General features: G+C 48.7%; 8 protein-coding genes and 1 pseudogene across 20 annotated transcripts; 6 read left to right on the top strand and 3 right to left on the bottom strand.

Annotated features, from left to right (window-relative positions):
* Positions 1-15184: 15184 nt before the first annotated feature.
* ANPEP (alanyl aminopeptidase, membrane) lies at positions 15185-43641 on the top strand. Its single transcript, XM_003921617.4, has 21 exons — positions 15185-15252; positions 24008-24877; positions 25442-25584; positions 25691-25830; positions 26290-26416; positions 26500-26654; positions 26907-27020; positions 27113-27256; positions 27441-27506; positions 27643-27708; positions 29266-29438; positions 30379-30455; positions 31969-32102; positions 32212-32267; positions 34336-34483; positions 39557-39648; positions 40104-40214; positions 40340-40507; positions 41173-41313; positions 41712-41793; positions 43113-43641. Exons 2-21 carry the CDS (start codon positions 24231-24233, stop codon positions 43263-43265), a joined length of 2937 nt encoding a protein of 978 aa, XP_003921666.1. The 5' UTR covers positions 15185-15252; positions 24008-24230; the 3' UTR covers positions 43266-43641.
* Positions 43642-47868: 4227 nt separating this feature from the next.
* Positions 47869-50168, bottom strand: MESP2 (mesoderm posterior bHLH transcription factor 2). The gene is made up of 2 exons (XM_003921618.4): positions 49299-50168; positions 47869-48550 (listed from the first exon to the last, which is right to left on the bottom strand). The coding sequence occupies exons 1-2, from the start codon at positions 50166-50168 to the stop codon at positions 48281-48283; spliced, it is 1140 nt and encodes a 379-aa protein (XP_003921667.2). The 3' UTR covers positions 47869-48280.
* Positions 50169-75986: 25818 nt separating this feature from the next.
* On the top strand, positions 75987-85976 carry MESP1 (mesoderm posterior bHLH transcription factor 1). Of its 2 annotated transcripts, XR_746328.3 has the most exons (5): positions 75987-76875; positions 77077-77291; positions 80400-80499; positions 82663-82991; positions 85355-85976. XR_746328.3 is itself a non-coding variant. In XM_003921619.4 (2 exons), the coding sequence occupies exons 1-2, from the start codon at positions 76168-76170 to the stop codon at positions 77188-77190; spliced, it is 822 nt and encodes a 273-aa protein (XP_003921668.2). In that variant the 5' UTR covers positions 75987-76167; the 3' UTR covers positions 77191-77430. The 2 variants fall into 2 exon arrangements, 1 of the variants encoding a protein (XP_003921668.2); XM_003921619.4 differs by lacking the exons at positions 80400-80499; positions 82663-82991; positions 85355-85976 and having other exon boundaries at positions 77077-77430.
* WDR93 (WD repeat domain 93) lies at positions 84004-136576 on the bottom strand. Its single transcript, XM_003921755.3, has 17 exons — positions 136469-136576; positions 127559-127903; positions 126556-126748; positions 123989-124053; positions 120484-120562; positions 118542-118657; positions 116682-116723; positions 111463-111547; positions 107044-107215; positions 103505-103575; positions 102906-102992; positions 101242-101361; positions 99529-99742; positions 96648-96711; positions 94599-94755; positions 94092-94287; positions 84004-84311 (listed from the first exon to the last, which is right to left on the bottom strand). Exons 2-17 carry the CDS (start codon positions 127859-127861, stop codon positions 84149-84151), a joined length of 2127 nt encoding a protein of 708 aa, XP_003921804.1. The 5' UTR covers positions 127862-127903; positions 136469-136576; the 3' UTR covers positions 84004-84148.
* On the top strand, positions 136539-147275 carry PEX11A (peroxisomal biogenesis factor 11 alpha). 2 transcript variants are annotated; one of them, XM_003921623.4, is made up of 3 exons: positions 136603-136748; positions 141484-141599; positions 144369-147275. In XM_003921623.4, the coding sequence occupies exons 1-3, from the start codon at positions 136693-136695 to the stop codon at positions 144938-144940; spliced, it is 744 nt and encodes a 247-aa protein (XP_003921672.1). In that variant the 5' UTR covers positions 136603-136692; the 3' UTR covers positions 144941-147275. The 2 variants fall into 2 exon arrangements, with proteins under 2 accessions (XP_010348066.1, XP_003921672.1); XM_010349764.3 differs by lacking the exon at positions 141484-141599 and having other exon boundaries at positions 136539-136748.
* A 2657-nt stretch (positions 147276-149932) lies between these two features.
* PLIN1 (perilipin 1) lies at positions 149933-166321 on the top strand. 2 transcript variants are annotated; one of them, XM_010349770.3, is made up of 9 exons: positions 149933-150083; positions 151364-151422; positions 155539-155746; positions 157983-158065; positions 159482-159746; positions 160055-160227; positions 163001-163189; positions 163592-163837; positions 164923-166321. In XM_010349770.3, exons 2-9 carry the CDS (start codon positions 151378-151380, stop codon positions 165244-165246), a joined length of 1533 nt encoding a protein of 510 aa, XP_010348072.1. In that variant the 5' UTR covers positions 149933-150083; positions 151364-151377; the 3' UTR covers positions 165247-166321. The 2 variants fall into 2 exon arrangements, with proteins under 2 accessions (XP_010348072.1, XP_074256112.1); XM_074400011.1 differs by lacking the exon at positions 163592-163837 and having other exon boundaries at positions 149934-150083.
* Positions 166322-167118: 797 nt separating this feature from the next.
* Positions 167119-216752, top strand: KIF7 (kinesin family member 7). 8 transcript variants are annotated; one of them, XR_012517845.1, is made up of 20 exons: positions 167119-167594; positions 176902-177253; positions 180190-180390; positions 180740-181133; positions 181274-181793; positions 182326-182442; positions 182991-183218; positions 184018-184151; positions 184588-184703; positions 184872-185024; positions 187016-187218; positions 189023-189220; positions 189621-189746; positions 189894-190070; positions 192561-192776; positions 193741-193947; positions 194735-194933; positions 195043-195189; positions 205631-209015; positions 209547-216752. XR_012517845.1 is itself a non-coding variant. In XM_039479968.2 (19 exons), exons 1-19 carry the CDS (start codon positions 167475-167477, stop codon positions 200733-200735), a joined length of 4173 nt encoding a protein of 1390 aa, XP_039335902.1. In that variant the 5' UTR covers positions 167121-167474. The 8 variants fall into 8 exon arrangements, 7 of the variants coding, with proteins under 7 accessions (XP_039335902.1, XP_039335901.1, XP_039335900.1 ...); XM_039479968.2 differs by lacking the exons at positions 205631-209015; positions 209547-216752 and adding an exon at positions 200368-200735 and having other exon boundaries at positions 167121-167594; positions 184875-185024; XM_039479967.2 differs by lacking the exons at positions 205631-209015; positions 209547-216752 and adding an exon at positions 200368-200735 and having other exon boundaries at positions 167122-167594; positions 184021-184151.
* LOC120368090 (large ribosomal subunit protein eL8 pseudogene) lies at positions 169977-171091 on the top strand (annotated as a pseudogene).
* On the bottom strand, positions 200958-254886 carry TICRR (TOPBP1 interacting checkpoint and replication regulator). 3 transcript variants are annotated; one of them, XM_074400008.1, is made up of 23 exons: positions 254189-254886; positions 246258-246537; positions 244709-244950; positions 243361-243595; positions 237072-237204; positions 234243-234382; positions 232875-233093; positions 228644-228801; positions 227719-227819; positions 226706-226799; positions 226540-226619; positions 226128-226367; positions 224896-224992; positions 221619-221676; positions 218912-219058; positions 211118-211208; positions 209532-209590; positions 208862-208996; positions 207470-207627; positions 203189-205340; positions 202917-203042; positions 201925-202080; positions 200958-201026 (listed from the first exon to the last, which is right to left on the bottom strand). In XM_074400008.1, the coding sequence occupies exons 1-22, from the start codon at positions 254834-254836 to the stop codon at positions 201950-201952; spliced, it is 5724 nt and encodes a 1907-aa protein (XP_074256109.1). In that variant the 5' UTR covers positions 254837-254886; the 3' UTR covers positions 200958-201026; positions 201925-201949. The 3 variants fall into 3 exon arrangements, with proteins under 3 accessions (XP_074256109.1, XP_074256108.1, XP_074256110.1); XM_074400007.1 differs by lacking the exon at positions 200958-201026 and having other exon boundaries at positions 201778-202080; XM_074400009.1 differs by lacking the exon at positions 200958-201026 and having other exon boundaries at positions 201778-202080; positions 244709-244947.
* Between the last annotated feature and the right edge of the window lie 7304 nt (positions 254887-262190).

The following is a 262190-nucleotide window of genomic DNA, read 5'->3' as shown; positions in this document are numbered from 1 at the left end:
GATTGTCACTGGACAGGGAGGGAGGCATGAAGAAGGGAGGGACGGGATGACCAGGACCTTGGTGGATCCGAGGGCCCTGCTGTCGGTGGGGCATTGTGGGAGGGGCAGGATGGAGGTGGATAACTTGCGGCTACAGAGAATGCCCAGCACAGGAGGAGGCAACCCATTCAGAGAGGAGGCTGGGATTAGGAGTGTGTGGAGGCCAGGGGAGGAGGCTAGGATTAGGACAGTGGAGGCCATGGGAGGAGGAGGAGGCTGGGATCAGGAGAGTGTAGAGACAGGAGGGGGAGGCTGGGATTAGGAGAGACTGGAGGCCATGGGAAGAGGCTGGGATTAGGAGAGTGTGAAGGCCGTGGGCGGCAGGTTTCTGGGACTCATGGGGTTGGGGTTGTCAGTGGTTGGATGCACAGATTGGGCTGTGGCCAAGAATGATTGAGATCTGGCGCCTGGCAGGTTTAGCTAGTCTCTAAGTTTCCAAAATGGCCCCCACTCACCAGGCTCTGAGTGGAGGACTCTGGCCCAGCCGGGGGTAATGACGCTTGGGAGAGCAGGCCAGGGTCATGTGCGAAGCCCTTGCATGACCTCCAGTTTGTAGAAGGGGCTGAGTAATAATAGAGCAGCCAAAGTAGACCTTCCTCCTGCCTGAAATGTGTACTGCCCCTCCCCAGAGAGCACGGCACTCCACACACGTTTGCACCAGGCTCAGCCATGTGATTTGCTCTGGTCAATGTCGGGAGCATAAATGAGGGCTGCCACCTCTAAGGAGAAACCTGCAGAGTCAGCATGATGTTCCAAGGTTCACTTTTATCTCTGCCAGGAGACAGGAGGTGTCCCAAATAAGGGCTGCGCCTTCAACTTGGATCTCAGATTGGAGATGACTTACCCAGAGCTTCCATCAGTCAACCCATGACAGACATGCAGCATGAGCAAGACCTAAACCTGGTTGTAAGCCGCTGAGACCTTGGGGTTTGTGTTTTTTTGTTTTGCTTTTTGTTTTGTTTTGTTTTTGAGACAGAGTCCCACTCTGTCTCCCAGGCTGGAATGCAGTGGTCCAATTTCTGCTCACTGCAACCTCGGAATCTCAGGTTCAAGCAGTTCTGCCTCAGCCTCCTGAGTAGCTGCAATTACAGTTGCGCACCACCACACCTGGCTAGAAACTCTGTGCTTTTTTTTTTTTTTTTTTTGAGACGGAGTTTCGCTCTTGTTACCCAGGCTGGAGTGCAATGGCGCGATCTCGGCTCACCGCAACCTCCGCCTCCCGGGTTCAGGCAATTCTCCTGCCTCAGCCTCCTGAGTAGCTGGGATTACAGGCATGCGCCACCACGCCCAGCTATTTTTTTTTTGTATTCTTAGTAGAGACAGGGTTTCACCAGGTTGACCAGGATGGTCTCAATCTCTTGACCTCGTGATCCACCCGCCTCAGCCTCCCAAAGTGCTGGGATTACAGGCTTGAGCCACCGTGCCCGGCCAACCCTGTGCTTTTTAACCTTGGGTGGGAGGTGACTAGCAGACCAAGGGGCTAGAAGTGAGGGTCCCTAGGATTGAATATGGGCTGCACAGAGAAACCCAGAGGCAGCCCCTGCTTAAACATGATGTTCCAAAGAGTGACACCTGGGATGAGAAGGCAGGCCGATGCCAACCCCACAGAGTTCTCAGAGCAGCTCCTAGTGCCCTGGACGAGAGGGCACAGCATGGCATCATGGAGGTCTGGGGCCGATTTGGACCTGCTTGGGAGAGCCAGCTGTCCACATTTCAGTCATGTCACGAGGCAGTCAAGCCTAGCCATCATTAAAAATTAAATTACATATGCTCACAAAGAATGTCAAAAGGGCAAAGATAATATGCAACACAACCATTTCCTGATGACGTGTTCATGTTTGACTATCATTTCTGCTTTTGAGATTGTCCACACCTCTTGTATCTGTGTGGTGGAGACATCATACCCTGGTGTGCCACCGAGCACTTCTTCCCAACACTGTGTCCACAGCAGCTGGAAACTGGACAGGGCAGGGTTATTTATTTACACCATGGAAACTGGCAAATGCTAAGGTCAGGGCCAGCCCCCTGCACCGCACGCCCGCTGTCTGCTGGTTGCTAAGCACTGTTGTCATCACATCATTGAGCCCTGGGGTCTTGGGCCACCCCCACGGGGAGCATGAGGCCCAAGGCTGCAGCTCAAGGAGGGCCATGGAGCCAGAGGCTGTGAGGCCCAGGGCTGCTGGGAATGATGCTATAAGATGGCCAGAGTGCAACAAGCCCTGCTGCCCCGCACGTTTCTCATGCATTTGCTCACTCCACCACCACCCTGCAAAGCAAAGCACCACTACCACCTGCTGATAGGGAAACTGAGGCATAGAGAAGTGACTTACCCAAGGTCACCTAGCTAATTGTCAGCCAGGATATGAAGCCTGATCCCAACGGCCATGCTATGCTTCCTTCAAAGGTGCCAGTATTGGGCTGGGGGTCTGGCCTAACCCTTCCCTGAAACCTCCAGCCAGGCGCAGTCCCTAGCCCCCAGAAGTGAGCTTCAGTGACCACCCACCTGTAGGCAGCCAGGCCTGGGAGCCACGTTTCATGCAGATGTGAGGGCTGGGGAGGCCAAGAGCAGGTGAGCCTCTTCCCAAGACAGCCGGGGCCTTTCTCCAAGAGCCCTGGAGCAATGACAGCCAAGTGGGTGGACCTACCCCAGCCTCCTGAGGGCTGGAAGAAGAGGAATTCCAAGAACGCAGCCACCTGAGGGACCACTCGGGTGACAGAACCTCTGAGCCCCACCAGCCCATCCTCAGCCCTCTTCCTGGCAGACTGCCAGTGCCGGGCACCCTCCGAAGGGAGCAGACTCCAGGTAGGGGAGCCTGTTGCCAGTCCCCTCCCAGGGCAGAGAGGCAAGGGGGCCACTCCAGGGCCGGGGAAAGGCTGAGGCGTCCGTGGTGGCTGAGAAGCCGATGGTGGCTGAGGAGCAACAGGCTGCTTTGCGTAGTGGAGTCCTGAAGGATTTTCAGCGGTTTAGGGGAAGGGAGAGGGAGACAGTGACATCTCCAGAAGACCAGTCCAATTCAGTGGGGCCGAGGGTATGGTGAGGGCAAGGGCACGACCCAGGAGGCTGGAGTGGCCAGTGAGGGGCTGCCGAGCCCCCCCTAAGGCAGGGCACCCACAGGGCAGTGGGTGCAGAATTGAGCAGAATTGGGATCGATTGGATGGGGGACAGGGAGGCAAAGAGCCTGGTGGGGGTGTCACCTTTGACCAAGGTATAGGGGCAGGGTAACAGGGTTGGGGTTGGAGGTATATTTGAGAGCCCCCAGGATGCCCAGTTCAGGTGGCTACAAGTCGCTGGTTCTGTGGAGGGGGCTGGGCAAGGTGTCTTAGGCCATGGATGACAATGGGAGATGGTGTCCCAGGAGGTGGTGGACCCATGGGAGTGGGTGGGACACCCGTGATGGAGAAGAGGATCACAAGGGGTGCTCCAAGGCGCATGGCAGAATTATGGGGCTGAGTGGAGAGGATGGGCCCCAGGAGCTGGTGCAGGAGCGAACTGGAGGAGTAAGCGGTCAGAAGGACAGATGCCCCAGAGGAGGTCAGCAGATGAGGCACCAGGGTGGTGCAGGCCAGGGCATGTGGGAGTGGAGAGGCCTGGTGGGCTGAGGAGGCAGCTGGAGGAGGAGGAAGAGGTGCCAGGAGCGGAGTCAGGTTGGAGCTGTCTCCTGGTATCAGGAGGGTAGGGCCCAAGGGCAGGTGGAAAGGACGCCCTGTGGTGTCTGATGTTGGGGGCAGGGGAGGTTGTGGTGGTGGCGTGAGGAGGTGGGGAGTGTGTGGAGGCTTCCCCCCTCCCGCCCAACCCCCTCCGTAGACGGGAGTTTGGAGGGGTAAGCCACAGCCACCTGGTCAGAGGCTTCGCTGAGACAATCCATGGGGGGCTCCTCTCCAAGGCCTTCTGAAGGGTGGGGCGTTGCTAAATGCTGTACAGGATTTTTCTCATTTCGTTCTTACAACAGCTCCAGGGATCGTCCCCATTTTAAAGAGGAGGAAGCTAAAGGCTCAGGCGTGAGGAACAACCCCAGGCAAGTGCCCTGCTTGTGTCAGACCTTCAAAGCCGCCTCCTACCCAGCACTTCTCTTCAGGGCCCTTGCCCTACCTGGGGGGCTCCTGGGGGAGACACACACACCAGAGCGTGTGATCAGTGCGAGGGCGTGGCGCCGCGCTGGGATGGGTACGGGTTTAGCCTCCGGCCTGGCTGTTCCTCCCCCGCCCTGCGGCCCCGCCCTGCTGCCGCCTCGGGGACCTCTGTCCTTCCCATCCCTTCCACAGCCCGGACAACAGGCCCTTTCCCACTTCCTGAGAAGGTTTCCAAGAAAGTTCGCTCCAAAAGCTGCTCTTTGTCTTTTTTTTTTTTTTTTTTCCCAAAAAATGTGTTTCTAATCAATTTTATAATAAAATCCAAACTTTCTTGAAAACAACAGCAATAATAAATTTAAAAAAAAAAAAAGGAAAGAAAAAAGAAAAACTGAGCGCCAAGAAGTACTGACTCTCGCCCCGCCCTCCCCAGCCCCAGCAGCGGCCCCGGTGCCCCCTCCCCTGCCTCCCTCCCCCGAGCTGGTCGCCAGGCTCCTGAAGATTCCTCCAGAAAATCCCCGAACTGCGCTGCGCCCCTGCCGTCTCTGGAGTGCACCCCCGCCCCGCCCGCCACCAACTGCTCTTCCTGTTGTCTACTTGGCGCTCTTCCAATCTGGTCCCCAAACTGTCCCCTGGGGCTCTCTCTAAAAGGCAAATCTAATTCCATTAATCTCCTTTTCCCCAGCTTCATCAGGGATTGAAAATCCCCAGGAGTAGAGCTCAGCTCCCTAGCTAGGGGTTCAGGACTCCACTGTCCCTGAGCCCTGCAGCCTCCCCCTTGCAGCGCACCGCCCCCTGTTCTTGCAGATGTTTGTCCCCCTGCTAGGGACACCCTCCCTCCACCAGTCCGTCTGGCAATGCACCTCATTCCTCAACGTTGCCCCTGGACCCTCGCCTTCCCCTGCCCTCCCTCGTCACAGTGTGAGGGTCTTCTGCTATCTCACCGATCTGCCAGGCTGGCCTCGAAGGCCTGGACCCCAGTGATCCTCCTACCTCAGCCTCCTGAGAAGCTGGCGTGACACAGGCACACCACAATGCCCTGCTATGGTTCTTTAGTTCACCCTAGATATGCCAAGTCCTGTGCTAAGTGTCGGCGTACAGTGGAAAACAGCGCAGGCAGGGGCCGCGCGCCCACGGAGCTTATTCCTGCTGCGGTTGCCCAGGGAGACCCGGAATCCCCGGTGCACAGGAGCCGCGTTCACACAGCTGACCAGGGGGCCTGCAGGCAGCCCGTGCTGCTTCAACTCGTGGGGAGAGGGAGGTTTAGGAACGGCTGCTCCTGTCACCAACAAGGGACTGCAGCCTAGAGAGGGGTCTTTGGGGAAAGTCCCCCACTAAGCTGCCACACCCTGACCTCAGGCACCCCTCCCCAGGGCTCTTCCAAGCGCCAGGTGGGGCTGAGGCCCTGGGATGGAGGTGGCAGCGAGGGGCGCCACACAGGATGAGCAGGGAGGCCTCATTCCCAGTCCTGCCTTCCCCTCCCACTCCAGCATTTTTTAAATTTATTTTATTTTTTTTAGACAGAGTCTTGCTCTGTGGCTTGGGTTGGAGTGCAGTGGCGCGATCTCAGCTCACTACAACTTCTGCCTCTTGCATTCAAGCAATTCTTGTGCCTCAGCCTCCCAACAAGCTGGAATTACAGGTACATGCCACCACGCCCAGCTAATTTTTTTTTTTTTTTTTGAGACGGAGTTTCAAAAAAAACTCTTGTTACCCAGGCTGGAGTGCAATGGCGTGGTCTCGGCTCACCGCAACCTCCGCCTCCTGGGCTCAGGCAATTCTCCTGCCTCAGCCTCCTAAGTAGCTGGGATTACAGGCACGTGCCACCACGCCCAGCTAGTTTTTTGTATTTTTAGTAGAGACGGGGTTTCACCATGTTGACCAGGATGGTCTCGATCTCTCGACCTCGTGATCCACCCGCCTCGGCCTCCCAAAGTGCTGGGATTACAGGCTTGAGCCACCGCGCCCGGCCTAATTTTTGTATTTTTAATAGAGATGGGTTTTTGCCATGTTGGCCAGGCTGGTCTTGAATTCCTGGCCTCAAGCAATCCACCCTCTTTTGCCCCCTAAAGTTCTGGAATTACAGATGTGAGCCACCACACCTGGCCCTTTAACAGTATTTTAATAATTTTGTGGTGATGCGTGGAGAGTAGCATGTTTGGCGAGGTGCAGTGGCTCACGTCTGTAATCCTAGCACTTTGGGTGGCCGAGGCAGGCGGATCATCTGAGATTGGGCGTTTGAGACCAGCCTAACCAATGTGGAGAAACCCCATCTCTACTAAAAATACAAAATTATCTGGGCATGGTGATACATGCCTGTAATCCCAGCTACTCAGGAGGCTGAGGCAGGAGAATCACTTGAACCCAGGAGGCGGAGGTTGTGGTGAGCTGAGATCATACCATTGCACTCCAGCCTGGGCAACAAGAGTGAAACTCGGTCTCAAAAAATTAAATAAATAAATAAATAAAACAGCACATTTGTTCAAATAATTCAAAGAATAAACAAGCATATAAGGAAAAAATATTAGCTGGGCATGGTGGTGAGCGCCTGTAATCCCAGCTACTTGGGAGGCTGAGGCAGAGAATTGCTTGAACCTGAGAGGCCGTAGTTGCAGTGAGCCAAGATAGCACCCCTGCAGTCCAGCCTGGGCAACAGAGCGAGACTCCGTCTCAAAAAAAAAAAAAAAAGAAAGAAAGAAAAAGAAAAAATGGATAGTCTCTCCCCTGTCTCCCTCCCCCAACCAACCCCTGGCATCAAGTCAACCTCACTGAGGCAGAGTTGGTTAATAATCTGGCAAATTCATTTCTGTTCCATTCCAGATTCCAGCACTCATGACAATATACCTGCATGATGCACCCACAGAGAATTCTTATGAATACCGGGTGAGATGAAATGTATTACCTTGGAACTTGCTTTTGAACTTAGAAGTGTACTAATGGGGCCGGGCACGGTGGCTCAAGCTTGTAATCCCAGCACTTTGGGAGGCCGAGGCGGGTGGATCACGAGGTCGAGAGATCAAGACCAACCTGGTCAACATGGTGAAACCCCGTCTCTACTAAAAATACAAAAAATTAGCTGGGCATGGTGGCGTGTGCCTGTAATCCCAGCTAGTCGGGAGGCTGAGGCAGGAGAATTGCCTGAACCCAGGAGGCGGAGGTTGCGGTGAGCCGAGATCGCGCCATTGCACTCCAGCCTGGGTAACAAGAGCAAAACACCGTCTAAAAAAAAAAAAAAGAAGTGTACTAATGGACATTATTTCAAGTTGATACACACAGAATTAGCACACACACTCTGTGACTATGTACAATGTTATCACAGACTGCTCTGTGTCCATAGAGCACTCTTATTTTTTTCTTCTAGAACAAGGAATGCTCTAATAAGCCTTCTGCATGAAGAGTTTAAGCGCTAGTTTCATTACTCCCTGGGTTTAGGATAAATTCCCCCAAAACAGGATCACTCAGGGAAAAGGTAGCTGTGGTTAAATTGTGAACAGGGCTTGCCATTTTACTCATAGCGATAGATTCCCAAGTGCTCCGGGACTGTGTCGCCTGGGCTGGAGTGCAGTGGTGTGATCTCAGCTCACTACAGAAAGCCAGTTCCCCACACCCTGGCCAACTCTAGATGTTAATCGATTGGTCTAAGCCTTTGCCAGTATCATGAGTGGAAACTGACATCTCATTGTTTTGAAATTGTGTTTCCCGAGTATGACTAAGGTTAAACATCTTTTCATGTGTTAGTTGGCTTTTTTTTTTTTTTTTGAGACGGAGTTTCACTCTTGTTACCCAGGCTGGAGTGCAATGGGGTGATCTCGGCTCCACCTCGTGGGTTCAGGCAATTTTCCTGCCTCAGCCTCCTGAGTAGCTGGGATTACAGGCACGCGCCACCATGCCCAGCTAATTTTTTGTATTTTTAGTAGAGACAGGGTTTCACCATGTTGACCAGGATGGTCTCGATCTCTTGACCTCGTGATCCACCCGCCTCAGCCTCCCAAAGTGCTGGGATTACAGGTGTGAGCCACCGTGCCTGGCCTGTTAGTTGACTTTTTAAATTTCCTCTTCTGTGAAGTTTTGATTCTAATCATTTGCCCAGTTTTCTGTTGTTATTTTATTTTCGCAGGTCCTATTCTGTTCTAACGTTTTTCTTTTTCTTTTTTAGAAACAACTTGTAGGACATTTTTAGGACATTATTGGTATTAATCTGTTGTTGTTTGTATGTGTTGCAAATGCTATTGTCGAGTGTATTATTTGGCTTTTGCCTTGTGGAAGTTTGTATATATTTAAGATTTTCCTTTTGTTATGGAAATTTGAAAACACACTAAAAAATAACAGTAATAATGAATCATCAATATACCCATCTCTGAGCCTCAACAATTACCAACTGATAGCTAATTTTCCCCTCGTATGGAGTGTTCTTTTTGACTTTGCTTGTGGTGATTGTGCAATGCGGAGATTTTTACTTAAATGTGGTCAACTGTAGCAGCCTTTTCATTTGTGGAGTATGGATGTCATGTACCAAGAAAGGTCTTCCCACTCCATGATTATTAGCAAAACAAAACAGAAAATATTCTTCCAATACTTCTAAAATATGATTATTTTTAAAATGGTAGCATAGTATTTTTTTCATATGGAAGCCCATAATTTATTTAACCAATCCCCCATTACTGAACATCTAATTGTTTCTGATTTTCCCCTATTTTAAATCACGCTGTATTGAGCATCCCTGACTTCTCACCCTCTCTGGATTAGGTCAAAGCAAACCTTAGATATCAAATTGTTTCATCCATAAATGTCAGTTTATAATTTTTCTTTTTTGATTTCACACTTGTCGCCCAGGCTGGGGTGCAATGGTGCGATCTTGGCTCATTGCAACCTCTGCCTCCCAGGGTCATGTGATTCTCCTGCCTTGGCCTCCCGAGTAGCTGGGATTGCAGGCATGCGCCACCAGCCCTGGCTAATTTTTGTATTTTTAGAAGAGAGGAGATTTCTCCATGTTGGTCAGACTGGTCTGGAACTCCCGATGTCAGGTGATCCGCCCACCTCAGCCTCCCAAAATGCTGGGATTATAGGCGTGAGCCACTGTGCCCAGCCAATTTTATTTATATTTTGAATAGATAAGTTATTCACATGGTTCAACACTCAAGAGAACAAAAGGATATGCTGAAAAATGTGTTTCCCACCCTGTTCTCCTGCTCCCCAGTTTCCTTGCTGGGAAACAACTCATATTATCAGTGCATGCATATAAAAGCAAATGGTGAGCCTCTGTGCTTTGTCCATTTAAGTACAATTGATAAAGGACTCGAACACTGCTCTGCATCCAGCTTTTATTACTTAACAACCTGTCTTGGGGAGCTTTCCGTAAGGAGAGTCCTAGTTATTTCTGATAGCCATATGCATTCAGGGCATACAATAATCATTCATTTGTTCCATCTCTATTGGTGGACATTTAGGTTGTTTCCAGGTGTTAGGCTGGTGCAAAAGTCATTGCAGTTTTGGTACAATGTTGCAGTGAGCAACAGTGAGCCTTGTGTATTCCTCTCACTTATGTGTGAGCATATCTGTAGGATAAATTTCTAGAAGTGCTGAGTCAAAGGGGACCTGTGTTTATATGTTTGATAAATACTGCCTCAATATTCTCTGTTGAGGCCGAGTCAGTCTACACACCAAGCAGCAAAGCAGGAAGGTGACTGTTTTCCTCCCACCCTTGCAAATACTGTGTTACCAAACTTTCTTTTTTTTTTTTTTTTTTTGAGACAGGTACTCACTCCATTGTTCCGGTTGGAGTGCAGTGGCATGATCACGGCTCACTGCAGCCTGGACCTCCAAGGCTCAATCAATCCTCCCACCTCAGCCTTCAGGCACGTGCCACCACACCCAACTCTTTTTTTTTTTTCTGTTTTTTTTGGTAGAGATGGGTTTTGCCATGTTGCCCTAGTTGGTCTCAACCTCCTGGCTTTAAGTGATTCTCCTGCCTCGGCCTACCAAAGTACTGACCTACCAAATTTTTTTTAAGTCTTTGCTGATGTGGTAAGTGAAGAATAGTATCTTGTAGTTTATCTTAATAAGTGAGTTATTGAGCATCTTTGTTGTTGTTGTTGTTGTTGTTGTTGTTGAGATGGAGTTTCACTCTTGTTACCCAGGCTGGAGTGCGATGGCGTGATCTCAGCTCACCGCAACCTCCGCCTCTTGGGTTCAGGCAATTCTCCTGCCTCAGCCTCCTGAGTAGCTGGGATTACAGGCATGTGCCACCATACTCAGCTAATTTTTTGTATTTTTAGTAGAGACGGGGTTTCACCATGTTGACCAGGATGGTCTCGATCTCTTGACCTCGTGATCCACCCGCCTTGGCCTCCCAAAGTGCTGGGATTACAGGCTTGAGCCACCACGCCCGGCCTATTGAGCATCTTTTAACATGTTTATGAGCCCATCTGAATTTTCTTTTTGCAAGAGCAAGAACTGTCTCTTCATATTATTTTTATTTTTTATTTGGGGGGTTGGGGGACAGAGTCTCTGTCACCCAGGCTGGAGTACAGTGGCACAATCTCAGCTCACTGAAACCTCTGCCTCCCAGGTTCAAGTGATTCTCCCACCTCAGCTTCCCAAGTAGCTGGAATTAAAGATGTATGCCACCACGCCCAGGTAATTTTTATATTTTTAGTATAGATGGGGTTTCACCACATTGGCCAGGCTGGTCTTGAACACCGGACCTCAGGTGATCCACCCACCTTAGCCTCCCAAAGTGCTAGGATTACAGGCATAAGCCACCATGCCCGGTGATTTTTTTTTAAAGTACATATTCTTTGTTCATTTTTCCTGCAATTTGAGTCATTGTTCATTCATTTTTAAATACTTTGTGGAAGCTCATTGTGTATTAGAGAAATCAGCCTTTGCCTATGTTATGAGTTGTAGTTTTTCCTCAGTCTAGAGCTTTTCCTTTCGACTTTGCTTGTGGTGGTTTCTACAATGCAGAAATTTTAATTTTTCATGTAGTCACATTTATTTATTTCGAGACGGAGTTTCGCTCTTGTTACCCAGGCTGCAGTGCAATGGCGCGATCTCGGCTCACCGCAACCTCCACCTTCTGGGTTCAAGCAGTTCTCCTGCCTCAGCCTCCCGAGTAGCTGGAACTACAGACATGCACCACCATGCCCAGCTAAGTTGTGTAATTTTAGTAGAGATGGGGTTTCACCATGTTGACCAGGATGCTCTTGATCTCTTGACCTCGTGATCCACTCGCCTCAGCTTCCCAGAGTGCTGGGATTGTAGGCGTGAGTCTCCACACCCAGCCTGTAGTCACACTTATTAATCTTTTCTTTTGAAGCTTTAGGTTTTTTTTTGAGACGGAGTTTTCGCTCTTGTTACCCAGGCTGGAGTGCAATGGCGCGATCTCGGCTCACCGCAACCTCCGCCTCCTGGGTTCAGGCAATTCTCCTGCCTCAGCCTCCTGAGTAGCTGGGATTACAGGCACACGCCACCATGCCCAGCTAATGTTTTGTATTTTTAGTAGAGACGGGGTTTCACCATGTTGACCAGGATGGTCTTGATCCCTTGACCTTGTGATCCACCCGCCTCGGCCTCCCAAAGTGCTGGGATTACAGGCTTGAGCCACCGCGCCCGGCAGGTTTTTTATACTTAGAAAGGCCTGGCCCGCTCTGAGTTGTTTTTTTAATTCTCCCATCGTTTAGTTGAGTAGTTATAAAACATGATTTTTTTAAACGGTAATATAGGATTTCATCATATGGGAGGACTAAAATTTTTTTAAACTAATCTCTGTTGCTGAGAATTTAGACTATTTCTGATTTTCCAGTATAAGTAATACTGCAGTGAAAAACCTTGTACATGAATATTCTATTTCCTTAGGCTAAATTTATTTATTTATTTATTTTAAACAGAGTCTTGCTAGGTCATCCAGGCTAGAGTGCAGTGATGTGATCTCAGCTTACTGCAACCTCCATCTCCCAAATTCATGCGATTCACATGCCTCAGCCTCCCAAGTAGCTTGGACCACAGGCACACGCCACCACGCCTGGCTAATTTTTGTGTTTTAGTACAGACTGGGTTTCACCACATTGCCCAGGCTGGTCTTGAATTTCTGATCTCAAGTGATCCACCTGCCTTGGCCTCCCAAAGTGCTGGGATTACAGGAGTGAGCCACTGTACCCAGCCTCCTCAGGCTAAATTTCTGAAAGTGACGTTCACTCCTATCCCCAAACTGCCCTCGGGAGAGCTGAGTTGCACTTCTGGCACAGCAGGATCTTTACTCCTCTTGAAACCTCTGCCGAGCCTGGGTGGGAGAAGCAGAACCCCCGTGGAAAAATTCTCTCCCGGCATGATGTAGTGTTTCCTTGGCTTGTCAGACATGGAGGAGATGATGGCGGACAGGGTCAGATGTGCATGAGACTGGAGACAGAAAAACACCAAAATACACTCTCGGGTCTCAGTCACTCACAACCTACTTACTCCTACTTCACACACCATTCTATATTCCAATACGTTTGTGAGCTGGCTTTTTTTTTTTTTTTTAGACAGAGTCTTGCTCTGTTGCCAGGTGCTAGGCTGGAGTGCAGTGACACGATCTCGGCTCACTGCAACCTCCTCCTTCCGAGTTCAAGCAATTCTCCTGCCTCAGCCTCCCGAGTAGCTGGGACTACAGATGCGCGCCACCGCGCCCAGCTAATTTTTGTATTTTTTTTTTTTTTTTTTTTTTAGCAGAGACAGCGTTTCACCATGTTGGCCAGGTTGGTCTCAATTTCTTGACCTCGTGATCCGCCCACCTCAGCCTCCCAAAGTGCTGGGATTACAAGCGTGAGCCACCATGCCCAGCCTGTGAGCTGGTTTTTAAGATCAGAGCAGCAAATTAGGAAGGAGAAGCAAGGCTGCTACCTAGAGGCACCTGGTCCTCCATGAAGTTTCCAAAGGAAGACCAAGTGCGGCCAGGTGTGGTGGTTCACACCTGTAATCACAGCACTTTGGGAGGCCGAGGTGGGCGGGTCACCTGAGGTCAGGAATTTGAGACCAGCCTGACCAGCATGGAGAAACCCTGTCTCTACTAAAAATCCCAAAATCAGCCAGGTGTGGTGGTACATGCCTGTAATCTGAGCTACTCAGCAGGCTGAGGCAGGAGAATGGCTTGACCTCGGAGGCAGAGGTTGCGATGAGCAGGGATCATGCCATTGCACTTCAGCCTAGACAACAAGAGCAAAACTCCATCTCAAAAAACAAAATTGAACAAAACCAACCAACCAAACAAAAATCCACAGCCAGTCACAAAGCAATCTATTTGGACCATGCAGTGTAAGGCTTTAACTGTCCCAAGAATTCCAATAGTGGACGAGTAAGAGCTTAAATTTGCTTCTAAATCTGAAATTCTGGAACTTAGCTTGAATATTGTGATAGGCATAATAGTATCTCCTCCTCAAAGATGCCCTGGTTCTAATGCCCAAAATCTGTGAATATGTTCTGCTGTCCCAGGAAAGGGAAATTACAGTTGCAGATGGAATTAAAGTGGCCACTCCATTGATTTAAGATAGAAAGATTACCGTGAATTATGTGGATAGACCCGGTGTAATCACAAAGGTGCTTACAAGTGGAAGCAAGAGGTAGAACAGTCGATGTTGGAGTGTAAGGTTGTGAGAGGCTGGCGGGCCACTGCTGGCTTTGAAGATGGATGGGGCAACCAGTCAAGGAATTGGGGGGCAGCTTCTGGAAGCCAGAGAAGCCAAAGAAGCAGGCTCCCTTCGAGCCTTGAACCTCAGAGAAGCCTGTATCCCTCAAACCCCTTGCTTTTAGTCCAGCGATACCCATTTTGGACTTCTGATTTTACGAAACGGTAAGATAGTAAATTTGCGTTGTTTTACGTTTGTGTTGCAGCAGCCACAGGGAATGAATACAAATATTGTCTGGTACAGCCCAGTAAAGCTGCCCAGAGACGGGGAGCCGCGCTGGTCATGGCTTCACACCCTGGCAAGGCTCCCGCGGCCGCACAACCTCTGCAAGCAGGATCAAGATGAGGTACGCAGGCCAGGTGCAGTGGCTCACGCCTGTAATCCCAGAACTTTGGGAGGGCAGATCACCTGAGGTCAGGGGTTTGAGACCAGCCCGGCCAACATGGTGAAAATCCGTCTCTACTAAAAATACAAAAATTAGCCGGGCGTGGTGGCGCGCACCTGTAATCCCAGCTACTGGGGAGGTTGAGACAGGAGAATCTCTTGAACCTGGGAGGCGAGGTTGCAGTGAACCGAGATCACACCACTGCACTGCAGCCTGGGCAACAGAGCAAGACTCCGTCTCAAAAAAACAAAAACAGCCGGGTGCGGTGACTCAAGCCTGTAATCCCAGCACTTTGGGAGGCCGAGGCGGGTGGATCACAAGGTCAAGATATCGAGACCAACCTGGTCAACATGGTGAAACCCCGTCTCTACTAAAAATACAAAAAATTAGCTGGGCATGGTGGCGTGTGCCTGTAATCCCAGCTACTCAGGAGGCCGAGGCAGGAGAATTGCCTGAACTCAGGAGGCGGAGGTTGCGGTGAGCCGAGATCGCGCCATTGCACTCCAGCCTGGGTAACAAGAGTGAAACTCTGTCTCAAAAAACAACAACAACAACAACAACAAAAAACAAAGACAAAAAAAGAAAAAGAGAAAAATGAGAAGCGCGTGCCCCCGCCTGCGGTGCTTTTTCGTAAGGTTCCTTGAGCCTTCTGAACAAGCCCGGGCACCAAGAAAGTTGAGCTGCGCCGTGGCGGGTCCGTTATCTGCACGGGATGCGCGGGCTTCCTCCCGGGACACCCAGGGCGCGGCTCCGAGTCCCCCGCACGGCAGATTCGGCCCAGATATGGCCGGGGGGTCCGGGGGCTGTGGAGCCCGGGATCCCGGCGGGGGCGGCAGAAACCCTTGCACATCCAGGACCGGGGGGGGAAGGTCCGGCCGTCGGAGCAGCCGCCTCCCCACCCCGGCCTGGGGGGCGCTCGGGAAGCCGCGGGAGGGGAGGAGCCAGGCGGAGCTGCGGGCTGGCGGCCCTCGGGGCTGAGTCAGGGGGAGCGGTGGTCGGGTCAGGTTACTTCCCTTTAAAAGGACGTGAGAGGAGGAGTCCGGTGCCGGCGGGGCAGCGACAGGCGGAAGCTCGGAGCCCGCCAGGGTCCAGCGCCAGGCAAGTGGGGCGGGAAGGACGGGCCACCGGCGGGTGGGGCGCGGGGCCGGTGGGGGCGCGGGAGTCGTTGGGGGCTGCGGGACCGGTGGGGACGCGGGGGCCGGTGGGGGCGCTGGAGCCTTTGGGGGTCTGCAGAGCCGGTGGGGGCCGCGGGTCGGGTTGGGGCGCGGGAGCAGGTGGGGGCTGTAGGGCCGGTGGGGGCACGGGAGCCGGTGGGGGCTACGGGGCCGGTGGGGGCGCGGGCACAGAGGGAGCTGCGAATGCGACGATCAGCGCGCGCGGAGCTGCAAGTCCGCGGCCGCGACGCCCCTCTTCCCGGATGGGTAAACTGAGGGCCGGGGAAAGCAAATATTTCTTTTGGCCGAGCTCCCGCTACGACCTCGCGGCCACGTGGGTCCCTAGCCGGCCTCGCGGGGATCGTTGCGGGGAGGGCAGCTAGGGAGGAGCCCCCAGCTGTGGAAGGGCCCGGGTGGGTCGGGCAGCCGGGAGCCTGGGGCTGGCGGACGGGGAGGGCGGCGGGTAGGTGAGGCGAGGCGGAGGCGGAGGCGAAGGCGGAGGCGAAGTCGAAGGCGAAGGGCGAGCCGGGCGGGCCTCGGGGGTCGCTGCGGTTCCGGAGGAGGCGGCGGCCGCGTGACCAAGGCTGGGCCCGGAGGCCCCTTCTTTACCCTCCGACTCCCTGCTTCGGTCTAAAGCCTCTGCCTCAGCCCTCCGTGAAGAGGAAGGGGAACCCCCAGGTGCTCCAGGCCATGTCCTCGCTCTCCCTCCTACAACCCGCCAGGGTGCGGGGACCGGTGAGGCCTGGGGGTTGTGGCGCTGACTCCATGCCCTCCCTGGGAACCACTGACACAGACCGAGGCCCGCTGCAATCCACTCTTGTTCTGGGAAGGGGTCCCCCAAACAGGGCCAACGGGGTCCTTTCCCCAAATGCCCCTGGAACCCCTAGCAGTGCGGTGGGCAGGGGCGGCCCAGGTGGGCTGCGTCCTGGGGTTTTGTGACCTGAGTCCCACTCCTCCCCACCTCAGCCTTGGACTGCCCGGGCCAGGCGGTGCGTGGGGGCGGTCAGAGCCCTGGTGTCAGGCAGCCCTGAGGTCTGATGTGGCTTCCTCCATGAGTCTCTAAACGCATGGGCCTTCCTGGCCTTAGTTAATCCACCTGTGAAGGGGAGGCTTGGACCACAGGGCCCCTCAACCCAGGTGTTTTGTGGTGGGAAGGTGGACGTGTGGGGTAGGGGTGGCCAGGAGGAAGTGGGGCAGCCTGTGTCCCACCAGAAGGCTGGCTGGCCCCACTGCGTGCGGTGGAGCTGGGGAGGGGAGAGAGTGGATTCCCCTCTCCCTGTGGGAGGGCGAGCTGGGCCCATGCTGGCCCTCATCCACTCTCGGCCACCTTCCTGTTGAGCCCTAGAGTCCGAGGCCACACTGTGAGGGCAGAGAGGCCACCCAGAGCGCTGGGGCGATTCACAGATGGGGAAACGGGCTCAGTGGCTCCTGGTGGCCCAGCCCCTGCCCTGCACTTCCTCCAGAGCCTTCTGGGGAGTGGGGTGCTAGCTCCTTAACCCTCAACAGCCTTTAAGCTAAGGCATCCAGCCCCATCCCTGTAAGAATTGTATGCTAGGCATTCTGAGAACACGATTGGGGTCCCCATGTCTGATGGGGCCAAGGCATTGGAACTGGGTTCAGTTCCCGCACTGTGGCTCTGGTGGGAGATCTGGGACCCTACACTGGGACTCCCTGACAGTCCTGGAGCAGTGTCATGGATGGTGTGTCAGTGCACACCAAGGCCCTGGGGTGCCCTCGTCCACCCCTAGCCTGGGCGCCACCCTGGGTGCCTGTCACTCCTGGCCCTACGGTGGTCCCAGTCATACCTTGGAGGAGGCAAGAGGCAGGTCCTCCACGAGCCTGTGTCTGGAAGCAGCCCCCAGCATTTCCTGGCTGACAAGAAGTCCTACTTCCGAGAACTACTCCCAGCCCCCAGCCCTGGTCTGGCCAACTGGGTGCGTGTCTCCTCCTGTGGTTCTTCAACTCCCCTGGGCACTGCCACAGTGGATGTCAGGGCAGTATGGGCGGACGTTTTTAGGAGGCATATGCAGTCGAGCTGTTGAACTTGCTTCGAACTAGCTGTGTGGTCTTGGGCAAATCACTTAGCCTTTCTGTGCCTCAGTGTCCTCATCTGCCTGGTGGAGCACACACTAGGTAAAACTGAGCACCCATTGTGTGAAACTGACCACCCACTATGTGAAACTGACCACCCACTATGTGCCCCACCAGGATAATCACTTCCATTTGGCAGATAGGAGTTACCAGCCAAGATGTGTGGCCCCACCCCACCCATCTGTATTTTCCCCACCTACAAGGGCCTCTGCTCCTTTCCCCCTGTATGCCTCGCATTGGGTCGAAGAGGCTGATGGGAGGCAACTTCCTACTGGGGCCTTCTGAGGTTCTTGCAGGAGGGGCAATGTCCAAGGCTCCCAGAGGAAGCACCCTGGGGTGATGCAGCTGTGGGTGGAGGCCTCAGAAGCCTGGGAGAAAGCCAGGAGCCTGCAGGGACAGTGTGTGCCCGGGCCCAGCCCCAGTCTTGTCCCTGTCATTCTCACTTACTGCTTCTTCAGAGCAGATGTTTGAGCCCCAGATTGTCCCTGAGCTCCCAGCCTGCCCAGCCTCACTGCATGGGATTGGGGGGGACCCACCCAAGGATCCCGTGATGGCGGATGGAGTCTGGATCACACAGCAGCTTACCTGGCCATAGGTGCTCAGCTCACCTGGCCACTGCCCCTCCCCAGCTCCTGGAGTCTTCCTATTGGAGTAGAAAGCATCTTGCACCCCACATCTGAGACCAAGCAGCCTTTTCTCACCCACAAGTGTGGGTATCTTCCACATTTGTGGCTGTGCCTGAGATACATTCTGGCATGAACATTGTCAACCTTCATGTTTTTTGGTTTTGGTTTTGGTTTTAGTTCAGAAGAACTTAGGTCTTCTGGACTAAAATATTAGTCAGGGAAGAAAAACATGAACCCACAGAAAGGCTGCTTTAGTTGAGGTGGGTTGAGGGCTCGGCTTCTACCCCATCAAGAAATTCACAGTGAAAGGAGTGTGTGCAGGCCCGGCACAGTGACTCATGCCTGTAATCCCAGCGCTTTGGGAGGCCGAGGCGGGCGGATCGCCTGTGGTCAGGAGTTCAAGATCAGCCTGGCCAACTTGGCGAAACCCTGTCTCTACTAAAAGTACAAAAATTAGCTGGGCGTGGTGGCAGGCACCTGTAATCCCAGCTGCTTCAGAGGCTAAAGCAGGAGAATCACTTGAACCCGGGAGGTGGAGGTTACAGTGAGCCGAGGTTGCACCACTGCACTCCAGCCTGGGTGACAAGAGCGAGACTCCATCTCAAAAAAAAAGAAAGGAATGTGCATTTTGCTCACCTGCAGAAAGGGCCCTCACCAGAGACAACCCGCAGTGCTGCCACCCCAAAAGTATACAGGATGGAGCAGCAGTTCCCAAAGTGGGTGCAGCTGGACAAGATGCTTTTAGGGGCTACCTAGATGAACAATTTTTAAACCAATAGCCGTGAATTGTTAATATAAATTAACACATCCAACCATGATTTTATTGCTCAGAAGGAGGCTAAGTAAAAAAGTGAATTGATTTGAAGAAAAACACGAAGTAAATAATCACAAAGGTGGATCCAGAGGTGGTTTGTGCATAGCCTAGAAGCCTAGGAAGGAGCATGGGATGTGGGAGTGGGGAACCAGTCCTGAGGATCAAGGCTCTGACATCCCATCCTTCACTGCTGTTTCACATTCTGGCATCGATGCCCCATTCCACAAGCACATGTTGCCCACCGGCTGTGTGCCAGGTGTGGATATGGCACACCTAGTGCTACCCCTCTAGTACGTGGAGGACTGCCTGGGGTCAGCACCACTGCCATGAGCCTCCAGGGCAGGTGGGCAGTGGGTGAGGCAAAGGCAGGAAGCTTTCCAGGCCCAGTGTGTGTCGGGAGGAAGGGAGAACGAGGGAGAGAAGAACGGGTTGGATTTGAACTAAGGGCACAGAGGTGACCAGGTATAGGCTGGTGGTGAGGCCCGAGAATCACTGGGGCTGCGTCACACAGGGCCTGTAGGTCGTGGCAAGGACTGTGGGTGTCATCATTCATTTAGCCAACACGTATTGGCCTTCTGCCTCGTGCTAGGCATGGAGGGGCATACGAAGCCACCAAGCCTTCCTTTGAGGTGCTCAGGTGTAGTGGCAGGCTTTTGAACACCTCAGTAGCTGTGTTTTTTTGGAAACAGTAGCTCTGTTGTCCAGGCTAGAGTGCAGTGGTGCAATCTCTGCTCACTGCAACCTCCACCTCCTGGGTTTGAGTGATTCTCTTGCCTCAGCCTCCTGAGTGGCTGGGACTGCAGGCATGTACCACCATGCCCGGCTAATTTTGTATTTTTATTAGAGATAGGGTTTCGCCATGTTGGTCAGGCAGGTCTTGAACTCCTAACCCCAAATGATCCCCTTGCCTCAGCCTCCCAAAGTTCTGGGATTACAGGCACGAGCAACCGCACCCAGCCTCAGTGGCATTTTCCTAAGTGCTGTGACAGAAGTGGGAACCGTAGACTAGGGAAGCACAGAGGGGAGGCAGGCTGCCGTGCATGACGAGGCAGTGACATTGAGCTGGGTTTTGAAGCATGGGTAGGAGTTTGACAAGAGAGAGGAAAGGCATTCCTGGCAATGGGAAGAGGATGATGAAAGGCACAGAGGTCTGAAAAAGCCCAGGTGATTGAAGGAGATGCTGGTAGCTGGGCAGCTGGAGCCTCAGTGGAAAAGATGACAGGCCAGAGGGTCAGGTTCACAGAAGGGATTGGGGCCTAAGCCAGAGTCCAGGTTTCATTCTGCAGGCAGTGAGGGGCTGGGCACCAGGGTTTTTTTGTTTTTATTTTTGTTTTTTTGGAGATGGAGTCTTGCTCTTGTTGCCCAGGCTGGTGTGCAATGGTGTGCTCTTGGCTCACTGCAACCTCTACTTCCTGGGTTCAAGCAATTCTCCTGCCTCAGCCTCCTGAGTAGCTGGGATTACAGGCATGGGATACAAGGATTACCACCACACCTGGGTAATATTTTTTTTGTTGTTTGGTATTTTTAGTAGAGATGGGGTTTTACCATGTTGGCCAGGCTGGTCTTGAACTCCTGACGTCAGGTGATCCACCCACCTCAGCCTCCCAAAGTGCTGGGATTTACAGGCGTGAGCCATCACGCCTGGCTCAGGTTTGAATGGGAGAGTCATATCTACACTCTTAGGAGGAGCCCTCTGCTGATGTGCTGGGTGGGACTGGGTGACAGGGGAGGGCAGCATAGCTGCCACTGCCCGATGGTGGAGGTGGCCAGGCCTGGGCTGAGATAGGGAGCTGGAGGAGGGAAGCTCTTTTGTGTGTTCCTGAAGGTGGGGGCTGCAGAGCATGACTGTCTGTGCCCCCAGCCTGAGCTGGCCTGGTGCCTAGAGTAGGGACCTCTCATAGGGCCAACTTTAGGTTGCCTGCTGCACCAGCTTAGAAGACCAGCAGCTTTGTCCAGAAGAGCAAAGATTCCAGCCAGCTGGGCCTATGGTCTGGATCCAAAGCAAACAGGAAGAGACCACGGTGGGCCAGGCAGGGCCTCTTTGTTTAGAAAAGGGATTAGGCCAGGCCGACTTGTGGGTCTTTCTGCCACAAAGGTGGGAGGGGACCGCAGGCTCAATCAGGGACATATCGAAAGTCCGCTTAGGGCAGGCATGGCACCCCAGTGCCAGCCTAGAGGGTGCTATAAAGATGGCCTCCCTTGGCAAATTCCACCGTGATGGGAAGAGACTGGCATCGTGTGCTGGGAGCCACTACTCCCTCCTGCCACACCCAAGCTGGAGCCCTCAAGACACTTGATTTCTCATGAATGCCCCTTGGGGCCATCACTCAAGCCTAATGGGGTGGCTGCTGGGCCCAGACCAAGGCCCCTTGGGGAAATACCGAAGGCTTAGAGCACCCTCAGTCTCAAAGGTGGGCACCCAGGACCCCCCACAAAGACCCTGTGCTCAGACTCTGGCCTCCACATCCCAGATGAGAGGTGGCAGTCATTCATCTTTTGCTTATGCCTGATTGAATTAATCCACATGTCCCTTCAATTCACACGTGCATTTATTTTACAAGCCTTCCTGCAAGCTCAGGGTGGCAGGGGAAGCAGACACGAGGCCCTCAGGGAGCAGGGCTGAGGGAGCAGGAAGGCATGCAGGCCCTGGCATGCTTAGGCCTGACACGAGTCCTGCCTGCCTGCTGTGCTTGGAGAGGGCTCAGAAAACGCAAAAGCACTTCTCCCGGGGCAGGTGTAGGGCAGGGACAAGCCAGGAGACACAGAAGGACTTTGGTAAGGAGTTTCTCCTGGGCTGACTCGTTCGTTCACTCACTCAGTCCTTCAAGCAGATGTGCGTTCACTCAACATCTCTGTATTGAGCACCTACTGTGTGCCAAGCCCCGTGCTAAGTGCTGGTGAGCCAAGGCAACCAAGGCCCTGCTCTCATTGGGCCTGCAGTCGAGGACCTGAGTGATCACCACATAAATGAAAGGGAAAGCTAAGGCCTGGCGCTGTGGCTCACGCCTGTAATCCCAGCACTTTGGGAGGCCGAGGCGGGTGGATCACAAGGTCAAGAGATCGAGACCATCCTGTTCAACATGGTGAAACCCCGTCTCTACTAAAAATACAAAAAATTAGCTGGGCATGGTGGTGCGTGCCTGTAATCCCAGCTACTTGGGAGGCTGAGGCGGGAGAATTGCCTGAACCCAGGAGGCGGAGGTTGCAGTGAGCCGAGATCGTGCCATTGCACTCCAGCCTGGGTAACAACAGAGAAACTCCGTCTCAAAAAAAAAAAAAAAAAAAAAAAAAAAAAAAAAAAAAAAGAAAGAAAGAAAGGGAAAGCTGAGCTGGGCTCTGGGACTTTGCAGAACAAGTTTGTGGAGCTGCTGGAGCTCACAGGAGCTTGACTCGGTCAGGAAGGTCAGGGTGGCTGCAGAAGACTTGTAGGATGGAGAGGAATTATTCAGGGCAATAGGGAAGAGAAGACCCAGGCAGAGGGAGCAGCATGTGCAAAGGCCCTGGGGCTTGATGAAAGCCAGAGTGGCTGGAGCACTGTGAGAGGGGAAGAGGCCAGGAAATAGGCAGGCTGACTGCACCTGGGCTTGTGGGTCCCTTTAGGTCTGGGCTGGGCTAGGCATGGTGGCTCACACCTGTAATCCCAGCACTATGAGAGACCGAGGCGAGTGGTCAAGAGTTCGAGACCTGTCTGGCCAATGTAGTAAAACCCTATCTCTACTAAAAATGCAAACCTGTTAGCCAAGTGTGGTTGCAGGTGCCTGTAATCCCAGCTTCTCGGGAGGCTGAGGCAGGAGAATCATTTGAACCTGGGAGGCGGAGGTTGCACTGAGCCGAGATTGTGCCATTACACTCCAGCCTGGGTGACAGAGCAAGACTCCATTTCAAAAAATAAAAAAATGGATTCTTCGAGTAAAAGGAAGGTTTTTTAGCAGTGGCATAAAATCCCATTTGTGTCGAGCAGGTTCAAGCAGGCCCGAGGAGAGGCAGGGAGTCCATAAGAGCGCTGCTGTGTCATATAAATGATGAGAACGGCTTCGGGCAAGTGCATCATGAGCTGGGACAATGCAGGGGAACTGGATGTGGACTGAGGTCAGACGGTGTCAATGTCTGAGAAACTGGGCTGGTGGGTGGGGACAGTGACAGTGAACATCATTTTCCTGTAAGGGTGTATTTTATTGAGTATGGTAAGTAATGTCTTCATTCCTACCAAGGATACCAAAAGGCAGTTGTTGAGCTTTGGGTACGAAAGAAGGGAATGATTTTTTTTTTTTTTTGAGGTGGAGTCTCACTCTTGTTGCCCAGGCTAGAGTGCAGTGGTACAATCTCAGTTCACTGCAACCTCTGCCTCCCAGGTTCAAGCAATTCTCCTGCCTCCTGAGTAGCTAGGATTACAGGCATGTGCCACCACACCCAGCTAATTTTGTATTTTTAGTAGAGACAAGGTTTCTCCATGTTGGTCAGGCTGGTCTTGAACTCCCAACCTCAGGTGATCTGCCCGCCTTGGCCTCCCAAAGTGCTGGGATTACAGGTGTGAGCCACCGTGCCCAGCCTTTGATTTTTTTTTTTTTAATCATTCTACAATTTGCTGTTTAATTTGTTTTCTCATTAAATCTGTTCAACAACCCTGGGAGGCAAAAACTGTTATTTATGAGGAGAAAGGTTCAGAAGGTAAAGTTACCTGCTCAAGGTCACAGCTGGAAAGAGGTAAAGCCTTTAACAGAAAAGCAAAACAACTCATTTCACTTTATTCCATGAACTGATAATGGAGGGAAAGATATTTGGCAAGAAGGGGCAGCTAGGGGAACCTGCAGGAACTCCCTGCTCTGGAAGAATGCAAGGGAGGCTGGGACCTTGTCAGCGAGGAGCCCCTGGCATCCTTCCAGAGATGCAACTGAAGGAGTGACCCCAGTGTGTTCTTGACAGGAGCCGGGAACTGCCCTCACGCTTCTCTGTGCACTTCCCACCTCTTGCCTGGAGGAAGTCCTTTCTTGACTCTAACCTCAGTCCCGATGCTGTCCCACCTGCTCAGCTCTCAGGCAGATTAGTGCAATGCCACCTGGCTGCCTGCTCTGCCCGCTGGGCCTGCAGCCCACAGCCTGCCCTTCAGCCCTTGGGCCTGCTCCCGGGCTGCGCGCAGCCTGTAACCAGACACTGTTTGTTTCCAGCAGGCACCCTGAGCCCAGCTCCACTCGCTGTTCCTGGATTGCTCCAGAGCCGCAGGCAGAGCGCGCCCCTGATCAGTCGATTGACCTTCGGCTGTTGGAGCCTGGTTAATTTTTGCCCTATCTGCCTGCTGTGGGGCTCCTCCCCGTTGGGAATATAAGCCCAGCCCGGGGCTGCTCCGTTCTCTGCCTGGCCTGAGGCTGCCTGAGCCGCCTCCCCACCTTCACCATGGCCAAGGGCTTCTACATTTCCAAGTCCCTGGGTATCGGGGGAATCATCCTGGGCGTGGCAGCCCTGTGCACCATCATCGCACTGTCGGTGGTGTATGCCCAGGAGAAGAACAAGAACGCCGAGAGCTCCCTCGGGGCTGCCACCACCACTACATCCGCCTCAGGCACCACCACCACTACATCCGCCTCAGGCGCCACCACCACATCCACCTCAGCCACCACCTTGGACCAAAGCAAACCGTGGAACCGTTACCGCCTCCCCAACACACTGAAACCCGATTCCTACCAGGTGACGCTGCAACCCTTCCTCACCCCCAATGACCAGGGCCTGTATGTCTTCAATGGCTCTAGCACCGTCCGTTTCACCTGCGTGGTAGCCACCGACGTCATCATCATCCACAGCAAGAAGCTCAACTACACTCTCTTCGAGGGGCACCGGGTGGTCCTGCGTGGTGTGGGAGGCTCCCAAGCCCCCGACATCGAGAGGACCGAGCTGGTGGAGCCCACCGAGTACCTGGTGGTCCACCTCAAGAGCTCCCTGGTGAAGGACAGCCAGTATGAGATGAGCAGCACGTTCGTGGGGGAGCTGGCTGATGACCTGGCAGGCTTCTACCGAAGCGAGTACATGGATGGCAATGTCAAAAAGTGAGTTCTGGCTGGGGCTACCCAGAGGGGTGGGTCTGAGGAGGCAAGGCCAGGCTGAATTCTGGGGGCCAGGGAAGTGCGTAGCTTGCCTGACTTTGAACCCTGTGGAGCTGGAGGCAGGCCCATCACTTCACCTCCAGCTGCTGGCAGAGCCACTGCCAACACTCCAAACTGGGAGGGCTTCCCCACCCCACAGCAGGGAGCTGGGGATGAAGCACAAAGTGTCCCTTGGACAGGCAGGAAAACTGAGGCTCAGAGGAGAGAAACCCCTGAGGTCCCTGAGAGCCTGTTGATTTACCAAGTCCAGAAGGAGCCCCAGCCTCCCCTAGTCAGCTGGCCTGGCAGGTGGAGGGTGGAGGGGTTAGGAGGGGTTAGTCAGGTTAGGAGGGGTTAGTCAGCTAGGAGGGGTTAGTCAGTTAGGAGGGGTTAGCTGGCCTGGTGGTGGAGGGAGGAGGGGTTAGGCTGGAGCAGCCATCCGTGGACCCCTTTCCCTGCATGCCCAGGAGCATCCTTAGTGCCCCCCAACCAGCCCTGGCATATCCTCTAACTTCCTGGTTGGGGCAGGGTGGTGGCCACGACGCAGATGCAGGCCGCGGACGCCAGGAAGTCCTTCCCATGCTTTGATGAGCCAGCCATGAAGGCTGAGTTCAACATCACACTCATCCACCCCAGTAACCTCACGGCTCTGTCCAACATGCTTCCTAAAGGTGAGCGGGCCCTGCCTGGGGCCACATGGCAGGGGGCCAGGCACCCTGGGGCTGGCGTGCGGGGAAGGAGGCTGTGTTCTCACACGCTTACACGCTCCCTGCCCAGGTCCCAGCATCCCACTTCCAGAAGACCTCAACTGGGTGGTCACCGAGTTCTACCCCACACCCAAGATGTCCACGTACCTGCTGGCCTTTATCATCAGCGAGTTCACCTACGTGGATAAGCAGGCCTCCAACGGCGTCTTGGTATGAGGCTGGCCCATCTCTCCTTCCCCCTGGCTGGCGCTGGCATGAGGGCTCTTCCCGTTCTCCTCACCCCTGTACCAGCTTCGGAATCATTAGGCCGGGGTTTGAATCCCAGCTCTGAGTGATTTCAGGCCAGGGCCTTAAGTTCTCTGGTTCTCCGTTTCTGCACCTGAAAAATGAAAACAATGGTTTCTCCTCATGAAGGGAGTTCCTGACGGACCGGTGCCAGACGGACGGTGGCTATGCCGACTGTCATTCTCCAAAGGCCCTTCTCTAGGACCCACAGCCTCCAGAGCCCCCTAGCGTTCCCCTCTGCTGACAGGCCTCTGGGATTAGCTTGGTTGGCCCCCAGCCCTGGCCCATCGGGGATCCCCCCAGGCCAATGTGCGCTGGGACTCAGCGCACCTGCCCCAGGATAGAACAGGGGCCCCTGGCCCACATCTTCCTCATACCTTGCAGATCCGGATCTGGGCCCGGCCCAGTGCCATTTTGGCAGGCCACGGCGATTATGCCCTCAACGTGACAGGCCCCATCCTTAACTTCTTTGCCAGTCATTACAACACATCCTACCCACTCCCAAAATCAGGTGAGTGGGGGTCGTTGAGGTGGGAGGCAGTGGGCAGAGCTGCACTCCCGGAGGCCACCCTGCCAATGGCCTCACCTCCCCAGACCAGATCGGCCTGCCTGACTTCAATGCTGGCGCCATGGAGAACTGGGGGCTGGTGACCTACCGGGAGAACTCCCTGCTGTTCGACCCCCTGTCCTCCTCCAGCAGCAACAAGGAGCGGGTGGTCACTGTGATCGCTCACGAGCTGGCCCACCAGGTAGCCCCCCATCTTGGGGGTTGCAGAGAAGGAAATGGGGCTCCGGGAGGAGATGGGCATGTCCAGGCTCCACCCCAGGCTGCTAAGAAGGGAGGAGGGTGCCGCCTGGCAGGGCAGCGGGAAGGGGTCACGATGATGTTGGTGAAGTCCCTGCTGTGCCTGGCAGGCAGCCGGCCCTGGGGGGGAGTTGTTCTGGGACCCTCAGTGCCCGGCTCAGGCGTGGCTTGCCCAGCTGACCCCTCCCCTCCACAGTGGTTCGGGAACCTGGTGACCGTGGAGTGGTGGAATGACCTGTGGCTGAATGAGGGCTTTGCCTCCTACGTGGAGTACCTGGGAGCTGACTATGCAGAGCCCAGCTGGAACCTGGTGAGCCAGCTGCCCTGGAGGCTGGTGCGGTGGGGGGCGGGTGTGGAGGGAGACCTGGGCCACCGTTCCTGATGGCCCTGAGGAATTTGCAGAAAGATCTCATGGTGCTGAACGACGTGTATCGCGTGATGGCCGTGGATGCCCTGGTCTCCTCCCACCCGCTGTCCACTCCCGCCTCGGAGGTCAGCACGCCGGCTCAGATCAGCGAGCAGTTTGACTCCATCGCCTACAGCAAGGTGCAGTGCGCTCCTCCTGGGGGCTGGCAGGGGTGCCAGGGTAATGGATGCACCCAAATCTCCCACATCACTACTAAAGATTTGTGAGGACTTGGCCCGCAAGGGCTGAAGCCAGGGTCTGGGGGCACAGGGCCCTGCTGGCTCGGCACAGCCTCTGACCGCCCCCTCGCCCCTGCCCCTCCAGGGCGCCGCAGTCCTCAGGATGCTCTCCAGCTTCCTGTCCGAGGATGTGTTCAAGCAGGGGCTGGCGGTGAGTACCAGGCCCTGGGCCAGCCATGGAGGTGGGTCTCCTTCTACCTCTGCCCTTGCCCCAGACCTCAGCCCACCACAGAGGGGGAGCCTGGGGGGGTCCAGCTGTGCCCTCACCGTGTCCCGTCTTTCCACAGTCCTATCTGCACACCTTTGCCTACAGTAACACCATCTACCGGGACCTGTGGGATCACCTGCAGGAGGTCAGTGGAAGCCGGCCCCTCCTTGGCCACCCTGTTGGGGTCTTGAGGCACTGAGCGTGCCTGGGGGCAGCACGTGTACAGGACAGTGTGTCCAGCTCTGCTGCTGGCCAGCCCTGTGTGCAGATGGAGCCTCGCTGCTCCTCCCCACAGTGGGTGCCAGGGTGGCTCCTCGCAGGAGGTATCTGAGGGAGGCTGTGGCCCAGGCCCTGGCCGGCAGCCAACCTCAAGCCACAGCGGGCTCCTTGATGGGAGCTGTGGAAAGAGTCCTCATGGTTCCCAAGTCCAAACCAGCCTCTGCCTGGAACTCGGGAGCTGGGCATTCAACCTTCACCCCCTCCTTGGCTGTCCTGTGCCCTCTCCTGGTGCCTCCCAGGTGCGTCTCTGCACACAGCTCCACCCTCAGCCGGAACTCTGCCCTCTGCCCCGCCTTGAGTTCCTCCGTCAGTTGCACAGCCCCTGTTTGTGGGGCAACCCCCGAGACTGCCCACACCCTCCTGCCTTCCTCTCCCGGGGTTGGAGTCCACCTGCTCTCCCTCCTGCCCCCATCAGCTCCACTCCCTGACAGCTGTCCCACGCCTTCCCTGCAGCCCTGCCCAAAGCCAGCCTCTTCAGGCAGAGGACATGTTCTCCTCACCAACAGCCCCTGCAGAGTCCTGGGCCCCACATTCCTATCCAGCTTCTCCCCCACTGTAGCTGCTGTGCTTCCAGTCCCAGGCCAGTCTCCCAGGGAGGCAAGACCCAGGAGCTTGTCAGAGTCACAGCTGGGCTCCAGGTCCCTGCTGGGCAATTTCCAACCCCCCCCATCCCACCCCGGGAGGCTGCTGACAAGATAACACTGTCATTGCCTGGGTCCCTCCCTCTACCTTCCTTGCCCTGCCCCAGCTTCCCTTCTGTGTCCCCTCTGAAGCCAAGCTCTCCCCCAGCCCTCCCTTCCCCACGTTCCCGAGCCTCTCCTCCCACTGCCCCCAGCCGTTTTCTCCCCACAAGCTCTTCTGCCCTCTTTGTGGTCCTGTTCTTCAGTTATTAACAAATGATGTTGGCTTTCTGCTGTGATGACAAAGGCAAGGCAGGTTCGTGAGAAAAGATCCAAAAAGACAGCAGCAGTGCCCCGGAGCCCCGCCCCACACCCAGACACAGCGCGTCTCCCTCGTGCAACTCCCAGCCCCGTCCCCTGCCCCTGCCTGTGACACCCGCACACTGGCTTTCTGTCACTTCTGTCTCTTCTTCCCTGTCATCCTCCCAGTTTGTTCAGGAAGGGCCATGGGCATCCTGGGCACCCCCTCCCTGACACATACACCTCAGAGTGAACCACAGAATGGGGGCTGTGTGTGGATTTGCTGGGAAGTTCTCCAGCTTGTCTAGCATGGAGCAGCCGAGGAGAGGCAGAGCCAGACGGGACCCTGGCTCCCGGCTTCCAGCCCTGCGCTCTTCCCAGGCCTCCTGTACAAGCGGCCCTGCCTGCCGGGGTCGAGGCGAGAGTCTGCAGAGGCTGCCCTGGATGGCAGGGACTGGAGGGTGGCAGCCGCTGATGGCCACATCCTCTCGCTCCTCCCACAGGCTGTGAACAACCGGTCCGTCCAGCTCCCCACCAACGTGAGCAGCATCATGGACCGCTGGACTCTGCAGATGGGCTTCCCACTCATCACGGTGAACACCGGCACCGGGGCCATTTCCCAGGAGCACTTCCTCCTTGACCCGGATTCCACCGTCACCCGCCCCTCGGATTTCAAGTGAGCAGACGCGGCCCTGAGGCCTGGTCAGGGTGGGTGGGTGGAGAGCGGTTGCTAAGGAACTATCGTAGGACTGGCTTCCTGTGGGCCCAGCCCCAGCCACTATAGACAGGCCTCCCTCCAGCCCCACCACTGTAGACACGCCCTCCCTCCGTCTCCAGCCACTGTAGACACGCCCTCCCTCCAGCCCCAGCCACTATAGACAGGTCTCCCTCCATCCCCAGCCACTGTAGACAGGCCTCCCTCCAGCCCCACCACTGTAGACACGCCCTCCCTCCGTCTCCAGCCACTGTAGACACGCCCTCCCTCCAGCCCCAGCCACTATAGACAGGTCTCCCTCCATCCCCAGCCACTGTAGACAGGCCTCCCTCCAGCCCCACCACTGTAGACACGCCCTCCCTCCGTCTCCAGCCACTGCAGACACGCCCTCCCTCCAGCCCCAGTCACTGTAGACACGCCCTCCCTGGGTCCCCAGCCACTGCAGACACGCCCTCCCTCCAGCCCCAGCCACTATAGACACGCCCTCTCTCCAGCCCCAGTCACTGCAGACACGCCCTCCCTCCAGCCCCAGTCACTGCAGACACGCCCTCCCTCCAGCCCTAGCCACTGTAGACACGCCCTCCCTCCATCCCTAGCCACTGTAGACACTCCCTCCCTCCAGCCCCAGCCACTGCAGACACGCCCTCCCTCCAGCCCCAGCCATTGTACACATGCCCTCCCTCCATCCCCAGCCACTGTACACACGCCCTCCCTCCATCCACAGCCATAGTAGACACACTTTCCCTCCAGCCACTGTAGACACACCTTCCCTCCAGCCCCAGTAGACCAGGGGTGCTCGGCTCCAGAGTTGAGCAGAAGCTGGGAGCCTGGGCAGCTGCTCCTCCCCGGCAGTGGTCACACTGCCGTCTCTCACCACCTCTGTCTGGGTCTTTAATTTCAGCTACCAGTGGATTGTGCCCATCACGTCCATCCGAAATGGCACACAGCAGGCGGACTACTGGCTGACGGAGGCACAAGGTAATCCAGCCCTGCCCCTGTGGGCAGCAGCCCCCACGCCATACTCCTAGCTCCTGGCCCATGTTCTGAGGGCTGTGATGAGCTATTCCCTTTCATTCAGCAAACAGAATTGACTTACTTGGTTCCAATCTCCACTTTGCTGCTACCTGTCTGTGTGACTGTGGGCAAGTTACCATCCCTCTCTGGTCCCTAGTTCCTCATCTATAAAATGAGGCTAAGAACAATACTCCATTGGTTATGTGAGGATTAAAGGAGAGAATCCTAAGCCAGCCATGGTGGCTCATGCCTGTAATCCCAGCACTTTGGGAGGCTGAGGTGGGTAGGTCACCTGAGGTTGGGAGTTCAAGACCATCCTGATCAATAAGGAGAAACCACGTCTCTACTAAAAATACAAAATTAACCGAGTGAGGTGGTGCATGCCTGTAGTCCCAGCTATTCAGGAGGCTAAGGCAAGAGAATCGCCTGAAACTGGGAAGCAGAGGTCACAGTGAGATGAGAGTGTGCCATCGCAGTCCAGCCTGGGCAATAAGTGCTTGAAGTAGTGCCTGGCACATGGTTTGAGCCCTACTCAGCCAGGCACTGAGGAAGTGAAGGTCAAGGCATGTCGTCCTTTGCCTTGGTCAAGGCTACAGATGAAGGAAGGCAAGAAGTTGGAAGCATTCTAGTGCTGTGCTGGGTGGTTTCAGGCTATATGGTTGGGGCTAGTGAGGTATGGGGACATGGAGCTGGGAATAAGGGAGATTCAAGTTCTTGGAGAAGTCAGGGAAGGCTTCCTGGAGGAGGTGAGCTGAATTTTAGAGGAAGAGTAGGAGTCAGGCAGTCTAATGTAGCAAAGAAAAGAATTACAGGCAGAGAAAATAGCAAGTGCCAGGGTTAAAGGCCGGAGAGAGTGGGGACTGAGTGTGGCTAGGGCAGAGGTGTGCCCAAGAGATAAAGCTGGTCCCCAAGTGTCCCATGGGGTGCAGCAGACAGTGGCTGGGACAGGTAGGAAATGAACAAGCTATTGGCCCTGACCTCTGGCTGCTGAAACAAAGTATGGGAGGAGCGAGGGAGGAGGGGGAGACACAGGGAGGAGGGGGAACCATGGGGAGGAGGGGACACTAAGCCTCAGGGTGAGACAGCAGCACTGGGGGTGGGGGGCTGGGTGAATGGAAGGGGAAGGGGGAGGAGGAGCTTCCTGCAGTTCCCACATGGGTGACAGGTGTGGTAGAGTGAGGAGAAGGAACGGCCTGGGTTGCTGGGTGTGGGTGGCCCTGCAGCTGGCCTGGCTGTGCAGAGCCTGGGGAATCAGGGCAGGCACTGAGGTTCGGGGTGCAGGCCATCCTCATGGGCTCATGGTCTGTGAGGCTGCTGGTGGCCCAGTCCTTCACCCCTACTTTCTCCCTCTTAGCGTCACCCCAGAAGCTTGAGGGTGCGCTGGTTCCAGGCTGCAGGGGCAGCTGCTCTTGCAAGAGGTCTGGGGTCAGCCCATGGCCTCTGAGCAGCCCTGCCCAGGTCTCGTCCCTCCCCACAGAAAACAACGGGCTCTTCAGAACGTCAGGTGATGAGTGGGTCCTGCTGAACCTTAACGTGACGGGCTATTACCGGGTGAACTACGACGAGGACAACTGGAGGAAGATTCAGACTCAGCTGCAGACAGACCGGTCGGTGGGTGTCCGCCACCCCTCGCCCTGCCCCCCGCCCCAGGACAGGCACCAGACTGCAAGCCCTGCCACCACAGCCAACCTGTGGTCACATGCTGTGCTTCACATTCTAGGTCATCCCTGTCATCAATCGGGCGCAGATCATCAATGACGCCTTCAACCTGGCCAGGTGAGTGCTCCCCTTCCTGGCTCAGCCACAGAAGCCTCGTGACTTCAGCAAGTCTGAGGCCATGATGAGGCTCCCGCTCTTCCTGCCCCTCCCACGTGCCAGGTGCTCCACAGTGAGCTCCTGTGCTCCTGGGATGTCCCTCCCCAGGTCCCCACACACCTATTTCACAGATGAGGAGGCAGCATAGATACTCTGGAGAGGGTGGGAGGGAGGCAGCATGGATGCACGTCTAGACAGGGCGGGAGGGAGGCAGCATGGATACTCTGGAGAGGGCGGGAGGGAGGCAGCATGGATAGTCTAGACAGGGCGGGAGGGAGCCCACCTTGCCTGAAGTCACACAGGAGCCCATGATAGCCAGACAGAGGCTTGTCCACCCCCAAAACGACAGTCTATCTGCTCTACAGCACCAAGCATTTTTTTTTTTTTTTTTTTTTGAGATGGAGTCTTGCTCTTGTTGCCCAGGCTGGAGTGCAATGGCCCAATCTCAGCTCAGTGCAGCCTTATCCTCCCAGGTTCAAGCGATTCTCTGCCTCTGCCTCCTGAGTAACTGGGACTACAGGCATCCACCACCACGCCTGGCTAATTTTTGTATTTTCAGTAGAGATGGGGGTTTTGCCATGTTGGCCAGGCTGGTCTCAAACTCCTGGCCTCAAGTGATTTGCTTGCCTTGGTCTCCCAAAGTGCTGGGATTACAGGTGTGAGCCATCATGCCCAGCTCCTCTTTTTTTTCTTTTGAGACAGAATATCACTCTCACTCAGCTGGAGTGCAGTGGTGTGATCTTGGCTCACTGCAACCTCCACGTCCCAAGGTTCAAGAGATTCTCCTGCCTCAGCCTCCCAAGTAGCTAGGATTACAGGCGTGCACCACCATACCCAGCTAATTTTTGTGTTTTTAGTAGAAACGGGTTTCCCCCATGTTGGCCAGGCTGGTCTCGAACTCCCGACCTCAAGTGATCTGCCTTTGTCGACCTCCCAAAGTGCTGGGATTATAGGTGTGAGCCACCACACCCAGCCATAGCCCCCCTTTTTTTTTGAGACGTAGTCTGGCTCTCTTGCCCAGGCTGGAGTGCAGTGGCCTAATCTTGGTTCATTACAACCTCCACTTCCTGGGTTCAAGTGATTTTCCCTTCTCATCCTCCTGAATAGCTGGATTACAGGCATGTGCCCACCTAATTTTTGTATTTTTAGTGGAGATGGGATTTCACCATGTTGGCAAGGCTGGTCTTGAACTCCTGACCTCAAGTGATCCCCCTGCCTCAGCCTCCCAAAGTGCTGGAATTATAAGTGTGAGCCACCGCTCCCGGCTGCACCAAGCTTTTCCTAAAGGCTGACTGTGGCAGGCTACTGTGCTAGGTGCCAAAACTCTGGTCTAGACAAGGCAAGAGGGAGGCAGCACGGATACTCTGGAGAGGGCAGGAGGGAGGCAGCATGGATAGTCTAGACAGGGCGGGAGGGAGGCAGCATGGATACTCTGGACAGGGCAGGAGGGAGGCAGTGTGGATACTCTGGAGAGGGCGGGAGGGGGGCAGCGTGGATAGTCTGGAGTGGGCGGGAGGGAGGCAGCGTGGATAAACAGGCACTTGTTGAGCACCTACTCTGTTTGGGGTGAGGCGCTCTAAGGTCATGGACATGAGTGGTGTCACAATATACAAGGACATTTGGTGTACAGAAGGTAGGGGGAAGAGGAGGAAGAAAGGTCTCCGGTGCCCAGAAAGTCAGAAGAGGCAACAGAGTTCAGGACACGGGCTTCTTACTCTTTCGAATCTCAACTCTGTCTCTTGTGAAGTGTGTGACCTTGGGCAAGGCAGTTCACTTCTCTGAGCCTCAGTTTCCTCATCTGTAAAATGGGGATAATAAGCAAGGGAGTGGGACTGGCAGTGGGGGAGGGCAGGGCCTCGTTTGTGGCACCATCCAGCAGCCGTGTAGCTCCTTTTTCATGGAAATGCCTGAGCTGGCTCAGTTGGGATTCTGGGACCTCAATGGACACAGGGGCCAAAGGGTGCAGAGCATCTTTGAGGGCCTGGGCTGGGTGTGGGTGCTTTACTCAGGACCCTCTATTTGTTCCCAGTGCTCATAAGGTCCCTGTCACTCTGGCACTGAACAACACCCTCTTCCTGATCGATGAGACAGAGTACATGCCCTGGGAGGCCGCCCTGAGCAGCCTGAGCTACTTCAAGCTCATGTTCGACCGCTCTGAGGTCTACGGGCCCATGAAGGTATGGAGGCGCATGTCAGGGTTCAAGAACCAGTGCCTGAAAGTGCACTGTGAGGAAGTTAATAGATGGTTGCCTGTTGGGACTCCTGGTCAGGGAACCTTCTAAAGCAAAACAAAAAAACAATAAAAAAAGAAAGATCACCTGGTCAGGTTCTCTCCTGAGCATGCAGGTGAAAGAGTGAGAGGGAGGGACATCAAGGTGAGAAGCAGACACTGAGGAGGTGAGGAGGCTGTGTGGAGCAAAAAAATAAAGGTCGCTGAGACTTCAGCAAAGTTTGTTGATTTGAAAAATGGGGAATTAATGCTTTCAGAAGACACAGAAAAGGCCACCATGCTGAGGGCCGGAAGAACTGTCTTTTGCCAGCTGTGTGGCCTTGGGCAACACTTTCTCAGGCCCAGTTAACTCCTCTGTAAGATGGACAGGCCTCTACCTGCCTACCCAGCCCACCTGCGCTGTGAGGGAGATATGGGTATTGGCAGCTTTGAAGTATTTTAATGCTGAGCATAGGGGCCTATTTGAGGGCAGATGCTCCCACTTGAGAGACCAAAAGGAAACTTGAGCTTATTCTGGATGAATAAGCTACACCCATAGGATGCTCACTGTAGCAGTTTGTGAAAGGCAAAACAAAACACAAATACTTAAGTGTCTGAAGGTTGAGGATTCGTTAAACTGTAGACTATCCATTTGAGGGTGTAACATATAGTCATTAGATCATGGTTGAAGAGATCTTTTTTCATTAAAAAAAAGTTTAATTATCTATTAATATCCATTATGGTAAATGAGATATTTTGGTAAATAAAGTTTCAACCCTCTTACCTGCCTACCCCACATCTCCCCATCTTCCTACTATAGTTAAATCATAATATTTAGTCAAATCAGTATTAAGCATTTGCTTTATTATGTTTATCTAAATAGTATTCTCAGCTGAGCCATGTAGAGTACTATGTTTATATTTCCTTTTTTGTACACAGTTACAAATGTATCACACAATAGGTCAAAGTTTGTTTGTTTGTTTGTTTAGAGATAGGGTCTCACTCTGTTGCCCAAGCTGGAGTGCAGTGGTGCAATCACACTTCACTGCAGCCTCAAATACCTAGGCTCAAGGGATTCTCCTGCCTCAGTCTCTCTAGTAGCTGTGCACTACTATGCCTGGCTATTTTTTAAATTTTTGATTTTTTATAGAGATGGGATCTTTCTATATTGGCCAGGACGGTCTGGGACACCTGGCTTCCAGGGTCTGATGTTCCAGGAACATCAAGTAATCCTCCCACCTTGGCCTCCCAAAGTGCGAGGATTACAGGTGTGAGCCATCACACCCAGCCCAATTTTGCTTTTTTTTTTTTTTTTTTTTTGCTAGAGACATCCCCTCCCGGAGCCCTCTTCTGCCTCCTCTCTTCCAGAGCTGCCATGTGGCTTCCATGCTTGGAGGTGCCATCTTCTCCTGTGTCTCCTGTGTCTCACAGATTCTTTCTTGATTTTTTTTTTTCCCCTCTCATAGGGGAGTACATCTTCCAGGAGTTTTTGAGAAAGGGTCCATGAGAGGTGGATTTTCTGGGGTAGATCATCTGAAATATCTGTATTCCATTCTCACACTGGATTGAGCGTTCAGCTGGGTTTAGAAGTTTCGAGGTGGGAAATTATTCCACCAAATGTTTAAGGTCTTGCTCCACTGATATCAGGCTTGTCCTGTTGCTGATGAGACGTCCAGAGCCATTCTCATTTCTAGTTACTTGAATGTGACCAGTTTTCCTCCTGGAAACTTTTGGAAGCTTCTCTCAGTCCCGGTAGGCCTGAGTTTGGGCCTCTTCTCCTCCATCTACATTTTCCAATCCGGACTGCCATTCACATCCTCTAGTATTGGAACATTTTGTATTGCTTCTTTTTTTTTCTTTTTATGGACGGGGTTTCCCCATGTTGGCCAGGCTGGTCTCGAACTCCTGACCTCAAGCAATCCACTCACCTCGGCCTGTATTTGCTTCTTTTTTTTTTTTTTTTGAGACGGAGTTTCGCTCTTGTTGCCCAGGCTGGAGTGCAATGGCGCGATCTCGGCTCACCGCAACCTCCTGGGTTCAGGCAATTCTCCTGCCTCAGCCTCCTGAGTAGCTGGGATTACAGGCACACGTCACCATGCCCAGCTAATTTTTAGTATTTTTAGTAGAGACGGGGTTTCACCATGTTGACCAGGATGGTCTTGATCTCTTGACCTCGTGATCCACCCGCCTCGGCCTCCCAAAGTGCTGGGATTACAGGCTTGAGCCACCGCGCCTGGCCTTTTTTTTTTTTTTTTTTTTTTTGAGACGGAGTTTCGCTCTTGTTACCCAGGCTGGAGTGCAATGGTGCGATCTCGGCTCACCGCAACCTCCGCCTCCTGGGCTCAGGCAATTCTCCTGCCTCAACCTCCTGAGTAGCTGGGATTACAGGCACGAGCCACCATGCCCAGCTAATTTTTTTATGTTTTTAGTAGAGACGGGGTTTCACCATGTTGACCAGGATGGTCTCGATCTCTCGACCTTGTGATCCACCCGCCTCGGCCTCCCAAAGTGCTGGGATTACAGGCTTGAGCCACCGCGCCCGGCTGTATTGCTTCTTTAAACTTTATTCCCCTCCTTTTTTTCTGGTTATCTCTGTGGAGCCCCTATAAATCCTGCTTACTGCTCCTGCTTTTGTCCTCGAGTTTTCTTTTTCTCTTCTGTTTTCCAGCTTGCTGACTTTTTGTTCTGCCCTGGGAGGTTCCCTCAGCTTTGCACACCGCCTCACCTAGAAACTGTTTTCATTTCTTCTGTAATATTGTAAAATTTCCAAGTGCTCTTTCTGATTCGAGCATCCTGTGTAATATCTTCTCATCCCTCTCGGACGATATTTACTACAGGCTTTTCGAAGTTTTCTTTTTTTTCCATTGACTCATTTCCTCTTGAGTTTTGTGTTTGTTTTGGTCTCTTTTCAAGTTGGAGGCTGAGCCACCCCTTTGGATTTGAGAGTGAGACAAACAAAAAGTGATTGGAAGCTCCATGGAAAGGTGGAATGTGCTGTCTTGGGGAGCTCACTGCGAGGTGACTGGGTGGCCAAGTAACTTTTCATTGGGGATCCTCAAAAGTTAGTATCCATGGGTATGTTCTTTCGAGACCATGCAGTGTTTCCAGAGTGTGAACCTCTGTGTTGTGCAATGAGGCTGGCAGCACTTCCTTTCTGGGACACAGGCGGGAAGGGAACAGGGGTGCCGCCCTTCAGTATGGAAACTTCCATCTCTGACCCTCTTTGCAATCCAGCAAAGATTGACCCCACTTTCTGAATCCCCAGTTCAGTCTCTCTCATGGGTGTGGTGAGGGCTGCTGCCCTCTACAAGGAGGGAAGTGGGGACTTGGAGGTGGAATGACTCCTTCTGTTGACTTTGAGTTTATTTTCCTATTTGCAGTCCTCACCTCCCTTCTGTCCCTTCTGACTTGTCCCTTTAATTTTTTTTTTTTTTTTTTTTTTGGATAGTCCTGCTCTGTCACCCAGGCTACAGTGAAATGGCATGATCTCTGCTGACTTCAACCTCCACCTCCTGGGTTCAAGCAATTCTCCTGCCTCAGCCTCCCAAGTAGCTGGGATTACAGGCGTCTGCAACCATGCCTGGATAATTTTTGTATTTTTAGTAGAGACGGTTTTCAACCATGTTGGCCAGGCTGGTCTCGAACTCCTGACCTCAGGTGATCCACCTGCCTCGGCTTCCCAGAGTCCTGGGATTACAGGTGTGAGCCACTGCATGGGGCCTTGTCCCTTTAATTCTGAGTCTTGTCACAGCAAGTTCTCTTTCTTCTGTCTCCCTTTCTGCAGATTCTCAGTTGCAGCTTCTCCCACTCTGCCAAACCTGGCACACCTCCCTTTCTGCGCTTCCCAGCTGCCTACACTGTGCTGACCTTGCATCCGCTGTTGCCTCTCCTATTCTTCGTTATTGGGGGTTTATTCCTTTTACATTTGGATGTGGATCCAGGTGGGAGATCAACCTGCCTTGTTGAACCAGAGTCTACAAAGGATTTCACTAGCGTGGGGTGGGGCTTACACTACAATGCCAGGAAGAAAAAGCCATATGCATAATCTGCTAAGTGAAAAACAACAAAGTGCAGAAAAAAGAAGGTGTAAAAGCACTAATGTGGAAACTATAGTTTTGGTAAGCTCCTGAGTGTGTTTTATTTTCTGCAGATGTTTCTCTGTGTTTTCTAAATTCCCCACAATAAGTCAAGGAATTTTGTTTTGTTTTGTTTTGTTTTTTGAGATGGAGTGTGACTCTGTCACCCAGGCTGGAGTACAGTGGTGTGTTCCCAGCTCACTGTAACCTCCACTCCTGGGTCCAAGCGATTCTCCTGCTTCAGCTTCCTAAGTAGCTGGGATTATAGGCATACAGCACCACACCAGGCTACTTTTTTTTTTTTTTTTTTTTTTTTCATTTTTAATAGAGATGGGGTTTCACCATGTTGCCCAGGCTGGACTTGAATTCCTGGGCCCAGGTGATCCACCCGCCTCAGCCTCCCAATGTGCTGGGATTACAGGAGTGAGCCACCGCACCCGGCAAGTCATGGAATACTTATGATCATGAGGGGAAAACCCAACACATTATATTAAGAAATGGTGAGCATTGAGACCAGCCTGGCCAACATGGTGAAACCCCGTCTTTACTAAAAACACAAAAATTAGCTGGGCATGGCGCATGCCTGTAGTCCCAGCTACTCAGGAGGCTGAGGCAGGAGAATTGCTCGAACCCATGAGGCTGAGGCTGCAGTGAGCTGAGATCACGCCACTGCACTCCAGCCTGGTGACAGAGCGAGGTTCCATCTCAAAAAAAAAAAAAAAAAAAGAAATTGTGACCCTTAGACAGACTATTGGCACTGACTAATGCTATGAGCAGAAAGCACCTTGGCTCGGTTATTTGAACTCTAGACTTCTATGGACCTCTTTGAGCACTGTTCGGCCTCGGGTGAGGCCCTGACCTCTGACCTCCCTGCCAGTGCCTGCCCCCCAACATCAGAAGCTTCGTGGGGCTCCAGACAGGTCAGGCATGAGTCTTTGATGTGATTCATGTTTTCTTTTCCCCAGAACTACCTGAAGAAGCAGGTCACACCCCTCTTCTTTCACTTCAGAAATACCACCAACAACTGGACTGTGATCCCAGAAAACCTGATGGACCAGTGAGTGGGAGCCCTCGTGGGTTTAGAGGTCCTGGGCACCCCAGGGAATCAAGAGCAGTGTTCTCTGCTGCACCTCTCAATGCGGGGCACCAGGCAGGGAGAGATCCCCACCCAGGAGAAGTGAGGCCCTGCCCTGAGGCTCCATGTGTACTGTGGGCCCATCAAGCCTCTACACAAAGGCCAGTACTGAAGCTCTGAGCTCAGCCCACTGGCCTGAGGTTATATGGTTTCCAGGGATTGAAATGGGCTGGAGGCTGTTCCTGCCCTTCTGGGTCCCTGGGCTGCGTTGGGGACCAAGGAATCTCAGGCCCAAGGCACAGAGCAAATATGGGGGGCCCAGAGGGCCAGTTAGGCCACAGAGCCTCAGATGGGGTACCAGCCTGGGGCTGTGTGTCAAGAGGGGAATCTTGGCTGGAGTCAGCCAGGTATGCTAACTGCATGTCACCCCGGTGCAGGTACAGCGAGATTAATGCCATCAGCACCGCCTGCACCAACGGACTTCTGGAGTGCGAGCAGATGGTCTCTGACCTTTTCAAGCAGTGGATGGCGAACACCAGTAATAACCCGTGAGTGTCTCCCTTGTGTCTCCTCTGCCAGCCTTCATTTCTCCCCTAACAGCTCCGTCCTCAGGAGACCCCTGTCCCACCCTCCCCACTGCTGCTCCACACCTGACCTCCCCACCTCACGCCAGGATCCACCCCAACCTGAGGTCCACCGTCTACTGCAATGCCATCGCCCAGGGCGGCGAGGAGGAGTGGAACTTCGCCTGGGAGCAGTTCCGGAGCGCCACGCTGGTCAATGAGGCCGACAAGCTCCGGGCAGCTCTGGCCTGCAGCAACCAGGTGTGGATCCTGAACAGGTGAGGCCTGGGGCAAGGTGGGACTGCCAGAGCCCCTCCCCACCTGGAGAACCAGGCAGGCCTCTGCACTCCTCACCAGATCCTTCTCTCAACCCTCACAGACCTGCTGAGGTGGGGGCAGTCTTTCCAAAGCCACCGGTACAGCCCAGAAGCTTGAATAAGTGATAGAGACGAGCTCCTAGCTGCTGTGGCCTCTTAGTCTTTACCTCACAGCAATTCATGTCCCCCTCTGTCAAACGCTCTGGCATAGCTAGACCTGGGTCCTTCCAAATGTCCAGCTGGGCACCCCCTCAAGCCCTTGGATGAGGGTCCCCAGCCCCCACCGTGGGCTGCATATGCCATCACCTGGACGCAGTAAAGAAGAGCCACCCTGAGTGTCAAAGACAAGAGTGGCCATCTACCTGGTGTCCGGGCTCGGGACCCTGGGACTCTTTCCTTTATTGATTCATTGTCAAATATTTCCATGTCAGGCATGTCTCTGGCTTAGCCAGTGATCCTGTGACCCTGCTTAGGTGACTCAGTTTCCCCTCTACAGAGGGAGGAAGGACCACGTGGGGGTCGCTCAGCTCCCAGCAGGCGGAGGTGACGTGTGGCGTGGGACGGCCCAGGTTCTCTCCTCAGTCACCTGAATTAGCAGTCGCTGACTCAGCATCTGGCCCTCTTAGGTACCTGAGCTACACCCTGAACCCTGACTTAATCCGGAAGCAGGACGCCACCTCCACCATCATCAGCATTGCCAACAATGTCGTTGGGCAAACTCTGGTCTGGGACTTTGTCCAGAGCAACTGGAAGAAGCTCTTTAATGAGTGAGTCTGTGGAGAGGGTGTCAGGCACGGTGAATGCGGAGGCTGGGGCCCAGGGGATGGCCTGTGTGCATGGGACATGCTGGGGACACTGCCCAGGAGTGGACAAAAATCAGCCAAGCCTGGGGGCTGGGGTGGGGGCAGGAATGGAAAGACAAGGTGGGGTTTCCCACTTGGAAGGAAAACATGGCTGGTGGGAGTATTCTCTGGGAGAGGGGAGCTCGGAGCTGGGCGGTCAGGCCTGTTCACGCTGTGACTCCCCTGTGTCCTGGTGTCCTGGAGGGACCTCCCAGAGCATATCGTTTCATCTCTTCCACGATCACAGCTCCCTCCCCAGCAGGTGTGAGGAGCCTCCTTAGTTCCCGGCCCCCCTCACGGTTCACCTGTCTCCCTTCCTGCAGTTACGGTGGTGGCTCGTTCTCCTTCTCCAACCTCATCCAGGGAGTGACGCGACGCTTCTCCACCGAGTATGAGCTGCAGCAGGTAAGAAGCCATATCCCAGCCCCGGGCTCCGCTCTGGCAGCTTCCTTCCCAGGCCAGAGAGGCCCTGCATTCTTCCCCCAGTGTGGGCCTGAGGGAGCATGGGCTCCCACTGCCAGGCCTGCCTCATTTACAGAGGAAGCTGAGTAGCCAGACTTTGGAAATGTTAACAGTTCAATACAAAAAAATCATCTTGGGATTTTTGTATAGGCACAAAAGGAAAGAGTGGTATAATACACCTCCGTGTGCCCATTACCCACGTTCAACAGTGATCAGCATTTTGCCAGTACTCTTTCTGGGCAGTCAATTTTAAAGCAAATCACCGACGTTACATAATTTTACCTCTAAATAATTTAGTCATATGGAAAGTAAAGGCTTTTTTTTTTTTTTTTTTTTTTTGAGACTGAGTCTTGCTCTGTCACCCAGGCTGGAGTGCAGTAGTGCAATCTGGGCGCACTGCATTCTTGCCTTCCGGGTTCAAGAGATTCTCCTGCCTCAGCCTCCCAAGTAGCTGGGATTACCAAGATGGTGCCACTGCACTCCAGCCTGGGCAACAGAGCAAGACCCTGTCTCAAAAAACCAAACCAAACAAAAATGTGGTACAAGCATCACTACTGCCTAATTCCAGAACACTTTTATTACTCTAAAGAGAAACCCGTACTCACTAGCAGTCACTCTTCACCACTAATTTTTCTGTGTATTCTAGTGTATAGGAGTACACCTGATTTTGTATCCTGCAACCTTGCAGAAATCATTAGTTCTAATAGTTTTTTTTTAATGGATTCCTTAAAATTTTATATATGCAAACATGTCATCTACACGTAGTTTTACTTCTTCCTTTCTGGATTCCTTTTATTTCATTCTCTTGGTTAACTGCCTGGCTAGAACCTCCAGTACTGATAACTCTTCTAATTTGTAGCAGTATTTTTTTTTAAATTTATTTATTGAAGCAACTGGATCATTTGTAGTTTAGAAATTTCCATATTTTAGATTTGGCTGCTTGCTTCCATGTGGCATCTGTTTCATTAGCCCCTCTTTACTCTCTTGATGGGATTGATATTATAATTAAATATTAAACATGAAGGCCGGAATCTTTCCTGAGCCAGGTTTTGCCAGGGCCTGTCATTTTGCAACCTCTGTGTTAACAAGGACTTTGCCCGGGAGCAAGGTGGATGTCCTCGTATCCCCAGAACGGGGTATGGTGTGGTTGCCATCTCTGGGGACTGTCATGTGGGAGTGGGAAGCCAGAGACCCGAGAGAGCTCCTCCTCAAGGCTGTGTTGGGACCCAGGCCAGGGCTGAGAATCTTTGTTTTTCTGGCAGTTGGAGCAGTTCAAGAAGAACAACGAGGACACAGGCTTCGGCTCAGGCACCCGGGCGCTGGAGCAGGCCCTGGAGAAGACGAGAGCCAACATCAAGTGGGTGAAGGAGAACAAGGAGGTGGTGCTCCAGTGGTTCACAGGAAACAGCAAATAGTCCCCAGACCTCAAAGCTACCTGGCCCCATGCGTGGGGCTCATGGTGTCCAGCCCATGTTCTCTCTGCCTGTGAGCCAGTCTAGTTGCTGATGACGAGGCTGTCCGAGCACCTCCCAGTCCCTGCCCCTTGTGCCAACCCTGCCCCAGGCCTGGCATGACGCCTGTCGCCCAGGACCCTGGGGCTGATCTCAGGGAAGCCCCGCTCCAGGGCCAGATGAGCAGGAGCTCTTGGTGGACAATGGACGGCCTGGGGAGGCCGCCCTGTACCCCCTCAAACCTTTCCCAAAAGACCCCAAATCGGAGGAATCAACAGGGCAGCAGATCTTTATTTTTTTTTTTTCTAAGAGAAAATGTAAATAAAGGATTTCTAGATGAGTTTTGAGACTCATGACTAAACTAAAGCAGGAGTGGGTCAGCACAGTGGCTGGGGAGGCTGGGTGGAGGGAAGTTGGGACCCCCTGGAGCATGGGAGGGGACATGCGCCCAGCCTGCTGGCCCTGCAGTGGTCCGTGCCAGTGCCTCCATGCCTGCCTGTAGGGCTGCAGGCTCCTTTCCACGCCACAGACTGAGCTAATCGAAGGTTTGCAGGGCTCCTTTAATCCCCGTTCCGATCGATGAAACTAGAGATTTCAGGTGGTGAGAAGTCATCACAGGTGGAGGGTGGGCAGTGTGAACCCAGTGCTCCCACAGTGAGCCGTGAGAAGGGCCCAGCAGAGCACAGAGTGCTCTCCAGGAAGCACCCTCCTCAACAGGAGGCAAGGGCACAGGGTGCTGGCCACGCCCCTCTTCATGCAACACAGGAACACCTCGGACGATGCGGGGACAGGTCAGTGCAGTGAAGGCAGCAAGCGTGCAGTCCCAGACCTGGTGACGCCACTCACTGGCCAACAGCACCAACTGCCTCTTCAGGCGCCGTGGTGGGAGGGTGGAGTGGGGGCGCGGGTACCAATGCATAAAAGGGTTGTTGTCTTTTCTGTTTTGAGACGGAATCTCACTCTGTCACCCAGGCTGGAGCGCAGTGGCTCAATCTCGGCTCACTGCGGCCTCCGCCTCCTGGGTTCAAGTAGTTCTGCCTCAGTCTCCTGAGTAGCTGGGATTACAGGCGCACGCGACCACGCCAGCTAATTTTTGTATTTTTAGTAGAGATGAGGTTTTGCCATGTTTGTCAGGCTGGTCTTGAATTCCTGACCTCGTGATCCACATGGCCTCCCAAAGTGCTGGGATTACAGGCGTGAGCCACCATAGGGTTGTTTAGCTCCTCAGCTGGGCTGAGGAGCACAGAAGCCATGGGGGGCGGGGACAGCTTTGCCAGTCTCATGAAGCGGGGGCTGTGCCCTCCACATCGCCTGGGGCAGAGGGCGGTCAGGGCCAAATCTGAGAAGGCCTGGGACCCTCACCGCTTCACGCAAACATTGGCCCCAGTGGGCATTTCTTGACAAACAGAGGCAGACTGCAGCAGGATCCCCTCAGCCTCTGCCCCACAAGGCCCAGTTGAACATCCAGGGCCGAGGGGAGGGACAGAAGGCGAGAACAGCCAGACAGATAGTTGGGAGTCACCTCCAAAGGACACCTAGGCCAGCTCCGCAGGCTGGAACCCTGGAATCCAGCAGGCCTGGTGTCAGTTTCTTAGAGGACTCACATACCCTGGCCTCGGTCTCATCTGCACCTCAAGGCAGTGTCAGAGCTGTTGGGCTGGCTTGTAGACTGAAGGAGATACATGGATTTAGCACGTGGCCCGACGCGGAAGGGGAGCTGGGTCTTATTATCACCCTTGGCCCTGTCTCCTGGCTCTAGCCCCACCAGCCTCTTCCCCCTTGTGAAAAACAGGCAGGCCTGGGGCCAGGAAGCCCCCATCCCCCACCATCTGCACATCAAAGAGTAGGGCGGGCTAAGGGGGAAGGCCAGCCCCCGGTGTGGGGCGGTGATGGGGTGCTGTCCCTCCACCGGCTGGGAGGCTCCCTGGGCTGTCCCAGATTAAGCTCCACCACCCCTTAGGGCCAGCCCTTCCTGTCGCCAGTGCCCAGCGGCCATGGCTGGCACTTGACCTTCTGTGGACCAGCTGTGGGAGGGGCCAGCCTTACCATCTAGAGTTCCTAATGGGCTCCAGGCTCCCTGGAAGAGAGAGCTGAACTGCCAGGGAGAAGCAGTTATGCAATTATTTCATTTAGTTCTCAATGGTACCGTGAGATAAGGAACAGCTTTATCTCAGCTTTACAGATAAGGAAAGTGCAAGGCAAGGAGAGTAAGTCACATCTCAGCAGAACTGAACTGGAATCAGCTGTCTGGTTTACTGCCTGCACAGAAGTGGAAGTGGGTCTCCATCTGGAGCTGGGGTGGGGTCACTGCCATGCTTGTGCCGTTACTGGAAAGTGGTCTCGTTTGAGACCCCAACAGAGAGACCTTGGACCTCATGCCAGAAAGAATTAGGGGTGCAGGGCACGGTGGCTGACACCTGTAATCCCCAGCACTTTGGAAGTCCAAGGCAGGTGGGTCACGAAGTCAGGAGTTCAAGACTCAGCCTGGCCAAGGTGGTGAAACCCCATCTCTACTAAAAATACAGAAATTAGCCAGGCATGGTGGCAGGTGCCTGTAATACCAGCTACCTGGGAGACTGAGGCAGATAATTGCTTGAACCTGGGAGGCGGAGGTTGCCGTGAGCTGAGATCTCGCTGCTGCACTGCAGCCTGGGTGACAGAGCAAGACTCCAACTCAAAAGAAAAGAAAATAATTTGGGGCAAGTCCTTAAAGTGAAAACAAGTTTATTAAGAAAGAAATAGAAGAACAGTGACTCCACAGGCAGAGCAGCGGCCTGGGCTGCTTATAGTTAGTTCGTGATTACATGCTGAACAACGGGTGGATTATTTGTTTTTGTTTGTTTTGAGACAGAGATTCACTCTGTCACCAGGCTGGAGTGCAGTGGCGAGATCTCAGCTCACTGCAACCTCTGCCTCCCGGGTTCAAGCAATTGTCCTGCCTCAGCCTCCCGAGTAGCTGGGACTACAAGTGCGTGCCACCACATCTGACTAATTTTGTATTTTTAGTAGAGACAGGGTTTCACCATGTTGACCAGGATGGTCTTCATCTCCTGACCTTGTGATCCGTCTGCCTTGGCCTCCCAAAGTGTTGGGGTCACAGGTGCCAGCCACCCGCGCCCAGACTATTCATGAGTTTTTGGAGAAAGAAGTGGGATTTCCCAGAACTGAGGGTTTCTCCCCTTTTTAGGCCATTTAGGGTAACTTCTGGATGCTGTTACATTTGTGAACTGTCATGCACTAGTGCAAGTGTCTTTTAGCAGCTGATGTACTATAATCCATGCATAATGAGCAGTGAGAAGGACCTGAGGTCACTTTTATCACCATCTCGGTTTTGGCAGGTTTTGGCCGGCTTCTTTTATTGCATCCTATTTTATCAGCAAAGTCTTTGTGACCTACATCTTGTGACAACCTTCTGTTTCATCCTGTGACTAAGAATGCCTAACCTCTTAGGAATGCAGCCCAGCAGGTCTCAGCCTCAGTTTACCCAGCCCTTATTTAAGATGGAGTCGCTCTGGTTTGAATGCCTCTGGTGGTGCCACTGCCATGGCAGTGTATGATGCTGGCCCTCACCAGGCTCTGTGGCTGACCCTGGGATGCAGTGAGGGTACACGGAGCCAGAGGAATGCCTGCAGAGCCGTGGGCAAGGTCGAAGAGCAGGAACCAACTAGAACTCTGGTGGGTGATTCCCTGTCCAGTGCTCTTGTCTGCCAGGGAGATGACCCCTGAGCACTCAGGCCCAGCAGCAATGGAAGGTGCTGAGGCTCTGCAAGCATCAGCCCCGGGGGCTTCTTTACCCGGCCTTTCCAGACGGGTATCAGCATGGCTGAGGCAATCTTGCATTGGATTTTTTCCTTTTTTTTTTTTTTTTTTTTTTTTTGTGAGACAGTCTTGCTCTGTCACCCAGTTTGCAGTGACATGATCACGGCTCACTGCAACCTCCACCTCCTAGGCTCAAGCGATTCTTTTGCCTCAGCCTCTTGAGTAGCTGGGATTACAGGTTCTTGCCACCATGCCAGGCTAATTTTTTGTATATTTAGTAGAGACAGGGTTTCACCATATTGCCCTGGCTGGTCTTAAACTCCTGACCTCAAGTGATCCACCCACCTTGGCCTCCCAAAGTGTTGGGATTACAGGCATGAGCCTCTGTGCCTAGCCTCAGTACTCATTTTATTGAGCACTTACTATGTGCCAAGTATTAAAACTCTGAGAGGTAGGGTTTAGTATTGTCTCCACAGTTGAAGAAACTGAAGCTCAGGGAGGTTTCAAAGCTTGCCTGTCAGTCTCACTTGGTTACACGGCAAGTAACTGCTGAGTAGAATGCTCAACTTGGGCTCCGAAGCTGTGTCTCTGCTCTAAGCTTGCCTGGACTTTCTCATCTTTCCAGCTGCGGCTGACAGCCCCTAGGGCCAGCAGGACCCTAAGGATGGAGGAACCACAGCACTTCTAGAAGGTTAGAGGAAGAAGGTACCTCAGCGACCACCCAAGCTAGTTCCTCCTTGAGGAACTGCAAAAACTGAAGCTCAGAGAGAGTGACTTCCCTGATGGACAAAAAACAGACCAAACCAAATTTCTGTTGTGTTTTTTCTTTTTAAGTACAAAAAAATCACAGCATATAGGGCTCAGGCCAATGTCACCAAGAAGCAGAGCATGGGGCATGCCTCCCACACCCATTCTCCCACCTGTCCCAGCCCGGCTGCCTTCGGGGTAAAGGAGACCCCTTTTTAGTGCAGCTCAGCCTGTGCTCTGCAGAGTGCCAGGCATTCTAGGGGTGTCTAGCCGTGGAAGACACTGCCCCCACCCTGACTCCATCCAGGGAAGATGCCCACTATCTATTTCAAACACTGCTTCCCTGCAAGACATCACTTGAAAAAAGGGAGGCTTGGCTAAAGGAAAGTATGAAAAGCCACTGAAGTACGAAACGAGGAGGGAGCCACACTACAGCCCTGATTCCCGGATGGAAAGAGGGAAGCTGAGGCTGTTTAGTAGAAGATGCTGAGGCGGGCCCCCTCCAGATCTTCTTGCCAAAGTTCAGGGCAGCCACTGAACCGCAGGGCTGAGCTCTGGGGAGGGCTCGCTTCACTGAGCTGGAAGGCAGCACCCGGTCCCTGGTCCTCCGAGGTGGGCAGCACCTCTGTACTGTGGCTCCAGCACCCCCAGGGGGTCTGAGGCTGCAGTCTCTGGCAGGATGGGCGGGGCAGGAGAGATGGAGTTCCCAGCGACAGACAGGACTCTGGAGACACAGAGAGACCCTGCAAGAGAGACAAGAGCAGTTGGTTAGGTGGCCAGTCCCTGATGTCCAGAGACCTCGAACCCGGCTGCTTGCCGTGGTGCGGCTGGCAGCGCCTGGACAGCTCTGCCGCGGATGCAGCAAAGCCTCAGGAGATGCGCTGCTAAGGCTGAAGTCCCAGCTCTGAGACTCCCTAGCATCGAGAACGCAGGTAACCTTTTTGTCTCAGTTTTCTCACCTGTAAAATAGGGATGCCGATGATAATACCTGCTTCCTAGGGTCATAACTGGGGCTGAATAATACATGTAAGGTATGTATTATTCAAGAATGATGATGGGCACGTAGAAAGTGTTCAACAGATTTTGGTTAGTATGATTTTTTATGGACCATGAGTCACGCATGAGCCTCATGAATGAATGGAGCTTGAGGAAAACTGAAATCACCAGCTCCAGGCACGTCTACTCAGAAAGTGCAGCCCTTACCCGGGGCTTCCTTCCCCCACTGCACCTTTAATAGCACTTGAGGCGATTTTCCCGTCAGCATGCCCATCCTGCGGGCTCCCCCTTTTTCAAGTAGGCTGTGAAGACTACTTGTGGTGACAGTCGTGTGGTCTTAACTTCCCAGGGTCCCACCTCTTCTCCCAAGGAGCCGGGGGTTCCTTCCATTCTCCCTCCGTTAGGTAAGCCTGGGGTAGACAAGCTGGGATCTAAAAAGAATGAGATTCTCTGCAGCCTGGAGGCTGGGGAGCACAGCGAGGTCCACACACATACCTGGTACACTGCGGCCAGCTCCAGGGTTGCTGGGGGCGTTGTCCAGGGCGCTGGCGGGTTCCGGGGCTCTGGGGACGACTGAGTCCAGGGACAGCTTTGGGGTGGCGTCCAAAGAGAAGCGTTGGAGGTTGTCCCTTGGGACGAATACGGGGGCGACTGTACCTTGGGGCAGTAAGGGGGTGTCGCCCAGGGATTCGCGTCGTGAACCCCGCTCCCCAGGCGTTCGGGCGCCGCTCGGGCTCCGGGGCAGGCGGACGAGGAACCCCAGGACGCCCTGGCGCGGACTACCCGCCCGCGCCCCTGCCCCTGCCCCTGCCCCAGCTCCAACTCCTCCCTCTGCGTCTGCGACTGCACTTGCGCGGGGCCGCCGTCTGGGCACATCGGGCAACCCCGAGGGGATACCGCTTCCCCGCGCTGCAGGCGCCGGCGCTGTAGACTCTCCTCGCTGAGGCCCAGCACGGCCGACAGGTGGCCGATGTAGCGGATGGCCAGACGCAGCGTCTCGATCTTGGTCAGACTCTGGCCGGCGGGCACCACGGACGGCGGCAGGAAGCGGCGCAGCTCGTGCAGGGCGCGGGCCAGCGTGCGCATGCGCAGTTTCTCCCGCTCGCTGGCGCTCTGCCGCTGTCCGCTCGCCGACCCAGAGCGTGCTCGTCGGGGCGTCGTCCGGGCTGCCTCTGCGGCTCGGGAGCCGCGGTCCAGGCCCGCGGGCTGCGGGAGGCCACGGGCGCCGTCGTAGGAGCACGAACCCGAAGAATCCGAGGAGGAGGCTGGAGACGTGGAGTCCGAGTGGCCGGCCCAGCCCCAGCCCTGGGCGAAGATCCAGTGGTCGCGGCTGAGGAGGCTCTGCGGAGGAGGCGTCTGGGCCATGGCGGGGCCACGGGCTCTGGGAGGCTGGGCTGCCCACCTCCAGGCCTGAGCTTTTATCTTGAGCAAAGGTGCGAGGTGGCCCCCCACCAGGTTACAGAGAGGTGTCAAAACCCACAGAGCCCAGGGAAGGTCTGGGCAGGGGGGCCCTGGGAAAGCGGGCCCATTTGCGGAGGTGTGGATTCTCACTCCTCGGGGGCTCTAATGGAGGCCCCGGCAGCCCGGGAAGTATGGGAGGGACAATTCGCATCTGGATGGAGCCTGCTAAGCTTCTCACCACGCTCCCACCACGCCCCCGCCCCGTCCACTGCACAGGGTGAGTGCCCGGGAGCCCACAGTGGCGGGCAGTGCCATGGTCTCTGGGGGCCCCTCATCACCAGCGTCCCGGAGGTCTGTGCCCAGGAACGCCAACGCCTCGGTGCCTACTGTTGTATTAGAGAAGGCACCAGGATGAGCCCGGAGGGCCCTCCCTATGGTGGCTGAGACAGAAGTGCAGGGGGGCCCTTCTGGGGTCCCCAGAACCCAGAGTTTCTGCTTTGTTGAGTGACGCCAAGAAAGGCATGTTACTGTGCATGGTCTGTTTTTACTCTTGAGAAATAGAATAGAGCAGCCGGAGGAAGAGGGGTTGGGGACTGTAGGTGATGACGGTCGGCAAAGGTGGGCCCCCAAGGCAGCCTCTTTATTGGCTGTGACCTTGGTTATTTAGCTCCTCTGATTCTCAGATTCCGTCATTGGTACCAGTAGATACAAGATACCTATGCCTAGGATGGCTGCCGGACGAAGTACAACGATCCTTGTAAAGGACTTAAGTCCTGGCAAGAGAGCTGAAGGTTTGCCATGGTCATTTTATAAAGAAGATACTGGCCGGGCGCGGTGGCTCATGCCTGTAATCCCAGCACTTCGGGAGGCAGAGGCGGGCAGATCGTGAGGTCAGGAGTTCGAGACCAGCCCAACCAACAAACGTGGTGAAACGCCATCTCTAGTAAAAATACAAAAACCAGACGGGTATGGTGGCAGGTGCCTGTAATCCCAGCTGCTCCGGAGGTGGAGGCAGAAGAATCGCTTGAACCTGGGAGGTGGAGGTTGCAGTGAGCCGAGGTTGTGCCACTGCACTCCAGCCTGGGTGACAGAGAGAGAGACTCTGTCTCAAAAAAAAAAAAAAGTACTTACTTTTCTTTTTTTTTTTTTTTAATAGAGAAAGAGGAGAAGGAGAGAGAAAGAAACAGCTAACTCTCACACTGACTGAGAGAATCCAGAAAGATGGAATGCAGGAGAGGAAAGCAGCTTCCACACTGAGTGGGAAGGAATAGAGAGAGATGGAGTTTAGGAGAATAGAGGCTTCCACGAAGGGAGTGTTCGTGGAAGGGGATCCAAACATGGAGTCCCCAAAAGTACTTCTATTTCAAGGCACTAATGGGCATTATTCATTTAAATTCTTATTTATTTATTTATTTTTTGAAACAGACTTGCTTTGTCACACCAGACACCATCTCCGCTCACTGGAACCTCCGCCTCTCAGGTTCAAGCAGTTCTCCTGCCCCAGCCTCCTGAGTAGCTGGGACTACAGGTGTGAACCATCACATCCAGCTAATTTTTGTATTTTTGATAGAGACGAGTTTTCGCCACGTTGGCCAGGCTGGTCTCGAACTCCTGACCTCCAGTGATCCATCTGCCTCAGCCTTCTAAAGTGCTGGGATTACAGGCATGAGCCACTGCACCCAGCTGAATTCATATTTATTTAGCAACCAGTAAATATCGGGCACACGGGGTGAATGAGCAGGTCGTGGTCTCTGCTCCTATGAGATTTCAGTCTTGTGAGAAAGAAAAGTGAACAGGGCATTGTCTAACAGTAGCTGTGTGCCCGTAGGCAGGGTCCTTGACATGTTTGAGCTTGAGCTTCTGCTCAGTAAAACAGGAATAATAAGGATAGTATCCACATGGGACTGTTCTGAGGGATAGTTGAGATGTAAAATTTATAAAGTAAATGGTCTTCTCAGCAATGATTACAATTTAAAGGAGATTGTCAATGTCCTGTGTGATGTTGGGGAAAGGGCTGTGTCCTGAAGCTTAGAGCCAGAAGAAGACCAGGGACCTTAGGGCTCTGGCCACAGAGGTGAAGAGGTTACAGCTGGACTTTGAACCATCCATAGGATTTGAGGAGGGAGAGAGGCAGGTGCAGTGCATTCCAGATGGGAACTGCTTAAGCAAAGACCTGGCCTCGGGACCTTCCAAGATGCTTCAGGAGCAGGGCACTGGAGTGGTGATGTGGAAGGCCAGAGCACACCTGGGCTGGGGCCAGGCTGAGTTGGTTTTATTCCCAAAGCAGTGGGGAGCCATAGGGACTTTTGAGAATTCTGCTCTGATTTTAAAAATCAGTAGGGGCCGGGCACGGTGGCTCACGCCTCCCAGCACTTTGGGAGGCCGAGGTGGGTGGATCACGAAGTCAAGAGATCTAGACCATCCTGGCCAACATGGTGAAACCTTGTCTCTACTAAAAAATTAGCTAGGCATTTGGCACACGCCTGTAGTCCCAGCTACTTGGGAGGCTGAGGCAGAAGAATCGCTTGAACCTGGGAGGCGGAGGTTGCAGTGAGCTGAGACTGTGCCACTGTGCTTCGGCCTGGCAACAGAGCAAGACTCCGTCTCAAAAAAAAAAAAAAAAAAAAAAAAAAAATTCAGTAGCCAATAACTAACTAAAGATCAACAGGACAGTGGTGTTCAAGATGAGATGAACCTGCAGCAGCCTAAAGTAGCAAATGGCCTTGTAATTATTCAGTTATAATTAGTATTTTTTTTTGTAGAGCTGGGTTTTACCCAGGCTGCTCTTGAACTCCTGGGCTCAAGTAATCTGCCCGCTTTGGCCTCCTAGAGTGCTGGGATTACATACATGAGCCACCAGGCCCGGCTGCCTTGTTATATTTTTGTGGCTTATTTTATGTTAATTTATTATTTATCTTAGTTTTGAGACAGGGTCTGTTGCCCAGGTTGTGGTACAGTCTCAGCTCACTACAACCTCTGCCTCCCAGGCTCAAGGAATCCTCTTGCTTCAGACTTCTGAGTGGCTGGGACCACAGGTGCGTGCCACCATGCCTGGCTAGCTTTTGTATTTTTAATAGAGATGGGGTTTTGCCATTTTGGTCAGGCTGGTCTCAAACTCCTGGCCTCAGATGTTCTGGCTGCCTCAGCCTCCCAGAGTGATAGGATTACAGGTGTGAGCCGGGTCTTTCTTTTAGTTTTAGAGACAGGGTCTCTGTTGCCTAGGCTGGAGTGCAGTGATGCGATCATAGCTCACTGTAACCTAAAACTGTGTTGAAGTTACCTCCTGTCTCAGCCTCTCAAGTAGCTGGAACTATGCGTACCACTATGACTGGCTAATCTTTTGTTTCTTTTTTTTTTTTTTTTTGAGAGAGGGTGTGGCTGTTTTCAAAAATTAACTTTTAATTAAACTCTGTAACCGCTACATTTAAAGTCGAGGAATGGAAACATTACAGATAAAGTTGGAATCTGTTTAACCAACCTCATAAACCCCGAAAAGGTAACAGCTGTGGTGTGTGTAGTTCCAGACCTGGCCAGTGAGTTAACAGAAACTTGTATCCTTGGCAAACACACAGTACCCCTCAGGTTATATCATGTACATTGTAAGTGTCCGCTTGTAATTTGTTTTTCTTCTTTTTCTGTCATGTTCCATTCAGTAGCATGTTTCAGAGCATTCCATGTCACGACATATTTTGCTGACTCACCCTTTAGAAAAATAATGGATCAAATTTTTGGTGGTGATAATCCCAGCACTTTGGAAGGCTGAGGTGGGAGGATTGCTTGAGCCCAGGAGTTCAAGACCAGCCTGGGCAACATAGTCAAACCTGGTATCTAAATATATAAATAAATAAATTAGTCAGGCATGGTGGTGTGCACCTGTAGTCCCAGCTACTTGGGAAGCTGAGGCAGAAGTATCCCCTGAGCCCAGGAGTTTGAGGTTGCAGTGAGCTGTGATCACACCACTGTGCCCCAGCCTGGCCACAGCAACACCCTGTCTCAAAAAATAAATAAATAAATAAATAACTGCTTGTGAATACAGATTTAAACTAGATTATGTGCAGAACAAAACCTTGGTTATAGTTGATTTAAATGTTTATCCATTTAATTTTTTTTTTCTTTTGAGATGGAGTTTCACTCTTGTCACCCAGGCTGGAGTGCAGTGGAATGATCTTGGTTCACTGTATCCTCTGCCTCCAGGGTTCCAGGGAATCTCCTGCCTCAGCCTCTAGAGTAGCTGGGTTTACAGTGCCCGCCACCATGCCCGGCTGTTTTTTCGTATTTTTAGTAGAAACAGGGTTTTGTCATGTTGGCCAGGGTGGTCTCAAACTCCTGACCTCAGGTGACCCTCCCACCTTGGCCTCCCATAGTGCTGGGATTACAGGCATGAGGTACCGTGCTGGGCCATTTTTTTTTTTTTTTTTTTTTTTAGGACAGGGTTTTACTCTGTCACCCAGGCTGGAGTGGGGCAGTCACGGCTCCCTGCAGCCTCCATCCCCCAGGCTGAGGTAATCTTTCTACCTTAGCCTCTGGAGTAGCTGGGACTGCAGTCCTGTACCATCATGCTGGCTAAATTTTGTGTTTGTTGTAGAGAAAGGGTTTCACCATGTTGCCTACGCAGGTCTCAAACTCCTGGGCTTAAGCAATCCACCAGCCTCGTCCTCCCATAGCGCTGGGATTACAGGTGTGAGTCACTGTGCACAGCCCATGTAAATAATTTTAACTTTGGAAAAAAGGTAAAATGGCAGGAGGTACAGATAAACCTTCAATGATGAAATTATCTCACGTTTTCTCCTCAGAATTATTTGGAAATATATTGGAGAAAATATGCCTAAGTCACTGCACTAACATGCTGAAGTAACACTTGGCATTGCATATCACTGGGCAAACAACTATTGTTTATCCTAGCTGCTATGAGTAAAGAAGAGAAAGTTTTAATTGGTCCACAACATGAAAAGAAGGTGGGAGAGATTACGAACAGGCTTTCTTTGGAAAGAAGTAGTTAGTAATGGAACACTTCATGGCTTAAAAGGGTTTAAACCAAAATTAAAAAAACAAAAACAAAAAATCTATTTCTTTTTTTTTTTTAAAGACAGGGTTTCACCATGTTGGTCAGGCTGGTCTTGAACTCCCAACCTCAGGTGATCCACCTGCCTTGGACTCCAAAGTGCTTGGATTACAAGTATGAGCCACCACGCCCGGCCACAAAAACTATTTCTTAAGGGGAAATAAGGGACAACTTGTAAAACATTCATGCCTAGACTTTTTGTGTTGAAATAAAGGCACATGTAGTGTAGTACATCATTTATTGGTCCAAGGCCACACAACACTATAAAGCTCTTGACATACTGTCTGTCAGGGAACTTACATTGCCTGCATTCAACCGTTGTAAACAAAATTCAAAGGCTTCAAAGACATGTCTTGATGTAGGTGCTGCATTTCAAATAGAGCAGGTGCTGTTTCTCTTCTTGTTTTTTTCTTTCTTTCTTTCTTTCTTTTTTTTTTTTTTTGAGACAGAGTTTTGCTCTTGTTCCCCAGGCTGGAGTGCAATGGTGTGATCTTAGCCCACTGCAACCTCTGCCTCCCAGGTTCAAGCAATTCTTCTGCCTCAACCTCCCAAGTAGCTGGATTACAGGTGACTGCCACCGTGCCCCACTAATTTTCTGTATTTTTGGTAGAGACTGGGTTTCCCCATGTTGGCCACGCTGGTCTTGAACTCTTGACCTCAGATGATCTGCTTGCCTCGACCTCCCATAGTGCTGGGATTACAGGTGTGAGCCACCATGCCTGGCCTCTATTGGTGTTTCTGACTCAAGCCTTTTTTTGTTTGTTTGTTTGTTTGTTTGTTTTGTTTTGTTTTGAGACAGTGGCTCTGTGTCACCCAGGCTGGAATGCAGTGTTGTGATCTCAGCTGACTGTAACCTCCACCTTCCAGGTTCAAGCGATTCTTGTGCCTCAGTCTTCTGAGTAGCTGGAACTACAGGCGTGTGTCACCACACCTGGCTAATTTTTGTATTTTTAGTAGAGACAGGGTTTCACCATGTTGGCCAGGCTGGTCTTGAACTCCTGACCTCATGCAATCTGTCCACCTCGGCCTCCCAGAGTGCTGGGATTATAGGTGTGACTCATGCCTTTTAACTGCTGTATAATATTCCATAGCATTCATAGCCACTTACTGATGCACCTTTATTGTATTTTTAGTTTTAGCCCAGCAGTACCACCTTGTGCATGAACAGCTAGATATGCATCAGTGGATGGCCTTATGATCTCCAGAAACCTTCTGAATATCTGGAATTATTTTCCCCCAGCCTCCTTAGAACCAGCCTGAGGGGTTTCTTGTGGAGGAATTTGGTGAATAATGGGATTCCACCACAGACACAGCCCTGGGCATGCTGCATACATCCTTTCCTCTCAGAGATTGCCTGGTCTCCTTCTCCTTAGTTTGAGCTAGCCTGGAGCCCAGGCCCTAGTCCGACTGTGGGATGTACAGTGTAAATTCTGGAAGGTAGGGTCCTGGGCCTCTTTGCTGTGGCCACTAGCTCTTGCCTGTGCCCCTCAGCCAGGATCTGGAAGCACAGCGGCTCTCTATCTGCTATCCTCACCCTCGAGGAGGGAAACCCAAGTGCATCCCCGCACTGGCCTCCACTTAGCACAGGAGGCAATGCAGCTTAGTGGTCAGGCGTCAGCTGCAGAGTAAGACAGGCTTGGCTTCTTTTCTTAAATATTTTTAATATAAGTTTTTAAAATTCTTTTTTCTTTCTTTCTTTCTTTCTTTCTTTTTTTTTTTGAGACGGAGTTTTGCTCTTGTTGCCCAGGCTGGAGTGCAATGGTGTGATCTTGGCTCACCACAACCTCCGCCTCCCAGGTTCAAGCAATTCTCCTGCCTCAGCCTCCCAAGTAGCTGGGATTACAGGTATGCACCACCATGCCCAGCTAATTTTTGTAGTTTTTTAGTAGAGACAGGGTTTCACCATGTTGGCCAGGCTGGTCTTGAACTCCTGACCTTGTGATCCGCCTCCCTTGGCTTCCCAAAGTGCTGGGATTACAGGTGTGAGCCACTGAGCTGGGACTGACAGGTCTTGTTTCTTACCAGCTGGGAGAACTTGGGTAACTTAATCTCAAGTTTTCCCATCTATAAGTGGGTGTTCTGATCTCCAGGGTAACTGAAGTAAACTAAGATAATGCATGTGATAACATTTAGCATAGGGTTTACAGCAAATTTGGGAACAGCAGAAGGAAGTGATTAAAGGAATAGGTTGGATTGTGAGTGAGGGAAATGTATCTTCAGCCTCGGCCCCAGAAGAAGTAAGAAGTAAGTGATTCCTTGCTTTTCTGGGAACCACCCCCACACCAGACCAAGCTATCCTGCCCTCCCTACTTCTCCATATCCAGCCTTTCTCTTCTGTTGGGCCCTGGCAGGGGTGCCGTCCAACTTGCCTGCAGCCCTGGGGCCCTTCAGCAGCCACTTCTGGATGAGTATGGGGGCAGGTGTTTACTCTGTGCTGAAACTGGCCCTCCATGCTGAGCAAACAAGCCAGGACTGGATTCTGCCCTACAGCCCCTTCTCGGCATTTCTCCCCTTTGTTTGGCTTCCCTGTTAAAAAGAGGGCCTTGGCTGTGTGCTGTTGGGTAAGGTGATTACATTCTGGGCCTCAGTGTGCTAGGAGTACCAGGTTCACCTTTTCCTTCCTGTGACAGGAATGGTGGCTAGATCAGGGAAACGTGGTCAGAAGAAGTGTGGATTCATGAGTGTGGCAGACACTGCTAGTTGCCCACACAGCCTTTACTTCCCTTTTTCTCTTAGTAATCTTGTGTTGTATATAGTGATACACCCCGCTAAAAAAAAAAAAAAAAAAAAAAAAAAACACTATGTTTCCCAGCTTCCTCTATGAATGACATGGCCAATGAGATGTTAGTGGAAGGAAGTCACTGGCTGGAGCTTCTGGGAGAACTCTATAACGCTGAGAAGTACACTGCTGTGGCTCTGCCCACTTATATTTTCTTCATTATCTGGAAAACATGGTGGCTGGAGTTTCCGCAAATCCATTGTGACTCTGAAGCAATCTCAAAGGCAAAAATTACACACTAAGGATGGTAGGGCAGAGAGAAACCTGTGGCACTGATGAGGATGTGGATGTGCCACACTTGCCATGGACTGTCCACCCCTGAATTTCTTTAATGTGAAAGAAAAACAGGCCAGGTGCCGTGGCTTGTTCTGTAATCCTAGCACTTTGGGAGGCTGAGGCAGGAGGATCGCTTGAGCCCAAGAGTTCAAGACCAGCTTGGGGAACACAGGAAGACCTGTGTCTCTACAAAAACAAAGAAATGAAAAAGCTGGGCATGGTGGCACATGCCTGTGGTCCCAGCTACTCAGGAGGCTGAGACGGGAGGATTGCTTGAGCTCAGGAGGTTGAGGCTGCAATGAAATAAGATCATGCCACTACACTGCAGCGTGGCTGACAGATTAAGACCCTGTCTCAAAAAAACAAAAAAACAAAAAAACAAAAAACAAAAAAGGGAAATAAATCAGCATCTTGTTTAGGTTAGTGTTGTTTTAGGAGGTATGATGAGCAGCCAAACATGGTTCCTATCCACATCATAGGGAGGTTCCCAGGGTTTCCTCACCTCCAAGTGGGGCCATGTGAGCTGGATGACATTTCAGTTAAGTGAATCACAAGAGATCCAGGGCTCCCACTGGGAGGAAGGTCTCTAGTGAGGGGCCACAGGCCTGTTCCCAGCCTTTTTCTGGGCAGTATCATGATGAACGAAGATATGAACTGATCTAATGGGGGCTAAGACCCAAATCCAGAAATGACTTAGGAAATAGCCAGTATCTAAAGAGATCCTTGCAGGCTGAAACAACCCACCAGCCTAATCAGACAGAACCAGCAGGTGCTGTGTACCCTATTCCAAGTTCATATCAGGAGATACTCTGTAAAGTCAGCACATGTGGGAGGGCATGGTGGTCATTGCTTTCAGGGTGTCAGGGGCATAAAAGTAAATGTGATCCAGGCTGCATGCAAACGTTTCAAGAAGCAGGACAGGTGCAGTAGGTTCATGCCTGTCATTCCAGCACCTCAGGAAGCCGAGGCAGGCGGATCACTTGAGGCCAGGAGTTTGAGACCAGCCTGGCCAAGATGGCAAACCCCATCTCTACTGAAAATACAAAAAAATTAGGAATGGTGGTACACACCTGTAGTCCCAGCTGCTCAGGAGGCTGAAGCGGGAGAATCGCTTGAACCTGAGAGGTAGAGAGGTTGCAGTGAGCTGAGATCACACCACTGCATTCCAGCCTGAGCAACTGAGCAAGACTCTTGTCTAAAAAAAAATAAGAAAAAAATCACAAGAAGCAGGGGTAGGGGCAGAGGTCTTTAATCAAGGAGGTGCTGGTTCCTTATTCCCCAGACAGGATGGGCCCTACCTAAAGTAGGTGGTGAGAACTTTTGGGGCGGGGTGGGGGGTGCCATTTATGAGTGATGGGGACAAATCCCAGCTCAGGAAGGGAGGTTGGTGAGAGGGCTTGAAGCCAGGTCACCAGAAAAATAGCTGTTGGACTTGGGGGAATTTAGTACAAAAAGAAAAACGTGAAGATGTGATGGTTGTCTGCAGAGGCACAGGCTCAGGGGAACACGCCAGGGAGAGTCTGAAGAGCTTTCAAAGTCAGAGGCGCTGTCTTATAGGGGAGGGAGTGGCCTGTTGCTGGAGCTAATCAAGAAGAAGTCAGATGATGACACGTTAGGCACAGGCAGGAGCTGGAGCAGATGGCTGCTGCAGCCTCTTCCACGCTCCATAAAACAAGGGGTTGGACTTGATGACCACTGAGGTCATTTCAGAGCTGAGGCTAAGAACTAGGCAGAGGACAGAAGCTGCTGCTTGAGGACTCTGGGCAGTCCCAGGGCAAGGGAGCACGGGGGACCCCTCAGGGTGGCCTGGTCTGGCAGAGCGCAGAGAGACGCCTCCAGATGCTCAGGCTCAGGCCGCCTGAATACCTACTCTTGCCAGTGCCCAAAGCTCAGTGGCTAAAAGCACAAAACTGCCATCATCTTGTGCAGCGCCTGTCTGTATGGCACAGTTAGCTCGACACTAAGTCAGGTGATGCTCATGTGTATTCCTTCTAGACAGCCTGTTTGGCATGGGTCAGCTTGGAGTAGAGGCAGGTGAATGCTTGTGTGTGTGCTTTCTAGATAGACTGTATGGCATGGGTCAGTTTGGGGCTGAGGCAGGAATGCCCGTGTCTATTCCTTCTAGATAGTGAGCCTGTGTGGCAGGGGTTAGCTTGGTGCTGAGGCAGGTGATGCCTGGGTCTGTATTCCTTCTAGACAGCCTACGTGGCATGGTCACCTCGGTGCAGAGGCAGGTAATGCCCGTGTCTGTATTCCTTCTAGACAGTGGGCCTGTGTGCTACGGTGAGCTCAGCGCTGAGGCAGGTAGTGCCTGTGTGTATTCCTTCTAGTGAGGAAACAGACTTCCCTCTCACCACCCCCTTATGGGCCTCCCAGCATTTTCTCCCCAGCCAGCAGTGGGGTGGGGAGGGCAGAGGCCCCAGGTTACCTCTCCAGATGTGCTTATTTGGGCCTGGCCCTGTTACAGGGTGAGAGAGGGCAGTGTTCTTGGTCCAGCCCGCCTTGGTGGCTTAGCACAGGCTCCCACAGCCACCTGGCTGCCCACAGCCCTGCACCAGGAGCTCTGCACCTGCTCTTTCTCCCTGGCAGGCAGTGCAGGGCCCTGGGAGTGAATCCAAGGTCCTGGAGCCAGGTTAAGATGGTTAAGATCTGGCCCCAGCCCCTGGGTCTCCTCTCCCTTCTTCCCTTTGGGTCCCTTCCAGGTCCTAGGGTGTGGGCAGGCTGTGGGAATATAGAAGGGAATGGGGTGGGGAGCGGGCCAGAGGGGGCTGCAGGGCCATGTGGTATTCTCATTACCAACAAGGCAGAGAGGGCCAGCCCAGCCACTGTGGCTGCCTTCACACCTCCTGGCTGCCTGTTGACACAAACACCACCTCCCTCAGGGCAGAAGGTGTTGACTTGGGAACCAGGGTGTGCAGGGGCCTCCAAAACAGCCCGGCAGCAGGCCCCCTCAGAAGCCCCAAAAAGTGCTTCTGGAGTAGGGGGTGGGAGGCTGCAGGTCCCAGCCTCAGGAGTCCCAGGGTAAGGCTAGGGCCCATGTCCCTGGGCTGGGGATAGAAGGCGTGTGGGAGGACTCAGGCCTGGACAGACCCCTTGCTTGGGGAGTCAGCGTCCCCTGGCCCCAGGGGCTGGCACATGGGCATAGCTGTGGAGCCCTGCCAAGCAGAGCACCTCAGTATCACTGGGAGGTCCAGAGACTGACAGCCACTGGGGCAAGGTCATAGAGCAGCCACTGGAACTGGCACTCACCCCAACTGCATGTCCTTTCCACAGATGAGCTGAGTCTGTGCCTGCTCAGCTAGCTCTGCTCCAACTCCGTGCCCTGCAGCCTGCAGCTCTCCCCTGGCTCAGCTCAGGAAACATACCCAGAGAGGTCACATCACTTGCTGAAGGTTCCCGGACTCCAGCCCACTGGCATCTGGCTTTGAGTCAAAGGTCGTGCACAACACCAATGGGAACACTGCCTGCTGGGTCTGAGTCCCCAGGAGGACAAGCTGTTCGCTCGGGAGTGGGAGGAGATGGACCGAAAATTGGGTGCTAAGTCCATTGGTGGCCTGGGTGCAGGGTGCCCATGGAAGGCAGGGAGGTGCTGTCTGCCGGGGCCATCAGAGCAGGTTCCAGGGGGAAGAAAAGGGCCTAAGATTGTGGATTTTCTCCAAGTGATGGTGGATGGGTGTTCCTGGCAGAGGGAAAAGTGTGAGCCCAAGGCTGGAAACGGAATCCCAGGGGGAGTTGGCAGCGCCCAGGGGGCTGGTGTCCCAGGCTGGTGGGGAGAAGCAGGAGATGATGTAGATAAGCAGGTGGGTGGGGGATGGGGTGGGGAGGTCCTGCTGAGTGAGTTCAGACTCAGGGAAGCAATGAGATCCACAGAAGGTTTGAGGAAAGAGAGAGTTTGGAAGGCAAAGATACTGAGGCAGGAAACTTCCAGAGGCTGTGCTTCTCTCAAGGCAAGGGCTGACTGCAGCCCGGCAGGGGCCGGGAGTGGGACCAGCACCACTGGAGGGAATGTGGAGAAGGGGAAGGACTGGCTGCTGTTGGCTGAGGAAGTAGAGGAGGGGCTGTGGGGGCCACAGTCACAGGGAAGCCCAGAAGGCTGAGCTAAGGAGGCCCCAGGACTACCTGGTCCAGTTCCTAGGATAACAAGGCCCATGGAGGCAGCTCAGGCCTAGGGCCATCAGCTCCCCATCTGAGTCTCAGTCTCCTCATCTATGAAGTGGGTGTCCTTGCTGGGAGGATTAGATGTTGGGATTCCACAAGTCCTGCCTGCCTGCCCTGCTTGAGAGGACCACCCAAGGCCCTGCAGCTCTGGAGTGTGAACAAGCTGGATGGGGGGCAGGGGGTCAAAGTGTTCTTCTCTTCCTTCTCTCTTCCCTTCCCTTTCCCCCTTCTTCCCCACTCCTTTACCCCTTCCTCCCCACTTCTCCCTTCCCTTCTCTCTCTCCTCCCGGTTCCTTTCTTTCTTTTTATTGCCATAGCAATGTGTGCTCATTAAAGAAAAGGGAGAGAATATACATATGCAGAAAGAAGGGAATTTAAAAGGCCCCCAGTTCCATCAACCCAGAGAGAAGCACTCTGGCCCGTGTCATTGTGTCCTGGCCTTCTTTTTTTTTTTTTTTTTTTTTTTAGACGGAGTTTCGCTCTTGTTACCCAAGCTGGAGTGCAATGGCGCGATCTCGGCTCACCGCAACCTCCGCCTCCTGGGTTCAGGCAATTCTCCTGCCCCAGCCTCCTGAGTAGCTGGGATTACAGGCATGTGCCACCATGCCCAGCTAATTTTTTGTATTTTTAGTAGAGACGGGGTTTCACCATGTTGACCAGGATGGTCTCGATCTCTCGACCTCGTGATCCACCCGCCTCAGCCTCCCAAAGTGCTGGGATTACAGGCTTGAGCCACCGTGCCCGGCTGTGTCCTGGCCTTCTTTAGGCATCTCTATCAGCACAGGAACATAGAGGTATTGAGAGACAGCAGGTCACTTTCTGGGGTTGTTTTTCTGTGTTTACATGTTTTTTAACAGCTTTTTTGAGATAGAATTATATACTGTACAGTTTGGCTGGGCGTGGTGGCTCATGCCTGTAATCCCAGCACTTTAGGAGGCCAAGGTTTGAGGATCACTTTAGTTCAGGAGTTTGAGACCATTCTAGGCAACATGGCGAGACTTTGTCTCTACAGAAAATACAAAACCTAGGTGTGGTGATGCACGCCTGTGGTCCCAGCTACTCGGGTGGCTGAGGTGGGAGGATCACTTGAGTCTGGGAGAGTAAGGCAGCAGTGAGCTGTGATCATGCCACTATACTGCAGCCTCGGCAACAGAGCCAGACCCTGTCTCAAAAAGTGTATGATTCAAGGCTTTTGTTTATTAGATTATTATTATTTTTTTTTTTTGAGACTATACTGCAGCCCCGGCAACAGAGCCAGACCCTGTCTCAAAAAGTGTATGATTCAAGGCTTTTGTTTATTAGATTATTATTATTTTTTTGTTTGTTTGTTTTTTGAGACGGAGTTTTGCTCGTTACCCAAGACTGGAGTGCAATGGCGCGATCTCGGCTCATCGCAACCTCTGCCTCCTGGGTTCAGGCTATTTTCCTGTCTCAGCCTCCTGAGTAGCTGGGATTACAGGCACATGCCACCATGCCCAGCTAATTTTTTGTATTTTTAGTAGCGACGTTTCACCATGTTGACCAGGATGGTCTCGATCTCTTGACCTCGTGATCCACCTGCCTCGGCCTCCCAAAGTGCTGGGATTACAGGCGTGAGCCACCGCGCCCGGCCCAGATTTTAATTATTTAAAAATTATAATATTCACCTGAGGTTGGGAGTTCAAAGCAAACCTGGTCAACATGGTGAAACCCCATCTCTACTAAAAATAGAAAAAAATAGCCAGGTGTGGTGGTGCGTGCCTGTAATCCCAGTTACTTGGGAGGCTGAGGCAGGAGAATCACATAAATCTGGGAGGCAGAGGTGGCAGTGTGCTGAGATTGTGCCACTGCACTCCAGCCTGGGCAATAAAAGTAAAATTCCGTCTCAAAGAAACAACAAAAAGAAAAGTAGTATCTATAACACAAATTTGCTATCTCTACCATTTTAACATGTGCAATTCAGTGGCATTAATTGCATTCACAGTGTTGTGCAACTATGACCGCTTCTATTTTTGAAGTGTTTTTATCACCTTCAGTAGAAACTCTGTGCCTATTAAGCAATGACACTCCATTACTCCCCACTCCATTCCTAGATAACCTCTTATCTGCTTCCTGTCTCTGTGGATTTGCCTGGACCTGGTACCTCATGTAAGTGGAATCATGCACTCTCTCTCCTCTGGTGTCTGGCTTCTTTCACTTGTAGAACGTTTTTCAGGTGCATCCACATCGTCACGTACATCAGTACTTCACTCCCTTTTGTGGATGAATGATATTCCATCATATGGATAGACCATATTAGGTTTATCCATTCATCCTTCAGTGAAGAGTTGGTCATTTCCACCTTTTGACTTCTGTAACTAGAGCTATGCATTGACAATTGGAAAGCAGTTCCAATCCCTGCTTTCAGTTCCTCTGCATATATAGAGTGTGCTGTTTCGTAACCAGCTTTTCTCGCTGATATATTGAGAACATTTTGCATACTAGTGCAGGCGTCCCCAAACTATGGCCCGCGGGCTGCATGCGGCCCCCTGAGGCCATTTATCCGGCCCCCACCGCACTTCAGGAAGGGGCACCTCTTTCATTGGTGGTCAGTGAGAGGAGCACAGTACGTGGTGGCCCTCCAACGGTCTGAGGGACAGTAAACTGGCCCCCTGTGTAAAAAGTCTGGGGACGCCTGTACTAGTGGATGTACTCTGCAACCAGTTTTGTTTGTTTGTTTGTTTTTGTTTTTTGAGACAGTATTTTGTTCTTGTTGCCCAGGCTGGAGTGCAATGGTGTGATCTTGGCTCACCGCAACCTCTGCCTTCCAGGTTCAAGCGATTTTCCTACCTCAGCCTTCCGAGTAGCTGGGATTCCAGGCATGCACCACCACACCCAGCTAATTTTTTTTGTATTTTTAGTATAGATGGGGTTTCTCCATGTTGGTCAGGCTGGTCTCGAACTCTGGACCTCAGGTGATCCACCTGCCTTGGCCTCCCAAAGTGCTGGGATTACAGGTGTGAGCCACTGCACCCAGCCTGCAACCAGATTTTTAAGGCATGCGCTATACTACACTGGTGATGTGGTGACATCACATTTGTTAACAAACTATGTACTCTGAGATTCTTTAATAAAGTTTTCCATGTAAGTACGTCCTTATACCTATATTTTTAAAATTACTTCTATTTTTATTTTTTAAGAGTGGGTCTTGCTATTTTGCCCAGGCTGGTCTCAAACTACTGTGCTCAAAGCTGTCCCCCTGCCTCAGGCTTTCAAGTAGCTGGGACTACAGTAATGTGCCACCATGCCCAGCAACAAAAATTATTTAAATGTTTATTTTTGAGACAGGGTCTCAATTTGTCACCCAGGCCGGAGTGCAGTGCCGCAATCTGAGCTCACTGCAACCTCACCCTCCCAGGCTCAAGTGATCCTCCCACCTCACCCTCCCAAGTAGCTGGGACTACAGGTGCACACCACCACACCCAGCTAATTGTTTTAAAAAGTTGTTTTGTAGAGACAAGGTTTCACCATGTTGCCCAGGCTGAGCTCAAACCCCTGGGCTCAAGCAATCCATTCGCCTCTGCCTCCCAAAGTGCTGGGATTACAGGTGTGCACCACCGTGCCTGGCCAAAACTTATTTTTAAAAATATTTTTATTTTTTTTGAGATGGAGTTTCACTCTTGTTGCCCAGGCTGGAGTGCAGTGGTGCCATCTCAGCTCACTGCAACTTCCACCTCCCGGGTTCAAGTGATTCTCCTGCCTCAGCCTCCTGAGTAGCTGGGATTACAGGCATGTGCCACCATGCCTGGCTAATTTTGTATTTTTAGTAGAGATGGGGTTTTTCCATGTTGGTCAGGCTGGTCTTGAACTCCCAACCTCAGGTGATTCACCCGCCTCAGTCTCCCAAAGTGCTGGGATTACAGGAGTGAGCCACTGCACCCGGCCTTTTTAATTTTAAATAATTTAAAAAAAGAAAAAAGAAGAAACCTATAGCACCTGGTATTCCCAGGCTGTCTCCCATCCTAGTACTTAGCTTCTGAGATCAGACAAGGCTGGGCATGTTCAGGGTGGTATGGCTGTAGAGCAGAACTTATTTTTAAATTGTATATATAATACATGAACGCAGTCTTTTTGTAGAAAATTTAAACATTGAAAACAGAGTTCAAGCTTGACCAACCCCCGGCACTCAGACCTGCCCCCACCCACGCTCCAGACATGTCCTGGTATGTTCTAGATTTGGTGAGTACCCACGGCCTCTGCCTATGTATGTCTACACACATATACGGTAGGCGCTTACAGAATACATGGTATCATACGACGACTTTCTGTGTAGGGGCGGTTTTTCAGATTTCATTTTCTTTTGACTGGACTTTTATCAATGGTGCCATACCGAATGAATATTTCTGCACCTTAGCTTTGTCATTAAGCAGTCTGTCTAAACTTGCACTTGTCATCTTTTCTGGTCAGGATGAATTCCTGTCAGGGGAACGGCTGGGCAAAGGGCATGCTGAGGCTGTTCCGAAGCTTCGGCCCAGTGCTGTTGAGTCCCAGAGGTGGGTGGGTGAGGCTGGCCTGGTTAATGGCAGCCAGCAGCACTGCCCACACATCTGGGGCACCTGGGCCAAGGCACCTGGCCATCCTGGGTGCTCCCAGGGCCTGGGGTGGAGCATCATCTACAAGGGGGAAGAAACTTCCTTGGCTCACGTCAAGGGCTGGATTGTGGATTTCTGTTGGTGGGGACCTTGGGAGCTATGGATAGAGTTCCTCCTATCCTCGGTCTCTGGCATGTGGTCAGTACAGATCTTGTAAGACCCCTCTTTTTATTTCACATTTGGCCAGTTTAAGCTCTCTCCCCATTCCCTTCAGTATTCTCCAGCCTGTCCAGGGATGCCCCATCCCTGGCCTCTGGCAAAGGACCCTCTACTCACTGGATGCCTCGTCCTCAGCCTCTGGCAAAGGACTCCCGCCCAGTGGTGGCAGACTCCCCCAGGCCCTGCCTAGGCATTCTGGTCAGGCCCCAGCAGACCCACTCTGCTTTTTACTGGGTCTAAAAGTCAGATACCTCTGGGGTATTCCCCTGACTTCAGATGGAGGACCTGGAGCTTGCCGCGGGCCTGAACTAGGCAGCTTGTATGGGGTCCCAGGCGGGTGACCCGGGCGGGCCCCACACTCCTCATCCTCTAGCCTGGGCTGGCCACCCTCCCAGCACCTCACCACTGTTTCAAGGGGAGAGGGGGCACTTAGAAAGGGCTGAAGGCTTCACCTCTGCCTGGATACAGCTCCATCCTGGGCTTTCCTGGAGGGCCTGTGCAGGCTGGATTCTCCCAATTTGGCAGCTGAGTCAGGTCTGCAAACCCTCACCGGGGAGTTGGCAAGAGTTTCGAGTTTCGGTCAGCTTGTGGTCTGGCCTCTTTCTACCTCAGCTGCACCCGGGTGTGTGTGTGTGTGTGTGTGTGTGTGTTGGGGAGAGGATTTGAGCCCTGCTTGGCTCCTGCCTTCCTGAACCTGTCACCCTTTTCCTCATTCTGCTGGCTCCCATCTTGCTCTGCATCTCTGCACCCAGATTCATGCTTTTCCTGATGGACAGACGGCAAATGGGTCCAGAGAGGGCAAGCGGCCTGTCTGGGGCCTCAGGGCCCATCACACAGGCACTGAACTGGCCTGCGTCTATTTCTTAAGCCAGCTCAGCATCCCTGACACATCTACAGTTCCCAGCGCACCCCCAAGTAGAGCTGAGCCTGGGTTCTGGCCCTAGCCCCAGAAAAACATCCTTAAGGGCTGGAGGAAGATCTGCCCAGCTCAGATCTAAAGATCCCAGATGGCTGGGCATCGCCCTCTGCTGGCTGTGGCTGGGAGTGTGTGAACGCTGCAAAGCCGGTCAACCCTGTGTCACAGCGGAGGGCTTCCCACCAGGGCAGCAGAGTCCCCTAGGACATCTCAGCAGGCAGCTGGGAGCCCCTGCTCCATTTTGCAGGTGGCATTGTGTGACAAGTTTCCCTTCTCCCTTTATACCTGTTTCACTCAAAGGCTCAGACACTGCCCCTCACCTTGCCCCGGCACATCCCTGGAGGCAGTCAAGGAGCATCAGTGATACATCCCTAAGGAGAGAGGTGCTATCTGCTCACCCTCACTGTCAGCCAGCTCCAGACCCACTGAGATGTGGCACTTCCTCTTGAACCTTTCCTGGAATCTGCCAAGTCTCTCTCCTTTCTCCTACCCCCTCTTTCCTTGTCCCCCCTGGGCTGCCTGCAACTTCCACTGGCTGAGCACCCAGCTGATCTGTAGCCAAGATAATCAGATTATTGTGGATCTAGAATAATCTATTCCATATGGCTTGCCAGCTCAGTGGCTCCAAGAGCTGAAGGTGTGAGGGGAGGGGGTGACCATGCTTGGAAGAGGCTGCCCTAGGAGCTGAGGAGCCTCAGCGGGAGGCCGATAGGAAAGGAGGCACAGGTGGGGGAAGGTGAGCCTGCGGGGCTGGGCCCTCTGACTTCGCTGGGCTCCAGCCCAAGCATGGCCTCCAGGCCTCAGCTGTCTGAGACCCACAGGGGCTGGGTGCTCCCCAGGGCCTTCCCCACCTCTGGATCGGAGTAGGGTCACCACAGGGCACTGCTGTATAATTCAGGGAGATTTTATTTTTCATCCTCAGGTGGCATCCTCCAGGGATCTGGCCCATCAAGTCCAGGTGGGGCCTGCAAAGCTCTTTTCTTCTTTTTTTTTGAGATGGCGTTTCGCTCTTGTTGCCTAGGCTGGAGTGCAGTGGTATGATCTCGGCTCACTGCAGCCTCTGCCTCCCAGGTTCAAGCATTTTTCCTGCCTCAGCCTCCCGAGTAGCTGGGACTACAGGCACCCTTCACCATGCTCAGCTGATTTTCTGTATATTTAGTAGAGATGGAGTTTCTCCTTGTTGGCCAGGATGGTCTTGAACTCCTGGCCTTGGGTGATCCACCTGCCTCGGCCTCCTAAAGTGCTGTGACGACAGGCATGAGCCACTGTGCCAGGCTTCTTTTCCTTCTTAGTCTCTGTGATGTGAAGGAAGGCTTAATGGGACTGGAGGGGTCCCCAACCCCTTCATTCTTAGGACCTCCCCCCAGGATGGAAGGAGCCACTTGTCCTCCAAAAGAGAGGAGGGGAGGTGAGGTGGAGGGATGGGGGGGAACAGAACAGAGGCTTCAGCCTCTGACATACCAGATGGATGCCAGCTCAGCTCCTGCTCACCCTGTTATGAGACAATCTCTCTGAGCCTCCGTTTCCTCATCTACAAAATGCGGGCCACGATACCCACATCACAGTATGCTGTGAGTGTGGGCAGCGACCCTGCCAAGCTCCAGCCCAGGGCCAGACCCCGGGGGACAGTAGTGTGCACACATGCTCCATGCAGCCTGATCAGTCTGCACATGCTGAGCCCAGAAGGCACGAATTACCTTGTGGCACAGCAGCAGACACTCAGGCCAGAGATGGAGAGCGAGGTGCCTGAGTGGCACCGGTAGTGCATGGCAAGGCAGGGCCTCAAGCCCACATTGGCCAGACTCCAGACGGGTGTCCTGGGCTGTCTGAAGGTGGAGGCTACACTGCTAACAATCTCCATCCCCACCTCCCACCTGAGAGAGTTGCTGCAGAGGTATGCAGAAAGATCCCTGGCTGTGGGGGACACCCAAATTAGGAGCTTCCCAGGAGATGCTGAGCAGGCTGGCAGTGGGAGAGCCGCTTCCTTCTCCTGGGGCCTCTGGCTCCGGCAGGGTCGAGATTTGGGCTGCAAGGGGACTATTTACATAGCACCTCTGATTAGCACTCCTGTGTCAGAGGGGCTGGCTGGGAAATGAGGAGGGACTGGGCAGTGCCCAGGACTCAGATTTGGCGTGGGGAAGTGGGCTAGGTGGAGTGGGGAGGCTGAGGCCTGGGCCTGAGGGTGCTATCCTGTCCAGCCTGCCCCCCAGCCTGGCCCCTGCTTGCTCTCTCACCTCTGCTCCTGTGGGGCTGCACTAAGGCCTCATTTCCCAGCCTTACACATAGGCAGAGGGTAGGCTCTGGCCAGGGGAGCGGAGGCCACCAGCTCCGGCACTTGTCAAAACACAGGCCACAGAGGTGTGAAGGCCTCACCCCAGCAGGAGAGCGTGTGGGGCCTGCTGCCCGGAGAACTCATTAACTCAGGCAGCCCCCACACGAACCCACCGGACAGGCTGGCCACAGTCAAGAGATCAAAGGGGAGACAGGGACAAGGAAGAGAGGCTGGCTGGTGAGGGAGTGGCAGGGCCTGGGCTTGAAGTTGGGGTGCCTCCCATCCCCCAGCTTGGCTCCATCAGGCCCACTGACCATTGCCCTTGCACCAGCTGGGCCCCAGGGTGATTTCCCATCAGTAGCAACAGGAGAGGGTGGGATTCCACGTGCTTCCTCCAATGTCTGGGGGCTGAAGTCCCCAGGCATGAGGCTGGGGGTAGAACCCTCCCGTCTTCCTACCTTCTCTTGCCATCTTTGTGGGTTATTTTTCTACACACTAGCCCCTGTGTCTTTCTAACCCTTCCTCAGTGGTGGCACCAGGGATCTTCCTGTCGTGGCCACTCCTGCTGTCCCTTTTCTGCTCCAAATCTCTGTGGTTCCCACATGTTCAACATTAGCTATTAGGTTTCAGATCTGAGAACTTCTAGGGGCTGTGGTTTCAACGTAAAGTGTGCCTCCCACACATATGGTCTCTTGTCCAAATATGTCGAGTTGATTTTGTACCTAATAAAATATAGGCTGGGCATGGTGGCTCATACCTATAATCCCAGCACTTTAAGTGGCTGAGATAGGAGGATCACTTGAAGCTAGGAGTTTGAAACTAGCCTGAGCAGAAAGTGAGACCCAGACTCTATAAAAATATATTTTTTAGTTAGCCAGGTGTGATGCACACCACCTGTGGTCCCAGCTACTGGGAGGTTCACCTGATCCCAGGGGGTCAAGGCTGCAGTGAGCCAAGATCACACTGCTGCACTCCAGCCTGGGTGACAGAGCAACAACCTGTCTTAAAAAGGAAAGGAAAAAAAACCCCCCAAAACCAAATTTGTTTCAAAGCATTTTTGTCAGCCCAGTAATGGGGCTTGCTTCTGTCACAGGCAATTGGAAGCCCAGAGCAGGATGGTACAGAGATTTGCTCTACCCCCTGCACATGTTAACTGTGTAACTATGTGTAAAGCAAATGTTCTACTTGCAAATAAAGATAGGACGAGAAATAAGAGTTTGTGGTCATTCTAAGTTTACTCAAGTATTAGCTACAAATGAAGTAATTATCATGCAAAAAGCAGGCCTTCCTTGGCATTGAGATGCTCAGCAGTCCCTGGACCACAGGGCACTGGGATCCTCCTGAGGTACAGCCTTCCTGCTTTCTGACATTTTCTCTTTCTTTCCTTTCCTTTCCTTTTTTCTTTTCTTTTCTTTCTTTTCTTTCTTAGAGGGAGTCTCGCTCTTGTCGCCCAGGCTGGAGTGCAATGCCATGATCTTGGCTCACTGCAACCTCCACCTCCTGAGTTCAAGCGATTCTCCTGCCTCAGCCTCCCAAGCAGCTGGGATTAGAGGCACCCACCACCGTGCCAAGCTAATTTTTTGTATTTTTAGTAGAGATGGAGTTTCACCATGTTGGCCAGGCTGGTCTTGAACTCCTAACCTCAGGTGATCCATCTGCCTCGGCCTCCCAAAATGTTGGGATTACAGGCATGAGCCACCTTGCCTAGCTGCTTTCTGGCCTTTTCTCTACACCCTCTCCCACCTCAGCACACAGAACACTTTCCCAATTCCCAACCCTTGGGCCTAGTGGCATCAAAGAGGCTCAGTCACTGGACCCCCATGCCAGGTCCCTGAGTTAGCTCTGGAGCCCAGGAAGGCATCCATCTACTGCAGTCCAAAAGGAGTAGGGCCTGCTGACAGCTGCACAGGGAGGGAGCCTCTTCCCTTCTCCTCATCCTAAGGGGTTGGCTGGCACAGCTTCTTCTGGATGTGACCCTGGGCATAGGCATTCCAGGGCTGCTGGGACAGACTGCAGAGGAGGCCAAGGGCAGCAGGAGACAGAAGAGACCCCAGGAAGGTGGGGTGGGAGAGACACGCAGGGAAAAGGCACCATGCCACAGGGCCATCACTGCTACAACCAGCTCATGCCACTTGGCCATCATTCTACCACCAGCTCACCCTTAGTCTCACAGGAAAAAAGCACCATGCCACAGAAAGTTAAGCAGAGAGGATGGGTGAGGGGTGAGTGGAGAGGTGGGGAGGAAGGAGGTGAAGGGGGGAGGAGATGAGTGGTTTGGTGTACACCAAGCTCATCCAACCCAAGGCCCATGGCGGCTTTGAATTCGGCCCAACACAAATCTATAAGCTTTCTTAAAACATTATATGAGATTTGTTTGCAATTTTGTTAGCACATCAGCTATTGTTAATTTTTTTTTTTTTTTTTTTTTTTTTTAGGCAGTCTTGTTTTGTCACCCAGGCTGGAGTGCAATGGTGTGATCTCAGCTTACTGCAACCTCCACCTCCCTGGTTCAAGCAATTCTCCTGCTTCAGCCCCCTGAGTTGCTCGGACTACTGGTGTGTACCACCATGCCTGGCTAATTTTTTGTATTTTTAGTAGAGACAGCGTTTCATCATGTGGGCCAGGCTGGTTTCAAACTCCTGACCTCAAGTGATCCACCTGCCTAGGCTTCCCAAAGTGCTGGGATTACAGGCATGAGCCACTGTGCGCAGCCTCATTAGTATATTTTGTGTGTGACCCAAGAAAAGTATTTTTCTTTCAGTGTAGCCCAGGGGAGCCAAAAGACTGGACACCCCTGGTGTACAACACAGTTGAGGTGGTGGCAGGATCACTTGAGCCCGGGAGGCAGAGGTTGCAGTGAGCCAAGATTGTGTCACAGCATTCCAGCCTGGGTGACAGAGCCAGACCCTGTCTCAAAATAAGTAAGTAAATAAAATCAGACGTCTGGCGCTGAAAGAAACCATTCTGCTTGAAAACAGGTAAAGATACAATGCCAGACACCAGGTACTTCACAGTCTAGCTGGAAAGCAGATAGCCATGCATGAAGTACCTATTAAGACTGGGGTGGAAATTCAAACCCCTGAGGGGCCTGGTGAAATCTCCCCCTGGCTGGAGTGCAGTGGTGCAATCTCTGCTCACTGTCACTTCCGCCTCCTGGGTTCAAGTGATTCTCTTGCCTCAGCCTCTGGAGTAGCTGGGATTGCAGGGGCCTGCCACCATGCCCAGCTAATTTTTGTAATTTTTAGTAGCAATGAGGTTTCACCATGTTGGCCAGGCTGGTCTCAAACTCCTGACCTCAGGTGATCTGCCCACCTCTGCCTCCCAAACTGCTGGGATTACAGGTGTCAGCCACTGCACCTGGCCCTTTTCTAGTATTCTTCAACAACTCTTTCTTGGATGAGCTCTAGTACTTGAGATTTTCCTCTGTAAATTTTAGGATTTTCTTATCTACCATATTCAGCACCCAAAGAAAATTTGCCTTGGATCCTTCTGAGTACAGAACATATGAAGGGTTCTTTAGTGATATCCGGCAAATTAGAACTCTCCTTCCTGGCAAGTTTGAGTTATGCTTTAGGGAATTTGGCAGAGTCTGCCAGGTTCCCACAATTCTTTGCATTTGTGGAATACGGTATCAGTGCTTCAGATGGAAGCATTCTTTTTGGAATAGGTTGTCCCCAAAAAGAATGGAACAAGTTTGGATAGAATTTCTAGACTTCTTGGATCATAGAAGGCTGTAGTGACACCGCCACCATTTTTTCTCAATTGCAGCAATAGCTAGTTCTGAAGCCAACTGTACTTCAATATTAACTTTTTTTTTTTTTTTTTGAGACACAGTCTCACTCTGTCACCAGGCTGGAGTGCAGTGGTGAGATCTCGGCTCACTGCAACCTCTGCCTTCTGGGTTCAAGCGATTCTCTTGCCTTAGCCTCCTGAGTGGCTGGGACTACACCATGCCCAGCTCATTTGTGTGTGTGTGTGTGTGTGTGTGTGTGTGTGTGTGTGTGTGTGTAAAAGATGGGGTTTCATCACAATGGCCAGGCTAGTCTTGAACTCCTGACCTCAGGTGATCCACCCACCTCAGCCTCCCAAAGTGCTAGGATTACAGGCGTGAGCCACAGTGCCCAGCCTAATTTTTGTATTTTTAGTAGAAATGGGGTTTCACCATATTGGCCAGAACGGTCTTGATCTTCTGACCTCATGATCTGCCTGTCTCGGCCTCCCAAAATTCTGGGATTACAAGCCTGAGCTACCAAGCCTCGCTCAATATTAACTTTCACCTGAAAGGTGTCAGCAACCTTCTTGACCACCTGAACACCATAATCCTCTTTAAGTGGCTGAATGGCCACACCTTTTCCATTGACAAGCTGGGTTAAGTCAACAGGTTAAGTAGGATCAACATGACCCAAATCAGTAAGATATTGCAGTCTATTGAGACTTAAAGGCTCTGAAGCTAGGTCCTTCATTAAATCTGTACTTTGGGATTCTGATGTAAAATAGTCTGGGCTATCTCAAAGCCCAGTGGAGCGTTTCCTCTCTACCTTTCTCCTTTATGGCCTCTGCCCCATTTGCCACCTCTTCTCCGACCGTTTGGTCGCCTCGTGGGTTTCCTGGAGCTAGGATTCGGCTTTAAGCTGGTCAGGCTCACGCGCGCAGCAGGGCCCAGAGCTGCCATAACCCGCGAAAGTTTTATTTCTTCCTTTCTGACCTGTATGTCTTTTGTTTTCTAATTGCACACCCTCGCCTTTTTCCTGATATGGGGCGAGGGCAGGGCGGGGGAAAGCTTTCAGTCTTTCACTACTCAGTATGAGGCTACCTGTAGGTTCTTTGTAGGTGCCTTTCATCAGGCTGATGAAATTCCTCTCTAGTAGTTTGCTGAGAATTTTTATTACGAAGGGTGTTGGATTTTGTCAGACGCCTTGGCTGCATCATTTCCACTCATATTTCACTGGGAAAACCTGTTATACCTGTCTCAAAATAGCAGAACATCTGGTAAAGTCTAGTGGTGACAGCTGTGGCAAGAGGCTGAGCCCTAAACCCTGCCGGGCTAAGGTGTCCTGGGGTTGGAGGCGCAGGCTCGCCCCTCCCTCTGCTCAGAAGGTCCAGCAGCCTGACCAGATTCCGCAGCTTGCTGGGTTTCCCGGGTGCTGCTTCCCTGCACGGTCCACACACCTGTCCCAGTGTCCTCACCAGGGAAGGGTCTACCCAGGGCCAGCCTGCCTCAAAGAAGTGGTTTACTGTTTTCCCCGCCTTTAGAGGGAATGAGGCCCCTGCTCCTGATCCTTACTAGGAGCACTTCCACTGTCCAGCTGGCGCATACCCCGAGGCTCCCATTATGCAAATTGGACGCTAAGGTGCAAAAGAACTAAGAATTTGCTTAAGGTCCCCAGCAAGCGAAGACGGGCTCCAAAGGTAGGAAGTAGACTTCGTTTTTCTGACCCAGCTTCCTTTAACCTGCAGGGCTGCCCCAGCGCCCCGGGCTTCACCCAGCACTGGGTGCAGGCGGGAAGCCCAAGAAGCTGATTCGGCCCAAGCGAGGGCCCAGGTGGGTGAAACGGGCGCACCAACGGGCTGGCACCTTGGCCCCCCGTGGATTCAAAGGGTGGGGCTCCGCCCCCTCCCGGCCCCGAGTCCGCTTTGATGTGCTGATGCGGCCTGGAAGGGGCCACTTCACACCTCTGGCGCGGCATAAAGCGGTCGCCAGTCCCCAGCCGGCAGACGCGCCGCTGCCGCTATGGCCCAGCCGCTGTGTGAGTCTTGGATGTTCTCCGCGGCCTGGGGCCCGGCTCGGCCGCCGCCGTCCTCCGAAAGGGACTGCTCCGCTCCCTCGTCCCCAGACTCGTGGGGCAGCCCCGTGCCGAGCCTCGCGCCACCCTGCGCCCGCCCAGACTCCCGCGCCGGGACAGTGGGGAGACGCAGCGCGCGCAGCAGCCGCCAGGGTAGCGGACAGCGGCAGAGCGCCAGCGAGCGGGAGAAACTGCGCATGCGCACGCTGGCCCGTGCCCTGCACGAGCTGCGCCGCTTCCTGCCGCCGTCCGTGGCGCCAGCTGGCCAGAGCCTGACCAAGATCGAGACGCTGCGCCTGGCTATCCGCTACATCGGCCACCTGTCGGCCGTGCTGGGCCTCAGCGAGGAGAGTCTGCAGCGCCGATGCCGGCAGCGCGGGGACGCGGGGTCCCCTCGGGGTTGCCCGCTGTGCCTCGACGGCGGCCCCACGCAGGCGCAGACGGAGACGGAGGGGTGGGAGCCCGGGCCGGGGCCGGGGCCGGGACAGGGGCGCGGGCTGGGCCTGGGCTCTGCCGTCTGCGCCGGGGCGTCCTGGGGGTCCCCGCCCGCCTGCCCCGGAGCCCGATACACGCCCGAGCTGCTCGACCCGCCTGCGCTCTTCGCCGATGCGACGTGCCTGGAAGGGCAGGCGATGGAGCCGAGCCCGCCGTCAGCGGTTAGTGCCTTCCCCTTGCCCCCGCGCACAGCCCCACCGCCCACCACAGCCAGGACCGGGCACTGTAGCGCTCCCTGCCCGCAGCTTGGCCTCTACAGTATGCCCAGGGCGCCAAGAGGGAGAGCAGGAGAGGCCACGAGCGCGGACACGCTCACGAGGCCACCAGTGCTGAGGCTTGCGCTGTCCTCTTTCTCCCTGCAGCTCCTTCCCGCCGACGTGCTGGCCCTGCTGGAGACCTGGATGCCCCTCTCGCCTTGGAGTGGCTGCTGGCCTGAGGAGCCCAATGACAGCGGACAACTGATGCCCTCTCTGTGAGCACCGAGGCTGTTGTGGCCTCAGCACCTTCGAGGTGGTTCCTCTGCCAACTGCCTTTTCTGGAAGAGGGCACGGCGATCCCAGCAGGGGCATTGCTGCGGGTGAGAGCCGTCCCCACCGCGCTGGCTCTTCCCAGCGCCCCCCTCCATGGAGGGACCCATAGGGTTAGACGCTTTGAGACAAGCAGGAAGCTCTGCCTGATGTGAATTTATTTATTTGTGAATAAATGTGCTGGTGTCAGTTGGCCATTTCTTCTTCCTCCCCGTGGACACAGCTCCCTCTCTCCAAAGAAGAGCATGGGAGAGTTAGGAGGGGTTCTTGCAATCTTTAACGCCCCCCCTCCATCCCCGGAGGCCCAGACTCCTTTGGCCTTGCCCCCAGCCCTGGCTCAGCATCTCCTAGTCCAGATGGGTCAGCCTGGAAGGGGTGGGGAGGGGCGACCTAGGAGAAGGCGGTGGTAAGTAGAATCTGCTCATCTTTCCTTTGAACTTGGTGGGGAACTAGTTAAAACCGAAATAATTCTGTAGAAATACAACTCTTTTATTATTTATTGTATGTACATCATATACCTAATACATGTCATACTGGACAGTTTTACGGAAGGATGAGGGTCAGCACTCAAGCCCATATAGGCTTCAGAGTCCCAGCTCTCAGCCCTGGTATGATTTTGCCAGCTCCATTCATATTGGGGCCTGAGGGACAACAGCTCCAAGGGGTCACTTTCTTGGATCCTGGGGCCTTATTCTCCATGTACTGGAGCAGCCTGGCCTTGAACGACCCCCTCCGCCTCCCCCGCATTTTCCTATCTCCCTTTTCTGTGGGGTTTCCCCCTTGTGGCTTAGGGACATGCATAAAGGTGTGGCCGTCCTGAGTTTATATAACCACGACCTCGTAGAGGCCTAGCTGGGGAGAGATGAGGAACTCATAGGTTGCATCGGAATCCGCACAGGCAGTTGCACTCCTTTCGTTTGCTGGATTCATGTCAGGGAGAGGGGTGCCAGGCATGGTACCAAGTGCCTGTAATCCCAGCTACTTTCGAGGCTGGGGCAGGAAAATCGCTTGAAGTCAGGAGGCGGAGGTTGCAGTGAGTTGAGGTCGCGCTGTTGCACTCCAGCCTGGGCGACAAGAGCAAAACTGTCTCAAAAAAATAAAAAGGAGAGGGGAGTCTTGAGTCCAGGAAGCCTGTCTTCATCCAGCCCAGGGTGTTGGGAACCCTCACGCTTGGAGGGTGTGTGGGGAGAAGGGATGTAGCCTCTCTGGATACCCAGTTTGCTCCTCCTCTCCTTCAAATGTCTGGAACACAGGCCTTAGTGTCTGCCTTTATAAGAGCGTTAAGATAAATTCTCATGCCATAAAATTCACTCTTAACGACTGAACGGTTTTAGTATATCCACAGAGGTGTGCAATCATTGTCCCTAATTTTAGAACATTTTCAACCCCTCCCAAAGAAATGGGGTACCTGTTAGCATCACTCCCCACGATTCTCCTCCCAGCCCCTGACACTCATTCATCTAGTGTCTGTCTCTATAGGTTTACTTTTTCTGGACATTTCACATAAAAGGAATCCCAAAATACGGCCTTTTGTGTCTGGCTTCTGTGGCTGAGCACACTGTTTTGAAGGCTTATCATGCTGCCTCCTGTGTCAGAATTTAATTTCTTTCTTTTTTTTGAGACTGAGTCTCCCAGGCTGCAGTGCAGTGGCATGATCTCGGCTGACTGCAACCTCTGCCTCCCAGGTACAAGCGATTCTCCTGCCTCAGCCTCCCAAGTAGCTGGGATTACAGGCGCTGGCAACCACGCCCAGCTAATTTTTCTATTAGTAGAGACAGTGTTTCACCATGTTGGCCAGGCTGGTCTTGAACTCCTGACCTCAGGTGATCCGCCCTCCTCAGCCTCCCAAATTACTGGGATTACAGGCGCTTGCCACCACACCCAGCAGACCTTCATTTCTTTTTATTGCCCAGTATTCTTCCATTGTTGGCTACATCTCTGTTGGTTTATCGGTGCATCCGCTGATACTGGTGAGCTCCTTTTTCAGAGCTTCAGAGGTCACTTCTGGGACTCTGTCCCAGGCCAGGAGGGGCAGTCAAGCAGAGTGGGATCGGGTCCCAGATCTGGAGTTCAGGGATCCAGGCCAGGCAGGGCACACCTTGGCTGGGGCTTGGCCACAGAGAGTGGACTCTAAAAGCCAGGCCTGCAGCGGGGTGGGATCTCACACCTTCGCCTCTCCTGCTCTCTGGCCCATCTCTCACTTCCCTCCCGGTACCCTAACTGGGCAGCGGGAAGTTTTCTGGAGCCGACCCAAATTAGAAGGTCTATTTGCATGGCAAAGGCCTTGCGTTTTAGGATGGGGAATTAAAGTTATTAGCAAGTCTTTTCACAGATAGGTGGGGATCATTGGCCAGCCCCTTTCCCTGCAGAGGGCTTCTCCTCCGGCTCCACGCCTGGGAGGGTCCCACTGTTTATTAGCACCCAGGTGTGAATTTTCATTAACAAGATCCTGCTAATAGCTGCCCAGACAGGATTGGAGATAGGAAGGGGCGCCTCTCACAGTGCCGGCGTCCCCATCCCCCATCCCGGCCGGCCCCTTCCGCACCTGGAGTAAACCCTGTGCCCGTTCACAGAGCCGACCACAGTAGCCAGCGTCCAGGTAGGCACCTCGTGCCGGGTGGTAGGGGAGCCTCTCCCGCCTCGGTTCTCAGCCCAGCTGCGAGGTAAGCCCAGCTACCGGCCATTAAAAACAGGAGAGTTGAGGAAAAGGCTGCAGGTGGTGGGCTGCAGCGTTTTCCAGACCTGTGTGTGTAATCACCGGTGTGCTGCCCTCGCTACAGCTGAACACCAGCTTGTCTCAAGAACAGAGGGTTCTGGGGGTACCTCACCTCCCCCAAGGCCCAGGTGGGGTGCCCCAGTATGTAGTGGTCTGGGCCAGGCCCTGCGTGCCGTGGAGGGTTAGTGAGAGGGACCGCACAGCACAGGGGCGCCCGCTGAGGCCAGCTAGCTGCTCTCTGGTCCCCGCTGGTCCCCAGCCGCCCTCCTGTTCTGGGGAGCTGCTGTCGCAGGGCCACCTGGCGAGAAGCCAGCGCAGGGAAACGCACGTTTCCCGAGCAGCGACCCTCGGCCAGGCTGTGTGCTTATTGCCTGAAATGTGCCATCTAATTTCAAGTGTTGTGGCTTAGGGTGGGTTTGCACTCTCCCTCTTTTACACACAGAAGCTGAAGCACAGGGAGCTAGTATGCAGCCCCCGGGGACGGGGTCAGCTACAGACGCGTGGCTGATGACGCCTGTCTTTGCAAGAGCCCTGGCAGCAAGGTAGGGTGTGTGTGTGTGGCGTGTGTATGTGGTGGGGGGCACAGCTGTGTGTGTAAAATAATGCTCCTAACGCACACTGTGGCGGGAGTCGGGGGGCTGTGTGTGTGAAATGTGTAAAATAACGTTCCTAACACATGCCGGCCACCAGTGTCATGGTTAGCAGGGAACTAGCTTCTGCTTGTGGACCACAAGTGTCACTCCACACTGAGACAGGGATGTGTGGCTGCAGTGTGGATGCTGTGTGGATGTGTGGATGCTGTGTGGATGTGTGAAGGTGTGGATGCTGTGTGGAGGTGTGGATGCTGTGTGGAGGTGTGGATGTGTGGATGCTGTGTGGATGTGTGGAGGTGTGAATGTGTGGATGCTGTGTGGAGGTCTGGATGCTGTGTTGATGTGTGGAGGTGTGGATGTGTGGATGTTTGGATGTGGATGCTGTGTGGAATGTGTGGAGCTGTGGATATGTTGATGCCGTGTGGACGTGTGGATGCTGTGTGGATGTGGATGTCTGTACACTATGCGCATGGATGGGTGTGGATGTGTGGATGCCGTGTGGAAGTGTGGATGCTGTGTGGAGGTGTGGATGCTGTGTGGAGGTGTGGATACTGTGTGGAGGTGTGGTTACTGTGTGGAGGTGTAGATGCTGTGTGGATGTAGATGTGTGTACACTGCACAGGGATGGGTGTGTGGAGGTGTGGATGCCGTGTGGAGGTGTGGATGCTATGTGGATGTGGATGTCTGTACACTGTGTGCATGGATGGGTGTGTCGAGGTGTGGATACTGTGGAGGTGTGGATGCTGTGTGGATGTGGATGTCTGTACACTGTGCGCATGGATGGGTGTGTCGAGGTGTGGATACTGTGGAGGTGTGGATGCTGTGTGGAGGTGTGGATGCTGTGTGGATGTGGATGTCTGTACACTATGCGCATAGATGGGTGTGGATGTGTGGATGCTGTGTGGAGGTGTGGATGCTTTGTGGATGTGGATGTGTGTACACTGTGCGCATGGATGGGTGTGTGGAGGTGTGGATGCCGTGTGGAGGTGTGGATGCTGTGTGGTTGTGGATGTGTGTACACTGTGCGCATGGATGGGTGTGTGGAGGTGTGGAAGCTGTGTGCATGTGTGGCTGTGCGCATGTGAGGCTGTGCGCATGTGTGGCTGTGCTCATGTGAGGCTGTGCGCATGTGTGGCTGTGCTCATGTGAGGCTGTGCGCGTGTGTGGGTGCTGTGCACATGTGTGGCTGTGCGCATGTGTGGGTGCTGTGTGCATATGAGGCTGTGCGCATGTGCGGCCTCTTTGTGGATGCTGATGGGACAACATGTAAAGGAGGGCAGCACATTAAGGACAGGCCAAGGTTCCAGTGTGAACGTGGGAGATGAAGAAGAGGGGTGGTGGTCCACAGTTGTCCCTGAGTGGATGGTAGACTGTCTCAGAGCCAGGCAGGGTGGGTGGTGTGCTAGGAAGGGCTGTGCTCAGATCCAGCCACCCTCAGGTCAGTAATCAGCAAGTCCACCTGAGGGGCACATGGATGCCACAGTGTGGGGCGGCATGGGGCTGGGAGGGAAGCTAGCCTGGTCTGATGGCAAAGTCCCTGCTGGTCCCAGGGCCAGGCCAGAGGCCACTTTGTCCAAGTGCTGACTCAGCCTGCGCGCAGGCCTGAGAGGGAGCGCCTCTTTAAATGCTGCTCTGGGCACTGGTTTGCCTTGCTCTCGTCCCAACAGTCCCCTGAGACTACTTATTTTTTGATGTTTTTGATGTTTCCAGTGTATCTGTCACCCAGAGGGCAAGGTCCTCTTTGGGGCCCACAGGCACGGGCATGGCCTGCTCAGCCTAAGGCTACACAGGTGGAGGTGGCTGGAGCCCTGGCAGCCTGGCCTCCCAGCTGGGGAGCGCCAGCCTAGTGCTGACAGGCCCTGGTTCCCTCTCCCTCTTCCCGCTGGTGGGACCTGGCACAGAAGGCGCCTTGTGAATGCCTCTGCTCCCCTCTCCCCACCTGCTCTCCCCACATACTGGGAAAGGAGGTGGCCAGGTGCGGGCAGCACATGTCTTGGCAGAGGGTGGGCTGGGCTCCCCACTGGCTCTGCTGGGAAGGGTGCCTCTGCTGTCTGCCTGCTCCGCCTCCCTCCTGCCTTCCTCCCTCATAACCCTGTCATTTCCTTTCCCCAGAGCGCTCTTCCCCTGTCAGTCCTTGGTGTGAAGTGGCAGGACCCCTCCCTCCCTCCAGGGACCGGCACCTGCCGCAGGCCTGACCATCATGACAGTGAGCAGTTCCAGAGAGAGACCACAGGCAGGCCAGTGAGCAGGGGGCTCAGGGCCTTGCCAGAACCACTGGAAGGGGTGGCCCGCTGGGTGCTCCTGGTGTCACCGAAGCAGAAGGCCTGCCTGAAGGAGGAGTAGAACTGAGAGGTGGAGGGAGACTTGGGATCCAGCCACACCATCGGCATGACTCCTAGATGGCGAAGTTATCGGAGCCAACACACCCCATTTCGCTAAAGGTAGAAACTGAGTTTGGTTTCTAGCATCTGCTGTGGAATGCCATGGGGACTTGGCGCAGGCTGTTCTGTCTATCCTGAGTCTCAATTCTCTTCTCTGTAAAATGGGGATAACTTCTGTTCCACAAGGTTGCTTTAGGCTCAGATGTAAATACACAAACCACAGAAATGTTGATTCCTCACCACCTTTAGGTGATGTGTAAGCCAAGACCATCTTCCTAATTCTCCTCCCTCATCTCCAGAGAGCTGCCAGAGCGCCTGCTGTGTAGAGGGAATTATGCCAAGAGCTATGCTGGCTGCGGCATTTCATTCCCATGGTGGGGTGTAGACAGGGCCAGAGTGTCTGAGGCGGGGATCCCTTCATCCAAGGGGGACAGTCAGCCAGCCAGTATCAGTGCCGTACGGGAGGTGTCTGGCCAACAAGGGATGTGGTGTGTGGCCCAGGGAGGAAGTGGACGAGGCCACAGAATCAGCCGCCACTGCAAGCCCTGCGTGCAGTCAGCCTCCCGGGTAGTTTACATCTGAGAGGCCAGGCAGGCCTAGGACCAGGCTGGGACATGTGACCCACCGTAGCCTCAAAGGCTCCACATGGGCTGCTGGGGACCCCTCTGGCTGGTTTTTCTGGGAGAGCAGTTGCTAGAGAAGAGCAAGGTGTCTCTCTGCCCAGACTCCTCTAGCGTTCTGGGGGCAGCAGTGGCCTGGGTCTGGCCTGCCTGCCACCTCTCCCTCCCACTCTGCCTCTCACACCTGCGTGGCCTCAGGCCCTTATGCCACCACCCAGCCTCAGCTCCTCAAACCTGTTCTATATAGGTGTGAGAAGCGGCTGGAGAGGACAGGGGGCCTCACAGTTGCTGGCGTGGGGCATCTGCTTATCTGAGGAAAGTGACTCTCCAGGGCCTAGGAGGTGACTGGCCGTTACCAGGCCTGGGACTCAAGTTGAAACTGTCATCTGGGCCCTGCTGGGATCTGGACTGGGTGGGAACGATGGGTTACACACCACAGCAACTTGGGAGTCTGAGACAATATCACTGTTTATTTCGGTGACACATCCACCCACCTGAGGGCTCTGACAAGAGGCTGAGTTCCTGCCGCCCCTGCGGAGGCCTCAGGCTCCGAGTGCAGGCCCGTGCAGCCGCGGCTCTGTCTCATTTCTCCTGGCCTCAGTGTCCCGGGAGCGGCTGCCCAGTGACTGACACCTTTTCAGCGCCCAGGGTGGTGGCAGCTTCCTTCTTGAAGTTCTCTCTCTGGAGCAAGAAGGAGTACCTCCGGAGCCGGGTCCAGTGCTCCTGCTCTTTCTCCAGGTTCTTCTCCAGTTTCCGATAGCTGAGGACCACACAACTATGATGAGAGGAATCTGCCCTCACTCCCCCAGCTCCCGGGTCCCCAGGGCAGACCTTGACAACCCGGTGCTCCTGCGAGAAACTCACAGGACATGCCGGCCTCATCTCTGTGTCCTCAGGACTCAGCCTGGTACACAGCAGGTGCTTAGAAAGCCTTTCCTGAGGAGCCATGGGTCTAGCATTCTAACCTGTGAGGTGTGCATGGATAGACAGGATGGCAAACTGAGGAACTGAAAGGCTGTTTGCAAACAAGCTGTGGTATTACCCACCTGGAACATTCAGACTGAAAAAGAGGACGTCCTGACACAGGCTCCACCAGGGAAGACTCTTGAGGACATTGCGCTTAGTGAAATACGCCAGTCACAGAAAGACACACTGTATGATTCCAACTTTTATAAAGATGGTTTGAGTTAGGTCTTTTATTCATTTATTTATTTATTTGAGATGGAGTTTCACTCTTGTTGCCCAGGCTGGGGTGCAATGGTATGATCTCAGCTCACTGTAACCTCCGCCTCCCAGGTTAAAATGATTCTCTTGCCTCAGCCTCTCAAGTAGCTGAGATTACAGGCATGTGCCACCATGCCTGGCTAATTTTGTATTTTTAGTAGAGACGGGGTTTCTCCATGTTGGTCAGGCTGGTCTTGAACTCCCGACCTTAGGTGATCCACCTGCCTCAGCCTCCTAAAGTGCCAGGATTATAGGCATGAGCCATTGTGCCTGGCCAAGTTGGATCTTTTAAAAAGTAAGAGTTGTTTTAATAAAATAAATACGTGCATGTTCACTACAGAAAAATCAGAGAAGCCCAAGATTCACCCCTCATGGTGGCAGAGATGGGCATGCTTAGCAGGGTGGAGGGGTGTCGGTGGGGTGTTCTGGGGAAAGTGCAGGTGGATGAAGTGAAAATGCTTAGCTGAACAGAGAGAGGAATACTTTGGGGGAGAAAGACAATGGTCATTGATTTGGGGCTCTGCATGTGGGACATCTATGTGGAGATAAGCTTTTAATTAATTAATTTTTTATTTGTAGATGTCGATGTAGAGATGGGATCTCGCTATGTTGCTGAGGCTAATCTTGAACTCCTGGCTTCAAGCAATTCTCCATCGCAGGCTCCCAAAGTGCTGAGATTGCAGGTGTGAGCTGCCGCGCCTGGCTGGTAATGTCCAACCTTTCACAGAAATGGTGAATGCTATCTTAAAAATGTATTGGAGACGTTTTTTATATTTAGATTTATATAACTGGTTATATGAATATATTTAAACACTGGAGAAATTCCTTCACTGTCTGAGAACCAAGCAACATGCACCCATATTTTATGCTCATTTGCCTCTTAAAGGAAAGGGCTGAAGATAAAGTAGCAATGTGTACTTTATATTTTTGACCTTAACTCTGCCAATCTAAGTAGAACTCCCTGTTTCTAAAATGGTTTCTTTTAGGCTGAGAACGGTAGCTCATGTCTGTAGTCCCAGAACTTTGTGAGGCAAGGTGGGAGGGTCACTTGAGCCCAGGAGTTCAAGACCAGCCTGGTCAACATAGAATTTTTATTATTCTACAAATAATAAGTTAGTTGTATGTGGTGGCGGGCACCTGTAATCCCAGCTACTCAGGAGGCTGAGGCAGGAGAATCGCTTGAACCTGGGAGGCAGAGGTTGCAGCGAGCTGAGATTGCACCACTGCACTCCAGCCTGGGTGACAAGAGCAAACTCCATCTCAAAAAAAAAAAAAAAAAAAAAAGTTAATACAGTAAAAGATAAATAAAAGTAAATAAAATCAAAGAACGCAGGTGAATATACAATCAAAAGTAAATCTCCCTCTTACCTCAGATCCTTATATTCTGTTCCCAAAGCAGCTGTAGTTAATAGTTTCTTACACATTAAAATTTTTACACACACGCAAGCATAGACGTGCCTATGATCTTTTCAACACATAAATGGAAGTATCAGCACACGGCCCTGCACCTTGCTTTCTTCCTTTCAAATTGGTCCTAGAAATCACTTCTGGGCAGCACTCCGTCTTGCCGCCTCCTTCTCGCCTATTAATGACACTTCAGTTTCCAGACTTTTGCAAGGACCATCAGGGTGCCATGAATGTCTTGGTATGTGGGCATCCTCACCCATGTGTGGGAGTGGATGGGCAGGGGAGAGGCAGAGAGGTGGTTTGCAGGTTAGAAAGTCAGACTTTGGACTTAAAGTGCTTGTGTTCAAACCCTCCTCCTTCCCTTAGAAGCCGGTGATGTTAGGTGGGCAAAATGACCTCGAGAAGCCTCAGCTTTCTCACTGTCCTGGGATAATAATCATAGTAATAAATAAAATGGTACCTGCAAAGCACTTAGCACAGTACCTGGCATCCCATAAGTGCTCAATAGAGGTTAACTGCCATACTATTTATGCTGCTGCTGATAAATAAGTGGCGGTTAGTTGGTCGGAACAACACGGCATCGTAAGTGAGCATGCAGGAGGCAGCCACACCGATGGAATGAGAACAGGCTGTAAAAGACGAAAGAGCACAGAGGTGCCATCACAGCTCGCTGCAGCCTCCACCTCCAGGGCTCGAGAGATCTCCTGCCTCCACCTCTCGAGTAGCTGGGACCACAGCTGGGACCACCAAGCCTGGCTAATTTTAAAATTTTATCATTATTATTTGTAGAGGTGAGGGTCTCAATATGTTGCTCAGACTGGTGTCGAACTTCTGGCCTTAAGCAGTCCTCCAGCTGCAACCTCCCAAAGTGTTGGGATCACAGGCGTGAGCCACCATGCCGGGTTAACAGGAGTGCTTTTAAAAATATGATGTTGGGCCAGGCGTGGTGGCTCATGCCTGTAATCCCAGCACTTTGGGAGGCCGACACAGGCAGATCATGAGGTCAGGAGTTCGAGACCAGCCTGGCCAACATGTTGAAACCCCATCTGTATTAAAAATATGAAAATTAGGCCGGGTGCGGTGGCTCAAGCCTGTAATCCCAGCACTTTGGGAGGCCGAGGCGGGTGGATCATGAGGTCAAGAGATTGAGACCATCCTGGTCAACATGGTGAAACCCCGTCTCTACTAAAAATACAAAAAATTAGCTGGGCATGGTGGCGCGTGCCTGTAATTCCAGCTACTCAGGAGGCTGAGGCAGGAGAATTGCCTGAACCCAGGAGGTGGAGGTTGCGGTGAGCCGAGATCGCGCCATTGCCTGGGTAACAAGAGTGAAACTCCGTCTCAAAAAAAAAAATGAAAATTAGTAGGGCGTGGTGGTGCATGCCTATAATCCCAGCTACTTGGCAGGCTGAGGTAGGAGAATCACTTGAACCTCGGAGGTGGAGGTTGCAGTGAGACAAGATCACACCATTGCACTTCAGCCTGGGCAACAGAGTGAGACTCTGTCTCAAAAAAATAAATAAATAAAAATACGATGTTGCTGTGCAGAAGCGCTTTCTGTATCTCATAAAAAATATGGATGGCTAACCTTTACTGAGTGCGCCAGGCACATGTCCTGTGAGGAGATAGTAGCATTACCAGTTTTAAAAAGGTCATTGAGGTTTGACCCAGTCACACAGCTAGAGGGCGCCAGAGTCAGGCTCCCCCCTGCCCCTGCCTCCCTTCTTAACCATCTTCACCCTCCTCCTGCCCAGGCCGCCAAATCCCAGAGGTCACACCCTGAGTTTGAGGCTGTTTACAACCACTCCTCAGTGAAGCCTAATGATGAGACAGGATTCCAGGCACATGACACTTAAAACTTCTGTGTGGCTAATCAATCAAATCACCTCCAATCCAAAGACAAACCAGGAAAAATGATTTGCAATGTCTTAACAAAGAACTCTTAAAATCCAAAGAAAATGAGCAATCTCTAGGAAGAAGAGCCAGAGCAAGTCACAGAAGAGACAGAAATTTGCAACATACATGACAGATGCTCAGCTTCCTCAGTTTCCCAGTTAAAACAGTCCTGAGCTATAGATGGCTGCTTTGGCCTTCGCAGCCAGGGTGGGAGGTAGCAGGAGACTGAGGGTGACCTCAGGCTGCACACCTGGGGTCTATGAAACTACACAAAATTTTGGGAGAGATTCATCCCTTTGTTTCTCAAGAAAGGCAAAGGAAAATGAAGATAGGCCCATAATTTTAGCCCCAAGGATAGTAACAAAGGGGTCAGAATATCATTCCCCACCCTCCTCCGCCAGCCTTGAGGAAAATGTTACCCACTGTCTACACAGGGCTCCCCCACTCCCCTCCGCTCGCCAAGGGAGCCGTGTTCTAAGTGGATCTTGGACTGCTGGGTCAGCTGGGGGACTCGTAGAACCTGAATCGTGCTTGGTCTGCTATTCACAGGGAATATGGGAAAACAGCTTTGTTTCTGTTTCCTGGTACCCTGAAAATTCCCTCTTGTGATCAAAAGTGACCCAGCCAGAGAAGCTGGACTCTGAACCCGACAGGAAGTCAAGCCAGATGGACGTGGTGCCCCTGAGGCCTGGGTTGGAAGGAGCAGAAGCAGGCCCCCAGGGGGTGGGGGTGGCACATTTGGTGCTAACTGGCTTTCTCTGGAAGCCCTGAAGGCAGGCTCCATTTCACACTGGCTGTTTACAAAATCCCAGCGCTGGTTTTGTGAAAACAATTTGGACAGACCATTGAACGTCTGAAGCAGTCTATTGCCACATGGACAGGGCCAGTGGCCAAACTATTACAGACACAAGGAGTAAACAGAAAAAATAAAAAGAGGCTTAAAATAATTAGGGCATATATGGATATGTAATGATTAGACCAGGAGAGCTGAATGTTAATGACAGAATCTAGGATGTAGGTATACTGGTATCCACTCAAAGTTTTTTCAGAGCTTCTGGGTGTTTGAAAATTTTCATCATAAGATGTTGGGGAGAGCCAGGTAAGGTGGCTCACGCCAGCACTTTGGGAGGCTTCGGTGGGTGGATTGCTTCAGCTCCAGAACTCAAGACCAGCCTGGGTGACATAGTGAGACCCTGTCTCTATAAAAAATGCTAAAATTAGCCAGGTGTGGTGGCTCAGGCCTGTGGTCCCAGATACTTGGGAGGCTGAGGCAGGAGGATCACCTGAGCCCATGGAGGTCAAAGCTACAGAGAGCCATGATAGTGCCACTGCACTCCAGCCTGGGGGGACAGAGTGAGAGCTGTCTCAAAAAAGAAGAAAAAAAAAGAAAAAAACAATGTTAGGGAACAGGGGAGTACTTTTGGGGAAAACCCCAGATATCACAAGTAGAACAGGAAAAGCCTTCTTTAAATTGGTGTTTCCCAACAGATCTCTGGGACCCAGATCAGAAAATGGTGGCCCCAAGGCATATGACTCAGATCCTGTAATCCATTCCAAGTAAATGTGCCTTTGAGTCTGATTCAAGGAAGCAAGAACTGGGGCTGCCCCTCACGACACACACGGTGTTCCCTCCCTGGGGAGCGCTCCTCCTACCTTTCTGTTCCCCAGAGCCCCAGGCCCTGCTCCTGGACAACCCAGCCCACCATGCTCCAGAATATAACTTAATGACTTTTTTTTTTTGACGTAGTTTCACTCTTGTTACCCAGGCTGGAGTGCAATGGGACAAATTCAGCTCACTGCAGCCTCCACCTCACAGGTTCAAGCCCTGCTGCCTCTAGCTCTCTTCCTGCAGAGGGATTCTCAGGCCATCCTCTGCACTACACCCCGCTGCTGGGGACCTTTCTGAAGAGGAGCTGGGGCTGGAACCCAGGACCTAAGCTATGTTGACAAGGAGAGAGACAGCTGGGAAGGGGGAGAGTCCCTTCCATTCCCTGTTGGGGGGCCAAGATGGGCCTCTGGTGTTCCGGAGACTGGGGGACATCAGGGGAGAAAGGATGGCCTTCTCCTTCACCCAACAGTTCCAACTGCAGAGGAGTGAGACATGCTAGAGACATCCTTTCCACAGAATAGTACATGGGCTAGAAAAAACATATTTATAAAGATATTTTTCTCAAAATTAAACAGTCATTAAGGGCTGGGCATGGTGGCTCACACCTGTAATCCCAGCACTTTGGGAGGCCAAGATGGGCAGATCATCGGAGGAGTTAGAGACTAGCCTGGCCATCATGGTTAAATCCCATCTCTACTAAAAATACAAAAAATCAGCTGGGCGTGGTAGCACATGCCTGAAATACCAGCTACTTGGGTGGTTGAGGTAGGAGAATTGCTTGAACCTGGGAGGCGGAGGTTGCAGTGACCTGAGTTTGTGCCATTGCACTCCAGCCTGGGTAACAAGAGTGAAACTCCGTCAAAAAAAAAAAAGTCATTAAGTTATATTCTGGAGTACATAAATCCAGATAAAAAAGGGACCATGAAACACCATCTCAGTTGGGGTAAATGCCAAGGGATGACGCTGAGGGGAGAGGCGCTGGCACAGTAGCGGCCATGAAGGTGATTTCGAGTGTGGCATGATGGGTTATTTACATTTTCTTTTTTGTACTTCACTGTTTTCCGAATTTTTAAAATAAAGATGGGGTTTCACCATGTTGGTCAGTCTGGTCTTGAACTCCTGACCTCGCGTGATCCACCCGCCTTGGCCTCCAAAGTGCTTGGATTACAGGCGTGAGCCACCACACCCGGCCTGTTTTCCAGTTTTCTACAAGTGAATATATAACAACTTGGAAATAATGAATATACTTTTTTGCACTGGGAAATTACTCTTGTTGATGTAGTAGTTCTACACTTGAGGAGACTTTCATGGGTTCAGGAGGTGTCTGTGGACTAGGTGCCTTTGGTTGAGGGTGAGAAGTGTCAACAGTTAGCCTGTGGTCAGGTGGAAGATGAGCCGCCCAGAGCTGGAGCCGCTGGCTCTTGGTCATTTCCCACAAGTAGGGCGGCCTGTTGGCCTGGGTAACTGGCAAGGCTGACGCTTTTAGGCCAGTAAGAGGAGGCGGTTAGACAAGAATCGAGAGAAATGGAAACAAGCTCATTCAGCAAGGGGGTCTCAGAGGCTCTAGGTGGGCATCAGAAAGCTCCAAGCCAAGACCCCCTTCGCAGGAGAACTGCTCATTACGGACTAGACCAAACCTCATGCTCTTCACTAATTTCTTCACCATTCTTTTTAATCTATTTGCCAAAACAGTACTTTTTTTTTTTTTTTTGAAAAGTTGCAAACAGGGAAAACACAAATTAAAAACACCACACATACTTCTACGACCTGCCGGAGTATACATTCCCAGGCTTCTCTCTCTTTCATTCAGAATCAGGATTATACCATAAATAATGTTATAACCTCTCTCCATCTTTTTATTTAGAAAAATTTCAAACTTATAGAAAAGTTGCAAGTAATACAATGAAACTTTACCTAGATTCGCCAGTTGTGAACGTTTTATCTCCCTCTCTTTATCAATAATTTTCTGGACCACTTGAAAGTAAGTTGTAGGAACATTATGTCATGTCCCTGTAAATTCTTCAGGTGCATCTCTCTTTTTAAAAATTGTTTTAATAAAAAAAAAATTAACAAAACATAGAGATGGGGGTCTTGTATGTTCCCCAGGCTGGGCTTGAACTCTCAGACTCAAGCAGTCTTCCCACCTCTGCCTCCCAAAGTGCTGGGATTACAGGTGTGAGCCATCACCACCAGCACAGCTGCATCTCTTAAGAGCAGGTCATCAGGGGTTAGAATAGGAACCCTCCCCAGTGAAGAGCAGCTAAACCTTCTTGGTAAACCTTTAGTGGGGGCCAGTGTCAACCATCCCCTTCTTCATTGTCTCCCTCCCGCAAGATTCACGATGATACTCCTCTCCTGAGGAATAGGGACATTTCCCTCCAGGAGGCGCTGAGAGCCTCCCAGCCACCCCTGCCGCAAAGGAACGACTTGATGAACAGGAAGGTGGAGAGGCGCTATGGTGTCACCTAGTGGTGATGTTGAGTTTTCCCAGGCATGAACTTGGATTAGTAGGGAACCATCATCATGGTCATACCCGCCATTTACTGAGCAACCACCCTGTGCCTGGTACTTTCCATGTGTCATCCCACTTAATACTCAAGCCCTAAAATTCAGGCATCATTAAAATGGCCAGAACACAGCCTGGCACATCACAGGTGCACAATATGTGTTTTATAACTGAATGAAAAAACAACCTCTGAGAGGCAAAGTAACTCTCCCAAGGTCTCATTGTAAGTGGTTGTGTTTTGGCGCTAGACCTGCATATCTTAACCATTCTACTTCAGTCCTCCCTGAGGAAAGAGTCTAAATAGAGAAAGGGGGAAACAGTCGTGAAGGGACATTATGGTGATTGGAGAGATCACAGATCTCAGAGGTCACATTACATACATAGGGACTTCAGGGCCCTGGGAGGAAAGGGGCCTGCCAGCACCACCTATTTCTTTCTTTCTTTCTTTCTTTCTTTTTTGAGACGGAGTTTCGCTGTTGTTACCCAGGCTGGAGTGCAATGGCGCCATCTCGGCTCACCGCAACCTCCGCCTCTTGGGTTCAGGCAATTCTCCTGCCTCAGCCTCCTGAGTTGCTGGGATTACAGGCACGCGCCACCATGCCCCGCTAATTTTTTGTATTTTTAGTAGAGATGGGGTTTCACCATGTTGACCAGGATGGTCTCGATCTCTTGACCTCGTGATCCACCCGCCTCGGCCTCCCAAAGTGCTGGGATTACAGGCTTGAGCCACCGCGCCCGGCTTCAGCACCACCTATTTCTATAGTGGCAGGCCCGGGACGAGGACCCAGGGCTCCACTGATGACCTCAATCTATCCAAAATGTGTGGTCAGATCACAACAGGAATCATCAGTAAGGATTTGCAAATCCCCAGAAATGTGTTGTGAGATGAATTAGAAGAGACACCTATTTCTCCAGAATGGCGTGAATACTGTTCCTTACGCTTTGATAGCAGAAAGGAGGGCAAGCGAATGGTGCCTGCAGGATTAGGGAGAGCGCAAAGGGGAAGAGGAGAAGCGCACCATAACCGCTTATCTGAATGACGGATAAAAGATGGGGTGTTAGATCACGGGTTGGCAAACATTTTCTGTGAAGGCCCAGAATGTAAATAATTTAGACTTTATATGTCATGCTGTCTCCTTCACAGCCTTCAATACTTCTGTGGCACACAGCAGCCACAGATAATACATATAGAAATAGGCATGGCTGGGTTCAAATACAACTTTATTTATAAAACCAGACAGTAGGCTGGATGTGGCCTACAGGTCATAGTTTGCCAATCCCATCTTAATGATTGTGTCTAATAATCCAAACATACTTTTTTTTTTTTTTTTTCAAGGCAGGGTCTGGCTCTATCACCCAGGCTGGAGTACAAGGGCACAGTCTTGGCTCACTGCAATTGCAGCCTCTGCCTCCCAGGTTCAAGCGATTCTCCCGGCTCAGCCTCCAGATTAGGTAGGACCAAAGCCATGTGCTACCATGCCCAGCTAATTTTGTGTATTTTTTGTAGAGATGGGATTTCACCATGTTGGCCAGGCTGGTCTCGAACTCCTGAGCTCAAGCAGTCTGCCTGCCTCAGCCTCACAGATTGCTGGGCTTACAGCATGAGCCACCATGCCTGGCCTAAACATACGTTTAAGAGGGAATTGACAGAGTTAAAAAGATGACAACAAGAAAACACCAACTGGAAGCCCTTCTTTTCTACCAGCTTGAATTAATTACCCCTTTTCTACCAGTCTACATGTGAGGTGGAGTGCAGCTCATGGGCTATCATACAGTAGAACCCTTCACTTAGGGGAAATTTCAAGGATGAAAGGATTTACCATAAAACAAACTCCACTATCCCTCAATCCAGAGAAAACCCCAGATGTGGGAGGGGGTGCAGACACAGAGCTCTTTACCTGTTCTGGAGGAAATGCTCACATCTTTTCTCCAATGTCAGTGCCTGGGGGAAGGCCATGTCACCCAAGTCCCTTTGAGGAATGGTGCAGTTTTTTGAGAGATTTTCCAGGAATCGGCAGGCCTCAAAATTAAAATAGAAAACAGAATACTGGATCTCAGCGTCGTCGGTGGACTCAGTGTCTTGTGAATAGTCTCCTGTGATGAAACAAGAACACGTGCTCTGTGTGAGAGCCGCTCTCTCTGTGGGCTCTGTGGTCTGCATGAGTATGTGGGCTGCTCTCTGCTCATAAAGCTGGGTCATGTTGGTTGAGCGGTGACTTCAGAGAGAAGACCCTGCTGGCATTTCATCGACGTGCCCTGTGAGGACTGAACTTGGTACCCTCTTTGGCCTATGGTGGAGGGGGACACAGAACGAGGAGGTGATCGGAGGGGCTCCCTCTGTTTGTGAAGAACTAAGAAAGTAGGGGAAATGGTCAGTGGGCATCAGCCCTTGTCCCTTTCTGTACCTCGGAGCAGGAAACATGGATGGTGTCGAGACACCACGAACACTGGCTCCCAGGGGGCCTCCGGAGGAAAGGCTCTCGGGGGGGCAAAGGCACAGATGGTTTCAGGCTTAGCCACATCCATAAGGCACACAGAGCCATTCTTGGAAAAGATGAGCACCTGGGAAGCAAAGAGACAGTGGTGAGCAGGGGCTTCTACTGGACTCTGACCTTCTCAGGAAGGTGGAGTGTAGCGGTCACCCCAGTGAGGCACTAGAGAAGCAGCTGGACATAAAACATCTTGGGTCAGGCCAGGCGTGGTGGCTCACGCCTGTATTCCAAGCACTTTGGAGGCCAAGGCAGGCGGATCACCTAAGGTCGGGAGTTCAAGACCAACCTGACCAACATGGTGGAACCCCGTCTATAACAATAAATAAATAAATAAATAAATAATTAAAAAAAACCCAAAAACCATCTTGGGTCCCTGCCTCCAGATTCATTCAGGGCTGCTGGGGACTGCACACACCTGTGCCGACTCCTCGGGGTCCCCCTCAGCCAGCAGGCCCTCCTCCACATGTCATCTGCTCCATGGTTACCCATCCCTCCCCTTTCCCTGGTGTCTCTTCCAAGTTCTTTGCGTTTCTGCTGAAGAGCTCACCCTCTTTTTGGCCAAGATTCCGTTTTTCACCTGTGCTCCCGCCTTTCCCTCCCACTGCCTCGTGACCCTGCTCATCTAGCAGCCTCTCCTGGCCTGGGATCTGACCTGGGGACTCCCTCCTGCCTGGGCTCTTTCCTCTCTGTAATGAACATACTAAACTCACCCCATCCTTAGAAAGGACTCACCCGCTTTGACCTGACATCCTCCTCCAGCTGCTGCGCCACTTCCCCTGCCCCACACAAGGGTCTTTCCACACCCTGTCCACTCCCCCACCTCCCGCTCTCTGTCTCCCGCCCCCTGTCTCCACCGTGTTCTTGGTTTTTCTGCAGCACAGGACACCACTCTCAGTTCCTTCAAACTCTCCTCTCTGAGCTTGCAGAACTGTCCCCAGGCGGTTTTCCCTGGGGCCCCTCTCAGTCACTTTGGGAACTGCTTTTCCAGGTCCTGTAAGTGATGGTAGTGCTCATGGGAACCTCCTCCCTATTCCCTATTCACTGCTTCTCTTTAACTAGGGGAACCTGCTCTCCCCGCCCCCACCCCCTCCGCCGCACTTCAGCCACCACTCACTCACTCTACCTGGCTGGTCAACATGGAATCTACCTTTGCAGCCCTGGGCTCTTTTGGAGCCTCCCCTGGGGGTCCTGTAGGCCCCTCGCCCTCTGCAGGGCCACACCAGGAATCACAGACTTTCTCTCCAGGCCTGCATTTCCCTCAGTGGGCCCTGTAAGGACCAAGGACCGGGGAATCCGCTCTGCAGGTGAGGATCAACCACGGGAAATCAGCTCTGCAGGTGAGGACCAACCGCGCATGCGCCCTCTCGTTGGGCAGCAGCCTCAGGTGGCCCAGCATGTGGAGTTCATCTGCGAACTGTCCATCCCGTCTCTAAACATGTTGCTCCCCTCCTCCGACCTCTCTGTTTTGAGACCCACCCCACATAGGGGCACATCTATACCCTTCTGCCCAGGGTACAGGACCTTCCACGGTCTGGCCCGGGTGTCTTCTTACCCGCGGCCCAGCCCCTCTCTCCCCGCCTCCCTCAGCAATCTCCTGTTGCCGCACCGGAACTTCATGGTGCTGCCTCCTCAATGCCTCTGGCTCAGCTCAGCTGTCACCTCCTCCAGAAGACAAACTGTCTTCCCCTGCCACCAACTTCTGTGGGCTGAGTTAGGTGGCCCCTCTCTTCCGTGCTTCCATTAAAAAGTTACTATCACAGCCTTTCTCATGTTCTAGGGCAGCTGCCTGGCAACTTGTCTGTCTTCCCAAATGAGCTGTGTGCTCCGTGAAGGCAGGGACTTTCTATTTGTAAACCCGAAAGGGAGTCCAGTGCCTAGCACATAACAGGCCTTCAGTAAGCATTTTCTAAACGATAGATGAACACATTCACGGAAGAGAAATGAGAGGCATGGGGAACATACCATGCCAGGTAAGGCTGGGACTGGGGCCACTGCACAGATGGTTTTTTCCAGGTGCTTCACAGGCCTACGAGACAGAAAACACACACACAGTCTCAAGAATTTAAAAGTGTTGATATTCTCTTCTAGGCATGTACCCTGGGGAAATTCAGAGAAACCAAGACATATGTGAGGAGGCTGTTCACAGCAGCAACAAATTAGGAATCATCCAAATACCTATCAGTAGGAGGATGCTTACATCTTGTGGTATATGATACAATGAAATATAATACAGTAATGAAAACCAAAGAACTGGAGCTACATGCATCAACATGTATGGCTCTTGTGAACAATGGTGCAAAGCCAGATACAGAAGAAATACCACTGAAAAACAAGTTGGAGGCTGGGTGCAGTGGCTCACACCTGCTGTCCCAGCACTTTGGGGGCCAAGGCAGGAGGATTGCTTGAGCCCAGGAGTTCAAGACCAGCCTGGGCCAGAGTGAGACCCTGTCTCAAAAACAAAACAAAACAAGAAAGAAAAGAAAAGGAAAGGAAGGAAGAAAGGAAGAAAAAGAAAAAGAAAGTGAAAGAAGAAAGTTGGAGGATAATGCTTTCCTTTATAAGTTTCCTAAATATGCAAAGCTAAATAATATACTGTTTAGAGATACAGTCATACAAATTAGTTAATTCTTTTTTTTAAATACATTCTTTTTTTCTTTTCACAGAGAAGGGGTCTCACCATGTTACCCAGGCTGGTCTTGATCTCCTGAGCTCAAGTGATCCACCCGCCTTGGCCTCCCAAAGTGCAGGAATTACAGGTATGAGCCACCATGCCTGGCCTAAATGTGGTGAATTCTTAAAGCAAAGGAATGATGAATTTAGAAAAATGGTGTGGTAGATTGAAAAGCAATTAGCTGTTTTTGGTAATGACTCCCATCAAAAGATTGGAGTCTGATTTTCTACCTCTTGAATGTGGGCAGGGCTGCGGGATGTGCTTTGCCCAATGGGACATTAGCAAATGTAACATGAACAGAAGCTTGAAAAGCATTTGTGTGCAAGGGCTGCCCTCTCCTGCTGCTGGGCGCCCTTAGACTACGATGTGAGGAAGCCTGGGCTAGCCTGCAGGAGAGACCATGAGGAAAACCGGGGTGCCCTGGCCAATAACCTGCCAACTGCCAGGTGTGTGAGCCAAGCCATCTTAGAGCCCCACTCCCTAAAGAGCTGCACGCTGCAAGCTGCCTGAAGGCACATTTGAGAGCCTAGGTGAGACCAGTAGAATGGACTGAGTTCAGCCCAAATTGCTGACCTGCAGACTCAAGGACTAAACAATGCCTATTTTCTTAAGCCATTAAGCTTTGGGGTAGTTTGTTATTTAGCATTAGGTAATTAATAAGGTGTTTGGGGTGGAGCAAGAATGACTGATGAGGGAGAGGTACATAGGGAGCCCAAATGGAAATGGAGGTTATCTTTTTCCAACAGGTCCAGGGGAGTTGCTCTCATTATTCTTTATTACACATTACACACACACACACACACACACACACAATACAGGTTCATTTGCCTGCATTAAGTATTTTAAAATGCTTATTTATTATTTATTTTATTTATTTTTTTGAGATGGAGTTTTGCTCTTCTTGCCCAGGCTGGAGTGTAATGGCGTGATCTTGGCTCACCGTAACCTCTGCTTCCCGGTTCAAGCGATTCTCCTGTGTCAGCCTCCCGAGTAGCTGAGATTACAGGCATATGCCACCACGCCTGGCTAATTTTGTATTTTTAGTAGAGATGGGGTTTCTCCATGTTGGTTAAGCTGCTCTCGAACCAGCCCGATCTGCCTACCTCAGCCTCCCAGAGTGCTGGGATTACAGGTGTGAGCCACTGTGCCCAGCCAGTATTTTTCAGTGTTTAAAAGACAGAGAGAGATCCCTGGGGAAACTGATGGAAGGTTACTGTGGGAGAAATGAGACTCTTCTTGGCCATATGGGATAGGAAAGATGTTATATTAGTCAATTTTCTACTGCTTATAACAGAATACCTGAAACTGGGTAATGCATAAAGAAAAGGAATTTATTTTGTACAGTTCTGGAGCTGAGAAGTCCGAGGTCAAGGGTCTGCTGCTGGTGAGGGCCTTCTTGCTGGTGGGACTGTCTAGAGTGCTGAGACTGCACAGGGTGTGGCATGGTGAGGGACTGGGTGTGCTTGTGTTCTAGCTCAGGCACCTCTTCCTTTTCTTATAAAGCCATCATTTCTGCCCCCATGATGCCCATTAATCCATTCCCCTATTAATCTGTTCATGCATGGGTGCGTTTATCCATTCATGATCCAGCCATGTCCTAAAGCCCCTGCCTCACAGTACTGCCACCATGGGGATACAGTTTCAACATGAGTTTTCAAGGGGACGGTCAAACCATAGCAGCTGTCGTCTGTGCTCTCATACAGTTTTGTTAGAAAAAATTGTGACATTTGGTCGGGAGTGGTGCTCATGCCTGTAATCTCAGCACTTTGAGAGGTTGAGGCAGGTGGATCACCTGAGGTCCAGAGGTCAAGACCAGCCTGGCCAAGATGGTGAAACCCCTTCTCTACTAAAAATATAAAAATTAGCTAGGCGTTGTAGCAGGCACTTACCGTTCTAACTACTCGGGAGGCAGGAGAATCATTTGAACCTGGGAGGCGGAGGTTGTACTCCAGCCTAGGTGATAGAGCAAGACTTCATCTCAAAAAAAAAAAAAAAAACCAAAAACTGTAACATATACCTGACATTGGTGATCTTCAGAAGCTCACCAGGACAGTGATGACTGTACAAAGGGTAGACTCTCATCAGACAGGCTGTCAGATTTTACTGTCAAATAGCAATTAAAATCATCTGTCTGGCAGATTATTTACCCCCTCCCACCCTCAGGCTACTGACCTCTCAACAAGCACACTGACGGTGGGTCCTTGGGTCCCGCTGGCCTCCACCAGATGGAGGGAGGCGTCTGTGCACAGCACCACACATTTCATTTGGGATTTCACTGGACCTTCAGGATACATATTCTGTCCTTTGTGGACTAAGAAATACTTTAGGAAGTGAATGCTTTGGCAGAAACATCCCTGAGGAAGAGCAGCGACCCCAAGAGGGAATCCTGGAGAAAGTAATCACACATGAGCCAGTCATGAAAAGCGGGTAGGGGAGGGCGCCGTGGGCACAGGGGCTGGGACCAGCAAGTGTGTGAGGGACTTGTAGGATGTGAAGGCAAAATCGAGCAGTGAGAACCCCCTGAGAGCACCCAGGAAAGCCAGTGCCCAATGTGAGAGGAAAGCCCCCTGCAGGGGAATGCCGCTGTGTCTGGAGAGGAGCTGGGGAGGGGGAGAACCAAGAGCGTTTAGGAGGGCAGAGTCAGCACCGGAGCCGAAGAGAGCTACCACCCAGGGACCTTTCCTTCCCCTGCCCATACAGCTCACCGTGGGATGCAAAGGCATATGAGCAGGGGAAGGAAAAGTGGCTCACATGCGTGTGCGTGTGTGTGTGTGTGTGCACGCGTGTGCGTGTGCGCGCGCGCGCGCGTGTGTGTGTGTGTGTGTGTGTGTGTGTGTGTAGCCAAACAGCAAGAACTTCTCAATATCCAAAAAAAGTGAAAACAAGTTATTTTGGTCAAGGGCTTGTGAAGTCATGATCATTCTTCTTTTCTTGAACTATCTTTGCTTCTATGATAATGCTGTTGGTTTGATAAGTAAGACAAAGGAGGGTCTTTAGTGGTGTTTATCTTAGTGTGTGGGGAAAATATCCTCCAAAGTTGAAATAACCACTGCATTCTTCAGAAAGTGATAGCCAAGTGAGGAAGCACTTCGCTGGCTTGACAGACCCCTGCCTCCCTGAGAACAGTCAGCTCCCCAGTCTGAAAACAAGCTACCCCACAAGCAGGGTGCTAGCTCGGATGCTCTGCAGCTGCCAGGAGGGCTGCCCGGTGAAGGTGGCCCATCTCCACTCCCTAGGAAAATACACCTCCATCTGCAAAATGGCAAACCACTGAGTCATTAATGGCCCTTTACAGTCTTGTTAGAGGGAGGTGCTTTCCTAGAGGCTGACCAATTTAGGAAGCAGTATCACTGAGTTCTGTATCTGCAAAGCTGGACCCGGGACCCTAGAGCCCCACCACAGTACCACCCACCCAGAATAGCTGCTGGTCTTGTTTTGACTGCTGTATAGGTCTCTTAACTCCAACACAGTAGAGTTCCTGCTGACTGGGGCGGAGGTGGAATAGCAGGGATGACGTGCTTATTTAGAGAGCTTGGGGGCTGGGAGGAGGAGGGGTGAGGCCACCATGATCCCCTGTGTGGTGCCAGAGATATTTCTTCATTGGAGTGTAATAATGAAGGCAATGGTCATACTTCTAGAGCCTGGTACAGGGCCAGGCTCACAGAAGTCACTCAATAAACACATGGGCAGTGGGAAGCATTAGCACATATTATATCCAAAAAATGTTGAATAAATGAATGAGAGGAGAGCAGGACCAGTGCCCCAAGGCAACATCAAGAACACAGAGGTAACAGAAGGCTCAGAGCCTTCGGGAATTCCGCAGTTCCCAACCTCACTGCCCAGAGTCCCACCCAGGTACTAGGTAGAGCGGCAGGGAGGGCTCACCCTTGGCCAGGTCCCACAGTGTGAGCACACCATCCTCGCAGGCCAGCACCAGGTAGGAGGAGGAGCAGCTGAGCTGAGAGGCTACAATGGGTGCGGCACAGGGCCACACGCCCTCGGGGTCTAGGGGTAAGGACAACACTCACCAGCTTCCCCCAGACCCTGTACCCACCCATTCCTTCTACCTGTACAACCTGTGACTCAGACTGGCCTGCCTGTGCAGGGAATGGGAACCAGGAACACCTGTCTGGACTCGCCATGTTCCTCCTCTCTATGAAATGTTATTCGCCTTGCCTAGGATGATAAGATAATGTCACACTATTAACACTCTACAGCTAATATTTAATGAGCACGCCCTAGGTCAGGCGTCCCCAAACTACAGCCCTCGGGCTGCATGTGGCCCCCCTGAGGCCATTTATCCGGCCTCCCGCCGCACTTCAGGAAGGGGCACCTCTTTCATTGGTGGTCAGTGAGAGGAGCACAGTATGTGGCGGCCCTCCAACGGTCTGAGGGACAGTGAACTGGCCCCCTGTGTAAAAAGTATGGGGACGCCTGCGGTACTAGATACTGTGTTAGGCACATCACGAGCATCATTTCATTGCATTCTCACAGGGTTCTATGAATAGGTCCTATTAGTATCCCCATTTTATAGATGAGGAGACTGAGGCAGAGAAGTGACTTGCTTAAGGCCATACAGTCAGCTTAGAAGGAGACGAGAAGCCAGGTTGCCTGGGAAAAGAATGGAAGAAAAGAAATTCCTCCTTTGTGAATTTTTAAACGTTACTTTTGAAGTATAATATAAAGTATAGGAAGTGTACAGTTCAAGGAATTATCACAGAGCAAACTTGCTCATGTAACTACTTCCATTAATTCTTTTTTTTTTAAGATAGGGTTTCACTCTGTCACCCAGGCTGGAGTGCAGTGGTGCCATCTTGGCTCAATGCAGCCTCATCCTCCTGGGCTCAAGCAATTCTCCTGCCCCAGTCTCCTGAGTAGTTGGGACTACAGGTGCATGCCACCATGCTCAGCTAATTTTTTTGTATTTTTGTAGAAACAGGGTCTCACTATGTTGCCCAGACTGGTTTCAAACTCCTGGGCTCAAGAGATCCGCCCGCCTCTGCCTCCCAAAGTGCTGGGATTACAGGCGTGAGCCACCATGTCTGGCAACCTCCATCAATTTGTATTTGTATTTGTATAAAAACAACCTGTATTTCCTTAGCGCCTTTCAATTTCAAAGAGCTTTCACATACAGAAACTCTCTGGATTTTGCTATTTTCAACAAATGGATGCACTAGACAGCAATGGTGTAATTAATGAGCTCTATGTTTTACATGAAAAATGAGTTGGGGTGTGAAGTGACTGGCCTGAGACTACATGGTTTGCAGATAGCTAGGCTGGGACTAGCACTGACCTTCTGATCCAAGCCTATTCTCTTTTTCTCTTAGCTGCTTAAGGAGCCCTATTGACCTGTTGTCTTTAAGAAACATGGCATTTCAGAGACAGATTCTTGGGGTTACGCTATACCCACCAAGCCCCCTATTGCCTGCCTAGCTCTGGTCCCTAAAGTGATGCTTGATGTATGCCAGTTACATGCTCTCAGCTAAGCTGGGGAAGGACATGTCTGTGAACCCTGAGCTTAGTCAACTTCCATCTCAGCAGTGGAGTACCAGCTTTATCCTTTAGAGTTCGGTTTAGTGAATACAGGAGGAAATTGTGACTTCTGCTCCAGTGTACACCAAGGGCACAGGCCATTCCTGGGGAGAAAAGAGAGAAAATGGGTGTCACGTAAGAAGTCTGGGTGGCCTTTGGTTTGCACAGATGTTTGCCCAAGAGGAAGCTGCTTTGACGTCTGAAGTGGAAGGGGACTGGGCAGCCCCATGAGGGCTGTTCTTGGCACCCACCTGCCTTCCTGGTAGGGAGGACAGTCATAATGCCCCTTGGTTGCTTCCACATCTAGAAAATTTGCATCCTCAGTGTTTTACGTAATGTCTTCTACAAGACAAATTGATCTCCAGAAGCAGCCAGGTGGGTGTGGGCTCGTGCCCTCCACAGTGCCAGCCGCTGCGATCAGGGAACCTGTGCTCCGGGGCCACAGGTGCAAAGAGAAGCTGATGGGCTACGGCTGACAACCTAACTCCCCTCTTCGTTCCCTCCCCCCTCGCCAGGTTTGCTGGGGAACGTCTCTAGGACCTCTAGGACCGCTCGCTGGGGGCTTTCCCCAAGGTGATCCCTTGCTAGGACAACCACACACTTCATGTTCATTTACCTGAGGGGCCCTTGACTTCCGTGGGCGTTGCAAACAGGCAGCTAGGAAGAAGGAAATAGAAGGTGGCCATACTGGGAAAGAAAGAGACACAAGTCAGAGCCATGCAGACTCCCAGGCAAGGAGCGATGCTGGCAGAGTCGTGGTCCTAAAGCCAGAATAGATAGAATGGACCTTCCCAGGGGCAGAGGGCCGTGAAGCAAATCACATTCTAGGTGCTGGTCCTATGCACCGACCTTGGATGCTGGTAAGGGCAGGTTGGGTGGGGCTGGGTGTTCCTCCTAGGCCAGTGTGGTGTGCCAAGCTCTCACCAGAGAGAGCTGTCCTTTGGAGAGCTACCTCTGCTGTGGGAAAGATCTCCTTGAAGAGCGGAGCTGGGTGATCTACATAAATGTTCTCTTATCTCAGGGGCAATAGAACCAGTGTGGTGCTGATAAACTGGGTCTCTTAAAAAAGGCTCCAGTTTGTAAAGTGCAGATTTTCATAGTGTGAGTGCTCCCACAATGGACAACTACAGTGGTTTAACCACTGGCTTGCAAAACCCTTATAATCTCATGTGCCACTGGAGCCAGCCCCAGCTCACCACTGAATCTCGTTATAGTTCCAGTCAGTAGCAGGGGTCTGTTGTAAGCGATTAGCTTTAGGAATTTGTGTCCTGAAGTAAGAAAATTCAAGGTCACCTTGACAGCATGATGAGAGATTTCACTTCCCACGTGAGCACAAGAACAGTGACTATGTGAGCATTTCAATTCCCACGTGAGCACAAGATCCACAGTGGCTATGAGGAGACCTAACTCCTAAAACCAGCTCCCTCGTTGGTACTTCAAAGACTGGGCCTCTCCAGCACAACATGGAGCTGCGGAGACCTTCTTTTTTTTTCATTTATTTATTATTATTATTTTTTTACTTCATCTCGGGGGCAGTCATCTTTTGACTAGGAGCTACTGAGACCTAACTGCTCACCAAGATTAGAAAGTCCTGTATTATAATCATATGCCTATGCGATATTACATTTAGAAAGCCGGGAAGGAAATAGAGAAAAATTTGGTAGTGGTGACTTCATTTGTCTTTAGGATCTTCTGTGTTTTTTATTATTTATTTATTTATCATTATTTTTAAGTTCATCTCCTTTTAATTTTTATTATTTTTATTATTCTACTTTAACTTCTGGGGTACATGTGCAGAATGTGCAGGTTTGTTACACAGGTATGCACCTGCCATGATATACCTACATTAGATATTTCTCCTAATGCTATCCCTCTCCTAGCCCCCCACCCCCTGCTATCTCTCCTCTACCCTCCTATTCCCCGACAGGCCCCAGTGTGTGATGTTCCTGTGTCCATATGTTCTTATTGTTCAACACCCACTTATGAGTAAAAACATTCGGTGTTTGGTTTTCTGTTCTTGTGTCAGTTTGCTGAGAATGATGGTTTCCAGCTTTATACATGTCCCTGCAAAGGATATAAACTCTTCCTTTTTTATGACTGCATAGTATTCCACGGTGTATATGTACCACATTTTCATTATCCAGTCTATCATTGATGGGCATCTGGGTTGGTTCTAAGTCTTTGCTATTGCAAACAGTGCCACAATTAACATATGTGTGCATGTGTCTTTATAATTGAATGTTTTATAATCCTTTGGGTATATACCCAGTAATGGGATTGCTGGGTCAATGGTATTTGTAGTTCTAGATCCTTGAGGAATTACCACACTGTCTTCCACAATGGTTGAACTAATTTATACTCCCACAAACAGTGTAAAAGCATTCCTGTTTCTCCACATCCAGCATCCGTTGTCTCTTGATTTTTTAATGATTGCCATTTTAACTGGTGTGAGATGGTATCTCGATGCGGTTTTGATTTGCATTTCTCTAATGACCAGTGATGATGAGTTTTTTTTCATATGTTTGTTGGCTGCATACATGTCTTCTTTTGAGAAGTGTCTGTTCATACCTTTTGCCCACTTTTTGATGGGGTTGGTTTTTTTCTTGTAAATTTGTTTTAGTTCTTTGTAGATTCTGGATATTAGCTCTTTGTCAGATTGGTAGTTTGCAAAAACTTTTTCCCATTCTGTTGGTTGCCAGTTCACTCTAATGATTGTTTCTTTTGCTGTGCAGAAGCTCTTTAATACTTTAGATCCCATTTGTCTATTTTGGCTTTTGCTGCCATTGCTTTTGGTGGTTTAGTCATGAAGTCCTTGCCTATGCCTATGTCCTGAATGGTATTGCCTAAGTGTTCTTCTAGAGCTTTTATAATGTTAGGTCTTATGTTTAAATCTTTAATTATCTGGAGTTAATTTTTGTATAAGGTATAAGGAAGGGATCCAATTTCAGCTTTCTGCATATGGCTAGCCAATTTTCCCAACACCATTTATTAAATTGGGAATCTGCTGGGTACAGTGGCTCACATCTGTAATCCCAGCACTTTGGGAGGCTGAGGCGGGCAGATCACGAGATCAAGAGATTGAGACTATCCTGACCAACATGGTGAAACCCCGTTTCCAGTAAAAAATACAAAATTAGCTGGGTGTGGTGGCCCGTGCCTGTAGTCCCAGCTACTCGGGAGGCTGAGGTGGAAGAATCACTTGAACAGGGAGGCGGAGGTTGCGGTGAGCCGAGATCGCGCCACTGCACTCCAGCCTGTTGTCAGAGCGAGACTCCATCTCAAAAAATAAAAAAAAATAATAAATAATAAAATAAATAGAGAATCCTTTCCCCATTGCTTGTTTTTGTCAGGTTTGTCAAAGATCAGATGGCTATAGATGTGTGGCATTATTTTTATTATTATTATTTTTTGAGATGGAGTCTCTCTCTGTCACCCAGGCTGGAGTGCAGTGGGGCAATGTTGGCTCACTGCAGCCTCCGTCTTCTGGGATCCAGTGATTCTCCTGCCTCAGCCTCCCGAGTAGCTGGGATTATAGGCACCCGCCACCATGCCTGGCTAATTTTGTATTTTTAGTAGAGACAGGGTTTCCCCATGTTGGCCAGGCTGGTCTGGAACTCCTGACCTCGGGTGATCCACCTGCCTCAGACTCCCAAAGTGCTGGGATTATAGGTGTGAGCCAAAGTGCCTGGCCTCTGTGTTTTTTAGATAACCAGAAAAAAAATTTTAAAAGAGATGTCATATATAAAACAAAAATCAATTCTGTTTTCTCTTTTCCATAGATAATCTGTTTCTTCTTTTAACTCCGTTTTATCAGCCTTCGTTCTGACTGCATTTTAACAATCTCCACACAACATTCTAAAAGATCTACTGATGGTCTCTAAAAATTCTCCCAAACCAGAAAGAGCTTTTATATTTACTTATTTTAGAGACAAGTTCTCACCATGTGGCCCAGGCTGGTCTCAGATTTCGGGGCTCAAGTAGTCCTTCTGCCTCAGTCTCCCAAAGTGTTGGGATTACAGGTATGAACCACTGTGCCCCGCCCCAGAAAGAGCTTTTAGATCTCAGATTAATTCAGGTCCTTGGGTTGACTCCTGTATGTGCCAAAAGAGCAGAAGCTTGGGGAGGCTCCCGGCTTCCCCGGGATTAGGGGCTTACCTGAGTGGCTCCTCCTCCCACTCCCCATCTAGGCACTTCCTGTAGGAAGCATTGAAGATCTCAGCCTGCCGCTCCCACTGACTGTCCTTGATGAAGTGATTCTGCCCGGAGCCCAGGCCATAGCAGTCCTCTATCTTTGCAAAGACTTCCAGGGGGCTTTTGAATGTGGTGCCTAGGTTGAAAATATTACAGAATTAGTCAAGCCACCTGACTTTTCCTTCCTGATTTTCTCCTACTTCCCCCACATTTCCCAGTTTGCTGCAGAATCCCTCATGCTCAGAAATCCATTCTTCCTCTGCAACTGGTCTGTGAGCCCAGGTATTCTGCCTTCTCCTAGCCTCTCCTGTGCCCTACCAGCTCCCAGAGCCCAGGCAGGCAGCAGCTGCTGTCCCCGCTCTTCTCTATCTTCAACCTGCATCATTCTCTCTGCTTCTGGATTACAGAATATTTGCAAAGGCTGGGGCTTGGGGGCAGTGGGGCAGGGGAATGTTGATAATGCATTAGAGACTTTAGATCACCATCCCTGTCTCTCCAGCTAAGGAAGGCCCCAAATCTGCCAATTACCAACCCTTTTCAGCCCCTGCTGAAGGAAGACTCAGGTAATTAGGCAGTCTCAGTCTCTTCTTATGCCAACATTTACCCAATTACCTTCCTTTAAAAGGAAGGTAATTTCTCTGCCAATCATTTTTCTTACTACTTCTCTTCCCAATAACCTTTCATTTCCTTCTTTTTCACCTGTTCCTAAATCCACAGTAAAACTGGATGACTTGTTTTCTGGGTTTCTTTGTATTTTCAGGTTTGCACCCTGAGTTTCAGAATTCTGTTCACTTTGGAAGGTGCCTGGGTCCCTCAAGTTGCCCAGGAGATCCCACAGTGCCCTTGACTGCTTCCTCAGAGACAGCTGCATAACTTTCTTTCTTTCTTTTTGAGACAGAGTCTCTCTCTGTTGCCCAGACTGAAGTGCACTGGCATGATCTTGGCTCACTGTAACCTCCGCCTCCTGGGTTCAAGTGATTCTCCTGCCTCAGCCTCCTGAGTAGCTGGGATTACAGGCATGTGCCACCATGCCCACCTAATTTTTGTATTTTTAGTAGAGACGGGATTTCACCATGTCGCCCAGGATGGTCTCAATCTCTTGACCTTGTGATCCACCTACCTCAGCCTCCCAAAGTGCTGGGATTACAGGCGTGAGCCACCGTGCCCTACTGACAGTTGCATAGCTTTCTAGAGGGAAACACCTATTTTATAAACACATCGTGTCATGTTATACACTAATAGTTCTCAAAGAATGATGCCAGATCAGCAGTGTAAGAGTCAACCGGGAACTTGTTAAAAATACAGATTCTCAGGGCCCACTCCAGACCTACTGGAATAGAAGAAACTCTGTGGTGGGGTCCAGTCATCGGGGTTGTGTTTTGAGATGGGAGTTTTGCTACATTGCCCAGGCTTGGCTCGAACTCCTTGGTTCAAGCAATCCTCCCACCTCAGCTTCTTGAGTAGCTGAGACTATAGGCAAACAATCTGGGTTTTATTTTTATTTTTATTTTTTTGAGGTGGAGTCTTGCTTTGTCGCCCAGGCTGGAGTGCAGTGGCACAATCTCAGCTCACTGCAACCACTGCCTCCTGGGTTCAAGCGATTCTCTGCCTCAGCCTCCCAAGTAGCTGGTATTATAGGCACCCACCACTGTGCCTGGCTAATTTTTGTATTTTTAGTAGAGATGGGGTTTCACCATCTTGGCCAGGCTGATCTTGAACTCCTGACCTTGTGATCCACCCCCCTCAGCCTCCCAAAGTGCTGGGATTATAGGTGTGAACCACCACGCCTGGCCTACAATCTGGGTTTTAATGAGTTCTCCAAATGAGTCTGATGCAGCTAAAGTTTGAGAATTGCTATTATACATTATACCCCTTGTATTTTCACTTACTAAAATATTTTGGAGATTATTTCATGTTAGTAATATAGATCCTCTTCATTGTTGCTTATTTTTAGTTATTAAACCTTTTTCTTATTATAACATACATTCAGAAAAGAACATAAAATATATACCTTAGTGAGTTACTATAAAGCAAACCTCTGGTATTATGTACTCAGGTCAAGAAATAGAACATTGGCTGGGTGCGGTGGCTCATGCCTGTAATCCCAGCACTTTGGAAGGCCAAGGCAGGAGGATCACGTGAGCCCAGGATTTTGAGACCAGTCTGGGCGATAGGGCAAAATCCTATCTCTCCAAAAAATATACAAAAATTAACCAGGCCTGGTGGCATGTGCTTGTAGTCCCAGCTACGTGGGAGGCTGAGGCGGGAGAATTGCTTGGGAAGCAGAGGTCACAGTGAGCCGAGATTGTGCCACTGCACTCCAGCATAGGTGACAGGGGGAGACCCTGTCTCAAAAAAGGAAAGAAACAAGAAAAAAAAAAATGAAATAGAGCATCACCAGCTCGCTAGAAGCTTGCCAGGGCCTCTTTCTAATCATAACTCTTTGGGAAGAATTGGCAGCCACTCTCCTGACTTTTATGGTAGCCACGTCATTGCATTTATTTATGCTTTTATCACCTAAACATGCGTCTTCAACACCATAGTTTCATGTTGCTGGATTCTGAACTGTACATAAGGGGAACCATGCAGTGCTAACTCTGAGTGCCCTCTTTTGCTCAATATTGTTTATGGGATTTATCCATTTTGTTGTGTGTAGCTGCAGTTTGTTCATTTTCATTGCTGTATAGTATTCCATTGAATATAGTACAATTTATCTGTTCTACTATTGATGAACATTTGGTTGCTTTGTGTTTGAGGCTATGAAAAACCATGTCACTATTACCATTCATATACATGTCTCCTGGGACACAGCTGCTTGCAAATCTATGAATACATTCCGAGAAGTAGGGTGACCAACTCAAACTGGCTTGCTTACGAGTTTCCTAGTTTCACACTGAAAAAGTCTCACATCCCAGAAAACCTCTCAGTCAGGCAAACTGGAATGGTTGGTCACCCTATCACCTAGCAGTGCAAATACTGTGTCATAGGGTACAAATTATCATCAACTTTACTAGATAATAACCATTTTCCAAAGTGGTTGTACCAGTTTCCACTGCTAAATGCAATGTATGGGAGTACTGATTGTTCCACATCCTTGCCATCACTTGGTGTGGTGAGTTTTTTTAATTTTATGCATCCTAGTGGATGTGTTGTGTTACTTCCCTGTGGTTTTAATTTGCACTTCCCTGCAGACTAATGATGGTGAGCACCTTTTCATGTTTGTTGATCATTTACATAAACTTTATTTGTGAATAGCCTGGGTAATACTCTTGCCTGTTTTGTACTGGATTATCTCTCTTTTTCTTAAGAATTTGTAGTAATTCTTCATATATTCTGGACATGGACCATTAGTGGGTTTTACGTGTTTTGCAGATAACTTCGCCCTCTATGTGGCTTGCTCTTTCATGCTCTTAATAATATCTTTGATTTGAAATTCCTAATTTTAATGTAGTTGAGACTACATGTGCACGCTATTCTGCCCAGCTAATTTTTGTATTTTTTGTGGAGGCAGGGTTTCGCCATGTTGCCCAAGCTGATCTTGAACTCCTGAGCTCAAGCAATCCACCCACCTTGGCCTCCCAAAATGCTAGGATTACAGGCATGAGCCACCACGCACGGCCCAGATTTTATTTAACCAATTTTTCACCTCTGTACACAAGGCTACCGCGAACATTCTTTTTTTTTTTTTTTTCCCCTAACCGCTAGACCACCAGAGATGAACATTCTTATAACTATGTCTTTGTGATCATGTGTAAATGCTGAGAGGATATTCTCTGTATTCGCTGCCTACAACAGCTATCCTCTCTGCTCCTCTTGACCAAGTTCCATTCTTTGACACTTTGCCCAAATGTCCCTTTCTCTGGTAAAGCCTTTGCTTACTCCAAGCCAGGCAGATGGTCCCCCTTGCTGTAGTTATCACATCCAACTATGGTGGTTTCTTGCCATTCTCCCTTAGTAGACTGTCAACTTCTAGAGTGCATGAGAGGAGAGGCGTTTTACTCATCTTTGTGTCTGGTGCATTATGGGCATTCAGCAAATAATAATGAATAAGTTAACACAGGAATGTAGGAATGAATGTATTACAACTAGCAGTCAAGTGAATTAGCACAGGAATGTAGGAATAAATGAACTCAACCTGGCAATTCAGAAAAGATCTTTCTTTCCTGACCTTCCAATTCTGTGAGTTAACTGTATGTAATACAAACGTATTACTTACATTTTTTGTTTTAATGTCTCAGAGCTTATGAGTTTAAAAAAATTCCTCTTTAAAACTATGTAATTAGGATATTGTTGCTAATAAATTGAAAAGATAGACCATGTGGGGAAAGAAGGAAAAAACAGAGAAATCAATGGCAAAAGGAGAGAGAGTTGAATCACACTTACCTGTAACAGGTTTAGGTGGTTTGATCTTCATTGTGTAAACTGGAAGAGTCAATTTAATGTCTCCTTTAAAATAAACATTTATATCCTAAAACAAGGAAAAGGGATAGTTAATAAGCCAAGAAAAGAGAGGAAGTAGAATAATTAGAAACACCAATTTTAAAAGAAGGTAGAAAAGGAGGGGGGAAAGAAGAAAAAGAGGACAAACAAAGTAAATAGCAGGATGACAGATTTAAACCCAAATACATAAATAATCACATTAAATGTATATGGTCTAAATACCCCCAGTTAAAAGGCAGAGATTGACAGACTCTATAAAAAGGCAAGACCCTTACTGGGCATGGTGATACACACTTGTAGTCCCAGCTACTCTGGAGGCTGAAGGGGGAGGAACGCTTGAGGCCAGGAGTTTGAGGTGGCAATGTGCTATGATCATGCCTGTGAATAACCACTGCATTCCAGCCTAGGCAACATGGTGAGGATCTTTGAAATGATTTTTTTCAGAAAGGGCAAGACCCAACTACATGCAGTCAAAAAAAAAATTTTTTTTTCTAGGCCGGGCGCGGTGGCTCAAGCCTGTAATCCCAGCACTTTGGGAGGCCGAGGCGGGTGGATCACGAGGTCGACAGATCGAGACCATCCTGGTCAACATGGTGAAACCCCGTCTCTACTAAAAATACAAAAAATTAGCTGGGCGTGGTGGCGCGTGCCTGTAATCCCAGCTACTTAGGAGGCTGAGGCAGGAGAATTGCCTGAACCCGGGAGGCGGAGGTTGCGGTGAGCCGAGATCGCGCCATTGCACTCCAGCCTGGGTAACAAGAGCGAAACTCCGTCTCAAAAAAAAAAAAAAAAAAATTTTTTTTCTTTTTTATGAGACAGGATCTTGCTTTGTCACCCAGGCTGGAGTGCAGTGGAATGATCACAGCTCATTGCAGCATCGACCTCCTAAGCTTAAACAATCCTCCCACCTCAGCCTTCTAAGTAGTTAGGATCGCAGGTATGCATTACCACACCCGGCTAATTTAGTTATTGCAGAGACAAGGTCTCGCCATGCTGCTCAGGATGGTCTTGAACTCCTAGGCTCATGGTATCCCCCTGCTTTTGCCTCCCAAAGTACTGGGATTACAGGTGAGAGCCACCACATGTGGCCAAGAAACTCATTTTATGAACCACTTTCTGAAACCATAGGGGGAACAAAAAGAAACTTGTTATATTAAATATAATGACACAAATATGTTAAGAATTAAAGTACAGAAAAAAAAGGTATATCTTGCTAAAATGAATCAAAAGAAAGCTGGTGTGACCATATTAGTATCTGACATAGAAGAATTCTGAACAAAGAATATTATCAGGAATCAAAGGGTCAGTGAATAATGACAAAACGATCAATTCATCTGAAGACGTAACATTACAAATTGTTAAGCATCTAATTACACAGCATCAAAATACATGAAGCAGAAATTCGTAAGAGTGAAAGAAGAAAAAGATAAATCTACAATCTTAGAGATTCCTCTTTCAATAAGCACAGAAAAAGTAAACAGAAAACCAGTAAGAATATAGTAAGGATATAAAAGGAAAATAGGAAGGAGATAGAAGACTTGAACAGCCTGACCAGTAACAGCTTTCTTGGTCTTGAAACACTCTTTTAAGTGCACATAAATACTTAACAAGATAATCCACATTGTGGGAATAAAACAAGTCTAAATAAAATGATTCAAATATATCAAGTATGTTTTCTGATGACAATGGATTTAAATGAGAAGCCCATTTAAAAAAGCTATCTGTAACATTTCGAATATTTGGACACTAAATAACAGGCTTTAAAAATCTACTAGTCAAAGAAGAAATACAAAAGCAAATTATAAAGTACTTAGAACTGAATGGAAATAAAAACATCAACATTTAAAGCAGTATTTAGATACAAGTTTATAGCACTAAATGTCTATATCAGAAAAGATCTCAATGATTTGAGCTTCTACCTTAAGAAACTAGAAGAGGAAACGAAACCCAAAGTGAGCAGAATAAAGGACATAATAAAAAGAAAACTGGAAATCAGCGAGAGGGAAAACAGAAAAACAACAGGGAAAAACATGTGAAACTAAAAGCTTGTTCTTTTGAGAAGATGAATAAAATGGACAAACTAGCCAAACTGATTAAGAAAAAAGAGAGAAGACACAAATTACCGATATCAGGAATAAGAGGGATGACATCACAGTAAATTTTAAAGATAATGAAAGGATAATAATGGAATGTTACGAACCACTTTAAGCCAATAAATTTGACAACTTAGACAAAATGGACAAATTACTCCTAAGACACAAGATACAAAAGCTTGCTCAAGAAGAAATAGATAAGCTGAATAGCACTTTATCTATTAAAGAAGTTGAGCGCCGGGCGCGGTGGCTCAAGCCTGTAATCCCAGCACTTTGGGAGGCCGAGGCGGGTGGATCACGAGGTCGAGAGATCGAGACCATCCTGGTCAACATGGTGAAACCCCGTCTCTACTAAAAATACAAAAAAATTAGCTGGGCATGGTGGCACATGCCTGTAATCCCAGCTACTCAGGAGGCTGAGGCAGGAGAATTGCCTGAACCTAGGAGGCGGAGGTTGCGGTGAGCCGAGATCGCGCCATTGCACTCCAGCCTGGGTAACAAGAGCGAAACTCCGTCTCAAAAAAAAAAAAAGAAGTTGAATTTGTAGTTCCACAAAGAAAGCCCCAGGACTAGATGGACACATTAGTACATTCTATCCAACATTTTAAGAAGAAATAATGCCTAGCCTGGAAGACACATTTTTCTAAAAAAATTTTTTTAAATAGATAAGCATGGTGGCATGCAACTGTAGTCTTAAATTTGGGGAGCTGAGGCGAGAGGATTGCTTGAGCCCAGGAGGTTGAGGCTACAGTGAGCCATGATCATGCCACTGCATTCCAGCCTGAGTGACAGAGTAAGCCCCTGTTTCAAATGAAAAAAGAAAAAGAAAAGAAAAAAATGTGCAAACAAATTGATGAGTCAAAAATGCAAGTTTATAAGAAAAGATATATAGTATGATCCCACTTTCATAGAAAAAAATTCCAGGAAACAAAACTTTGTTTTTCAAAATAAATATAAGAATGTAAGCTGGGTGCGGTGGCTCAAGCCTGTAATCCCAGCACTTTGGGAGGCCGAGGCGGGTGGATCACAAGGTTGAGAGATCGAGACCAACCTGGTCAACATGGTGAAACCCCGTCTCTACTAAAAATACAAAAAATTAGCTGGGCATGGTGGCGCGTGCCTATAATCCCAGCTACTCAGGAGGCTGAGGCAGGAGAATTGCCTGAACCCAGGAGGCGGAGGTTGCGGTGAGCCGAGATCGCGCCATTGCACTCCAGCCTGGGTAACAAGAGCGAAACTCCGTCTCAAAAAAAAAAAAAAAAAAAAAAGAATGTAAATACACACTGAAGATCTAGAAAACACACATCAAGCTAGTAATGGCAGTTACCTCGGAGAGGGCTGTTTATCTGAATTCCTTGATTTTTGCAAGAGTGATGTGTTCATATATTATTTGCGTAATTTAAAATATAATGTAACTATTTTTATTATTTTTTGTGAGACAGAGTCTTGCTCCGTCGCCCAGGCTAGAGTGCAGTGGTACAATCTCAGCTCACTGCAGCCTCCACCTTCAGCGTTCAAGCCATCCACCCACTTCAGTCTTCTGAGTAGCTGGGACTATAAACGCATGCCACCACACCTGGCTAATATTTTGTAGAGGCAGGGTTTCACCATGTTGCCCAGGCTGGTCTCAAATTCCTGAGCTCAAGAGATCCTCCTGCCTTAGGCTCCTAAAGCGTTGGGATTACAGGCGTGAGCCACAGTGCCCGTCCTAACATAACTTTGAAAGGGAAAAAGGAAGGGGCTCTGGCGAGAGACTTCCATTTCAGAAGTTCACCACCACTCTACGGACATGCCTGAGTCCTCCAGGAGCCATGCCTCAGAGGAAGAGCCAGGACGCTCCAGGAAACCTGCTCTGTTCTTCTTCTTCTTTTTTTCCTTTTTTTTTTTTTTTTGTAGAAAGTGATTTATTTAGAGACAGAGAAACAGGAGGAGGAGAGAGAGAGAAACAGCTAATTCTCACACTGAGTGAGAGAATCCAGAAAGATGGAATGCAGGAGAGGAAAGCAGCTTCCCCACTGAGTGGGAAGGAATAGAGAGAGATGGAGTTTAGGAGGGGAAGACAGGTTTCCACGAGAGAGAGTGGAAGGGGACTTCAGAGGGGAAATCCAGGAGAGAGAAAGATGCTCCCATGAAGGGGGTGTTCATGGAAGGGGACCCAAACATGGAGTCCCACCTGCTCTGTTCTATAAGGTATTCCAAAACAAAGACAAAACCCCCAGGTCACTCGGCTTAGAGGACTGGGCTGTTATCTTGGTAGGGGTAACCTGGGATTCATGGGACCCTCATTTAAGAAAAAGAGCACAGAACTATGCACACAAAATACCATGGCCACTGTAATTCTATCTAATATGGGAGAAATTGTGACAGAGGAAAGTTAGTGTGAAGAGGCTGTGGGATTAAGTGATCATGGTTAAAACGTGTTACCTTTGCTAATTTTACAAAAATATATGACCATATGAACATACTGCTTTAAGTGAGGGGCCCTGAAATGGAAGCTCCCTAAACTTCAGGTAAAGGAGATGACCTGGGGGGGTCATCTATTCTTAAGGACAGGAGGCCAACTTCAGTGGATATGAGGCACAAGATTAAGTCACAGAGAATTGAAAACAGTGTCCCGGTGGAACATTTTACTAGTATATTTTACATTTAAGGCAAATTTCAAGTAAAAATAAAAATCTTGGGCCGGGCGTGGCAGCTCACGCCTGTAATCCCAGCACTTTGGGAGGCTGAGGCGGGTGGATCACTTGAGGTTGGGAGTTTGAGACCAGCCTGATCAACATGGAGAAACCCCATCTCTACTGAAAATACAAAATTAGGCAGGTGTGGTGGCACATGCCTGTAATTCCAGCTACTCAGGAGGCTAAGGCAGGAGAATCGCTTGAACCCAGAAGGCAGAAGTTGCAATGGGCCGAGATGGCGCCACTGCACTCCAGCCTGGGGAACAAGAACAACAAGAGTGAAACTCCGTCTCAAAAAATAAACAAACAAACAAATAAATAAAAATAAAAACCAAGAAGCTCTTAAATGCAACCTGAAGTCTCTCGGGAGATTTTCCTTGAAGTTTCTTACCATTTCTAAATGATCTGCAGAAGTGGGACCAAGGGTATTATTCTGAGGAGAAAAATGAGAAGTTAATTCACAATAGGTTTGATGTATGTTTGCCAGCCCTTTAATCTTCCAGCATGCGCTCTCTTCCCCTCAGTTCCTCTCGTGAGAGTGAATTCATGCAGTGGATATGGAGGGCCAGTATTTGTATGGGCCTCGGGCCTGCAGAACTTCAACACATGATCCCTGTTTTTCAGGATCTTAAAAAGTCGTTGGGGAAACAGGAAATAGTTAATAACAATAAGAGGAAATCTGAATGAATAGAGTTGAGGAGCTCAGTCAGAACACCATTACAAGCATCTAAATGGAAGCAAATATTTCTGATTGGCAAACCATACCGATGATGTTGAGAATTACATTTTTTTTTTTTTTTTTTTTTTTTTTTTTGAGACAGAGTTTTGCTCTCTTGTTACCCAGGCTGGAGTGCAATGGCACGATCTCGGCTCACTGCAACCTCTGCATCCTGGGTTCAGGCAATTCTCCTGCCTCAGCCTCCTGAGTAGCTGGGATTACAGGCACGCGCCACCATGCCCAGCTAATTTTTTGTATTTTTAGTAGAGACGGGGTTTCACCATGTTGACCAGGATGGTCTCGATCTCTTGACCTCATGATCCACCCGCCTCGGCCTCCCAAAGTGCTGGGATTACAGGCTTGAGCCACCACGCCCGGCCGAGAATTACATTTAACTAATGCTAAATATAATTCATAGTAAAAGAACTGCCACTGTACCTGGCATTCGTTGGCTGTTTCTCAGTGTATGAAAAAGTGGCTGATGGTGAGAAACTACCCCATTCAAGGTGCTTTTTCCATTTGGATAGCAAATTAGTCCATCCAAAAAGACGTCTTTTGAGTACCAAGTATGATACTATGGGATTGGTTGATAAAAAGCAGAAGGTATGGTCTTAACAATCCAGAAATCTATCATCCATTGAAGACAAAAGGATTTTCATGCATAACAGGATAACTCAAAACCTAGGTAGTACATGAGAAGTATCAAAAAAGAGGTACAAATCACAAAATTCTGTCATAGCTTAGAGGAGGAAGATCTCTCGGCTAGTAACTTTCCCTGGGACGTAGGACTATCCTCCATTATGACGACATTCACTGGGGAGAACGGCATTTATTCAAAGCCACTTGAGCGCAGCAGAGAAAGGGAGTCTTGATCTTGGTCTCCTATAGCAATAATTTCACTAATTTATTTAGCATCCAATACAATGTGTTTTAAAGGGGTGCTCAGTTAATATATTAGTGTTGGTGGTTTAAAAATAAAAATAATAAGCATCCATTGTATAAATAAGCAAATTAAGTCTTAATATTTCCTGAGCAACTATATCTTAGAAACACAGCACAAGGCCCAGGCATCATATATAAATAAAATGAAATGGTAGAGTTTCGACTTTCTAAGGATAATATAAAATATATATGTATATTTCTATATATTGAGAACAACCTCTTTGTACCATAGTCTGGAAAATTTAATGGAATATGAGGCATGAAAAGATGATTTTAGCCAGGAGGGGAAAAAAATGATCAGTGAAGCAGGAGCCAGGACAAAAGACCCTCCTGCCACAGAAGTGCCCGGGGATGGGCTCAGCAACTCCTGGACTAGAGAGAGACCGGGATTCCCACTACTGAATACACTGCTACCTTTTAATACCTTATTTTAGCCAAAGGAAGTGGACTTGGGAGACACAGGCCAATATTCCTGTTGTCCTCTATTAAAGCCCAGAGGCCTCATTCATCATAAATTCCCAAGGAGAACTTGGGCTACATGTGGGTCAGGGGTGGGGATAAACATCAGCTCAAAGCAGAGATATTTCCTACCAGTTGCAGCTGTCTGACTTTTTTCTTTGGATTTGAAGTGAGTTGGGGGTGCTCTACTTCCTTGAGCCAAGTCTCCTTGGGCAATTTATACACATCCAGCCAAATGTCTCCAGCTCCTGCATTGGGAAACCAGAGAACCATTGAACAACTGTCAGAGAGCCAAAGTTTCCTCTGGGAAATGGCCTGTCTTCTTCTCAGAACTGCTGGCATGGAGACCAGCCACCTCCATTGCAGGCAACTTTGACACATTGAAGGAGAAGCAGTTCTGCAATGGTTTTTGCAAGTCTTCACTCCCCACACAACTTTCCCATGGAGAGTGAGCCCCTCAACCCCCACTGCCTGTGGAGGAGAAACGGGCTTCTCACACTGACAGTGCTCAGGCAACACAGTTTTTAACCAAACTGCTCTGCCCAGCACCGACATTTTCTATGTTGCGAATGGTAAATTCCATTGACATAAAGAAAAGAATACATGGGGCTGGGCATGGTGCCTCACACCTGTAATCCCAGCACTTTGGGAGGCTGAGGTGGGCAGCTCACCTAAGGTCAGGAGTTCAAGACCAGTCTGGCCAACATGGTGAAACCCTGTCTCTACTAAAAATATAAAAATTAGCCGGGTGTGGTGGTGGGTGCCTGTAATCCCAGCTACTCAGGAGGTTGAAGCAGGAGAATTGCTTGAACCTGGGAGGCAGAGGTTGCAGTGCGCTGAGATCGTGCCACTGCACTCCAGCCTGGGTGACAGAGCAAGACTCCATCTCAAATAGATAAGTAAATAAAAATAAAATGCATCTCTTCCTCAAATACTTGACATTGGAGGGGGATTGGCCAAGAGTATAAAACAGAGGCCCATATGCCATATATCTAAATATGTAAAGGTTAAAAATCAAGGCAACAAGCATTTGAATAAATTACGTTCTGTTGTCCCAGTGATAACTGCAGCAGGCAAGATCCAATGATGAGTGCTAAGATTGGTGGGTAAAACATTAAAGAGAGGCCAGGCACGGTGGCTCATGCCTGTAATCCCAGCAATTTGGAAGGCCAAGGTGGGCGGATCACCTGAGGTCAGGAGTTTGAGACCAGCCTCACCAACATGGAGAAACCCTGTCTCTACTAAAAATACAAAAATTGGCCCGGCGTGGTGCCGCATAGCTGTAATCCCAGCTACTTGGGAGGCTGAGGCAGGAGACTCACTTGAACCCAGGAGGTGGAGGTTAAAGTGAGCTGAGATTGCGCCATTGTACTCCAGCCTGGGCAACAAGAGTGAGACTCTGTGTCAAACAAACAAACAACATTAAAGAGAAACAGCACATCAGCATCATCTCAAAGTATCTCCCTCAAAATGTTTACTAATGACTGTGGTGGTTTTAACCACATGTCCAAAAATTCTTTGATTCTCCTACCTCCAGGAGGTGATACTTCTATCGTCTCCCGTTGAGTGTGGTCTGGACTTACTGACTTGGTCCTTACAGAGGATGGGAAGGGAACAAAAGTAGCTTTACAGTGGGGAAATCTGGCAGATACCACTTGAAGTGATCAAGGTTAATATTGGCAGTAGTGAGTCACACTATCACGTACCCCTTGATATGATGCAATGAGAAATCATGTCCCCTCTGCTGTATTTTCCCCCAAATCCTTAACTCCAGTTGACTCATGAGAAAAAAATCAGACAAACTGAAATGGAGGGACATTCTACAAAATACCTGACTGGTACTCTTTAAAAATGTGAAGGCCATGAAAAACGAGGAAAGGCCAAGAAACCGTCCGTCATTTGTTCAGTCTTGAAAAATGTGGTGAAACCATGTTGAACATTGGCATTAGGGAAACTCTGTAGCATCTTTGCAACTCTTCTTTAAATCGAAAGTAATTTCTAAATAAAAGGTTTGGAGGGACAAAAGCAATCATTTAGAAGAGACCGGAAGTCTGAAATCTTTGGTTAATCTTGCCTTGTAGGAGGAAGGCTGCAAAGTCCCCTCCTTGAGAGATCTCCATCTTTATACAGGTAGTTTGCTTGCTGGTATCATCCTGAAAAGAAAAGAGATGTTGATAGAATAGGCATAGCCTGCTGACAGAAAATGTATTTCAGGCCTTCTGTGGTTTGCACTCAGGAACAGAGATCCTTTTAAAGCTTGGGTCATGAAAAGATGCTTCAAACTTCCCATTTTGGCACAGGAATCGGACAAGCTGGTATGTAAAGAAGCAGAACTCGCTTTTCTTTCTAAGATGTTTGGACTTATTTCCTGTTTTTTTTTAAAAAGACTCCGGGTGACTTGTGGCATACTATTGGATCTCCTGGTCAGCTATGCAAACCCTAAAGCTAGGCTGGCATCCAGTTATTCAACTGAATTGAAATAAATTCTACACTGAAACCTCTGGTAGTTGCTGGACAAAAGGCTCTATCTAGACTATCGTAGAATCTGAATGTGACCCTAGTATGAAACCTGCTCAAGGTCAGAGAGGCTCAATGTGAATGGTTATGCTATACCTTTTTTTGTTTGTTTTTTTAAGACATGAATTTTTAAAATTTTTAAGAGAGATGGAGTCTCACTTTGTTGCCCAGGCTGGCCTCGAACTCCTGGCTTGCAAGTGATCTTCCCAATTTGGCCTCTCAAAGTGCTGGGATGACAGGGGAATGAGCCACCATGCCTAGCCTAATGTTTTTCTTGTCTCTTAATTTGTTTCTTTGTTTACCATGTATTTGTTGAAGAAACCATGTCACTTGTCCTATGGACAAATTTGTGCACAGGAAGAGTTCCAATTGCCACACGTCTTCGCCAGCATTTGGTATGGTGTGTGTTTTTATTTATTTTTTTATTTTCCTTTTTAAAATTTTTTCTTTTTTCATTATATTTTTATTTTTGGGCTGTGTGTGTGTGTGTGTGTGTGTGTGTGTGTGTGTGTGTGTTTTGAGACAGTTTTGCTCGGTCTGTCACTCAGGCTGGAGTGCAGTGGCCAGTCTCAGCTCACTGCAACTTCTGCCTCCTGGGTTCAAGCGATTCTCCTGCCTCAGTCTTCTGAGTAGCTGTGACTATAGGTCCCTGCCACCATGCCCAGCTAATTTTTGTATTTTTAGTAGCAATGGGGTTTCAACATGTTGGCCAAGGTGGTCTCAAACTGCTGGCCTTAAGTGATCCTCCTGCCTGCCTCCCAAAGTGCTGGGATTACAGGGGTGAGCCAATGCGCTTGGCCTATTTTTGGTGAGTGTTTTTAATTTGAGGATTCTAATACATGTGTAATTATATCTCATTGTGATTTTAATTTCCATTTTCTTAATGACTAATGATCTTGAGCATCTTATTTGCCTTCCGTATATCTTTGATGAATTCTTTGCAAATCCTTTGTCCATTAAAAAAAGCTACATTTTCCCCTTGTTTTGAGAGTTCTTTATATATTCCAGTTTCAAGTCCCTTCTCATATATGTCATTTGCAATGAATTCTCCCAGTCTATGGATTGTCTTTTTTTTTTTTTTTTTTTTTTTTTTTTGAGGCAGAGTTTCGCTCGTTACCCAGGCTGGAGTGCAATGGCGCGATCTCGGCTCACCGCAACCTCCGCCTCCTGGGTTCAGGCAATTCTCCTGCCTCAGCCTCCTGAGTAGCTGGGATCACAGGCACACGCCACCATGCCCAGCTAATTTTTTTTTTTTTTTGTATTTTTAGTAGAGACGGGGTTTCACCTCGTTGACCAGGATGGTCTCGATCTCTTGACCTCGTGATCCACCTGCCCCGGCCTCCCAAAGTGCTGGGATTACAGGCTGAGCCACCGTGCCCGGCCGATTGTCTTTTCATTCTGTTAATAATATCTTTTATAGAAGTTTTAAATTTCAATAAAGTCCGGTTTATCTTTGCTTTTATGGATCATGCTTTTGATGTTGTAGCTAAAATATCTTTGCCTAACCCAGGATTACAAAGACTTTTCTCCTATGTTTTCGTCTAGAAGTTCTGTTCTATAGTTTTAGGTTTTACATACAGGTATATGATCCATTTTTTTTTTTTTTTTGAGACGGGAGTTTTGCTCTTGTTACCCAGGCTGGAGTGCAATGGCACGATCTCGGCTCACCACAACCTCCGCCTCCTGGGTTCAAGCAATTCTCCTGCCTCAGCCTCTCGAGTAGCTGGGACTACAGGCATGCGCCACCATGCCCAGCTAATTTTTGTATTTTTAGTAGAGACGGGGTTTCACCTTGTTGACCAGGATGGTCTCGATCTCTTGACCTCATGATCCACCAGCCACGGCCTCCCAAAGTGCTGGGATTACAGGCGTGAGCCACAGCATCCGGCCTATATGATCCATTTTGAGTGACTGTTTGTACATGGTATGATGAATGAGAAGTTTTAAATTTTGGTGAAGTCCAATGTTAATATTTTCTTTTATGATTAGTGCTTTTCATGGTCCTAAGAAATTTCTGCCTGCCTTAAGGTGGCATAAAAATATTCCTCTGTGGGTTTTTTTTTTTAAATAAATGTTTGTAGTCTTTATGTTTAGGTCTAAAATCCCTATCAAATTAATTTTTATATGTAGTGTAGATTTGAGGTTCATTTTTCCACATTTTTTTCCAGTATTTCAGCATTATTCGTTGAAGATACTTTCTTTTGGCCCCCACTGAATTGCCTTCATGCCCATCAATAGTATTTCTTATACGGCAAATAATAACAAAAAATCCGATATGACTTATACCTGTAATTCCAGTACTTTGGGAGGCTGAGGCAGGAGGATCACCTGAGGCCAGGAGGTCATGACCAGCCTGGGAAATAACATAGCAAGACCCTGTCTCTGTTTAAGGGAAAAAACCCTGCTCTGAGCATTACCCTCACTTTTGGGAATGCATTGATTTAAAAAAATACTTTCTGAGAACAGTATTCCAGATAATGATCTGGGAAAAGGGGATTCAAAAGGTAAATAAGACAGGTCCTCGTTGCTCAGGAGAAGCAGTCATGTAAACAAATGAGGGGAGAGGGTGTGGGAAACTGTGGTAGAAACTGTGTTCTCTTTGTCAGGGGCACAGAGCAGCTCCTCTTGGGTATATGAGGGAAGATGTCTCAGAGGAGATATTTAAGCTGGTCTTGAAGAATGGGGGAGATTTTGGTAGGGAGACAGGAGAGCATCTGAAGCAGAAGGAATTAGCAGAGGCAAGGGAAGGGGAATGTGAAATGGCCCAGGACATTTAGGGACTTTTAAGTACTTATTAGATATGTTGGTCTGATGCGCAAAAGAAAACTCTGGGCTGGAGTTCCTTTGCTAATTTTCTTCCTTTGACAACCGCGTAACTAAATCCAAGGAATTCAGCATGTACCCTTTGATGGTAGAGGATCTTTTAATTGGATATTTTGGAGGAGGCTCTCTGGCGACGGAGGTCTCTGTTTCTTTCTAATCTATCATTGCTTCTATATTAAAGGTAAACTGAATTTGCTACCGCTTTCGGCCCAGCTAATGGTAAAAGAATAGGAACTTACCCCTTCATTGATGACTTTGACTAGGTAAAGACCATCCTTATAAAAATAAAAGAGTCTAATGATACCTGAAACAGAAAAATAAGTGAGAACGTGACAGACAAATGAGCTGAAGAAGAATTGGAATTTTTTACATTTGACTTTGTGAAGTTACCATCATAAGCTCACTCATTCTTAGGCCTCCTCCCTAGCCCCTCCACTGCCGATGCCGCTCTTGGTCTCCCTGCCTTCCTCTACCCCTTAGTTGAAATGTTTAGGTTGTTTTCCTCCCTGGGTCCTCTCCACCTACCCTGGCTCCGCTGACATCTCTGAGACGTCTCCTGTAAGCACATGGGTGACCTCACCTACTTCCTGTCTGCCTGATTGAGCACACCATCCCTTACGGCTTCACACCCGTTCCAGCTGTTTCCTGCAGACGTACTCTATTCCTCTGAGATCACAGATTCTTTGAGGGAAAGGATCATAGCTCACTGTTCCATGCGTCTTGCCTCTCAATCCCAGCAATCTCCTCATGCAGTTGATGTTGTTGAATTAAGTAAATCTGTTCATTTAATTCCCATTTAGCCTAACGGCTCCAGTATACAATCATCACCCACCATGACCTCTTACCTCTTTCTTGAGGTGTCTTCCAGATACTTACTATTTGCCTCTCTATACTATAATATAACCTTGTATAGGCATCTGGCCCACTGTGGGTGAACGTCTAACTCAACCCAATACAGATTCATGGGATATCTGATTCATGCCAAGAAATATGCTAGGGACACCAAGACAGTCTGTCTTCAAATTCATCACATTGAGAGTTACACAGACATGAAACCAATGCAGTATGAAAAATATGATCATATCTTTACACCAAACTCCTTCTGAGTATCAGCATTCCCACAGAGATATCTCTAGATACCTCAAGTCTGTGCATGTTCAAATGGAATTCCTCTACTCACAGAACCCTGAAACCTTATTTTCCCATAACTGTTCTTAAGAAATGGCATCATCATCCACCCAGTTATCTAAGACACAAAGGGGGGGCATTTTCCTTCACTGCCCCCAGCACACTCTCCCACTCCTTGACCCCTATGCATATTCCAGCATTCCCAAAGCTTTTCCATTCAACATTCCTTTCATTTTTTAAGCTTTTTATTTTGAACTAATTTTACATTTATAAAAATGTTGCAAAAATAGTAGAGTTTCCTTGTATCCCTCGTCTTGCTTCCCCTAATGTTAACATCTTACGTGATCATAGTACACTTTTTCTTTTCTTTCTCTTTTTCTCCCTTCCTTCCTTCCTTCCTCCCTTTCCCTTTTCCCCCTTCCTCCTTTCCTTCCTTTCTTCCTTTCTCCCTCCTTCCCTCCCTCTCCCTCTCTCTCTTCCTCTCTTTCTTTTTTTTTCCTCATTCTGTCACCCAGGCTGGAGTCACAGTGGCATGATCTCAGCTCACTGCAAGCTCCACCTCCTGAGTTCAAGTGATTCTCCTGCCTCAGCCTTCCGAGTAGCTGGGATTACAAGTGCCTGCCAACCCCGGATTTTTTTTTTTTTTAATTTTTTTTTTTTAGTAGAGATGGGGTTTCACCACATTGGCCAGGCTGGTGTCAAACTCCTGACCTCGAGTGATCCACCCGCCTAGGCCTCCCGAAGTGCTGGGATTCCAGGCAGGAGCCACCGTGCCCAGCCTTTCTTTTCATTTTAACAGCCCCTGCCTTGGCTCAGATATTCAGAATTTTTTCTCCTCAGTGACTACAATAGTCTTTCTGCCTCTTGTTTTGCCTTTTTCAACTCCTGCTAGAGTCCCCTTCCTAAAATGGCAGTCTGGTCAGGTCACTCTCCTGCAGAAAGTTCTTCAGTGTGCTGCGCTGGCTGAGCAGGGCCTGATCTCCAGGCCAGCAGGCACTTCCCGCTCCACCGGCCACAGTCTCACAGCCACCTCACTGACTTCCGTCCAAGGCTGACCTTTGCCTTCTCGTCCTCCGCAAAGTAGGAAAGCTCCTCATATCCACAGGTCACAGTCTGGGTCACCCAAACGTAAGGACAGGCTGGAGGGAGCCTAGCTTGTGGGAGCAACCAAGAGTCGCCGCTCACCTGTCTAAAACGCTGTCCTGGGACTACAGTACGAGAGGCAAGTCGTAACTAGGACAGGAGTTTTCGATACCACGCTCCCCACGGAGGCCCGGGTCAGCCCAGGCTGAGGGGAAGAGCGAGCTCTGCCTGGTAGAGAGGGCAGCGAGTGCGGGAAGGGTGTGGACTACGGGCCGTACTGCCTGGTTTGAAGCCTGACTTTCCGTATTACCTCAAGTAAGTTACTAAACTTCCAGGAGTCAGTTGCCTCTTCTGAACAGGAATAATAAATTTGACTTCCTGCGTAGGGCTGCCTTGGGGATTAAATGGGCTAGCACCTGTGAAATGGCAAAAACAGTACCTGACCTACCATACCTGTTCTGTACGTATAGTTACTATTACATGACCAGGGAGAGGTCCCCATGCCTGGCCCCACCCATACCTGGGAAGGAGATTAAATTGACAACAGTCTACAGGTAGCTGTAAATCAGGGTAAAAGGAAGATGAAGAACAATACCCATTTCATCCAGGGGAGCAATAAGTATTTCATTCCCCAAATCTGTGGCCCAGATGGAAGTGACATCAACCTTAAGCTTCTCCCACGCGTATATTCGTTTAGCATTGTACAGATTGTAAATTGAGAACCCTTTGGCTCCTCCAATAAACACGTAGTCTTGGGAAATAGCCATACAGTTTGGCATTTTGTTGAGCTGGGAAAACAAAGAAAAAGTATTATTTTCAGTTGTCACTGTCTTCAAGTAATATGAGTTAGCTTTTCAGAGATAGCCAGGGGCCCTTCCTAGAGATAGTAACATTTCCTGGTTGGGTGCTGGGTGGATCACATGAGGTCAGGAGTTCAACCTGACCAACATGGAGAAACCCTGTCTCTACTAAAAATATAAAAATTAGCCGGGCATGGTGGCACATGCCTGTAATCCCAGCTACTTGGAAGGCTGAGGTAGGAGAATGCTTGAATCTGGGAGGTGAAGGTTGCAGTGAGCTGAGATCGCACCATTGCCCACTCTGTCTCAAAAACAACAAAAACAAACAAACAAAATTCCAAACATAGTGCTCCTCTAAAACTCTTGCCCAAGCATCAAGAAATTCGAGGTATTTCACCGATAGGGCAAAGGAAACAGAAAACAAAGAAGTTGACAATAAATCCATATTCACAGCATTAGGCACGGCCACAGGTCCTGTACTTGATTCAGCTGGGGCACCGTGGGAGGAATGGTAGCAAGGCACTGGCAGCTCCTCAACCATCCAGCAAGAGAGTAGATTCATACATTAACAACCACCGAATATGAAAGGATAATATTCAATTTACCAGAATACCCCAGATTTCCCCAGGCAATTACCAGACCATTGTAGTCAACATCAGCATGCCTTTAATCTTTTTAAAATGCACTGACTTATTAAATGCAGCTTTCTGGTAGGCATTCCTTCCCTGAGTCAGGAGCTTTCATTTATTAACACTCAAATGAGAAACAGGGGCTTCTGGTCAACTGCTGACTCCATACCTGGATTTCTCCAAGCGGAGGGTAGACGGTGAGCTGGATCTGGCTGTTCTCAGCTTCCCTCAGCACGTTCCTCTCTTCAATGATTTCCCAGGCCTGGTCAAACAGAAGGTCCACCAGCTTGTTGATCATTCGATAAGGCTGAGGCAGGGAATCCAGCTCCTCATCTGGACCCACAAGGACATGGTCCTCTTCGTCGTCTTTAGGCCAGTCCTTCTCTGTTGGGAGTGGCACCTCCAATGGTCCCTTTCGTGTACCAATGGGCAGCCTTATCTTCGGAGTCTGACGTCCTCTGAGGAATGACATCACAGAAGGTGGCACTGGGAACCTCTATGAAACTCTAGGAAGCTGATAAGAGAAATAAACACAAGAATTCTGGGAAAAAAGGAAGTGATGAGAAGATAGTGCACCATCCTTAATTACCAGAGGACTGGTACCACATTCCTAGGATATGCTCTTCATATTCGCATAGAAGCAGCAGGTACTTCCAGGCCAACCCAAGATGATGTGTGCTAAGAAGGAAAGAGAGGAATTTGATACCCTTGTTGATAGGAGGGCAGATGTCTTTCTGTCCCAAATGAAACTCACCTTCTCTCCTACAGCTTATGCCTTCTCCTAGTTCTCTCTCCTTGCAAGTGGCTGTGCCCAAGCCAGGTGGGCAGTGAGCCACGACTCTCCTCTTTCTCTCCTTGACCCCGATCAGATGCAGCTCAAGCACTCCCAATCCCGACTGTCAGACTGTTCCCTTTTCTTCTTTCCCACTGCTGCTGCCCAGGAGTTTGCAGACACATTGTCCAGGGCCTGTGAGACGTTTCATGATGTCAGGAATATTTGAGACATTTAGAATTGACCAAAATAAGCCCCATAAAATGCCACTTCTATCTGGGCCATGGGTTTGGGGAATGAAATACTTATTGCTCCTGTGGATGATGATTAAGTATTTATGAAAATATTTACAGTTTATAAGCTCCTCTGTGTGTGTGTGCGTGCGTGTGTGTGTGCGTGCGTGTGTGTGTGTGTGTGTATGTGTACACATATATATGTCTACATGAACTTGTATAAAGGCTATATATGTATACAAATAAAGTTCATGTCTATAAGAAGAGAACAAGTAATCTTTACTTCAGAAAATTCAAAATTGTAGGCCCTGTGGAGTGGTTCATGCCCACCCAGCACTTCAGGAGGCCAAAGTGGGAGGATTGTGTGAGGCTGGGAGTTTGAGACTGGCTTGGGCAAGATAGCAAGATCCCATCTATACAAAACATTTAAAAATTAGCTGGGCATGGTTGTATGCACCTGTAGCTATTTGGGAAGCTTGGGGTGGGAGAACTGCTTGATCCTAGGAGCCTGGGGTTGCAGTGAGCTAAGATTGTGCTACTGCATTCTAGCCTACATGAACAGAGTGAGACCTTGTCTAAAAAACAACACCCCCACCCCACGAAACTGTACAAATTGTATAAAGGCTTTCATATGTTACAGTTTTTACAAAATATTTAAAGTAGCACATGGGATACATTTCAAGGTGCTTAACATATAGCAGGGCCGGCCAGGTCTTGCACTGTGCGGGTGCCTAGGCTCCATGAAGTCCCGTATGAAGGCATTAATATATAGCAGAGCCGCATCTTGCACCACGTGCGTGCCTAGGCTCCATGAAGTCTGGTGTGAAGCCATTAATTTATAGTGGAGCCAGGTCTTGCACCGTGCGGGTGCCTAGGCTCTATGAAGTCTGGCGTGAAGCCATTAATTTATAGCGGAGCCGGGTCTTGCACCGTGCGGGTGCCTAGGCTCCATGAAGTCTGGCGTGAAGCCATTAATTTATAGCGGAGCCGGGTCCTGCACCGTGCGGGTGCCTAGGCTCCATGAAGTCTGGCGTGAAGCCATTAATTTATAGCGGAGCCGGGTCCTGCACCGTGCGGGCGCCTAGGCTCCATGAAGTCCTGTAAAAGCCCTGCAGCCATCGTCATCTTTTCCTACTGCTGGTGTACATTTGTGATCTTTCAATGTGTGAGTATGAGGACACTAGCTGACATTGGGGAAAGAACCACCTGAAGTAATCAGAGGGGAGAGTAACCTGAGCTCACAGAGGGCCGGTAATCATGCCTGTTTCCACCAGCAAGACTAGAAAGCCTCGTAATTCACAGGGATTATGTAGAGTACTCTGAAAATCTTGCCTCAGTAGTGGGAAAAATTAGCCCTAGAATAAGTGTTCCTCTGTTATTGCCCACAAATCTTAGAAGTTAGATAATCAAACTATTTCTGAGTGATATACTGCATCCCAGAACACAGCTCAGGAATATTTAGAGGAATATAAAAATACCCAGCATTCAATCGAGTAAAATTCACAATGTCTGGGATCCAATAAAGAAATTTCTTGGACTATAGAAAGGCAAGAAAATATAAGCCATAATAAAGAGAAAAATCAATCAACTAAAGCTGAATCAGAATCAATACAGATGTTAGAATCAGCAGACAAAACAGTTATAACTTTTTCCAGAAAGTTATAAAGTTATAACTGTTTTATTTACACACACACACACATATATATCTTTCTACATCTATAACTATATTGAGCTTTTAGAGACACAGCTACAAGGTCTGAGATGAAAAATATATTGGATTAGATTAACATGAAGATTTTAAAAGAAAACAAATGAGATGGGCAGAAGAAAAGATTAGTGAACTTGAAGACACAGCAACAGAAACAAAATGAAACAAAGGAAGAGAAAAGATTGGAAAAAAGAGAAGAACTGAGGTGTGAGATCATTTGAAGTGGCCTAATACAAATGTGATTGAAATCTCCAAGAGAAGAAACAGAAAAAAAAATTGTAGAAATAATGGACAAAAATTTTCTAATTTTGATAAAAACTATAAACCCACAGATTTGAGAAGAAAAACTCTACGCAAAAGAAACATTATAATGGCCGGGCGCGGTGGCTCATGCCTGTAATCCCAGCACTTTGGGAGGCCGAGGCGGGTGGATCACGAGGTCAAGAGATCGAGACCATCCCGGTCAACATGGTGAAACCCCGTCTCTACTAAAAATACAAAAAATTAGCTGGGCATGGTGGTGCGTGCCTGTAGTCCCAGCTACTCAGGAGGCTGAGGCAGGAGAATTGCCTGAACCCAGGAGGCGGAGGTTGCGGTGAGCTGAGATCGCGCCATTGCACTCCAGCCTGGGTAACAAGAGCAAAACTCCGTCTCAAAAAAAAAAAAAAAAAAGAAACTTATAAAAATTATTGATAAAGACAAAATTTGAAAGCAGCCAAAAGAAGAAAGACATCCCATGTACAAAGAAACAAAGTAAAAAAATAACAGCAGATTTACTGAAGGAAACCAGGCAAGTGAGAAACAGTGAAGCAACATCTTGAAAGTACTGAAAGAAAAAAACTTGCCACTCTGGCATTCTATACCCAGAAAACATATTTTTTAGAAAATTAAAGTGAAGGCCGGGCGCGGTGGCTCAAGCCTGTAATCCCAGCACTTTGGGAGGCCGAGGCGGGTGGATCACGAGGTCGAGAGATCGAGACCATCCTGGTCAACATGGTGAAACCCCGTCTCTACTAAAAATACAAAAAATTAGCTAGGCATGGTGGCTCATGCCTGTAATCCCAGCTACTCAGGAGGCTGAGGCAGGAGAATTGCCTGAACCCAGGAGGCGGAGGTTGCGGTGAGCCGAGATTGCGCCATTGCACTCCAGCCTGGGTAACAAGAGTGAAACTCCGTCTCAAAAAAAAAAAAAAAAAAGAAAATTAAAGTGAAATAAAGCCTTTTTAGACATAACAAAATTTGAAAGAATTCATCAACAAACTAACATTAAAATAAATAATGTTAAAGGCTTTTAGGCTAAAGGAAAAGGAGCAGGGTGTAGTAGCTCCTGCCTATATTCCCAAAACTTTGGGAGGTTGAGGTGAGAGGATCACTTGAGCCCTGATGTTCAAGACCAACCTGGGCAATAAAGGGAGACCTTTCTTCTACAAAAAAAAATTTAAATAGCCAGGCACGGTGGCATGTGCTTGGAGGATCACTTGAGCCCAAGAGGTCAAGGCTTTTTTTTTTTTTTGAGAAATGGAACTATTTCATCATTGAAGAGAAAAATGTAAAGTTGTCTTTATCTCCAGATGATATGCTTATATAGGAAATCTGATGAAATCTATAAAAACGTTTTCTAGAATTAATAAATGAGAGCAAGGTCATAGGATACAAGTTCAATATACAAAAACCAATTGTATTTCTATGTACTGGCAACAACAAACCAAAGATTGAAATAAAAATACCATTTACGGCCGGGCGCGGTGGCTCAAGCCTGTAATCCCAGCACTTTGGGAGGCCAAGGCGGGTGGATCACGAGGTCAAGAGATAGAGACCATCCTGGTCAACATGGTGAAACCCTGTCTCTACTAAAAATACAAAAATTAGCTGGGCATGGTGGTGCGTGCCTGTAATCCCAGCTACTTGGGAGGCTGAGGCAGGAGAATTGCCTGAACCCAGGAGGCGGAGGTTGCGGTGAGCCAAGATTGTGCCATTGCACTCCAGCCTGGGTAACAAGAGTGAAACTCCGTCTCAAAAAAAAAAAAAAAAAATACCATTTACAACAGTATCAAAACCATGAAATACTTAGGGATAAATCTGACAAAAGATGTCTAAAACCTGTATACTGGTCTGGGCAAGGTGGCTTGCACCTGTAGTCCTAGCAACTCATGAGGTGGGAGGATTGCTTTGAGTCCAGGAGTTCAAGGTTGCAGTGAGCTATGACTGTGCTACTGCACTCCAGTTTGGGCAATACAGAGAAACTCCCTCTCTATAAAACACCCACTCATATACTGAAAACTATAAAATATTGCTGAGAGAAATTAAAGAAAACCTAAATAAGTGGAGAGTGTGATACCTTATATATAAGTTAGAAGACGCAATTTTGTTAAAATGTCAATTCTCCTCAAATTCATGTACAAATTAAACACAATCCCTATGACAATCCCAGGTGGCTTCTTTTTTTTCCCTTCAGAAATTAAGAAGCTTTTTTTTTTTTTTTTTTTTCCCCCTGATACAGAGTCTCACTCTGTCACCCAGGCTGGAGTACATTGGCAAGATCTCAGCTCACTGCCACCTCCGCCTTCTGAGTTCAAGCAATTCTCCTGCCTTGGCATCCCAAATAGCTAGGATTACAGGCATGTGCCACCACACCCAGCTAATTTTTTTGGTATTTTTAGTAGAGACAGGGTTTCACCATATTGGCCAGGCTGGTCTTGAACTCCTGACCTTGCGATCCGTTTGCCTCGGCCTCCCAAAGTGCTGGGATTATAGGCATGAGCCACTGTGCCCAGCCAAAAAGCTATTTTTACAACTCCTAATTGGAGGACTAACACTACCTAATTTCAAACTTAACGCAAACCACAATCATCAAAACAGTGTAGTATTTGGTATAAAAATAAACAAATAGATCAATGAAACCAAATAGGGAAGTCCTAAATTAGATGCAGACATATATGGAGAACTTATTTCTGACACGGGCATGAAGACAATTCAGTGGAAAAAGGATATTCTTTTCAACAAATAATACTGGAGCAATTAGATATCTATATGGGAAAAAAATGAATGCCAATCCATATCTTGTACCATATGCAAGAATTAAATCATACACTTAAATGTAAAACTTAAAACTATAAAACTTCTAGAAGAAAACCTTTGCAGTCTTCACTTAGACAAAGACTAGTCATTTAAACCTTTTCAAAAATAAACTTACATGCTTCAAAACACACTGTTAAGAGAATAAAAGGTAATCCTCAGAGTGGGAGAAAATATTTGGAAGTCATTTATCTGATAAAGTACTTGTGTCCAGAGTATTTTAAAAACTCTCAAAACTCAGCAATAAAAAACCTAATTTTTAAATATGTGCAAAAGACTTTTACAGATACTTAACCAAATAAGATAAACAGATGGCAGATAGACTTATAAAAAGACGTTCCACATTATTAGTCATTTGTGAAATGCAAATTAAAATCACGAGATGCCACTCCACATGTATTAAAATGCCTGAAGTTAAAAAGACAATACCAAGTCTTGTTGAAGATGTGCAACAGGAATGCTCATACACACTGTTGGGAATAGTACAACTGATTTGGAAAACAGTTTGGCAATTTCTTAAAATGCTAATGTAGAGGCCAAAGCAACTCCATCTTGGATGCTAATTCTCTATGTTAACTTCTGATTATCCCCACTTCCAGAAAAGCCTCTAAGATTTCCAGTTTGACTCATTCCTTGTATAAGAGCACTACTTACTATAAATACTGTCCATAAATCAAAACAACCTTGATGTTATCATTCTTGCCATATATTCTGCCCGTAAGCCGTTATCTTACACATTCCTTCTGAAGCACCTTTCTCTATACTACAAAAACCCTGGGTCTGGTGGATAATGGTGGGGATCCACCATCTTGTCTCACTTCCTGAGACACAGTCATGGCTTCTGTTGGTAAGTCCCTATTAAATATTTGTTTCTAAGAAACTGGGTATGCCAGCCTCTTTCTTTGGCCTCTCAGCTTTCTCGGACGTTTGGGGGAAGGTTTGTACAGGCCTGTCTACTGAAGAACAGTTAAACATATACCTACCATCATATCTAGTCACTCCAATTTTAGGAGTGGCAGAAGGGAGCTGAAAACATGTCCATACAAAGACCTGTACATGAACAGTCATTACAGCTTTATTTGTAGGAGCCCCAAAATGGAAACAACCCACATGTCCACCAACAGGCAAACAGATAAACTCTCACACATTGTCAGTGGTAATAAAAAGTAGTATAGCCACTTTGGAAGACAGTTTGGCAGTTTCTTACAAAGTTAAACATACCATATGTTTCAGCAGTAACGTTCCTGTGTATTACACTAGGAAAATTAAAGCTTATGTTTTACATCAAAATCTGTACTTAAATATTTATAGCAGCTTTATTTATAATTGCTTCAAACTAGGGACAACACAAATGTACTTCAGTGGGTGAATGGATAATGAATTCTAATACATTCACATTGTGGAATAAAAAATACAGGAATAAAAAATTACAAACTACTGATGTGCACAACATAGATAATCTCAAATGCATTGTGCTGAGTAAAATAAATCAGAAAAGAAAACGCCACATACTATATGATTCAATGTATATGATATTGTGAAAAAGGCAGAATTTTAATTATGAAAAACAGATGAGGCTGGGTGCAGCGGCTCACTCACCTGTAATCCCAGCACTTTGGGAGCTTGAGGTAGGTGGATCACCTGAGGTCAGGAGTTCCAGACCAGCCTGACCAACATATTAAAACCCTGTCTCTACTAAAAATATAAAAAAATCACCATGCATGGTGACACATGCCCATAATTCCAGCTACTCAGGAGGCTGAGGCAGGAGAATTGCTTGGACCTGGGAAGCGAAGGTTGCAGTGAGCCAAGATCATGCCGTTGCACTCCAGCCTGGGCAGTAAAAGCAAAATGCTGTCAAAAAAAAAAAAAAGAAAAGAAGAAGCCAGATGATATAAATCTGTGTTTAGAAACACCCTGTGTTCATCTCTATCATCTACCGTGTCTCCTTATTGTTTACTGTGTCCCTTATCAGTTTACTGTGTCCCTTATTAACCTATTACCTAGGACTAAAGTTTAGCACAGTGGTTGGTATACAGCCAGCACTCCATAAATTCTTATTGCTTGCAGAATTGCCTTGACCTGGGCCATGCACTTAGAGAATGCTTCTGGGTCTCTGCCAGGCTCTTTCCTCTGCAAAAAATGAGTAACCCATGGGGCTAAGGAGAAATGCTCACCCAAAGCCTAGTTTCCCTCTTCTGGAGTCTAGACCATGTTCAGGGTCCCTATACCCCTGGAAATGACACCATGGCCTGCATGAACCTTTCTCAGCTTTCTCCTGAGGGCAGACCCAGCTGCTAATGTGAGCACTCCTAGATCTGAAAGGTGGCCAAGGCAAGGCTGTTTTCACAGGTATCAGCAGAAGCTGTTTGTCGCTTGGAGTATCAGGATGGCATGGAAGACTCCTGGTAGGGAATGTGGGTGGGTGCCAGAAAAAACGGGGGCTCATTTTTCCCCACATTGCCATATTCCAGCTGTGTTTCCAGGTATTCTAAGGAGTCTAGGAATTCTGAAAAGGAACCTGGCTTTCTACATCATTATAAGGGTTTATTTGTCAGTGTAGGAAAACAGACTATATTTAACTTAATAATTTGTCATTTGATTTATAACTAAAATATTTAAACATATGGTATGGGGGATCCATTTGTACTCTTCCCCAGGGCCTGCAAATATTAGGAGCTGGCCTGACCAAAGGAAACTAAAGATTACAAAAACAGTTGACCTTATTTTGTGGTTATAGAGGGTACATTTTATGAAATTACTGCCACAGAGTTGACGGGGCGCCTTTTCTTCAAGCCACACAGAACGCATGTTCAGCGGTGTAATTTGATTGTAATCTCTCTTTGTTTCACTTTGCTCATAATGACTCTTTTAGGATTTTCTCAGGTAACAATTTTATTGCAGTGTTCAATAATCCAAACAGAAAATTCTCTCACTTCATCCGGCTCTCATGCTAGGTTCACACCACGAATTGGCTTATCTCTGCTCTAACCATTTCCTCCACCAGAGCTCAAGGGAAACAGGCACCGCGCTGGGAAATGGTTAGGCCCCACTGTCCCCAAGCAAGGGCTCAGGTGAGTTATCAGGCTGGAGAGACCATTCGGGATTCTACCCTGGGTTCCTGAGAACCTGAGATCTGCAGGGAGTCGCGAGGCATCCGGAAACCCCCGAGACTTAGGAGGCAGACCCCCGCCCTCAGACGCTCCTCTAGGAGACGCTACAGTAGAGGGGAATCCTGGGACTCAAGGGGGGAGCCGCGGCACCGAAGGTAGGATCACAAGTTTTGCTCACCTGGCCCGGCGGCGTTACGTTGCCTTAGTAACCACAACTTCCGGCCGAAACAGGAAGTTCGCGCTGTGACTCTTCAGAAGGGGCGCGCGTCCCCTCGGGGGCGGAGAGACTCAGCTCCGCCTGCTCAGCCGTGAACCTGGGACCTGCCCTTCCCTAGGGATCCCGCGGGCCCCAGAGAACCCACGCCTGAGCCCGGTGCGACTCGTGGCCGTGGGCGAGAAGCCATGGACGCCTTTACCCGCTTCACCAACCAGACCCAGGGCCGGGACCGACTCTTCAGGTGAGTCCGGTGCCGGCGGCCTCCGCCCCTTTCTCACACTAACTCGGTGCCCCGATGCCCTGGAAGGAGGAGGTGACAGCCTACGAGGTGGAAGCAGGAAGGACGTTGCCAGCTCCTACGGGGGCAGTTTAGTATTCGAGCCCTTCCTCACTCTAAATTCAGCGGGGCTAGGCTCGACCCCCTGCGACGTCCTAGCCTCGTGCACAGAAGCCCCAGGGCCCGGCACCCCGAACGCCTCGAGACCGTCCGCCCCGTGACACCGGGGGCCAGATTCTTCTCCCCTCCCAGCTTTAATCCCCGGGCAGAGAAAGACTGGGTTCTCTCCACTCAACATTCTTCGCCGGGATCGCCTTTATTATTTATTTATTTATTTAATTTCTTGAGAGGGAGATTCGCTCTTGTTGCCCAGGCTGGCGTGCAAAATCTCCTTTAAAAAAGAGAAACTCTGGGTTAGCATTTATGGCCAGAGAAGCAAACCACGTGCTGTGGCTTCAAATACCTCTTTTTTTTTTTTTTTTTTTTTTTTTTTTTTGAGACAGAGTCTGGCTCTGTGGCCCAGGCTGGAGTGCAGTAGCGCCATCTCGGCTCATTGCAACCTCCGCCTCCTGGATTCAAGCGATTCCCCTGCCTCAGCCTACCGAGTAGCTGGGATTATAGGTGGCTCCCGCCACCACGCCTGGCTAATTGTGTTTTTAGTAGAAACGGGGTTTCACCATGTTGACCAGGTTGGTCTTGATCTCCTGACCCCAGGTGATCTGCCTGCCTCGGCCTCCCAAAGTGCTGGGATTACAGGCACGAGCCACTGCGCCTGGCCTCAAATACGTCTTGAAATGTTTGAGGAGAGACGGAAGTTTTATCTTCTTTATCTTCCATTATTGCCCAGTCTGTATCAGTGACAAACTGCATGTGGAATAGTTTTGTATATTGTAAAACAAAATAAAGCAGAGATGAGACCACACCAACTGGATTGGGGGCGGGGGGTGAATACATTGGGGAGAAGCTCAGAAAGAACTAACTGCACCTCTAAGGTTCATGCTGTGCTACTGAAAATATTCTTTCTTTTCTTTTTCTTTCTTTCTTTTTTTTTTTTTTGAGACGGAGTTTCACTCTTGTTACCCAGGCTGGAGTGCAATGGCGCAATCTCGGCTCACCGCAACCTCCGCCTCGTGGGTTCAGGCAATTCTTCTGCCTCAGTCTCCTGAGTAGCTGGGATTACAGGCACGTGCCACCATGCCCAGCTAATGTTTTGTATTTTTAGCAGAGACGGGGTTTCACCATGTTGACCAGGATGGTCTTGATCTCTTGACCTCGTGATCCACCCGCCTCAGCCTCCCAAAGTGCTGGGATTACAGGCTTGAGCCACCACGCCCGGCCGTGCTACTGAAAATATTCAACAGAGATTGTGTCTTTTTTTTTCTTTCGGTTCCTTAAGAACCAAAAAGAACTGACAGATTGTATCTTTAATACAAATACAGTACTAGTTCATGATGTTTTAGAGATTTCGTTGGTTCTTGCTTAATTAAAAAATAGTTACAGTTGCAGTTTTATTTAACAGCTCTTCCTTCTCTTCTGGGTCTGCAAGTGCTAATACCAATTATACTGGTACCAATAATCTGGCTTTTGGAAGCCTTCTTTCTGCCACGTATTAGTCTTGGAGTTTTGCAACTATGAACTCTAACCCTCATCACAACGCTGTGAGATAGATATTCTAAATATTCTCCCCATTTCAGATGGAGAAACTGAAACAGAAGGAGGTTAATCGTACTAAACGGCAGAACTGAGAGATTCCCATCCATGCAGTTGACTCCAGGGCCTGCTTAACTACCAGGCTATACTGGCTTTCTCATTCGTTAGACAGGTTTTTAAAGTGGTTGCTTTATATTCAAGCTTCATTAAATAGAAACTTCCTTAAATAAAAACCTGTAATTCCAGTATACCCAGAACATAGCCTGCAAGGTTTATCAAGGAGGTTGATTTAAAAAAAAAAAATCATTTAGGCTGGGTATGGTGGCTCATGCCTGTAATCCCAGCACTTTGGGAGGCTAAGGCTGGTGGGTCAGGAGGTCAGGAGTTCGAGACCAGCCTGGCCAACATGGTGAAACTCCATCTCTACTAAAAATACAAAAATTAGCTGGGCATGGTGGTGTGCACCTGTAATCCCAGCTACAGGGGAGGCTGAGGCAGGAGAATCACTTGAACTTGGGGGGCAGAGGTTGCAATGAGCTGACATCATGCCACTGCCTTCCAGCCTGGGTGACAGAGTGAGACTCTGTATTGGAAAAAAAAAATCATTTAAGATATGTTTATTATGCCCGGTGCGGTGGCTCACCCCTGTAATCCCAGCACTTTGGGAGGCTGAGGTGGGCAGATCACCTGAGTTCAGGAGTTCAAGACCAGCCTGGCCAACATGGTGAAACCCCTGTCTCTAGTAAAAATACAAAAATTAGCTGGGTGTGGTGGTGTCTGTAATCCCAGTTACTCGGGAGGCTGAGGCAGGAGAATCTCTTGAACCTGGGAGGCAAAGATTGCAGTGAGCTGAGATCACACCATTGCACTCCAGCCTGGGCAACAGAACAAGATTCCATCTTAAAAAAAAAAAAAAAAAGATACATATTTATCGCACAAGATCTGAGACCTCTAGTGTCTGTTTCCAACCTCCTTGATGATCTGTATAACCTTTATGACCACACTGGCATTCATAAAATAATACCGTGCTTTCTGTGCCAGTAATGCTCACACAAACATGATGAACATTTCTAAAACCTGCTGCACTTTCTGTAAGAAGTGTGGCAAGCCCCAGCTCCACAAAGTGACAGTACAAGAAGGGCAGGGGTTCTCTGTATGCCCAGGGACAGTGGCGTTATGACAGGAAGCAGAGTGGCTCTGGTGGGCAGACTAAGCCGATTTTTCTGGAAAAAGGCTAAAACTACAAAGAAGATTGTGCTAGGCCAGACGTGGTGGCTCAAGCCTGTAATTCCAGCACTTTGGGAGGCCGAGGCGGGTGGATCACGAGGTCAAAAGATCAAGACCATCCTGGTCAACGTGATGAAACTCCGTCTCTAATAAAAATACAAAAAATTAGCTGGGCATGGTGGCGCGTGCCTGTAATCCCAGCTACTCAGGAGGCTGAGGCGGGAGAATTGCTTGAACCCAGGAGGCGGAGGTTGCGGTGAGCCGAGATCATGCCATTGCACTCCAGCCTGGGTAACAAGAGTGAAACTCCGTCTCAAAAAAAAAAAAGAAGATTGTGCTAAAGTTTGAGTGTGGTGAGCCCAGTGCAGATCTAAGAGAATGCTGGCTCTTAAAAGATGCCAGCATTTTGAAATGGGAGGAGATAGGAAGAGAAAGGGCCAAGTGATCCAGTTCTAAGTGTCATCTTTTGTTTTATAACAAAGACAGTAAAATCTTGAGTTTATGTTCACTTCAAAAATAAATAAATAAAATAAAATAATATAATGGTTTGTTGTTGGCCTGACCCCTATTATTAGACCAAAACACAGAAAGGGAGAGTCACTGACGTCACTAGCCCTCTAGCCAGGAAGCAGACTTAAAAAAGGGAAAGCGACTGATGATTCCAGTCTTCTCTTTTTATTTCATTCTTAGTAACAAGTTCACTATTTTGGAAAATGGAAAATGTACCACATTTTTATTGAGAATAATATTAATAGCATAAAGGGATTCTAATTTACTTATAAGACAGTAGGAACCAGACATCTACGTTATTAGTAGACTGTCAAGTGAATTTGGATGTGTGACTGTGATATAAAATTTCTCATACATTTATGTTTATCAGTAAGCCATTGTTATTTATAAGCATGACAAAAATCACTTTATCAAATATGTAGTATTATTCAACAGGATTCTGACTGTATTTTATATAAAATATGAATGAATTTTGAAAGACAACTATGAAAACATTTATACTAATTTATGTACTGGTGTATATTTGGTCCTTTCGTTTATGAGAAATTAAGCAATCTTCAGACTGTGGACTTTTCATTTGATTCTGGTTTGAGTTTGTGTGCTGTCACATAAATGGTAGGTTAAGTACATGGTAGAAAGTTCATTTGGAAATCCGAAAATCAGGCTGGGCACGGTGGCTCACACCTGTAATCCCAGCACTTAGGGAGGCCAAGGCGGGCATATCACAAGGTCAGGAGTTGGAGACCATCCTGGCCAACATAGTGAAACCCCGTTACTGCTAAAAATACAAAATTAGCCAGGTGTAGTGGTGCACACCTGTAGTCCCAGATACTTGGGTGGCTGAGGCAGGAGAATCACTTGAACCTGGGAGGCGGAGACTGCAGTAAGCCAAGATTGTGCCACTACATTCCAGCCTGGCGACAGAGCAAGACTACATCTCAAAAAAAAAAAAAAATCTGAAAATCATTCTACACTGGGGAAGAAAAAAAGCACAGATCTTTGCAGACTTAACATGAGGGAGATTTTTGTGCAGTTTCCCACTTTGACTATATCCATTTCTCTGTGCCAGCAAAAGGCCTTTTGGAGTTTATTGCAGAGTTTGCCTTCATTACCTTTGTGTTCATTTCCGTGACATGTTCTGCCCTTTGGCTCTCCTGTGGAATGACTGTTGCAGAATTTTGCTTTTGTAAGAGTTGCTACATGAGAAATTGTCTTGGAAATGTTGTCTTCAGGCGTGTCTCTTTCCCTTACTTCATGAATTAAGTTTTATTTGATTTGTAAATCATTATTCTCAATTCTTTTTCCATTTCAGAGCCACTCAGTACACATGCATGTTGCTTAGATATTTGTTAGAGCCTAAAGCTGGCAAAGAGAAGGTGGTAATGAAGCTCAAGAAACTGGAGTCCAGTGTGAGCACTGGCCGTAAATGTAAGTACCCTGTTTCTTGAGGGAGAGTGGCTCCTGGTTTAGAATCTTCAGCCTCAGACTCTGTAATTCATGGAGTAATTTATAGGTCATTAATTTCTAGTCAATCAAGTTTATTGATGAAATTGACCAGTAAGGCTGCTCTCATGGCACAGCAGGTTTGAACGTGTTGCTGCAGACCATCATAAACACCCTCTTCTGTTCACACCTGGTGCTACACCTTATCTTCCCGCTTAGTCATATCAGTGGGACATACACCGTGTTCATTCACCTTTAGTTCTTAGACTCACAGTATGTTTAGCATCCTCTGACATGAGCTTCTGCTCTTGTGAACCCCTTTGTTCTAAAGAAGAGTGTAATTGTGGCCGGGCGCGGTGGCTCACGCCTGTAATCCCAGCACTTTGGGAGGCCGAGGCGGGTGGATCACGAGGTCAAGAGATCGAGACCATCCTGGTCAACATGGTGAAACCCCGTCTCTACTAAAAATACAAAAAAATTAGCTAGGCATGGCGGCGCGTGCCTGTAATCCCAGCTACTCAGGAGGCTGAGGCAGGAGAATTGCCTGAACCCAGAGGCGGAGGTTGCGGTGAGCCGAGATCGCGCCATTGCACTCCAGCCTGGGTAACAAGAGCGAAACTCCATCTCGGAAAAAAAAAAAAAAAAAAAAAAAAAAAAAGAAGAGTGTAATTGTTATATCCTAGACCACCTGCCTTTTTCCTTTCTTGAGGAGTGCTAGAGGATGTATAGGTGGATACAGTTTCATAGACCCTTTGTGAGGTATGTTTATGTTAAAGGTAAAAAGTGAAGTCAATAATTTGTGCTTATTTAGTTCACTTTATCAATACATCATCTTGGGAAATCCAGTACTTCTCATAGCAGCTGCCCTTCTGACTCCTTGTTGTTTGATGAAAACTAGACGTTGCTGTAGTCGGTTAGCAGAGGCATTAGAATGGAATGAAGAGCACCACATATTGATCATTTGGTTTTGAGCACCTATGTCATATAGATACATTCCTCAGCCTTATGGGAGAAGTAAGGTGCTTTAAATAATCACATATAAGATTTAGTGCCAAATTTGTTGGCTGGAGTAGAGGAAAAGAAAGGTCTTGAGAAGGAGGTGGAACTTAAGATGTGACTAGAGAGAAGGAAGGAGAGTTTCAAAGGGCAGTTTCCTCTAGTAAAGGCTCAGAACTCTTCTGAGCAAACTATTGTAAGGGAGGATTATCTACGGAACTAGCTTGACAGAGAGAAGATTTAAAATGTCAAGCAGAGGGAAGGGTGGGGCAAGATTTTCTGGATGGCATTGAGGGCCAAGATTAGAAATTCTATTTAGATTATTTAGAATATTGCAGCTCAAAGGTCCTTTAGAGGTCACTGGTCTTTAAATCCAGAAGAGGTCCAGGGTCATTGAGCCAGTTAGTGCAAGAGCCAGAACTGGAACCCAGAATCTATGTACTAAAAATGGTCATTACATATACTACTTTACTATTTTATGTTATTTTTGATAACATAATACCAAATCTTCTTCTTCTTCTTCTTTTTTTTTTTTTTTGATTTGGAGTCTTTGTTGCCCAGGCTGGAGTGCAGTGACACGATCTTGGCTCACTGCATCCTCCATATCCCTGATTTAAGCGATTCTCCCACTTCTGTCTCTAGTAGCTGGGACTACAGGTGTGTGCCAATACACCTTGCTAATTTTTGGTTTTTGTTTTTTTTAGTAGAGACAGGATTTCACCATGTCGGCCAGGCTGGTCTCGAACTCCTGACTTCAGGTGATCTGCCCACCTTGGCCTCCCAAAGTGCTGGGATTACAGGCGTGAGCCTCTTCTGAGATGATATCAGTTTTCTGAGAGTAGCTACTGAGCGCTGAGTGCCTTCTGAGTCTAAGGTGTGATCCTTCAAGGCAAAGTACTTCTTTTGTATCCTTCATGATGTTTAGGACTAGAACTCTTTCTCAGAAGGTGTTCAGTCAGTACCTGTTGATTGATACATCCCTGATGAATTACACGCTCACATAAGGACATGCCATTGCAATGGTTGATTTAATTCAGCCAGGAGGTCTGTGACAATATTATTAATTGTCCTATCTATTAAATTCCGTCATCTCTACTTTATTTTCTTGATAGTAGGTAGCCAAAAGGGGCCTGGACCAGATAAATGGCAAAATGATAATAGTATGTTTTAAAAAGACAGTCTTTTGTCTGGAAAATAAATAAAATATAAGGCATCAGACTCTCCAAGAGAGTACTGCATCTGGATTCATGTTATAGTACCTTCCTTCTAAAGAAGTGTAGCTGGTAAATAATCAAATATAACAATCCACACTCATGATTGACCCTGCCTGGAGTATGCTATCAGTCAACATTAAGGTGTTCATTGCAGTGGAGGAGGTAAATTTAAAGAGTCACTGTATTTTTTGCCTTCCAGGATCATTTTAGGTGTCTTTAATGTACTGTTTATCTTTTCTGAACAAGAGCTGAGCCTTGAATGACCATCAGTTGTTAAAAAAAACCAGTGCTAAGCTGGGCATGGTGGCTCATGCCTATTATCCCAACTACTCTGGAGGCTGAGGTGGGAGGATTGCTTGAGCCCAGGAGGTTGAGGCTACTGTGAGCTGTGATGGTGCCACTGCACTCCAGCCTGTGTTACAGAGCGAGACCCTGTCTCAACAAAAAACAACGAAAAGCTGGTTCCTCACCCTGATACAGGGATTCTACCTTCCCATTGTGTACTGATGAAATAACTGTTCACTATTGTGGGTTCTACTTGCAGGGTTCAGACTAGGCAATGTGGTACATGCTGTGCAGGCAACCGAGCAGAGCATTCATGCCACTGACCTGGTACCTCGCTTATGCTTAACACTAGCCAACCTGAACCGTGTGATTTATTTCATCTGTGACACCATCCTCTGGGTGAGGAGCGTAGGTCTCGCTTCTGGCATCAACAAAGAGAGATGGCGAACAAGGGCTGCCCGCCACTACTACTATTCTCTTCTGCTGAGTCTGGTCAGGGATCTGTATGAAATTTCCCTGCAGATGGAACAAGTTATACATGACAAGGCAAAGAAAGAGAAATCAGCATCCCAGGATCCTTGTGGGTACAGCGTGGCTGATGAAGAAACAGAATGGCTCCAGTCCTTTCTACTTCTCTTATTCCGATCTCTGAAGCGTCATCCTCCCTTGCTCCTGGACACAGTGAAGAACCTCTGTGATATCCTGAACCCTTTGGACCAGCTGGGGATCTGTAAGTCCAATCCGGGCATCATTGGACTTGTAGGTCTTGTGTCCTCTGTAGCAGGCATGATCACTGTGGCGTATCCTCAGATGAAGCTGAAGACCTGTTAGGGTGTTTGTAGGCTCGGAACTGGTACCTACTTTAAAAGATGGCCTCTTAGTGGGATAGACATTTGTGTAAGTCACAGGCCATGTCACACTGCTTACGTTCTTGTTCATGTGAGCATTTAGCAACCTGCAATGTGTGCAGAGGTGAGGCCAAGAACAGAGAAGGGAGGAACATGAAGAGTGGAATGTTTTTGGAGTGCTGGAGTGACTTGTGAATTTCTGAGTGTTTCCCCTTCATCTAACATTGATTGAACATCTCTTATGCACATAGTAGGAGTTTAGTATTTGCTGGATGAATAAAAATTGAAAAGAAAAAATTTAAAAAGACCCAATCACACTGATCATTGAGGACTAGTATACAGTAACTTCAGGGTTATGTGGCTCATTGGTGTCACAGGATTACGGCAGGTCTGGTGCACAGCGCTCTCAGATCTAGTGGAGGCTCTGGTGTCAGCAGCAGGATGAAGAGCTGCGCTTACAGCCTCCCAATTTGTTCGCCCTTACCATCACTGCACCATGTCCCTGCTCAGTCCAGAAGGCGAATCAGAAAAGCATCAGGCACCTTCATGGTATAAATTGTGTCTGTGGGTGCAGTGAATAAGCAAAAATCAGGAGCAGACAGGAGGGACTCGTAGAAATAGGTAGAGCAGGCGTCCCCAAACTACGGCACACGGGCCGCATGCGGCCCCCTGAGGCCATTTATCCGGCCCCCCGCCGCACTTCAGGAAGGGGCACCTTTTTCATTGGTGGTCAGTGAGAGGACGCCTGAGGTAGAGGTTCACGGTGGGTACCTATATGTAGCCTGTGACAGATAAGAGGCTGACAGTGAAACAAACAAAAGACAACTGAGGCTAGAGCCTTATTCCTCTGACAATAGACTCCTAATCCAGCCAAAAACAACTGAGGCCATAGCCTTGTTCCTCTGACTCCTAATCCAGTGTTCTTTCCATGCATCCCACTTTCTTATTGAGTAGAAATGTTTTCCCCTCCTGAATCCTGTTTTTTGCCTCTTACTGTCTCATGATTTAGAAACTTCCTTGTCCAGTGGTTTATATTCTTTCCTAAACAAAACTAGATGGAGTGTGATGGCTCACGTCTGTAATCCCAACACTTTGGTAGGCTGAAGCAGGAGGATTGCTTGAGGCCAGGAGTTCAAGACCAGCCTTAGCAATACAGTGAGACCCCATCTCCACAGCAGAGTGTTAAAAAATTAGCCAGGCATGGTGGTGGATGCCTGTAGTCTCAGTTATTCCGGAGGCTGAAGCAGGAGGATCGCCTGAGCCCAGGAGTTAAAGGCTGCAGTGAGCTTCCACTGCACTCCAGCCTGGGTGATACAGCTAGATGCTGTGTCTTAAAAAAAAATTAAAACAAGCCGGGCGCGGTGGCTCAAGCCTGTAATCCCAGCACTTTGGGAGGCTGAGGCGGGCGGATCACGAGGTCAAGAGATCGAGACCATCCTGGTCAACATGGTGAAACCCCGTCTCTACTAAAAATGCAAAAAGTTAGCTGGGCATGGTGGTGCGTGCCTGTAATCCCAGCTACTCAGGAGGCTGAGGCAGGAGAATTGCCTGAACCCAGGAGGCGGAGGTTGCGGTGAGCCGAGATCGCGCCATTGCACTCCAGCCTGGGTAACAAGAGCGAAACTCCGTCTCAAAAAAAAAAAAAAAAAAAAATTAAAACAGTATTTAGACTTATCAGCTAGATTGTTTTATTTAAAGCCTAATAACAACTTGGGCAATTCTACATTAATTTCCATCAGAGTTTATCCAGTCAAAAAAATGTCATTAATACTCTAGATCTAAGAGGGTCCCAATGTTCTCTGGTAAATCAGACGTCTTATTTGTAGTGTGATTGAGGGAGGTGGAAAGAGCAGGAGGAAGCCAGTGAAGAGGACACTGGAGTGCTGGGTGATTGACATTGACTCGTGTTCCTGTCTCCTATCTTGGGTGTGAGTTCTTATATGTGGTTACAGATCCTTCAGTTTGAGGGAGGTGAGGTGGAGTGATAGGATGCCAGCAGGTGGGGGGCTGATGTCAGTCCTCCCAGCAAAGCCATCTCATTTATCTGAATGGAAGCGAGAAAATAAGTATGTACTCAACAAGTACAATTTCCCAGATATGTGATTGAGATTCTCAAAAAATAGGCTCCGATTCTTGGCTGTCTGTTTAACCAATCAAGATACGGGATTTGAGAAATAAAATTTTGGTACTTTTAAGAGAAATGAAACTAGATCAGGACAAAGAAAAAGCTTAGATAACTGTTTTTATTGTCCAGATCCTCTACTGTAATAGATTAATTATGTTCAATAAATTTCTAGACAAAATTGACTGTGTCTGAGTGTGTTCTGGGAATAGAGAGGAGTTCAACGTAAGGCAATCCAGCAGGTAATCCTCAGTCAGCCTGCACAGTTGGTACAGGGAGCTCTGGGCTGGAAGATCTGGGCTGCGGAGGAGGATGGAGAAGGATGGAGATGAAGAGCCTCTGGGTGGAGAGGGACCTCTGAAAGCTCATCTAGACTGCTGCCGTGGAGAGGGTGTCTTACAGTGGCTCTGTCAATGGCTGGCTGGCTTCTGCCTGTATGTCTGCCTTGACCTCGTGGTGGCATGTTATGTTACGGTGGTATCCATCATGGGACTTTTGTCCTCTGCAAGTTATGGCGAGTTGCGGGGGAGGCTGGGAAATACTACCTCCTCTAGAGTTCATGTAAACCTTAATGGTGCCCTGGCACCTCCCTGTGAATCATTCTCCCTTCTAACTAACAGTTTCTACCTTCATGAGGGATGCGACAAATCAAAGAAGTTCCTCATAGGTGTACAGCCCAGCGCATTCACAACTGAGCATTGCTGCCTGATAAGTCATTTATTCAATAATGAATGTTAGAGTGCTATGCATGGTTTTGGGGATCCACTTGTGAGCAAGATGACCTAGGTCCCTGCTCTCATGCGGTGGAGGGGTAGGGAGAGCAGGTGGGGATGGAGGAGAGAAAATGGCACTCTACGCCCTGCGAGCTACTGCTAGAAAACTGACTCTTCTGCCTTCCCTCGGGACTCTCCTAGTCCCTTTCACCACTTCTCACCTTTCACCCACATTCTGTAGCCAGAGGACTCATTTAGTTGGCAGCGTTTTTGGGCACAGAGCCCTGGACTCCTCTGGCTCAAAGCCACTCCTCTGAAGGCTGAAAGCCGCCCTTTGGCCTAGGTTGCTGTCCAGTCACAGACTCACAAATGATTTGTGCTGAACCTTGAAGTGAGGGCAGAGGCCACTTCTTTAAATACTTTGTCTTCTCAACTGCCTTACATTTTAAAAGCCCCGGTTGGATCAATAAATATTAAATGTATTAGGAGGCTGAGGCAGGCGGATCATGAGGTCAGGAGATTGAGACTATCCTGGCCAACATGGTGAAACCCCATCTCTACTAAAATACAAAAAATTAGCTGGGCATAGTGGTGCGTGCCTGTAGTCCCAGCTGCTCAGGAGGCTGAAGCAGGAGAATCGCTTGAACCCGGGAGGCAGAGGTTGCAGTGAACCAAGATCACACCATTGCACTCTACCCTGGTGACAGAGTGAGACTCCATCTCAAAAGAATAATAAGTATTAAATGTATCGCACAGTACTCCTCTGAAGCCTCCCTGCTTGACTCCTCCCTTTCCTGCCTTCTCATTCCCTACTTTATTACATCACAGATATAAAATTTATTGCCAAGAATCTATCATAACTGCCCACCCCCACCTCTTTCTTCTCTTGCCCACAGTGTTCGAATTAGCAGAGTCAACAATGCATATAATTCCACCAGCAACAAGGAAAATAAGCTTTGTTTTCCTGTTGTCCGTTTTCATGAGGTCCTTAGATCATCTGAAAGCTATGGCTTACACCATAGTCCTCCATCATCTCTGAAGCCAGGGAGTAGATCTTGGGCTTAAGTCCGGGCTAAAGAAGGGTTGAGAAGTGCTAGTTCTTGGTTGTCTGGGTGCTGTTGATTGGTGAAAGGATCTTAGTCAACACTGTCACTTATCCAGACTTACGAGCACAAAATCGACTTGGCTCTCCCACTCCTCATCCTGGTAGCATCTTAGGCCAGGTAAAATCAATACATTTTTTTGAACTCTAGGAAGTGGAAATTCCTCCCTCAAAGGCTATATTGTCAAAAATTCAACTCCCAGCTCTATCGCTTCTTCATTGAGAGCAATTTATCTCCGTAATCAAAGATGAGTACGTTCAGATGAACTCTTCTGTGTGGGGTTAAATCTTACTATTCAAGGCTCATGGCTTGCCGTGGCTCATACCTGTAATTCTAGCACTTTTGGGAGGCCAAGGCGGGCGGATTACCAGAGATCAGGAGTTTGAGACCACCCTGGCCAACATGGTGAAACCCTGTCTTTACTAAAAATACAAAAACTAGCTGGGCATGGTGGCAAGCGCTTGTAATCCCAGCTACTCAGGCTGAGGCAGGAGAATTGCTTGAACCTGGGAGGTGGAGGCTGCAGTGAGCGGAGATCCCACCACTGTACTCCAGCCTGGGTGACAGAGCGAGACTCTGTCTCCAATAATAATAGTAACAAAATTTTAAAAAACTTACTGTTCAATATTCACTCTTGCTGGTAAATAAGAAAAGATGAGAGAAATGAATTGAAAACTGTCCCACAAGACCCTATATGAAAAAGGAGTCAAAGGATTGCAGAAGTATATAGAACTTTAGAGCTTTTAAGTCTAACAACATATATCCCAATACCTTCTTTCTGGAAAGCAGATTTTTGTGAATTGAGAGCAGAAACATTACAAAGCTGATGCTTCATGGCTCTGGAATAATAAGTCCTCTGAGCCTGGATATCCTTCAGCTCTGCCACCTACCTCCTTGTTTGCTAAATGTCCTTAGAGAAGTTAGGATATGCCTGGGGAACCCTGGGTCAAATAACCATGACAACTGGCTGCCCCTGCTTTCTCTTGGTCTCCGCCCTCCTCTAGCTGGGAGGCGTTAGAAGCATTGCCCAAGACTCCCTGGGGTGATAGGAATTGTTTCTGCCTGAGGTGACACTCGCAGCCTGGGCTCTGTGAAGCTGAGGTGGCAGTCAGCTAGAGTGCGTGTTGGGGTTCTGGGGCGTCTGCCTTACCTGGCTTGTTTATGAGCATTAAAGGGACGAGGTTGCAGGTAAGGGCCTCTTGGGAACGTTGCTGGGGATGAAAAACAGCAGGGAAACTGCTGAGGGAGAGTGACGGGAAGTATAGAGTAGCTATTCTGGGGCTACTGTCTTTTCCAGAACACAGATATATTGGCTTAGAAATAGAGGAATTGGAGAGGCACAGTGGATCACGCCTTTAATCGCAGCACTGCAGCTGGCCAAGGCAGGAGTTCAAGACCAACCTGGGCGACATAGTGGGATTCTGTCTCTACAAAAAAATAAGAATTAGCCCTGCATTGTAGCGCATGCCTGTAGTCCCAGCTACCTGGGAGGCTGAGGTGGGAGGGTTCCTTGATCCCAGGAGGTTGAGGCTGCAGTGAGCCGTGATCATGCCAGCACACTCGATCCTGAGCAACAGATCAAGACCCTGTCTCAAAAAAGAGATAGGGACAGGGGAAGAGGGGAAGAGACAGAAATAGAAGAATTAACCCAGAGCCTTTTCAAAGATGAAACCTGAAACGTGTTTTGTTTAATATTTATTTTGAGATGGGGTCTCACTATAGTGTCCAGGCTGGTCTCACGCTCCTGGGGTCAAGCCATTCTCCCACGTCAGCCTCAGTAGCTGGGATTACAGGTGCTTGCCAATGCACCCAGCTTGAAACTTGTTATTTTAGTCTCTTCTGGACCCGAATTCAAGAGCCTTAAGACTTCATCTAAAACTTTTTATCTCTTAACGGCTACCTGCATTTTTCATTTTCTAACCTGAACTCTTATAAGTAACATCAGTCTTGGCTGGGCGCAGTGGCTCACACCTGTAATCCCAGCACTTTGGGAGGCCGAGGTGGGCGGTTTACTTGAGGTTAGGAGTTCCAGACCAGCCTGGCCAACATGCTGAAACCCCATCTCTACCAAAAATACAAAAATTAATGGGGCGTGGTGGCTCGCGTCTGTAGTCCCAGCTATTTGAGAGGCTGATACAGGAGAATCACTTGAACCTGGGAGGCAGAGGTTGCAGTGAGCCAAGATCATGCCACTGTACTCCAGCCTGGGTGACAGAGTGAGACTCCATCTCAAAAAAACAAAGAAACATCGGTCTTGACAAGTAAGCTGTGGAGCAGCTCACTGCCATGGGATGCTGCAGAGAGGGTCTATTGTGTGACATTCACCCTCCGACCTAATGCCTTCTGTTTGGGGCAAATGGGGTCCCAGGCAGCCTGGGCCTAGTGGGTGGCCATGAGAGGTAGAGAAGGGACCCAGCGGAGCTCAAGCCTGAGGGCTTCTGATGGACCTGGAACTCTCTGATTTGCAGCTTGAAGAGCTAGGATGGCAGTCAACAAAGGCCCCACCTTGCTGGATGGAGACGTCCCTGTAAGTAACTTGGGCATATATGTGACAGGATGGGAGCTGAGAGGGGAGGAAGAAGCAGGGAGGGACATGCAGGGGACTTAGAGCAAGATGTGCCCAGGTTCAAATTCGGCTCCATTGACTACCGTGCCTTAGTGATTCTTGCCCTCACCACCTTGTGTAGGGGGCAGTTGAGGATCTGGAAGAGGAAGAAAAGGTGCCTTTTAAAAGCTAAGCACCTTGGAAACAAGGAGTAGAGATCCTGGCTTGGGGACAGTGGGATGGAGAGGGAGAGAATTACCTGTTTAAACCCTGAGGCAGAAGCCCATGCTCTGCTCACCGCCCAGCTGGATGAGTGTTCTGTGAGCAGCCTCTGCATCCTGTGACTCCAGCGTCATCATTCACATGGCAAACGGCACCTCCCGGAGTGAGACAGTGCACAGCCTATGCTGCTGGGTGGGGAGAGGGTGGGATATTCCCTGTGTCTGGTGTTCTGTCACTGACCTGGTTTTCACTGTAACTTGCAGTGGCTTGATACTTTTAGGAATGTTCGATGCCTCCTGGCAAGGCATCTCAGATTTGGGCACAGTTCAGATAGTAAAACTTAAAAATTATGAACCCAGCCAGGCGCGGTGGCTCACGCCTGTAATCCCAGCACTTTGGGAGGCTGAGGCGGGCGGATCATGAGGTCAGGAGATTAAGACCATCCTGGCCAACATTGTGAAACCCCGTCTCTACTAAAAATACAAAAATTAGCTGGGTGTGATGGCACACACCTGTAGTCCCAGCTACTTGGGAGGCTGAGGCAGGAGAATTGCTTGAACATGGGAGGCAGAGATTGCAGTGAGCTGAGATCGTGCCAATGCTCCAGCTTGGCCACAGAGCAAGACTCCATCTCAAACCTGTACAATATCCACCTTGTCCCAGGCTTTAACTAACACTTGCACTAGGAATCACTTTGTTTTGTATTGAATCATAGAACAGAGAAAAGTGTAAAATAGTCAAGTGCATAGTTAAGCGGTTCTAACAGACGGTGGTTTATTCCCTTCCCAGGATCTCTTTCAGGCTTTGGTTTTGTCTAAAACAACCTCAGAAGCCTCTGTCCAAAGTGTAGAAGAGAATGTTTTCTTGTTTATAGTCATAGTCTAGTTCAAATTTCAAACTCACCGGCAGGATAAAAACCTAAGATATTGTGAGCCACTCTGTCTAGTGTACGCGCTTGATGGGAGTCTTTGAACTCCGCCTCCGACGAACAGAGCAGGCCAGGTCTTCACCTCATGAGCAGAACCATGCTACGGTGTCATGTTCAAAGCTACAGAGAGCCTAAGCATCTGAGTCTGACCTGGGAGTTTTTTTCTTTTTACTTTTGATATAGAGAATTCTCAACATTCGTTAAGAATAGACAGAAAAGAACATAATAAGCCCCACGTACCCTTTATTAGCCCTGACGACCATGAATTCGTGGCCAATCCTGCCTCATCCCCACGTCCATTAATTCCCCCACTTGGTGTTATTTTGAAGCAAATCCCAGGGAGGCCATTTCCAGCTCGAGTTGGAATCCTGGCTCTGCCACTTACCAGCTCTGTGATCTCAGGTGAATCACTTCCCGTTTCTGGTTGTCAGTCTCCTCATGGAGTTAGTGCTGGTGACAGTGCTGGCCTCAGAAGATGGCTGTTAGAGTTGAAGTGAACTCGCCGACCGGGCACAGTGGCTCATGCCTGTCATCCCAGCACTTTGGGAAGCCGAGGCGGGCAGATCATGAGGTCAAGAGATTGAGACCATCCTGGCGAACAGGTTGAAACCTCATCTCTACTAAAAATACAAAAACCAGCTGGGCGTGGTGGCGGGTGCCTGTAGTCCCAGCTACTCAGGAGGCTGAGGCAGGAGAATCACTTGAACCTGGGATGCAGAGGTTGCAGGGAGCCCAGATTGTGCCATTGTACTCCAGCCTGGGTGACACAGTGAGACTCTATCTCTAAATAAATAAATAGGAAAGAACTAAGTGAGCTTGTGTCACTGAGGCACCCAGACCGGTGCCTGCAGCATAGTGGCAACTGGCACATGTTCTTTCCCTCCGCGTGCCTAGAATTCATTCTTTTATTTAGAGACAGAGTCTTGCCCTGTCACCCGGCTGGAGTGCAGTGTCACCATCATAGTTCCCTGCAGCCTCAGCCTCCCGGCCTCAGGCAGGCCTCTCACCTCAGTCTCCCAAGTAGCTGGGACTCTGTAGTCCACATGCCATCAAAAATTATCATGGCCAACTATTTGTGTGTGTGTGTGTGTGTGTGTGTGTATACGTGTCTCAAAGTGACCTCAAACTCCTGGCTTCAAATGATCCTCAGGCCTCAGCCTCCCAAAGTGTAGGGATTACAGGCATGAGCTTCTACATTTAGCCCTAGAATTCAGTCTTTTACTCAAAGACCAGTGTTTTTTCACCAAGGTTCCTGGGTGACTGCTGCCAAAAGATGCGTTACTCACAGCACAGCACAAGAAAAGATGCGTTACTTAACAGCACAGCACAAGAAAAGATGCATTACTAACAGCACAGAAATGAGAAATGATTGTTCTGCTACACCCAGTGTGCTCAGATCACACCCAGAGTGCTATCTTGAGTGCTTTTTTTTGAGATAGGGTCTCATTCCGTCAAACGGGCTGTAGTGCAGTGGCATGATTCTGGCTCACTACAGCCTCCATCTCCCAGGCTCAAGCCATCTTCCCACTTCAGGCTTCTGAGGAGCTGGGACCACAGGCACACAACACCATGCCCTGCTAATTTTTTTGTGGAGACGAGGTCTCCCTGTGTTGCCCAGGCTGGCCTTAAACTCCTGGGCTCAAGCAGGGGTACTATATTTTTAAGAAAGATAATGTAAAACTATAGCATGTCCAGGAGAGGGGGTCACCAGACCACAGTGTGAGCCATTTCAGATTTCAGCTCAGCAAAGCTGTCCAACAAGGGGCGCAGGCCAGTTTACAAGGGGGAGAGCTCTCATTCATGGAGACATTCAAATATAAGTCTTGGCTGGGCACAGGGGCTCACGCCTATAAGCTCAGTGATTTGGGAGGCTGAGGCAGGAGGATCACTTGAGGCTAGGAGTTCAAGACCAGCCTGGGTAACAAAGCAAGACCACCGTCTCTGCAAAATAAAAATATTAGCAAGGCATAGTGTCACATGCCTGCAATCCCAGCTACTGAGGAGGCTCAGGTGGGAGAGAAGGTGAGTGTTCTAGGTTGAGGGAAGGAAGGAAAGTGTTCTAGGCTGTGGGAGGGAAGGTGAGTGTTCTAGGCTGAGGGAAGGAAGGTGAGTGTTCTAGGCTGTGGGAGGGAAGGAAGGAGAGTGTTCTAGGCTGTGGGAGGGAGGGAAGGTGAGTGTTCTAGGCTGTGGGAGGGAGGGAAGGAGAGTGTTCTAGGCTGTGGGAGGGAGGGAAGGAGAGTGTTCTAGGCTGTGGGAGGGAGGGAAGGTGAGTGTTCTAGGCTGTGGGAGGGAGGGAAGGAGAGTGTTCTAGGCTGTGGGAGGGAGGGAAGGAGAGTGTTCTAGGCTGTGGGAGGGAGGGAAGGAGAGTGTTCTAGGCTGTGGGAGGGAGGGAAGGTGAGTGTTCTAGGCTGTGGGAGGGAGGGAAGGTGAGTGTTCTAGGCTGTGGGAGGGAGGGAAGGAGAGTGTTTTAGGCTGTGGGAGGGAAGGAAGGAGAGTGTTCTAGGCTGTGGGAGGAAGGAGAGGGTGAGTGTTCTAGAAAGTGTGGCCAGCATCCACAGGAAGGGTGACAATACCTCAGAAAGACCAGAAAAATGTTTGGAGAAGCCACCAATCAAACCTGGTCAAAAACTCTAGCCAGTAACAGCACTTGCTCTGTAGCAGGCGGTATCAGGGGAGTGATTTGTGCTGGGGGTGGGACGCGACTCAGCCCCTGGTGAACAGAGCTTGCCTGGGCAGCTCTCCAGAATCTGGACGGTGACCAGGAGGACGTGGCAGCTGACTTGTTTTCCCGTGGGTCTTCCGTGCTCTCAGGATTGGGGCATCCAAAGACCTCTTTGTCGTTGGTTCTCCCAGGTCACTTAGAGTCAGGCTAGTCCCCATGACCCTGGGGTCACTTTCCAGGTTCCCAGAGAGGGGAGAGCCACAGCTTTCGTGTGTTCCTTCCACAGCAGGAGCAGGAGAACGTGCTACAGCGGGTCCTGCAGCTGCCCATGGTGAGTGGCACCTGCGAGTGCTTCCAGAAGACCTACACCAGCACCAAGGAAGCCCACCCACTGGTGGCCTCTGTGTGCAATGCCTACGAGAAGGGCGTGCAGAGCGCTGGGAGCCTGGCAGCCTGGAGCATGGAGCCAGTGGTCCGCAGGCTGTCCACCCAGTGTGAGTCCTCGCTGCTCAGCAGCTGCCTGCTTGTTCACTGCCTACCCGACAGTCTATCTGTCCGCCTCTCAGTCTGTCTGACTGTCTGATAACTTGCTTGTGTGTCTGCTTAACTGCCTACCTAGCTGCCTACGTCCCGTTGCATGGTCTTACCTACGGATATAAAAGTATACATATGGCCGGGCGCGGTGGCTCACACCTATAATCTAAGCACTTTGGGAGGCCGAGGTGGGCAGATCACAAGGTCAGGAGTTCGAGACCAGCCTGGCCAATATGGTGAAACCCCGTCTCGACTAAAAATATAAAACTTAGCTGGGTGTGGTGGCAGCCGCCTGTAGTCCCAGCTACTCGAGAGGCTGAGGCAGGAGAATTGCTTGAACCCAGGAGGTGGAGGTTGCAGTGAGCCGAGATCGCGCCACTGCACTCCAGTCTGGTGACAAAGTGAGACTCCGTCTCAAAGAAAAAAAAAAAAGGTATACATACAGATCTGTTTTCATCTATAGGTGCCTGTCTATGGCCCAGCTGCCATGTTCCTAGGAAATAATGATGGCCAGAGAATCTGCAGGGGAAGGGAACGCAGAGCTGTGCAGGCAGCGGTGAGGGTGTGGCAGCACAGGGAGCAGCAGCAAGAACTAGCAGAGTCTGGGAGAGGCAGAGGCAGTGGCACTAGGGGCCCTGGCAGGGCTGGAGGACAGTTCTCCTTGGAGGGAGGGGAAAGCTGGCTGAGTCCAGCAGCTGCTGGTAGCGGGTCTTGACGGGAGGGGGCAGCAGAGAGCCGCCAACCGGGGCCCTGGAGGCAGAAGATGGCTCTCTTTCGGGCCTTGCCAGGTGTGCCCCACTCAAATTGTTCTGCCCCATCTGAACATGTGGTCTCCAAGGCATAGCTCCTGACAGCGCTGAGGGAAACCTCAGTCATGCCAAGAAGTCTAGCACCTTCCACCATCCTAATTAGAGAGTAATGGGATTTGAGGACTCGACGCAGCAAACAGGAGAGGACAGGTGTGAACACAGCAAATGGGAGAGGACAGGTGGGAAGGCCAGCCCTGCCCCTGGCTGCACCTCCTTCAATACTTTCCCTGAGTCTCCTTCTGCCTAACTGGAAGACAGGCAGGTCATCTGGGCTCTCTGCTTGAGCATTTTGTGAAGAAAAATAAAGTATCTGGATAAAGAACACAGGAAAGAGCATAAAGAACTCTCCTCGAAAGCTGTGGTCCCCATGGCCAGGGTTGCAGAGCCCGTGTTGTGGCTGACCTGGGCGGGATCCCCCTGAAGCATGTGCGGCTCTGATGCGTGCCCTCTCTCCAGGGCAACCCTTTCCCTTCCCTGCCACCTTCTTCTGATGGTCAACCATCTCAACACTGGTTCAAAAGAAGGGGATTGGCCGGGCGCAGTGGCTCATGCCTATAATCCCAGCACTTTGGGAGGCCAAGGCAGGTGGATCACGAGGCTAAGAGATCGAGACCATCCTGGCCAACATGGCAAAACCCCGTCTCTTCTAAAAATGCAAAAAATTAGCTGGGCATGGTGGTGCCCACCTGTAGTCCCAGCTACTCGGGAGGCTGAGGCAGGAGAATCGCTTGAACCTGGGAGGTGGAGGGTACAGTGAGCTGAGATTGTGTTGCTGCACTCCAGCCTGGGTGACAGAACAAGAATCCATCTAAAAAAAAAAGAAGGGCATGGGCAGCCTGGGGCCTGCACTGACTGTGCTGGGAATTTGTCCCACTGGAACTAAGCAGGTTCAGCCCCAAGGCCTGACTGCACCTGCCTGCCTCTCACACCTCTGTTCTCCCTCCTCATGCTCACTCGGAGCCCCCATCCTGGTGGGGAGGGAAGAGAATGGGGGAAAGAACAGTACTTGTTGGTGATTCATTTAGTTCCCATCATTCTTCCTCACAGTGACCCTGCCAGGCAGGCACCATTAATTCACCATAGGAAGCAGAGGCTCAGGCAGGCTGGGGCTTGCTGAGGCCCCGGGCTGCACAGATGTGGGCACTCGGCCTTCTGAGTGCAGGCCTGAACGACTCCAGAGTTCCCACAGACGGAAGAAACCGGCCTGGGTCTCGAGGAGTCCCAGCGGACGTGGGCTAAAGAAGGCAAAGGACCCGGGGCCCAGAGATGCTGGGAGGCAGCAGGCCTGGGATGTGAGGGCTCCAGGTCGCTTCCTTGGTGCAGAGGCCACTGCTAGATTCTCATGGTGAGGGGCAGGGCTCACCCAAACCTGGCTCTTTCCTTCCAGTCACAGCTGCCAACGAGCTAGCCTGCCGGGGCCTGGACCACCTGGAGCAAAAGATCCCAGCCCTTCAGTACCCTCCTGAAAAGGTGAGCCCTTCCCACCTCGGGAGCCCCCCGCACTCTAGTCACCCGCTCAGGGAGGAGACGGCAGGGGCTGCTGAGGTGGCGACTGTAGGTCTGTGTCCCACGGCGAGCACCCTCCAAGGCCGGTGGAGGCTGCCTGCTCCCAAGTCCACACCACGGGCTCCTCTTCTCTCTCTGAAGCCAGATGGAGGTGGTGTTTCTGGAAGTTGGGTTTCTGGGACCAGCAGGCACAATCCCAGAGGCAAACTCAGACAGATGCTCGAGGCATTCCCACTACTCCCAATGCCGCACCCTGGGGTCTGGGGCTCCATAGTCTGCCCTGGACCACTTGGTGACTGCAGCTGCCTAGGATCACAAGTCACACTCATGAAGACCCCAGGAGTGTCATCCCAGGTCCTCAAGATCCAACATTTTATGGACCATGAGACTGAAAGTCACTTTATGTGGCTACATATTCGTTGGGTAGTTGCTATGATAAGGGCCGCTTTTTGCTGCTTCTGGGGAATAAGCTTCAGTCTCTGACCTCACCTATCTCACTGACCAGCTGTCTATCCTTCCCAAAACATGTGCTGAGCCCTGCTCTGTACCCACCTCATCTATCTCACTGACCAACTGTCTACCCTTCCGAAAACATGTACTGAGCCCTCCAAGTATCTACCCTTCCCATGAACACATACAGACCCCTACCCTAAGCCCTATCCTAATTCATCTGTCTCACTGACCAACTATCCACCCTTCCTACCAACATGTACCGAGCCCTCCCCTATGCCCAGGGCCATTGCCTATGCTTAATCAAGCTCTCACTGAACCCTCATCAATCCTCTGGGATAGGGGTCATCACCTCCACTTTACAGAGAGGAAACCAGTGTCTTCCCACAGCCACACAGCCTTAATTGGAGACCACATGAGAGCAGGTCTGTTCAGCTGTGAGGTCTATGCTCTCTGCTACACTTTTTTCCAGATAAAGGGCAGGGTTTTTGTCACAAAGGAACTCCCAGGATAATGAAGAGAAGTCAGATGATTTCAATGCAGAACCAGTGAAGATCAAGCCCACCTGTAAATCAATAGAAACGGCGTGTTCTGAGGAAAGGAGGGAGGAGAGTCCCTGTGAGCACGAGGGTGTCAGGACACGGGCCACTAAAGAGGAGCCTTTGGGGTCATCCTCGCAGGATGGGAGGGATCTTGACAGACAGTGATGCAGTGTGAAGGAGCCAGGAGACCAAGTGGGTGGCACAGGGCAGGTTGGCGCCCTCTCCCTTTAGAGCCCAGCTTAATTCCAGGTACCCAAGTATCAGCACCAGCTCCCTGGGCCTTTAGCTGAGACCTTCCTGGGAGCTAGGCTCAGGATGCCAGGCCCCAAAAGGGTGGCCCTTGTGGGATCTGCAAGACCGCATGCCTAACCCCCACTTACTCCCCCAGATTGCTTCTGAGCTGAAGGACACCATCTCCACCCGCCTCCTCAGCGCCAGAAACAGCATCAGCGTGCCCATCGCCAGCACTTCAGACAAGGTCCTGGGGGCCGCTCTGACTGGGTGCGAGCTTGCCTGGGGAGTGGCCAGAGACACTGCGGAATTTGCTGCCAACACCCGAGCTGGCCGGCTGGCTTCCGAAGGGGCCGATCTGGCCTTAGGCAGCATTGAGAAGGTGGTGGAGTACCTCCTCCCGCCAGGCAAGACAGAGTCAGGTACCCACCGTTTGGAGGCTCGGCCTGGGAGTGAGCTGCTGTCACACACACGACCTGGGATTCAGCAGGAGGTAGCAGGGCTCACCCAGCCCCTGCTCTGGAATAGGGAAGGCCAGTGGGATTTTCAGATGGCTTCGCATTCACCCCCGCCCCCACCCCATCAGTAAAGAGGGAAAGTGAGTTGTGGAAATCACCAGTGAGTTTGTGGTGGGACCAGAACACCTGCTTTCCAGCACTAGCCATGACCCAGGTCTCCCTGGCCCCTCTCTGATGGATCTTCCGTTCTTTTCCCCCAAATCCCTACCCAGCCCCTGCTCCTGGACACCAGCAAGCACAGAAGCCTCCCAAGGCCAAGCTGAGCCTTGTGCACAGGGTTGGGGCTCTGACCAACACCATCTCTCGACACACCATGAAGACCGTGGCCCGGGCCCTGGAGCAGGGCCACACCCTGGCCATGTGGATCCCGGGTGTGGCGCCCCTGGTGAGTGTCTGCCCTGAGCACTGACTGATCCCGTGCCTGGGAGCCCTGTGTGCCTCCCAGGCCCCCGACCACCCACCTACCACCCCTTCCTGTCCTGAGAACATCCTGTGTTCCATCCTGGGCTGGGGCTTGAGTTCTAAGGACAAGAAGCCTTGAGAGGGGTGGGCAGCCTTCCAGACCACAGGGAAAAAGGACAGGCGGTTAGCTGAGGCCAGGCCTGTCTTGCTAGAGTGGGACTGTTCACTCCCCACCACTCCCCACCCCAACCTCTGTATTTTAGCAGAAATAGGCTGGATTTTTTTCATAAGGAATTTTAGTACGAAACTAAGACCAGAAAAAAAAAAAAAAAAAAAAAAAAAGGCTGGGCTCGGTGGCTCACGCCTATAATCCCAGCACTTTGGGAGGCCGAGGTGGGTGGATCACGAGGTCAAGAGATCGAGACCATTCTGGTCAACATGGTGAAACCCCGTCTCTACTGAAAATACAAAAATTAGCTGGGCATGGTGGCACACGACTGTAATCCCAGCTACTCAGGAGGCTGAGGCAGGAGAATTGCTTGAACCCAGGAGGTGGAGGTTGCGGTGAGCTGAGATCGCACCATTGTGCTCCAGCCTGGGTAATAAGAGCGAAACTCCGTCTCAAAAAAATAAAAATAAAAATAAAAAATAAAGCAACATTAAAGCATAAGCGTCAGCAAACAAGATGACTTCTTTTCCACCATCTTTTGAGCAGTACTCTTTTTTTTTTTTTTTTTTTTTTTTGAGACGGAATCTGTCTCTGTGATAGGCTGGAGTGCAGTGGTGCAATCTTGGCTCACTGCAACCTCGACCTCCCAGGTTCAAGCAGTTCTCCTGCCTCAGCCTTGTGAGTAGCTGGGATTACAGGCACATGCCACCACTCCCAGCTAATTTTTGTGTTTTTAGTAGAGACAGGGTTTCACCATGTTGGCCAGGCTGGTCTGGAACTCCTGACCTTGTAATCCACCCACCTCGGCCTCCCAAAGTGCTGGGATTACAGGTGTGAGCCACCGCGCCCTGCTGAGCAGTACTTTAAAAAGTATCCTCAGGCCAGGATCGTTCATTCAAGCAGATGTTGCCCCTGCAGGGATTCAGGAGTAGGAGTTCCCCTGTCCCCTGCATCAGTAAGGGCTGAGACTGACCCACATGCCTGGACCCAGCCTGCAGGGGGCAGAACCTCAGATGCTGCCATTCACATGACTAGAGTGGCGTCCCCAAAACTGTGTAAGAAGGAGGCCCTGTTTGTGGGGCTCCCTAGAGGCTTAGAATGTGCCTCAGGAGACACAGGCCCACTTGCTCAGTCAGTTTCTTCCCATGGGACACTCTGGTCCACTGAAGTTTTCACTCTTTAAAGATCTGGGAGGAGTATCTACTAAAGCTAACATACATGTATGCTATGGCCCAGCAGTTCCACTTTTAAGTGTATACTCAACAGAAATGAGCACTTACATCTCCCAAAACATGTTTAAAATGTTCAGATTAGCTATATCCTTAGCCAAGGGCTGGAAGCAATGCTAATGTCCATCAGCTGTAGAATGGGTAAATTGCAGGAAATTTGCATGATGGAATATTACACAGAAATGAAAAAGGAGGAACTACTTCCATCTGCAGCAACATGGGTGACTCTCACAGCCTACTATTTCACTAAAGGAGCTATCCGTGAATGAATACACATGGTGTGACTCCACTTATGTGACGTTCAAAAGTAGGCAAAACTAAGGCACAGTGGCAGAGATCAGGATTGTGGTCACTCTTGGGGGAATGTGGACTGAGTGGGAACATGGGGGGGGTCTTCGGATGTTGACAATGGTGTCTGTTGGCTGGGCGCAGTGGCTCACATCTGTAATCCCAACACTTTGGGAGGCTGAAGCAGGCAGATCACAATGTCAGGAATTTGAGACCAGCCTGATCAACATGGTGAAACTCTACTAAAAATACAAAAATTAGCTGGGCGTGGTGGCGCACACCTGTAATCACAGCTACTCAGAAGGCTGAGGCAGGAGGATTGCTTGAACCCAGAGGCGGAGGTTGCAGTGAGCCGAGATTGTGCCACTGCACTCCAGCCTGGGCAACAGAGCGAGACTCCATCTCAAAAAAAAAAAAAAAAAAAGAAAGGAAAAAGAAAATGGTCTCTTTCTTGATCTGTGGTGGTTACACAGGTGCGTTCTTTTTTATTTATTTATTTTTTTGGGGACGGAGTCTTGCTCTGTCGCCAGGTGCCAGGCTGGAGTGCAGTGGCTTGATCTCGGCTCACTGCAACTTCTGCCTCCTGGATTCAAGCAGTGCTCCTGCCTCAGTCTCCCAACAAGCAGTGCTCCTGCCTCAGCCTCCCAAGTATCTGGGACTACAGGCGCAAGCCACCGTGCCCAGTTTTTTTTTTTTTGTTTTGTTTTGTTTTTTTTTTTAGTAGAGATGGGGTTTCACCTGTTGGCCAGGATGGTCTCGATCTCTTGACCTTGTGATCCACCCGCCTCAGCCTCCATCCCATGTACTGCAATCCCATGTACTGGGATTACAGGCATGAGCCACCACGCCCGGCCTAGGTGTTTATAAAATTCACAGAGCTTACAATAAGATGTGTGCACTTCAGTGTATGTAGATTACCACTTAACAAAAAGTTTCAAGAAAAGTCTGCTGGGGCCGAGCCCTGCTCACCACCCCAGTCCCGACCCTTGGTGCGAAGGGCTTCGGCTGCTGGGGCTGCTGGCTTTCAGCAGGGGCAGTGGAGCCAGCGGTGTGCTGCCACCCTCCCTCAGAGCAGCCTGGCCCAGTGGGGTGCGTCAGTGGCCATGGAGGTGGTGTCCCGGCGGAAGAGCGAGGTTCGGGTGCCCTGGCTGCACAACCTCGCCACCCAGGAGGAGGATCGTGAGGACCAGACAGACACGGAAGGAGAGGAGACAGAGGAGGAGGAAGAATCAGAGACTGAAGAGAAGAAGTTCAGTGAGGTAAGGGGAGAGTGGGAGCCTCAAGGTCCCCCAGCCCACAGAAGAGGTGAGCAGCAGAGGCGTAGGGTGGTACCCCAGATGCAGGGGCATGGCAGGCAGGTGCAGTGCTCTTCACCCTACCCTCAAATGCCCAGCCGATGAGGGACTTCCATGCCATTCTCTCAGCTGACCCTTCCAACACTCTGTAAACAGCAGGGCAGAGATGACTGTCCTGTTTTGCAGAAGAAACAGAGGTTCAGGGAGGGGATGTGACCTGCCCAAAGCCACACTCTAGTGGCAGAATAGGCCTCAAATTGTGTACATTTGGTATTCCCATGCGTTCCCCTCTAGCTCTGGGGCTGGTGGGGCAAGAAGGGTCAAGGGAGTCACCTCAGGAGGCACTGACCCTGCTCTGGCCCCCAGGTAGCAGCCCTGCCAGGCCCTCAGGGCCTCCTGGGCAATGTGGCACACACCCTGCAGAAGGCCCTCCAGACCACCATCTCGGCTGTGACGTGGGCACCTGCAGCTGTGCTGGGCATGGCAGGGAGGGTGCTGCACCTCACCCCAGCCCCGGCCGTCACCTCCACCAAGGGGAGGGCCATGTCGCTATCAGACGCCCTGAAGGGTGTTACTGACAACGTGGTGGACACAGTGGTGCACTACGTGCCGGTGAGTCCCACCCCTGGCAAGCTGTTAGTGTCCCAAGGGGGGCTGGACCGGGCAGATAAAGTAGATCTGACTGAAGGGGCTGCAGACCCGTCCTTTCCCTCCGGAGACCCTCCTCCAGGTCTCAGTGCCCTGCCAGCATATCGACATACTGCGCCTCTCCCAGCCCCAGGAGGATAGAGGCCTACGGCCCTGGCCTGAGGCCTCTCCCCTCGGCCCCTCCCACTTGCTGGTAGGAGTCTCCTGCCTCAGCCCCGGGATCCCAGTGGCTCACCCTCACCCCTCTACACCCAACTGAAGGGCCCAGCAGGTTTAGGGCAGGTTTGGGGCAGGTTTGGGGCTGGTTTGGGGCCGGTTTGCATGCTGAGGCCTGGGAAGGGTTGGAGAGGCTTCCAGGGCACCCTAGGGGTGGGCCATGAGTTCAGGAGACAGCAGCAGGCCCCACCCAATTCTACCACCTGTCACCAGTAGAAAAAACCCCCGGGGATACCAATGCCATCCCTTCGGGAGCCCCTTTCCAGAGCAAGTTACAGGTTGGCAGGCCTGAGCGGGGCTGGTCAGGGCAGAAGGCACCCATAGAGCTGGTAGGGGGTGGGTTTATCAGTCACTCTCTCCACCAAGCAGCATGCCAGGGATCTTAGCAGCCGGCCTGTTTGCCCTGCGCCCGGGCCAGCCCCAGGAAGGTGAGCCTGTCCCTGGCCAGGTCACTGTGCGGGCTGCAAGGAAGGGTTAGGAAAGCTGATGACGTCCCACTGAACATTCCCCAGAGGGAGGCCCAGGGATCCTGAAACTCCGGGAGACCTGGCTTGCCTGAGTGGCCTGGTCCATGGAGAGGCTCAGGGTGGGCAGGACGTCGGGGCTTTCCCCGGTGCCGACAGGCCACCGTCCCCGTCCCCCAGCCTGTGTTCTCCCGATGGCTGCTCCTGGGGAAACAATCGAGGGGCCGGGCAGGGGCAGCGGGTCAGAGGCTCAGGGACCAGGGCCAGGTCGGGGCTCTAAGGCGGCTACCAGGCCCGGGGAAGGGTCGATGGGTCCAGGGCGCAGGGATGGGGCTGGGCTGGTGCTCTAAGTAGACTGCCGGGTTCCAGCTCCCCAGGCTGTCGCTGATGGAGCCCGAGAGCGAGTTCCGGGACATCGAGCACCCGCCCCCCGAGACGGAGCGCAGGGCGTCGGGAGCGCAGTCCCCGGGCCCTGAGCCCGCCCCGCGCCCCGCCCAGCCCCGCGGGAACCTTCGCCGCGCACGGAGCCCCGGCCCGGAGGACGAGGCTGACCCTCCCGCTGCGCCGCGCGCGTTCCCGGCAGTGCCCCGGGAGAAGCCGAAGCGCAGGGTCAGCGACAGCCTCTTTCGCCCTAGCGTCCTGGAGCCCATCCTGGGCCGCGCGCAGTACAGCCAGCTGCGCAAGAAAAGCTGAACCGCGGGCCCAGACCTCGACCCTCCGCACACAGAACCCGCGCCGCCCCGGCCAGCTGCCTCTTCCAAAGCAGCCCCCTGGGACCCCGCTGCATTCCCCCGGCTGCCGAGGCACACACTTTCTTAGCGTCTTTCTGGGGCTTCACCCTCAGAGCCAGTTTTTAAGGGCCACCAGAGCCACAGCCTGCTCTGAATTAAAAGAGAAATGGCCTCCGTTGATTTTTCATCTCTTTAACCAAACGTGTGACCAAAAGACATTTGACCATTTTCAAAATTCAGATTCTGCCTCTGTGGATCAATATTTGCCCATAATGAGTAGCTCTGGTCACCACCCTAAAGGTCCAAACAGAGGTTTTGACACATTCTTAGCACTGAACTCAGAGATCCTCTGACGATCTAGGCTCCCAGCAGACTACTTTGAAGGGAACAATCAGATGCAAAAGCTCTTGCGTGATTATTCAAAATTCTAGTGTCACTTTCTGAGTCCCCGCCCCTTCGCGGGCTGGCTCCCAGGCCTGTGCTCTGCAGAGCCCACTGCTTGCTCGCAGCCACAGTTCACTGGCATCATCACTGCCCTCACCTGCATAGTCACTCTCTTGATGCCCCCCAGATGCTGGGGAAGGAAAATGGTGATCATATGTAGACTTTATAGCCACGGAACGGGAATGTTAATATTTGGTAAATCTTCTAGACAATATATTCATACAATTACAAAATTCATACATTGCAAAAGGGTGCGTACCTCTCTCCCTGAGCCCCCGTGTCCCCCTCCATAAAAACCGCCATGGTGCCGCTCTCATGTGTGCCTGTGGTTATGGGCTATGCCCCTGCAGGCACGTGCCTGCACTTCTTCTTGCCTTCACATTAGCCTGCTTTCTTCACTTAATAACTCAGCTTGGAGAGATTTCTGTATCACATCATGAATCACACTCGCTGTTTTCGACGGCCACATAATAACTACTGCGTAGTATGGATATGCCTTATTTGATTCAAATAGTTCCCTAACGATGGACTTTTAAGTAGTTTCCTTTTTTTTTTTATTGCTACTGCAAACAGTGCTATAATAAATGTCCTTACCAAAATGTCTAGTGTACATGTGTGGATATGTATATAAACGATAAATGTGTAACTTGTAACCATGACATGTGAGTGAAAGGGTATGTGCACTTCAAGTATTGCTAAATAATGCCAAGTAGCCTTCCAAACCAAAGCCTATTTTTCTAGTTATTTTAACCTGCAGCTTCAGAAATATGCACAGAAAATTAGGACTCTTTGGTCAGTCCTTTTAGACATCTGTATATGTATTTATTATAATTATTATTATTATTTTTGGGACCGAGTCTCACCCTGTCACCCAGGCTGGAGTGCAACGCTGCAATCTTGGCACAATGCTGCAATCTTGGCTCAACGCAAATTCTGCCTCCTGCGTTCAAGCGTTTCTCTGCCTCAGCCTCCCGAGTAGCTGGGGTTATAGGTGTGCGCCACCATGCCCAGCTAATTTTTGTGTTTTTAGTAGAGGTGGGGTTTCAGCATGTTGGCCAGGCTAGTCCTGAACTCCTGATCTCGTGATCTACCCACCTTGGCCTCCCGAAGTGCTGGGATTACAGGCATGAGCCACCGCAGCCAGCCTGACATCCATATATTTATATTCGTCTTCTACAGGCCTCCCTCAGATGCATAAGCACCCACTCTGTTGGCTCTTAGTCTGCTGTACCCTGGAAGCCCAGCTCCTGGAACTGACTCTGGGGCCCTGGCAGATTTGGTGTAATGAGACATGGGCCTTGATCTGCAGTTTTGGAGTCTGAGGATGGCAAGAATGGGGACAGGAGAGAGGCTGGCAGACACACATATGAAGACACGGCTAGGCCCCTGAGCCAGCCGTGGGCCCTCCTCACCCTACTTCCATGATATAAACTACACCCAGCAGTTCCCTGGGGGGTGTAGAAGGTGGAGTTGGCAAGAGGCATTCTGAGAAGCTGATTTAACAGGGCTGAGAAGACGGAGCCCAGCACAGCCCTGGCAGGGCTCCCATGGACAGATGCTGGAGAAGTGACTTCGGGCCTGGATGTGCAGAAAGAAACGCTTGCCTGTGCCGGGCCTCACCCACCCCGGTTGCATTCTTCCTGGGGCTCCGGAAACCACATTCCTAGTTATCTGCTACTCGCCAGCTCTGTGGCTCCTCCTGCTAGGCTGTGTTCCAGAAGGCAGGAAAGCTGCCTCCTCAGCCGCATGAGGGCTGTGGCCGCCAACAGGCCTGCTGGCCAGCCCAGCTCCCTCACTCAGCCCTGGACCTGGGCACGAGGTGCTGCAGGCCGCATATGGAATAGGACAGCCCAGGAAGCAAACAGTGTAAGTTGTAAGTTTCTTTCTTTCTTTTTTTTTTTTTTTTTTAGGCTAGTCAAGTGAAGCAGTGGGAGTGGAACAAAGAAATCTGTAACTGGTTGTGATCAATTAGTTGTAAACAGCACTGCGCTCTGACCAGCCTGTAAGTTTCTTTTTACTCTTAGAAACCTCTTGAATAGGCAGCAAGGTACACTGAAGCTGCTTCTCTGTATTTTGGAAACGTTAGGGCAGGTAACAAGAGCAAAGTGGCTCCTCTAAATGGCAGACATTCGCTTTCTTGGCTCCAGACTCAAAGGGGAACTTTCCTCTGTTCTGGGAGACATCACTTTGGCAAGGCCCCCCAACACTCAGTATCTTCAGTAGCTCAGGACCTACCAAAGACCTTCACTTCACATCTGGTTGCCCAGGGTCCTTCAGAGAAATACCCAACACCTTCCATTCCAGCTTACAAAACCCACTTCTTTTTTTTTTTTGAGATGGAGTCTCACTCTATCGCCAGGCTGGAGTGCAGTGGCACAATCTCGGTTCACTGCAACCTCTGGTTTCCTGGTTCAAGTGATTCTCCTGCCTCATCCTCCTAAGTAGCTGAGATTGCAGCCACGTGCCACCATGCCCAGCTAATTTTTTTTTTTTTTTAGTGGAGATGGGGTTTCACCATGTTGGCCAGAATGGTCTCAATCTCCTGACCTTGTGTCTCACTATATTGCCCAGGCTGGTCTTGTACTCCTGATCTCAAGCTATCCTCCCGATTCAGCCTCCCAAAGTACTGAGATTCCCGGTGTAAGCCACCATACTCAGCCTTGAGTTTCTCTCTAAATGAATTGTATACGCAGGTTGGAGTGCAGTGGCACCATCTAAGCTCTCAAGCCAGAGTATCTTCCTACCTCAACTTCCCATGTAGCTAGGACTATAGGCCCGTGCCGCCATGCCTGCCTAATTTTTGTATTTTTTGTAGAAATGGCTTTGCCCTTTTGCCCAGGCTGGTCTCAAACTCCTGAGCTGAAGGGATCTGCCTGCCTTGGCCTCCCAGAATGCTGGGTTTACAGACCTGAACCACCTTGCCTGGCCCAGAATTGTACCTCTTTTTTTTTGTTTGTTTGAGATGGCGTCTCACCCTGTTGTCAGGCTGGAGAACAGTGGTGTGATCTTGGCTCACACAACCTCCACCTCCTGGGTTCAAGCAATTCTCCTGCCTCAGCCTCCTGAGTAGCTGGGGCTACAGGTATGCATCACCACACCCAGCTAATTTTTGTATTTTTAGTAGAGGGGGTTTCACCATGTTGGCCAGGCTGGTCTCAATCTCCTGACCTTGTGATCCACCCTCTTTGGCCTCCCAAAGTGGTGGGATTACAGGTGTGAGCCACCGTGCACGGCCCAGAATTGTACCTCTTAAACAGGATGTTTCATCAATCAACATCACCTTTTGTTACATTTTACACACATGAAGATCCAAGTTCAGTTTTCTGCTTCTTCACATTTTCAGGGTCTAATATGATTCTTTCTGGTGATCGCGGCGGCCGGCTGCTCTGTATTGTTCTTGCTCAGGATGGCGACTGATTTAGAATATTTGGGACCAATGGTGACATTCCACAGCATGTCACAGAACACCACGGTGTCATCTGCTCTTCCCAACTGCTTGAGCTTTTAGTTTCTCCTTAATTGAATTATCTATCAGAGGAAATGGCACAGCTCCTGGCATCAGACAGACAGACGCTTGGTACCTGAATGATGGTCCTTTGTGATACACGATCAGTTGTCCAGCCTCTCCTCTAAGAAGGCCGGAGGGTGTGGTTATGGAGATTGTGGAGGACTTCCCTGTATCCACACTGTCCCACATAGGTATTGCAAACCAATCAGGGTAGCTCAATTCTGCTTGACAGTGATTAGTTCGGGGGGGGACACAGGCCTAAGCTGTATGGTACATGGAACGGGAAGGAAACCAGCTTGCAGGGCTCTTAACCAAGACACACCACACACTGCTGTCTTCTTCCTCAGGACGTTTTGTGTCTGAAGGTGATGGCAAAAAAAAAAAAAAAAAAAAAAAAAGTTAAAAAGACCTGCTCCTTAGTAATTTTGCCACTGACTCAACCTGCCCAGGAGTCCTCATCCCTCGGGGTTTCACTCTTTCTGGAGATAACAAATGACCTTATGGTTCAAGCCACTTCAAGCTGTGGTTTCTGTTACTGGAGGCTCAGGGTTTCCTAATATAGAGCTATCCGAAGAGCCTGGCAATTTCTATAGTTTTAATTATGTTGCATGACGATGACAGGTAATCTTCAATATACATAATAAACGAAATTTCACCGGAATTTACTTTTTCTAATGGCATTTTAAGTGACAAATATGTTTTCAGATTTTGATTAAAATTTACCTATTCGCTGAGTGCGGTGGCTCACGCCTGTAATCCCAGCATTTTGGGAGGCCCAGGCCAGCGGATCACCTAAGTTCAGGAGTTAGAGACCAGCCAGACCAACATGGAGAAACCCCGTCTCTACTTAAACTACAAAATTAGCCAGGCATGGTGGCACATGCCTGTAATCCCAGCTACTTGGGAGGCTGAGGCAGAAGAATCGCTCTCACCCGGGAGGCTGAAGCTGCGGTGAGCCGAGATCGCGCCATTGCCCTCCAGCCCCGGCAACAAGATGGAAACCGCGTCTTAAAAAAAAAAAAAAAAAAAAAAAAGCTGTTCCCGACGCCCAAGATGCCGAAAGGAAAGAAAGCCAAGGGGAAGAAAGTGGCTCCGGCCCCTGCTGTCGTGAAGAAGCAGGAGGCTAAGAAAGTGGTGAATCCACTATTTGAGAAAAGGCCGAAAAATTTTGGAATTGGACAAGACGTCCAGCCCAAAAGAGACCTCACCCGCTTTGTGAAATGGCCCCGCTATATCAGGTTGCAGCGGCAAAGAGCCATCCTCTGTAAGTGGCTGAAAGTGCCCCCTGCAATTAACCAGTTCACCCAGGCCCTGGACCGCCAAACAGCTATTCAGCTGCTTAAGCTGGCCCACAAGTATAAACCAGAAACGAGGAAAGAAAAGAAGCAGAGGCTGCTGGCCCGGGCCGAGAAGAAAGCGGCTGGCAAAGGGGACGTCCCCACTAAGAGACCACCTGTCCTTCGAGCGGGAGTTAACACCATCACCACCTTGGTGGAGAACAAGAAAGCTCAGCTGGTGGTGATAGCCCACGACGTGGACCCTATTGAGCTCGTTGTCTTCTTGCCTGCCCTGTGTCGTAACATGGGAGTCCCTTACTGCATTATCAAGGGGAAGGCAAGACTGGGACGTCTAGTCCACAGGAAGACCTGCACCACTGTCGCCTTCACACACGTGAACTCGGAAGACAAAGGTGCTCTGGCTAAGCTGGTGGAAGCTATCCGCACCAACTATAATGATAGATATGATGAGATCCGCCGTCACTGGGGAGGCAATGTCCTGGGTCCCAAGTCTGTGGCTCGCATCGCCAAGCTTGAAAAGGCAAAGGCTAAAGAACTGGCCACAAAACTGGGTTAAATTGTACACAGTTTTGTAAAAAATAATACAAATTTTTCTTCAAAAAAAAAAAATTCATTCATTCGCGGCACTTCTAGTGCAAACAATGCATCAAGTCTCAGAGGTGAGGACACCAACCATCTCCTTGAGGCTGGCGTGGGCACCCCAGGTCCCCTCTCCTGCCCCACTGAGCCGAATTTCCCTTGACAAGGTGTGTAAGATGCAGCTCAAATTTTAGACATGCTACAGCGTGAGAAAGTGAGAGTCAGAACTGAGAAAACTTTCTTAAAGTGAGGAGAGGAACGTTTCTGCCAGCTTTGTGTGTGGCGTGCAGGGGGCGTGTTTTGGGGTTGGGAAGGGAAAACGGAGACGGTGAGGAAGGTGACTCGGGCCGAGGACAGGGTGGTCTGAGTCCCGTTTGGAGAAAATTCTAGAAAATAAGGCGATGCCGTGGTGAGGACGCCGCGCGCACTGCAGGCCCGATCCCTTCACAGGACCCCTCCGCGCCGCCCGAGGACCGACCCCGCCGCGCCGCCCGGCTGGCGCCTGCGCCCCCCAGCGCCCCGGCGGGCGGAGTTGCGGGTGAGGGGAGGCGGGTTCGAGGGGCGGGGGTCCCATGACGGCATCGGAGCGCGCCGCGCTGGGGCTGGAGCCGGCCTCCGCCGCCCGGGAGGAGCTCGCTGGCCCCCAGGCGGGTGGGTGTGGGCCCGAGCCTGTTGCGAGCGAGGACCCGGGTGTGTGCGGGCGCGCGCTCCCTCCCCGCGAAGGCCTGGACCCGGGCGCCCTGACCCGGCCCGAGGAGCCCGCAGCCTTGCTCCCAGCCTCCCCCGGCGCTTCCTCTGACGGGCCGGCGCCCTCTTCCCGGCAGGGGGCGCTGAGGCCGGCATTCCCGGCCTGCGAGGAGGGACGAGCGCCGGGGCTGCGAGGTTGTAGTCACTTCTTCCAACTTTTCTGGAGCTCCGTCCCGCGCCCGCCGCCTCCTGCCCCGGCCCGGGATCGCGCCGGCGGGTTTGTACCGGCGTCTTCAGGGCCGGAGCGGGGTGGAGGGCGGGGGCGCGGAAGTCGGGACTGCACCGAGCTCGGGACGCTCGGGCGAGGCCGGGGTGCGCAGAGGCCCCCGCCGGGTCGCCAGGGCCAGTTTACTGCGATGCGCTCAGGGTCGGGCGCCCAGAAGGGGCTGGTGAGTGAATTAACGAAAGGTTCCTGTATTGAGACTACCCGGTACAGAGTGAAATGCAGGTGGCGGTGCGAGGAGGGAGGGCGGGGAAAGTGCCTTAGAGGAAGATTATCCATCACTTTTTTTTTTTTTTTTTTTTTTTTTTGAGACGGAGACTCATTTTGTTGCCCAGTCCGGAGTGCAGTGGCGCGATCTTGGCTCACTGCAACCTCCGCCTCCGGGGTTCAAGCCATTCTCCTAGGTCAGCCTCCTGAGTAGCTGGGACTACAAGGCGTGTGCCATCACGCCCGGCTAATTTTTTTATTTTTAATAGAGACAGGTTTCACCATGTTGGCCAGATTGGTCTTGAACTCCTGACCTCGTTATCCGCTCGACTCGGCCTCCCAAAGTGCTGGGATTTCAGGCGTGAGCCACCGTGCCAGGCTATCCATAACTATTTATTGGGCAGCGTGGGACCTTGTGCTGGGCGCTGGTGACAAAGTGCCAAGTGGACCCAGAGGGCCTCTGCCTTCCAGCTCCTGGTCTGGGAGGTGGGGAAGAGGCGCGTAGTGACTGCAGTTACACTAGAGTGGTCTCGGGCCGGTGAGGCAGCACTGGGGGTTGTGTGCGTGTGGTGGTGGTGGGGTCACAGAGCAGGAGGGCTTCCCTGGTTCCCTGAAGAGGGTGGCTGCAGCCTGAGCCGCGACGGTTGAGGCCTGGATAACACCCATCCTTTGCAGGCAGAGAGAGACGAGGAAAGGCCTGGGGTGTGGGAGGTGCTGGGAGGTGAGTAAGTCCCCAGAGGCAGGGCCTGATTTTTGCATTTGCATTTGCATTTTGAGAGATGCCCCTGGGGTGCAGTGGCCATTGCCTGTAATCACCAAACTTTGGGATAATCCCTTGAGCCCAGGAGTTCAAGACCAGCCTGAGCAACCTAGCTAGACTGTCTCTACAAAATAATAATAATAATAATAATAATAATAATAATAAATTAGCCAGGTACATGTCTGTGGTCCCAGCTACTCTGAAGGCTGAGGTGGGAGGATCACTTGAACCTGGGAGGTTGAGGCTGCAGTAGGCAGTGATCACGCCACTGCACTGCAGCCTGGGTAACAGAGAGAATCCCTGTCTCAAGAAGAAAAGGATGCCCTGGCTGCCCTGAGGGAGGGGACAGGGAGACTGAGATGAGGGGGAAGGCTGGTCAGTCATCCTGACACCATGTCCACAGTCAGGACCAGGACTTTGGCTGAATGGGAAGCAGCAGGTGAACGTGAGAGGTATTTAGGATGGAACTGGCAGGATTTGGTGGTGACAACTTGGTCTTGCAGGATCTGTTGGCTTTTTTTTTTTTCTTGGACCACTGCATGTCTGACAATTGGTAAAGGCCAGATCTAGAGTCTTTGGCTCAGGAAAAGTTTTACCCTGGCCTGTATAGTGGCCAGACACACAATTTTTCACTTCTAAAGTGAAATTCTGAAATTTTTACTTTAGAAGTGAAAATAGTGAAAGTGACTTTTTTCTAAAAACCTGACTTTATTTTTTTATTTTTATTTTTTTAATAAGAAAAAGAATGAAGAGGAAGAAAGAGAAAGAGGAAGAGGGAGAGAGGATGGGGGTATTGCTTTATTGCCCAGGCTAGAATGCAATCTAAATATGGGTATGCCTATAATTGTCCTTAATAATGGAGACATAAAAGAAAATGAGGGAAGAGAATAACAAACAAGGAGCCAACCAATATTTCGTTTAAACTTCTAAGTTGATATGATGTGGTACTGATAAGAATGTATATTTTGTGTATTTAAAGTGGAGAGTTCTATAAATGTTAATTACGTTTACTTGTTCCAGATCTGAGTTCAAGTCCTGGATATCGTTGTTAATTTTCTGTCTCATTAATCTGTCTAATATTAATGTTGAAGTCTCCCACTATTATTGTGTGGGAGTCTAAGTCTCTTTATTAGTTTTGTATGTCTGGGTATTCCTGTATTGGGTGCGTATATATTTAGGATCTTTAGCTCTTCTTGTTGTTGCATTGATCCTTTTATCATTATGTAATGTCCTTCTTTGCTTCTTTGGATCTTTGTTGCTTTAACGACTATTTTATCAGAGGCAAAAATTGTAACTTCTGCTTTTTATTTATTTATTTTATCTCTGTTTGCTTGGTAAATCTTTCTCCATCCCTTGTTTTGAGTCTTTGTATATCCTTGAATGTGAGATGGGTCTGGATGCAGCATACTGATGGGTTTTAGTTTTTTATTCAAATTGCCTGTCTGTCTTTGGATTGGTGGATTTAGTCAATTTAAATTTAGAATTAATAATGATATATGTGAGTTTAATACTGCCATTTAATATTAGCTGGCAATTTTGCCCATTAGTTGATGTAAATTCTTCATTATATTGATGCTCTTTTTGGTATTTTTTAGAAAGGCTGATACTGTTTGTTCCTTTCTATGTGTAGTGGTTCCTTCAGAAGCTCTTGCAAAGCAGGCCTGGTGGTGATGAATTCTCGGAGTGCTTGCTTGTTCACAAAAAACTTGATTTTTCCTTCACTTGTGAAGCTTAGTTTGGCTGAATGTGAAATTCTTGGTTGAAAGTTCTTTTCTTTTCTTTCTTTTTTTTTTTTTTTGAGACAGAGTCTCGCTCTTGTTACCCAGGCTGGAGTGCAATGGCGCGATCTCGGCTCACCGCAACCTCCGCCTCCTGGGTTCAGGCAATTCTCCTGCCTCAGCCTCCTGAGTAGCTGGGATTACAGGCATGTGCTACCATGCCCAGCTAATTTTTTTGTATTTTTAGTAGAGACGGGGTTTCACCAAGTTGACCAGGATGGTCTCGATCTCTTGACCTCGTGATCCACCCGCCTCGGCCTCCCAAGGTGCTGGGATTACAGGATTGAGCCACCGCGCCCGGCCAAAAGTTCTTTTCTTTAAGGATGTTGAATATTGGTCCTCACTCTCTTCTGGCTTGTAGGGTTTCTGCCGAGAGATCTGCTGTAAGTCTGACAGGCTTCCCTTTGTGGGTAACCTGACCTTTCTCTCTGGCTGCGCTTAGTATTTTCTCCTTCATTTCAACCCTGGTGAATCTGACGATTATGTGCCTTGGGGTTGCTCTTCTTGAGGAGTATCTTTGTGGTGTTCTCTGTATTAACCTGAAGTTGAATATTATCCTGCCTTACTAGGTTGGGAAATTTTTCCTGAATAACATCCTGAAGCATATTTTCCAGCTTGGATTCATTCTCTTCGTCACATTCAGGTACACCTATCAAGCGTAGATTAGGTCTTTTCACATAGTCCCATATTTCTTGGAGACTTTGCTCGTTCCTTTTTATCCTTTTTTCTCTAATCTTGTCTTCTCGTTTTATTTCATTGAAGGTCTTCGACCTCTGATATCCTTTCTTCTGCTTGATCAATTCGGCTGTTAAAACTTGTGCATACTTCACGAAGTTCTCGTATTGTGTTTTTCAGCTCCATCAATTCACTTATTTTCCTCTCAAAATTGTGTATTCTTGTTAACATTTCGTCAAATCTTTTTTCAAAGTGCTTAGTTTCTTTGGATTGTGTTAGAACAAGTTCTTTTAATTCACAAAAGTTTCTCATTAACCACATTTTTTTTTTTTTTTTTTTTTTTGAGACGGAGTTTCGCTCTTGTTACCCAGGCTGGAGTGCAATGGCGCGATCTCGGCTCACCGCAACCTCCGCCTCCTGGGTTCAGGCAACTCTCCTGCCTCAGCCTCCTGAGTAGCTGGGATTACAGGCATGCACCACCATGCCCAGCTAATTTTTTGTATTTTTAGTAGAGACGGGGTTTCACCATGTTGACCGGGATGATCTCGATCTCTTGACCTCGTGATCCACCCGCCTCAGCCTCCCAAAGTGCTGGGATTACAGGCTTGAGCCACCGCGCCCGGCCATCTGTGGTCTTTATAATTACCGTCTTTGTAATTGGGTTTCTGAGTGGACGTCCAAATTATTGATTCTCAGCGCCGAAATCTGAGCAACCCACTGCGCCGACTAAATCAGCGGCGTTAAGGTTGATGGCGCTTTTCTGACTCTGCACCAAGAACCGACGCTCCGAGGCGCCGGCAAACCTGCCTCGCCAGTCACAAGAGTCATGCTGGCGACCCGTGGGGCTCCTCCGCTGGGAATCTCCTGGTGCGTGAGCAACAAGAATTCATGTGAAGGTGTGGTGTCCTCTCGTTCTTTATGCTTTCACTGGGAGCTACAATCCCGAGCTGCTAGTGATCAGCCATCTTGGATCTCTCTCCTGTTGGCTTTTTTGAAGAAGGTGGGGCAGGGGATGTGGGTGACATGACAAAGACAGAGACTGTGGTGAACCCAGCAGGTGTAAGGGACAAAGGTTCCCTGGTGTGGTGTGGCGCTGTGCGTGTGTGTTCTAGGAGTCAGGATCACAGGGGAGAGTGTAGCTGGAATGCTGAAGCCCCTGGGGACCAAGCGCAGGAGTTAGGGCCTCATCATACCAGTGCTGGGAGCCAGGACATGTTATTTGGGGGACCGTATGAGTCATGGCCCTGGCAGCTTTTGAGCACCGGGATGGGCATGGGGATGTTCTGAACTTTGACCACCCTTCCCCTATCCCTTCAGGGTCTGGCTCAAGTTTTCTGCAGGGCGAGTCCAGCTCCTGGAGCACGCCTGCTGATGGCCAGAGCTTCTCTCTCTCCACAGGGCCCAGAGCTGTCCTCCCTCAACATGGGGCTGGAAGCCCAGAGGCTGCCAGCGGCTGAAGAGGCCCCGGTGCGGGTTGCCCTGCGAGTTCGACCCCTGCTTCCCAAGGAACTGCTCTATGGGCATCAGAGCTGCCTGCAGGTGGAGCCGAGGCTCGGCCGTGTCACCCTGGGCCGGGACCGACACTTCGGCTTCCACGTGGTGCTGGCCGAGGATGCCGGGCAGGAGGCCGTGTACCAGGCCTGTGTCCAGCCCCTCCTCGAGGCCTTCTTTGAAGGCTTCAATGCCACCGTCTTTGCCTATGGTCAGACGGGCTCTGGGAAGACATACACCATGGGGGAAGCCAGTGTGGGTAAGTGACCTGGCTCGTGGCCCTGTGCCCACTTTCAGGAGCCTTCATTCCTTCCTGGATTTCCGTCCCTGTCCTCTTGCTGCCTGACCCTGTGGAAGTGGGGGATGCTAGGAGAGGGAGAGTAGAGTTCCGAGACACAGATCTGCCACCCAGGCTGGGACCAGTCACATCTGTGGGCTGGGCAGGGCAGGGCAGGAAGGGAGGGTCGTTGGAGGCGAGTGGCCTTCTCACCTCCATAGAGATGGGGCATGCTGCCTGGCTCTGGGGAACTCAGCAGAGGAAGGGCACGGGAAGGTGGCATGTCTGGGAAGGTCAGGAATCTGTGTTCTAGTTGGAGCCGTTGGGAATGGGCCCGTGTGTCCTGGAAGAGCTGTGCTTGGCGGCTCTGGAGCAGTTCCAAGAAAGATCCTTTGGGCCAGCTGAAGGAAGGCTCTCCTTTTAAAGTAACACAAGCTGCTTTCTCTCAGGTTACTGCCTTGCTGCGCTCCCTGCACTAGAACAGAATACCACATAGACTGGGTGGCTTGTTCTCAGAAATAGATTCCTCACAGTTCTGGAGGCTGGGAAGTTTAAAATGCATGCACCAGCAGATTGAAGGGCCTTCTTCCTTGTAGACAGCCTCCTTTTCTAAACTTACATGGTAGAACACAGAAGGGGGTCTCTCGAAGGTCTCTTTTATAAGGGAACTAATCCTATTCATGAGGGCTCCACCCGCACTTCCATCATATTGGGGGTGAGGATTTCAACCTGTGAATTTTGTGGAGCATAAACATTCAGACCATAGCAGTTACAGAAACATACTTTGTTGTAAAAAATTAGGAAAATGCAGCAAAACTTATTCCCGAAATAAAATGTACTTGATAATTGCCCTTCAGAAGTCCCCTGCCCTGTTAGCTTTCCAGTTTCTTTCATTGGGAAAATTATTTTACTTTTCAAAAATGGGGTTATATTATACACATTCTTTTGTGTCTTGATTTTCTTTTTTTTTTTTTTTTGAGACGGAGTTTCACTCTTGTTACCCAGGCTGGAGTGCAATGGCGTGATCTCGGCTCACCGCAACCTCCGCCTCCTGGGTTCAAGCAATTCTCCTGCCTCAGCCTCCTGAGTAGCTGGGATTACAGGCACGTGCCACCATGCCCAGCTAATTTTTTGTATCTTTAGTAGAGACGGGGTTTCACCGTGTTGACCAGGATGGTCTCGATCTCTTGACCTCGTGATCCACCCGCCTCAGCCTCCCAAAGTGCTGGGATTACAGGCTTCAGCCACCGTGCCCAGCCTTGATTTTCTTAACAATGTATCGTTGGCTGGGCACAGTGGCTAATGCCTGTAATCCTAGCACTTTGGGAGGTGGAGGTAGGTAGATCACTTGAGGTCACGGGTTTGAGACCAGCCTAGCCAGCTTGGCAAAACCCTGTCTCTACTAAAAATACAAAAACTGGCCAGGCATGGTGGTGGGGGTTTTTACTCCCAGCTACTCAGGAGGCTGAGCCAGGAGAATTGCTTGAACCCAGGAGGCAGAGGTTGGAGTGAGCCGAGATTGTGCCACTGCGTTCCAGCCTGGGCGACAGAGGGAGACTCATCTCAAAAACACAACAATAAAAAACGTATCATGGCCGGGCGCGGTGGCTCAAGCCTGTAATCCCAGCACTTTGGGAGGCCGAGGCGGGTGGATCACAAGGTCGAGAGATCGAGACCATCCTGGTCAACATGGTGAAACCCCTTCTCTACTAAAAATACAAAAAATTAGCTGGGCATGGTGGCGTGTGCCTGTAATCCCAGCTACTCAGGAGGCTGAGGCAGGAGAATTGTCTGAACCCAGGAGGCGGAGGTTGCGGTGAGCCGAGATCGCGCCATTGCACTCCAGCCTGGGCAACAAGTGTGAAACTCTGTCTCAAAAAACAAACAAACAAAAAAACCAAAAAATCGTATCATGAACATTTCTCTGTATCATTAAATATTCTTCCATCTAACTTTTTAGGTCAGGCACAGAGGCTCACACTTGTAATCCCAGCAGTTTGGGAGGCTGAGGCAGGAGGATCACTTGGGCACAGGAGTTGGGGACCAGCCTGGGCAACACAGCAAGACTCTGTCTCTAAAAACAAAAACACAACTTTTTAATGGCTGCCTGGCATTCCATAGTGAATGGAAAATAGTTGATTTAGCCAGATCTCCTGTTGGATCTTCAGATGGACGCTTAAGATGTTTGCTTTTTTTTTTGAGACGGAGTTTTGCTCTTGTTACCCAGGCTGGAGTGCAATGGCGCGATCTCAGCTCACCGCAACCTCCGCCTCCTGGGTTCAGGCAATTCTCCTGCCTCAGCCTCCTGAGTAGCTGGGATTAAAGGCACGTACCACCATGCCCAGCTAAATTTTTTGTATTTTTAGTAGAGACGGGTTTTCACCATGTTGACCAGGATGGTCTCGATCTCTTGACCTCATGATCCACCCGCCTTGGCCTCCCAAAGTGCTGGGATGATAGGCGTGAGCCACCGTTCCTGGCCTGATGTTTGCATTTTTTTGAAGTTATGAGGAAGAGTGCTGCTCTGAACTTCCTCTGATTATTTCCTTGGGCTAAATTTATGAGGCCCTTTAGATAACTGAGCATGGATTAGGGTAATGAACTCCCTGTCCCAGGGAGTAATCAAGGCAAGGTTATCTGATAATCTGTTGAGGATGCAGTGAAGGGGATGCTTATATCATGAAAGGGGTTGATTAAACCAGGAGAGGTTGCTTCCAACTCTTAAACTTTATAATTCTGCCTGACTACCTGGAGCATGGCCTGGCTCAGGTTGCCTGTCCCATCCTGGCCTCTTGTCACTGCCTTCTCCATCCTAGAGCCTCATCCTGTAGCTCTGGCAGGGGCCTATGAGCTTGTGGACCTGGGGTCTTGGGCCATATCCAGCTGAAGTGGCAGGAAGCCCCACGGTGTCTCCCCAGCCTCCCTCCTCGAGGATGAGCAGGGCATTGTCCCTAGGGCCATGGCCGAGGCCTTCAAGCTCATCGATGAGAACGACCTGCTTGACTGTCTGGTGCATGTGTCCTACCTGGAAGTGTACAAGGAGGAGTTCCGAGACCTGCTTGAGGTGGGCACCGCCAGCCGTGACATTCAGCTCCGGGAAGATGAGCGTGGGAATGCCGGTGAGGAACTCCCGGGCCTCCACAGACAGAGAGGGGCTTAGGGAGGCATCACGTGTTTGGAGTTGGATGCTTACTTGTCTGGGAATGGCACCTCCTCATGGAAAACCCAAGCCCTGGGAGGTTTCCCTTTAGCTTCCTGTCTCCACTGAGTTCAGTAAATGCTTCTATACCCAGAGCAAGAGGCACTGAGGTGGGCCAGTGGGAAGCCGGAACCCCTCAAGCTCGAACTAGGAAGGGCAGGATCCCCTGGGTCTGGGGAGGGAGCCGTGGGTCAGGAAGCGCAGGTCGGGGGCTGGTTCTGCACTGCCTGCCTCCCTGGCCTGGGGCTCACAGCCGCCTGTGCCCGCAGTGCTGTGTGGGGTGAAGGAGGTTGACGTGGAGGGCCTGGACGAGGTGCTGAGCCTCCTGGAGATGGGCAACGCGGCGCGGCACACGGGGGCCACACACCTCAACCGCCTGTCCAGCCGCTCGCACACCGTCTTCACCGTCACTCTGGAGCAGCGAGGGCGCACCCCCAGCCGCCTGCCCCGCCCCGCCGCCGGCCAGCTGCTTGTCTCCAAGTTCCATTTTGTGGACCTGGCGGGCTCGGAGAGGGTGCTCAAGACGGGCAGCACCGGCGAGCGCCTCAAGGAGAGCATCCATATCAACAGCAGCCTCCTGGCGCTGGGCAACGTCATCAGCGCCCTGGGGGATCCCCAGCGCCGGGGTAGCCACATCCCCTACCGCGACTCCAAGATCACCCGGTGAGCCTCCCCTGTCTCCTGTGTGTCCTGTGGTCCGGGAGCTAGGATGCCATGTGCCGGTGGAGGTGGCAGCCCAGGCGCCCCATGAGCCCATCCCGGGTGTGTTGCGCCGGCCCCTGAGCGCCTCCCCTCACCCTCAGGATCCTCAAGGACTCCCTGGGCGGGAACGCCAAGACAGTGATGATCGCCTGCGTCAGCCCTTCCTCCTCTGACTTCGACGAGACCCTCAACACCCTCAACTACGCCAGCCGCGCGCAGAACATCCGCAACCGCGCCACGGTCAACTGGCGGCCCGAGGCCGAGCGGCCGGCCGAGGAGGCGGCGAGTGGTGCGCGGGGGCCGCCGCGGCACCGCTCCAAGACCCGCATCATCCATCGCGGCCGGCGCGCCCCGGGCCCCGCCGCCTCCTCCGCCGTGGCCGCCATGCGCCTGGACGCCGAGTGCGCGCGCTACCGGGCCTGCACCGACGCCGCTTACAGCCTCCTGCGCGAGCTGCACGCCCAGCCCGGGCTGCCAGGTGCTGCAGCCCGCAAGGTGCGCGACTGGCTGTGCGCGGTGGAGGGCGAGCGCAGCAACATGAGCTCCGCCTCCGGGCCCGACAGCGGCATCGACAGCGCCTCCGTGGAGGACCGGGCGGCGCAGGGGGCCGGCGGGCGAAAGGTGGGCAAGGGACGGGTTGTGGTTGTGGGCCATGGGGAGGGGTGGGGAGGAGGGAAGAAGGTCTAAACATGGCCGCCGTGCCCCTGCCTCCCGCGCGTCAGCAGGGCGATTCAGGATTCAGTCACTTCTGGTGACCGTGGTCACCACCTGAACCTCACCAGCCCCAGGTCTCCAGCTGTAAAATAGGAATGACCGGAAGTCTCACCCCGTCTCTTGGTGGGGGTGTTTTAGGGTTGAGGGAAAGACATAACGCCTAGCATGCCGATGAAGACGCAGTGAGTTGTTCCTAATAATAGGGGCGATATTATTAACTCAAACACGATGGATAATTACAAGAGATGACCCAAATGACTTGCAGAGGGCACCCAGGCCAGCTGGGGTCTGGGGTATGCTCCCCACTAGTGGGTCTGGAGCTCCCATTGCAGGCAGGGCCTGGAAGAGCAGGTAACAAGCAGGGCTAGAGGAGAAGAGGCCGGGTGTCCAGCTCCCCCTGTCAACCCCCGCCCCTGAAGCCTCTCTCCCCGCCCTGTAGGAGGATGAGGGGGTGCCGCAGCTGCTGACCCTGCAGAACCAGGTGGCGCGGCTCGAGGAGGAGAACCGAGACTTTCTGGCTGCACTGGAGGACGCCATGGAGCAGTACAAGCTGCAGGTGCGGCTCCCAATTCGCAGTGCAGGGAAGGCTTCCCGGAGGAGGGTGGAGGGAAGGCACAGCTGAGTTTCTCAGGGTGGGTGGGAGTTGGGGTGGGGTACTGCGGAGTCGGGGTGTAGACAGGAGGTGCACATGAGCGGAAGTGTGGAGGTGATCTTCAGAACAGTGCAGGGGGCAGGGGTTCAGGACCGCCAGGCAGGACAGCTTTGTTAGGTTCACACCTTGGACGGGAGAGGGTACTGGAGGGCAGCACGTGGGGCCTTGGGGCCCGGGGAACCAGCTCAGCATTGCTCCTGGCGCCCTCTGGTGGCGGCGGTTGGAGGTGGCGTGCTGGCGGGACCGGCGTATGATGGCGTGAGTTTGAGTCTGATATCCTACAGAGTTGGGGTCGCGGGAAGAGGAGAGGAACGGGAGGTGGTCAGGAGTATTTGATCCTCCTCAGTTTTAGCCGAGAGACGGTGGGGTGGCCTCAGACTTGTTCCTCAGTTTCCTACACTCTTGCCTGTCGGGGCATTCCTGCCTCCTCTGCACCTGGACCTGTCTTGCAGAGTGACCGGCTGCGTGAGCAGCAGGAGGAGATGGTGGAGCTGCGGCTGCGGTTAGAGCTGGTGCGGCCTGGCTGGGGGGCCCCTGGGCTGCTGCCGGGCCTGCCTTCTGGGTCCTTTCTGCCTCGGCCTCATACAGCCCCCCTGGGGGGCGCCCACAGCCATGTGCTGGGCATGGTGCCGCCTGCCTGCCTCTGTGGAGATGAAGTTGGCTCTGAGCAGAGGGGAGAGGTGAGGAGAGGGCGAGGCTGGGTGTCTGACGGTCTGCTGGACTGGTCAGGCTCCGGGTGGGGCAGAAGGGTGCTGGGGTGTGCGTCCCCCACTCATGCTTTCATGGGACTGGCTGTGAGATGCGGGAGTCTGCTTTCAGGTGTCCCTAGAGGAAGAGCCAAGATTTGAATGACTCTGTGGGACCTCTCAGAAGGGTCTAGTGCCATGGGGCCTTCCTGGGGTAACTGGAGATTGCTTGGAATGAGATTATAGAGGCCGTTCCGGCTTCCGGTGCCAGGTGGAAACCTTGCACACTTCTGCAGACTGAGAGCTCATCACCTCTCAGACCACACTCTGTCTGGATGGCTCTCTTTGTAAGTTCACTTTTCCCTGTGGGGAACCTTGTTTGGACAAGGTTTACTCCTCTTCTGCCTGGAAGTTCTGGGTCCTCTGGGCTTTTAGGCCTGGGTCATCTCAGCTCTCAAAGCTGGGGGTTGGCAGAAGTCTTGTGTTCACCCATCACTCTGGCAGGGAATTGTTAGTGAGATAGGACTTGGGTGCAGATGACCTGTACACGAGGTAGAAAGGGCAGATTGTCACCTGAGGAGTACTAGGTATCATGGGAGCCAAAGCAGGCGAGAGGGGAGAAGAGGGAAGGAAGCTCTCGCCACAGCTAGAGATTGAAAAGGCTTCCGGAGGTGTATTTGAGCTGGATCATGAAGGTAAGGCAGGACTTGAGGAGGCAGAGACATGAGGAGGGCAGGCAGGGCGGGGTGTGCCATCGGGAAGACTTGGGATGAGAAATGGCTCACTCCCCTAGCAGGTGACAGATGGCAGGGAGGCTGGAGCTGAGTTGCTGGCTGATGTGAACAGGCTGGGAAGTGGCTCTTCAGCTGCATCAGAGGAGGAAGAGGAGAAGGAGGATCCTCCCAGGCGGACCTTACACCTGCGCAGGTGAGTGGGACCCACTGCCTTCACCTGACAAGGGCCTGCTCAGGGCCAGGGTTGGGCAGGCTGGGGATCCCACCGTCTCTTCTCCTGACAGTAGTGGGGAAATCTCTGGGTCCCAGAGTGCCCTCATGTTGCTCTAGCCAGCCCCTGGGGGAGAGCTGTGGGCTCTGAGCCAGAAGGTCTTGCTGGAGCGAGTGTGATACAGAGTGGGCCCAGGCCTCCTGATCTCAGTCTCCAGGGTGGCCCTCTGTGCCCCCAGCTGCCCTGCACCTCCTAAAACTCTGCCCCTGGTCTCCTAATTCGGCCAGACTCACAGCCTGGGATTGTCAACCCTGGGAGATGGAGACCCAGTGGCTTCTCTTCCTCCCTCCAGGCCTGGGGGTGGCTGGGCTGGGGCAGGGGCTGGAGAGGAGCATGGCCGCCTGCTTCCGTCCTGCAGAAATGGGATCAGCAACTGCATCCAGAGGGTGGGGGCCCAGCCAGGGAGTCCATCAGACAGGAGGGGCCCAGAGCTCTGCCTTGAAGAATTGGAGGCAGCCATCCCAGGGTCCAGAGGTAAGCTGGGTGGGGTTCAGAGAGGTCCTCCTCTCCTTCCCCTGCCACAGTCCTGGGCCAGCCACCCCCGGACAGTCTGCCCACCATCCCTGGCAGCCCCTGCCCTCCACTCCTCTGTCTCCCCCACTGTCAATTGGGGCGGCGACCTTCACAGGCTACCTATTGCAGCAGTTGGTGGGAGCAAGGCCCGGGTTCAGGCCCGCCAGGTCCCCTCTGCTACGGCCTCGGAGTGGCGGCTGGCCCAGGCCCAGCAGAAGATCCGGGAGCTGGCTATCAACATCCGCATGAAGGAGGAGCTCATTGGCGAGCTGGTCTGCACAGGTGAGGGGTGGGCGTCGTTACTTATGCACTGTTGTAGACAGTTCAGCAGTGAGGTGGTTAGGAGCGGGGCGGGATGGCCTGTGTTTGATACTCAGGTCAGCCTCTTCCAGCTGTGTGATCCTGAGTAAGTAGCTTCACCCCTCCGTGGCTCAGTTTTCTTATCTCTAAAATGGGGATGGTCGTTGTACTCAATAGGGGTACTCAATAGGGGTGTTGCGAAGGTCAGGAAATTCAGGCCCTTGGCAGCAGCCCCTTGTCTAGTGAGGGCAGTGAGTCCCACTCAGCCTGCACAGGGTGAGGTCTGCCTGGGCGGCTCCTCCTCCACTTCCTCCTCTGATGCAGCTGAATAGCTTAGAATAGCTCTTGGTAAGCAGCACTTCTTTATCGAGTGCCCGCAGTATTTCAGCCATTGTGCTGGGCAGAGTATCCATCAGTCCTGGGAGACACAGGGAGTGTCAAGTAGGGCTCAGAGTCCCCAAATTGTGTTATGTCTATGACTGGTAGTATGAGTGAAGGAGGGGGCAGGGGTAATTTTAGGTGGTGGCCAGTCGAGCATTTTTATTTTAATAGTGGATGACTTTGTTACAAAATTCATCATAAACATTTTCAACCAGACATAAGAGAGGCAAGTACCACGGGTCCCATCCTCCAGACTTAGTAGTCACCAAGATCTTTGCACATTTGTTTCCCTCTCCCTTTTTTCTTGGCTGAATATTTTGAAGGACACCCCCAACTTCCTGTCTTTTCTTGCCTATACCTCCCAGTGTGCTGCTTTAAACATGTGGACATGTTTTTGTTTTTTTTTTTTACCTAACCATAATACTGTCAGCACACCTAAGGGAACTAATGTCCTCTTATGCCCAGAGCAGAAGCACTTTGTCTCCATCATCAGCAGTGTCTGTCTGTAGCTGGATTGATTGAATCAGGCTCCAAACCTGTTCCACACACATCACACCGTCGTCACTTGGTATCCGTGTGGGATTGGTTCCAGGACCCTGTGAATGCCCCAGTCTGTGGATGCTCAAAAAAGGTGTAGTAAATAGAAAGACTCACATCTTCCTTTCAATCACTTAAAGTCAGCTCTAGATTTCTTAAAATACCTATTATAACATAAAAACTGTGTAAATAGTTGTTATAAGATATTGTTTAGGGAATGATGAGAAGAAAAATCTGTACATGTTCAGTAGAGATGCAGCCATTCATTTAGAAAAATATGATTTCTGCTGTGGTTGGTTGAACCCCTGGATGTGGAACGCACGGATACAGAGGGCCAACGGTGTTTGTTTCTGAGATCTCACGTCTCCCTTCTCTTACTCATCCTGTGGAAGGTCCCAAACCACACGTTTAGGGTTTGTCTGTTTGCTTTTTTGTGGTCATTTAACTGATTCTTTTGTCCTCCAGATTTCCTACAAATGAAAGTTAGTTCTATACAGATTTCAGATTATAGAATGCATTGGGCAGAAATAAAATGAATTAATTTGTAATTTCCTTGGGTCACTGCAGTGGATGAAGGTCATTTAAAAAGTGTGTTGAGGCTGGGTGTGGTGGCTCAAGCCTGTAATCCCAGCACTTTGGGAGGCCAAGGCGGGTGGATCACCTGAGGTCAGGAATTGAGACCAGTCCAGCCAACGTGGTGAAACACTGTCTCTACTAAAAATACAAAATTAGCCGGGTGTGGTGGCACGTGCCTGTAATTGCAGCTACTTGGGAGGCCGAGGCTTGAGAATCACTTGAACCTGGGAGGTGGAGGTTGCAGTGGGCTGAGATTGTACCGTTGCACTCAAGCCTGAGCAAAAAGAGCAAAACTCCATCTCAAAATAAAATAACAAGTGAGTTGAAGAAAAATAATAAGCTGTGGTACTGGTGCAGAGGTGGGTACTTGGTGAAACCCACGCAGGTGTCCAGGAGCTGGGAAACCTCCCTGGGGGACCAACAGCTGGCTCTCTTGGTGGAGTAGGGCTGCCCGTGCTGATGGCCGCACTTTCTTCCAGGAAAGGCAGCTCAGGCCCTGAACCGCCAGCACAGCCAGCGTATCCGGGAGCTGGAGCAGGAGGCAGAGCGGGTGCGGGCGGAGCTGAGTGAAGGCCAGAGGCAGCTGCGGGAGCTCGAGGGCAAGGAGCCCCAGGATGCCGGTGAGCGGTTTCGGCTCCAGGAGTTCCGCAGGAGGGTCGCTGCGGCCCAGAGCCAGGTGCAGGTCAGTGCCAGGGCCTCTGGTGGGGTGCTGGGGTGACTCTGGCTCCTAGGCTGCTGTCCTTGGGACCAGGACATGCGGCCTCTGAGGCTCAAGTTCACTGTGGAATCTTGTGCTCCAGCCCTAGCACCAGGGTGAGGCCGGTATTGTATAGAGGCAGGGGTCTGCCTGGCTTTGCAACCAGCAGAGGCCCCAGGGAGGCAGGTCCTGCCTGAAGACCACCTGGGAGACCAGTGAGACGGGGATAAGTGGGTGTGGAAAGAAACCTGCCCGTCAGCGTGCAGTCCTCTCTCCCCCACTGCCTTCCAGCTCTCCATGTGCTTACCCTCTATCCCATCCTCCCTTCGCTGCCTGGCGTCCATGTGTCCATCAAACCCATGCATCAGTTTGGCGGTTTTTTTTTCTTTTTGAGACGGAGTCTTGCTCTGTCACCCAGGCTGGAGTGCAGTGGCACCGTCTCGGCTCACTGCAACCTCCACTGCCAGGGTTCAAGTGATTCACCTATCTCAGCCTCCCAAGTAGTTGGGATTACAGGTATGCCCCACCACACCTGGCTAATTTTTGTATTTTAGTAGAGACAGGATTTCACCATGTTGGCCAGGCTGGTCTTGAACTCCTGACCTCAGGTGATCCACCCACCTCAGCCTCCCAAAGTGCTGGGATTACAGGTGTGAGCCACCCCACCTGGCCTATCCTATTTTTCACCTTTATATGATCTCACCCATTGAGCCGTCTGTCCTCCCACCCTTCCATCTGTCTACCCTTCTCATTGCTTATTTTCTCAGTTCAGATGTCCAAGAGATAATATCATGGAGTGGGTGAGAGCATAGGCTCTGGAGCCTGACTGCTTGGGTTTGAATCCTAGTTCTACCACTTACTAGCTGTGTGTCCTTGGTCAGGTTTGCTAACCTCTCTGCCTCAGTGTAAGCTGTAAAATAGGGATAATGATAATTACACTTTTTATAGGCTAGTTAGGATTATTTAACATATTCAGAGCCCTTAGTATGCTGCCTGGTGTGTGATATATGTCATAGTATTTACCATTATTAGTATTCTGTTACTTTTATTTGAGACAGTCTTGCTCTGTCGCCCAGGCTGGAGTGTAGTGGCATGATCTCAGCTCACTGAAACCTTTCTCTCTGGGTTCAAGTGATTCTCCTGCCTCAGCCTCCTGAGTAGCTGGGATTACAGGTGCCCACCACCACTCCAGCTAATTTTTTTTGAGACAGTTTCGCTCTTGTTACCCAGGCTGGAGTGCAATGGCGCGATCTCGGCTCACCGCAACCTCCGCCTCCTGGGTTCAGGCAATTCTCCTGCCTCAGCCTCCTCAGTAGCTGGGATTACAGGCACGTGCCACCATGCCCAGCTAATTTTTTGTATTTTTTTAGTAGAGACGGGGTTTCACCATGTTGACCAGGATGGTCTCGATCTGTCGACCTCGTGATCCACCCGCCTCGGCCTCCCAAAGTGCTGGGATTACAGGCTTGAGCCACCGCGCCTGGCCTAATTTTTATATTTTTAGTAGAGACAGGGTTTCACTATGTTGGCCATGTTGGTCTCAAACTCCTAACCTCAAATGATCTGCCTGCCTCAGCCTCCCAAAGTGCTGGGATGACAGGCGTGAGCCAGCCTGCTGGCATCTGTTACTATTATTATTGGTCTGTCACCCACCTGCCTGTTTGCCCTCTATCTGTTGCTCTAGCTGTTTGTGAGTCCTTTGGTCCCGTCTGCCCTGTGGAGTGCCCGGCACTATGCCAGGCTCGTGGTAGTCCCATGCCTGGCCCATTGAAGACTGTGTGGGTTCCAGGTGCTGAAGGAAAAGAAGCAGGCCACGGAGCGGCTGGTGTCACTGTCGGCCCAGAGTGAGAAGCGACTGCAGGAGCTGGAGCGGAATGTGCAGCTCATGCGGCAGCAGCAGGGGCAGCTGCAGAGGCGGCTTCGTGAGGAGACGGAGCAGAAGCGGCGCCTAGAGGCAGAGATGAGCAAGCGGCAGCACCGCGTCAAGGTCAGGCTCACGGCAGGGCAGGCACCCTCTGTTCAGGCCAGGAGCCCAGCCAGGGGAGCCCAGGCAGCGTTTGCCACTCACAGCCATGTGACCTTAGAAAGCAGGTCACTTGGCCTCAGTTTGTTGTATCATCTAAAAATACAGAGTGTTACAGGAAAATCAAGGCCAGGGTGAGACCTGAGTGAAGTATACGAGGTGACTGTCATCTCGCCGGGCTTATTTTTAAGTGTTTTCCTCTGTTTGAGGGCCCCTGGGGAGAGTCGTGTGGGATGGGTCTGGGGGACGCATCCAGGGCCTTCTCGGGAGAGGGCAGGCACTCCTGCAGGCTTTGGGATCAGTGGCAGGCTTTGGTAAGATGCTGGCACCATAAACAGCCCTGCCCACTGAGCTCCTTACCCAGGAGCTGGAGCTGAAGCATGAGCAGCAGCAGAAGATCCTGAAGATTAAGACGGAGGAGATCGCGGCCTTCCAGAGGAAGAGGCGCAGTGGCAGCAACGGCTCTGTGGTCAGCCTGGAGCAGCAGCAGGTGGGGTCGGGCTGCGTCTGTACCTGGGTTCCCCTGGGGGCTGGCTGGTGGGTGCACCTTTCTCCCCAGTGAATCTCGAGTGGTGGCTGATACAGCCAGAGGTGGACCCTGAGCTCCCTTCCTCCCTTCTTCCCTGCTCTTCCTTAGAAGATCGAGGAGCAGAAGAAGTGGCTGGACCAGGAGATGGAGAAGGTGCTGCAGCAGCGGCGGGCGCTGGAGGAACTAGGGGAGGAGCTCCACAAGCGGGAAGCCATCCTGGCCAAGAAGGAGGCCCTCATGCAAGAGAAGACGGGGCTGGAGAGCAAGCGCCTGCGGTCCAGCCAGGTGAGGCCCAGCCAAGAGAGATCCAGCCAGGTGAGGTCCAGTCAGGAGAGGTCCAGCCAGGTGAGGCCCAGCCAAGAGAGATCCAGCCAGGAGAGGTCCAGCCAGGTGAGGCCCAGCCAGGAGTGGTCCAGCCAGGAGAGGTCCGGCCAGGTGAGGTCCGGCCAGGAGAGGTCCAGCCAGGAGAGGTCCACAGGTGAGGTCCAGCCAAGAGAGATCTAGCCAGGTGAGGTCCAGCCAGGAGAAGTCCAGCCAGGTGAGGCCCAGCCAAGAGAGATCCTGCCAGGTGAGGCCCAGCTAGGAGAGGCCCAGCCCGGTGAGGTCCAGCCAAGAGAGGTCCAGCCAGGTGAGGCCCAGCCAGGAGAGGTCCAGCCAAGTGAGGTCCACAGGTGAAGTCCAGCCAGGTGAGGTCCAGCCAAGAGAGATCCAGCCAGGTGAGGTCCATTCAGGAGAGAGGTCCAGCCAGGTGAGGCCCAGCCAAGAGAGATCCAGCCAGGTGAGGTCCAGCCAGGTGAGGCCCAGCCAGGTGAGGCCCAGCCAGGAGAGGCCCAGCGCAGTGAGGTCGAGCCAGGAGAGGTCCAGCCAGGTGAGGTCCAGCCAAGAGAGATCCAGCCAGGTGAGGTCCAGCCAAGAGAGATCCAGCCAGGTGAGGTCCAGCCAGGAGAGGTCCCGCCAGGTGAGGCCCAGCCAAGAGAGATCCAGCCAGGAGAGGTCCAGCCAGGTGAGGCCCAGCCAAGAGAGATCCTGCCAGGTGAGGTCCAGCCAGGTGAGGCCCAGCCAGGAGAGGCCCAGCCTGGTGAGGTCCAGCCAGGTGAGGTCCGGCCAGGAGACGTCCGGCCAGGTGAAGCCCAGCCAGGAGAGGTCCACAGGTGAAGTCCAGCCAGGTGAGGTCCAGCCAAGAGAGATCCAGCCAGGTGAGGTCCAGCCAGGAGAGGTCCAGCCAGGTGAGGCCCAGCCAAGAGAGATCCTGCCAGGTGAGGTCCAGCCAGGTGAGGCCCAGCCAAGAGAGATCCTGCCAGGTGAGGTCCAGCCAGGTGAGGCCCAGCCAGGAGAGGCCCAGCCTGGTGAGGTCCAGCCAGGAGAGGTCCAGCCAGGTGAGGCCCGGCCAGGAGAGGTCCGGCCAGGAGAGGTCTGGCCAGGTGAGGTCCAGCCAGGAGAGGTCCGGCTAGGTGAGGCCCGGCCAGGAGAGGTCCGGCCAGGTGAGGTCTGGCCAGGAGAGGTCTGGCCAGGTGAGTGAGGTCCGGCCAGGAGAGGTCCACAGGTGAGGCCCAGCCAAGAGAGGCCCAGCCAGGAGAGGTCCAGCCAGGTGAGGTTTAGCCAGGAGAGGTCCACAGGTGAGGCCCAGCCAGGTGAGGCCCAGCCGAGAGGTCCAGCCAGGTGAGGCCCAGCCAGGTGAGGCCCAGCCAGGAGAGGTCCACAGGTGAGGTCCTGCCAGGTGATGTCCCTCTAGGTGAGGTCTAGACAGGAGAGGTTCTTCTAGGTGGTGTCTCTGCCAGATAAGTTCCAGACAGCGGAAGCTCTGTCCTACTGGGGTCTAGCCTGTGCATTCCCATGAGCCACAGGGCTTCAGGATATTTGTGACACGGGTACAGATGCATGCATAGAAGAACTTCTTAAGTGTCTATCCTCCAGTTCCTTTAACTCTGACCACCTACTCAGGGCCTGTGCAGGAAGACTGAGGAGGAGCAGGTATAGGGAGGTGGTAGGGTCAAATAGAAAGAGATGTCTCCACCTGACATCATTACCCTCTCTCGAATAGGAAGGTCAGCTTCTGAGCCACAGCGTCCTCTTCTGTCAGATGGGATCATAATGTTGCCATGGGGGCTGGTGGGGGCTGGCAGTCACAGATGCGGGGCCTGTTACAGTATTGGGGCTTGGGCAAGGCATTCAGTGTCCCAGCCCTGCTCCTGCTGACAGGCATCACTTTGGTGTGCAGGAGGGTCCAGGATGCTACTGGATTATCCGTAACTTCTGGTTGGGAGAGCCCTCACTTCCTCCCACATCTGGCTCCCAGAAAAGCCTTTGGGGCTTGGCCATTTCCCGTCACTGTCAGTCTGGTCATCTCAGTGACAGGTCATTCCTCCTACCCCTACCCATTGTCTCTTCTTGCCAGGAGTGCGTCATCCCTTTGGTTGTCCTTATCCTCCTCCTGCCATCTCTGAGTGTCCCTCTGCAAATGCTCTGGTCCCTTTGACCCCGCCTCCTGGAGCTTCTGTGAACTGTCTGGTCTCTGCTGAGCAGAACACCTGGAGTGTCATTTCCTTGAAGGAAGGACCCGAGTCCTTAGCATCCAGTGACTGGGCTGGCCCTTTCTGTCACCTTTGTGAGGACAGTGCCTATTCCTTCCCTAATCCCCAATGGTGCTGCCCCCAGGCCCTCAACAAGGACATCATGCCCCATGGCCCCCACGTCCTCCTCCTCCGGCCAGCTGTCTGTCACCCCCGTGAGGACAGTGGCTGTTGCTTCCCTAATCCCCAGTGGTGCTACCCCCAGGCCCTCAACGAGGACATCGTGCGTGTGTCCAGCCGGCTGGAGCACCTGGAGAAGGAGCTGTCAGAGAAGAGTGGGCAGTTGCGGCAGGGCAGCGCCCAGAGCCAGCAGCAGATCCGAGGGGAGATTGACAGCCTGCGCCAGGAGAAGGACTCGTTGCTCAAGCAGCGCCTGGAGATCGACAGCAAGTTGCGGCAGGGGAGCCTGCTGTCCCCCGAGGTACCCTGCAGCCCCCACTGCCATCATCCACCTGTCTGCTCTCCTCAGCCCCTGCTCCAGCCCTCCTGGGGGTGCTGGGCCTTGCTGTCTGTGGACCCAAGGTCACACTGTTAGGCAGAGGTGGGGGCTGGGGAGGGCTGGCCTGGCCCTTCTGCCCTGCTTTGGCCTCATTGGCCGGGATGCAGGGATGGGGCATGTTGACCCCTCAGCCCCTTTCTGGTTGGAGCCTGCACTCCTGTTCTGTGCTGCATTTGAGCACATGTCCACATGCCTCGGCTCCGAGTGTGGACAGAGCGTCAGGAGTATGCTCAGAGCACCTCATGCCCACACATCTGTGTTCCCTGAGCAGAGAAGGCCTGTGTGACTTGTCATGTGCTGTGTGACATTTCAGTGAATAACAGACAGCTCATACAATAGTGCTCCCAGAAGATGATCATATCACATTTTTACTGTGCATTTTCTATGTTTAGATACACAAATACCATGGTTACAACTGCCCACAGTATTCGGGACAGTCCCATGCTGTCCAGGCTTGTGGCCTAGATCTGTGGTGGGCTATACCATCTAGGTTTGAGTGCATTCTGATGTTTGCACACCGTCGAAATTGCCTAATGATGCATTTCTCAGGACATCTCCATCTGTAAGAGCTTACCCAGCAGACAGCATGGTGCTTCCATGGCGTCCCAGCCATGCCTTCTGTTTGGTGCTCCCAGCTTCCTGAGTGTAGATTATTTGCCGGGGCTGGCAGTTGAGCAGGCCGCCTCTGAGCAGTAGCCCCAGCCCACCCTGGGGTCGGAGCTGTGACAGTAAGCAGGGCTTCTCTCTCCATGTTCTGGCTCTGCCCTTAGGAGGAGGGGACCCTTAAGGCCCAGCTGTGGCTATGTGTGGGCCGTTGGTGTCTGCCTAGGACTTCAGCATTCAGGCAGTGGGTGATGTTGCTCCACATGTGTCCTTGTCCCTGCAGGAGGAGCGGACGCTGTTCCAGTTGGATGAGGCCATCGAGGCCCTGGATGCTGCCATTGAGTACAAGAATGAGGCCATCACATGCCGCCAGCGGGTGCTTCGGGCCTCAGCCTCTTTGCTGTCGCAGTGCGAGATGAACCTCATGGCCAAGCTCAGCTACCTCTCATCCTCCGAGACCAGAGCCCTTCTCTGCAAGTATTTTGACAAGGTGGGCTATCAACCAATGGCCCCCGAGGCCCCACGGCCCCCACGTCCTCCTCCTGAGGCCCCCGTGGCCCCTGCCTCCTCCTTTGGCCCAATGCCCCCAACCCCACCTCCTGCGGCCCCATGCCCTCCCCCCACCCTCCTGTGGCTGGTGAGGGGAGGTGTCTCATGGCAGCTGCTCCAGTGGATACCCTATTTCCTCCCAGACTAAAGGATAGGATCAAGACCACCTTGTCTCCAGAGCCGCCTGACTTTAAAGCCTGTTTTACTTGTGTGAAGCTAAGACCTAGTTTCCTGCCCTCCACTTCTGATTGTGGCCATGTGGCTAACAATAGGGGATGTTTTTGCCCTTGGGTGACAATTGGCCATGGCTGGAGATACTTTTGGTTGTCACAGTGGTGGGGGTGAAGGCCAGGGATGCTACTGAACATCCTGTAACACACAGGACAGGCCCCCACAACCAAGAGTTCTCTGGTCCCAGATGTCCATAATGCTGAGGTTGGCCTAGATGAAGTCCCACAGCTTGAGGCTCTGCCCGGCTCTGTGGTGTGTGGCTAGGAAAGGGCTTGTGGCAGAGAGAAGAGTTTCATCATGAGAGCCAGCTGTGATCATTGGAAGATCACTAGAACGCTGTGGAAAGGTATCTGAGGCTGAGTCTTTGCTCAGCAGGGGAGACTGGGCATTTCTTAGTGCCGTGGTGGCAGATGTGCCAATGCCGTGTCAGTGGTTGAGAATTAGCTGGGGGAAGAGGGCTCCTGGTGGAGGCTGAGCCTGGCTGGGTCTTGGGACAGGTGGTGACGCTCCGAGAGGAGCAGCACCAGCAGCAGATTGCCTTCTCCGAGCTGGAGATGCAGCTGGAGGAGCAGCAGAGGCTGGTGTACTGGCTGGAGGTGGCCCTGGAGCGGCAACGCCTGGAGATGGACCGCCAGCTGACGATGCAGCAGAAGGAGCACGAGCAGAACTTGCAGCTGCTCCTGCAGCAGAGTCGAGGCAAGCAGCCCCTGCCCCCTTCCCACCTGTGCTCACAGCTCTGCCCCCCTCACAGACCCCACCCCACCCACAGGCCCTTACCACCCTTTCCTTGGCCCTTCCACTCCAGATCACCTTGGTGAAGGGTTAGCAGACAGCAAGAGGCAGTATGAGGCCCGGATTCAAGCTCTGGAGAAGGAACTAGGCCGCTACATGTGGATAAACCAGGAACTGAAACAGAAGCTCGGTGGTGTGAACACTGCAGGCCACAGCAGAGGTAACTCTTCCTGCCCCACCGTGCTATGAAGTCAGGCCTGTTCCTTGCTTTGGGGAAAGCTTAGAGACCACTCTTCCTCCAGCCCTTATTGGCTTAATTCACAGGTTGCTTATTGTGCTGGGGCATGGGGGAGGTAGGGTTTCGGCAAGGCGTTGCTACCTGTTTCTGGTGAGTGTTAAGCACTCTCTGAATGAACTTGGCAGGCTTTGTGTGAGCAACAAGGCTGTTTATTCACCTGGGTGCGAGTGGGCCGAGTCTGAAAGAGTCAGCAGAAGGCAGTGGGATAGGAGTTGGTTTTATAGGTTTGGGTAGGCAGTGGAAAGTTACAGAAGTTACAGTTCAGGGTGGTTTTTGCAAGCCGGGCAGTGTTGTTGGGTGGGGGGTGTGGTGTTGTGGTGTCGGGGTGTTGTGGCAGGGGTCAGTGTTGTGGGGGGTGGTGTCACAAGGTCCAGTGCCATAAGGTTGGCTTATCAGTTGAGGCAGGAGCCGTGGTGGAATGTCCTAAGGTTGGTTAATCAGGCACTGCAGGAGCTGGCTATTCTATGTTTGTGGTCTCTTGTTATCTGAGACTTTCTGGCTCTAGGAAGCTGTCTGAAGGTGTAAGTGTGGGTCACAGGTCACCATGGTGTGACCATGGTGCAGCCAGTTCAAAGAACTTTGTATTCCTGCTTTTTTTATATATTAATAACATAAAGGAAAAAGTAAAAACTAGAAAAATTGGAAGGGCAGTGAAATTTTGAGGGTGGTACAGAGGGGTGATGGGTGACGTTTCTCAGGGCTTATTCAAGCAAGATTGGGGGCAGTGTGGAAACCTAAAAATGGGAAAGAATTTATACTGTCGAGAGATTTTGGGGCAAAGGTGGATGTTGTGGGGTTGTTAAAAGGAGCATTTGTCGTATTGACTGATTGGTTTTACTTGGATATGATTTTGTAGGCATTGAGATTAGTCAGAAAAGGCAGTCTCAATAGGAGGAGACAAATGGGTATAAGGGGCCTGCTAATGGAAGGAGCCATGATACCCAGTTAGAGAGTGGCCAGCTAGGTCCCGAATAATTACTTGCCTGATTAGCAAGCTTTTGGGCTAATTAAGTCTTTTGATGGTGCCATATACAAGGCCAAATTAGTTTAGATAAAAGCAGCATTTTTTATTTGGGAATGGGCAGAGTCCTCCTTTCTCAGTAGGCAACAGAGGCCCCTCCTTTCTCAGTAGGCAACAGAGGCCCCGGCAATTGTGGACAACTGCAGCCAGGGAGTTAACTTGGGCTTGGAGAACAGATGGTGTTTTAGTTATATCTGAAATGCTGTCGGAAAAATCATTAGAAAGACTACGGGATGTGGTGATGGAAGTAGTAAGGCCTACTATAACCATCCCAGTTGCAGCAGTGGAGACTCCTAATCCTACAAGTAAGGGGATTAATGGAATTACTTTTTTTTGTTGTTGTGTAGGCATTACAGGGGGGACAGGGAAGGGTTTATTTCCGTTGGCAAATGATTTTGGGAGTATGGAAAATTAAGGTCTTGGGTAGTTTGGCTAATGAAGGCTGGTCCATTGTCCTATTGTATAGAAGTAGGAAGACCAAATTGGGGGATTATATCAGGAGAGAAGAGATAACTGTGGTAACTTTCTCGGATCCTGTAGGAAAGGCTTCAACCCATCTGGTAAAGGTGTCAATCCACACTAGAACCTATTTGTGGGTACGGGGCATATGAGTAAAATCTATTTGCTAGCCGTGTGTGGGGGTAAATCCCCTGGCTTGATGTGTAGGAAAAGGAGGAGGTTTAAGGAAGCCTTGGGGAGTAGTTTAGTGGCAGATATTGGGATGTGATTGTTTTCAGGATGGATGATGGAGAAGAAATGAGGGTTCTAAAAGACAGCTAGGGGCTTGTATTTCATGTGGAAGTGGTCATGAAAGGATGTGAGCATAGAGTGAGCTTGTGAGGCAGGGAGGAAGAACTTCCTGTGGTGTGAGAACCATTTGCCTTGTGTAGGAAGCCACTGGTAAAGCGAGTTTCCAGAGAAAGAATGAGATGGCTGAAAAGGAAAAACATTGGCCTTGTTGGGGAGACACTGGGGTGTCCGCTGCTGCTTTGGCTGTTTTGTCAGCTAAGGATGTGCATTTCCCTGGGCAATAGGATCTGAATGGTTTGGTGTCCTCTGCAGTGGATAACCCCGGCCTTGGGTGGGAGGTGAGCAGCCTTAAGGAGGGCCTTTATTAAGGGGGCATTGATAAGACCCCTGTGTGATGAGAAAACCTCTTTCTGCCCATGTGGTAGCATGGTGGTGTAAATTGTGGAAGGCATATTTAGAGTCAGTATAGATACTAACATGTAGTCCTTTGGCAAGAGTAAGAGCACAGGTTAAAGCAATTAGTTCCGCTTGCCCAGAAGTGGTGGAGGGAGGGAGTGTGGCAGCCTCAATGATAGATGAGTGGGATACAACAGCATTGCCAGGTTTGGCCGGTGCCACCCAACTGGGCTTTGAAGAACTGTCATCAATAAGCCATGTGTGGTCCAGGTTTGGGATTGGGAAGAAGGAAATATGGGGAAAGGGGGAAGTTGCTGTATGGGTTAATGAGATGCAATTGTGCAGATTAGGGTTTGTGTTGGGTGTTAAGTGAGAGGCTGGGTTGAAGTCTGGTCCAAGAGCAATGGTTACTGTGGAGGTTTCACTAAATAGTGCCTCAAGCTGGAGAAGGCAAGGGGCTGAAAGTGTGTGAGGTATGAAGAGGATGCTAAACCTTGGAGGTTGTGAGAGCTGTAGAGGGTAAATGGGGCATAGTCCGTAATTTTAAGGGATTCTAGGAGTATTACAGCTGCAGCCACTGCAGCATGTAAGCGTGATGGCCAGCCTACGACCGTCAAGTTGAGTTGTTTTGACAAGAGGGTTGTGGGCTGGGCTCTTGCGTAAGAACTCTCACTGCACAGCCTTTCATTTCTGCTATGTGAAGGGAGAAGGGGTTGGGAGGACTTGGGGAGTGCTGGTATAGGGGCTGTTTCTAAGGCCTTTTTTAGGGAATGAAAGGAAGAATGGGGGAAGGATTTGGGGTTTATGGGGTTAGCTAAGTTTCCTTTTGTCAGTTTATAAAGTGGTTTGGTTGTGGGGTAAAACCTGGTATCCAGAGGTGAAAGCATCCTGCAAAGCCTAGGAAGGAAGAAGCTGTGGAGGAGTGGAGGGGATTGGGGTTTGGGAGATTAACTGGACCCCGCGGGCAGGAAGAGCGCGTGTGTTAATGGAGGATTATGCTGAGACAGGTCATGGAAGGGGTGGAAATTGGAGCTTTATGAGGAGATACTTGGGATTCTTTAGAATCTAGAAGTTGAAGGAGTAGGAGGGTGGCCTGTTGAGAGGATTTATGAGGGGCTGCAAAGGAGGAGACTGTTGATGTATGAGGTAGGAAGTGAAAGGGTGAGAGGAGAGGCAGCTGCAGGTGAGGGCTTGGCTATAGTCATGAGGGCTATCTCGGAAACCTTGGGGAAGAACTGTCCAGGTCACTGCTGGGACTGGGGGGTGTCGGGGTCAGTCCAAGTGAAGGCAAAAAGGGGTTGGGAAGAGGGGTGCAAACAGTAAGGAAGGCATCTTTGAGGTCCCGGATGGAATAATGGGTGGTGGTAGGCAATATGGAGGACGAGGGTAGAGGGGTTTGGCACTGGGATGGATGGGGAGCACTCTGATTAATAAGGCTGAGGTCTTGGACTAACCTGTAGGACTTGTCCAGTTTTTGGATGGGTAGGATGGGGGTGTTGTAGGGAGAGTTAGTGGGAACTAAATGGCCATGTTGTAATAAGTGAGTAGCACAGGCTTTAGCCCTTTTAAGGCTTGTGCTGGGATGGGGTAATGGCGCTGGGTGGGATAAGGGTGATTAGGTTTTAAGGGGATAAAGAGGGATGAGTGGCTTGTAGCAAGGGATGGGAGGTGGTGTCCCGCACCCTAGGGTTAAGGTAGGGGGACATAGGGGTGGAGAGAAGGAAAATTTGGGACGGGTTGCATTGAGAGCAGAGATTAGGGAGGGAATGGAGTGTAAAAAATGCCTGGATGTCCGGCACTTCAGACCATTTGCCCATTCGTTGACAAAAATTGTCTAGGTCTGGCAGAATAGAGAAATTGAAAGTGCCATTTTCTGGCCATTTGGAACCATTGTCTAATTTGTATTCAGGCCAAGCCAAATTACAGAGAAAACTGAGAAGTTTAGGTTTCAAATCAGGTGATAGTCCAAGTTTTAGGTCTCTTAGGACACAGGCTAGAGGTGAAGACCCAGGAATAGAGGGTGGAATATTGCCCACAGTGAAGGAAGTAAGTTTTAAGGAGACAAGCAGAGAGGAGGAGAATGAGAGCAGCTACCAGGATTTTCAGGGAGGCGTCCATGAGTCCTGGGCTGTAACATGGGTGAGTGATCAAGGCAGGCATCCGCATGATTGACCAGACACCGAGGGAAGACTGTCTTCATGAGTCCATGACCAACGTTGGAGTTTCTGAGTGCACAGATAAGGAGGGTCTCCTTTGTCTCTGGTTAGAAGGATTTAAAGGAAGAAAGAGAAAGGGAGAGAGTTATCTCCTTTTTCTCTATTTAGGAGGATTTAAAGGGAAAGAGAGGGAGAGATGCTTACCTGATCTGAAGGTGGCGAGAGGGGTGTTGGGCTGGTCTGATGCACTGAGGTCACAGGTGGGTCTCTTCATAGAGGAAGAGTAGGGACAGAGGGTTGGTCTCCCAGAGGAGTACCCCGTCTCAGATTTCAGCACCAAATGTTAAGTGGGCTCTGAATGAAAAGACCACCTAAACAGGCTTTGTGTGAGCAACAAGGCTGTTAATTCACCCAAGTGCGGGCGGGGTGAATCCGAAAACAGTCAGCAGAGGGCAGTGGAATAGGAGTTGGTTGTATAGGTTTGGGGTAGGCAGTGGAAAGTTACAGTTCAGGGCAGTTTTTTCAAGCTGGGAGTTGGGGGTGGGTCACAAGGTTGGCTTATCAGTTGAGGCAGGAACAATGGTTGAATGTCGCAAAGTTGGTTAATCAGGCACTGTAGGAGCTCGCTATTCTCCTTTTGCAGTTATCAGACTTTCTGGCTCCAGGAGGCCATCTGGAGGTGTATGTGTGGGTTGCAGGGGTCACCATGCTGTAGTCCTGGTGCAGTCAGTTCAAAGAACCTTGCAACGAAGACACGATATTCTCCACTTCACGCAGGTGGGGAGAAGAGGAGCCTGGGCTCGGAGGGCAGACAGGCTCCCGGAAATGAGGAGGAGCTGCACCCAGCGCCCGAGCTTCTCCAGCTGTGCCCGCTCACTGAGGGGGTCCCCCGTACCCGGGAAGAGATGCAGGATTTGATCCATGCTCCATTACCACTGACCTGGAAACGCTCGAGCCTGGGTGGTGAGGAGCAGGGGTCCTCTGAGGAGCTGAGGCAGCGGGAGGCGGCTGAGCCCCTGATGGGGCGGGTGATGGCCATGGGTGAAGCAGGCCTGCCCTGGAACTTTGGGCCTTCGTCCAAACTCCGGCGGGAACTGCGACGAGCCAGCCCGGGAATGATTGACGTCCGGAAAAACCCCTTGTAGCCCTTGGGGCAGACCCTGCCTCGGAGGGAGACTCCGATCCTGCTGAAAGGGGCAGCCATCTGATTTGCTTCCATGAAGGACAGTCCTTACAGCACACTCTAAATCCAGGCCCTCATCTCTACACTCGTAAGGATCAACAAATTTGGGCCACAGCCTGAAAGAACTGGACTCACATTTCAGAAAGATGCACATTGCTGCTGCGTATTTCCTTGAAACTGTGGCACCCAATTGCCATCTTGTGACTTGCTCAGGTCTCGGGACGATCCTGGTTTCAGGTATAAACAGATGTGCCTGGGGTTCGGCCAAGAATTGTCAAAAAGGGTTGGTGGCCACCAGGTTGTGGTTTAAATGGTTTTATGTGTATAGGGGAAACTAGGAGACTTAGCATGTTTTTAGGATCTTAAAAAAAAACATTTAATAAAATCTCTTAAGGGACAAACAGGAGACAGTAAGAGGAATCAGATTTGGGAGCCCAACAGGCTTGAAGGCTTTCTGGAGACACAATTCGGAGTTAGCCCTCGGCGTTAGCCAGGACCTGTCAGCAGGCTGGTCCAACGGGTCTGAGTGGCACTCCGGGTGGAAACAGTGAGCCAGGGGATGGTCTTCTCCCCAAGAACGGGCAAGGCCTGTGCCGTGAACTGGCTGACTCTTGGAAATGTGGCTGCTGTAGAGGCCGCCTGAGCTGGACCTTGGTCACAGTTCACCCCAGGCCCAACATTAAACAAAAATGTACTGAGTGCTCAGTCGCTAGAGGTGATTTTATGGTTACACAGCGAAGGCAAAAATGGCTTCTGCTGTCCAATGCACTCGAATTTCACATATGTGGCTTCACAGTTTACAGTGTGTTGCCTGTGCCACAGCAGCCTGGCCTTACCCCAGGTAGGGCTCCTTTCTCTGTGGCGTGATGCAGAGTGATCTCCTGCCTTGCCAAGTTGGGGTGGGGCCCCATACAACAGGATCCCTCGTCTGGCTGCTCCCAGGCTGCCTGAGTTCTAGCACCAGCTACATTGCCATCCATCTCCTCCTGCAACCTCCCCACCAAGGGTCAGGGCCAGGAGAGGGACTGGATCCATGAGGGGAATTAGAAAACCTATTCTAATGGCAGTCTGAACGCTGACCATGGTAAGAGAGGCTTGGGACCAGGCCCCCAGCTTCTTTATGCCCATAGGGTCCTAGCTGACTCCTTTACCTTGTGGGCTCAGTAGTGTTTATGGCTATAAGTCCTCCAGCCAGGGTCCCAGGAGCTTCTTCCGTGTGTATGTTCTGCTGATGGGGCGCCTCCTGGAGAACGCGCGACTGAAGGGAGAGTCTTCGGCAGTGGAGGGAAATATGTCTACGTCCTCATCTAGAAGAAGGCAGAAAGGCTTAGCATGCAGGAATCACTGACCACCGAACCAAAAAAATGGGCTTAATTCCTGGAGGGTGCACACAGAAACAGACTAAGAAAATCTCCACTCCTTGGAGGTTCGCTCATCCTGCAGAAACGGCACCTACACTTTTTAGAAGGCCCCTGCCCTTAACAGCTTGGACTGTGCTGGCAGTAAGCAGCTCTGAAAATGCAGTGTCCTTAGTTGAATTCCCTCAGGTTAATCTGTACATTTTTCCAGGTCTCAGATCGCGGGTTATGCTATTTTGCATGATTTATGTCACAGTTTTGAGGGAATTGAACCACCGAAAGACCCCACCTCCTGCATTCCCCCCTTTGATTATAGCAGCAGAAAGCAACATTGCTAACTAGGAACAGTTAATAGGCCAAATTCTGTTCTTTTGGGAATAGGATTTGGAAAGGGAAGGCTGATTACAGCTAGAGTCAGTATCATGTCCCACCGCATGTACAAAACATGGGGATAAACCCACTGTGAAGAACAGGGTATAAACAGGCCTATCCCTTGTGTTACTCAGAACACCTTCCTACTGAGATTCTTACACTGCAGATGAGCAGTATGTTACAGCAAGCCTACGACTGTCAGCATCTTCAGGAGGACCAAAGCATTATAGGAGGATTTTGAGGGGCTTCTGTTCACACGCACACAAGTTCTAATGTGGAGTTTTTTCTCTGGGAAGGGTGTACACTCAGCATTTCCCCGGGGCTCCTCCAGAATCTAGCTGCCTGACAAACCTGATGAATTCAGGTAGTCTCTCTCCCACAGGAAAGGATCCTAGACCATCAACAAACATTACCTCTGGAGTCTTGGCTCTGAGAGGAAGGTGTTTTCCCCTGGAACAGCAGTGGAGACTGGGTCAGAGTCTGGAGGGCACTGGCAGAGAGGCAGCTCCTCAGGGTACAGCCGGGAGGTGGGGTGGAGCCTAAAGAGATCCCATGTGGTCACAGCAGCACACCCAGACCCCCAACCAGGAAGCCCAGGCCTCCCAAGAAGCAACCCCAAGGGCCTCCCTGCCAAGCACTCTGCCCAAAGAAACCCTGTGGCAAGTGGGTTTCAAAAACAACTCACCTGAAACAAACACCTCATCATCTCCTGTGGAGGATAGCTGCCATGCACTCTGACTTGGAGACCTCTCTTTACTCATCCTGACTTCTGAATCTTCTCTCAGGTCACAGATCCTTTTGGCTCCATGGTCATCATCTTCCTTGGCCAACAGGACTCTCTTCCTGGAACTCAACCCAAACTGTCCCCAGGAGGAGACTTCCTCGGCCTTAGGCACGCTGTTCCTGGGAGGTGACTGGTCTGGCAGCTGGCACACTCCCTCAAGCTCAAAATCCTCCAAGATGGGCATCTGGTGGAAGTTGAGTTCAAGGCCTTGCTCCTTGCCCTCTGGCTCCAGCAGTGACAGGCTCCCAGGAAGGTCTGCTCCAACCTCGCCCCTCCCAGAAGAGGACCCAGTGCTGCAGCCCCCCGCTCTCTTCCTCCTGGGCCAGTCTTTAATTATGTCTGGAGTTGTCTTCCCACTGTGCTTGGGGGATGGTGTCCAGGGAACCCCATCTGTTTGAAATGGAGACGGGGCACTAGAAGGGCCGTGGGTGGGGGTGCACGCCTGGCAGATGTAGGTTTGCCCCCTGCTCTTGCCAGGTGTGCTGTGGGAGAGGCGGAGGCAGGGGGGTGACATATAGGTAGGTTCAGGTTTGCCCGAGGACCTGCTGGCCCTGGGCATGCTGAGAACAGGGAGGACGCTCTCCTCTCCCAAAGAGCTCTCCTCCTTACTGAGGGGCTCAGCCTCTAACACAGAGCTGGGGTCTATCTTTTTAATGCGAAGTTTGGGAAGGCCAGAAGCTTGCATCTGCAGCTCAACCTCGTAGGTCTGTGGGCTGGCAGAGGCTGTGGAATGCCAATCTGGCACCAGCAGGTTGTCTAGCTGTGCCAAAGCCTGGCACTGCCTCCTGTCTATGGTACAGCACGGGTTGCATGAAGGCATCAGAGGAGAGCTGGGCCCACAGGAAGGAGGAGATGGGGGAATCTCAGGGTGAGACAGAGATTTCTCCTCAGCATCTGCTGTCCTTAGCCCCTCACCCTCTTCCACCGATGAGACGTTACTTTTCAAGTTACCCCTGTCGTGACATTCGGCTTCACTGAGGAGAGTTAGATGCTCTGTGTTGCTTGTAATGAGCAAAGGAGAGGATGCCTGCCAGTCACTCCTGAGACCAGGGCCTGGGTAGCTCCGTCTTTCAGGAGGAGACTGAGGAGAGAGGATCAGTCGCTTCTGGTCATCTCTAGAGTTGGTGGTGGCAGCTGGGCTGGCAGCTATGCCAACTCCAGGAGTAGCAGAGGCATTGGGCTGACACTCCAGAATGCTCCTTCTGGGATCAGAGGTCTTTCTACACCATTTCCCAGCTTTACAAGGGGGCGGAGGAGGGATGGTGTCCAATGTAGCGCTCTGTGAGAGTGTGGGGGGCGTTGAGGGAACAGGGCGGGAGAGAGATGCAGCTGCACTGGGTGACATCTGGGGCTCTTTCCCATCCAGGTCTCCTGGGGAAGGAGACTCTGTTTTAGATTTCCCAAATGGACTCTTCTTGGAAATATCACATAAAGGAGCGGTAAATAGTTTCTTTGGTGTAACAGGTGGGGAAGAAGTCATAGTTGAATTCCCTGGTCTTTTTGGGGTTTTGATAGCTTTATTATTCAGTTTCTGGGCTGGTTCCTCTGCCCAAGCAGCTCCGACATGGGGCTGTTGGGGTGTGTGATTCTGAGGCGTGCCCATGAAGGCTGCTGCTCTCGGGGGTGTTCTGAGAGGGTCTCTGAAGGGACTGAGACACTCTCTCCTGGGCTGGGCAGTGGATGAAGTTGGGGGTGCTGGACAGGAGGGGCTTTCTGATTTGGAATCCACTGAATGTGGCCAAGTACAATTTGGTGAAAACTGAGGCAGCTGAGTACTCTTAGGAGTTCTTGATGTCCTTGTTTCAAGAAAAGTGCCTTTTGCCTGGGTGCATCCTTTTTGAGGAGTGATTTTTGAATCCAATGGTGACTCACAGATGTATGAGGAGTCGTCTTTTAAGGACTCCTTTAAAGTTGCCTGCTTTGTAGGGGTCATTTTTGCAGGGGACTTCTGCAGCCTTTCTGGAATATACGACGGAATTTGTGGTGTGTGAGAGAAACTTCTTGGTGAAGTTTGAGCAAAGCTCAGTGATTTCTGGTGACTCTTCTTGGGAGTCTGAAAAGAGAAATGCTTATTTCAGTGCTTGATTATTGTAACTCATGATCTCTGCAGTGTTTTAGTAATCTCTAAGACCAAATGGGAGATTTATAGTCAGCCAAAAGCATAATCTAAAGACGGAAATCTCAAATAGTGACCCATTTCCCTCTCCAATACATGACTCAGATTTTACTTGTCCACTTTTTCTAGGACCAAACACTATCCAAGTTTCGTTTGTCCTAGGAACAAATATTGCTAAACCATTTTTTTTTTTTTTTGCCTCTAATGGAATCATTCTACCACTGCAGCTATTCTCGAGCTCTTCCTTCTCTTCAAATGAGGCAGCTATTTCAGATCTTTGCCTAAGGCAGCCTCCAGGAGCCACCTCATCTGCTGCTCACCCTCATTCAACATGTGTTACTGAACACCTGCTATGTGCCAGGCACTGTGTGTTGGGGACGTGGAATATGTGGATATAGAAGGTGCGGCAGCAAAGATAATGTCTCAGAAAAGATACTTCCCAACAAAAAATTTCCCTGCCTTCCTGCAAAAAAATGTAGTGAAAAACTCCAACAGGTAAGGAGACGAATGCTTATCTTTCCTACAACCTTCCTTGATCCTATCGGGGACTCCCAGTCTAGCTGGCATTTCCTGTTCAACAGGGCATACACAGGTGAAAGAAAATACAGTGTGGCCAGTACAGTGACAGGGATGTGCAAGGGACATCACAGAGTGCAAAGGAGGGCTGCCTAACCGAGCTGGGTCAGGTCTTCAAGCATGGATATCAGCAGGGGAAGGCAAATGTGGGAAATGTGAGGGTGAGGCGGGCTTTAGGCATAGGAACAATACCAGCAAAGGGACGGGAGTGAAATGCAGCAGCTGTGCAGGACAGCACCCAGCCTGAGGATGCTGGGACGGTGGAGTGGGGAGGACTAAGGGCTGAGGCCAGAGGGACCAAATCACGGAGGACCCTGCCTGCCAAGGGGAGGAGACTGATCTTGGTCATGTAGATCTATGGTTTTCAAAACTTTCTCCAGAGCTCCATGTCCCTCCCAACCTCCAAGCAATTCACTGGGTTTCCAAACAAAGGTGATTATTTTTGAAGGCAAGAGTTCCATTTAGGAAAAGAAAAAAAAAAAACTTGCTTTAGCAGACAGGGAGTCAATAGAGCTTTAAGCAAAGTGAACATTTTAAGCAAACTGAGAGGAATATTTCAGAAAGATCACTCTGACCTCTGGGTAGAGGATTTCCCTTTGAGAGGGAAAAGCCTGTTGAGGTAGTCTAGGTAGACCTAAACTAGGGTAGGAATTGCAGGGAGGGAGAAGAGAGGGTAGGTACAAGAGTCAGTTTGTATGTCGGGCAGATGACTTGAGGTCAGGAGTTTGAGACCAGCCTGGCCAACATGGCGAATCCCTGTCTCTACTAAAAGTACAAAAATTAGCTGGGCATTGTGGTAGATGCCTGTAATCCCAGCTACTTGGGAGGCTAAAGCAGGGGAATTGTTTCAACTGGGAGACAGAAGTTGCAGTGAGCTCAGATTGTGCCACTGCACTCCAGCCTGTGCAAAAGAGTGAGACTCTGCCTTAAAAAAAAAAAAAAAAAAGCACAGTGTGGTGGCCCATGCCTGTAATCCAAGCACTTTGGAGGCCAATGCAGGTGGATCACCTGAGGTCGGGAGTTCAAGACCAGCGTGACCAACGTGGTAAAACCCCGTCTTTAAAAAATAAAAATAAAAAAAAGTCCATTTGTAAATAAAGTGGGCAAGACTCAACTGAATGGCTACGGCTGGGGAGAGGGTGAAGGAGGACTCCCAGGTTTCTAATGGTGGTGACTGGATCGAGTAAGCAATCAAATGGAAAAGATGAGTGTCAGACTCCAGAAAGGTATCTGTGTAGTATACAATATAAGCGGTAGATGAAACCAAGAGAACAGATGCGATCATCTCTGTCTCCTCCCCTACTGTGGCTTCAGTCAAACCTGCTGCTTCATGTTCCCACATGTCTAATAATCATTCACATGGCTCCACTCAATCACCTCAAATCTAGAGATCACCCGCTTTCTCTTCCCTAATGGAATCTTGAGTTCCTTGGCCATGTCTCTGTGTTCCAGGAGACTGTTCTATTTCAAACGTCACAGAAACTTTATACCTGGTAAGCTGCAGGTATCTCTGAACCCAGTGTGCTTCTTGAACGCCTTTTCATTCGAGCTGAACCCTTTTCTGAGGGGCTGATCATCTCAGACACTGCCCCAAAAAGAAGACTCTTAGGAGATTGACTACTTTGGACTAGAGAATTTTCTCTTTGGTCTGCAAGTCAAAAACAGCAACAACATTTAATTCTTTCTCAACGCCTGTTCATCCAGTACTATAAAAACAGCCAGTTCTAATAAGAAGGCAATAATTTTTTAGAGCAACTCGGGGGAAATTCGCACTTAATTATGGCAGCAACTGCAATAACTGCTGCCTTTCAAAATTTTAGTAAGACTTCATATTCACCCCAGCTCCTATGTTAGAAAATGTAGGCAACTGAAATAATTTAATTTGTAAATTTAAATACAAAAACATATCTGGCTGGTGGCTCAAACTTGGATTCCCAGCACTTTGGGAGGCTGAGGCAGGTGGATCACTTGAGCCCAGCAGATCGAGACCAGCCTAGGCAACACGGTAAAACCAGTCTTTACTAAAAACACAAAAAATGGCTGAGTGTGGTGGCTCATGCCTGTAATCCCAGCACTCTGGGAGGCTGAGGCAGGTGGATCACAAGGTCAGGAGTTCAAAACCAGCAATGCCAACGTAGTGAAATCCATCTCTACTAAAAATACAAAAATAAGCTGGGTGTGGTGGCACACACCTGTAATCCCAGCTACTCGGAAGGCTGAGGCAGGAAAATCACTTGAACCTGGGAGGTGGAGGTTGCAGTGAGCTGAGATCGTGCCACTGCACAACAGAGCAAGACTCCATCTCAAAAAAAAAAAAAAAAAACCCACCAAAAAAACAAAAAATTAGATGGGTTTGGTGGTACACACCTACAGTCCCAGCTACCTGGCAGGCTAAGGTGGGAGGATCACCTGAGCCTGGAAGGTTGAGGCTACAGTGAGCTGTGTTTGCACCACTGAACTCCAGCTTGGGCGACAGAGTGAGACCTTTTCTCAAAAAAAAAAAGATAAAATAATAAACACACATCTATTAGCAAGCTAACCATGGACAGAAGAATGAAGAATATAAACACAGATATCACCTTCCACCTAAGATACTGACATGTAGGATCTGTTCATATGGGAAATTATGGGTAGCTTCCTCTTGAATGAATGAGCTCCCTATAACAGTAGCATGGATGACCAGCTGTAGGAGTCTGAGGGATGACTGAGTATAAAGGCCATGAACTGTTCATCTGTTCATTGCCCTGAATCTCAGTTATACATCCCTATCCTAATTCTCTAATGTCAAGAAAGAAGATGTCAAATTTCATGCTTCTTTTTCCAAAAAAGACTTCCAACCAAATCAGCATGGACTTGTGAAGGCACAGGGGTCTGTATGTTACCTGACTTATCTTCCTGGAATGAGTGGACTCTTTGCACACTTCGAGACTTCGGCTGAGACACAGAATAGAAGGAAGCAGAATGCGTCCTGTTAAATGACAACTGCTTGATTCGAGGACTTCGTCTCAAGCTTATTTCTGTAAAATCAGAACTACAGTAAGTAACCAGAGAGAACTATAAGCTTCACATTTTCCCATGTTGTCAAAAATGGACAAAATTTATATAATACTATATATAAGATGGAAATTCAACAAGTTATTGGCTTTAAGAGACTTCTAAGTGTCTCTTAAAAAACTAAGAGGGGTTTGATATATGGTCCTAACAAGGTATTAAAAAAACACTGACCCATAAGACTATCACATTCACAAGTCTCAATTCACTGCCACCATCTAAGAATGGTGTGGCTGGGCACGGTGGCTCATGCTTGTAATCCCAGCAATTTGGGAGGCTGAGGCAGGTGGATCACAAGGTCAGGAGTTCGGGACCAGCCTGGCCAACATAGTAAAACCCCGTCTCTACTAAAAACACAAAAATACTGAGCTGTATTGTGGACTCAGAGCCAGCACAATTTCAGTAAAATTATCTTAGGATATGCCAAGTAACAATACATGCAGAAGGGTTTTCATAGAAGCTGGGTAGATTGCATTAAAAACAAAAAGAGGTAACACTCACCATTTCCTTTATCAGGGGACTCTTCAACAACACCAATATCAGGACCAGGATCAGAGGACCTGGAGGAACCACATGCACAAGGATTATTGTGTATCACCTGTAATTCACACTTATTAAAGAGAGAAGCAGCTTCTTCTTTCACAAGATCACAGGGTCTGATAACACCAGTGCTGGTAAGCACTCTCATACATGATTATTGTTCGAGGGAGGCCAGCCACGGTGGCTCCCGCCTGTAATCCCAGCACTTTGGGAGGCTGGGGCAGGCGGATCACTTGAAATCAGGAGTTCAAAACCAGCCTGGCCAACCCTGTCTCTACTAAAAACACAAAAATTAGCGCATGCCTGTAGTCCCAACTACTGAGGAGGCTGAGGTTGCAGTGAGCAGAGATCACACCACTGCACTCCAGCCTGGCGACAGAGTGAGACTCCATCTCAAAAAAGAAAAAAAAATTAGCTGGGTGCAGTGGCATACCCCTGCAGTCCCAACTACTCAGGAGGCAGTTTGCAGTGGGCTGAGATTGTGTCACTGGACTCCAGCCTGGGCAACAGAGTGAACTCTGACTCAAAAAAAAAAAAGTGAGATGGTAAGAATGCTTTTTTTTGGGAAAGCAATTTTACAACATCAGAATTACAAATTCCATTCATGTATTAAAAATATTTATACGAAAATATCAGACTATCACAGTAATGAGTAGCAACATTCAAGTTTCTGTTGAGGAGCCTTCATTTCAGCCAATGTGTCAAAGACTTTGTAGAAAAATTAACTGAAAATATATATGCCTCTGACCCACCAAGTTCACTTTTTGCAATTTAACTTAAAACTTATTATTTGTAAAATCCATATACAAATAATGTCAGGATAGATTCTTGACAAGATGGAGGTGTGCTTCTATTACCCATGAAATTAAGCTAAAATCCTGTGACATTATCTATAATGTATAGAAGGTAACTTTGAAAGGCAGAGGCAGCCTGGCTGGGGACCTTGAGACCTGAGGAGGGCAGTGAGCTCCCTGTTTTCTGATTGCTGCCTACACTCCCAGGTGGCATGCTGGAGAAGCTGACAACCCAGATATACCAGGAGCAGAAATGCCTTAAGGAAGGAGAGCTCTCAAGCCAAAGAACTAGGAAAGGGAAGCAAAGCAAGACAGAAAACGTTCAGACAACTGCCCTATTCCAACCAATCGCTGCAGAAGAAAACTGCAGTTCCACCCACAGCTCTGTTAGCAAAGGCCGAGTTGGGGTCGCAGACTTCCACCTTCCACATGTTAACAGATGAATGGATTTAAAAACAGTGGAGTATCCATTCCATGGAATACTTCTCGGCAAAAAAAAAAAAAAAAAAAAAAAAAAAAAAGGAATGAATTACTGCATGCAACAACATAGATCAATCTCAAAATAATTGAGGCCAGACAAGTGTATATTTTATATGATTCTCCTGTTCCCATGGAGAGTTTATAGAATGCTCTTGGCTTTAAGCAACAGAGTTAAGATTTAAGTCACGAAGATCAAGAGAAGGCAAGTAGTGGCCCACAGGTCGCTTTGAGGAAGTGTGGGTGTGAATAAACCTGGACGGGGATGTCACTCACCTGCCCTTGATTTGTCTATGCAGCAGCCTTTTGGAGATCTGCTTATGCACTGGAGTCTCAGCCACACTCTTTGTCAGCAGTTTGTGATAATCTAAAATGTAAAAACAGCTTAAATCATAAATGTCATTTAACTTCATCAAGAAGCAGCAATAAGGGTAAGGGAGCAGTCTGAACTTCTGTATGGCTTATTACCTAGCTAGAAAGGATCTTAATGGTCTTTGGGCTAAGTTCTGTGCTTACCAGACTCCATTCAACATGACGGAACAGTCTGGCAGCACTATTAGAGATTAAAAAATGACGTAAGACAATGTAAATATAGGTTGGGCATGGTGGCTCACACCTGTAATCCCAGAATTTGGGAGGCCGAGGAGGGTGGATCACTTAAGGTCAGGAGTTCAAGACCAGCCTGGTCAACATGGTAAAACCCTATCTCTACCAAATGTACAAAAATTAGCTAGGCACGGTGGTGCATGCCTGTAAGTCCAGATACTTGGGAGGCTGAGGCAGGAAAACTGCTTGAACACAGGAGGCGGAGGGTGCAGTGAGCCAAGATCATGCCACTGCACTCCAGTCTGGGTGACAAGAAGACTCCATCTCAAAAAACAACAACAAAAAGGCAATTTAAATATACAATTTAATAAGCACTCCTGAAAAAGTGAAAACTGCTCACCTGTTAAGGCTAATACCTAGTTGGTGGTTCTAGTATTTATGATTAAATGAAATACATAAAAATGCTGATATGCCACATAAATGTTAATTATTAAGGTAAACTTAGGTGGCACAAAATTCCTCATAGAGTAGGTAGCCAAGCTACTTATGGGAGGACTGATTGAAAGTGAGCTTAAAATTACTAGAAAAGAGGAGTGTGCAAGTAAGAGTGGTGAGGTAAGGACCTCTGAACACTCTCCTCCATAAAGGAACAGAGATAACGGGAAAAATGGTCAAAAATCAACTTTTCTAGAACTCTGGATATTAACTGAAGTTTTGCAACAGTCTAAGGAGTATTTGTTCAAGAAAAATGGCTGAATCTCAGGTAGCTTTAACTTGCCTTGGCCCCTACCCTTTCCCCCAGCCCTAGAGTAGCTTTAAAAATCAACAGCCCATAATCACAGTGAAAACCAAGAGCTAGCAGCCTCTGGGCAGGGCAGAATGGGGATGGAGCTCCTCGAAAGCTCCATTCTCAGATCACTGTCATCCATTAACCTGTCTGGCAGCTCCCTGGAGAATCCTGGTCAAATCAAGGCTTGTCTGAGAACTCATCCAGTGTAAAACACCTTTTCTCCTGACAGCATTCAATGAAAACCTTCAGCAGCAATTGTTAAATGTCCCAGCTGCCTGAGGCAATGGTAACATTTGGTGCAATAACAAGCTGATCAAAAGTTTAACTGGAAAAACTGGGGATGAGACATCATAGGGAACTTTGCAAACCTCTGACACATTCTTAGGCATCCAAAAGTCCACACGTGTGTAGTACTGTGCATGTGCCAAGTATAGACTTGAGAAGCCTGTAAGCTGTCACCTCCAGCTAACCTTGAGGCTCTGGCAAAACAGAAAGTGAAGTGGAATTCTAAACTGCCTGGCTGAGTGCTAAAGGCATGACCCAACACACACACAGCCCCCCAGCAGGGGCAGTGAAACTTATGGGTTCCAGGCATTTAAGGAAATCTCTGTCTACTCATTAGCTGATCACTAAGACAACTGAGCAGAGGCTTCAGTGGCCACATGTGACAAAGAATACAAAAATTCAAGAATTAGTTCAGAAAAGTCACTAAACAAAAACAGTAACAAATCCTGGCATGGGTGGGGTGGGTCTGATTATTAAAACTGCCTCATTATGTTGTTTAAACTGTCTATGCTGGATGCAGTGGCTCATGCCTGTAATCTTGACACTTTGGGAGGTTGAGGCAGGCGGACTGCTTGAGTCCAGGAGTTCAAAACGTGGTGAAACCCCATCTTTACAAAGAAAATACAAAAATTAGCCAGGAGTGGTGGGGCGTGCCTGTAGTCCAGCTAACTACTTCGGAGGCCGAGGTGGGTGGGAGGATTGCTTAAGCCTGGGAGGTTGAGTCTACAGTAAGCCAAGACTGTACCACTGCACTCCAGCCTGGGTGACAGAGCAAGACTCCATCTACCCCCTGTCCCCCATAAAATCCAGTTGTCAACAAAATTATGAGTCAGGTAAAGAAACAAAAAAGTATGGCCATACCCAGGGGAAAAAAAAATCGGCCAACAGAATCTGTCCCTGAGAAAGTCCAGATATTGGACTTACTAGAACAAGACTTTAAATCAGCTGTTTTAAATATGTTCTAGAACTTAAAAAATTGATTTTCAGTAGCTTTGAATGAAAAAAAAAAAAAAACACAAACCATATCTAAAGATCTAAAACGTGACTCCAATGACTTGCCAGAGATTATCAACAGATGGAAATCATTAAAAAATGAAAAGTTCATCACAGGGCCTCAACAGTAGATTTCAGGTGGCAGAAGAAAGAGTCAAGAAATTTGAAGACAAGTTAATTGAGATGATCCAGTCTAAGGAAAATAAAGACAAAAGAATGAAGAAAAATGAACAGAGCTTCAGATACTTGTGACACCATCATGCACAACATACACATACCGGGAGTCCCAGAAAGGTTAAAGAGGAAGAGGCAAAAAGAATATTTGAATAAATATTGGCTAAAAATGACCCAAATTTGATGAAAGACACTACACATCTAAGAAACTCAATACAAGTAGAATAAAGTAAAAGAGATCCAAACTCAGACAAATCATAATCAATCAAAAGTGAAAAAGAGAGGATCTCAAAAGAAGGCAGAGAGCAGCTTCTCATTGTGTATAGATCCTTGATGAGATTAGTAGCTGGTTTCTCATCAGAAACAAAGGACAAAAGGCAGTGATGACATATTCAAAGTGCTGAGGGAAAAAAGACTGTCAACCAGAAATCCTATATGCAATAAAACGACTGCTCAAAAATGAAGGCAAAATCAGCATATTCCCAGATTGAAACAAAATAAAACAGAATTTGTCATTAGCAGATGTACTCTGCAATTAATACTAAAAGGAGTCCTGTGGGCTGATGGTAAAGGGCACTAGGGTAACTCAAATCCACATAAAGAGTTAAACAGCACTGGTAAACTATATGACAGTATAAAAGTGTTTTTTAGTTGTAAGCATTCCTCCCTGGGATTTAAAATATAAAGCAATGATTATAAATCACTGTTGATGGGCATACAATGTCTGGAAATGTAATCTGCATGACAATCTAGAACTAAGGATAATTAGAACTATACAATAGCCAAGTTTTTGTAAACTAGCAAAGTTAAATTGGTATCAATGAGAACTAGACTGTTATAATACCTTAATTGTAATCTCCAAGGGGAGTGACATTATGCAACATGATGGAGAAGAAAGCTCTGGGGGGTCAGTCCCTCTACCAAAATAACCAGTAAACTAGAAAAAAAGATCAAAATCCACTATTTTGGAACCTGGGAACTAGATTGAGCACCAGGAAGTGCTTGATGATGGGAGAGGCTGCTGATCTTTAGGAAGGGAATGATGTGCATGAACTCGCTACCATTTTCCTTTTCTCAGCCCTGCTGTAGCTATTGGGATAGCAGCCCACATTCCAGGAGCAGGTGGCTGGTGCTAGGGCAGACAGTGAGGACAAGGCTATAAGCCAAGAAAGGTTACAAAAGACAAAGTACATTACCTCCAAAAATTGGGGGTTGCATGCTTTGGTCAGTCAGGCAGATTCCTGTAGGACCAGTGCAGACACTGCCTTGGTTTCAGCTCTCTTAGGCTATAGCAGCTTTCTCCCAAATACCAGAATATTAAGGGACAGACACACCTTCCCCCACCTCCTTTTATGAACCAGACATTTAAGGAAATCCTTCTCAGGTCATTGACCACAGAGATAATAGACAGAAACTTCAGTGACTACACACAACAAGGAATACATACTTTACACAAATAGTTTGGAAGAGGCACAAATGAATAGCTGAAGCCCTTAATAAGCAAAGAACGGGAATCCTTGAGGGGTTAGAGAATCTGACTTCCATGCAGTTACCACATTATAATATCTCTAGTAACTAGTCCTCAACAAAAGATTACAAAATATACAAGGAAACATATGGCCTATTTACCAGAAAAGATAATTTGGCAGAATCCATTCCTGAGGAAGCCAAGACATTGTAATTACTCATCAGAGATGTTCAATCAACTTTTCTAAATATGCACAATGAGCTAACTTAAACCATATATAAGAAATGAATGGAAATGAGGAAAATAATGTATGAACAAAATGAGAATATCACTAAAACAATAGAAATTATAAAAAAGAACCCAGGCCAGGTACGGTGGCTCAAGCCTGTAATCCCAGCACTTTGGGAGGCTGAGGTGGGCGGATCATGAGGTCAAGAGATCAAGACCATCCTGGCCAACATGGTGAAATCCCATCTCTACTAAAAGTACAAAAAATTAGCTGGGTGTGGTGGCGCATGCCTGTTGTCTCAGCTACTCAGGAGGCTGAGGCAGGAGAATTGCTTGAAACCGGAAAATGGAAGTTGCAGTGAGCCAGGATCGCGCCACTGCACTCCAGCCTGGTGATACAGCAAGACTCTGTCTCAAAACAAAATTAAAAAAAAAAGTCCAATAGAAATTCTGGAGCTGAAAATTACAGTAACTGAAATGAAAAAATTAACTGGAAGAGATCAACCACCACAGATTTGAGCTGGTAGAAGAATCAGTGAACTTGAAGATAAGGTAATTGAAATTATCCAGCCTGAGCAGAAAGAAAAAAGAATTAAAAAAAAAAAAAAAAAAAAGGACAAAGTCTGAGGGACCTGTAGGACACCATCAAGTGTACCAACACATATATCATAGGAATCCAAGGAGGAGATGAGTCCAGAAGTGGCAGAAAATTTTTTGAAGAAATAATGGTTAAAAGCTTCCAAAATCTGATAAAGACATGAACGTACACATCCGAAAAAGTTCATGAACTCCAAGCAGAATAAACTCAAAACAGATTCACACTCAGACACATTATAGTCAAAGTGTCGAAACCCAAAGACAAGGAGAAAATGTGGGAAGCACCAATAGAGAAGCAGCTTACTAAGATTAATAGTTGATTTCTCATCAGAAATCCGGGAGCAAAAAGCAGTGGATGTCACATTTGAAGTACCGAAAGGGGGCGAAAAATGTCAATCAAAAATTCTAAGTCCTTAAGGAATAAAGTAGAAAATAAGACATTTCCAGATAGATAAAGAGCTGAGGGAGTTCATGCTCAGTAGACCTACCCTGTAAGAAAAGCTAAAATGGGGCCGGGCGCGGTGGCTCACGCCTGTAATCCCAGCACTTTGGGAGGCTGAGGCAGGTGGATCACGAGGTCAAGAGATTGAGACCATCCTGGTCAACAAGGTGAAACCCCGTCTCTACTAAAAATACAAAAAATCAGCTGGGCATGGTGATGCGTGCCTGTAATCCCAGCTACTCAGAGGCTGAGGCAGGAGAATCGCCTGAACCCAGGAGGCAGAGATTGAGGTGAGCCGAGATCGTGCCATTGCACTCCAGCCTGGGTAACAAGAGCAAAACTCCGCCTCAAAAAAAAAAAAAAAAAAAAAAAAAAGCTAAAATGAAAAGCACTAGACAGTAACTCAAAGCCACAAGAAGAAATAATGGTAAAGGTAACTACATAAATATAAAAGCCAGCATTATGGTAATTTTTGTTCTTTTTATCCTATATAATTTAAGTCTGTATTAACAGATACACAATGTATAAAGCTGCAGTCTAAAACAATATGAAGAAGAGACAGATATATATAGTAACAGTGTATATTACTGAAATGAGGTTGGCCTTTTCATAAAGCCAGGTTGTTTTAAGCTTAGGATGCTAATTGTGATCTCCAAGGTTACCACTGAGAAAATAACTTAAAAATACACACACACACACACACACACACACACACACACACACACAAAGAAGGGAATTAAACTGGTACAGTACAAAAAATTAGCTAAATATGAAAAACAGGAATTGAGAAAAAGGTATAAAATAAAATGACAGTTGTTCCTTATTAGTAATTACATTCATAGAAGTGGAATAAGCACTGCAATTGAAAAGCAGAGATAGGCAGAATAGATTAAAAAAACATGATCCAACTACATGAGGTCTATAGGAGATTTAATTTAGATACAAGACACTAAGGTTGAAAGTAAAGGGACAGTTAAAGATATCCAATGCAAAGAGCTGGTGGGTGAAGAGGTATATTATTATCAGACAAAACAGATTGTAAGCCAAGAAAGGTCACAAAAGACAAAGTACATTACCTATTGATAAGAAGTTCAACTGATCAAGAAGACATAATAATTATTAATATATATACCTAAAAACAGAGTCTCAAAATACATGAAGCAGAAACTGACAGAACTGAAGTGAGAAATAAGTAATTCAACAATAGCTGGAGACTTTAATATGCCACTTTAAATAATGAATAAACAAACAGAAGCTCAACGAGGAAACAGAAGACTTGAATAATACCACAAATCAACTAGACCTAACACACATCTATAGAACCCTTCATAGTCTTCTTAAGCACACCTTGAATGTTCTCTAGGGTAGACCAAATGTTAAGCCATAAAGTAAGTCTCAAGTTTAAAAAGACTGAAATCATACAATGTATATTTTACAACAATAGAATGAAACTAGAAACAACAGAGAAGAGAATTTGGGAAGTATACATGTGGAAATTTATGCACTCCTAAATAATCAATGGATCAAAGCAGAAATTAGAAGGGAAATTAGAAAGTATTTTGAGATAATGAAAACCAAAATATCAAAATTTATAGGATATGCCTAAAGCAGTGCTTTATTAAAAAAGATCTAAAGTAAATAGCTTAAACTTTACCTTAAAAAAGTAAAAAAAGAGCAAACAAAAATCAAAGCCGATAGAGGGAAGAAAATGAAACTGAGATTAGAAAACCAATAGAGGCCAAATGCAGTGGCTCACCCTTGTAATCTCAGCACTTTGGGAAGCTAAGGCGGGTATCACTTGAGGTCAGGAGTTGGACACTATCCCAGCCACCATGGTAAAACCCTGTCTTTACTAAAAATACAAAAATTAGCCAGGCAAGGTGGCACACAATTACAATTCCAGCTACTGAGAAAGCTGAGGCAGGAGATGCGCTTGAACCTAGGAGGTGGAGGTTGCTGTGAGCCGAGATCGCGTCACTGCACTCCAGCCCGGGACACAGGGTGAGTGAGACTCTGTCTCAAAAAAAAAAAAAAAAAAAAAACCAATAGAGAAAAATCAATAAACCAAAGTAAATTATTTGAAAAGATTAACAAAAGTGACTGGGTGTGCTTGCTCATGTCTATAATTCCAGCAACTTTGGGAGGTCGAGGAGAGCAGATCGCTTCAGGAGTCTGAGACCAGCCTGGTCAACATGATGAGAACCCATCTCTATGAAAAATATTACAAAAATTTAGCTGGGTATGGTGGTGTACTCCTGTAGTCTCAGCTACTTAGGAGGCTGAGGTGGGAGAATCACTAGAGCCTGGGAGGCGGAGGCTGCAGTGAGCCAAGATTGCGCCCCTGCACTCCAGCCTGGGTGATAGAGCGAGACCTTGTTTCAAAAAAAAAAGAGAGATTAACAAAATTGACAAACCTTTAGCTATACTGAAAGAGAAAAGAGGGAAGAAGACCCACATTACTACTAAATCAGGAAAGAAAGATGGTATATCAATACAAATCTTACAGAATCTCCCTTTCTTTTTCCTAGCTATTCTGAAATGTAGTACCTTTGGTCTTCTTGAAGTTATCAAGTTTATCCTCTAGACCTTCCACAGCTGACACAGAATGGCTTCTAGGAAACCCCCGCTTCAGTGATCTCTTTGAAGGGGAAAGCATTTCCTGGTTGAAAAGATTTCTTCGAACTTTAGTCACTTCTGAAAGCATCAAAAAATAAAAAAGAAAAAGAAAAAGCCAAAGATTATCATCAATAAATGCCATATCTGAGAAAAGATAACCAAAACAGAGAAGCTGCTTAAGGAAACTATTGCTATAGTCACATTTGCTAATAAGGTTTCCTTAAACAGTATACCCCCACAATGCATTAAAAAATACTTTTATGAATTTAAAATTTTTAAAATATGTCATTTTGCATGAGGTAGGAGGGGTCCAATGTCATTCTTTTGCATGTGGATAACCAGTTGTCTCAGCATCATTTGTGCAAAAGACTTTTCATTCTCCATCAAATTGTCTTGGTACCCTGAATATCAGTTGACCATAATAAATGCTAGTGCTAATTTCTTTTTTAAAGGCTAGATAGAATCCAGCAGTGAAAGCTTCTAGTCCTGGGCATTTATTTGTGAGTAGTTTTTGATAACTAATGGAAACTTTTTACTTGCTATAGATCTATTCTGATTTTCTATTTCTTCTCAAGTCTGTTTTTAGTAGTTTGTATCTTTCTACGAGTTTTTCCATTCCATCTAGGTTATCTAATTTGTTGGTATACAGTTGTTTGTATCATTCTATTACAAATTCAATTTAAATCTAACTTTTCAGGAACATGAGGAAGGCCCACACTACTTATTAAGTTAGAAGCTTAATTCATTGTAAAATGAACATAATTCATAAGTAAGAGGATGGCTAACACAGGTCATGGTCCTTTTAATGTATCCCATGTTATGATTATTTTTCTCATTTTGGATCTTTTTGCTGCTGTGTATTCAGCTCAGCATTGAATAGAGAAACTGTTCTTTTCAATTCTACAGATTTCATTCTTCTTCTGACTACTTTACTAAGCTGCTGGACCATTTTAAATTTTCTTCCCTCCAATGCATGAAAGTTCTGATCATCTAGACTCAAAATTAGAAAAAATAGCTGAAAAGTCAAGAAATACTTGGCAAAGCTAGCAAGACAATACCTTAATCTTAAGCAGGATAGCCTGGTGGAAATGATTCAAAAATTCACTAAGGGTGAATTCTTCAAAGATTAATCATTTAAACCCAAACCAAATAATCTAAGATCCACAAACTGGTAGCAACCCTTGTGTTTACCCATCAATGACATAAACATTAATATCAAGGACATCAATAACACATATCAAAGTTTTAAAAACTGTTTCCCTATCTCCATTATAGGAGTTCCTATTACCTAACTTAGGCTGTTGGTGAAACTGATTTAAGACCTGAAAGCTAAACTTGGTTATTTCCTATTTTTCCCAATGTTTTGAAAAGTTTAATGTCTACGGAAAGTTTCAAATAATAATAAAATCAAACATATGCCCATTACTAAAGTTCACCAACTGTCAATATTTGTTTTCTCCTTCCTTCTCTATGTACAATATTCCTCCTAAACACTGGAGAGTAAATTGCAAACACTGCAGCTGTTCACTTCCTAAAGGTCAGCAAGTATCTCCTAAGAACAAGGACATTCTCCTCCATAACCCCCATGCCATTATTACACTCAAAATATTTTTAACATTCATACAATATTATCTAGCATATACCACTTCTTCAGATTTCTCTAATCATCTCAATAATATCCTTTCTAGTATTTTTTTCCCCTAAATTTAAGATCCAAGCAGGGAACATGGAATGCATTTAGCTGTCATGCTTAAACTCCATTCATCTAAAACAGTTCCACTGCCTCTTTTCTTTTTCCTTTCTTCTGGCTTTCATGACAGTGGTTTGTTTGTTTGTTTTTTTTAAAAAGATTTCAGCCTAGCTGGGCGCGGTGGCTCAAGCCTGTAATCCCAGCACTTTGGGAGGCCGAGGCGGGTGGATCATGAGGTTAAGAGATCGAGACCATCCTGGTCAACATGGTGAAACCCCGTCTCTACTAAAAAATACAAAAAAATTAGCTAGGCATGGTGGCGCGTGTCTGTAATCCCAGCCACTCAGGAGGCTGAGGCAGGAGAATTGCCTGAACCCAGGAGGTGGAGGTTGCGGTGAGCCGAGATCGCGCCATTGCACTCCAGCCTGGGTAACAAGCGAAACTCCATCTCAAAAAAAAAAAAAAAAAAGATTTCAGCCTGTAATCCCAGCACTTTGGGAGGCCGAGGCGGGTGGATCACGAGGTCGAGAGATCGAGACCATCCTGGTCAACATGGTGAAACCCCGTCTCTACTAAAAATACAAAACATTAGCTGGGCATGGTGGCACGTGCCTGTAATCCTAGCTACTCAGGAGGTTGAGGCAGGAGAATTGCCTGAACCCAGGAGGCAGAGGTTGCGGTGAGCCAAGATCACGCCATTGCACTCCAGCCTGGGTAACAATAGTGAAACTCCATCTCAAAAAAAAAAAAAATTTCATACCAGTCATTTTGTAAAATGCAGTATTTTGAGGCTATTCCTAGGGGAATGTGTCCCTGGTATTTGGACATATTTTATTAGCCAAGTCATACAAAGCCGTAATTTGTAACTGTAAGCAGCTGCTTAAATACATACAATAAAAAAAAAAAATTGTCATTCTAGTGAATATATACACTGAGAAAACAGTATACCTTGTACTGTATCTTTCACTGGCTGGGAAGGCTGTTGAGGAGCAGGGTGAGAGTTCTCCTGAAAGATAAGAAAACCCAAAAAGAAAATTTAAATAGGCATTCATTGAAATAAAAATTTCACATGAACCCTTTGACTCTTGCATTTCATTTATAGGGATCCATAATAAAAATAATAATATGCACAACACTAATGTTCCAAAGACACTCACTGCTGCACTATAATACAAAATATAAAACACTATAAATGCCCATAAAGGGTGAAACAGTTAAATAAATTACATCCCCATCCAATACAGACATTCCAAGAATAAGGAAGGAAGATCTCCTTATTCTCTGTATATTTTCCATTTTCCTCTCTGTATATGGTTGAGCATCCCTAATCTGAAAATACAGAATGCTCCAAAATCTGAAACTTTATGAGTGCCAACAAAACACTCAAAGGAAACACTCATTGGAGCACTTTGGATTTCTGGATGTGGGATGCTAAACTAGTAAGTACATGTAATGCAAATGTTCCTAAATCCAAAAATTTCCAAAATTGGAAGCACTTCTGCTCCTAAGAATTTTGGGTAAGAGATACGCAACCTGTACTAACATAGAGATCTGTGATGGGAGGAAAATGGAAAATCTTAAGCATTCTAAGTTATATCATTTATATGTATGTATATAACAGATCTGCAAAAATCTTTGATATTATTGGTAAATACAAAAAAGGGCCTTGAAATACATACAACAAACCATCCTCAGTGATTAATTCTGAAGAATGTATAGAGAAGGAACACCCTAACTATAATTGTAAAAATATGTCATACATCCAATTTCCTATCCAGGGGTCAGCAAACTACAATGTACAGACCAAATCTGGACCACCTCTTGTTTTTGAAAATGAAGTTTTACTAAAACACAGTCATGCTCCTTTCTTTCCGTAATGCCTGTGGCTGCTTTCCCACTACAGCAGGAGAACTGAATAGATGTTGCAGAGACTGTACGTGTCCTGCAAAGGCTAAAACATCTACTATCTGGCCCTTTACAGAAAGTTAATCAACCCTTGTTAATCTATGTAATTTAATGAAAAACTAGGTAAGCATTTCCTGGGGGTACTAGGGCAGGATCAAACCTTTTTCTTTTTCTTTTTTTTAATCATTGCACTCTTCTGGAGTTAAGATACACAAAAGAAATTAATATACATTAATGTAATTAATACTATAGGTCTACAGTTCATCTATAAGCTTACTGCTTCCCAAGTGTACTATATTCATCCTTCAGAGAACTGAGATTTATTCTTTTAAAAACTTAACATCTGGTCCTTTCAGTTAAACAACTGTCACTTATCTATGGTACCAACTTTGACATGAAAAAACATTACTAACAACAATCAAATCCTGACCTCAGCAATTTTTTTTTTGAGAGAGTCTCTCTCTGAAGCCCAGGCTAGATTGCAGTGGCTTGATATAGCTCACTGCAGCCTCAAACTCCCAGGCTCAGGCGATCCTCCCATCTCAGCCTCCTGAATAGCTGGGACTACAGGAGTGTGCCACCATACCTGGATGATTTTTAAATTTTTTTGGAGAGGTAAGGTCTCACTGCTGCCCAGGCTGGTCTCCAGCTCCTGGGGCTCAAGTGATTCCTCCTGTTTGGCCTCCCAAAGTGCTGGGATGACAGGAGTGAGCCACTGTGCCCAGCTGTAATTCTGATATTAGAGAATAAAACTGTCTTGTTCAATTGAAAACAAGTTTCAAAGTGTGCTAAAAAATCTGCAAATCATTGTAAAATCTAGTGAGAATAAAGGCCTGGCAACTTTTGGCCATTCACTTTTGGATTTTCCAGTCTTCAGTCAGGATTGTGAGATACGTAAGATTTGCGTTTTATTCACAGGTAAAGTATAAGAAAATGAACACCACTAACCCTTTAAAAGAAATCCCACCTCCAATTCCAAAGGAAAGCTACCAATATCTAGAAACAGAAAAAACCACCATTAAAATGACTAATGCTTCTAAAGCTAGTTCTCATAGAATTTTAACTCTTCTCAGATAGTTCGTGCAGTTGCAAAGTTTCATTGTCTTTTTAGTCTCCCTTTTTTCCTTAGCAAGACTTTACTTCTACTTAGTAAATAGATTTCACCTAGATTTCTTTTTCAACCAATAGAGACCTCGAGTCCTTTTACCAACTACCACAGAAACAACAACAGTCCCCTTTATCTGTGATTTCACTTCCCATGGTTTCAGCCATAATCAACCATGGCGCCCAAAATGGGTGGATATAATACAATAAGGTATTTCGAGAGGGAGGCCACATTCACCTAACTTATGTTATATTGCTACAATTGTTCTATTTTATTATTGTTGTTGCTAATCTCTTACTGTGCTTAATTTATAAACTGAACTTTATCACAGGTATGTATGCATAGGAAAAAACAGTACTATATACAGGGTTCAGTACTATATACAGGGTTCAGGTTTCAGGCATCCACTGGAGGTCTTGGAACATATCTTCTACAGATAAGGGAGGACTGCTCTACCTCCTGGCTTCATGATGGTCATCGTCTTTTATTTCAAAAAACTTGTTATTCATTCATTCATTTAAGAGAGGAGATGAGGTCTTGCTCTGTCACCCAGGCTGGAGTGCAGTGGCGCAATCAAAGCTCACTGCAGCCTTGACCTCCTGGGCTCGAATGACCCCTGCCCCGGCCTTAGACTCCCAAATAGCTGGGCCTACAGGCATATGCCACCATGCCTGGTTAATTCTTTATATTTTATTTTTGTAGAGACAGGGTCTCGCTATGTTGTCCAGGCTGGTCTCAAACTCTTGGTGTCAAACTATCCTCCATCCTCTGGCTTCCAAAGTGCTGGGATTATAGGTGTGAGTTCCTGTACCTGGCCTAAACTTTTTACTGAAGTAAAATATAACATACTGAAAAGTACCTTCTGATATGCAACCAAAGTCCTATTACAATTGCATATTCTCTTCTAGTGACCTCTTTGCTTATTTTAGTTACTGTTTTATGAGTTTTCTTATCTACGTTAAAGATTCTGAATTAATTCATTCCTAACTTCTACTTGCTGTTTTCTTCATATTACCTCTCACTATCACACTCTTCAGTAAAACTGTTAATCTCCTAACAAGTTTATATTTCTTTATTCCTTGGATTACAGTTTGATACACATTCATAAAAAAATTTAATATTTCTGTATCCTCCAAAGTTCATTCTCTTAAAAGTAGAGACACTGCCATTTTGTTCTTATTTACTGTGTCATCTTAAGCTGGATGGATTACTTACTTTTTTCGTAGCTCTCTTTGACACTTTGGGAATTTCAATTTGTCGAAGATTCTGTGAAACCTCAGCAATGCTTTTATGTCTTATTAATGCATTTTTCCTTTTAAAAATAGAAAGAGATAGTCAATACATACTAGATAGAGGTTATACACAGTTAAATTCAAATGGAACTAGAATCTAAGTAAAAATACAATTTAGATAAAGGCCAGTTATCTTAGGGTTGGTCTGGATTTATAACAAAACAAGACACCGCAGAATTTTCAAAAGTAACAAATTCAACTAGTTATGAACAATGAAAAGCATCAAGGGAAATTTAAAAAGCTAAAACTCTAAGCTTGTTTCATAAAAGGCCTAGTTCTAGCCGGGCGCAGTGGCTCAAGCCTGTAATCCCAGCACTTTGGGAGGCCGAGGTGGGTGGATCACAAGGTCAAGAGATCGAGACCATCCTGGTCAACATGGTGAAACCCCGCCTCTACTAAAAATACAAAACATTAGCTGGGCATGGTGGCGAGTGCCTGTAATCCCAGCTACTCAGGAGGCTGAGGCAGGAGAATTGCCTGAACCCAGGAGGCGGAGGTTGTGGTGAGCCGAGATCGCGCCATTGCACTCCAGCCTGGGCAACAAGAGTGAAACTCCGTCTCAAATAAATAAATAAATAAATAAATAAAATAAAAAATAAAAGGCCTAGTTCTTGGAGCCCTTATGTGGACAGTACAGAAGGGCTTTGTGAAACAGAAAATCAACACTATACAGTCACACAGTGTTTCATTCAATGAAAAACTGCACACATGACAATGGCCCCATAGGTTATAATAAAGAAACAGAAACCTTATACATGACACTTGATATATTGGCTTTACAGATCAAGTAGGGGAAATGACTGATATCCAGTAACAATGCTGGGACATGAGCTTTTCCAAATGAAAAAATGCATACTATCTAGGTTTTGGTAGGCACACTCCAATGTTAGTACAATAAAAATTAGGCCTAACAATGCATTTCTCAGGATGTACCCCTGTTGTTAAAAAAACATGACTACTTATTTCCTAGATAATATAAAGAATGTCAGATGCTCCTATTTGGAACTCCAATAGTTGGCTTCTCTAATTCAGATATAAGGGCAGCTATTAGTTTAACAAATTATATGGACAAAGATGACTGGACTGTGGTTGAAACATATCTTTCATCAGAACTAGAACAGTGCAAGCAACTCCTTTGATTCTTCGAGCTCTTACCTTCTCTTCTTGGCTGATCTGGTACGAAGGTCCTCTAGTTCATCAGATTCAGTGCTGCCTGACACTGATCTATGAGCACTTGACAAAAAAGGCACAGAAAGAAGTGGTGATTTGTTCTCTTGTGTCATGGAGTCATCACTGAAAAAATCTGTAGGAAGGACACCAGCCAGCTTCTGAGGAATCACAAACCCTAGGCTGTTGTAAAGATTTCCAAGTGTCTTTGGGATAGAGTCAATATACCTGTGGAATAGATTGATTGATTATGAAACAGAGAATTACCATCTTACTGCCTTTATTCCCTCCTTCACCCAGCCTAAGTAGTCGTCCCTACAATTCCAAAATTCAGAGACAATACCATAAATAGGTCTTGATAAAACAATTTTAAAGTTAAGTTAGTAACCATCAAACTTACAGTCTCAAAATTTCCTCCAGAAACTGTGCTAGGTATGCTGAATCCTCCGTTAAACACACCATGCGCAGCAAATCTGTCACCTGAAGGAGATTTTAGAACATTACTAGACAGATGCCCTCTGAAAGCATCTAGGGCTTATTCCCATGGCACTAAGCTAGATACTTGCCTCCTCCACTACTTGTTCCATATCATCGGGACTTTCATTTATTGAAGGGCATTGCAGACACATTTCCAAACGAAGAAATACCTGAAGCTGGCACCTTGAGAGAAAAAAAAATACTTGGCCTACTTTGGATGTAACGTAACAAAAAGCTCCTTCCTTAAGCATAGATATATTTATATAAGAACAACCAAAAAGAAGAAGAGCCAGTACCTTCTCTAAAAACTGATATAGGCTGGGCGCGGTGGCTCCTGCCTGTAATCCCAGCAGTTTGGGAGGCCGACGTGAGCGGATCATCTGAGGTCGGGAGTTCGAGACCAGCCTGACCAACATGGAGAAACCCTGTCCTACTAAAAATACAAAATAAGCTGGGCGTGGTGACACATGCCTGTAATCCCAGCTACTAGGGAGACTGAGGCAGGATAACTGCTTGAACCCAGGAGGCAGAGGTTGCAGTAAGCCGAGATCCCACCATTGCATTCCACCCTGGCAATGAGAGCAAAATTCTGTCTCAAAAACAAAGTAACAACAAAAAAACCCTGATATAGTTATTAAATAAATAGGTGATTCAAGCTGCATATTACATTAAAAAAAATTGGCTACAAAAGCATTTTCATGCAATTGGCAATCTTTTTTTTTTTTTTTTTAAAGACAGGGTCTTGCTGTGTTGCCCAGGCTAGAATGCAGTGAGTGCAGTGCTGGGATCATAGCTCACAGTAATCTTGAACTCCTGGGCTCAAGTGATCCTCCTGCCTCAGCCTCCCGAGTAGCTAGGACTATAGGTGTACACCACCATGCCCACCTAATAAAAAAAAAATTGGTAGAGACAGGGTCTCACTATGTTACCCAGGCTGGCCTCAAACTCCTGGCTTCAAGCAGTCCTTCTGCTTTGGCTTCTCAAGGTGCTGGGATTACAGGCATGAGCCACCGTGTCATAAACAATCTATTTTAAACTGATACAAGCTCATCTCATAGCTTTATTTTGGAGTAATAATTTTTAAAAAATGGTAGTTACTTACTCTCTAACTTTGTCTTCCTTAACCAGTTTTTTTCCTAGATTCTGTCGAAGACTTTTGCTAGTTTTTAAGAGATTACTTTTTACTTGATTTAAGCAGTTCACCTAAAAACACAAAATTATTACATAGGAGAATAATATTACTTGCCATTCTTTCTAATTTCTTTCACAGTTGACTAAAGCCCTAAGAAGGGAAATACATTCCCTTAGAAATTTCTCTATTCTTTCATTTGAATGGAAAATAGCGACATGAATATTCTTCTTTTATATCTTTAAAAAGAACATGGTAAAAAGTCATTTTGAGAGCAAGTGGGCATGGATTAAACAAGCCTGCGGCTACAAAGTGTCTTAAAAGAAATGTTCCACAAAGCAGTGATTAAGAAGCCTAAGTATCATAAACAGATCCTCCTGTTTGCTTCAGAGAAGGAGCTCCGTGATGGCCACTGAACACGAATAAAATAATGACACAGTCTAAAACAGTGATTTCCAACACCCCCAGTGCCTAAGAATTATTCAGGGGGCTTTTTCAAAGTACCAATCCCAGAGATCTGTTTCAGCTTTTTTGGAGACAGCAAGGCATCAATATTAGTATTTTTTTTTTTTTTAATATTGTAGGTGATTCTTAAATAGAGCCGGGTTAAAAACCACGGGCTTAATCATGCAGCTAACATACAGCTCACATGAGAAAAGCCTTTTCATCAGGAGAGAATTACATGTAATTATCCCCACTGACCCATCTCTTTTATTTGAGCCTTACCAGTTCACCGTATCCACCTTCTGAGATCTGGAACTGTACTTACTCCCTTGCTCATCTTACCATTTTGAATCACGTGTGGCATAACAGATTTTTTTCCAAGACATTAACCAAATCACCAACAACCAACCAACCACTATATCCATGACAAACAACAATATCCAGACTCTCTTACTTCTACTTCTAATTCCTTGGTGCCTTTTGATTTGAGGAACATTTTAATAGTTGAGATCATATTTCGAGCACATGAATACAACGTGATTTCTCCTGTGGCCACAGTCTTTTGGTAATTTTCACATATATACGATAGTAGCTCTTCTTCAGTTTTAAAATCTGTGACAAACAAAATAAAATGGATTAATCATATCTTGCTCAAGTCCTTTATTATTTAGGCCAGTAGTTGTCAACTGGGGGAACTATTTCCTTGCAGGGATCGCTTGGCTATGTATGGATTATCATGACTGATGGTGGTGGGGTGTGTGTGTGGGGTGGGGGATGGGGGAGTTAGCTGCTGGCATCCAGTACGTAGAAGCCAGGGATGCTGTTAAACATCCTACAATGCATAGGACAGCCCCACAATAAAGAATTATCTGGTCTAAAATGTCAATAGTCCAGAGGCTGAGAAAGTACAGAGATAAGTGATTAACTTAATTTAATTTTATTTTATTTGAGACAGGGTCTCACCCAGGCTGGAGTACAGTGGCACAATCTAGGCTCACCACAACCTCCACCTCGCAGGCTCAAATGATCGTCACACTTCAGCCTCTGGAGTAGCTGGGACCACAAGCATGTGCCATCATGCCTGGCTAATTTTCTGTATTTTTGGTAGAGACAGGGTTTCATCATGTTTCCCAGGCTAGTCTTGAACTCTTGGACTCAAGCCATCTGCCCGCCTTGGCCTCCCAAAGTGCTGAGATTACAGGCATGAGCCACCATGCCCAGCCAACTGATTAATTTTAAGGCTCTGCAAACCAAGTGTAAGTGTTAAAAATTTAAAGGTAGGAAGAAATAAAACGTCTTTGGTCATATGACATAATTAGAAAATCTGAAAGAACCAACAGTAAAACTCCTGGAACTAACAGGTGATTATAGCAAATGTGCAGGATGCAAGGTTAATAAATAAAAGTCCATTGCTTTCCCATATACCAGCAATATACAAGCAGAATTTAAAAACACATTACCATTTACATTAGTACTCCTGTAAATATGAAATACCCAGGTATTAAATCTAACAAAATTTGTGTAAGATCTAAATGAGGAAAACTACAAAATTCTATTAACAAAATCAAATAACTAAGTAAATGGAGAGATAGTCAATACTGTCAAGGTTTCAGATTCCCAATTTGATCTATAGATTCCATGGAATCCCTATCAAATTAGTTATTTTCTGCATATTGACAAACTGATTCTAAAGTTTATAAGAAAAGGCAAAAGACCCAGAATAACTAATTTAATACTGAAGGAGAACCAAGTTGGAGGACTGATAGTACCGAACTTCAGGACTTAGTACAAAGCTATAGTAATCAAGACAGTTTGTGTGTTATTTGTGAAAGAAGAGATAGATCAATTTAACAGGAGAGCCCAGAAATAATAGACCTACATAAACATAGGTCTATAGTCAACGGATTGTTTTATTTTTGACACTGACTCTTGCTCTGTCTCCTAGGCTGGAGTGCAGGGGTGTGATCTCAGCTCACAGCAACCTCTGCTTCCCAGGTTCAAGCAATTCTCATGCCTCAACAACCAGAGTAGCTGGGACTACAGGCAGATGCCACCACACCCGGCTAATTTTTGCATTTTTAATAGAGATGGGGTTTCACCATGTTGACCAGGCTGGTCTCAAACTCCTGATCGCTGGTGATCTGCCCTCAGGTGATCTCAGTCTGCCTAAGTGCTGGGATTACAGGTGTGAGCCATGGCACCAGGCCTCAACTGATCTTTGATAAAGGAGCAAAGGCAATATAATAGTGGAAGACTAATATAATCATCTTTGATAAAGGGAGAAAAAAGTTACTAAAAATGTTCAATATTCAAACATCAATAAACTTGATGTATGGACAGGTATAAAACCAGATACTCAACAATTAGAGAATACACATTATTTTCAAGTACACAGGTAATATTAACAAAACTTGACCACGTATTAGGTCAGTTTCAGCAAATACTAAGGAATCAATCTTACAGACCACATTGAGCACAGTCCAAAAATATTAAAAGCTAATTATAAAATACTCCCTTATATTATGGATGTCAGAAAATATAAGTATCAATGAAAATAGAAAACAGAAAATATATAATAGAGTTAGTTATACTTAAAGAGAATATGTACAGACTTTACACTTAAGTGATAATTTTTGTAAAGAAGATAACTTAAAAACAAGTAACTAGCTAAGGGTCCAACGCATGAAGTAATATGAGAGAGTAAACCCCAAAAATAAAGGCAGGAAGGTAACCATAAAGAACAGAAATGAATAGAAAACAAAGCAACAACAGTGATCAATAGAAATAAAAGATGGTTCTTTGAAAAGCCAAGTGAATATACTCCAAGAATGTGAAGAATAAAAAAAAGAAAAAAAAAAAAAAAAAAAAAAGAAAGAAAAGCCACGTGAGGCTGGGCGTGGTGACTCACGCCTACAATCCCAGCACTTTGGGATGCCAAAGCGGGTGGATTACCTGAGGTCAGGAGTTCAAGACCAGGCTGACCAATATAATGAAACCCTGTCTCTACTAAAAATACAAAAATTAGCTGGATGTGGTAGAATGCACCTGTAATCCCAGATACTCAGGAGACTGAGATGAGAGAATTGCTTGAACCAGGGAGGCAGAGGTTGTGGTGAGCTTAGATCTTGCCAGTGCACTCCAGCCGGGGAAATAAGAGTGAAACTCTGTCTACAAAAAAAAAAAAAAAAAAAAAAAAAAAAAATCCAAATAAAACAGAAAACTCTATAGCAAGATTGAGAGAGAAGGTATAAATATTAGACATAAAAAAAGGCAAGAATTCAAAATACTATTAGAAGTGAGGTCTAGTTTTGTTTCCATAAAGGTATCCAGTTGTTTCAGCATCATTTATTGAAAAGATTATCTTTCTCATGGAATTATTGGGGCCCCTTTGTAAAAAATTATTTTACCACTATTGTGCAGGTTTATTTCTGACAGAATCTAGACCAGAAATGATGATCCTGCCACACTGTCTTCAGTACTGTTGTTTCTGCCTTCCCTTGCATTATCATCCACATTTCACACACCTTTACTAGCCCATTTAAAGGTGTTCTGTCCCATTCAAATTCATTATCATCTACAGTTCTTACATTCCACAGAAAAAAAAAACCATTAAAGCAGCATAAAACTTTCATTCTAGAATTTTCAAAAGCACTCAGAGATGACATCAAAACACAGCACAATTCAATTTATTTATTTTTTTTAAAAAAAGGAAAGAAGGCCAGGCGTGGTGGCTCATGCCTATAATCCCAGCACTTTGGGAGGCCAAGGTGGGGTGGATGATGAGGGCAGGAAATCTAGACCATCCTGGCTAACGTGGTAAAACCCTGTCTTTACTAAAAATGCAAAAAAACTAGCCGGGCATGGCAGTGCGTGCCTGTAATTCCAGCTACTGGGGAGGCTGAGGCAAAGAATCGCTTGAACCTGGGAAGTAGAGGTTACAGTAAATCGAGATTGAGCCATTGCACTCCAGCCTGGTGACAGAGTGAGACTCCATCTCAAAAAAAAAATAGGAAAATAGAAGCTGCTGTTTTAAATTATTCCCTTTTGAAAGATGTCACCTAACCTAGCCCTAGGTGACTCATGAACCCTTTGTCTTCTGCCTTTATTCACAGATATAAAACTTCTTTCACCATCTGTCCTATGCCCAAGGCATGGCCCTTTTGCTTGGTGACTCTGCTTATGTGAATTCTTCATCTGTCATCTGGAATACTCCTTTACCTTTCTGCCTTCTAACCCTGCCCATTCCTGGAAGTCTAGCCTGGACTCCAGTGGTTCCTAGAAGCCTCTGCAGTTATCCAGCCCCCATCTTCCCTAGTCTGGTCTTTACTTCCCAAATGGGCTTGTATTTTCTTAGACTTTTGGCTCTCGTTGTGTATATATATATGTATATATATATATATATATATATATATATATATATATGTGTGTGTATATATATATATATGTATATATATATGTATATATATGTGTGTATATATATGTATATATATATGTATATTTGTTTATTAGTTCATTTTGTAGCTAGATTATAAATCTATGAATAGGACATTGTCTTATTATTTACTGTACTCACCGTAACACCTTTTTGGGCATGTAGCAGATAGCCAATAAACTAAGGGGTATGACTAAAATTTATCTTTAAAAAAGAGGGGTATAAAATAATAATTATAGACTAAGTGGAATACCTTTAGGTTTAGAACTTCTTAGTGTTCTTCCTCTGTCTTCCAATTTATCTGCTTTTCTCCCACTGGCTATCTTTTGGGTTCCTTTCTCTGCAGCCACATTCAGACTGCCATCTGGATGCAACTTCTGGGCCTTCACGTTCAGCCTTGCAACATTCAGCATCTTTAAGGAACGGCACATGGTATTCATCTTCTGTCTCACTGGAGTACGAGGGACACCTCCTACCAAAACATCAGAGGAGGGAAAGTAAATTACCTTCCACTTTTGTGGAATCAAGAACGACTTTAATTCAGATTACTGTGAAAGAATATCAAAATTTAAAAAAATATCAAAGTGAAGCATAAAGTATATTCCTCCAGAATGATTTGACTTGGGAAGTTCTTACATCTCTTTCTGCCCACACACAGAATAGAAAGAGAACCTTTCTTTTAACTGAGTTATAGGAACTACACATCTCAATGTGATTGGGGTTTTATAAGGCAAATGCCAAACAGACTTATTTTGGTGTTACCCAGTGGCCACAGGAGTATAATGAAACTTTTCTGAATGACAATTTAGCAGTCTACATAAAGAGCCAGTTTTCATACCCTGACACAGTTATTGTTCTTAGAAACTTCTGCTAAGGTAATTACTTAAAAAACAAATTATATATGGCCAGGCGCGGTGGCTAACGCCTGTAATCCCAACACTTTCGGAGGCCGAGGCAGGCAGATCACAAGGTCAAGAGTTCAAGACCAGCTTGGCCAATATGGTGAAACACCATCTCTACTAAAAATACAAAAATTAGCTGGGCGTGGTGGGGGGTTTGCCTGTAGTCCCAACTTCTTGGGAGGCTGAGGCATGAGAATCGCCTGACCCTGGGAGGCAGGGGTTGCAGTTGCAGTTGCAGTGAGCCAAGATCATGGCCCTGCACTCCAGCCTGGGCAACACAGTGAGACTGTCTCAAAATAAATAAATAAATTAATAAATTAAATGCATAAATTATACTACAGTATTATTTATAATGATGAAAACTAAAAACAATCTTATGTTCAACAATATGAGAATTTTGTAAATTTAGTTAAGCAATGAGGTAAAATAATATCTAAAAAGGCAAGGTAGCAGAAGAAAAAATACTTATAAGCAGAACACAAAGTTGTATTTGAATTTCTTTCATAATTAAAAATGAAGATGGTTTATTCATTAGACAGGTAAAACCGGGTGATTTTAAAAAATCATTATTGAACTAATATATTTTAAAATGTGAAATATAAAAATTTGTCCTTTTTTATTTAGTTACCATTTCAACCTCATTTCAGGGAATGCCCATCTTTTAAAATGTATAGTCGCAAAAAAGAATGCCTTAAGAAACAGCCTTTCTAGATGCATACGTTTCTTTTTGCTGTCTTCTTGATGAGCTCCAGTGAATTCTTCACGAAATTTTCTCTGGTAGAGCTCGGCAAGGCACTGTGTTAATTCACCTTCAGTTTTGGAAAACTCTTCCTTATTAGCTGAGGCAGCCTGTAGTAACCTGTAAAATCAGTATGTCTAAAATAAAACCAAAATTCTAATTTTGCAAAAAGCTTTAGAAATAAACAACACAACAACAAAATACCACTATCCTCTAAAAAACTAACCAAAATATGTCCCCACAAGATGTCTTCAAAAATGTATTTTCTTAGGAGAGAAAATATCCCTTTTCTCATTTTTTATTTGAATGAATGCAGGAACCAAACCTGTCTTGTTCACAAAATCATTAACCATTACATATAATATTGACTTTTATTAGTACAATTCTTCATGAGTTAGGGTACAAGTCTCATTATGGCAACTATTTCACTTCAGGCTTCCACAGTTATCTTTTACTCAGTTTCCATATATCAAAGTACAAAATGATGTTAATACAGTATAGTAAGTATTGCAATGACTTCAAATAATTCCTTCACATTGTAATAAACTAATTTGAGATTGATGAGAAGAGGAAGAAGTAGGACAGGCAGGAGGGGTGATTAGTAATTAAATGCTTTTCTACCTAGAGCTAAATATCTATCATTAAGGAAATTATGAAAATGGCACAACATTCGAAATGTGTTATTTGTGTTTTAGTATATTCCATTATCTGATTTATCCTAGTAAAAAACTGAAGAAAGTTATGATGACATTAGTTGAATAGGTCACAGGGTGGAATGTGTTGAGTCTATTGGCTTCATCCATATAGCCAATATCAAACAGATTAATCCTCCCTAAGTGTGCTGGTGCTCTGTCTCACATCCTGGAGTGCAGTGGCATGATCTCAGCTTGCTGCAACCTCCACCTCCTGAGTTCCAGTGAATCTTGTGCCTCAGCCTCCTGAGTAGCTGGGATTACAGATGTGTGGCACCATGCCAGGCTAATTTTTTTTGTATTTTTAGTAGAGACAGGTTTCACCATGTTGGCAAGGCTGGTCTTGAACCCCTGACCAAGTGATCCACTGGCCTCGGCCTCCGAAAATATTGGGATTACAGGTGTGAGCCATCACATTAGGCCTGGATTTTCTATAAAGACAACCATACTATCTTCAAACACTTCAATATTTATACCTCATAAAAATACTTAGATATAATTTTAAACAATAACATGGGCCACATGTATACATCAAAAACTACAAAACACTGAGGGAGATTAAAGAAAGACCTAAATAAAGGAATAGCTGCACCATGTTCATGGATCAGAAGACTCAATATTGTTAATGTGTCAGTTCTTCCCATTTATCTATGGTTCGATTCACTCCCAGAGTTCAACAGATTTTTGTGTGCGTGGAAATTGACATGCTGATTCTAAAGTTTATATAAAAATGCAAAGTATCTAAAATAACCAAAGCAACTGTAAAAAAAAAAAAAAAACAAAAAAACAAAACCAAAGTTTAGAGGACTTACACTACCTGATTTAGTGCCTAGCATTATAAAGCTAAAGTATATGGTATTGCTATAATGCAATATTGAAGATAATGTGGTATTAACATAGCTTCTGGACTCTATTCTGTCAGGAATCAATCTGCACAATGGTGGCCAACTGATTTTTGCCAAGGTGCGACGGTAAATCAGTGGGAAACGATAGTCTTTTTTTTTTTTTTTTTTTTTTTTGAGACGGAGTTTCGCTCGTTTCCCAGGCTGGAGTGCAATGGCACGATCTCGGCTCACCGCAACCTCCGCCTCCTGGGTTCAGGCAATTCTCCTGCCTCAGCCTCCTCAGTAGCTGGGATTACAGGCACGCGCCACCATGCCCCGCTAATTTTTGTATTTTTAGTAGAGACAGGGTTTCACTATGTTGACCGGGACGGTCTCGATCACTTGACCTCGTGATCCACCCGCCTCGGCCTCCCAAAGTGCTGGGATTACAGGCTTGAGCCACCGCGCCCTGCCGATAGTCTTTTAACAAATGGTGTTGGAACAATTTTATATCTGTGTGGAGAAAAATGTCAACCATACCTCTTAATAATAGTTTGAATTCCTGCTATATCGTTTACATTTCTAATATTGTTTGTCTTTTAATTGCTCAGTCTTGCTATATTTTATTTGGCTCTTCAAAGAACCATCTTTTGCTTCTCTTGATCATTATTGTTTATTTGTTTTCTATTTAATTTCTGTTCTTATCTTTACTGCCTTCCTTTTTTTGTAGTGTGGAGGTTACTCTGTCGTTTACTTCTCATGTAATTGGTTAACTTTTTGCTTTACAACAATAGTCTGCAAATATGTAGGTATAAATCTGCATTATTCAAGTTTGCTGTTTTCTATTTGCATTGATACTTAGTTCTAAATATTTTCTCACTTCCGTAATACAAGGGAGTGTCTACTTGACAAATTTCTTTGTTAACTTTTTAAGAATTTTTGGCATGTATATATTTATACGTTGCTAACATATTATCTAGCTAACATACTCTCATAATATATACTAAGCATGGGAGTGTTTTATTTTTATAACTAGTTTTTTTTTTTTTTTTTACTAGAGACGGGGTTTCACCATGTTGACCAGGATGGTCTCGATCTCTTGACCTCGTGATCCACCCGCCTCGGCCTCCCAAAGTGCTGGGATTACAGGCTTGAGCCACCGTGCCCGGCCTATAACTAGTTTTTAATATTATTAAATTATACTCAGAGAATGTGGTCTGTTCAGAAAAAAAAAGCACAGATAACTGAAAGTTGATTTTAATAATCAGTACCAGAGATATAAGAAAGTTTTACCCAAATGACTCCATCAAATCTGAACTGGCACCACTGATGTTACAGAAAGGAAACCACTTTTCTACAACGGCTGGACTCCAGGGAGTGGTACGGTCAAGCTCCTGCTGTGCCCACTCTGGAACAGGAGAAGATACTGGAGCAAAGAAACAGAGGCAGGAGAGGAAAAGGCATGAGAAACAAAGCAGAGAATTCCAAGCACTTGCTCCTCCCCTGGACTGACTGCATTCTTCCCAAGGACACATGAAGCGCATGGGTAACACTTGTTATCCGGCACCACAAACTGCTACAGGCCTAAGTGGTAAATAAAAAATGCTTCTAAAAAACGAACAGACACAATTTAAAGTCTTTTATTCTTATTACTGGCTATAAATCCTCTCACTTCTGAAATGTTCCTCTAACTAGGTTTAAAAAATCTATTGTTGGCCGGGCGCGGTGGCTCAAGCCTGTAATCCCAGCACTTTGGGAGGCCGAGGCGGGCGGATCACGAGGTCAAGAGATCGAGACCATCCTGGTCAACATGGTGAAACCCTGTCTCTACTAAAAATACAAAAAATTAGCTGGGCATGGTGGCGCGTGCCTGTAATCCCAGTTACTCAGGAGGCTGAGGCAGGAGAATTGCCTGAACCCAGGAGGCGGAGGTTGCGGTGAGCCGAGATCACGCCATTGCACTCCAGCCTGGGTAACAAGAGCGAAACTCCATCTCAAAAAAAAAAACTATTGTTCTTATTTATTTATTTATTTATTTACTTTTGAGATGGAGTTTCACTCTTCTTGCTCAGGCTGGAGTGCAATGGTGCAATCTTGGCTTACTGCAACCTCTGCCTCCCAGGTTCAAGAAATTCTCCTGCCTCAGCCTCCAGAGTAGCTGGGATTATAGGCATGCGACACCCCGCCCAGCTAATTTTTTATTTTTAGTAGAGATGGGGTTCTCCATATTAGTCAGGCTGGTCTTGAACTCTGGACCTCAGGTGATACACCCTACTCGGCCTCCCAAACTGCTGGGATTACAGGCTTGAGCCACTGTGCCTGGCCCTGTTCTCAAAAATGGCTTTGTTCAAGAATAAACATATAGTAACAAAACTGCAGAATATCACAATTCTTCTGCACTGGGTGGGTAAATTGCTAATAGGAAGATGTGGCTCTGTGTTGGGGAGTGTAAGGGCAGAAGGCGCTCTTAAGCCAGATGAAGGAGGCGGTTGGGGGAACAGTAACAGAAACTTCAGTAAACTCTGAGATCCATCTAAGACACCAGACAAATAAAATGTTAGACATTAATGAAGTCTTGGGGTAAAAACCCAAATACTTAAAATATATTCAAACTTTTTGAGATAACCAAGTTCTAGGCCTTCTTTTAGTAAGAGGATTCAGAGATAAATACACTGCCAGCTTCGAAAGGAGCTCCCAGTATAGGAAGCGTAGATCTGTTCTCTGAAGTCATGGAGATATGCATAAATGTTCGCACATGCTGACTCTGTCTAGATGGGCAAGGAAGGTCTCATGGAAAATGCAATATTTGGGCTAGGTACTAATGTGTGAAAAGGACCTCACCCAGATGGAGCATGGTGGGGAGACTGGACAATAAGCCAGCACACTGATTCATAACCTGGAAGAAACTGTGGGCCACGCTAGAGCAGAGAGTACCAGTATTCCAAAATACAGTTTTCTGAGCTGCTTCCAAGACTATATACATAGTTAACATACAGTCTGTTTTACAATACACATTTTCTGCAGTACAAATAGCCTACACACAATTGGTAAGTAAGGTAGTCACCTTAGTACAAAATATTACATTGCTTTTGTTGATATGTGATCATTCCTAATGTGCTAATATTTTATACCATCAAGCAGCAGCTGAATTCAAAGGACAGACAGCAAGCCTGAGGAGCGCAGTGCTATACACTATGCCCTTTCAACCCACGCTCTTCCTTGGCTGTCTGGCCACGTGCTCTTTCCTAAAAGTGCTTATGAGGCAGTTTCCTATCCTTGTCTTTGGCCCCTGTCTCCATAATACCACAGCCTCAACCCTTCCATCATACCAGCTTCACCTGTCTTTGAAAGGATGAGGTATATTTATTATGGAGTTTACTGTTTATGAATTTAATGTGTCTTTAAACTGAACTAGAATTTGCACTAGGACTGCATGAGTTTTTTTGTTTTTAATTGAGACAGGGTCTTGCTATGTTGCCCAGGCTGGACTTGGACTCCTGGGCTCAAGCGATCTTCCTGCCTCAGACTCTGGGGGAGCTGGGATTACAGGCACATGTCCCCAGTCAGGATTGCCTTAGTTTTTGTTACTACCAAAGATTTGAGACGCCTGCCCCAACTGTAGTATTCCCAAAGATATTAATTTTAGTCTAAGATTTTGTAGAATTCTTTAAACAAAGAAAAGAAACTTCACATCACATGACAGCATAAATGCCTATAATCATTACAAAATTCAGACAAGACCAGTAAAGGTCCATGAGAATAAATATGAAAGGACAGTTTTTTCTCAAGTCATTGTATGCTAGATAGGGGAGAAAGGCCAGAAATACCTTCCTCAGGCCTCCAAGTCCCAAGTCTCCCTCTACCTGGAGAGAGAGTGCCCCTCAAGAGTTATGTGCACCTCTTCCAGCAAATGTCAAGCAGGAGCACCATGCTAAAAACAAGCTGACCTCCACTGGCTACCTGGGCAGGGCTTTAGCAGGAGCCCTAGGCCCTCAGCTTTAGATGCCCTCCTTCTAGTCTCCACGCCTACATGGGCAGGAGTATGGGTGGGCCAAACATCCACCCTTCTTACCCCTCAAACTCACAGGCTCAGCAACATAGCTGCCTTAAAACCACCAGGAATCGATCCCATGCTCCCGATAGCTGCTTTTTCCTGTCATGCAAAGCCCTAGACCCCAGGCCACGCCGATCTGCCCACTAGAATTCCCTCACTGCTCCTTTCATCTCCCATCCTGTCACCACAGCCCAGCTCTTCCACACGTAAAATCCTCCCATCCTGCCCTCTGCAACTCACTGACCCTCATCAGCAAAATCCCCCATGTCCTCAATTCCATCTCCTCCTGCCCTGAAGACACTGCTTCCCCTGCAGCGCTGGAGGGGGCTAAGTGCTCCTCCACCATGCTCCTCTTCCACTTGGCCCTGAGGTGAGCTGGTCACTGTATTTCCCACCATCTCTTGATCTGTGATCATTCCTAATGTGCTAATATTTTATACCACCAAGTAGCTGCAGCTGAATCGAAGCTGAATTGTGTGCGTAAACAGAATTAAACACAGGGATTATTGCAATATTTCTCACTGGTCTCCCTGTTTCTAACCCTGCTGGAGAGGGGTGGCTGCTCCCCGACCATGTTCCTCTTCCATTTGGCCCTGAGGTGAGCTGGTATTCTCCCTGCCTTTTCCGGATCATTCTCCCTCTACCTGCTGAAAATAACGACAAAAATCCAGCTCTGAGTCTCACATCAAAGCCTATATTCTCATAGTCATCTAACAAGCCTGGATCATCCCCAATCACTCCTCAAAGACTGTTAGCTCCTGACTCACCACTGCAGTCTCTCCAGTACTACTCAGTCTTAACTCTGGATGATTTCAATACACACATTTAAAGCTACCCACACTCTGGCCTCTGTCCCCTCGAATTCCTCGCCTCTGGTGCCCCGTGCATTGCCCTGCCTCAGTCACTTTCTCCTCAGTCACCACCCTCTATGAACTCAAGCATCCCACTCTGACCACCTCCGCTGATTTTCTAGCTCTCTCCTTTGAGCACATTAGTTCCAGAAATCCTGAGACCCCCACAACCCACTGAACAGATTGCCTCTGTCCTTCTATTGTCTTCCCTTCCCTCTTTACCCTGCCTGGTTCCATAGACAAACCCTGTAACCGCTTCCTGTTCACACTTTTGAATCCCCGACCCCTCTCCAGCTTCACCACCCTCATATGGCAAAATCCCAGCCCTGGTTAATCCAGCTCTGTGCCTACTCTGCAGCTGTGCCAGCTGGTAAACGAGTCTGGAGGCAGGCAAGCCCACAGAGGGATCTCACTTTACCTTCTCAACCATCCCAGCAACTGTCCTCTACCTTCCTGCTGTCTTCACCCTCCCAACAGCCACTTCTTCCTGCCCGCTCTCCTCAGCCTCCAGCATCTCCTTAAGTATTCATTTTCAGCGGATGACACATATTCCTAAAGTTCACTAAAAAAACCAGAAGCAATCGGAAGAGACCCCGCACACTCACACCATGTCACTCACCTTGGCATCCCAGCCTTCCCCCAGATGTCACAGATGAACTGTGCTTGTTCCCAACACCGACCCCTCCACTTGCACTTTCTCAGAGCCCTCTAACCAACAATTCTCTCCAGCCCCTGCATTAATTTTTACCATATTATCGCATCAGCATGCAAAGCAGGCTATTATGTAAAAATCAAAAACAAAAACCTTGACCCCTCTTGCCTCTCTAGCTACTGTCATTACTCTAACCTCTTTTAGATCAAAACTACTCCAAAAAATTGTCTGCACTTGCTGTTTTCCTCTTTTCAGTCTCTCCTGAGCCTATTCTCACTCACGTTTCCCCCTCACAACTCCACCAAAACTGGTATCACAAGCATGCACGCTGCTCAGTTGAACGTCAGCTTAAGCCTTCATCTTCCTTGACCTATCAGCAGTAAATAACCCAGCCAAGCACTTCCTCTCTTCACTTGGCTTTCAGGGCAGCACACTCTGCGTTTTCTTTACTTCAGGGACTGTCCCCCTTTTGTTTCCTTTGCTGGTTTCTCTCTCCTCATCCTCCGAACTGCTTAACACTGGGGTGCAGTGGTTAGTCTTTAGTCCCCTTCTCGTTCCTGTCTTCACCTACCCCTGTGGTGATCTTAATCCATCTCATGGCTTTAAACATCACTGATGACTCCAATCATCTCCAGTCCAGACAAATCTCTCAAACTCCAACATGCAGAGTTGATGCCAACTCAGTACTACATTTGGATGCCTAATGAACAACTCAAACTTAAGCCCCAAACGAATCCTCCAGTCCTCACCACCCCAGCCCCTGCTTCTTCCACAGCCTTCCCCATCTCAGAAGGAAACTGCTTTCTACTAGTAGCTTAGCCCAAAAGTCTCCGGAGTCATTTTCAATTTCCCTATATCTCACTCTACACATTTAATCTAACAGCAAGTTTTTTTGGCTTTACCTTCAAAATATATCCAAAAGCTCCAACTGCTTTTAACCACCTGCATTTCCGACTATCTCTTGCCTGGATTATTCCAATATTTCTGACTGGCCTCCCTGCTTCTATCCCTGCCTCTCTATGGTCAATTCTCAATATGGCAGCCAGAGTAAGGCTGTTAAAACCTAAGTCAGATGGTGTCACTGCAGAAACTCGCCCAAAGGCTTCCTCTCTCACTCAGAGAAAAAGCCAAAGTCCTTTCAATGGCCTGTAAAGCCCTGGCCACTTTGGTCTGCTGCTGGCTCTCTGACCTCACCCGGTCATACTCTCTCCTTGCTCCTTTCCCAGGCTTCCTTACCACTCCTCTAATAGCCTCTGAGCCTTGGCACTCGCTGTTGCCTCTACCAGCAACTCCCTTCCTTTATGCCTTTGCTCAAATATCATTTTTTCAGCAAGGCTTTCTCTGATCACCCTACGTAAAACTGCAACCTCCTACCCTGACATCATTCCTTTGTTCCTACTTTATTACTGTAGCTCCTATCTCTTTAGAATAAGCCGTAATTTTCCTGACTTCTTGTTTTGTCTCCCCTGGCTAGATGGTCAGCTCCATGAGAAGAGATCTTTTTCTGTTTTGCTCTCTAATATCCCAGTATCCCGAACAGTGCCTGACATATACAGTAGGTACTCAAATCTGTTGAATACACGAATTAAAGAAATAACAAGTTGATTATATACATATATTTAAATCTATCTAGCAAAAAATAAGTTTGTAATACTAATATGATACAAACCTTATTTATGTTAGGTAGATTTAGTAGTAACAATGCATTTAGTTACTATAATGCTAGTGGTTACAATGCAATGCAGAGTAGATAGAATCACTACAGTTTTACATGCAGCATTTATTAAATATATTAAAAACCATGACTTTGATTTCAGATTGGCTTCATGGAAACTGCAGCCTCCTCAGAAGTACTTCAGGAATTCTGTAAAAATAACAATTTAAACTGCCTAAAGTATTATAGCTTTCTTTTATCTGTGTTATAACATATTGGGGGTTCTACTAACTGCACGGTGAAAAAGTCCTGACGCTGGAAAAGACTACAAACCACCCTAGACTATGCTAGTTACTGGTTCAGGAGCTTACCAGCAGAAGCAGCATCTGCAAGTGAATCATGAGTCTGATTCAATACACCATCCACAACATCTGAGAAAAGGGAAGCTGTGTCCTGTGGGCTGCTGGCCACGGCCATTTGGAGAACATGCCTTTGAAATTCAGCCTCCTTAGCGCGAAACACAGTGAGGATCATAGCATTGGCAGAAAGCAGGGAAATAACTCCAGTGACAGGGGGCCAGTCTTCACCAGGGTCCACATCAGCAACCTACATCAGAAGTTCTAATTAGTTGAGAATATTACTGTCAATATGCCTAAAGAATGTAGTGTAGTAAAAGACAGAATAACCATTTTCCTAAGGATTACTAACGTGAAAACTATGAAAAAGATAGACTTGATAATTATTAGAGGTAGAATAGTCCTAATAAAGATTAGGACCCTTTATTAATGATCTAATCTTTCCATGAACAAATAAGTAAAACCTGATATTACCAGGAATATTTGCTAGGTATTTACTATGTGCTCACTGAATCCTCACACTCGCCTTGAAGTAAAAATAAGTATTATCCCCATTTTATAAAGGAGGGATTGAGGTTGAGGCAAAAGTAACCTGTTTAAGGCCTCCTGCTTAGTAAGAGAAGAAGCCAAGCATATGTGACTTTTAAAACCATTCACTTAAGCATGAGGCAGAAATTCCACTTGAGGGATTTATCCAGAACATACAGCAGGCAGCAGAGCCGGGACCTAACCCAGATCACTGACTCCCCAGCCAGGTGCTCTTTTCTTCAGAGCACACAACTCTTAGAATAGCACCTGTCCAATGACTATCCTATTTTTCTCCAGACTACTTTACAGTGGGAACCAGAATACAGATCCCTTCTGAGAGTATGAAGGCAAAAGACTAATAGGGTGAGGAATTTGCTGGTAGTTTAAAAATAATCATCACCATTAAATCAAATCTGGGTATGTATATGTGCCTTTTCAGAAGACATTTCTCAGTCTGTGTAACTACTGTCCAACTACTAAGTTCCACAGTTATATTACGACTATTATACTATATCTAATTTTACAGTTTAGCAGCTTTTTCTTAAATACTTATATAAAAGTAGTAAATATATAACAGAACACTTAAAAAATAATGAGAAATCACTCATCACTACCCAGACCAACTCTTTCTTCCCTATGTGAATATAATTTAACTTAACTGGATTCTCGGTACATGTAATTTTATAAATGATTTCTTCTCTAATGAGCATTGCTGTCATGATACTATAATGTCGACAATATAATTTGCAAAGGCATCATCAGTTTCACTAAGACTATATCGTGTAGGGCATTTATAAACACACTTATTTCACTTTACCATATGGAGGATACCTACCAGGTGTAGCTCTTCAGCAGTCAGCCTGCTTACCAGCTGCTGAAATAACAGCCTCTGAGTTGATACGCTCTCCTCTGCACTTTGTAGCATCCAGCTGTCAGTGCCCAAAATGCTACTTGTCGGGAGAGACCAGTGGGCCACTGAGCCTTTTAGAAAAATTCTTACTGGTTTCTGAAAATGTCTCTGATGCATGGCCAAGGGCTCTAGAGTGACTATCCAAGTTTCTTGAATCTCTTTGCCTACTAGAAATAAAGATTAATTAGACCAAAATGCCAAATTGAAATTTAAAAAATATTAAAATTCCAATATAAGGGATACTAAAAAAGTTTAATAAAAAAAAAAAATCAACTTGCCAGTTGAGATATTGCCACCTAGTTGAACACTTCAACTCTTATTCTACTGCCAAGCCATCATAGCAAGTTCATTTAGCACTACAGGAAAAGCCATAAACAAATGAAATTACAAAGCCAATATGTGATGGCAGAACTTCTCAGAAATTATGACTTAGGAATAAGTATTGAAGGCCAGACGCCATGGGTCACACCTGTAATCCCAGCATTTTGGGAGGGCAAGGCCTGAAGATCACCTGAGGTCAGGAGTTAAAGACCAGCCCGGGCAACATGGCAAAACCCTATCTCTATGAAAACTAAAAAAAACCAAACCAGGTGTGGTGGCTCATGCCTATAGTCCCAGCTACCCAGGAGGCTGAGGTGGGAGGATCCCTTGAGCCCAGGAGGTTGAGGCTCCAGTGAGCTGCGATCTAAGCTGTGATCGTGCCACTGTACTCCAGCCTGGGAGACACAGAGGGAACTTGTCTCAGAAAAAATAAGTATTCAAGCAATGTTTACTGCTTATAAGAAAGAAGACACCAATTCTTAAATCTGTAAAATACAGTGCATCATATCTTATGAGGAAGTTAAATTCTAAAGCTGTGTAATGAAATTAAATAAACAAAACTACTCTTGAAAATTTCTTAAACTGCACATAATGTTCAACATAGTCTTATGTATATATCTCTATGCATTCGTGTGAATATATAATGTATTCAGAAATGAAATTTACCATATAGCAAATCATATGGTGAAACAAATTTAATGAAGAATACAACATGTTGGCTTTTCCTGTTAACAAGCATGATTTTGGGTTTCTGGAGACCAATTTATTTCTTTTTAGTTGACCATTGTTTCTATATGGTCTTCAATTTATCAATCTCCTCTATGAGGCAATGAAATCTTATGTACTTGGGCACCTGAACAATATTACCCTTCTTTGAGAATAGCTGGGAAACTTTAAAATCAATAATTCACTTGTAAACCCAAGTGAATTCACTTGTACACAGGCTGGCAGTTGTACCGAATTGGAGTTCAAATCTTTCCTATGGTATCTCTGATTTTGCCTTGATGTCTTTTCATTCTTTCATTACAAGCATCACTGAATACCTGGGCTGTGAGAAATGCCAGAGAAGTTAAGAGCATCTTTGAAGAAATGAATGTCACTGAGATTTACAAAAAACAAAAACAAAAAAACCCTTAAAATATTATTTGCTTACCTTCAACAGGGAGAAATAACATTCCTTCCATTCGTGGAAAGGAGGCCTCATACTCAGGAGAATTATAGAGCAAACGGTTTAAAGTAGCATCAGTTGGCAGTGTTGAAATCCACGGAGAGAGATGAGGTTCACTTGACAGCTTTTGTTCACCCCTGAGCAGCATTTCCCCAGCTTTAGCAAAGTCCCAGCTAAAAGATTCGGATGGCAAGACAGTGCCACCTCCATGATGGAGCAGCTCACAAACAGTCCAGTATCCAAGGTGGTCTGGGGATTCCCACAACTAAAATAAAATGACAGACAACCTCAGGTTACTGTAAATTAGGCATTCACAAATAAAGGAAACCAGGAGAAAGTAAAGTTGATACCAATTAAAGGATCGAATTACACAACCCACATATTTGCTAAGCTAAATAGAAATAATGGCCAGTATCCAGTTACTATGCAGCCCCAGAACATAATTACTACCTAATATGCCTTTGAGAAAGCATTCATTTAGTAAAAATACCACCTCATTTACGTTTTCACTCAAGGAACAGAAAGAAGTGACACAAATCACTGGGTATAAATCATAAAATACTGGAACACAGAACCATTATACATTAACAAAAATAACTTTTTTTAAAGTCAGTCTTGACCTGTCACCCAGGCTGGAGTGCAGTGGTGCAATCGCAGTTCACTGCAACCTCCACCTCTCGGGTTCAAGCAATTCTCCTGTCTCAGCCTAAGTAGCTGGGATTACAGACATGTGCCACCACGCTGGCCTAATTTTTGTATGTTTAGTAGAGGCAGGGTTTCACCATGTTGGCCAGGCTGGTCTCAAATTCCTGACCTCAAGTGATCTGCCTGCCTTGGCCTCCCAAAGTTCTAGGACTACAGGCGTGAGCCACTGTGCCCAGCCTATTAATAAAAATAATTCTGTCCTATATAGCACAGCACAAAGGTCAGGTGTCATGGGAGTGAGGCAGGAGCACCTCCCCGAAGACGGTGACCATCGCTCTGACTTGCCCACCCACAGGCCTGTGCGGAGACCAGACAAACTTCAGCCTCTTCACATCTTTTGCCCGAACTCTTACCATAGCCTATAAAGTCTGTCCTCTGCCTCTAATCCTTCCTCCATGGTGCTCTAAGTATTCTTCCAAATCACTTCTCTGAAATTCTTAAAGTAATAAAGTAACCCTTGAGCATAATCACAAAGCCCTTCACAAACCCTAAACCACCTTTCAGACACATTGTCTTCTACACTCAACCGTCCCCACTCCTTCTAGGGATATTAAACTCCTTGCTATTTCCTGAACATGCCACATTTTAAGGCTCCCATGTTTTCACTGATTTGTATTTCCTGTGCCTCCTCTTCCCTTTTCACCAACTGAATGGTTATTACACTTCTGCATCTGGCTCAAATCCTGCTCTTTGTAAAAGCCCTGCTTCCCTCCCTCACACACAGCTGGCTCTTCAGTCAACCTTCTTTAAACAAACTTTTATTGAACAACCTCTATGTGCCATGTTGAGGATCCTGAAGTGAGGAGTGGGGTGAATAAAATATAAAATATTTAACCCGGCATCACAATATAACAATATTCAGCTACTATGGGAAAACAGAGGAGGAGCACATCCCTTAGAATATGTTCATCAAGCCCGTTAACAATTATAAACTATAAATTGCTATGTGACTGTGAGGAATAAGAACTAGAAGGGTCTTGAAAGTCAACTGGGGGTCATTCTCAAACTTTCTATTATTGTCAAGTTCAAAGACAAGCAGGGAATTGTCCACAGTCACAGCAAGGCGATGATAGAGCCGTTCAAGAACCCAGGACTGTACTGAATAGACTGCTTTTATTTATTTATTTTTAGTTTTTGAGACAGGGTCTTGCTCTGTTGCCCAGGCTGGAGTACAGTGGCATGAATAAGGCTCACTGCAGCATTGACTTTTTGGACTCAAGCAATCCTCTCACCCCAAGCTTCCGAGTAGCTGGGAGTACAGGCATGTGCCACCATACCTGGCTAACTTTCGTATTTTTTGTAGAGATGGGGTCTCACCATGTTGCCCAGGTTGGTCTCAAACTCCTGGGTGCAAGAGACCCTCCTGTCTCAGCCTTCCAAACCTGGGATTACAGGTAGTAGCCACTGGGCCTGGCCTAGACTGCTTTTAAAATTCAGATCAACCGGCGCCTCGGAGCAGCGGTTCTTGGTGCAGAGTCAGAAAAGCACCATCAATCTTAACGCAGCTGATTTAGTCGGCGCAGTGGGTTGCTCAGATTTTCGGCGCTGAGAATCAATAAGTTGGACGTCCACTCAGAAACCCAATTACAAAGACGGTAAATACAAAGAGCACAGATGGATAAATCTACAACGAAGGGAAGAAAACAGCCAAAAAAAAGCTGAGAACACCCAAGATCAGAACGCCTCTCCCTCAGCAGGGGATCACAGTTCCTCATCAGCAACGGAACAAGGCTTGATGGAGAACGAGTGTGTTCCAATTACAGAAGCAGGCTTCAAAATGTGGATAATGAGAAACTTCTATGAATTAAAAGAACTTGTTTTAACTCAATCCAAAGAAACTAAGAACTCTGAAAAAAGATTTGACGAAATGTTAACAAGAATACACAATTTAGAGAGGAATATAAATGAATTGATGGAGCTGAAAAACACAATACAAGAACTTCGTGAAGTATGCACAACTTTTAACAGCCGAATTGATCAAGCAGAAGAAAGGATATCAGAGGTCGAAGACCAACTCAATGAAACAAAACAAGAAGATAAGATTAGAGAAAAAAGGATAAAAAGGAACGAGCAAAGTCTCCAAGAAATATGGGACTATGTGAAAAGACCTAATCTACGCTTGATAGGTGTACCTGAATGTGACGAAGAGAATGAATCCAAGCTGGAAAATACGCTTCAGGACATTATTCAGGAAAATTTTCCCAATCTAGTAAGGCAGGATAATATTCAACTCCAGGTAATACAGAGACCACCACAAAGATACTCCTCAAGAAGAGCAACTCCAAGGCACCTAATCCTCAGATTCACCAGGGTTGAAAAGAAGGAGAAAATACTAAGGGCAGCCAGAGAGAAAGGTCAGGTTACCCACAAAGGGAAGCCTGTCAGACTTACAGCAGATCTCTCGGCAGAAACCCTACAAGCCAGAAGAGAGTGGGGACCAATATTCAACATCCTTAAAGAAAAGAACTTTCAACCCAGAATTTCACATCCAGCCAAACTAAGCTTCACAAGTGAAGGAAAAATAAAGTTTTTTCTGAATAAGCAAGCACTTAGAGATTTCATCACCACCAGGCCTGCTTTACAAGAGCTTCTGAAAGAACCACTACACATAGAAAGGAACAAACAGTATCAGCCTTTCTAAAAAAATACCAAAAAGAGCATCAATATAATGAAGAATTTACATCAACTAATGGGCAAAATAGCCAGCTAATATTAAATGGCAGTATTAAACTCACATATATTATTATTAATTCTAAATTTAAATTGACTAAATCCCCCAATCCAAAGACAGACAGGCAATTTGAATAAAAAACTAAAACCCATCAGTATGCTGCATCCAGACCCATCTCACATTCAAGGATACACAAAGACTCAAAACAAGGGATGGAGAAGGATTTACCAACCAAACAGAGAGCTAAAATAAATAAATAAAAAGCAGAAGTTACAATTAAGCAACAAAGATCAAAAGAAGCAAAGAAGGACATTATATAATGATAAAAGGATCAATGCAACAACAAGAAGAGCTAAAGATCCTAAATATATACGCACCCAATACAGGAATACGCAGACATACAAGACTTATGAAGAGACTTAGACTCCCACATAATAGTGGGAGACTTCAACATTAATATTAGACAGATCAATGAGACAGAAAATTAACAACGATATCCAGGACTTGAACTCAGATCTGGAACAAGTAAATGTAATTAACATTTATAGAACTCTCCACTTTAAATATACAAAATATACACTCTTACCAGTACGACATCATATCAACTTAGAAGTTTAAACGAAATGTTGGTTGGCTCCTTGTTTGTTATTCTCTTCCCTCATTTTCTTTTATATCTCCATTATTAAGGACAATTATAGGCATACCCATATTTAGATTGCATTCTAGCCCGGGCAATAAAGCAATACCCCCATCCTCTCTCCCTCTTCCTCTTTCTCTTTCTTCCTCTTCTTTATTAAAAAACAAATAAATAAAATAAAATTCAGATCATGACCATCTGATGGACTTTGATAGATTCCTTGATGGATTGAGTGGTTTATGATCAGCATTAAAATTAAAAACACAAAAGGTCCCACGTAATTTAGATAAACAATGTATTGGAGCACATTATCTTCTAATCTATCTAAACTTTTGTTTCAGTTATGCATATCAATCTGGAAAATGCTGTATTAGAATAACTAATTATTATGTGCTGTTACCATCTATGTGTCTATGCTCACTGCTATGGAGAGAATGGTAACCTAGTTCAGAGGTCATAGATCCCGATTAGGATTTTCTGCCAAAGGGACACAAAAATTTTGTTGAAGTTGTTTCAGCCAGAGGATCAGCCAGGAAAAACAAAAGAAAACCCTGCTAATCAAATGAAAAGTTAAGATGTAACTTTATGGTCGGGCGTGGTGGCTGATGCCTGTAATCCCAGCACTTTGAGGGCCAAGGTGGGTGGATTATCTGAGGTCAGGAGTTTGAGACCAGCCTGGCCAACATGGTGAAACCCCATCTCTACCAAAAATAGAAAAATTAGCTAGGCATGGTGGTGTGCGCCTATAATCCCAGCTCCTCGGGAGGCTGAGGCAGGAGAATTGCTTGCACCTGGGAGGCAGAGGTTGCAGTGAGTCGAGATTACACCACTGCACTGTAGCCTGGGCGACAGAGCGAGATACCACCTCAAAAAAATAAAAGCACAAAAACAGCATACTACAGAGTATGGTCACATTTTTCATTCATATGCATATTATAGGGTAAGTAACAGGCATGCCCTAATGGTAGTTTCAAATTTGGGAATTTGTAAATGTCCACTAGACTATAAGCTCCAAGAGAGCAGGGATCACATCTGTTTGATTCCTTAGCATACCTGGCAGGTATGGAACAAATATGTGTTTAATAAATCAAAGACATAGAGTTGAAAATGTGTCAGAGGTCTCTCACCCTCCATCCTATCCTCTATCTTTGCAAATATGATATCCTGTTTCATGTGTCTGGATCCCTCCACTTCTAGTGGAAGTCCAGGTTCTGTTTCTTTCAGTTCTGCTTGCCCGACTGTGAGCTTCCTCCAAGGCAGGCCCTGGATTTTCTCTTCTTCTTTGCTCCCCACTCCTGTATGGAGCACTCACCAATGACCTAAACCAGGTGTCCCCAAACTACGGCCAGTGCCACATACGGCTGGCCCCCTGAGGCCATTTATCCGGCCCCCTGCAGCACTTCAGGAAGGGGCACCTCTTTCATTGGTGGTCAGTGAGAGGAGCACAGTATGTGGCAGCCCTCCAAAGGTCTGAGGGACAGTGAACTGACCCCCTGTGTGAAAGTTTGGGGACGCCTGATTCCTTTTGCCTCCATAGCATGGCTGGGCAGAGTATTTTGAATAGGAAATGATAGACCTTCAGCAGAAGAAAATCCAGGAAACCTTGAGTATCTGATGGGCATTTTTTTAGGGGAAACATAGCAGATGTGAGAAGGGAAGCCTCAGAGAAGACCCATCCCCTCAGTCGAAGGGGTCCTTAAAAAGATCCTGTCAACCCACTTATTTCAATGCTATTCCAAAAAAAAAAGGGAGAAAGAGAAAGAATCTCCAAGAACCATCAAGCCCCATCTGCTAACTTATTTCCAGGGAATATTGACATAAAACAATTCCAGATAAAAGTCCTTGATGAGATATCAATTGTTTCCAAATAAGCAATGTGTTGTATACGGTCTTTAAGGCCTGACTAGCTGCCTTAAATTTTAGTATTTCTAGGATTCCATTCTCCCTGTCAAATGTTTACCATCCCCTTAAACACTTTTTGTCCTTTCCTTTTCTTCTCTGACAAACCACTGCTGTCTTATTTTGCATCTGCCACACCTTTGGGCTTTGTATGTGAAGGCACTTTGAAAATCTGAACACACCATATCATTATTTAAATAGTTGCTCATTTTCCATCTGTAATCTTTTAATTTAACTCACTTCTGGGTTAATGACAGGTATTTCTATTAAGTGGAATTGAATCTTTCACCTGGTGAAACCACCTTTCAAAGCCTTCCCATTAATTCATTAGAACAAAATTCACACTTACGACCTTGACCCTACAGGTCGGCCTCTCCTTGCTAAGTCTCAGCACTCCTTACCTTTTTGTTTCTGAAACATACTGAGTTCATTTCCAGTTGAAATGCTTACACCTGCTCCTCTCTTCACCTGGAATGTTCTTTACCTACCTTCAAGTTCCTCTACCTTCACCATTTAATTATCTGCTCAAAAAGGCCTTCCCCGCAGGCACTATGGCTCACGCCTGTAATCCTAGCACTTTGGGAGGCTGAGGCGGATGGATTGCCTAAACTCAGGAGTTTGACACCAGCCTGGCCAACATGGTGAAACTGTCTCTACTAAAAATACAAAAAATTAGCCGGACGTGGTGGCACCTGATTGTAATCCAAGCTACTTGGGAGGCTGCAGCAGGAGAATTGCTTGAACCTGGGAGGTGGAGGTTGTAGTGAGCTGAGACCGCATGCACAACTGCACTCCAGCCTGGGTGACAGAGCAAGACTCCGTTTCAAAAAGAAAAAAAAAAGCCTTCCCTGGCTACCACCCTATATACAATAACCACCTCCTTCTATTCCCATCCTCTCACCCCGCTTTATTTTCTCCAGAGCATGATTTGAAATTGTCACTTGCTTATCTGTCTGTTAATTATATCTGTTTAATATTACCTTACCATAGAAGGTAAACCTGCTTTGGCTACCATGTCCCCAGCAGCTCAAACAGTGTGGTGAGCACTCAGTGTTCCTGGCTTCTCAATGAGCATGTGTGCAACAATGAAGTGCAATGAGAAGGGTGAAGGCAAAAATAGACACTTATCCTAGCACTCTACAGGAGCAGGAGGCCTCGCTGTCTCAGCAAAAGCCCAAATCAGCCACTGAAGAATTTAGGTTTGCGAGAATTTATTCATTTAGTCAGTAAATACTGACTAAACACCTACAATGTTTAATACACATCTGAGTGGCTGAGCGCCGTGGCTCCCGCCTGTAATCCCAGCACTTGGGGAGACCCAGTCGGGCGGACTGCCTGAGGCCGGGAGTTGGAGACAGTCTGGGCAGCATGAAACCCTGTTTCTACTAAAACTATCAAAAAATTTGCCATGTGTGGTGGCATGGACCTGTAGTCTCGGCTATTTGGGAGGCTGAGGCACAAGAATCATTTGAACCTGGGAAGCGGAGGTTGCAGTGAGTGGAGATCGTGCCGCTGCCTTCCAGCCTGGGCGACATGGAGCTTGTCTTTAAATATATATATATATATTTTTAAAATAATTATATTGTGTGTTCAGATTTTCAAAGTGCCTTCATACACAATATATATATAGTGTGCCAGTTATGTGTATGAACATATATATATATGTGTTATACACATAACACGAAACTAGCAGTCCAGACCTGCTGATTTTATAGATTGGCCTTTAATATGCTAGAGTATATGTCTATGTAGGAAAATCAGGTCTGGAAAGGCAGGTGGGGCCCATATTGTGAGGGGCCTTAAGCAGTAGGTAGTGAGGAACTATCCATTTTGTGGGGAAAACTGTCCCTATTTATCTGTGACCACAGGACTTTCCTTCTGAAGGGATGCAGAGCCACGTTAGACTAGACTCATCTCGGGTCTGTGGCTGTTCTGAGGACCCTGCCGAGTTCTGGTTAGCAAGGGGAGCGCCATGCACGCTGCCTGAGACGATTATGCTCTTACCTTAGAGCATTCGGTGGTATCCACCCAGTAGAAGGTGATTTTTCGGGCAAGCATGACTTCCTGGACTCTCCTAGGCAGCAGCTTCTCCATCACCTGCTTAGGGGCGGGCGGCGGGCTCTGGGCCTCGGACCCCGACACGAACTGCAGCAGCTCCCTCTGCGAGTGCGGACAGGGAGCCAGGAGGAAGACGGCGTTCGCCAGGCCCCCGAGCGTGGCCTCGGCCTCCCTGGCCTCGCTCTCCGCGTCCAGCAGCCTTCTCCCGCTGCTCCGCAGGATAGGCTTGGCGGGGGACGTGATCTCGGGCCGGTCCCACTGGTAGTCCAACAGCGTCTCCATCAGGGCGCCGTGCGTGTGGGTGGCCCTGGGCGCCGGGCCAGGCAGGTGGGAGCGATCCTCGAGTCGGGCCTCCAGCTCCTCCTCGAAGTCCTCCCACGAGCGGGCGCCCAGCTCGCGGAAGTCGGACACGCGAGACGGCCGGCTCCGCGCGCCCTGCGAGTCAAAGAACTTGAAGGCCCAGTGGACCCTGGCCAGGCCGAACCTGCAGCTCAGGTAGGTGAGGAGGCGCAGGGCGGCCCGCCGGACCCGGCTGTGACGAGCGGCGCCTCCCGCGGTGTCCAGCAGCAGCATGACTTTGTGACAGGACGCCATGTCCGCCGTGCCGCCGCCCCAGCGCCCCAGTCCCTCAGTCCCTTGCTTCAGAGAACCGGCGCCAGGCACTGCTCTCCTTCGGAACGCTGGTCAAATGGCTCCCGCGCTCTCCAGGACCTGCTGCTATTGGCGGAAGCTAGTTTCCAAAGTTAGCTCCTATTGGCTGTCTGCTTTACGCAAGTTATGCGACCAACTTCCATTTTTGGTGGTGATTGGAGGGGTGGCGGGGAACACTTGAATCTGATTGGTGAAGTCAGTGACGGTGGGCGGGTCTCTGTGCTCCGAGCGAAGCTTGACTTTCATTGGCCCGAGCCTTCGTTTTAAATTTTAAAGAGGTGGTGCCTCGGGGGCGTGGCAAGAAGTTTCCCCATTGGAAGAAGGCCCGCGTCTGTGCTTAGTGGTGATTGGGAACTGCGGAGCCACGTTTTCCAAGACCCGGGAAAACTTAGTGCTGGGAGGAAATTGAGGATAGTTTAATCTAGCTGGTTGAAATCCCTGTGGACCGTCTATGAAGTAGAATCCGATGGCTACGGCTTTAATTTTCTGTAATTAAAAAAATTATTAAAAATAAAAGGTTCACTCTTTTTGTCCCAGTAACTTCTAGGAATTTATCCCAATATTGCTGGGATTACAGGGGTGAGCCACCGCCCCGGCCCGAAAAGAATTTTAAAGGGAAAGTGAAGCATATAAGGCACTACAATCAGAGAGCTAGATAAAAGACATCTGTACATCTTAGAGTTTATTTAACTTGAGAAAAATTGGAAACGGTCTGGGAATGGTTAAATAAGGTGGTAGTCCAGCAGCGTCTCCATCAGGGCGCCGTGTGTGTGGGTGCATCGTGCAGCTTCTTAAAATAGTGTTTTATTATGTAATGTTAAGTTTAAAAAGTGGACGACAAACAGCACCTGCAGCGAATTTCCCACATTTTCTATCTACATTTATATATAGTTAGAAATTACATGTAGATTTGCATTATAGCTAGAAATTATATATATAGATAGAATACATAGAATTATATATAAACATTAGAGATAGAAGTTATATATAAATAAAAATGCATTTATATGCATATTTTTAAACTGTTAATAAATATCGTGTACTGGAAATTGTCTGTGATTGTCTCTCCCTGCGATTTTTTTTTTTGAAACTTTTTTACACTTCCTCTCACTGGCCAAGAGTGAACAGGCTGATTTCAGAGATGTGAGATGTGCCTCTAGGATCAATGGAATATGGTGTTTGGAAAGAAGGGGACCAAGAATGAAGATGGGTTACCTGAAATGTGTGTTTAGGGGGATTGATCCAATCCTCCACACCATTGAATTCTGCTTTCCACTTGGAAACAGAACAACTTCCTTTATATGCCTTGGCTTCTCCAATCAAAGTCCTCAACAATTACTGCCTCATGCGCGACCATTTTCTCTCTCTCTCTCTCTCTCTCTCTCTCTCTCTCTCTCTCGACGATGTCTTGCTCTGTCACCAGGTGGACTACAGTGGTGCGATCTCAGCTCACTACAATCTCCATCTCCTAGGTTCAAGCAGTTCTCCTGCCTCAGCCTCCCAAGTAGCTGGGATTACAGGCACGCACCACCATACCTGGCTAATTGTTTTGCATTTTTAGTAGAGACGGGGTTTCACCATGTTGGCCAGGCTGGTTTTGAACTTCTGACCTCTAGTGATTACCTGCCTTGGCATCCCAAAGTGCTGGGATTACAGAAGTGAGCCACGGTGCCCAGCCCCATTATCTCTTTTATATGAGTTTTCCTGCCTGCCATAACAAAGGATCAAACCCCAAAATTGCCTCACAGTTCTGAAGGCTGGATGTCCAATATCAAAGTGTTAGCATGCACTGGCTCCCTCCAGCCCCCATGGCTCAAAGGGAGAATCCTTCCTTGACTCTTCTAGCTTCTACTGTTTGCTGGGAATTCTTGGTGTTCTTCCCGTGTCTCTTCCTGCCGTCTTCCCTCTGCACATGTCTGCCTCTGTGTCCAAACTTCCCTTTATAAGGACACCAGTCATGTTGGATTAGGGCCCGCCGTAATGACTTCATTTTAACCTCTTTACTTCTGCAAGACCCTATTTTCAAATCAGATCACATTCTGCGGGATTCTGGGGGATAGGACCTCAACATATCTTTTTGGGAGGACATAGTTTAGCTCGTAACACCTTTCATCCTTTTGCCAGTCATTCGTTTCGCTGATCCTTACTACGTATCAGGCCCCATTCCTGCCCTGATGGAACTTACAGTCTAATAGGGAGGGGATCAGATGTTAGAATGGTAATAATACAGATGGACATAATACGATAATCTTCTAAAAGAATTTTTTTTTCGAAAAGAGTTTTTTTTTTTTTTTTTTTTTTAGATGGAATTTTGCTCTTGTTGCCCAGGCTGCAGTGCAATGGCATGATCTCGGCTCACTGCAGCCCCCGTCTCTCAGGTTCAAACAATTCTCCTGCCTCAGGCTCCCGAGTAGCTAGGATTACAGTGCCCACTACCACGCCTGGCTAATTTTTTGTACTTTTGGTAGAGACGGCATTTTGCCATGTTGGCTGGGCTGGTCTCAACTCCTGACCTCAGGTGATCCACCCACCTCGGCCTCCCAACGTGCTGGAATTACAGGGGTGAGCCACCGCCCCAGCCCACAAAGAATTTTAAAGGGAAAGTGAAGCATATGATAAGGGACTACAATGGGAGAGCTGGTTAAGAGTGGTTCCCACTGTTCACGGTACCTGCAACCACTGTAACCGCACCCTGCTCTGAGTCTACCTGCTGCTGTGAACACCTTCCTTGGTGAGCGATTGTATGGAAAGTTCCCCCTGCTGCCCCCCTTGGTGATTGTATGGAAACACCCTTAGCAGCCAACAATCCCGGGAACCTCCTGCCCCCGGTTACCAAATTCCTTATCTAACTTGCCTGTTCTGCTTCTGGAAAATTCAGCTTCAGCTAGGCTCCCCTTCCCCTATGTAAATCAAGGTATAAAGGGAAATCAAGCCCCTTCCTCAGGGCCCAGAGAGTTTTGAGCGTTAGTCGTCTCTTGGTCACTGGCTAATAAAGCACTCTTAATTTGGAACTCAGAGAGTGGTGTGTTCCTTCTGACTCGCGAGGTTAAGACACAGTAAAGTCAGGGGAATTTGGGGAATGTAAATCCAGTGAAAAGTGGGTTTCAAGAACGAGGGAGTGGAATACTATGCAGTCATAAAAAGCATAAAATCATGTCCTTGATAGCAACATGGATGCAGCCGAAGGCCATTATCTTGAGCCAATTAATGCAGGAACAGAAAACCAACCACCACAGGCTCTCACTTATAAGTGGAGAGATAAACAGTGGATACTCATGGACATAAAGATGACAATACCAGACAATGAGGACTACTAAAGGGGGACGGAATGAGGGGACCCAGGGCTGAAAACCACCGGGTGCTACGCTTACTGTCTGAGTGATGGGGTCAATTGTACCCCAAACCTCGGTATCACACAATATTCCCTGGTAACCAACCTGCATATATACCCCGTGAATCTAAAATAAAAGATGAAATTATAAATAAATAATAGAGAAAAAGATGAAACTGGGAAAAAAAGAATGAGAGGGGTTGTTTACATTTTTAAAAGTCATGTTTTAGAGATACTCAAATATTTTACAGACAAAATGATATAATGTCTAGGATTTGCTGCCAAATAACAGGGAGGGGGAGCTGCAGAGGTGAGTCTGGGCGGGGCTTCTGTGGCCATGAGTTGGAGGTGGCTGGGCTGAGTGGTGTATATGTGAGGCTCATTGCATTGCTTCATGCTCTTTCCTCCTTTTTTTTTCTTTTTTTTTTTTTGAGACAGAGTTTCGCTCTTGTGGCCCAGTATAGAGTGCAGTGGTGCGGTCTCAGCTCACTGAAACCTCTGCCTCAAGCGATTCTCCTGCCTCAGCCTCCTGAGAAGCTGGGATCACAGGCATGAGCCACCACACCCAGCTAACTTTTGTATTTTTAGTGGAGATGGGGTTTCACTATGTTGGCCAAGCTGGTCTAGAACTCCTGACCTCGTGATCCGCCTGCCTTGGCCTCCCAGAGTGCTGGGAATACAAGTGTGAGCCACCATGCCCGGCCTCATGCTCTCTCCTTCTGTACACGTTCAAAATTCTCAGTGATTAAAGGAGGCAGCATTGGAGGAACACAGGGCCTGAGCCCTCTGCCACAAGCTGCCGTGAGGTCAGAACCCAGGAGGCGTAGGTTGCAATGAGCCGAGATTGCATGCCATTGCACTCTATCCTGGGCAACAAGAGCAAAACTCTTATCTCAAATAAATAAATAAGTACATAAATAAATAAAAAAAGAAAATAAATTAGCTGGTTGTAGTGGCACATGCCTGTTGTCCTAGCTCCAGGGGAGGCTGAGGTGGGAGAATTGCTTGAGTCTGGAAAGTTGAGGCTGCAGCGAGCCATGATTATGCCACCCCACTCCAGCCCAGGCAACAAATGAGACCCTACCTCAGAGAAAGAAAAGAAAAAAGAAAACTCAGAGAACTCACTGCTGTGTCTTTTCCCCAGCCAGATTCCTTTCCCCTCAGCCTTTCAGAGTCTTCTTACATTTATTATACATGATATTCAAGAGTTTTTAGCTTTACATAGTGGGAAGAATAGGAATAAATGTGTCTACTCCATTTTGTGTGGAACCAGAAGTTGTGGGAATTATTGTTTTTATTAAAACTTCTCTCCTTTGGGCAAAAAAAGAAACAAAGAAAAAACCTTATCACATTGAGTTATATTCAAGCAATCTCTTTAAGAGTTTGCCCCATTTTCTAAACTGTGAATTCTTAGAAGGAAAGAACCGTGTTTTATTTGTCTTTATATCCCTAGTTCTTAACAGAGTAGGGACTCAATAATTTTTTTTTTAGTTGAATTTTAGTGTGTTATTAAGTATTTCTTACTTACCCAAAGGAAGTTAGGAATTTGTGCAGATACACACAGGTTACCACTAGAGGGCAGCAGCAACAACCCTTTACAAAGGGCTCTGAAGCCCACATCCCACTCTGGAATTAAACTTTTCCTAAGAACTGCCTCTCCTTAGTTTTCATCAGAAACACAGAAGCCTGGGATTTGATTGTACCTTAGCCTCCCAGGGAGACAAAGGACCCTGGGTGACTGACAGGCTGCACCTGGAACAGAGGAGCACGGTTCTTTTGGAGAAAGATGCTTCTCCCTCTTCCCTGTAAAGGGAAGAGAATTCACATATTTCCAGCATCTGGTGGGACAGTCACCGTGCTGGGTTCTCCTCATAGTGGTTCCGCAAGGCAGGCATTACTTTCTCCCTCGTATATATGAGGAACGGAGGCTTAGAGGACCGCTGACAGCCGGTAAGAGGGAGTGCTGAAGGTCTGACCCGGGCCTGACTGATCCCAGGCTCTTTCCACTAGTCCACACTGCTTCCCCAGGAGATGCTGGGAGAGCCTCCTCCCTGGTAGACTAGATGGGAGAAGAGGGCTCCCTGGGCAATGGAGGACCCAGCATCGCGGCGTAGAGAGCCAGGCTAGTGGACATGGGCAGGGGAAGCTCTGCCCCCACTCTCCCTGCCCCATGCCCTGTAGCCTCGGAGCCCTAAGCATGTGTCCATCTTTCTTTAACGCAGCGATGATCTACTCTGTGTATAGAGTTGTGTGATCTGGGGCCAGTGCAAAGTGAAAACGCAGGGCTCCTTGTTTAAAAGTTAAGAATTTCAAGATGGCAATATCAGAGCAGGAAGCAAGGTGTGCAAGCCTGTGTCATGACGCACGTCACATGCCCACTGGAGCAGCAATAGAAATAGTGACATGATAACAGTGCTCATCTTTTTTTTTTTTTTTTTTTTTTGAGACGGAGTTTCGCTCTTGTCACCCAGGCTGGAGTGCAATGGCGCGATCTCGGCTCACCGCAACCTCCGCCTCCTGGGTTCAGGCAATTCTCCTGCCTCAGCCTCCTGAGTAGCTGGGATTACAGGCACGCGCCACCATGCCCAGCTAATTTTTTGTATTTTTAGTAGAGACAGGGTTTCACCATGTTGACCAGGATGGTCTCGATCTCTTGACCTCGTGATCCACCCACCTCGGCCTCCCAACAGTGCTCATCTTTTAGGCACATACTCTGTGCTAGACTCTGTCACTTTAAATATTTTACTTCTTTTAACCTTTCTAGGGCTGTTTTTCCCCCTGTGTGCTTTTATCCTTACCAGGAGGAGATTGGACTAGACCAGTTGTTCTTAACTCCAGTCACACATTAGAAGTACCTAGGGACATTAAAAAATACCCAAAGCTGGCCCCATCCCCAGAAATTCTAATTGAACTGGATTCGAGCAGGGTCTGGGTATGTGAGTCGATGGCTTCCTTATTCTAAGACTCGAGTTTCTATTTGAGGGTGATGATGACAAAATGTCCTTCTCCTTCTTTGAAAATCCAGCTGGGGGATCTGGACCACTCTTGCTGCAGCTGGGCAGGGAGTCTCGAGGTCTCAGGACTGTCAAGTTTTGCTTGCAGTCACACAAAGAATATGTATCTTTGGTGGGTCTAGCTAAGGGGTGGGTCTCCTGGGGACACTGGTTTTCCTCTGCACTGTCCATTCCACCCAGGGTCTCAGGACTTCAGTGGTACCTGGAGGTCTCTGGGGAAAGCCATCCATTTGTGGCAGTATTTCTGGGCACAAAGAGACAGGAGTGACTTTCCTTCTGCTTCTAGGCTTTTCCAGCTTGCCTAGCTTCCTTTGTAAAGCCAGAGCAACGGACTGCTGGGTAGGGGCCAGGGCTGTGGAGGGTGGAATGGGGTACAGAAGTGATCAGAGAGGTGCCCTGTCATCTCTCGGCACCACTCAAGCCCCATCCCCTCCTACCCTAGCCATACTCCCTGGCCAACAGTGTCTAAGGGCCAGTGTGATCCCAGGCCTCTGTAGGACTGGCCCTCCTTTTTCTAGCCAGGGGAGCTGAGCTGTGGCTGCAGCCAGTGAGGTGTGGTCCAGGCCTGTCTTATCAGGACTGCAAAGAGCCCAGAAACCCCTCCCCTCAGGTCCTCTGGGAAGGATCTGGAACACTGGGTCCATTCCCCGATCTGGGAAGACGGGGACAAAGAGCAGTCTCCCAGGGGCCTCCCAGGGAGGCCGCCCAGTCTCCTCATGGAAGCCTGTCAGGAGATGGGGTAACACAGACTCAGGACTGAAACTCTATAAAATCAAACACCTTCTCTGAATCCTAGTTATGCTGCGAAGAACCAGAGTGTGCCAGCCAGGGTGGGAGCAGGCCACACCCTGATGGCCATCGGCCTCTGGCTCCACCCAATGGGGCTCCAATTCCCCTCACCACGAACACAACACTCAGAGGGGCTTGCAGAGGCTGAGGGGAGCTGCGAGGT

Source organism: Saimiri boliviensis, chromosome 5 (genome assembly GCF_048565385.1).
Source record: "Saimiri boliviensis isolate mSaiBol1 chromosome 5, mSaiBol1.pri, whole genome shotgun sequence".
Taxonomy (NCBI): domain Eukaryota; kingdom Metazoa; phylum Chordata; class Mammalia; order Primates; family Cebidae; genus Saimiri; species Saimiri boliviensis.
The sequence above is the reverse complement of the archived record's forward strand: the minus strand, read 5'-3'. Positions and strand labels throughout refer to the sequence as shown.

Bases quoted from the DNA above. Each gene is read 5' to 3' on its own strand.
- MESP2 (XM_003921618.4), bottom strand. From the start codon at position 50,168: ATGGCCCAGACGCCTCCTCCGCAGAGCCTCCTCAGCCGCGACCACTGG. The intron at 48,551-49,298 runs GTATGTGTGTGG...TCTCTCTTGCAG, and splicing joins AGCTGGCCGCAGTGTACCAG to GGTCTCTCTGTGTCTCCAGA.
- ANPEP (XM_003921617.4), top strand. From the start codon at position 24,231: ATGGCCAAGGGCTTCTACATTTCCAAGTCCCTGGGTATCGGGGGAATC. The intron at 29,439-30,378 runs GTGAGCAGACGC...CTTTAATTTCAG, and splicing joins ACCCGCCCCTCGGATTTCAA to CTACCAGTGGATTGTGCCCA. The intron at 34,484-39,556 runs GTATGGAGGCGC...TCTTTTCCCCAG, and splicing joins AGGTCTACGGGCCCATGAAG to AACTACCTGAAGAAGCAGGT.
- TICRR (XM_074400008.1), bottom strand. From the start codon at position 254,836: ATGGCGTCCTGTCACAAAGTCATGCTGCTGCTGGACACCGCGGGAGGC. The intron at 228,802-232,874 runs GTATTCCACTTA...TGTTTGTCACAG, and splicing joins AAGAAGTTCTAAACCTAAAG to ATTTTAAAACTGAAGAAGAG. The intron at 209,591-211,117 runs GTGAGTGACATC...TGGTTCCTCCAG, and splicing joins CATAGACAAATCAAGGGCAG to GTCCTCTGATCCTGGTCCTG.
- MESP1 (XM_003921619.4), top strand. From the start codon at position 76,168: ATGGCCCAGCCGCTGTGTGAGTCTTGGATGTTCTCCGCGGCCTGGGGC. The intron at 76,876-77,076 runs GTTAGTGCCTTC...TTCTCCCTGCAG, and splicing joins AGCCGAGCCCGCCGTCAGCG to CTCCTTCCCGCCGACGTGCT.
- WDR93 (XM_003921755.3), bottom strand. From the start codon at position 127,861: ATGTCATTCCTCAGAGGACGTCAGACTCCGAAGATAAGGCTGCCCATT. The intron at 118,658-120,483 runs GCAAGATTAACC...TTCCCAATGCAG, and splicing joins TGCAGCCTTCCTCCTACAAG to GAGCTGGAGACATTTGGCTG. The intron at 116,724-118,541 runs GTAGGAAATATC...TTTTCTCCTCAG, and splicing joins AAGTCAGACAGCTGCAACTG to AATAATACCCTTGGTCCCAC.
- KIF7 (XM_039479966.2), top strand. From the start codon at position 167,475: ATGAGGGCTGTGGCCGCCAACAGGCCTGCTGGCCAGCCCAGCTCCCTC. The intron at 167,595-176,901 runs GTAAGTTGTAAG...CTCTCTCCACAG, and splicing joins CAGCCCAGGAAGCAAACAGT to GGCCCAGAGCTGTCCTCCCT. The intron at 189,221-189,620 runs GTCAGGCTCACG...CTCCTTACCCAG, and splicing joins AGCGGCAGCACCGCGTCAAG to GAGCTGGAGCTGAAGCATGA.
- PEX11A (XM_003921623.4), top strand. From the start codon at position 136,693: ATGGACGCCTTTACCCGCTTCACCAACCAGACCCAGGGCCGGGACCGA. The intron at 136,749-141,483 runs GTGAGTCCGGTG...TTTCCATTTCAG, and splicing joins GGCCGGGACCGACTCTTCAG to AGCCACTCAGTACACATGCA. The intron at 141,600-144,368 runs GTAAGTACCCTG...TTCTACTTGCAG, and splicing joins TGTGAGCACTGGCCGTAAAT to GGTTCAGACTAGGCAATGTG.
- PLIN1 (XM_010349770.3), top strand. From the start codon at position 151,378: ATGGCAGTCAACAAAGGCCCCACCTTGCTGGATGGAGACGTCCCT. The intron at 155,747-157,982 runs GTGAGTCCTCGC...CTTTCCTTCCAG, and splicing joins CCGCAGGCTGTCCACCCAGT to TCACAGCTGCCAACGAGCTA. The intron at 163,838-164,922 runs GTGAGTCCCACC...GCCGGGTTCCAG, and splicing joins CAGTGGTGCACTACGTGCCG to CTCCCCAGGCTGTCGCTGAT.